Source organism: Cydia pomonella, chromosome 28 (assembly GCF_033807575.1).
Source record: "Cydia pomonella isolate Wapato2018A chromosome 28, ilCydPomo1, whole genome shotgun sequence".
NCBI classification, from domain to species: Eukaryota; Metazoa; Arthropoda; class Insecta; order Lepidoptera; family Tortricidae; genus Cydia; species Cydia pomonella.
The window spans coordinates 9,149,538-9,404,330 of NC_084730.1; the positions used below are offsets into that span (position 1 = coordinate 9,149,538).

General features: G+C 37.9%; 8 protein-coding genes across 15 annotated transcripts; 3 read left to right on the plus strand and 5 right to left on the minus strand.

The window, feature by feature from the left end:
* The first annotated feature begins 2,297 nt into the window (after nucleotides 1-2,297).
* On the plus strand, nucleotides 2,298-13,693 carry LOC133532981 (probable pseudouridine-5'-phosphatase). Its single transcript, XM_061871884.1, has 9 exons — nucleotides 2,298-2,447; nucleotides 4,662-4,810; nucleotides 5,146-5,228; nucleotides 5,694-5,829; nucleotides 6,371-6,501; nucleotides 7,656-7,754; nucleotides 8,153-8,212; nucleotides 10,256-10,320; nucleotides 11,879-13,693. Exons 2-9 carry the CDS (start codon nucleotides 4,723-4,725, stop codon nucleotides 12,138-12,140), a joined length of 924 nt encoding a protein of 307 aa, XP_061727868.1. The 5' UTR covers nucleotides 2,298-2,447; nucleotides 4,662-4,722; the 3' UTR covers nucleotides 12,141-13,693.
* A 935-nt stretch (nucleotides 13,694-14,628) lies between these two features.
* Nucleotides 14,629-66,957, minus strand: LOC133532969 (fatty acyl-CoA reductase wat-like). The gene is made up of 13 exons (XM_061871861.1): nucleotides 66,798-66,957; nucleotides 48,080-48,257; nucleotides 46,998-47,088; nucleotides 45,913-46,035; nucleotides 44,763-44,887; nucleotides 36,067-36,225; nucleotides 25,683-25,792; nucleotides 23,148-23,215; nucleotides 18,541-18,736; nucleotides 17,790-17,970; nucleotides 17,266-17,387; nucleotides 15,711-15,844; nucleotides 14,629-14,750 (listed from the first exon to the last, which is right to left on the minus strand). Coding segments are annotated over exons 1-13 (1,593 nt in total). The 5' UTR covers nucleotides 66,799-66,957; the 3' UTR covers nucleotides 14,629-14,645.
* Nucleotides 66,958-69,094: 2,137 nt separating this feature from the next.
* On the minus strand, nucleotides 69,095-82,676 carry LOC133532976 (DNA-binding protein Ets97D). 2 transcript variants are annotated; one of them, XM_061871877.1, is made up of 11 exons: nucleotides 82,363-82,676; nucleotides 80,794-80,892; nucleotides 79,699-79,820; nucleotides 78,638-78,785; nucleotides 77,821-77,968; nucleotides 76,996-77,121; nucleotides 75,483-75,556; nucleotides 74,691-74,770; nucleotides 71,268-71,406; nucleotides 70,467-70,620; nucleotides 69,095-69,923 (listed from the first exon to the last, which is right to left on the minus strand). In XM_061871877.1, the coding sequence occupies exons 1-11, from the start codon at nucleotides 82,508-82,510 to the stop codon at nucleotides 69,818-69,820; spliced, it is 1,344 nt and encodes a 447-aa protein (XP_061727861.1). In that variant the 5' UTR covers nucleotides 82,511-82,676; the 3' UTR covers nucleotides 69,095-69,817. The 2 variants fall into 2 exon arrangements, with proteins under 2 accessions (XP_061727861.1, XP_061727860.1); XM_061871876.1 differs by lacking the exon at nucleotides 71,268-71,406 and adding an exon at nucleotides 71,688-71,826.
* Nucleotides 82,677-83,808: 1,132 nt separating this feature from the next.
* On the minus strand, nucleotides 83,809-119,518 carry LOC133532964 (uncharacterized). Its single transcript, XM_061871850.1, has 3 exons — nucleotides 117,371-119,518; nucleotides 88,162-88,283; nucleotides 83,809-87,233 (listed from the first exon to the last, which is right to left on the minus strand). The coding sequence occupies exons 1-3, from the start codon at nucleotides 119,171-119,173 to the stop codon at nucleotides 86,693-86,695; spliced, it is 2,466 nt and encodes an 821-aa protein (XP_061727834.1). The 5' UTR covers nucleotides 119,174-119,518; the 3' UTR covers nucleotides 83,809-86,692.
* A 3,761-nt stretch (nucleotides 119,519-123,279) lies between these two features.
* On the minus strand, nucleotides 123,280-156,737 carry LOC133532965 (cullin-2). Of its 4 annotated transcripts, none has more exons than XM_061871854.1 (18): nucleotides 156,579-156,737; nucleotides 154,767-154,902; nucleotides 152,374-152,498; nucleotides 150,529-150,624; nucleotides 148,743-148,836; nucleotides 148,272-148,346; nucleotides 146,671-146,832; nucleotides 143,565-143,718; nucleotides 142,342-142,514; nucleotides 141,619-141,759; nucleotides 138,087-138,289; nucleotides 135,308-135,455; nucleotides 131,868-132,038; nucleotides 130,987-131,196; nucleotides 129,283-129,417; nucleotides 128,625-128,775; nucleotides 126,831-126,955; nucleotides 123,280-125,600 (listed from the first exon to the last, which is right to left on the minus strand). In XM_061871854.1, exons 2-18 carry the CDS (start codon nucleotides 154,827-154,829, stop codon nucleotides 125,439-125,441), a joined length of 2,388 nt encoding a protein of 795 aa, XP_061727838.1. In that variant the 5' UTR covers nucleotides 154,830-154,902; nucleotides 156,579-156,737; the 3' UTR covers nucleotides 123,280-125,438. The 4 variants fall into 4 exon arrangements, with proteins under 4 accessions (XP_061727838.1, XP_061727835.1, XP_061727837.1 ...); XM_061871851.1 differs by having other exon boundaries at nucleotides 126,831-126,958; XM_061871853.1 differs by lacking the exon at nucleotides 156,579-156,737 and adding an exon at nucleotides 156,234-156,509 and having other exon boundaries at nucleotides 126,831-126,958.
* Nucleotides 156,738-164,505: 7,768 nt separating this feature from the next.
* LOC133532947 (E3 ubiquitin-protein transferase MAEA-like) lies at nucleotides 164,506-166,832 on the plus strand. Of its 2 annotated transcripts, none has more exons than XM_061871826.1 (2): nucleotides 164,506-164,687; nucleotides 164,765-166,832. In XM_061871826.1, exon 2 carries the CDS (start codon nucleotides 164,840-164,842, stop codon nucleotides 166,022-166,024), a length of 1,185 nt encoding a protein of 394 aa, XP_061727810.1. In that variant the 5' UTR covers nucleotides 164,506-164,687; nucleotides 164,765-164,839; the 3' UTR covers nucleotides 166,025-166,832. The 2 variants fall into 2 exon arrangements, with proteins under 2 accessions (XP_061727810.1, XP_061727809.1); XM_061871825.1 differs by having other exon boundaries at nucleotides 164,507-164,687; nucleotides 164,762-166,832.
* A 4,633-nt stretch (nucleotides 166,833-171,465) lies between these two features.
* Nucleotides 171,466-205,410, plus strand: LOC133532974 (putative fatty acyl-CoA reductase CG5065). Of its 3 annotated transcripts, XM_061871874.1 has the most exons (13): nucleotides 171,552-171,608; nucleotides 179,938-180,008; nucleotides 191,232-191,438; nucleotides 192,048-192,205; nucleotides 193,756-193,846; nucleotides 194,506-194,651; nucleotides 195,639-195,748; nucleotides 197,283-197,475; nucleotides 197,925-198,001; nucleotides 200,441-200,603; nucleotides 201,994-202,144; nucleotides 203,312-203,418; nucleotides 204,264-205,410. In XM_061871874.1, the coding sequence occupies exons 3-13, from the start codon at nucleotides 191,241-191,243 to the stop codon at nucleotides 204,361-204,363; spliced, it is 1,494 nt and encodes a 497-aa protein (XP_061727858.1). In that variant the 5' UTR covers nucleotides 171,552-171,608; nucleotides 179,938-180,008; nucleotides 191,232-191,240; the 3' UTR covers nucleotides 204,364-205,410. The 3 variants fall into 3 exon arrangements, with proteins under 3 accessions (XP_061727857.1, XP_061727859.1, XP_061727858.1); XM_061871873.1 differs by lacking the exon at nucleotides 179,938-180,008 and having other exon boundaries at nucleotides 171,466-171,608; XM_061871875.1 differs by lacking the exons at nucleotides 179,938-180,008; nucleotides 204,264-205,410 and having other exon boundaries at nucleotides 171,466-171,608; nucleotides 203,312-203,422.
* Nucleotides 205,411-205,698: 288 nt separating this feature from the next.
* Nucleotides 205,699-241,418, minus strand: LOC133532973 (putative fatty acyl-CoA reductase CG5065). The gene is made up of 14 exons (XM_061871872.1): nucleotides 241,276-241,418; nucleotides 239,495-239,573; nucleotides 238,680-238,796; nucleotides 237,784-237,941; nucleotides 237,295-237,385; nucleotides 235,210-235,355; nucleotides 234,365-234,474; nucleotides 232,670-232,753; nucleotides 231,834-231,942; nucleotides 222,998-223,074; nucleotides 220,971-221,133; nucleotides 219,891-219,999; nucleotides 216,690-216,838; nucleotides 205,699-206,679 (listed from the first exon to the last, which is right to left on the minus strand). The coding sequence occupies exons 2-14, from the start codon at nucleotides 239,567-239,569 to the stop codon at nucleotides 206,544-206,546; spliced, it is 1,524 nt and encodes a 507-aa protein (XP_061727856.1). The 5' UTR covers nucleotides 239,570-239,573; nucleotides 241,276-241,418; the 3' UTR covers nucleotides 205,699-206,543.
* Between the last annotated feature and the right edge of the window lie 13,375 nt (nucleotides 241,419-254,793).

A 254,793-nucleotide genomic window follows, 5' to 3' on the forward strand; every position in this document is an offset into this window, starting at 1 on the left:
ATTCACAATGCCCATACCTCTCTTGTGGACGTAGTTTAAGGACATACCCGGGTCCAATAAGTGTTTGATATTTGAGTGAACGTAGTGTATACCTATATTTGTACACCTATATGGTAGATCACAGAGTACTATATCATTTCACTGTCATCTGTATTATAACCTGTGTTTCACAAATAAAATATTACTTACTTACTACTTACTTACTTACAGACATACCTATTTAAATAAATAATAATAATAATAAATATTATATACTACAAGTACTCACCTGCGCCAGTTCTCGAAAATAGTCGTGCCACGCTCTATTGGGATCGATCTATTATCACTGACAGGACTATTGTAGCCAATAAGCCTGACATCGTGATAATAGATCGATCGCAGCGCCGGGCCGTGCTCGTCGACATCACCATCCCCCATGATGAGAATCTCGTGAAAGCCGAGAAGGACAAGTCCAGTAAGTACCTAGACTTGGCTCACGAGATAACCGCCATGTGGGATGTTGATTCGACGATCATTGTCCCGATAGTCGTTTCAGCGAACGGTCTCATAGCGAAGAGTCTCGACCAACACCTTGAGAGACTCTCGCTAGGTGGTTGGATCAAGGGTCAGATGCAGAAGGCGGTGATCTTGGACACGGCAGGGATAGTCCGCCGGTTCCTCTCTCTGCGGCCCTGACCACCGGCAGCTTGGGCCCTGCCCCGCTGTTGGCGGCACCCTAGGTTAGGTTTTTTATAATGTGTTTATATGTATTTTGTATTATTTTTGTATGATTTGTTGTATTTTACTTTTATATTCATATTATAAAATGCCTAATCTAAGACACAAGATAAATAAAGAGTACATAATAAATATTATTATATAGCCCGCTCGCGCATGAGAGGAGGCCTGTGCCCAGCAGTGGGACGTATATAGGCTGAATTATTATTTATAAATATTATAGGACAAATTGACTAAGTCCCACAGTAAGCTTAATAAGGCTTCTGTTGTGGGTACTTAGACAACGATATACATACCATATAAATACTTAAATACGTAGAAAACACCCATGACTCAGAAACAAATATCTGTATTCTTCACACAAATAAATCCCCTTACCGGAATTCGAACCCAGGACCATCGGCTTCATAGGCAAAGTCACTTCCCACTAGGTCATTGGGCACTTCATTATGAATAAAAGACCTGCTTTACTTGATGAAATGTCCGCCCGAGGAAGGACATTGGATAGTTTTTACCATCATCATCATTTTGACGACCGGTCTGGCCTAATGGGTAGTGACCCTGCCTATGAAGCCGATGGTCCTGGGTTCAAATCCTGGTAAGGGCATTTATTCGTGTGATGAACACGGATATTTGTTCCTGAGTCATGGGTGTTTTCTGTGTATTTAAGTATTATATATTATTTATATATTACAGTGAAACCTGGATAACTGAGACTTCAAGGGACCTGCAAATTTGTCTCACTTAAAGAGGTATTCCACTTACCCAGGGTCTCAGTTAGCCAGATATAAATAATTTTCCATAGATAGATGTTATTTCAGTTATAGAGGTGGTTAGGAAGTTATTTTGTAAACATTATGTAGGTATGAGTAGTAATAAAAATAAGGTGAAATAATCCTTGTCTTCTCACTTATCCAGGTCCCACTTAACCAAGTTTCACTGTATATATATCGTTGTCTGAGTACCCATAACACAAGCCTTATTGAGCTTACTGTGAGACTTAGTCAATTTGTGTAATAATGTCCTATAACATTTATTTATTGATTTAGTATTTATTTATTTATTAAGGCATGGATTTCGTTGGCAAATCGCGCCTTCCATGAAACAGGGCCCCAGGGAAAATCGAAGTTCGTCAATAACGGACATTTTTCTCTCTCACTCTAATTACCTCTTAATAAGAGAAAGATCCCCGCAATTTGCGAATTTCGGTTTTCGCGGTAGGCCCCCAGACGCGATCTTTCATTGTTGAGGTTACTTACGGTATTAAACAACCGGTTAGGGTCGGCAACGCGCATGTAACACCTCTGGAGTTGCAGGCGTACACAGGCTACGGTGACTGCTTACCATCAGACGGGCCGTATGCTTGTTTGCCACCGACGTAGTATAAAAATAAATAGCTTGAACCCCAGCTCAACGATTAAAGATCGTAACCGTACGTATAATATACAAAAAATATACTAATGAATGTATGAAAAGAGAAATACATTAAGTATCTGAATCTGCTTTTTTTTTTCATACAAAAACAGGTGCACACACATTATCTAAATAGTATTATATTCCGTGACCATAGAGATTTAAGTGCTTCTTCTGATAACTTCATTGCGACATTGTCACAAATTAAAAAAAAATTAAAACGTCAAATCACTGAACATCAAAATTCAAAATTTAATAAACAGACCATTTTTGTTAAAAATCCAGTTTTCACACCATATCCTTTCTAAAAACAACAGGTTAGTTACTTATTTGTTTTGCAATTACATAGATCAATAAATAAAAAGTTTATCTAGACACAAAGTTTATAGGTATAACAGATTTATCGCATTCAGTACGGATCAAACGAAGGCACGTGGTAAAGGATCAGAGCTATAGATTTGACTGAACATTCATGTTCAGCAAAAATTAATGATTTGGAAAAAAACTTTAAATTTTGACTCCATCAAAACAATTATTCAGAGATCATCAAAACAAACTAATAATATATGACCGGACCCTTACTTTGTTATATTATGGCATGTTCAACTTACATTCATATTTCTATATAAATATAAGGTAAATGTGAAAATCGATATATTATTTTCTTTGTTTGGGAAGATCGTAAGAACCCCATACCGTCTTTTGAGCATCGGCGTCTAGTCAGCGCTATGGAAAATGGCGTCGCTGCGCAGTTGCGCCAACGTTGCGTCCAGCAGCAGCCATAGAGTTGACTACACGCCGACGCTCGGGTCTAGTGCTTGGTGGTTTTATAGACCGCGGGCCAGGAGCATCATCATTCATCAGCATCATCGTCATCGCCTCCCGGCTGATACTTAGTCAGAAGATAGTTTAGATGTTGTTTTAAATATAAATAAAATCGGCCAAGAGCATGTCGGGCCACGCTCAGTGTAGGGTTCCGTAGTTACTCTTCCGTCACAATAAGCTAAACTGGAGCTCAAAGTATAGTAAATTGTTAACCAAGGGATGAAACGGTACCTTTCACGCGAGTGAAACAAATAGGCAAATTTGCATAATCAGTACCTAATTAAAGTAAGTCTTTTTACTATGAAGGGGAAACTTTTTGCGATAACTCAAAAACTGTAAAACTGATCATATCCGCTATAGTTTTCATTTAATGTCTTTTTTAAGCTTTACTTCCACGATTTTTTTCATATTTTTTGGACCTATGGTTCAAAAGTTAGAGGGGGGGACCCCTATTAGTTTTGAAAGACCTTTCCAACGATATCCCACACTGTAGGGTTGAAGCAAAAAAAATATTTTTTTAGATTTTATTGTACGACTTTGTCGGCTTTATTGATTTATATATCCATGCCGAATTTCAGCTTTCTAGCACTAACGACCACGGAGCAAAGCCTCGGACAGACAGACAGACGGACATGGCGAAACTATAAGGGTTCCTAGTTGACTACGGAACCCTAAAAAACCGTCAACCGGTTGTAACGCGACGGAAAAACCACCCACCTCAGCTCAGTTTAGTTAGCTGTAAAATGAACATGTAAAAACTACGCGCCTTACCCCTTTATGTCTGCAAAGTATGCGTAATGTGTAAATTGATTAATCCATTTATTTGAAACGCCTAATGGAATGCTACATGCAAAGTTTCATGATTTTGTTATACTATAATAAAAAGGTAAAGTGCTTATTTTTAGGGTTCTGTAGTCAACTAGGACCCTTATACTTTCGCCATGTCCGTCTGTCTGTCTGTCTGTCTGTCTGTTTGTCCGAGGCTTTGCTCCGTGGTCGTTACCGCTCGAAAGCTGTAAATTGGCATGGATATATAAATCAATAAAGCCGACAAAGTCGTACAATAAAATCTAAAAATTTAATTTTTTTTAGGGGAGGTCCCTACACGTAAAGTGGGGGTGAATTTTTTTTTTCGCTTTAACCCTAGAGTATGGGGTATCGTTGGAAAGGTCTTTTAAAACTAATAGGGGGTTTCTAGAAACATTTTTTGATAAAGTCAATTTATTCGGAGATAATCGCTCCGAAAGAAAAAAATAATGTGTCCCCCCCTCTAACTTTTGAACCATAGGTCCAAAAAATATGAAAAAAATCGTGGAAGTAGAGCTTAAGAAATACATTCAATGAAAACTATAGCGAACATGATCAGTTTAGCTATTTTTGAGTTATCGCAAAAAGTTTTCCCTTCATAGTAAAAGACTTTAATTAGGTACTGATTATGCAAATTTGCCTATTTGCTTAACTTGGGTGAAAGGTACCGTTTCATCTCTTGGTTAACAATTTACTATACTTTAAGCTCCATTTTAGCTTGATGTGACGGAAGAGTAACTACGGAACCCTACACTGAGCGTGGCCCGACATGCTCTTGGCCAGCTGATGACGTTCTTACCACCATGATGCAACCGGCTGACGATTTTTTTAAATTAAGAATAGCATTCGAACTAAGTATCTATACTTTGTGCAATTATCACATCTGTAACTTTGCCCAGTTCCCCGGGCAAAGATGAACAATGTCCTGGCAAAATTTCGCTCGTCGGCCCCTCGCGTGCAATGATCCCCATCCCAGCGAAGTTCTACTGCACCAGGAAGTTTAAGAAAGTGACGCATTGCCTTTTCGACTTGGACGGGACCGTATTGGGTAATAATGTATTATTTTATTTGTTCTGTATTTGGGCCGATTTTTTTTGTCGTTTTCGCTTCGTCAGTTTTCGATAAATTTTATGAGTCCCCTCTTCTATACAATGTAAACGAAATTTCAACTGACCTAAAGAAAATCTAAATGTCAATTGGCGTTTTCTATTTACCATTGTCGTCTTGGCTAGGCCCCCTGTAGAGGAGAACAGCTAGATAGCCCGACATACGACTGATACGACAGTATTTTTGCCCAGGCTGAAACGGAGATTGGCTACCGCTCGGTCAATAAGTACTCGTAATTGTCAATGATTATTATTACGGACACATTTATTTCTACAGATTCCGAGATTGTTTATCAAAAAGCCATCAGGACGATCTGCGAAAGATATGGAAAAACATACACAAAGGATCTGGAAATTCAGGTAGGTAAATCGTTGAATTTTGACCTTCAAGACATAAAAGTCATAGGCTTATGCGTTTGGTAGTTTAAGTGCCGCAAAAGAACATACATTTAGACTCGGGTGTGTCCTTAAACTACGACCAAAAGAGAGGTATGGGCACTGTCAATGTCATCTCGCTTTGTGTGGTAGGGCACTGCACAGCGGGTGTTATTCCAGATCTAGAGCAGAGCTCAACTGGAGAAATACCTCCACCTTACAGAAACCCGCAGTCAAATAACACTAGACCCTACTTTTGTGTCCTTGATGTGAGTAAGGTAGCCAGAGCTCAACGAGGGTGCGGAGTGTTAGGGTCGGCAACGCGAATGTAACACCTCTGGAGTTGCTACGGAGACTGCTTACTATCAGGCGGGCCGTACGCTTATTTGCCACCGACATAGTATAAAAATACATCCTCATTATAATCATATATATTTATTCTTCCTGCAGTGCTACGGTGCCACGGACCGCGACCTGTCAGAGACCGTGGTGCAGCGGGTGCTGCTGCCGATTTCCGTGGACGATTTCGAGCACCAGCTCACAGACCTCGTCGGAAAGGCCGTCGCCAGTGCCCCCTTGCAACCTGGTAAGCCTGCCTCGTAGCCTATTGGCAACAAAACTACGGTACTGGATTACGGTATAGCGAGAACGATGGTAATGTCCTTCCTCAAGAGTGAGTGTTGATGATTTCCATGGACGATTTCAAGCACCACAGACCCCGTTGGGAAAGCCGTCGCCAGCGCACCCTTACAGCTTAGTCGCTTGAGAATGCTGCTCCCGAATCCCGTGGAAGAAGCGCGAGCGTTTGTTATTTGTGTTATTTTATTGATGTGTTGTCGGAATAAATGTTTTAACTCCGACGCAAAAACGGTGTTATTTGTTTGACGCCAAAGCCTGTCTGTAGCATCGTAACTCTCCAACGGATTTAGATGCCTTTTTTTTCGTGAAAGCGAGTTTCCTTGCGGGGTTCTTTGATAGAAATTGATCCAGCAGTTTGAAGAGTATCAGCTCCTTTCCAAAATTATGCAAGGCATTTTTGGTATACAATGGATTTTTTGTCATATAGCTTTATTTTTATTATAAGGTTTTCTTTGAATTTTATATTTAATATTTATATATTATTTCAGGCGCCGAGCGTCTTCTGACACACTTGTATGACTCCAAGGTGCCGATAGCGCTGGCCACGAACAGCACCGAGCGTGCCGTTAGGATCGCCGCACAAGCAAGACCTAAACTCTTCGCGCTTTTTAACCACAAGGTACACACATACTATTATCACACTTGTAGTTGTACTTCTAGTGCTTCTAACCGTAGTCGCCCAGCTCGTAGGTTGTCTATTCTCTAAACTCCTAAATGCTCGCGAAGTCACGAAAATCGCTTAATATCATAGGACCAACACTTTATTACTATAAAAAATAAAAAAGCCATTTATTCCTTAATATCGTTGCAATATAAAAATGTGAATGCATGCATTATGTATTTACATTATTAATTTTAATTCATAAATAATTTACTTATAAATGTATTCTAAAATTGTTTACATTGTGTCATTAATTTGTTACTTAATTTGATTAACTTAATAAAATTTAAGTGTCAAATAAATGTGTAACTTATGTCTCGGATATTAAGGACCTCTCTCGAGTATAGGCCTCCTCCAACTCCTTCCATTTATCTCTTATTTTGCCTTTTTCCATCCATTGTTGTCCTGCTATTTTAATAATTTCATCTGACCACCTTTCTAATGGTTTTCCTTGCCTGCGTTTTCCCGCTGAGCTGAAGCCGGCCATGTTGTCACTGTCTTTGTCCACTTGTTGTTATTCATTCTTGTTACATGACCAGCCCATCGCCATTTCAATTTTTTGCAATATGTCAGAGCGTCAATTACTTTTGTTTTTTGTCTTATTTCTATGTTTTTCTTCTTATCGATACGTGTTATATTTAGAATACTCCGCTCCATGCTTCTTTGGCACGTGTTAATTTTATTTTTGTGTACGATGTGAAAATTCACGTTTGACATCCATAAGAAAGGCATGGTAGTATGCAGGAATCCAGTATTTTCTTTTCTTTCAGTGGCAGGTTTGATTTTAAGTTCTTCGTAACTCTAGTACCTATTTGTTAAAATATCGTGGAACAAATACTGGAACTTACAAAGAACCTTATTACTAACACCGACTAACTACACCTACTTTAAAAACCAAATGATATGTAGTATTTATTTATTATATTTATATCTGTATATCATTGACCTTTACTCTCTGGAACCTTCCAAAAAGTTTACAGTAGAAAAACAAAATATTGTATTTTTTAAATAGAAACCATGGATATTTTCTGTTTTGTGAGCGATGTGGGTAAAGTTGGCGGTGAGCAGAGTTGTAACCGTTGGGCAAAGTTGTAATTTCCTTATTTCCTTAGGTGTGCGCTACGGACCCCGAAGTGGACCGGGGGAAACCCAACCCAGACATCTACCTCGTCGCTGCCAGCCGATTTCCGACCAAACCAAAACCTGCACAGGTAATTCATGTAGATGGTCCTTATCTTATATCGTTGTAATAAGGCTTTTATAGTTTGGTCCAGGACTGTCTCATTTCAAACATAGACAGAGAGAATCATACTGTCTTTATCTTACGCTAGTACTAGCACTAAAAAGAAAGGGATGAGTATAATTTTCCGGGTTCTTACGGTGTGCTTAACCCTAAGCATACCGTCACGTGGGGTAACTCCGGAAAAAGTAGGTAATTCAATATTATTTATTTTCACATTCAATACAATTTATGAACTTCGGAGTTCGAGATAGGCCTAGGCCCTCAGTCATCGGATCCCGATCGCAAGTGCCCGGTGACCGTGTGGATCTAGTAACTGTATAATTTGCAGCAAACACTTGTAAATTTGTAACATTTTATACTTAACAGTGTATCGTGTTCGAAGATTCTGAAATCGGAGTAAAAGCGGCAGTCGCAGCCGGCATGCAGGTTAGTACTAAATGCACATTATTATAAGTACCTATTTTATTTTAATTTTCCCGAAGGTCAATATGGCGAAGCCTGAGTTACTTATAACAGTATTTATTTATATACTAATAATAGTATGTTATACAATCGTGATATAATAGAGAGCTTTTCAGTCGAGTACCGTGTTTAGGCAACGATTGCTGAGTTGCCTAAGTAAGGTACGAGATTGAAAAGCTTAATTACATCACTATTGTATACAATACTTTTTCTACGAGTCATCTAAAATAATATTTTTTAACTATAAAACCTAAATAATTAATGATAATTGACGAAATACCGTGCAGACGATCTTTCCTTATAAACGGTATTTACCATATTGACCTTTTATTAATGTTTTGAGGCAAAACATTCATTTTCATAATCAAACTTATTTTACGGTTTAACTCACGTATTTTTATTCCCTTGCAAAATATTTAGTTTGGGTCAAATGTACAAGCTAAATTTAACCCACTTGACCCACTTCCCGTTATTCGATTGAGCTGAAACTTCACATACATATGTAAGTTGGGTGACAATGCACTATTATGTGATGATGTGTATGCATTTATATACTTTCTGTCCTAAATTTCGCAGTGCATTAGTATATACTGTAATGCTGTGTAATTTTGTTGTTAAAAAATAAAATAAAATAAAATAAAATAAAAATTATGGTACCATCGGGCTGATCTGATGATGGACACAGGAGGTGGCCATAGAAACTCTGTGATAAAACAACGCAGCCTAATTGTGTTTGGATTTATTAGTGCCTCGATGAGTATTAAGTAGTTGCCTGTTGAAAGAAAAGTTCAGTCATCGATAAAAGCTTGTACCAAAAATGAAATTATTTTCAAAAACTTTTAGGAGGGAAGAATAGCTTTTCGAATCTAACGAAATAACGGTAATTTTTCTATGAAATTCCTTTTCGGTAGAAAACGGTTTCCACTAACTAAATCTTAACAAATTTTGATGTCGATCACTTGAGCGTAATGTATTCTAGGTTTATAGGTTTCGCTTTTTGAAACAATTTTTTTTTGTTTTCAAATTTTGAAAAAAAAGATAAACATGTAAACCTAGTTTTTCATTGTGTTAATAACATACTAAATCACGGAGAATGGAAATGTTTACAAGTGAAAAAACGTTTTCTCTTTTTCTACTGACGATCACGTGATATATAAAATAAAAAATAAATAAATAAATATTATAGGACATTATTACACAAATTGACTAAGTCCCACAGTAAGCTCAATAAGGCTTGTGTTGAGGGTACTTAGACAACGATATATATAATATATAAATATTTATAAATACTTAAATACATAGAAAACACCCATGACTCAGGAACAAATATCCATGCTCATCACATGAATAAATGCCCTTACCAGGATTTTAACCTGGGACCATCGACTTCGTAGGCAGGGTCACTACCCACTAGGCCAAACTGGTCGTCCAAAATATATATTTCCCTCTAATTAATTAAATTAGGTATTTATTCCATCTCTACTAAACAAGGCTCGGAAACCGGTTAAATTTCCAAACCGTTATTATGTACTTGGCGCAAAACCTTTTAATTTCGGTTTCACTTGAAAAACCGTTATTTTTAAACCGGTTTTTATGAGAACAGTTCTTGTCAAATTAACCGGATTAGAGCAATAAAAACCGCTTAATTCCTATGTCGGTGTCTATGTTTACGTGGCACACCACCAGGCCGGCCGGCCGTTTCGTCGCTCATCGAATAAACCGGTTTTTTTAGGTTACAATAAAGTTCTTAAAACGTTCGGGTTCTTATAAAAGTTCGGAGGAAAACCGAAATAAACCGGTATTTACCGGTATTTTATAACCGGTTTTGCTACTAAATACGTCAATGTTAAGAGGAAATATAAAAAGACATTCTGATAAAGAATTAAAACTAGAAATAAGCCCTATGTCCCGTTCCGACTGTCACCTGATCCATCCAAACGTGCCATCTTAATATATTTTTCCATCAGGCTTCCCTGGAGAGATACAGCATTATTTCCTATTTCACAGGTAGTGATGATTCCAGACCGACGCTTAGATCGTCAAAAGACGCGCCAAGCAACAATAGTCCTAAGGTTAGGTCCTGGCTGCTTCAGTTGTGTATATCCGTGTTTAAAAAAATAGTCCGTTACTCCGAAGGGTATGGCTAAGTAGGTACAGTCAAAAGATTTAATGTGTGACCCATTTCGTACATTGTCACAGTGACAAACAACATGAAAGTCGCTAGTACGGAAGGTGGAGGTAAGGAAATAAATCTCCATGTACCAAAAAGTGTCATCAAAAAATCTTAAATAGGTGGCGCTACAATACCTAGAATACTTGAACAAAAAAATCAAATCATAGACAGCGCACTTCACTCCGTCAATAGCGCCTAGGTTCTTAGCTACTCTAGCGCTACTCTGGAGAGATTTGGAACTATTATTTATAGCTGACAGCTGGACACTTGCAACAGTTCTACCATAAGAGATGTCACTCCTCTTAATTCCACACTCCATAGTCGCTAGAGGCTTCATACTATTGTCATTGGGACAAAGGTACGAAATGGGTCACAAACAGTGGTACTGGTCACAAATGAAATCTTTTGACTGTACATTTAATTAAAAAAAAAAAACATAAAAAGTTATTTATTGCTGCATATAACGTTGCTGTAACACGCGTATATTTAACTCCACCAAAAAATTCAAAACTATGATATACCAATATCATTTCGAACATCGATCGTCCAAAATATTACTTGCGTTTATCCTCGTCCTGTCCAACATACTCAGTTTTAGCTATTGTTATTTGGAAAATAAGACTTAATTTTCCTCTGTTTCACGTTATAAGTAAAAAAAACCGGACAAGTGCGAGTCGGACTCGCGCACGAAGGGTTCCGTACCATAATTTATAAAAAACGGCAAAAAATATGTTTGTTGTATGGGAGCCCCCCTTAAATATTTATTTTGTTCTGTTTTTCGTATTTGTTGTTATAGCGGCAACAGAAATCCATCACATGTGAAAATTTCAACTGTCTAGCTATCACGGTTCATGAGATACAGCCTGGTGACAGACGGACGGATGGACGGACAACGAAGTCTCAGTAATAGGGTCCCGTTTGACCCTTTGGGTACGGAACCCTAAAAAAGAAGTTGTAGTGTAACCTCAAACTATCCAGGCTTTTCATTGATAACTTGCTAAAAATGGAATGTCCTTTATTTATCCCAAATGGGCAGGGGAGGAAGCGCTGGTGGCCTAGCGGTAAGAGCGTGCGACTTGCAATCCGGAGGTCGCGGGTTCAAACCCCGGCTCGTACCAATGAGTTTTTTGGAACTTATGTACGAAATATCATTTGATATTTACCAGTCGCTTTTCGGTGAAGGAAAACATCGTGAGGAAACCGGACTAATCCCAACAAGGCCTAGTTTACCCTCTGGGTTGGAAGGGCAGATGGCAGTCGCTTTCGTAAAAACTAGTGCCTACGCCAAATCTTGGGATTAGTTGTCAAGCGGACCCCAGGCTCCCATGAGCCGTGGCAAAATGCCGGGACAACGCGAGGAAGAAGAGGAGGGCAGGACGAGGATGAGTAATCAGGCCCTAACGCAAGTGTAGAAAGAATTGTACTTCTATTACTAAAGTAAAACTTCTATTCCACAGATCTCTACGAGAATTTAAACCGGAAGATTTTGGTCTCCCACCCTTCCCCGAAACACCAGCCAAAGGCAAACCCATTTCAGCTCGCGTCGAACAAGAATTTAAAGCAGAAAACACTGAAACTAAGAAGGATAAACCCATACAGCCGACTGCTTTGCTTGTTGAAAATATATCCAAGTCGTCGAGAATATCTAGAATAAGGGCACAAATGTCACTTTTGATGGACAAAAAACAGCTAGTTGGCAGTCCAGCAGCATCTAGATAAAATTAAAAGTTGTAAGGATTTTTGTAAAGCTCTTGATAAGGTTGAGCATGCTTCTACTGAAAAAAAAAAGGTTTTAAATGGAATATGTGGTAATCTCCTTCGCCAGATTAATTTTAAATTGACCACATAAACCTAATTTATTGTAGTTAGTACGCTTTAACCGATGAAAATTCAACCATACCTGGTGTATCTCTGGGTTCAATACTGGGACCACTATTGTAAAAAAATATCAATTATACCATGCCTTTCTACTATGTACCCTAAAATTGTAGGCTTTTGTGTTTGCTGATGACCTCAAGATTAACAAAATCCTTTTTAGTGATAAAGATAATCAACGAATAAATATCGAACAAGACCATAAAGAACAAAACATTGACTAAACCAAGATGGATGAGTCTATATAGCCAACTAAATTATGCTTATTGAAATAATGTTCATGTTATTAAGCACTTCAATACTTAATGAAGCCACAAATGTCAATTGATAGTTGGTTTTCTGGTCAGTATCTAGTTAAAATTAAAACCTGAGCTTAACTTTATGAAATCCATTATAGACTTTATTATATATGCTCATTAAAGGTTTACATAATACCGTTTTAAAATTTAAAGTCGTTTTCTTTTAAAAAACGAATCTTAATTTCAAATTACTTTTCGTACAATGCCTCTTTGAAATCTTCCTGTCTGCAAAAAGCCTATAAAATGAGAACTATGAACCTAATGAAATACATACAATTTTATTTGGAAAGCTAGTTCACTTATTTGAAAAATAATCTAAAACAAATGAACATACTCTGTTTTTTGCAAAATAAGGATTGTATAAAGAAATGATTAGTGGTTCTTTGAAAATGATATAATAATGGTGTAAGACAGGAAGTTTCGCGAATAGGGTATATGGTGTTTGCGTGGTGAACTATTGGACATTGTGATAAGGTTATTCAACCCTTTAACCTTTTGAACGCCAAGAACACCTAAAGGCGTCGTTACTAGTCGTGCCCACAGCGCCAAGGACAACTGTGACAGTGTCAAAAATTAAGAAAAAATGTAACCCTATCACTCTATGAAAGATGGTTCAAAATACTTGGTACTAATTAAAATACCTTGAGGCGTCCTAATTTTGATAAGTTAAATGTTATAGCAAGTACTTGCTCGCATCCATAATTGCCAAAAAATGATTGATGATTACCTAAAGTTAATGTATGCACCCGGATCGGTGGGCCAAATTGGCTACCGAATGGACACCGCAGATTAGCCGGGGCAGAGGCAGACCAAAAAAGAGATGGCGGGATGACCTCGACGCTTTTTGCAGAGACTGGCGGGAACATACTTCAAACCGTGATGAGTGGTGGAAAAAGGAGTCTTTGCCCAGCAGTGGGACACAAAATAGGCTATTAAAAAAAAAAAACAATTTAAACATAGTTTTTTTTATATATGACTTCGAATTTAAAAACAACCAATTTTGACAAGTACATTCGATCCGCATACATATCATATATTACGAGTATACACTTTTACTATTAGAAGTATTAGAACAAATGAAATTATTTTTAGAAAATATTTTAATTTGTTTTTATTTCAAGTAGAAACACTACTATATAAATTATAAACTGAAATAAATGTCATATACTAAGAAAAAGCACCATATCAGGCACCCGTCGCGATAGCAGAGGACGCTGGTTTGATTCCAGCCTGGGGCACTGGAAGCCTTGGTCACTTTTTCTTAGTATATGACATTTATTTCAGTTTATATACACTTTTGCTGAAAATAAATAAAGCAAGGACCTTTGAAATATACTGGATTTAATATATACACCGTGGGATGGAAGAACCCGACAGTTAACTACGCATTTCTGAGGTCATAAGGAGCAAAAAATTGTATATGAGTTTAGTTCAAATTTGCGTTTTTTTTGTGTTTTCTGCACACGATACTTTATTTCTTAAAACATTGCAACGAATAACTAAAGTTTATTTATTTATTTACAGATATATATTGCGAGTTTCCTTTAAAACTTCTATCTTATGTCAGTAGGTATGTCTAAACCAAGTCATCTCGTGGCAAAGTCGCAGCCAAAACGGCGTTTTTCACTAAACTATTACAGAAACAGAATTATCTCTAAAACACGACCGATTTCAGAAAACTCTGTATCACATTTTAGTCTCTAAATGCAGTCAAAAATACACTTTTAAAATCTGTCGAGTTTTACCAGCCCACGGTGTATGTATAATATAGGTATGTAACTATGTGTATATTTTTTCTTTAACCCTTTTCGAGGCCGCACCAATCTACAAGGTTTTCCCAAAAAACTCAAATATATTCCAATTATTCCAGCTTTGATGATTCATTTGAAGACAAGTAACATTTCCTGAAAGTGTAATCTAATTTGAACCTTCAATCGAAATGCTAAAGTTGAAATTCTAATGGCGCGTATGTGGTCGATAAATCGTACTACGCCTGGAAAAGGGTTAATATGTATTTAATTAAAAAACAAACAAAATAATAAAATATTTATTAAAAACTAGCTAAAACCCAGACAAACCAGCAAACGTAACTACATAATGTATAAATAGCGTACAGGTACAGCGCGCCAACCAGGTAGTTTAGCACCCTCAGGACCTGAAAATACATTTATTTTTTAATATTAAATAAATAAATTAATATTTGGGCCTACGTTTGTAAGGTCCTTCACTACTGTCTTATTGAATAAGAATGATTTCTTCATTCTTGAGCATTTACTGCAGAAAAGAACCATTTTAAGAAAGAAAACATAGTAGTAGTAAGATATAGGTCGCGGATAAAATGGGGCATTTATGGCCGAGTTATATATTCTACTTTTCACTTCGATTGTGAGTACAATATACAATTTACCGTTTTTATCCAAGACTGAAGAAAATCGTACTCGGGCTGGTCGGGGGTGCGCCAGCTGCAGCGAGTGCAGCGGCAGTTAGTATGTATGTATATACTTTATTGTATACAAATAAAAACACGAGAAACACAGTTACAGAGTAAATTAAATACAACAAAGGCGAACTTATACCTGTATGGGATCTCTTCCAGTTAACCTTTGAGGAAAGTATGAAAAATATGTAAGTGAAGTTTGAAGTAGTTTGAGGTTAGTATGGCAGATTGTAGACTTTATTGCAAAGTTAATAAGGGTTGTAGATGATTTTACTTTATGCTTTAGAGCATAATAAGCAACTTTATGCTGCTTACATGCGACTTAAATGACAATTTCACGAGCATAGAATTAAAAAATACATTGATTTAACACCACAATACAGTACAGTCGCCTTCAGATATATCCGAGCGGCTGAGGTGGCAAATATCTGAGCACGCACTAAACGTCTTGACATTAGAGGCGTGTTCAGATATTTGTGAGCACCCTGGCCGCTCCGATATTTCTGATGGCGACTGTACATAAAAAAGAACAAGAAGACATGCAGACATTAAAGAACATTTGGACGCTAAAATAGGATCCTCACTCAGCATAATGCCGCGGCAATCCGTGGCGCTGGTTTTCAGTGGGGACCTGATTTAAACTATGAGTTACGTACGCAAAAATTTTACGATAGGTACCTGTTGCTTCTTGACGGCATAGTTGGTGTCTCGAAGCCCATCCTTGATGATGTACTTCCTTAGACCGATGGCCCACGTGACCATCTGTTCGGTCCAGTTCATCTTCTCCACGTCGAAATTGTAGATATCTTTATCTATGCAAAAAAAAATGTTTTATAGACTCATTGCTGTATTTTTTAAAGAATAGTAAAATCATATAGGTATTATACCTAAAACCTAAAACATTTTCATGTAAAATGTTGACAAAACGAAACTATAAGGCTCGCACTGTCAAAAAGTTATCAGATCATGTAGAGCCAAGCTTCTAACTCTACAAGCCCTAACTTCAGAAACTCTAGATGTTAGTCAAAATATGTGGTATGGCCGTTTCCGGCCCTACATTACGTACATTTTTAGATCTCTAGCATCATAATTGGCTCATACAAAATTTCATCCCCTAGTTTAAGGGTTTGGGGGGGGGGGGGGGGTAAAAGTTCAAAGTTCTCGTTTTTTTTGTTTGTGTGCTAATGCTAGCTTACATACGAAATTTCAGCTCTCTAGGACTTCAGGAAGTGCCCTAAAAGTTTTGATCAGTGAGTGAGTGAGTCAGTGACGAAAACGAGGTGTTTTAGATATCTTAAGTGTAAGAGCTATGTACATAATTTAAACTTTCTCTTTAATAAGTCCACTTCTACATATTCTTACCCGAGACTTGTTTTTATATATATATATAAATATTATGGGACATTATTACACAAATTGACTAAGTCCCACAGTAAGCTCAATAAGGCTCGTGTTGAGGGTACATAGACAACGATATATATAATATATAAATATTTATAAATACTTAAATACATAGAAAACACCCATGACTCAGGAACAAATATCCATGCTCATCACACAAATAAATGCCCTTACCAGGATTTGAACTCGTGACCATCAGCTTCGTAGGCAGGGTCAAACCGGTCTAGCCACCCACTAGGTCAAACCGGTCGTCACTCGTTTATCTGGTATAATCCAAACTCAAGTTGAGGGTTCAAAACAACGACGAAGCGCTTCGAGAAAAGGTGGGTAGTGCCCTTGCGCTTCGCTTGGCCCGACTTGGTCACTACCGTGCCCCCAAATATCTATGTCTGGTATAGGTAAAAAACTTAAGTAAGTCACCTGTTGTATGTAGTTGTGACGTGTTCGAATATACATTTGTTTTGTTTGTGTGTGTCTTTTAATCATGTATTGTCTATTCGAACACGTCACAACTACATACAACAGGTGACTTACTTAAGTTTTTTACCTATACGAGTTTTTGTTGCTAGAAATTGTAAAAGTATAATGATACAATATGCAGTAACATGGTATATTGTGATTATAAACTAAATAATAACTAAAATAACACTAATAATATTTCTTTTTTTTTTAGTTTGAGCTAATGCAGGATGGTCTAATAATAATTCTAAAAATGACCCCTGTGGCATAGTACCGAAGACGCTGGCAGCATTTCCTCGCTGGATTGTTGGACGTTGAGCGAGGAAGCTGCCAGCTCTTCGGTCTCCTGTGACATAATCTACTATTTAGTCACCTGTTCTAGATAGGCTCTCTTGCAGCTGCACCAAGTTTTCATCTTTGAAGTGGAACTCGTGGCAGGTGAAGTAAGCCAGCACCGAGGATAGGTTGTAAGCCGTTCTGTAGATCTTCATCGCCCTAAAAACAACGAATAAACCATATAACAGCATGTTATTTCGATCTCCGTTAATTTCAAGATTAAATTAGGTTACTTTATTTTTATCAGATAAGGCTCGTAAGTTAAAAATGAAGCCTAAAATGGACACACCATTTTAGGCTTCATTTTAGACAACGAAGTAAGTGAGGTAGTATTTTCCTCGCGTTGGTGTGGTGAAAATTTTTGTTTCACTCTGAGGCAAAGCTTGTTTAACCCTCGTGCCTTGAAACCCTCGCAACCCTCAAGATTCCAGTTCTCGAATCACTCGCTACGCTCGTGGTTCAATTTTGGAAACTTTCGCTTGCTCGGGTATCAATATTAACACGAGCGGTTAAACAACAACTTTGCCCCCTTGTAAAACAAATAACTATTTTGTGACTTACTTTGGCTTCTTCCCCAGTAACATAAGAGCGCCATCAGCCAGGTATCCCGGTATATAATGTAACAGCCAGGTCAGCAGCACGAACACCCATCGGACCCTCGTGTGGATGTCGAAGTTGTACCAGATGGCCTTGGGAGTGCCGCAATACACCGCTTTGGAGTAGGATATCTCGAAGATGTCTCCTGAAACAGTAAATAAATAAGCTATTAAATATGTTTGTACCTACTCGTATATTCGGATATCGGGATAGTTATGATTTATAGAACGTATATCTTCTAAACTGTCTGGTAATTTTTCTGATTATTTTCGCCACGGGAATTAGATCAATGTTCCCACTGAGTTTCTATGCAGTTCTCTCAGCAGCTGTACATAAAACTTACTCTATTTGTAGAGTGTCTCAAGGTATATATTTTTGTATCCTTCTGTCCATTTCGGTGGCGAATTACCGCGGCCCAGGCGCTAGGCGGCCGCTATGGTGATGTTGTTGGGAATAATAAATATTTATAAAGACTTATGCCATTTCTTAGAATTCCTCGCCGGTGAAATGAGATATATTTCCCGTGGCGCATTTCCGTGGTCCAAGCGGACGCTATGGTGACGTTGTGGACGTAGTCCATGTAAATTAAACAGATTTTGCACAAAACTTACGCCATTTTGTAGGGTTCCTCACCGGTGACACGGTATATATCTTAATCACCTTCTGTCCATTTCCGTGGCTCTATATTCCACGAAAAAAATATAATGAAACTTACGCCATTTCTTAGGGTTCCTCGCCGGTGACACCGTATATATCTTGATATCCTTCTGTCCGTTTCGGTGGCGCGTTCCCGTGGCCCAGGCGGCCGCTATGGTTGCATTATTGACATAGTCCACGGGAATCAGGTCGATGTATGTGTCGTCGTTGGCCATTATTGTGTGGATGACGCCCAAACCGCAGCCGAGGAAAAGCTGGAATTAATGGTAAGAGGAAACATTAGTGGTCATATTTCCATACAAACGTGCTTGACATTTTCCTCTCTCGATTTCGGCTATCTAATATTGTTTTATATGAGTTCAATACCTGTGCCTGTATGTTTTGCTTTTTTAATATTCTTGTTTTTATAAGAAATTGGGTTCACTTCAAAAAGTGCTAAAATAGCCAAATAAATGCGCCGTAAACAGACGCCTAGCGTACAAAATGCGCAACCATAAACGCAAAAATCAACACGGTCAGGCACAGATAATTTCTTTCTCATTCCGTTCCCAAAAAATCGATACGATTGGTTAAGTTTTGGAGGAGGAAAATGTCGCGAATGAAACCTCGATTTCTGAGATTTTTACGCAGATGCAACCGTCCTTATCGCACTAATTTTAGGAGTCACCACCGACGGAGATATCAACCTAAAATTCTCAAATTTGAGAGGGGGCTCAGCTGGTATTTCCTCTTAAGTATTTAGTCCGTTTTCACGATTAACTTTTCAGCTTCGGAGGAAGAAATTTAAGTAACTAATGGACCCGGGTACGTCCTTAAACTACGTCCACAAGAGAGGTATGGGCATTGTGAATGTCATCTTGCTCTGTGTGGTAGGGCACAGCACAGCGGATGTCATTCCAGATCTAGAGCAGAGCCCAACTGGGGAAGTACCTCCACCTTACAGAAAACCGCAGCCAAATAACACTAGACCCTACTCATAGTGTTGTGTTCCTGCCGGTGAGTAAGGTTGCCAGAGCTCAACGAGGGTGCGGAGTGTTAGGGTCGGCAACGCGCATGTGACTCCTCTGGAGTTGCAGGCGTACATAGGCTACGGATACTGCTTACCATCAGGCGGGCCGTATGCTTGTTTGCCACCGATGTAGTATAAAAAAAAATACTAAGGGCCTGTTTCACAATGTCTAAGTAAAGTCCTGAATAAGCTACTTGCCACTTATCTGACGAATAAAGTCATCGTTGGCGTGTCACAATCTTCAAACAAGCTCAACAGGCCGCGTAGCCAACGTTACAATCGTTACCGCTCCGTAGCGTAGCGTAGTCATCTCTCTCTATTATGGAGTGTGGAATAGGGTTGTTTCCAATTTTTTGAAACGCTTGTATTACGTTCTATATTAACTAAAAGTTGCCCTAAAATTCAACTTTTATACTAAAAACGGCTTTAAATATGTTAAATTAACAAAATATATTTTGACAGATGCTTTCGCGCCCAAAACGCTCTTTGAAAATTGTGTGACGTCACAGTTTACGGTTTGACACATAACTACATACACACGTAGAAGATACGAACTGTCAACTGACATTTGTCATTTGTTGTTTATCGCCTAACTGTCAACAGTGTCAATCCGAGAGTTGTGACGTCATCAGAATCTTCAATGACGTTTCGAGTTTGGGCACGTGACGTGTGCCAAAAGATATTTTAAATTCAATATTTACAAAAATATGGTCATTACAGGTCCCCTAAAAGTAGTTTAACATGTTCTTATAATCCAAAAGAATTTATTGGGATACAATTCTGCCCTAAGATTTGTAGATGGAAACAACCCTATTAAGAGGAGTGCCGTCTCTTATGGTAGAACTGTTGCAAGTGTCCAGCTGTGAGCTATAAATAGTTCCAAATCTCGCCAGAGTAGCGCTAGAGTAACTAACTAAGAACCTATGCGTTATTGACGGAGTGAATTGCGCTGTCTATGATTTGATTTTTTGTTCAAGTACTCTAGGTATTGTAGCGCCACCTATTTAAAGTTTTTTGATGACACTTTTTGGTACACGGAGATTTCGTTCCTTATCTCCACCTTCCGTATCTCTTTATGACTCTTCCATATTAGTGCGACTGGGACAGTTGCGTTTCGTTCGCCACGGAGCGTGAACGATATGCATGTTGGCTACGCGGACTGGTAGATAAAGTGCTAAGTTCGCAGGAAGTTTGATCTGGTAGTTAATTTATGAATTAATTATCTATCCAATACTTTACTTGGACATTGTGAAACGGACCCTGAGGTCAATGTGGGGAAGACCGACATGTATTATTGAATGAAGAGCGCAGCGGTCGCCGCACGCAGGTAACCAGTAAGCGGTAGCGGGCGGAAGTTGGTTTTCACAGTTTTAATCAAAACAGTTACTCTTAAGGTGGCGACTGACTTGTAACATTTGCTTGTAATGTATCGTTCACGGCGATCGTTACAAGTCAGTCGCCACCTTTGTAACACTCAAAGGGATTCGCGTAAAAACCGACAGCCGAGTGGAGCACGCGGTGCTCGCGTCGAGCGGCTCAGCTCGCTGCACTGACTGTTGTAATGCTCGGGTTGTATCACGTTACATTACACCGAAATGTTACAAGTCAGTCGCCACCTTTAAATGTGTGCGATGCTATCTGTACAATAGAGAAACTACATGGTTAATATAAAAGTACCTGGGCGACCGAGCGTTGCTCGGTTATAACTATTTATTGTAATATGGTGGTGTCTATACATAATCTTAACTAATTTTTTTTACTAAATTAAACTTGTCTAAAACAATAAAAATTAAAAAAAATATATAAACTTGAACATATAAAAAAAAAAAACAAAAGTTAGTCACCGGGCGAGATTCGAACCCGTAACACTCGTTTCTAGCCGTCCGCGTCTTAACCCGCTAGACCAGAAGGACAGTGCCAGCAACACGAAATTAGCGACCATATTCTGCATCGAAAGAAAAACGCATGAAAACTCGTTAACACGCGTTTTCCCAAACATAAGACTAATCTAGATCGATTGTATACCCCCAAAAACCCCCATATACCAAATTTCAGCGAAATCGTTAGAGCCGTTTCCGAGATCACAGAAATATATATATATATATACAAGAATTGCTCGTTTAAAGGTATAAGATTATATCTGAAAAATGAAGTGACGAAATATAATAATATAAGAACCCTCGTATTTGTGTACGTAGGACGCTCAGACAGTCAGGAAGGAAGAGCTTCGCTCCTGCTCTACCGACGTCCAGTCAGCGGAGTATGTGTAATAAATAAATAATAAATAAATAAATACTATAGGGACATTCTTACACAATTGACTAACAAGGAAGGGTACCCAACTGTCCGACTCCGATTTGATTCATTTTGATATATGTTATAGAGTAGTCTAAAATAACGGACACGTATTTTTTTTTAGCTGCCCAAACTCAACCTGTTAGGAGAAAATGGCCTTCAAAGTACTAAAAAGTAACTAAATCTTCTAACTCCTATAGAAAGTGATGCTCAAGCAACTTGCTAGTTAATGGCTGGTTTGAGTATATGTTTGAAAGCAGCAAAAAATAATGAGCACGTGTTTTGTTATATCTGCTTAAACTCAAGTTTTCCTAAAAAAATACCTGTCTTTATGTGTAACTTTAGCGATAAGATATTATAAAACTTCGAATGTCGATTTTTTTGTCTTCGAATGTCTCCTAACAGGTTGAGTTTGGGCAGCTAAAAAAAAATACGTGTCCGGTATTTTAGACTACTCTATAACATATATCAAAATGAATCAAATCGGAGTCGGACAGTTGGGTACCCTTCCTTGTAAGTCCCACGGTAAGCCAAGGAGGCTTATGTTGAGGGTACTTAGTATAACGATATACAGTGTGTCCCTAGCCATTGGACAAAGCTGAAATGTACATATGCATTAGGGTATTTAGAACCAGTGTACAAAGTATCATAACAACCGGTGTAGCGGTTTCGAAGAAATTAACAAATTTTGTACTTTGGAGCAGCCTGTATGTGTTAGTTGCTCCTGAGGTAATATCCTCAAAGAATAGTATGGAACCTTCTTCGACCTTTTTAATTATCTTTTTTATTTATGACATTAATAAGATTCTGACTTTTGAAAAATGTCATCATTATCAAATATTTCGAACAAATTGTCAAAAACACTGCCAAAGATTAATATGGTGTGTTTCTTTTTGTTGACGATTATTGCAAATAACTTTTGTTCAAAATTTTATTTTTTATCTTTTGTTCTAATTAAAAAAATATTAACGTTAAAGCATTCCTGAGAAGTAACCCTACGTGAGATTTCAAGGTTTGTCCAATGGCTAAGGACACACTGTATATGTATAATATATAAATATTTATAAATACTTAAATACATAGAAATCAGGAACAAATATTCGTGCTCGTCACACAAATAAATGCCCTTACCAGGATTTGAACCCGGGACCATCGGCTTCATAGGCAGGGTACCACTAGGCCAGACAGGTCGTCAAACATACATACACAGATACGAGTAACATAACACAAGAACAAATAAATGCCCTTATTGAGATTCAAACCTGGGACCTTCCACTCGGGCTAGGCAGGGTCACCGGCCTAGACGGTATTATTAGGAGGCCGTTATTATTCTACGAGAATGTATAGATATTTATGCTTACCCCGCTCGGTCCGTAAACACTGCTCATGTCGACCCATCCAGGACTTGGTTCCAGGTTCGATGCTATGACTGAAACAAATATAATTATGTAGTTATCTCAACACTATAGGGACACTATAGGGAGGGGATTTTTTGTGTTTCAAAAAAAGGGGGAAGTAATATAGGGACATTTGCCAAGTCAGCTCATATTCAAGTGCGCGTGTACCGCGATATGAGCTGACTAGGCAAATGTCCCTATAACACTAATATATGTATCACTTCTCACTAAAAATTGCTGAATAAATGTTGGTCAGTTTGAGGTACCATAGATATAATATTCCTAAAGATGGAGTCTAAGCCAGCTGTCACCGTAGCCACACACACATACAGCCATGTTTTGTTTGTATGTACGATTAACAATGAGTAACCGAAAGTTGTAGCCATATCGATAAACTATCGGCATTTTTTTAAATTTTAATTTTACTACGTTATTATTAATCGTATGGCATGCACAGTTGAAGGACAATCAAAATATGGCTTTGAGGTTGTCAAGCCAGGTAATCGGGTCAGGAGTGACGGAGACCAAATCTTCAGCTGGTCCAGAATAAGAATGAAGGGGGCAGCGCCGGGTGATATGTTCAGTTGTCTGCTCTTCTTCACCGCACTCGCAGAGTGGAGAAACATTCCAGCCCCATTTGTAGGTAAGAGAGTTGCAACAGCCATGCCCAGTCCTCAATCTGTTCAGGCGACACCAACATTTGCGAGGGAGAACCCTTTTAATTTTTGTGTCGGGTCGGTTATAAGGGTGAATTTCCCGGCCGTGTCAGCAGACCACTCCACCTTCCACCTATCTGAGATGCTGAAATTCTTTAAGTTCTGGGCTGTAGCGCAGGGTGGATTCCGGGATTTTAGTCGCTGGGGGGGGTGGATGGCAAAACTCATTGTAAGCTGGCAGAGCAGGGTTCTTAGTTATTTTCTGGGTTTCCCTCCTCAGTGCCTGGAGCCGTCGAAGGTGAGGCGGGGCAATGTGGCATATTAACGGTAACCAGTGGACGGGTGTAGATCTGATGGTACCAGAGATGCAGCGCATAGTCTCGTTTAGTTTTATGACTACTTTGTGGGTATGTGCGCTTTCATTTTACTACATAAAACGAATAGACCATTATAACATAAGTTTATTATATTCTTATCAACCAGTATGATTTTGTGAGTTCGATATTACAATAATCAGCGGTGGAAATGCACGGGACACCGGCAAAAACCAACTAAAATATGTTTCCGCAATAATTAAGTTATTCTATTACTTACAGCATAAAGTATTCATTATACATTACCATTTCTATGATGTTAATTTTTAGTGAAGATAGCTTCAATTAATCGCTATTCTGTTCCGCTGAGTAGAGATTATCGATATCTAACATGATTAAAATCGACAAGTCCACATCTCTAAAACCCACTCATACATAACTTGCCCACCACCTAAATGGCTACGGCTTGAGTATAAAATTTTGTACTGAGAACAGATAACGGGGCGGGCCTTGTGGAATACAGCCTAGAGTTTAATTTATTGCTCTTGTTACCGATGATGTATGTTTGGATGTGTTGCCTGTTGAAGCTCAGTGGCGCCCTCAATAACCTTCTACTGTTTTATATACCTCCGATGGTCAGTTAACGGTGTTCATGTTACATATGTATGTCTGTCGGAATGAGTGTCTATCTGTTTGTATATCTATAGAATATAGTAGTCAAAATGCCTGTCTGTCTGTCTGCAGCTCATCTATGGCGGGTCTGGCGATGCAGATGGGCAGGTCCCCTGCCATGGTCCTCACAGCCTGCTCGGCCAGCGCCTTGGTGTAGGCGTAGGTGTCAGAACTCACCTATGGCAAGTCTGACGATGCAGATGGGCAGGTCCCCTGCCATGGTCCTAACAGCCTCCTCGGCCAGCGCCTTGGTGTAGGCGTAGGTGTCAGAACTCACCTATGGCGGGTCTGACGATGCAGATGGGCAGGGTGCCATGGTCCTCACAGCCTCCTCGGCCAACGCCTTGGTATAGGCGTGTCAGAACTCACCTATGGCGGGTCTGACGATGCAGATGGGCAGGTCCCCTGACATGGTCCTCACAGCCTCCTCGGCCAGCGCCTTGGTGTAGGCGTAGGTGTCAGAACTCACCTATGGCAGGTCTGACGATGCAGATGGGCAGGTCCCCTGACATGGTCCTCACAGCCTCCTCGGCCAGCGCCTTGGTGTCAGAACTCACCTATGGCGGGTCTGACGATGCAGATGGGCAGGTCCCCTGCCATGGTCCTCACAGCCTCCTCGGCCAGCGCCTTGGTGTAGGCGTAGGTGTCAGAACTCACCTATGGCGGGTCTGACGATGCAGATGGGCAGGTCCCCTGACATGGTCCTCACAGCCTCCTCGGCCAGCGCCTTGTTGTAGGCGTAGGTGTCAGAACTCACCTATGGCGGGTCTGACGATGCAGATGGGCAGGTCCCCTGATATCATCCTCACAGCCTCCTCGGCCAGCGCCTTGGTGTAGGCGTAGGTGTCAGAACTCACCTATGGCAGGTCTGACGATGCAGATGGGCAGGTCCCCTGACATGGTCCTCACAGCCTCCTCGGCCAGCGCTTTGGTGTAAGCGTAAGTGTTAGGCCAGTCCTCTATCAACCTGTAAAAAAACCATTACATCGTAAATAGGAATCGTGCACGTTGGAGCGCGTACGATAAAGTTCTCGGTCTGAGCGAGTACGTGCGAAATGCACACGCAACTGACATCATTTATGGCTCCTCTCTCTCATCATACTGGCCCACTAAGATGGGAAAGCGTGTAGAGAGGGTAGTGGGTCGTGGGTCGAATGGCTTATGGCGCGGTGGGATGGCGATGGGAGGTCCATGGTATCGGTTTTTTATATTTTTTATATTCTCAACCATCGCCGGGTCAACTCGCTTGTCCAGCTCTGAGCCATCGTGTAGAGGAGCCAATCAATATCATTTTGAATTTGAATTGGCCTCACGATCTGTTCGATATTAACTAGCCACTGGTTGTAAATTAATATGTTACGTATTTATGTATGTTAATAAATCACGTTCAGCGAGTAAACTGCATATCAAACAATAACCGACTATGTTAGTCGACTATTGATTAATATGCAATTTACTGTACTTTACACTGTACTTACAGTCATGTTATTATTCGATTGATTATTTTTCACCTCAGCAGCTCGAACAAGCCTACTTTCGTCACTCCGGGGAGTGACGAAAGTGCGACTTTCCTCACTCCAGGGAGTGAGACAAGCTTTCGTTATAATGATGATGCTTTTCATTTATGAATGTAAATAAATGTGGTTAACTTTAATTGATGTTTAATTATTTTAACTTTTAATATGTTCTCACTACTGAGGTTAAGTTGTATGTATCACACGAGAGCAAAGTTATTTTACATCTCGTGTTTTTGAGTCCCTCGCTACACTCAAGATTCTAACTTAAAATTTCGCTTACTCAGGGCTCAAAGTCAACACTCGTAAGAAAAACCAACTTGCCTCTCTTGTTGCACAAATAACTATTTCATTTCTTGATTTTTTTCGTTTGGCGTTTGTTATCTTGGCTGAGTGCTTAGCCAACGTGCCAATATTTAACGCTCCGTAGCGTAGCGTAGTTGAACAATTTTAGGCCACAAACTTGGTTTTCTGGCCATAACTTTTGTGTTAATTAGTATAGAATTAAAATATCTAACCAGTTTCTAGAGACGTCAAAAACGAACCCAAATCCTTCTCAGCAATCGAGTAACGAAAAAGCGTTTTTTTAGACATTGTTTAAAATCATAAAAAAATAAGTTTTCATTTCCAGCACCTTAAAACAAAGTACCTAGTGATATATTGCTTGCTGAATTATTTTATATGGAAAAAAAGTCATTTTTCTATAAAACCTATGAAAGTGTGTTCATTAAAGTCTAGACTAACTACCCTTTGGTTATTCGGTCGAGTCAAAAATACACGCTGTATTTACTAGCCCCCGGTTGTGAATTAATTTGTTATTTTATTTTATTTATTACGAGAACAAACAGAGTAAAATGTACATAAAGTTCTATTAAAACTTAAAACTAACTTACACATAAAACATGCATTTTCCTCCACGACCGTCCTCACCGAGATACACAGTCCAGTTCAGTTTACTTATTCTAATTATGATATGAATATCTATTTTATATTTATTTATTCATAAAGTAAGTGTTACATTCACATTTACCACTATCTGCCAAACTGTAAAACAGTTTTTCTATTGGCTATTGTTATGTATTCATGTATGTAAACTAGTCCATTACTCATGTCCTACGAGTAAACTATCATTTGATATTTACCAGTCGCTTTTCGGTGAAGGAAAACATCGTGAGGAAACCGGACTAATCCCAACAAGGTTTAGTTTTATCCTCTGGGTTGGAAGGCCAGATGACAGTCGCTTTCGTAAAAACTAGTGCCTACGCCAAATCTTGGGATTAGTTGTCAAAGCGAACCCCAGGCTCCCTTGAGCAGTGGCAACGCTAGGAAGAAAAAGCCCTGTGAGTAAACTGCATATTGATCAACAGCCAATATTACTCGGTTGATTATTAATTTATCCGTATAGGACTGAAATGCATTCCTACAATAAGGGCCTTTGTTTTTTTTTTATACTACGTCGGTGGCAAACAAGCACACGGCCTGCCTGATGGTAAGCAGTCTCCGTAGCCTATAGCTCCAGAGGAGTTACATGCGCGTTGCCGACCCTAACCCCACCCCCCTCGTTGAGCTCTGGCAACTTTACTCACTGGCAGGAACACAACACTATGAGTAGGGTCAAGTGTTATTTGGCTATGGTTTTCTGTAAGGTGGAGATACTTCCCCAGTTGGGCTCTACTCTAGATGTGGAATGACATCTGCTGTGCTGTGCCCTACCACACAAGGCGAGATGACATTCACATTGCCCATACCTCTCTTTTGGACGTAGTTTAAGGACATACCCGGGCCTGTTTCACAATGTCCAATTATCGGATAGATCACTAACAAATAAATTAACTGCCGGATAAAACTTCATGCATTAGTATCTTTTATGTAGTTTTATTTAATTTTTAAGTAGTTTTATTTTATAGCTATTTTAGTTTTAATTTTATACCTAGTTGGTTTTTGTAATGGACCTGTTTATATTTTATTTCTACATATAAAATAAAAATAAATATTATATTATTACACAAATTGACTAAGTCCCACAGTAAGCTCAATAAGGCTTGTGTTGAGGGTACTTAGACAACGATATATATAATATATAAATATTTATAAATACTTAAATACATAGAAAACACCCATGACTCAGGAAATATCCATGCTCATCACACGAATAAATGCCCTTACCAGGATTTGAGCCCGGGACCATCAGTTTCATAGGCAGGGTCACTATCACTACCCACTAGGCCAAACCGGTCGTCATACGAAACTATAGGTCTATTTTTAGGGTTCCGTAGCCAAATGGCAAAAAACGGAACCCTTATAGATTCGTCATGTCCGTCTGTCTGTCCGATTATGTCACAGCCACTTTTTTGTCCATAAGATTTACTAATGCTTCTTATTTTGTCCAAACAATAATATCTCGCCACTACATATTTTAACGAAATAAAAACGTCAGAGCGTATGTCACCATGTAAGCAAATTAATGTTTGCATAACGAATATGACGTCACATTGATATTGACACGACATGATGACTCGGCATACGCAAGTATAAGTATGTTTATAGTACATACTAACTATTGCCCGCGATTACGTGTATGTGGGATGACAATGGTGATGATAAATAAATAAATAAATAAATATTATAGGACATTATTACACAAATTGACTAAGTCCCACAGTAAGCTCAATAAGGCTTGTGTTGAGGGTACTTAGACAACGATATATATAATATATAAATATTTATAAATACTCAAATACATAGAAAACACCCATGACTCAGGAACAAATATCCATGCTCATCACACGAATAAATGCCCTTACCAGGATTGGAACCCGGGACCATCAGCTTCGTAGGCAGGGTCACTACCCACTAGGCCGGTTCGTCAACAAAAAATAAAAAATAAAATATAAATTGTTATTTGTTTTACAAGGGGAGAAAGTTGATGTTTAACCGCTCGGGCGAATATAGATACTTGAGCATGCGAGAGATTCCAAAATTGCACTACGAGCGTGGCGAGTGGTTCGAGAAGTGGAATCTTGAGCGTTGCGAGGATTTCAAGGCATGAGGGTTAAGCACAAAAATTTTCATCACACCAACGCAAGGAACTAAGTAACAAAAAATACCAACAAAAAAACTAAATGAAATCCAAATAAATGTATTAAAAAAATTAAAAGTCAATTCTACCAGCTAACATAAGGAAATAACTCAAAATTTGCATCTGATTACTTTGCCCCACATGTGGATAAAATGCAATTTTCTCATTCGTTTTTGAACACTCAAGAGGGCCTTTACCAGTTGGTGTGGTGAAAAAAATTTAAGACATTTTTACACAGATTGCAGTCCCACAGTAAGCTCAAGAAGGCTTGTGTTATGGGTACTCACATAACGATATATATAATATACAAATACTTAAATGCATAGAAAACACCCATGACTCAAGAACAAATATCTGTGTTCATCACACAAATTAATGCCCTTACCAGGATTTGAACCCAGGACCATCGGCTTCATAGGCAGGGTCACTACCCACTAGGCCAGACCGGTCGTCAAAATGATGATGATGGTAAAAACTATCCAATGTCCTTCCTCGGGCGGACATTTCATCAAGTAAAGCGGGTCTTTTATTCATAATCAAATACAAAGGCAATCCGCCACATGCTTCGTCAAAACACAAATGTAATCCGCACAGGCATCATCACAAACTTATTCTACATTAATACTAAAACTCATAAATTCCGCAATAAGATTCATCAAAAACATCTATATAAACTAATGACCATTCCCACCCTGCAACAAGTCCGACCCGAAAGTTTCCATTATGCCGGCAGAATCCCCCGCTGTATGGCGATGGAAAATTGTAGACCATCCAAGGCCCAGAGCGGGGATATTTCATCTAACAGACAGATCAAGGCTCTGAACTGGTTTATAAAATACTGGTAAATACCGGTTTATTTCGGTTTTCCTCCGAACTTTATTATAACCTAAAAAAACCGGTTTATTTGACGAGCGACGAAACGGCCGGCCGGCTTGGTGAACATAGACACCGACATAGGAAGAAACCGGTTTTGATTGCTCTAAACCGGTTAATTTGACAAGAACTGTTCTAATAAAAATCGGTTTAAAAATAACAGTTTTTCGAGCGAAACCAAAAAAAAAAAGATTTTGCGCCAAGTACATTATAACGGTTTGGAAATTTAACCGGTTTTCAACCCTTGAGACAGACAGACGGAGTTATTTTCGCATATATAATTGTAGGGATTAAGATCCAAGGTTTATCTCTTAGTTTATCATAGGCTCGGAAAAACGGCCGTGATATTTAAGACATAACCCTGTTCCGTACCAGAGACTTCCTTATACCAATATCAGCGATGAAATATGCCCCAATGACGTCCGTAGACTTCTAAATTATACTTAAATAAATAATAAAATTATACATATAAGTAAAGCTTTTCACTATGGCAACTAGGCGACGATATTCATACGTATACAGACAAATATATACTTATATAGATAGAAAACATTCATAACTCAGGAACAAAATGTCTGTGTTCATCACACAGATAAATGCCCTTTACCGGGATTGGAACCCGAGACCATAGACTGATTGGACCATTTGTTGTCTTGAATAGAATAATAATAAATAGATATGCAGTGTCCGCAAGTCTAAGAAATAAAAGCGGCCAAGTGCGAGTCGGACTCGCCCATGAAGGGTTCCGTACCATTTATGACGTATTAAAAAAACTACTTACTAGATCTGGTTCAAACCAATTTTCGTTGGAAGTTTGCATGGTAATGTATATCATATATTTTTTTTAGATTTTTCATTCCGTTATTTTAGAAGTTACAGGGGGGGGGGGGCACACTTTTTTTCACTTTGGAAGTGTCTCTCGCGCAAACTATTCAGTTTAGAAAAAAATGATATTAGAAACCTAAATATCATTTTTGAAGACCTATCCTTAGATGCCCCACACGTATGGGTTTGATGAAAAAAAAAATTTTTTTTAATTTTTATGACGTATTAAAAAAAACTACTTACTAGATCTCGTTCGAACCAATTTTCGGTGGAAGTTTGCATGGCAATGTATATCATATATTTTTTTTAGATTTTTCATTCTGTTATTTTAGAAGTTACGGGGGGGGGGGGGACACTTTTTACCACTTTGGAAGTGTCTCTCGCGCAAACTATTCAGTTTAGAAAAAAATGATATTAGAAACCTCAATATCATTTTTAAAGACCTATCCATAGATACCCCACACGTATGGGTTTGATGAAAAAAGATTTTTTGAGTTTCAGTTCTAAGTATGGGGAACCCCCAAAATTTATTGTTTTTTTTTCTATTTTTGTGTAAACATCATAATGCGGTTCATAGAATACATCTACTTACCAAGTTTGAACAGTACAGCTCTTATAGTTTCGGAAAAAAGTGGCTGTGACAGAATCGGACAGACAGACGGACATGACGAATCTATAAGGGTTCCGTTTTTTGCCATTTAGCTACGGAACCCTAAAAACGTGCTCCTTATTTTGACATCCAAAACAGATGGCACTGTACTGCGCCATATGTCACGCGGTCACTGAATTGTCAAACGTCAACATTTGACAATCCGAGTTACCGCAAAATTATGGAAGGTAGAGGCAAGGAACAAAATCTCCATATACCAAAAATTACCTGACAAAAAACCATAAATAGGTGGTGCTATAATACCTAGAATACTTGAGAAAATAATCTAATCATAGACAGCGCACTTCACTCCGTCAATAACGCCTAGGTTCTTAGCTACTCTAGCGCTACTCTGGAGAGATTTGGAACTATTATTTATAGCTGACAGCTGGACACTTTTGCAACAGTTCTGCCTAAGGAGGAGTTCCTTTAGGCGGGCCAGGGCAGATTCGTATTGAGACAGTTTCGTTTTTGGGCCCGAATCTGAGTAAGCCCGACTCTGTAGAGGCCAGATTCGCCATAGGTATCTTTCTGAACAAAACAATATCGACATACGACTTATGATATAGAAGTCACTTTCTTTTTAAAACAATTTCTGAGTAGGTCAGATTCGTATATGGTCCCGTGACATGACAGTAATACGTCTGATTGGTAATAAGTTGGGATCGGATTTATGCAGTTTCTTATCTCATCCGATTAGCAACGATTCGATTAAAATATTCCGTTAGGCGGGCCAGGGCAGATTCGTATTGAGACAGTTTCGCTTTTGGGCTCGAATCTGAGTAAGCCCGACTCTGTAGAGGCCAGATTCGCCATAGGTATCTTTCTGAACAAAACAATATCGACATACGACTTATGATATAGAAGTCACTTTCTTTTTAAAACAATTTCTGAGTAGGTCAGATTCGTATATGGTCCCGTGACATGACAGTAATACGTCTGATTGGTAATAAGTTGGGATCGGATTTATGCAGTTTCTTATCTCATCCGATTAGCAACGATTCGATTAAAATATTAAGCAGATTCTTTTAATGATGAATTCTGGAAATAACGCTTTCTTACTAGGACAGATTTTATGTATATTTAATTTCGAAAAGGCCAGGTACAATCAGCAGATATCTGAGATACTGGCCACTTTAAGATAAAGTAATTAATAGATAGTTCTTAATGACAATGTCACAATGGTTATGTGATTTTCTGACCTACTCAGAATCCGGCATTATGAGAATCTGAAGAGCTAGGAATTTGAGATCTTAATAACCTGACATCTTAGGAACTTGGATAACTAATAAAATGCTCTATACATTACTCAGAATCAGAATTAAATAGAAACTGGCAACATTAGAGTCATACTTACTCAGATTTTGGCCTAAAACTCAACTGGTTTAATACGAACCCTTGCCCCGCCTAAAGGTCAAATTCGAAGCACGCAGTTGTCTTAGAATTTACGCATCTTCAGAATAATTATTGAAGGTCATATCGATTCCGATAAATCTTGAGAAAACCAGAATAAGCGTAATAGTCAAGCCAATGACGTGTTTTCCCACAACCTTGTTATGATTGCCAGAGAATTATATATTGACGTTAAACACGTGTTGACCTCACGTCACGGAACTCTAGGGCCTCGTATCATTATTTTGTTAAGACAATTATTGGTTACTAGGTTTTGTCCGCGGCTTTGTCTGCGTCTGATCATGATGATAATTCAGAAATAATATCGTATTAGGTATTTTTTCCCGGATACAAACTATAGGGAGCGTGCATGAACTGTAGGAGGCAGCACAGGAGCCGTCAGATTTTTGGCGCGAGGCGTAAATATGATGTATTTTGTTCCGATGTAGCCCACAAGATGGCAGAACCTACTATGCACAAGAAAACACTTGACGTGTAAATGTGCCCGTTTATGGTTTCGATTCAGACCACAAGATGGCAGAACCTCCAACGCGCACGGTCCCTATGGTCATACCAAATTTCGGACCCGGGTACGTCCTTAAACTACGTCCAAAAGAGAGGTATGGGCATTGTGAATGTCATCTCGCGCGCTTTGTGTGGTAGGGCATAGTGCAGCGGATATCATTCCAGATCTAGAGCAGAGCCCAACTGGGGAAGTACCTCCACCTTACAGAAAACAGCAGCCAAATAACACTAGACCCTACTCATAGTGTTGTGTTCCTGCCGGTGAGTAAGGTTGCCAGAGCTCAATGAGGGGGGGCGGGTTTAGGGTCGGCAACGCGCATGTAACTCCTCTGGAGTTGCAGGCGTACATAGGCTACGGATACAAATAAAGCCTTTTATTACCCAACTATAAATGTTACAAATATAATAGAGAACACATTTTTTTTAAATTTAGAATACAATAAGAAGAAATTAAAACTAAGTTTCATTATTGTTTATATGTGGGTTTGTCAATTTTTGGACGTGGGCCTCCTCCATGTTACACCAAAGTTTTCGAATTTATTATATGTATATTTATATATATTGATACTAGGTATAATGTAAGTACAGGTAATTATGAGGAATAATAATTTAATCGCCATTTTACAACTGTCAAAGTAACCCCATAACTTTCTAAAGTCACCCCATTTTACGTAAAAAATCTTATAACATATCAATAGACATTTGCCATGAGCGATCAATTCCTAATTGCCTACCATTAGTATAACATCGATAAATTCATCGTTTGTAACTAAGTTATATGCTAATACTATGTTTAACATAACAGGTAGATACAGACTGTATGTGTCACACAGTCATCGTTGTAATCCGACATTGACTAGCTTGTTATAATAACTTATATCAAGGCGAAGGGTAGGGCAAGCTCTTTCCATACAAACTTTATGCGCGTTTTTCTTCCTTTGTGTTTGCGCTACAGTTATTTTTGGTAAATATGCTTATTTTTCTGTTTGCTAGGGCTTGATGTATTATTATTTTTAACTAACTGCTTTGGCTCAGCGATCCAAAAAGAATCTTGGCCTCCGAAACGAGAGAACGCCACCTGTCCCGATCCAGCGCGGTTTCCTGCCATGAATAATATTAATAATATTTTTTTTAATAAAGAATAATTTCTACATCAAGTTCTGCGTATATCCAATATATGCAAGCAAAAAATGAAATTAAATGCTATAGTGCCAAAACTAACGAATAAAACTTGCACAAGGTTTGTATGGAGAATGCCTTGCCCTACCCTGCGCCTCAAGTAAGATACAATAGGTTTAGAAACGGATTACTGCACCTTAACAGATCAAACGACAACCTAGTTGGTTATTTAGTTCTTCTACTGTAATAATCTTTACAGTACATATGGTGCTACTTTACCGCACTAGTGCGAAAATTTGCATATTACGTTATTGAGTCGAACATTTAAATGGCCATATGTACTGTAAAACGTTGTACGATACATGTGCGAATAGGTAATTCGCAACTCGTGTCGATTTAAAACACTCCCTTCGGTCGTGTTTTAATTTATCGCCACTCGTTTCGAACTTCCTATTTTTCGCACTTGTATCGTAATGTACTATTATCTACATGCAATACAAAGCCTGACAAGATATTAGTTGTCTCTGAGATAGAAAACTATCTCGATACCTAAAGCAGTAGGGAACAAATCGATTTATTTTATAAAATATTTTTTGATATGTGTTTTTTAAGAAGTTACACTACGTCTATAAATTATAAACTGAAATAGATATCATACACTAAAGTAAAAGTGACCAAGTCCACCGGTGGCCGCGTAAGCTGAAGACGCGGGTTAGATTCCCGCCTTCGGCTTCGCCTTGTAGCCTCGGTCCGCAAGATGAATTTGCCTATCGGGTAACCTTTAGGCAAATTCGGATGGTAAGGTTCAAGGGAGTAGTCAGCCAGTGAACTAGGGGGGGGAATATACTACCGGTGGCGGGGGGGGGGGGGGGGGGGCTCGCAGACGCCCCAGAAGGGCATACATTGTATGTAAAATATGAGCTCCAGGTGGGGGCAGCTATAGCCCCCCTCCCCACCCTACCTGTCTGCGCCCATAGTAAGGTTATGTATCCACATCAGAATCACCTGGCGGAAAAAAGCCCGGCAGGTTGAATATCGCTGCTGTATGGTACGTTAAATACTAATTAATCTTGCTAACTAATAGTGTTTAAATAAATGTCACGAAATAATTATAATTGATAGTACAAATGTGTTATTGACATGCCATTATTGCAAATGCATATACGGATGTCTAGAATATGAATTCAGGAAAAATCTTAACACCGCGATGTAGGATTTCGCCGCTCCGTTCCAGCGCCATCTGCCATGAAATTGGGTAAACTCACTTAGGTTTGATAGCGGCCAGCTTCTCCTCACTCAGCTGTTCGACCAGGTCCACCATGGTACGGGGATCCCCGGGGCTGTCGTAGAAGTCCTCCTTCACGGAGCCCCCGATGCGGCTGTGGGTGGCGTGCGCGTACGCCGTGGATACGTGCACGAACGATCTGGAATATGGTACTGGTTTTATTGGTTGTTTACTGGTCTATCGTTTGACCGCCGGTTGACAAGTTAACGCAAAAGTGTACATTTTATATCGTTTTTGCATGTTTTATCATCGTACATATTATAACTTACAATAAAACATTTTAAAAGGTAATAAATACAACAATTATGGAGTACCTAACATTGGCTACTTAGATTGCATCACAGTGAGATTACATAAACTTAGACTAAAACTAATCTTATACTTATCTAAAATTATACTAATTTAATTATAACTACAAAACTACAACACTTCACGAAATTTTTCATTTTCAGAACTATATCATTGTAGTATGTGTACTATGCCTCACCCCCACATGTAAGTAGCTATAATATATAATAGCATGTACGCGTTACTTGATCAGAATATATTCGTATTTAGACAGCAACCGTTGTATAATTGACGCCACACCTTACATGGCGGTCCTGCCTGTGCGGGCTTGCGCTGCACTGGCGCCAGCCAGAAGAGAATTCCAAGGTTATCATTTAGACTTTTTGTGTAAAATGACATTTAAATGCAGTAAAAATGAATAAATCGGCAGGACGATAACCAGTGATACTGATAATGCAAAAAACTTATTATGAAACTGCGAAACTTTGTTTTTAATCAATGTGTGCTGCGTCAAAACGTGCAAATGGAAACTACCAATAATAAATATAAGTACATCGAATAAAAAGTATGTTCTGACTCCAGGACACAGTGAATAAAATCATAAGTCATAAAAAACAATAGGGTTGTTTCCAATTTTTTGAAACACTTGTATTACGTTCTATATTAACTAAAAGTTGCCCCAAAATTCAACTTTTATACTAAAAACGGCTTTAAATATGTTAAATTAACAAAATATATTTTGACAGATACTTTCGCGCCCAAAACGCTCTTTGAAAATTGTGTGACGTCACAGTTTACGGTTTGACACATAAATACATACACACGTAGAAGATACGAACTGTCAACTGACATTTGTCATTTGTTGTTTATCGCCTAACTGTCAACAGTGTCAATCCGAGAGTTGTGACGTCATCAGAATCTTCAAAGACGTTTCGAGTTTGGTCACGTGACGTGTGCCAAAAGATATTTTAAATTCAATATTTACAAAAATATGGTCATTACAGGTCCCCTAAAAGTAGTTTAACATGTTCTTATAATCCAAAAGAATTTATTAGGATATTATTCTGCCCTAATATTTGTAGATGGAAACAACCCTATTGGTGAAAAATTCAAAGTGACATACAAAGGCAAACGTGGAGAAGTTTAACCGGTGTGCTATGCGACGACAGAATGCCCGTCCGCGTCAAGGGTAGAATTTATAAGACCGCTGTACGACCAGCAATGATTTATGGTGCCGAATGCTGGCCACTCAGAAAAGACCAGGCGCAACAACTACATGTAGCCGAAATGAGGATGCTACGCTGGTCAGCAGGTGTAAACCTCACGGATAAAGTGGCAAATAAGTATATACGTGGAAGCCTGAAAGTAACACCGATATCTGATAAGCTAGCCGAAACGAGACTACGCTGGTACGGACACGTTATGAGAAGGCCCGAAGACCATATGGCCCGTAAAGTGCTGGATATCGACACCGGTCCAAGAGGTTCCGGAAGGCCCCGTCTCACATGGTCGTCGGTAGTAAATAGTGACCTAGAAGCTCTAGAATTAGATCCAATGACGACCCAGAATAGAACAAGCGTGCGAAAAGCGATTAGGAGAGCCGACCCCAACTGAATATGGGATAAGGCCGGAGAAAGAAGAAAGAAGAAGAAGATACAACTTATTAAAAATTGACAATTTCAAATTAATAATATATCCATGCCATGATATTATGTGGTCTACGTGTGTTTGGTTCATAGGGATTCTACCCGGCAGTAAGGTGCAAGGACAACACTGCAGAACTGATAATTAGCTAATTGGCTAATAGTGCTTATTCATTAGTTCAGTGTTTTTTTCCTATGTTTAAAAATGTACTAGTATTTTTTTCTTTTCATAGTTTACGGTTTACGTATCTCGATTTTTTTTTAATTTGATTGTTTTTTTTTATATGCTATCGTATAATGTGTCGAAAATCAATGTGGGGAGTTATTTTTGTTATTGTTAATTTTAAGACTTAAAATGCTGCTTGATGACGAAACACGCATATGGTTAAAAGTAGGTACCGTTATTTATATAATTAAAAATATTAATTTCGAGGTTTTATTTTTTAGATTACAGACAGTTTTATTAGGGTTATTGAATTTTGTATTAGCATTTTGAATTGCATCGCATTTGTTTTATAATATACATTTGTGAGTTTATTTTTCTCTTTCACAATTGGATCCCTTCTAGCGCAACAGTACATGACATAATTACAACTCTAGATATTATAAATATGACACATGACGGCTTCGCGTGCATTCCATAAAGGGAATGGCATGCAATGCAATGTCTGTCATTACATCTTAAATTTCATAGTCTTCGTGCACTGTTTTGAATCAAATAAAATTATATATAATACTTAACACTTAGAACATTTATATTTTAAAATACGTCGCAATTTGTTTCCACTTTTAACCATACATATATTAATACCTACTAGATTAGATTAACATTGTATACAATTTAGAATTATTTTAGTTAAGTTTTAAGACATTTGTGAATAATAAGATGTATCTGATATGACATTTTAACTTTAACATGGATTTGACATTTTAATACAGAATTACGAAGTGAAGATAAGTAGTTAGTAAAATATATGAGAATGGTACTGCACAGAGATAAAATGGGAGTTTATGAAAAGTTATAGTTAAGTTGGTAAAGGTATATTTGTTTTGTTTCAATGATGGATTATATGGCAAGAAGTTTTGTTAAATATTTGTTCTTATATGTGTACTTAGAAAGGTATATCGTAGGGGTAAAATAAATATGTAAATTATTTGGTTTTGGAGATATTAATGGCAAGATGGAATTTGATTGATATTTGGATGCATTTAAGCAGTTGGGAAAACTGATATGTATAAGTTTTTCAAAGGACGATTATCCTGATCAACTAAGAGTTGTTGTAACTCTTATATATGTTTAAGTTTTCAGTGTTTGAGTTATTTGGTTACGATTATGAATGAATTTTGTTTTGTAAAAATGGGAATTTATGAACGTTAATAATTAAAAAATACCTATCGTCTCGTCGGTGGCCCGAGAGGCGGCCTTGAGCGATTAGATTAGCATGGGTACACCACGACACAAGACAGGTAGGGAATCCTTGGATGTCTGACCATGATTTGATCGAGCATCAATCGTGGGGACTCCTTGGACACATGGAAGGATATAATGTAAGGATGTGTTAAAGGAACTGCTTGAATGAATACAATATAAAGTATGTTTGCGCGCTTTAAAAAAAAACCTTAGGTCTTGAGCAAATAAATATAATTAACCGCGTTATTTTATTACAAGGTCGGCCGACCATGAAATATGCGTTGAATTGCGTTGTGTACCCGTGTCACAAGTAATGCACTATTGAAATGAGTAAATATGACAGTATGGAACATTTAAAGACATAGTATAATTATATGAATATACATGTATGCATACATGAAGTTAATAAAAAAATCTTTTATCACGGCTGAGACAGCATTAAATCATTTTGTTTATTGATTAGGGTTAACATATTTTTAGTTTTTCATTACATGTGCTTAATATAAAGTTTTTAAACATATTTTTATCTTGTTAATTATGTAAAATAAATAATATAAAATGTTTTGTTTCGTCATCAAAGTGTGCAAAGTTATAAGAATTTGACATAATTTTTTTTTTATTGTAACTAAACATTTAATTAGCACATTGGTGCTTCATCAAGAAAAGGTAGGTTAGTGGGGGCACGGTAGTGCCTCCAATGTATTTAAAAAAAAAAACATGACTAAGTATATACTGTTATAGTATTTCTTGAGGTTCCCTTTTAATTAACAATTTAGGTAAAATTTTCGTTATTTATGGAATGGGGTGTTAAATATCAGAATGGAAATTATATAATAAATCCATTTAAATTGTCAATCGTAGTCATAGTATTTTTTGCACTGGGTACATAAATTAATATATATATGTATGTATATTTAATTATAGGTTATATTATTATATTATATTATAAAAAGACATTCTGATAAAAAATTATAACTAGAAATAAGCCCTATGTCCCGTTCCGACTGTCACCTGATCCAATTCCAAATGTGCCAAAAATGCTAGCGGCATTGCCGCGTTGCACAGCTAGCGATATTTGCTGAACCAGGAAAGAGCCGGCACGGGGGTCGCTGCCCCTATCTCTCAAACGTCGCCCCAAAGTACTAATAAGTTTTTGGCCTCCACACACCAAGGCCCCGCAGTTTCTATTGCGACCGGAACAAAGTCGTACGCTGGTACCAAGTTTGCGTATTTATTATATTTTAATTTCGCAGCACTCTCGGCGGCCGCGCCTGCTAATTTGCTAGTATGGGTGATGTGGGAGGGGGCAAAGGTGCTAACGCAAGTGGCGTCCCAAATCAGGCTGCGGCCTTTTGCCCAAGGTACCAGCGTAAGGCCGTCCGGTCGCTTACCGTCTGTGCGGCTTAAGCCCTGCGGCTCCAGGATACATGGTATATTGGCCGAGACCATGGTACGACGGATCAGCTCGTTGATGGCGTTATGTCTTGGTATTCGCCCCGCACATCGCAAGCAGCTTAAGCCGTGGTGCCCATTAGCCTCGACCATCGTCCCGCAGATGCAGCGATGGGTTTCGCATACCTTGCATCCTAGTCTTAAGGCCACTCCGACTCTTAATGTGTCATCGTCTAAAAAGGTACCCAATTGCGGAGAAGGTAGTGCGTGCAGCCAGGCCCCGACTCGGGTTGCCTAACGGCTTTTAGTCTGGCCACATCTTCTACTTGTGGAGCGCTGTTCAATAGGCTGAAATAAGTGCGCTCACACAAGGTGTTAAATAATAATAAATAAAAATTAATTTAATTATAGTATAGTATAGTATATAGTAATTGGTTTAATTATAGTATATTTATGTAAGTTTATTACCGTTAGTATATATTATTTATCGCTATTTTTCTTGTTTTAAGTTACTTATTCTGTTTTTTTTTGTTTAATGCCTGCACGTACTATTGTTCCTGTTTAGCCTGATGGTTGACTGGTAGAGAATGCCTTTAGGCATTAAGTTCGCCATTTGTACTTTATTTGTTATATTGTGCAATAAAGTATAATAATAAAATCACCGGTCATCGCACAATTTTTTTATACCTACCTGGAAATAGTTTACGACTAAGTCATAGACCTACTTTGCATTCCATTTGCATAACTTAAAAAAACACGTGACACACCACAAGGTTAATGTTAATCGTTGGATCTGCTGGTTTTACAACATTTTTTAAATAATGTAAATTTTAAGGTCATTGATCACCGAACTGGGCATTTAAATAGGTCATACTTTGATTATATCAGGGGGCTGATTTTTAAATTTCGAGCGCTTGAATTCGTCACTCGAAAATCTGTGGAAACCGGCGAATTGATAATTTAGAAATACGAGCAATAGAAATTGGGAATCTAGTGATATTGACCACTCGTTTTCAATTATATTAGTATAATTTAAATGCCTAGTAGTGGAGATAACTTGAAGGGCACTCAAAATTCAAAAAATCGGCCCCCGGTATCGACCTAAGCTAGTTGAATAAAAGCTTTATTTACATAAAAGATTTATACAGAAGTAGTAACTAGCTTAAATCTAAAATAGGCCCTTGAGGCATTCTACGCAGGATGCTGCCGGCATTTCCTCGTTGTATCGCAATGCTGTGCGAGGAAGCCGCCAGCTCTTCGGTCACCAGTTACGTCAACTTAGACGCTTCACGATTTCTGCATTCTGCAACAAACTTGTGCGCGCTGGGACCCCATGGACCTAGAGTTTCAACGCCAAATGGTACTCTCTACCGAGCCTCTTATATTTATTACGTTTCAAAATGTCAACACTTTCATTTAGTCCGTTGAAGGTGGGACGGTGCCAGTGTGTTTACGCAGATAGCATCCCACACTAACATACGTCCCAAGCTCCTCTGAATTTTAAATTAATTATCTGCAATTAATAATGGTGCTAGTTCAGTGGTGTCACTCATGAATTCGAGCCAATCGTGCAGTCTAACGCAAATAGTTGCGACCATCGCGCGCGTGATACGAACTCACTCATCAACCAATCGCGTTATGGCGTTTAACTGCTTGAATTCGTGTTCGTGACACCGCTGTACTGGCCCCATTCTTATTACCCATAAGGCATGGACGGGCCATTATCTCCTAAAATAATATGTCAAATATTATCTCCTAAATAAATGAAAAATAAAGGTGCCATTCAGATGTCAACTCCAGCTGTATTACTGTTACGGCATTACTAGTGGGGTAGCGGGCGCTATGACTGTCAACGTCTTGAACGTTCTAATCGTGGCGGTAATGCGGCTGCGAATGTCACTCATTTTATTAAGGAAAGGGGTCCACTGATTACCAGTCCTCCTGCAGTCTCTGGCCTTATCCGTCAGCCGGCCGTCCGAGACCAATAATGTCCACACATATAAGCGATTATTGCCAGCTTGCAATGGCCTGCCGCCTCTGCGACTACAGCAATTGAGAGTCCTCAGTTTTCAGTCGCCGGCAACGGGCTGATATAAGTTTGACAGGGCCCTATAAATTGACAGTTCGCCGGACGATATCAACCTGTCAGTTAATCGGAACAGGCCACACATTAACAGTTCTATTTCAGACCACACCGGTCCGACTGTCCGGCCGATATCTGTTGGCGTTGGCGCTGACCGGAATCATCAAGCGGCCAGACACGATCGATTAATGTTAGCCGTCAGGCCAAAATCTGAACGAGAACTGTTAATGTGTGGCCTTTTGCGACTGACGGGCTGATATCGTCCGGTGGACTGGTAATCAGTGGACTCCTTGACAATAAAAGCGCCCGCTTTAAGGCAGTGTCTTACCTGAGCGAATAACTCGCGAACGCGAAGCGGCGCGGCGCGGGTGAATTCAATCCTTTGATACCTATGGAAGTGTCATTCGTGGGCGATCTCCGAATGCCGTTGGGCCGCGGCGCGGCGGCAAACCGCGGCGGTAAGACACTGCCTTAAAGCGGGCGCTTTTATTGTCAAGGAGTCCACTGATTACCAGAGTCATCGCCCACTAAGCCGCGCTGTAACTTAACTTAATTTAACTCCTACGAGTATTATTTAAATGAAGCGTACATAAATAAAAGAATGTACCCGGTCAATCCTCCGTCTTAATTGAGATGTTTGCAGTTTTTTCCTAACATTAGTGCTTAGTGCCTGCACGGTGATCTTACTTTGGTTCTTGTCGCTACTCAAAGACTCGTCGAAGGTCAGCTAGGTCAAGGTCACGGTCACCGCATCGTAATTTGACTGCTTTTTTTCTTTTTTTATGATCAAATGATTTATACTAGCCATAAAATAGGTAAAAACTGTAAAAACCGATACTATTTTAACATTACTAATCACACGTTGAGCTTACTACCTAGTTTTAATTCATAGTTTGGTAATTATTTTACAAAAAAAAAAAAAACTTATAAGTTCACGAAAACATTCCCGCACCAAAAACTCCGATGTATGTTTATGATACAGGAGTTAAACAAGCAGACGAATCGCCATATTGTAAGCGATTACCATCGCCCATACTGACAAAATTAATCCGAAAAATTCCTCGGCGCATTCCCCGTAATACATGAGATAGAAATTTCAGAGCGACGCTACATCTCTACGCAGCGACATGGAGATAAGCCGATCTGAAATACGCTGGCAGCCAACAAATCCGTTGGATGCGGTCTAGAGGGAGGAGCTGCTGGTACTGTAGTGCCCCTACCCACAGATGAGAGCAGTAGGTATATATGTAGGCGAACCTGCACCTTATAAAGCTGTAGTCGGTGGGCCGGCGTGAAAACTGTCTCGACCAACAGGTCGGGCTCAACGGAGCACACCGAGCTTTTTCGAGGCTAATTTAGCCTTACCCTCTTGACCGTGGAGCTGGAACTCAAACGAGATGTCGACGCCAAGGAAGGACGATACTAGCTGTGGTAGTTAGGGGAGTGCTATCAAAACAAGGTGACATTGATACAACGAACGCAAGCTTTTTTGCGGTAAATGCGCAAATCTGTTCTGTAGGGATGAAACGGACTATATTAATTCAACCCCATTCTGAGATTTATTTTAGGATAGTTCTGTTTGATGACTAACTTGATATGTTTGCTGTCAAAGGACTGGTCAAGGTTATTCTAAAGGTCACGATTACTGACAAAGGTCACTTATTTGTTTGACTCTTTGTTTGATGACTTACTTAATATGTTTACAGTCCTTTCCCAATAGCAACGCTTACATGGTCCCTCTAACGTTGGTTCTGATCATTACATGAAGTTGAAGAGGCTCGTCGAATATCAAGGTCAATTCTCAAGGTCACGGGGAGGTTATAAGGTCACATAGTTGGATTAGTTCTTTGATAACTTACTTGATATGTTTGCAGTCTTTTCCCAACAGTAACGCTTGCATGGTCCCTCTTACGTTAGTCCTTGTTGCTACACGAAGGGGCTCGTCGAAGGTCACAGTCGCTGCTACGTGAAAAATTATATTTACCTGACAAAAAATAAGATTATGAGTTTATTGTCCACTGCCGAAGGGACCGACTATTGAGGGGAACGGGGTACAAAAGGGCTTATTTATCTTGTTTACATGACAACTCTGCCTATCTGACAAAATCTTCGAGCAACACCGGCTTCCAACACGTCGAAAGGGAGGAGTCTAAGCGATATCTTACCGAACAAATCATTCTGCCAATTTTTGCGGGGGAAACGTGCACACAGTTGCACTTTTCACTCACTACATACAAAATCCAATCTGTAATGACCACACAAATGCATAGAAAATGACACACATCAAAGACAAATCTTGTACACTTCGATTTCTTTTTGTGTACGGACGAGTCACGACATGCACCACCATAGGTACAGTTGTACCAATGCTTCGGCAGAGGCCAAATAGTATGAATGCTGTCTCCCTTCCCGGTGTTGCTCGAAGGACAAAATACACGACCTCATACTATTAGTGATTCACAAATTCAAAATGCAAACAAATATTCTGTGAGTAGGTGACATGAAAATACATAGCAACATTTATAAATATAACAGCCAATACCTGGGTAAACATTACATTATAATGATCTTAAAGTAAATAAATACAACAATATAACAGAGATGTATATTCTCTAGGGTTAATAATACATTAAGAAATGTAAAAGGTCACCAATGTCAGAGAAAATATTGATGAGCTTTGGAGATCTAAAGACTCTCCAATCGTCAAAATAAGATTATAATATGAAATAAGTATTTCGCGTAATAACCACTCGGTCATCCTGACAATTGACTGACTACGTGTGAGGCCCTTATTTTAGTTACATATTTGTATGTAGACACCTAAGACACCTCCTCACCTCTTTGGCTAATGTATACCAGTCTTGATCACTAGTATGCATGCCTAATTGTGTGATCGCAACGAAATGTGTTATTTAACAGCTCGGCCTATCTGACAAAATGATCGACCTTACTCTGATAATAGTATGTCCTTGTTCCTTTTTTTGCTAGAGCATTTCTACATAGTCTTACCTCATTGGCTAATGTATACCAGTCTTGATCACTAATGCCCATGCGTAGCTGTGTGATGTCACCATTGACAGCTGTTACTCGCTCTACGAAGCCTGGTTTACGTTTGTGTAGTCCATCGTATACCTGTCAACGCCATATTTAATCCTAATTATAATAGTGAGCTGGAATAGTTGACATTCTTTAGTTAAGATTTAATTATAAATATAGAGATACAAATACATACTGATAAAAAATAAAAAAACCATATATTACGTGAACATACTCTATAAAATTAATTAAATGATGAACTTAATACGTATATTTTATTTGTTAAATTACATCCACATCTTCAATAACATTATATAACAGAGAATGAGTTTCCTTGGTTAATTTAATAAACCAAATTTGTTGTGGAGTGGTCTCCATATGGTTAGAGATATACTCGTACATTATACAAGATGTTTTTGTGACGTCTGACCATACTCTAAGGGGCCAATATGTAGGTTATACTGAGCAACGTTTACTATGGGGCCAAATCTCAACAAAAAAATTGCCATCTCATATATTTCGGCAAATCATATGTCAACGTTTTCTATAGACCAGCAGATTTTTTTCGCGATGTTGGGGTTGACCCTATAGTAAAATTGGTTCGGTATGACCTACATATTCACCACTCAGAAAATGGTCAGATATAACAAAAACACCTAGGTAAATAGTAATAATTGGATAATTAAATAATATGAAATGGTGTTAATTTTTACCAAGCAGTAACGTCTGCGAGCATTACTACAAATTTTAAAATGACAGGAAAAAAAATAAAAAATAATGAAATTAAATGGAAATGGAATGGAAAAATGGTCGGCCTCCGTGGCTCAGTTGGCAAAAGCAATTTGACCGTTATTCCGTTATTTTATTGTTGTTTTTTGTTATTTTGTCTATGGTAAAATTATATCGAAAAGTATTATTTATTTATTGATTTTAAACTTTGTTCTACAATAAAAATAAGTATAAATGGCTGACTTAATGCCTTAAGGCAATCTCTACCAGTCAACCAACCATAGGGCAAAACAGAAATTCTCGAATGTGTTGGTGTGTGAATATCTTACTGGATCTTGAAAGATTTTAGTGACACGCTCTTGCGAAGTCTGTCCTTTTTTCTCTCGAAGCAGAAGATACACTCGTTTGATGTCACACGACCTGACAGACAAACATACAATAATTAAATATTATTGATAAATTTTGTGACATACTTGTAGGTTTGGAAGCGCTGGTGGCCTAGCGGTAAGAGCGTGCGACTTGCAATCCGGAGGTCGCGGGTTCAAACCCGGCTCGTACCAATGAGTTTTCAGAACTTATGTACGAAATATCATTTGATATTACTAACACTATGGACATGGTCCGAAATAAAAATAAATTGAAAAATTGAAATTGATATTTACCACTCGCTTTTCGGTGAAGGAAAACATCGTGAGGAAACCGGACTAATCCTAACAAGGCCTAGTTTACCCTCTGGGTTGGAAGGTCAGATGGCAGTCGCTTTCGTAAAAACTAGTGCCTACGCCAAATCTTGGGATTAGTTGTCAAGCGGACCCCAGGCTCCCATGAGCCGTGGCAAAATGCCGGGACAACGCGAGGAAGAAGAAGAAGACTTGTAGGTTTGGACGATTTTATATCATATTTCGTAACATACTTGAACTTTGTGACAAACCTAAAAATGCTAAGGTCAGTTTTCTGACTTGTGACATACCAAGCCGCGTAGCCAACGTACATATCGTCCACGCTCCGTGGCGAACGATACGCAACTGTCACAGTCGCACTAATATGGAAGAGTGATAGAGAGAGATAGCTACGATACGCTACGGTGCGTGAACGATTGTAACGTTGGCTACGCGGCCTGAACATGATTCTCTACCAGATGTTTCCCGAGGAATCCAGACCCGCCTGTGACGAATATGACAGCATATTTATAAAACTCTTGTATGGTTGAGGCGCGCGCTATCGCCTCTTCTATCATAAGTAGCCAACCGGCCTGAGTGCTCAAAATTATCTACACATGCTTTGACTTTACTGATAATTTTATGACATACCTGAACTTTAGGTCGATCAGATTTGTGACATATTTAAAGTAGAGTTGGACGTGAACTTTGTAACAAACCTTGATGATGAAATGCTATGACTTGTGACATACCTGAACAGCTTCTCCACCAGATGTTTCCCCAGGAACCCGGACCCGCCCGTGATAAAGATGACAGCATCTTTATAAAATGCTTGTATGGCCGAGTCGCCGCGCGCGATAGCCTCGTCTATCGCGCGGTGCCGCGACATCGCTGCGACCTCTTGTGCTAGCGCCGGATCCATGGTGCCCACTGTAGACAAAATAGGTTTCTGCTAAATATGTTCATTTTCAATTCGTCGGCTCCGCGCACGCCTCCCAAAGGTCCTCCGTGATGGAAAATTTTGACGACCGGTCTGGCCTAGTGAGTAGTGACCCTGCCTATGAAGCCGATGGTCCCAGGTTCAAATCCTGGTAAGGGCATTTATTCGTATGATGAGCATGGATATTTGTTCTGAGTCATGGGTTTTTTCTATGTATTTAAGTATTTATAAATATTTATATATTATATATATCGTTGTCTAAGTACTCTCAACACAAGCCTTATTGAGCTTACTGTGGGGCTTTAGTCAATTTTTTTTTTAATTTCTGTAATAATGACCTATAATATTTATTTATTAAAAAAAATGGGAAACACAAATATCTACGTTATGAAGTATGGAAAAGTTATTTACAGATACTTCTTTATTGTTACCTAACTAATGAAATAATGCATCATTATCACCTACCATTCTATTGTATTATTTTATAACCACAAAATTAATAGGAATTACTGTCGTGATGTTAATGTTTTTAGGGTTCCGTACCAAAAAGGTATATATAAGTTCAGAATTGATGTTTAAAGTTACTTAGCGAAATACAGTATGTTAAAAAAAATATTCGCTTTTTAAGGGTTGTATTTAGGGTTCTGTAGCCAAATGACAAAAAACAGAACCCTTATAGATTCGTCATGTCCGTCTGTCTGTCCGATTATGTCACAGCCACTTTTTTCCGAAACTATAAGAGCTATACTGTTCAAACTTGGTAAGTAGATGTACTTATTCTATGAACCGCATTAAGATTTTTACACAAAAACGTGTGGGGGAATCTATGGATAGGTCTTTAAAAATGATATTGAGGTTTCTAATATCATTTTTTTCTATACTGAATAGTTTGCGCGAGAGACACTTCCAAAGTGGTAAAATGGGTTCCCCCCTCCGTAACTTCTAAAATAAAAGAATGAGAAATCTAAAAAAAATATATGATATACATTGCCATGCAAACTTCCACCAAAAATTGGTTTGAACGAGATCTAGTAGGTAAGTAGTTTTTTTTTAATACGTCATACCTAAATTAAAAAAAAAAATGTTTTTCTATCAAACCCATACGTGTGGGGTATCTATGGATAGTTCTTCAGAAATGATATTTAGGTTCCTAATATCATTTTTTTCTAAACTGAATAGTTTGCGCGAGAGACACTTCCAAAGTGAAAAAATGTGTGCCCCCCCCCCTGTAACTTCTAAAATAACAGAATGAAAAATCAAAAAAATATATGGTTTGAACGAGATCTAGTAAGTAGTTTTTTTAATCCGACTCGCACTTGGCCGTTTTTTTTATTATTAGTCTTTTTGCGTAGGCTCGTCTCGCTTTCAGGGAGGATTGAAAAGCGAGAGGGGAGGCCTTGTCTAGCAGTAGGACACACAAATAGACTAATAAAAAACTTATTAAGAACCATCGCAAAGAAGCTCGCTTTCATGTAAAAAACCGCATTGAAATCGGTCCATCCGTTTGAGAGCAATGCCACAGACAGACATTGTCGTCGAACTTATAACACCCCTATCTTTGCGTTTAATAAGGAACCCTTATGGTGCAACAGTCCATCCGTCTGTCTGTCACATCGCTAAATATCTCCAGAACTACTTATTTTATCGATTTGAAATTTGGAATAGTCTAACCCAGACACAATAAAAGTGTTTTTTATTTATTAATTAAGTATGGAAAATGCCCAAAATGACAGGGGACAAAATTTAACAGAATAAGGTGTATACTACTAGGTCTAGCGTGGGGACTATAGCCCGAGCCCTCTCGCGCATGAGAGGACGCCTGTGCCCAGCAGTGGGACGTATATAGGCTGAATTATTATTATTATTATAAGGTGTATACGAGTAATTCCAAAAGGAAAAACACTGAAAAACTGGTAAATAATTCCGAATATGGACTCTTATTACAATGGAATATGAATGATTCTAAAATGTTTTTCGGTTTACCCAATTTTCGAAATTAGCCGTAAGTATACACCTTACCTATTTTATATTTCAGAGTCTTCTTCCTCGCGTTGTCCCGGCATTTTGCCACGGCTCATGGGAGCCTGGGGTCCGCTTGACAACTAATCCCAAGATTTGGCGTAGGCACTAATTTTTACGAAAGCGACTGCCATCTGACCTTCCAACCCAGAGGGTAAACTAGGCCTTGTTAGGATTAGTCCGGTTTCCTCACGATGTTTTCCTTCACCGAAAAGCGACTGGTAAATATCAAATGATATTTCGTACTTAAGTTCCGAAAAACTCATTGGTACGGGCCGGGGTTTGAACCCGCGACCTCCGGATTGCAAGTCGCACGCTCTTACCGCTAGGCCACCAGCGCTTAATTATTATTTTATATTTCAGAGTAATTGGCCGTAACCGTAAAATCGCTCAGCATCGCTTAAATACCATACCAAAATCAAAAACTGCCTGCCGATAAGTTTTTTTTTCGTAAATTTTTTGTGGATATCATTTTCAAAGTTGGATTTTGACACAAAATAGTTATTTACGATACAAGTGCGAAAAACAGGAAATACGTAACGAGTGGCGATAAATTAAAACACGACCGAAGGGAGTGTTATAAATCGACACGAGTTGCGAATTACCTATTCGCACGTGTATCGTACAAAATTTTACAGTACATATGGCTCTTTAAAGTTTCGACATAGTTACATAATGTGCTAATTTACGCACTAGTGCGGAAAAGTAGCACCATATGTACTGTAAATATAGTATAACTATTCAAAACTAAGCTGTGACCTAATAAGCATAATATAATAATAAAAAACCTTCAACCAAGTTGAGAAACTTTTATATTTTAATCGATTATATAAATAGGATATAGAATATAAACCTCTAATGATGGAAAACCCCACTGTTAGTTCTGACGCAAATCTACACTGACACAGAATTCTAATTACCTACGATGACGTTTTGTTACACAAATAATAAAATAAAACTGGTCAAGTGCGAGTTGGACCTTTGCCCCGGCGGTTTTATATTATATAACTAGCTAACTGCTTTGGCTCAGCGATCCAAAAAGAATCTTGGCCTCCGAAACGAGAGAACGCCACCTATCCCGATCCAGCGCGGTTTCATTGGCATTCAGCCGACGCAGGTCGGCCTCCACGACATCACACCAGCGGTACCTGGGGCGCCCGATCGGTCGACGGCCGGTTGGTCGCCCCAAGTACGCTTCCTTGACTACGCGATCCTCCCCCATTCTGAGTAGGTGACCGAGCCAGCGAAGTCTGTGGGATTTAGTTACGCCGATGATATTGGGCTCGGCCACCAACTCTTCGATCTCGGCATTTTCATATTATATACAAATTTATAATATTATATTTGATTTTATGGTAACTGGTAGAGAGTACTTGGGGGCATTAAGTCCGCCTTTGGTTTTGTTATGAGCTATGCAGTCCAGTATGGATGATATGCGTACTTTTTTCCTTTTGAGGTACGGAACCCTAAAAAGCTTTGAAAAAGCGAGACGCACGGGTGACTGAGATCATTTAGCATATCTATCTAATTTGATATCACAATATAAGTATGGATAAGCCTCATAATTGTAGGTACATAGCCCGCGGACAGACAGACAGACAGTAGACGTTTAGTTACAGGAACCTTGTAATTTAGTTTGTCATAAGTAGGATGCGGAACCCTAAGAACGGCATAAACATGTTATTATATCGAAAAGCTACGCATTGCATTATTAATTATAACATTGCATAATCACCGAAAGTCATATTTTTTGCCATGGGCAAAAATTCCTTTAAGAGTGATTCTTAAAAAAAATGCCACTTTTACTTTATTTTATTTTTTTTGCCTATATCTATAGTCTTAATTTTAATTGTATATTTTATTTTATTGTATTGTTGCTTTATTGTAAATTAATGGGTTAATACCTGAATAAATAACATTTTTATTTATTTATTTATTTATTTTTATTTATTAAGTAATTTTGTTTTTTATTTTATATATTTTGTGTTTTTTCTACTCAGAATCACTAGCTCTTTCGGTCCTAATGGGAAAAAACTCAGAGTTTTTTCCTATTGTGTTACCGTTTCCTCATATACTTCGTATCGTTCACTCCGTTCCGTTCGCCGGTAACAGAATGGAAAGTTTAAAAATGTAAATTTTGGACACTTTTTAGGGTTCCGTAGCCAAATGGCAAAAAACGGAACCCTTATAGATTCGTCATGTCCGTCTGTCTGTCCGATTATGTCACAGCCACGTTTTTCCGAAACTATAAGAGCTATACTGTTCAAACTTGGTAAGTAGATGTATTCTATGAACCGCATTAAGATTTTTACACAAAAATAGGAAAAAAAAAAAACAATAAATTTTGGGGTTTCCCCATACTTAGAACTGAAACTCACAAAATCTTTTTTCATCAAACCCATACGTGTGGGCTATCTAGGGATAGGTCTTCAAAAATGATATTTAGGTTTCTAATATCATTTTTTTCTAAACTGAATAGTTTGCGCGAGAGACACGTCCAAAGTGGTAAAATGTGTGTCCAAAGTGGTAAAATGTTGAACAAGATCTAGTAAGTAGATTTTTTTTTAATACGTCATAAATGGTACGGAACCCTTCATGCGCGAGTCCGACTCGCACTTGGCCGCTTTTTTTGTAAATAATTTCAATCGATCTTGATTTTCCTGAGGATCAAATGTCTATACTTATAGGACTCATGGCGTTTACGCAACACGAAGGTCAGAAATGAGAGTTAAAGTCTGACGCTCGCACTCGACGATTGAAATTACAAGAATGCAAATCAATCACAAATATAATCATAATTTCTTTATTACATAATTTTATTAAGTACATATTTAAAAATAAAAACGTAAACTCTAGAATACAGTGTCATAAAATAAGAAAACAATCAATGGGTGTATCAAAGAAGATAGATATCGAACGTGTTGTGCATTTCGAGGTAGCTATCTGTTTATACAATGTTAAAAATATCTATAACGCTAAGGTAACCGATAATAGACATGTCAATATATATATATATATATATATATATATATATATATATATATATACATCTTTTTTTAATATTATAGGACATTATTACACAAATTGACTAAGTCCCACAGTAAGCTCAATAAGGCTTGTGTTGAGGGTACTTAGACAACGATATATATAATATATAAATATTTATAAATACTTAAATACATAGAAAGCACCCATCACACGAATAAATGCCCTGACTAGGATTTGAACCCGGGACCATCGGCTTCGTAGGCAGGGTCACTACCCACTAGGCCAAACTGGTCGTCGATATTTGATTATGTCAATCTCTTTATTTTGCCACAAAAACTTCTATGTCTGATTATAACATACATTTTTTTTAGAAATTCTTTGAATGCAGTATTACTCAGTTTAGAAAATAAAATAAAGTCTCCTTTTAGCAAAATCTTATATTTAAGGTACTTTCCCTTGATGTCCCATAGTCTTGGGACGCCCTGTATATTACATGTAGTTAATCGAATGTAAACTGTCGTGTCCTTTCGAGTTGCAGGCGTACATAGGCTACGGAGGCTGCTTGCCATCAGGCGGGCCGTATGCTTGTTTGCCACCGACGTAGTATAAAAAAAAAAAAAAACATGCATAACATAAACTAATTCTACGGATTCCACTCACGTGTTTTTAGTCACTCGCGCGACATGTTTCGCCGAAACACGGCCGTCGTGCACGCTGCTCGGACTATTAGTGCTTGAGAAAGAATAAGACCTATTGGGAGCGTGCACGACTGTCACGCAACCTAGTGTCCGCAAGTCTAGGGGAAAACGTCAATTCACTACATCTTATAAAACTACTCCAAAACTAAAAACTACTGAACGGATTTTCATACGACTTTCGTCTATCAATAGAGTGATTCTTGAGGAAGGCTTAAGTATATAACTTGTTAAGGTTTTGTGTAAATTGTTTGAAATATAACGATGTTGTCGGAAAAAAATCACGCTGGCTAGGAGCTTTAATCGAAAACGCTGCCTAATCCGTTTGAGCTATAACAACACAATGTATGGAGGGGTTGTTTCTCATTCATAGGTCTACAAAAAAGTCCGCGATGTTAAATGTCTATCTTTTAAGGATAACTTACTATATCCATTCTTAACTTCTAGAAAAAGATCACGCAATATGCGGCATTTGCAAAGCTATTTACATGGATACATTATTAACAATTATCAAAATAAATACGTTAGTTATATTAAGCATTTCATACAGATTACAATGGTCCCTTACACCATACAATTTAAATGAATATTTCAGGAGTAATCGTAAATCAATGTTTCATTTCGAGCCATATAATTGTACGAAATGTTAAAGACGCTATCCGCAGTTAGTTCAAATTTTTACCACCTTATGCGCTGGGATCGCTTTATTTACCCCCACCACGCACTTCGCACGGTCCCAATAGCCTCTCCGAAACATGTCGCGCGAGTGACTAAAAACACGTGAATTGAGCCGTGAAATTAGTTTAACATGTAGTTATACACCGTGTTTTTTTTTAATTCCGTTAACTCCGGGGTACGTTGAAGGAAACTAAATGGCATAATTAATTTGCAAAAAAAAATTATATTTTTTTCATATTTATAAAAAGTAATTAAACGTGCATATACGAGTAGAGTTGTATAACACGAGCATTACATTTAATTTAACCAAAAAATTGAAAACTGTGACATATGAATGTTATTTCGAACAGCAATCGTCGGAGATAGCAGTTTAGTAGCAAAGTAATAAACTCGTACTATAATCAATATGCATACAGGCCCTAAAGCAAGTGTACACGCTCGTGGGGGCCTTATAAGATAAAAACAAATTGTTGATTATCTCCGAAACGGATCAATTTTACATTTATGATTAAATTCGAGCGGTAGAAATAAAATAAAAAATACCTTAAAAGTGCATGCTAGCGTCGAAAATTGGCATTGTTGCGTCCGAATTTCCACTTGATCGTTCGAAATACGAAAATTGAATCAAGTGAGATCGGCGTACCAATTTCATTTTCGCGTCCGCACCACCTTATTTGATCTGGCCGCGTAGCCAAATCATTAACGCTCCATAGCGTATCATAGCCATCTATCTCTATCACTCTTCCACATTTGTATGACAACGATACAGAAAGATGGCTGCAATAGTTTTGCACGTTGGCTACGCGGCCAGGCAATCTAATCAAATTGGGCAAAAATTGTCCCCGTCTGGACTGGCCTAAACAAACATTCGTGAAAGTTAAACACACAAGTGCATTAGTAATGCTACTCGTATTATGACTACAAAGTGTTACAATTTAGTAGTTTTTATTTGTTACTCAACGAGGTTAACGACTTTGTTTACATAATTAATGATAATTGTAAATGTATGATAATTCTAATCGTAGATATAATGATATTTATCTCTTGCGCTAGCAAGAGCGGCATGCCTTTCAAAGCAGAAGGTCAATTCAAACCCCGGTTTGTACACACAGCCGCGAAATTGCATGGAGGAAGCACTTAAGAGGCTGTCAATCAATACCTAAAGCGCGCACACTGTCTATTTGTATCGGAGTAAATGAGATAGCACTTTCGCATGTTACTGGGCCTGGGCAAGGGAATAATAAGAAAAATATTTAAATAAAAAAAAGTGCGTTATTAGTGTAATATTTTACTCAACAGCGGTTTAGGTATAAATGTTTTGAAATTGTGATTTTAATTGCAGACCCATAAGTCAAAACAATAAAGACATAGAACCGTTTAATTGTGATTTTAAGACCAATCTTGGCAATTATTTTCTATCGAGCCGATTTCGTTCAATCATGTATCGAGTACAACCACGGTCTTTGAAATACAATTAATATGAACATATATTTTTCTTACTTGACTAAAACAAATAGTCTTTCTTAAAAAACTGTTTAAGTAACATCAATTTCAAGGACATTGGGTGTTGACAGCCTCTTAAGAGGAAGGGCGACGGCCGCTTGTCTATACATACGTAGTCCCCATTTTCCTCTTCGGATATTGGCATTATGGATAAAAAAAAAAACACAGTCTCTTGTATATCAACCAAAGCTATGCCCCTGCGTTTAACTGATTATTAAGAAAAGAGTTAGGAGCGAATACACTTGCAACCCCTCTGGTGTTGCAGGTGTCCATGGGCAGCGGTAATCGCTTACCATGAGGTGATCCGCCTGCTCGTTTGCCTCCTGTATCATAAAAAAAAGAAAAATATACAAATTTTTTAATGCTTTTATCTCTCGTAATAATATAGGGATTATTACTGCAATGTTCTGCCGCCAGAGTGCAGCACTAGCACCTTTCGTAAACCATAGAGTAACTTATACATACTGTGCCTTAAACTGTTTTTTGACAAATTTTCACAGATAATAAAATATGACATTGATTCATCCGGTGGTTTGTTTACAAAGGGCATACCGGGAAACGCGAAAATCGAAATCAAGTTATCTGCCTCTTTATCGCTCGAATATGCAAGAGTGATAGAGAGGTTAGATAACAAAATTTCGATTTTCTTGTTTCGCAGTTGACCCTATCCAACGATAACAGAAGGACAGACTGACAGTCAGACGAACATGGCGAAATTATAAGAGTATGAGACACTAGAATGGAATCAAAATGCGCAATATTTAAATATAATGCGGATCTTGACTTATATGTAAATGTCTTATGCATATGCACACTGCAAATTACATTGTGGCTTAATTATGCCACACGGAACCCTATTAAGAGGCCGTCAATACCTAAAGCGCGCACACTGTCTATTTGTATCGGAGTAAATGAGATAGCACTGTCGCATGTTACTGGGCCTGGGCAAGGGAATAATAAGAAAAATATTTAAATAAAACAATTAGTGTAATATTTTGCTCGTTAGCGGTTTAGATATAAATGTTTTGAAATTGTGATTTTAATTACAGACCCATAAGTCAAAACAATAAAGACAGAACCGTTTAATTGTGATTTTAAGACCAATCTTTGCAATTATTTTCTATCGAGCCGATTTCGTTCAATCATGTGTCGAGTACAACCACGGTCTTTGAAATATAATTAATATGAACATATTTTTTTCTTACTTGACTAAAACAAAGAGTCTTTCTTAAAAAACTGTTTAAGTAACATCAATTTCAAGGACATTGGGTGTTGACAGCCCCTTAATAAGGTCTCTGATGTATGTCTGTCAGCGGTTTGCAGTTCAAAAACCGTAATAAAATAAGTCAACAGTCAACAGTTGATATTGGCAGTGTGATATTTTTATTTACAATAACAATATACATAATGGATATACAAGGTGCCCGTGAGCATTGCGAGATATTTTAACTAAGCATTCCTGGTAATATTTAGAAACTAGAATGTCATATAAAATTTTCTGGATTAGGCCTAGTTTCAGAGATAATTAAATGTTTTTCGAAATCATTCTTTCGCCATAAGTCGGTACAAAACACATTTTTGACTGCGGTATTGCCACTTTGAGATCTAGTCTGGACATACCTATTGATTGACATCGAAAAATTAAAAAAATGTATTCGAGAGGCTACCCCCAAATGAAAAAAAAACTTTTTAGTTAATTTTAGGTTATGTATTTATCAATAAAAATTACGTTTTATATACAGGAGTGTTCAAAAAAAGGGAAAAAAAATGTTTTGTCGAATTTCACAAAAAGTCATATAACATTTTTTTTGCCATCAGGAATGCACCGTTAACATCTCTCGCAATACTCACGGGCACCTTGTATACAGATGATTACTATAACTAGCTTAAATCTGAAAATTTCGCAATGCTGATACGTTGTACGAGGAAGCCGCTAGTTCTTCGGTCACCAGTTACGTCAACCAAACGCTTCGCGATTTTTCCAAAAAACTTGTGCGCGCTGGGACCCCATGGACCTACCTAGAGTCTCAACGCCAAATGGTACAGGTACTCTCTCTCTACCGAGGCTCTTATATTTAATACCATTCAAAATTTCGGCGCTTTTGAATTAAATAAAATGGGTATAGTATAAATTTTCTCAATCGACGCTTGAATGTAAATGAAATTGTTTTACGAAATATAAGATTATTAAAAATAAGGTACCGCTGGTGTGATGTCGTGGAGGCGGACCTGCGTCGGCTGAATGCCAATTCATGGCAGGAAACCGCGCTGGATCGGGACAGGTGGCGTTCTCTCGTTTCGGAGGCCAAGATTCTTTTTGGATCGCTGAGCCAAAGCAGTTAGTTAAAAATAATAAAATTACGGAACCATTGGGGCGCAATCCAATTTTAAAAATGCAGATGTCATCTAGCAGATAATATAGGTATTCAACTCACGTATAAGTTATACCAACAAAACACCAAAACTAGGCCAATGTCTAACGAACACCGAATTCTTGTTAATAATGTAATGTAAACGTTTATTGCAGACACTGTCAATATGCATTTTTAGATACCTACTTATTTTCATTAGTGAGACATCTTATGCTGACAAATTAATTAGTGTTGGTGTAATACGACACGAATTTTTACGTAATGTTAAAAACAAAGTATGTAGGTTAGAAAAACCGACCAAGTGCGAGTCGGACCTGTAGGTATATTGGTATATATTATTATATGATGTAACTGAAATTTTACGGTTTCGCAAATTTTTCCTTTATCTGTGCTTTAAGACGTTGGTTCGTACCAAATTTCAAAATTCTGAGTTCACGGGAAGTATCCTGTAGGTTTTGATTCCCTTGCGAGTGTCGAAAATTTGCGCAAATTTGCGGCATAAACGGCTGTATCTTTTGATTGCGTTGGCTTAGAAGTTTGATTTTTTCACAGCTTCAAGGCACAGTAGATCTGAGTATTTGGTATAAATTCCAGCTTGATACCTCCACGTGTTCCTGAGAAAAAGGGTCTTGACAGACATACAGGCGGAAGGACGGACAACAAAGTGATCCTAATAAGGGTTCCGTTTTTTCCTTTCGAGGTACGGAACCCTAAAAATAGCAATCACAGTGAAATCTCGATAATCTGGAACTTCGACACTCCGGTACACCTATAATCCGGCACTAGAATAGGGGTGCAAGTGTCATTCTATGTCCAAAATTATTATGTGCGTTATATTATCACTCTTGAATCACTTTATAAATGCATAAAATCCAGATAAAAGTACAATTTTCTTTGTATTTTGTATATTAATATAGTATATTTTATTGTAGCGATAAGGACGCCTGTTGTTTACCTCTATCTTCTTGTATTATATGTGTTTCCATGTACCTACATTTATTCTGGGGTTGTGCAATAAAGAAGATTTGTATTGTATTGTATTGTATTGCTTCGACATACTAAAAAACACATCAAAATAATAAGCAGATTTGCGCTAACTTCGGGGATACCTAATTTTCCAGTAATCTGGATCTCTTGTGTTAGCATTAGTGCCGGATTAGTGAGGTTTTACTGTAGATATAACAAATGATCCGTCAGACCTATAAATGTGTATTTCATACAATCGTGATATAATAAAGAGCTTTTCAGTCGAGTACCGTGTTTAGGCAACGAGGCTTCCTGAGTTGCCTAAGTAAGGTACGAGATTGAAAAGCTTGATTATATCACTATAGTATACAATACTTATTCTACGAGTCATCTAAAATAATAAATAATCATTTTTTTTAACTATAAAACCTAAATAATTAATGAAAATTGGTATCTAAGTAGACAAAAGACATAAACACGTGAGCACGTGATTGGTCAATTTTTTTAATAGTTGACTACAGCGTATCGATAGATCGATATTTTATAATTGAGTTGGGGAGCCCATACATGAACAGTACGCAATTACAGTTTGGTATGCGAAATCTTAATTCAACCATTACCGCCGACGAGTACATAAACATGTTTCGTCAGATCTACAAAAAAATTGTGGTCAGATTTGTCTGACGGATAAGTATGTCAATCTATGGTGAAAGTTAAGACTCACACGGATCTGCCGGCGAAAACCGCTCTCATACAATCGAATCATTTTAAAAGAACATGCTTAAAATACAATAAAAGTAGACACGAATATTTACGTTACATAACAATTTGCAGTTATTATTTCAGAAATTAATTCTACGTTACTTACTTATTAGAAATTGATACCAAACATTAATTAATTTATTTATTTGTAGTTTTACATGTATGTAAAATGTATAATTGTTGGTGCAATAGAGAACATTTACTTACTTACTTACCTATTAGCTAAACGGGGACTGTTAAAAATGCTCTGAAAGTGGGTTGTTGTGGTTCTAAAAAGTGTGCAAAAAACGATGAGTTTGTGCTTTAGAGCACTGTAGTTGTACGATTTTTACTCATTTTTACGATAAAATTTTGGTTTTTAATAGATTTGTACAGTTTCAATTTTGATAATTAACTTTCCATTCCATAAATAATGATGTTATTACCTAAATTGTTAATTTAAAGTTTGAGGGTACTTTTAATTAACAATTTGTTGTATTTTTTCTTGTTTAATGTATGTTAATTATAAGATGTAATGTTTTGAAAATATGTGTCCCGCCGAGTTTCTTGCCGGTCCATATTGGGATACCCTCCTTTAATTGAGGGGGGATTTATATCTTCTCGGCTCAGAGGTGTAGGGTTAGAGCCAGTGTAGCTTTATTTGACGTTCATAAGCGCATTGTAATTTATTTATTTATTTAATCTTTATTGCACAATACATGAAAGTACAAATGGAGGACTTAATGCCTTAAGGGATTCTCTACCAGTCAACCAATGGGTTAAACCAGAAAGATTAAGTAGGTGCAGTGTCTTTGAAAGTAAATGAATTTGTAACCGAGACTATATATGAATACAAACTATATATTGATAAACTTACACATATACTTAATGCAAATAAACATACATATATTAATACATACATAATTATACCAAGTGTGAATCATTAAGTTGATGAAGAAGAAAATTTGTCAAGGAAATACTTGCGCAACATGCGCTTGAATGTGAATTTGGTCTGCGCTTGTCTGATAGAGAGTGGGAGAACGTTCCAAAGTCTGAATAATGCTGTAATATGCCTACTTGAATAATAAACTATCTTTATCTTTTATCTATACTTAGCCGTGTATTTTAAATGTACATGTATTTTACTTATCTCGTATTCGAAATGAAAAGTAGTGTTTAACTCGAGTGGGACACCATTCCAGTTTCGGACTATAAGCGCTCACTGCGTTCGAGCGCCTAGTAATTACCTTACGGTTCAAGTGGTATTTGAATGTATCTCTTTCTGTAATATTGTCGCAGAAATTATGTAACAATTATAGAGCATTTTTTTAAAGGATTTTTCAATAAAGACAAGTCAAGGTTGTGCAGTCTTTTCTAATGGTAGAAAAACATATAAAATAGGCGTGAGAAAGATTTTCCATTAAAAACAATTACTTTCCCCAAAAAATACTGAACCGGAACTATCGCTGCGATATAGCGTAATTAATTGGTTTCTTGAAAATTACTTTTACGATTAAGATGGCTGACCAAAGATTAATCGATTGTATAAGATGGGTAAATCAAATAAATAAATATTATAGGACATTTATGCACAAATGAAATGTATTAAATTAAATTAAATTGTTCATAAATTTTATATCAGTAATTGTATAAACTTCATATTTCTTAAATGTTATCATTAATTAAGTACTTAACTTATTTATAATCTTCATTTTAGCTTTTAATTGCCTTGTTAATTGTTTAATACGTGCATTTTGTTTTTCTCAGAGCAATAATTGTGTTACCTATAAGTGGAAACTGTTCTGGCTGTTGTATTAACTTAATTTGTTAAACTGTATGTGTAATGATATGCTGTTTGTTTCCCTTTGTAATAAAAAAAAAAAAAAAAAAAAAAAAAAATTGACTACGAGCGTTTACACATTGGCGTTTTTTCTGCGCGTGTATGGTCGTTTACACAGCGTTTTTTTCTGCGCGTGTATGGTCGTTTACACAGCGTTTTTTTCTGCGCGTGTATGGTCGTTTACACAGCGTTTTTTTTGCGCGTGTATGGTCGTTTCGGCGGTACGCTCTCACACGCACGCTATATTTCGCAGTTCGCTACATTTGGACTATACGCGCCTTCATGCGCTTCCAAAAACGAGCGTATAGGCGCGTATGAAACGCTAGTCTGAAACCGCCCTTAATTCCACAGTTAAGCTCAAAAAAGGCTTGTGTTGCGGGTACTTAGACAATGATATAATAGTACATTACGATACAAGTGCGAAAAGTAGGAAATTCTAAACGAGTGGCGATAAATTAAAACACGACCGAAGGGATTGTTTTAAATCGACACGAGTTGCGAATTACCTATTCGCACATGTATCGTACAACGTTTTACAGTACATATGGCCCTTTAAATGTTCGACACAGTAACGTAATATGCTGATTTTCGCAGTAGTGTTATAAAGTAGCACCATATGCACATACTGTAAAGTAATTTAAGTACGTAAGATTGTATCGGGCCACTTCGAATAATCCTTATAATATATCACAGCGATACGATACCTATCTATCAGTGTTAAAAGTGACATTTTTAGCTTATAATATAGAAATATTTATAAATACTTAAATACATACAAAACCCCCATGACTCACTTCATCATAATCACTCTTTATTGCAACCATGGTACAGTACAGATGTTATACAATATGATATACAATGTCTCACATGGACCCTGCAAGGGCACAGCATATAATATCTTATTATTCATAACTCATAACATATTATCAAAATTATCTACTTATTTAAGAAAGTCATGAAGCAATCTCAGCAACGAATATGCGTGCTCATCACACGAATAAATGCCCTTACGGGGATTTGAACCTGGGACCATGGGCTTCATAGGCAGGGTTATTAGTCACATGGTCAGACAGGTCGCCAAAACCTCTTAAAAATATTGTCCTATAATATTTATCTACTTTTCATCGTCTTCCTCGCGTCTCCCGGCATTTTGCCACGGCTCATGGGAGCCTGGGGTCCGCTTGGCAACTAAACCCCGAATTGGCGTAGGCACTAGTTTTTACGAAAGCGACTGCCATCTGACCTTCCAACCCAGAAGTAAACTAGCCCTTATTGGGATTAGTCCGGTTTCCTCGCGATGTTTTCCTTCACTGAAAAGCGACTGTTAAATATCAAATGATATTCGTACATACTCGTATTGCATAAGTTCTGAAAAACTCATTGGTACGAGCCGGGGTTTGAACCTGCGACCTCCGGATTGCAAGTTACCACTAGCCGACCATCGCAATATTTATTTATTTTTTAAATATAAATTATTTATTTCAGGCACAAGTCCCATATAGTGTAACAAAAATATCTACCTATTTTTCTTTCTTCCTAGCGTTGTCCCGGCATATTGCCACGGCTCAAGGGAGCCTGCGGTCCGCTTTGACAACTAATCCCAAGATTTGGCGTAGGCACTAGTTTTCAGGAAAGCGACTGCCATCTGACCTTCCAACCCAGGGGGTAAAACTAAGCCTTGTTGGGATTACTCCGGTTTCCTCACGATGTCTACCTATATCAATGTTAATGTACAATATGAAATGTCAATAAACAAAAAAAAAAAAACTAATTTAACATTATTCATTGCTAATTTTACATTTTTTATTAAATCATGATCGGCTTCCTAGTCAAGTGTAGACATTTGACAATTTTAACACAAAACGATATTTTTCAGCTGTCAAATCCATTAGCACGTTTCTTAGAATTTACACATCTTATACAATGAATCTATCTTTATTGACGGAAGCGTTAAATCTATTTGACTAGGTCGGTTTGTTCTGTGGTTTTTAACACTTTTAGGTGAATACCGTGGGGCCTGTAACAGGAGCAAATGGCTATACTCCTCAAACTGACTAACATTTGTTCAGCTACTTTTAAAAATAACTTGTGTTTTGTATTCTTCACTTTGAAGTTTAAGAGGAAACATTAGGGTAGTGATGCCGTGCCCTGTGCCGAGGATGCATGGAGACAGAAGAAACAGCCTCTCACGTGGTGCTGGAATGCAGCGGAGTGCTAAACAGGATCTCTGAGAGACCTCCCCGAGGTCCTACTCAACATTAAAGGTTTGATAGGATTCCTCGAGGAGCTGGGCTGGCAGGACTAGCCCACCCCCAACATATCACGCAAAATAGGCGCAAGTCGTCGAGTTGCGGAAAATCGCCCGTATACAATACAATACAATACAATAGGGTAGTGATCTTTTTTTGGACCCTAGATGAACTTTTTTTTTATTAGATGAATAGTATCAGACGTTACTTTGCGGAAATCCATATTAATTAAACCAAAAATATTACTTTGGTAATCTGCGAAAAGAAAACGTGCTAGTCAATCAGTGCCAACCCTACTTACTTGCGTATTTTTTCATGCAATGAATGTTTCCACCCTCCCACCGCAAAAATACGAGTAAATTCGCAAATAAATATAACAACCCACCACCGAAAAAACAAAATTCGACACAAGCAAGCAAGTAAGTATAACGGGTACGCACTGATTGATTAGAACGTTAACTTTTCGCGGATTAGCAAAGTAATATTTTTTGTTTTAATGTTTTATATGTGTTCAATATTAGCAGAAGGTTGTCTGTACGTTTTGCTTTATTGATATTTTTGTTATTATAAGAACTAGGTTACTTTAGAAAGCGCTAAACACAAACAGTAAACAGACGCCTAGCATATATAAACGGCAACAATAAACGCAAAAATAAAAACGGTCAGACACAAATAATTTTTTTCTCATTCCGTTCCAAACATTCGTTAGGATTGGTTATGTTTTGGAAGAGTAAAATAAATAAATATTATAGGACATTATTACACAAATTGACTAAGTCCCACAGTAAGCTCAATAAGGCTTGTGTTGAGGGCACTTAGACAATGATATATATAATGTATCGTACAACGTTTTACAGTACATATGTCCCTTTAAATGTTGGACATAGTAACGTAATATGCTGATTTTCGCACTAGTGCTATAAAGTAGCACCATATGTACATACTGTAAAGTAATTTAAATACGTAAGATTGTATCGGGCCACTTCGAATAATCCTTATAATATATCACAGCGATACGATACCTATCTATCAGTGTTAAAAGTGACATTTTTAGCTTATAATATAGAAATATTTAGAAATACTTAAATACATAGAAAACACCCATGACTCAGGAACAAATGTCCATGCTCATCACACAAATAAATGCCCTTACCAGGATTTGAACCCGGGACCATCGGCTTCATAGGCAGGGTCACTACCCACTACGCCAGACAGGTCGTCAGAAATGTCGAGAAACCTCGATTTCTGAGATTTTTACGCAGGATTATTCACTAAAACTGCAGTTGTCTATATCGCCGTCATCGGATGGATATTTACTTCTGGAATCTGAATCAATAACACGCAATGTATTGCGAATTTTTATTTAACCATAGAGACTATACTCGTACATCTCTATTGCACTGTAGTAATTATTTATTTTAAGATTATTATAATGTAATGTTTACCCAGGTATTGGCTGTTGTATTTATAAACGTTGTTATGTAATCTTCATGTCACTATATGATGTTACTGTAAATGTTGTACTGACTTGTAAAAGAGCCCTTGAGGCCTACTTGCAGAGTAAATTTTTGAATTTGTAATTTTTGTTATGTTTTAAAGCGTGACAAACAACGTCAATAACAATGATGATGGCATAAATTAAAGATAATATTTAATTTGTATGAAAAATAGCAAATCTAAAGACTTCATAATTTTTTAAAGTTATTGAACAAGTGTCATCCTTTGAGGAGTACAATTAAAGTACACACCCGGTATATTCACGGATTTTTATAAGGTTCATTATAACACCCTTAATGTATTACACAATGGCAATTTTTTTGGCTATTTCAAACTCCCCAATTTCTATACAAAAAGTTGTTAAAATTAAACAAAGAATTCTTTCTGCTTTGCTTTAAGGTTGCCTTTGAGAATGCCTTTTAGCATTAAGTCCACATTTTCTACGATAAGTTTTACTTTTATCCAATAAAGATTTAACATATAAATTAACAAATTAAGCAAAGAATGGATACACTTACACGTTGAAAAATCTAAACATTTATATTATACCTACGCGGTATTTTTTTTAAAGCCGGTTAATTTCCAGGATATTTTCTTGAGCTTAAATTAAGTAACTTTCTCAATTAAACCGATATACTAGTTAACTGCTTTTTGGAGATAATGGTTTAGTTTTATCTGATTAGGCCCCTACGAGCGTATACACTTGCCTTAGAGCCTGTTTACATATTGATTAGTATTTATTATGATAATATTTGCTGCAAGTACTGTCTGAGAGGATCGATATTCGAAATGTCATTGAACATGTTATCGTTTCTTTGGTGGATTACTAAATAAAATAACTATGCCATTCAGTTTTCTTAAATGTACTTAGCCATACCTCGAAGTTAACGGAATAAAAAAAAACATCGTGTATACTTAAGTTATAAAATAAATAAATTGTACCAAGCTCGCTCACAGAAAAAATCTATAAAATAAAACTTACTTTTAATACACTTTAATCCCGTTCTAATACCACAACTGACACTTTAAAGAACACTTTAAAAAAACACTGTTTTTTTATTATATTATTTTTTATTCCGTACCACGCGTCTATCTGGCGCGTTATTCAGTATACTTGTGTGCGAAAATCACGATCATAACTTGTATGCACGTTTAAAACGCTTAGCCACGGGTATTACTTGAGTCAAAGGTATTTGAACCTTCTTTGCAGTACTTAAAGTACATAATATTTAAATGCGCGAATATTTAGCTGTCTTGGCTGTTTAGGGTTCCGTAGTTTAAGGAACTTTTATATTTTCATCATGTACGGTCAGATTAAGAATTGCAGGAATTGACAAGAGTCGCTGGACAAAACGAGTCCTTGAATGGAGGCCCAGAGCGGATACCCGTAGGAGCGGTAGACCACCGCAGCGCTGGGTGGACAACATCCGACACGGAGGTCGGGACTGGATGAATCGGGCACAAGATCAAATATTCAACATTTATTCAGCAAATAAGGGCTTGTGCACAAGTCACGCGAGGTTTTTTCGGCTAGTTTTTGACCCCCCCTCCCCCTTGGTGATATTTGGTGAGGTTCTTGGCTTACCCCCCCTCCTTCACATAATGTCACATGTATTTTTATTTAATTTTTTCATTAATTAATTAAACTAATTAATTAACCAAATTTTAAGATAAATAGTATTGTATAGAGTAAATCTTGTTTAGACTTGCTATTTTGAAGTGCCAAGTGTAGATTTATGTTTAACGAAACCGAGCAAAAGTATGTGGTAGATATTTTTTCTTAGATTCGTTCACTATAGAAAAATACACGTGAGGTCTCCTTATATAAAATAATTTACAATAAAATAAAAAATAATTTCATAAGTCTACAAATTAAATTTCATACAAATTAAATATTATCTTCAATGTACGCTGCCATCACTGCGAGTAGGTATAATTGAGGTTCCTTGTCACGCTCTAAACCAATGCCGGATTTAGAGGTCTGGAGGCCTCGGGCAATAAAGGAGTTGAGGCCCTCTGGCCCCAATTTTTTTCCAAATAAAATGGTAAATTTACCGAATTCTCTATTGTGGGGGGCCCCTCTTTTGTGGAGGCCCGGGGCAGTAGCCCCGGTTGCCCTCCCCTAAATCCGGCCCTGCTCTAAACAACAAAATTCGCCATATATTGCGTCTTAGAATAAACTTTAAAGTGTGCTAAAAATAAAAACACAAGTTCTTTTTTAAAAGTACCGTAAAACCACCCAACTATAGTCCAATACTGCAACTATGGTCCACAAGTTCAAAAGGAAATTAAGTATCTATACCAATGTTCCTTGTGGTTTACTCTTAGTTTTGCCTTCCATTTATAAACATACTTTGCCTTAGAACTACAAAAATATAGTAAAATACACACCTGAACGAGAAAAATTGAGTTTATTTGTGGTCCATAGTTGGGAGCTTTGGACTATAGTTGGGTGGTTTTACGGTAGCTGAACTAATGTTACGAATTTAAAATTAACTTTTGTACAGTCGTCATCAGATATATCGGAGCGGCCGAGGTGTTCACAAATATTTGAACACGCACTCTAACGGCTTGACAATAGAGGCGTGTTGAGACATTTGTGAGTACTTTGGCCGCCCCGATATATCTGATGGCGACTGTACAAAAGTTAATTTTAAATTCGTAACATTAGTTCAGCTACTTTTATAAAACAACTTGTGTTTTTATTTTTAGCACAGTAGCAGTACTGAGAGTTCCGCTACTCGACGCTAGATGTAGACTACGAAAATAATAGTATTTTTGGTGACAAAACCGTTGTATGGAGTGAGCACTCTTGGTCTTCTTAATTCTCTTTGGTCTTTTCTATGGGAGCGCCGCGGCACGTGTTTGGTATTTTTTTTTTATAGTTGACTTATTTTTACGGTTCCGTAGTCAAATATGAACCCTTATAGTTTCGTTATGACCGTCTGTCTGTCTATCTGTTCGAGGCTTTGCTCCGTGATCGTTATTGCTAGAAAGCTGTTATTTGGCATGGATATATAAAATTATAAATCAATAAATCCGACAAAGTCGTACAATGAAATCTAATTTTTTAGGGTACCTTCCCTACACGTAAAGGGATGTGATTTTTTTTGCTTCAACCCTACAGTGTGGGGTCTCACTCTGTGGGGTAGCACTATATTACTTCTTATTTGTCTATGCCCAATGGGTAAAACGGGAAAATTTAAAGGGCCATAAATATGTACTTTGCTTTGCGTGCGGAACCCTAACAAGATGTAGTAACTCAAATAAAACAACATGTATAGGAAACAAGCATAAACTGTATTTGTACAAACATACCTTAAATACACTATTTACACACGCACATACGCAAACATACGTCGGTCAAGGAATATTTACTACTTATACATCAACAGACTTCGTATTAATGTCTATATTGACGTTTTAAATTTGAATTTTGGTGTAAATCCGCAAGAAGGATGGATGGATGCAGGTGTCATGTCATGGGGGTCATGACCCCCCCCCCCCCTCCCTGAGCCCTCATTACTCTGATGACCCCCCCCCCCCTGACTTATCCACAGCACACAAGCTTTGCTTAGTTTGACCTTATGTCGATCTTTGCAAGATTGTTCCCAAATATATATTTATTTATTTTATTTTTTGCGCCCAGAATGAGCTCTTCAGAGCATCTAAATTTTGTCCAATCCATCGGAAAAAAATCGCCCTATATACACACAAATTTACATCATACATAGGTAACAATGAAAGCTTTTAGGTCACTTAGAGATCATCTTATCATAAACAAAGGGGCATTTAATTAATAAAAATGTAATTCTTAATTTTAGAGGATTTTTTTTATCCCGCTGTCGAACACACGAAGACGAGTTTTTGAATGAGTGACCCATGTTGCTACACTAAGCAGCCACTGATGTGCTGTGATCACGTGAATCCGAGAATGTTCGCGTGACCAGCCCACGTGATCATCATTTTATGTGGGTGACCCGATTGGTGTTAGTGACCCGCCTACGCCTCGTGCCTGTCGTCGTGCACCTCCTGCACGAGCTGCGCGAGCTCGCCGGCGCCGTACCCGAGCAGCTGCTGAAGGTCGCATACGAACTTATACACGAATCTGTTGACGAATTATAAACACAGAATAATAAATATATTTTTGTCAAAATTCCATTTTTGATACAAGTTTTTATCGTTGACTGTACTTTTCTTTCGACAGGCAACTAATACTCATCGAGATAATTCTAACCCCAAACACAGTTGGGTTGCGTTATATTATTACATAGTTCCTATGGTCACCACCTGTGTCCATCATCAGATCAGCTCGATGGTACCATAATATTGCATTGTCACCGACCTAACATATGTATACATGAAGTTTTAGCTCAAAATCTAATGGGGTGTGAGTGACGGTAGTCATCGAATACGTAGCCTTGAGCGTGAGTGACCGAATGTCATGTGGTAGGTTCCGTTCTACCATTACCACCTGGATCATCATGTGAGTGACCGGCCGTGAGTGACTGTAGTCATAGTATAAGTTACCTTATTTGTGAGTGACCGAATGTGATGTCGTAGTTCCCGTGATTCGTGACCATATAGGCCAGTGTGTGAGTGACCGAATGTGACAACAATAATGTGCTGTGCGTTTTAAAACTTCATTCACCTTTTCCCCGCAACTTTCGCGATCATATCGCCATCGTAATAATATCGCAAAGCCCTGGACAGTTTCTCGTAGTTCATAGCGGGTTTGTGTTTACGCGCCCCCCACAGTCGAGCCACTCGCTCCGGCTCGAGGAGCTTAAACTCGCCCTCAGTGCCTGCGGGACAAAGAAAGGGAATTAATTATACCTCGGTATATCATAGAGAAGAATAAGTAAAGAAAGAGTGGTAACTCCATACATCTTTTTTCTTACCAAAACGCGAATTATTTCGTAGTCGACATCTAGCGTCAAGTAGCGGAATTTATCAGTACTGCTAGTTGACAATAGATGTCGCGACGAACGAAAACTAATGCTCAACAATTTTCAGCTAATATTATAACCGGATTAATTGAACAACTGCACTAAACTTGTCCGTTATTTCCATTCCGAGAGTGAGCGAACGTCGCCTTCTCTTCTTTGTATGTGTGGATCACTCGCTGATGGGACTTGAGTGCGTATGGCGGCTGGCGACTGGTGTGACCCGATGATGGCGCGCTAGTGATCCCGTGAGTGACCGAATGATTGATAGTAATGGCCATAGTTTGCGAGTGAGTGACCGAACCAGGGACTTTGTTAGTGACTAGCTGTGGCGTGAATGACCGCGTGAGGCCCAGTGAGTGAAAGAATGGTAGAGTGAGTGGCCGAGACAGGAACTGTGTTTGTGACCGCATGTGGTGTGAGTGACCGAGTGGCAGAGTGTATTACTCCGTGAGTGACCGCATAGCGTGTGCGTTGTTGTGTGAGTGACCGAGTGAGATAGTTACCGTGCCACCGTATCACGTCCAGATGTTCAGCACTCGTCAGTAGTTCCAGAAGAAATTGCCACAACTGCACTTGTCCATTGTTTCCATTCCGAGTGTGAGCGAACGTCGCCTCCTCATCTGTATATGAGTGGATCACTTGCTGATGGGACTGGAGTGCGTACGGCGGCTGGCGACTGTCGCGTCCTGATGATGGCGCGCTAGTAACCCCGTGAGTGACCGAATGATTAATAGTAATGGCCATAGTTTGCGAGTGAGTGCCCGAGCCAGGGACATCGATAGTGACTGGCTGTGACGTGAGTGAGGCCCAGTAAGTAACAGAATGATAGAGTGGCCGAGACAGGACCTGTGTTAGTGACCGAGAGTATTCCGTGAGTGACCGCATAAATGTATGTTGTGTGAGTGACCGAGTGAGATAGTTACCGTGCCACCGTATCACGTCCAGATGTTCCGCGCTCGTCAGTAGTTCCAGCAGAAATTGCCACAACTGCACTTGCCCGTTGTTTCCATTCCGAGTGTGAGCGAACGTCGCCTCCTCATCTGTATACGAGTGGATCACTTGCTGTAACGATTTAACAATAGCTTAATTTAAAATGGAATTCGAATTTGAAAACGACCGTTCTGGCCTAGTGGGTAAGTGACCCTGCCTATGAAGCCGATGGTCGCGGAATCTAATCCCGGTAAGGGCATTTATTTGTATGTATTTATGTAGTTTATAAGTATATTAGTTTGCTTTTCTTTTTAATTCATTGATTTTTTTTCTCTCTCTGTCCCAATTGTAACTATCTCTGTTTGGCCCTATAGTTGACTGGTAGAGAATGCCATTTGGCATTCAGTCCGCCATTTGTACATTGTTGTATATATTTTGTGCAATAAAGTTTAAATAAATAAATTTGTTCCTGAGTCATGGGTGTTTTCTATGTATTTAAGTATTTATAAATATTTATATATTATATATATCGTTGTCTAAGTACCCTCAACACAAGCCTTAGGGCCGATTTTTCAATTCCCAGATAAATCGCCGAATAGTTATCCCACCGATAAAAATAACTGACTGTTTATTTGTTGGTTAAAGAATTTCAATTTTTCATTCCTTTTTTATCCAGAGAATAGTTATCTGTGGTTTTAACCAGCTAACTTCGTTTTAAACAAGTGTGAGCAGGATGCAAAGATACAGAATTCAACATGTTAGAGTGAAACAGAAACACAACGCTTAGTTGACATTTGATGTTTGTTGCCAAACAAAACATAACCTATTACATTACATTACTATTATTACCCGCGTAATATACGTACAACAGTATCGTGTTATTTAATCTTATACCTTTAAACGAGCAATTCTTGTATATATATATATATATATATATTTCCGTGATCTCGGAAACGGCTCTAACGATTTCGCTGAAATTTGGTATATGGGGGTTTTTGGGGGTATACAATCGATCTAGATTAGTCTTATGTTTGGGAAAACGCGTGTTTTCGAGTTTTCATGCGTTTTTCTTTCGACGCAGAATATGGTCGCTAATTTCGAGATGCCAGCCACTGTCCGTCTGGTCCACTTTTGTTTTTTTTTATATGTTCAAAAATGTAAAAAAAAATATTTTTTATTGTTTTAGACAAGTTTAATTTAGTAAAAAAATGTAGTTAAGATTATCACCTATACACCACCATATTACAATAAATAGTTATAACCGAGCAAAGCTCGGTCGCTCAGGTACTTATTATTTAAATCCGAGTTGTTTTGTGATCATTTCATTGAAAAATGAGAGATATGAAAAAACGTGAACTTTGAGAAATCGGAAGTGCATTTATTTACCGAATTTTTAATAATAAATAAATAGATATATATATATTAAATATTTTTTTATATATTTTATGCTACATATATTAATAAAAGCAGATCAAGAATATAGTTTTCTTTAGATATTTACTTTTTAACACATTAGTACTATTATTGTTGTTAATATTTTTCTATTAACATTCTAAATTTTATTCTAGTAGCCAGTTCAAAGTTGTAACATAACCTAAAAACGTCCAACTTAACAGAGCGATAGGTATAGGTACTAACTGGCTCTTGAACGGACAGATAACTTTATTCCTCCGTTAACGGATTTATTCCTCAGTTAACTGCTATCTGACTGTTGAAAAACTGAACTTGCCGCTATCTATAGAATAAAACCTATCAGACTGTTTAACTGGGGATTGAAAAATCGGCCCTTATTGAGCTTACTGTGGGACTTAGTCAATTTGTGTAAGTAATATAAAAAGTAACCTATAATATTAAAATTTTTTTTTTTTTTTAAATTATATTATTATTTTTTAAATATTAAAAACAAATTTTTTTTTTATATTATATGAGTTTTAAATGATGCACGGTTAGTTACACTAGACTTACATCGAACCACGGTTCATATCCCGGTAGATTTAAGTCTATTTTTTATTCTTCCATTTAGGCATATTAAAATGTAGTTGTTGTGTGTTGTGTGTTGGAAGCGCTGGTGGCCTAGCGGTAAGAGCGTGCGACTTGCAATCCGGAGGTCGCGGGTTCGAACCCCGGCTCGTACCAATGAGTTTTTCGGAACTAATGTACGAAATATCAGCTGATATTTACTAGTCGCTTTTCGGTGAAGGAAAACATCGTGAGGAAACCGGACTAATCCCAACAAGGTCTAGTTTACCCTCTGGGTTGGAAGGTCAGATGGCAGTCGCTTTCGTAAAAACTAGTACCTACGCCAAACCTTGGGATTAGTTGTCAAGCGGACCCCAGGCTCCCATGAGCCGTGGCAAAATGCCGGGACAACGCGAGGAAGAAGAAGAAAATGTAGTTATGAATGAACCAAAACAACTGCCAAATCGGCCAAACCCTTTTTGAGACGAACGGGAACAAAATAACACCATATTGGTTCCGTCGAGCGTGAAAAGTTAAATAGCAAGTACCTGGGCGACCGAGCATTGCTCGGTTATAACTATTTATTGTAATATGGTGGTCTATAGGTGATAATCTTATCTACATTTTTTTACTAAATTAAACTTGTCTAAAACAAAAATTAAAAAATTATATATAAACTTGAACATATAAAAAAAAAAGTTAGTCATCGGGCGAGATTCGAACCCATAACACTCGTTTAGCAGTCCGCGTCTTAACCCGCTGGACCAGACGGACAGTGGCCGGCAACACGAAATTAGCGACCATATTCTGCGTCGAAAGAAAAACGCATGAAAACTCGAAAACACGCGTTTCCCCAAACATAAGACTAATCTAGATCGATTGTATACCCCCAAAAACCCCCATATACCAAATTTCAGCAAAATCTTTAGAGCCGTTTATATATACATATATATAAACCGGAAATATATATACATATATATATACAAGAATTGCTCGTTTAAAGGTATAAGATAAACGAAAAAGCGAGGCGAACTGACCATTTTGGGTCGTTTCTTGATGGCCGACTGTGGCGTTTCCAGCGGATCAGGTTTGGTCTGGTCTTGGTTCTGAACCACTGCTGCAACAATACAGACATACAAATTATTAGTGTATGAAAGCAATAGTTATTTACAGTATATATGGTGCTATTTTACCGCACTAGTGCGAAAATTAGCATATTACGTTACTATGTCGAGCATTTAAAGGGCCATATGTACTGTAAAACCGTTGTACGATACATGTGCGAATAGGTGATTCGCAACTCGTGTCGATTTAAAAAACTCCCTTCGGTCGGTTTTAATTCATCGCCACTCGTTTCGAATTTCCTATTTTTCGCACTTGTATCGTAATGTACTATTACGATACAAGTGCGAAAAATAGGAAATTCGTAACGAGTTGCGAATTACCTATTCGCACAAGTATTGTACACCGTTTTACAGTACATATGACCCTTTAAATTTTCGACATAGTTACATAATGTGCTAATTTACGTACTAGTGCGGAAAAGTAGCATGTAAAGTTATGACAAAAAAACCGGACAAGTGCGAGTCGGACTCGCCCACCGAGGATTCTGTACTTTTTAGTATTTGTTGTTATAGCGGCATCAGAAATACATCATCTGTGGAAATTTCAACTGTCTAGCTATCACGGTTCATGAGATACAGCCTGGTGACAGACGGACGGACAGCGGAGTCTTAGTAATAGGGTCCCGTTTTACACTTTGGGTACGGAACCCTAAAAAGGAGCAGAAGTGGGTTTTAAAGTTGCAATGGTCAAAAACGAAAACTCACCGATAAATTTGCATTTCCTCAAAAGTTCAAAGTGGGTCCAAAACAAGTCGCCCGGGTCCGATGGTACTTTTTCTCTAAAAACAACAAAAATGGAATAAATTTAAGTTCTATAGTCGTGATATGCAATAAACATTTTGAATTTTGGATTTTTTTAATTAAGTGGAAAAATTACTGCCTTGGGTGGGACTTGAACTCACAGCCTCTGGATCGTGAGTTCAAGTCTCACCCAAGGCAGTAATTTCCCCACTTAAATTTATTCTAAGCTTAATAGCATCGCTCGCAGACGTTTCTGCAGACGGGGGCGGAATTTTTAAACATTCATTTAAAAATTCCGCCCCCGTCAGTGCGACGAAGATATTTACCTAAAATTTTCAAATTTGAGAACCTCTTAAATTGTTTTTTACAAGCTTTTATTTAACTAGCCCTGTTAGTATGTATGGGACAAATCTTGCAAGTTAAATTTGACCCACTTCCCGGTTTCCGATGAAGCTGAAAATTGCACACATATGTAAGTCGGGTGACAATGCAATATTATGGTACCATCGAGCTGATCTGATGATGGAGACAGGAGGTGGACATAGGAACTCTGTGATAAAACAACGCAACCTTTAGCCCTTCGAGCAGGCCGTCGACTCCCGACCGATTACGTCATTTAAAATTCAAAGATTAATTGAAATAAAATCAAAATTCCAAACTCAAAAACGACATATGCCACTTGAAGAGCTAATTGTGTTTGGGGTTTTTAGAATAGGGTTGTTTCCATCTACAAATCTTAGGGCCCTCCCATCTTGTATCCCAATAAATTCTTTTGGATTATAAGAACATGTTAAACTACTTTTAGGGGACCTGTAATGACCATATTTTTGTAAATATTGAATTTAAAATATCTTTTGGCACACGTCACGTGACCAAACTCGAAACGTCTTTGAAGATTCTGATGACGTCACAAGTGTCACAACTCTCGGATTGACACTGTTGACAGTTAGGCGATAAACAACAAATGACAAATGTCAGTTGACAGCTCATATCTTCTACGTGTGTATGTAGTTATGTGTCAAACCGTAAACTGTGACGTCACACAATTTTCAAAGAGCGTTTTGGGCGCGAAAGCATCTGTCAAAATATATTTTGTTGATTTAACACATTTAAAGCCGTTTTTAGTATAAAAGTCCAATTTTAGGGCAACTTTTAGTTAATATAGAACGTAATACAAGCGTTTCAAAAAATTGGAAGCAACCCTATTGTCTCGATGAGTATTAGTTGCCTGTGGAAAGAAAAGTACAGTCAGCTATAAAATCTTGTACCAAAAATGAAATTGTTGTCTAAAAGTTTTTAACGCATTCACTGCCATCGTTTTCGTAGCGCTACACGCGTAGCTGATTCTAGCGTTTTCCCGCTTTGTAGAGGAAAGCGACTACGAATAGAGCGCCCGCCGAGCGGGTTCCCGGCATTCAATGTGTAAATTAACCCCAACCGAAACAAATTTGAAGCATGTCGTATTAGGGTCACTCACTTGAAGTCTAGATTAGTTAGCGCACACAACGTCCACCCACTGATGTGCCAGTCTGACAGCTTGACACCTGTCAGATTGAACTGTCGCACCGCCCACTGTATCCACAGTTTGACGTGTTGTACGGACCTGTCAAGGTTTACATCAGTTGAAATGATGGCTGGAAAAGGACCAAAGCATATTATAGTTGTCTAAATAGTTGCATAATGAACATTTCACTCCATTATGTCTTGCCTATATGTTGTTTTCGCAGTACGTAATTTTGACAATATGACATTCAATATTTTACGAATATAGCATTAGTTATTTTTTTTAGTATCGTTATTTTGAATGAAATTGTATAATTCTTCCCTCCCCTTTCCGGCTCTATTTAATATTATAATAGTCTAAACCATTGTACAATGGTTATAACAGTTCACTAAAACGTTATATAATGGTTATAACAGTTCACTAAAGCGTTGTATAATGGTCATAACAGTTCAGATATATATAAAATACCAATCGGCAGGGTCGTCGGGTATGCTGCCTCGACTTTGGTGCTGCCTGAAGTTAGCGTCCACCACCCACTTAACGGCATATTATAGTTGTTTAAGCCGTTGTATAATGGTTATAACAGTTCAATTATCGATTGCATAATGGTCATAACAGTACAGATATAACATACCACTCAACAGAGTCATCGGGTATGACCGCGCGACTGTGGTGTTGTTTGAAGTTACCGTCCACCACCTACTTGACGGCACATTATAGTTGTCTGAACCGTTGTATAATGGTTGTAACAGTTCACTAAACCGTTGTATAATGGTCATAACAATTCATATAACATACCAATCAGCAGGGTCGTCGGGTATGCTGGCTCGACTGTGGTGCTGCTTGAAGTTAGCGTCCACCACCCACTTGACGGCGGCTGCGTGTGGCGCGTCCGGCTCTGGCTCTATTATTTCCGTTTCCTCTATCGTCTCTTCTAGTTCTGGGGCTGAAAAAAAAAAATAGAGACAATAGAATAGAAATCGTTTACAGCAAGGCTGGGAACCGGTTTTTTAAATACCGGTAAATACCGGTTTATTTAAAAATAAATAAAAAGTCATTTATCGTCCCAAAAAAAATAACACATACAGCAACGGATAAGCAAACAAAAACGACACATAAGTACAATAGGGACAATAGGGTGTCGTCCAATAGGGTCGTTGACGTATATATTACATAGTACAAAAATTATTGATAAAAAAAGGATGAACCTATTTCGGTTTCCCTCAGAATTTTTATAAGAACGCGAACATTTAAAGAACTTTATTGTAACCTAAAAAACGGTTTATTTGACGAGTGACGCAACGGCTAGTCGGCCTGGTGGTGTGCCACGTAAATATAGACACCGAAGTATGGAGAAACCGGTTTTACATGTTCTAAACCGGTTAATTTTACAAGTACATAAAAACCGGTTTAATAACGGTTTTTCGAGTGAAACGGAAATTAAGAGGTTTTGCGCCAAGTACATGATTTTTTTTATATACACAATTGATATGTAATATTATTGATATTATAAATAAAATTAATATGAATATGATAACAGTTTGGAAATTTAACCGCTTTCCGAGCCTTGATTTACAGACATTTCTGTTTTTTTATATCAGTAATTTTAACATACCCGGCGTAGGTAATGCTACCAGTTCTTCATCCGGTTTCAAAACGTCGAGTATGTTGATCTTCCTCTCCGCCGCTCGCACTTGTATATTGACCTGAACAACGCCTTCGCCCCTGATGCATTGCTCTACTAGGGTCTTGTGGTTTTCCAGCTGAAAAAATGGTATTATGTCAAGAATTTAAGAACTAGGGAACAAATCAAATAACTTAGGTCCTAGAACTTATGGTACCCCAACTACCTGCACTACCTGCCTGTGTCCCTGGGCCCATTTCTCGAAAGATATTAGTCTAATATTATTAGTGTTGCCATGGTAACCCATACGACTTGACAGTTTTTTTTTATTATAATTATTATTCAGAACACATAGTCATACATGAGAAGATAGATGCTTACAAAAATAAATCGGCCAAGTGCGAGTCGGACTTGCACAGGAAGGGTTCCGTACCATTATCTATAAAAACGGTCACCCATCCAAGTACTGACCCCCCCGACGTTTGACGTCTTCGGTGATTGGATGAGAACCTCGATATTGGAAAGAAATATTTATTTTATTCTGTTTTTAGTATTTGTTGCTATAGCGGCAACAGAAATATAAAATCTATAGAAATTTCAACTGGCTAACTATCACGGTTCATGAGATGCAGCCTGGTGAGGGTGACAGACAGACGGACAGCGGAGTCTCAGTAATAGGGTCCCGTTTGACCTTTTGGGTACGGACCCTAAAAATAAAAGAGCGTTTTAGCGAAAAGGAAAATAAGTTAAATATAAGGTATTATTCATTATATCAACAACAGGCGCTCTGTTCTCGAACGATATTAGACTAATATTATTAGTCCACGAACTATAAATCGTATGTTACCATGGGAACACACTAATAATATTAGACTAATACCGTTCGAGAAATAGACCCAAGGTTCGAGAAAGGGGCCCAAGGTTCGAGAAATGGGCCTCCGTTCGAGAAATGGGCCCCCTTCGAGAAATGGGCACAGGTACAGGCAGATGGTACAGGTAGGTGGAGTACCATTAGTATATGATCAAAAACACTTAGAATGAATTTTACTGACCATTTTAGCATCTTGCAGCCAAAACGTGTAATCTGACAGATCGACACCCAGTCTTCGTTCCAACATACTTCTTAGTTTGGACAGGCGGGTCCGGATGTCCATTAACTGTACTATTACCTCCTCTGTAAGAAACAGAATTCATTTAAATTTTTATACCTTTGGGAGGCGGACCCGGGTATGTCCTTAAACTGCGTCCAAAAGAGAGGGGTATGGGCACTGTGAAGTCTGTGAATGCCATTTCGCTTAGTAGGGCACAGCACAGCGGATGTCATTCCAGATCTAGAGCAGAGCCCAACTGGGGAAGTACCTCCACCTTACAGAAAACCGCAGCCAAATAACACTAGACCCTACTCATAGTGTTGTTCCTTCCGGTGAGTAAGGTTGCCAGAGCTCAACGAGGGTGTGTAGTGTTAGGGTCGGCAACGCGCATGTAACTCCTCTGGAGTTGCAGGCGTACATAGGCTACAGAGACTTACCATCAGGCGGGCCGTATGCGTGTTTGCCACCGAAGTAGTATAAAAAAAAAAATTCATGCTTTATGACTGTAGTGAAAATGTGTAATTTCGGTTAACTTTATATTCAATTATAAGTTTCCAACACTAATGAATAGGTTGTCTGGAAGAGATCGCTTTTTAGCGATAAGACCGCCTGTTGTTTACCTCTTCTTTATGTGTTGTAATATTTGTACTGTTTCTGTATTGAGGTGTGCAATAAAGTATATTTGTATTGTATTGTATTGTATGATACTGTGTTAATAGTACATTACGATACAAGTGCGAAAAATAGGAAATTCGAAACGAGTGGCGATAAATTAAAACACGACCGAAGGGAGTGTTTTAAATCGACACGAGTTGCGAATTACCTATTCGCACATGTATCGTACAACGTTTTACAGTACATATGGCCCTTTAAATGTTCGACACAGTAACGTAATATGCTACTTCTCGCACTAGTGCTATAAAGTAGCCCCATATGTACTGTAATATATTTTATTACGCATTACACAGATGGATATGGCCGATATATTAATGGTTGATGACCATAGATCCCGGAAAAGCCATATTTCAAATACTATTGTAAGTAACCAGCATATACCACTAGAGTCAGTGCTCAGCATGGTGTCCTCATCCTCTGGAGCATCCTCGAACACGGCCAGCGGAGCCTGCAGGATCTCCACTCCTGTCGGCATCAAACCTGAAAGTGTTCGGACATAACTATAGTATGGATTTACTATTTAATTTGCATATTTCTTGTACTATTAGTACTATTACTCATCTATAAATTATAGCACTAAACTATAATTTAAAAAATATATATATATATATATATATATTTATAATAATAAAATAAATAATCTGTTCAATTAAATTAAATTATATTTTGTAGCTTTTTATAAAATTTAATAACAAAAATTCCGTGTAGTTTTGTAGTTATAATTAAATTAGTATACTTTTAGATTAGTTTATGATTAGTTTTAGGCTATGTTTAGGTAATCTCACTGTGATGCAATACTTATAAGTAGTCAATGTTAGGTACTCCATAAATTGTTATATATATTAGTATTTATTACCTTTTAAAATGATTTAGTGTAAGTTATAAATGTTATAATATGTATGATGTGGATGTACTTAAAAAAAAAAAAAATTTTATATCTATGCTATGTTATGTTATAATGTATAAATATTTAAAAACATCGTTTTTGCTGATTTTATTTACTTTTCAGTTACATACAGCATTTAGGTATTAACATAATATTTGCATGAGCATGGATATTTGTTCGTGAGTCATGGTTCAGTTTCATTGGTCATGACTCGGTCAATGTAAAGCGTGCGGGGACTCCCTGCAGGCGGTATAACGACTAGTGAAACTCATAAGTCGATAGTTCGGTCGATATACAGCATGCGGGTGACTCCTCGCAGGCGGTAAGGTGGCATAACAACTAGTGAAACCAATAATGGCTTGCGTTTTGGAAATCTCCTGCACCCCGCATGCGGACCCTATCAATCAATGAAACTGAGCCATTATGGGTGTTTTCTATGTATTTAAGCCGGTTGTCTAAGTACCCACAATACAAGCTTAATCTTTTTTATGATATATACTATTGATTTATTGCATACAATTAGTTTTGCGATACAGCGAGGAAATGCTGCTAGCATCTACTAGTTTTTAAGACTAGTATTATTTATTTTAAGATCTAGGTTTTATGTTTTGAAGTTTTGTTAATTATATTTTATTTCATCATTGAATATGTATTATTATAGTAATAATTTATACTTCTTAATTTTATAAATTTATTTATTGATATTCAGGAAACCAATCCTGTAGTATTAAGGCAAGTGTGTAAAAATAAATATTCCTTGATTGTTGTATTGGTTATTTATTTTATACATTAACATTGGAATAATCTTTATAGGTACTATGAAGTACACTCACAAATTCAACATGTAACATGGTTAAAGCGATTTTAGCTCTTATAGCAATAATACCAAATGATTAAGAGGGAAATACCAATGATTTTATACCTATAATAACAACAACAGTATACCTACCTACTTGCGCAAAAAATAAACAAGATAAAAAGCGATGTAGGTAAATATTTGACCTTCAAGTAAAGATATACCTTCTGTAGAATTGAAAATGCACTTATAATAAACTGTTTCTTACCTAAATCAGATTCCGTAACATATTGAGGTATCACAGAAAGAGGATCTGAAGTATCTACACTGCCCGAAGCTTCATCAAATGCATTTTCAACACTTTCCATTTTAATTGTGCGTACATTTAAAAGATCGTTTAAATCTGTCACCTCCATGAGTCTATTACTCACACGATCACAGCAATGATCAATCTAATCTACCAAACTTTGGTAAAGTTGTAATATATTTTAAGATTTCAAAATTTTACGAATAGGAAAAGGAAATTGCTCGAATTGTTCACTTCCGCCTATGATCCGCGTGCACCAAAACATGAAACCATTGACAAGTGTCATTATGACGGTACAATAAATACCTATTAGCTCTATAGTGTCTATGGATGAATATTTTTGTTAGGTTGGCCTACCTGCTTATGCCTATACACATTCACAGATACTGACTTAGTATCTGTGAATGTGTTTATAACATAGATAAGACAACATTTTTGCTTCAGTTCAGCCATCTATTGAGCAATAGCTCTGTTTGTTCTACTCGACAGTAGATGGCGCTAATCTAACAACGTAAAACAAACTTATACCAAAGAGAATTTCTTTTATCTTATACAAAATGGATATTGCTTACTCAAATTAATTAGTAAAGATTAATAGTTTAAAAAACACTAGATAAACACGCTTGTGATACGATATTCCATCATGAAATGCCTATCTTCCGGCTTCATCATCAGACCTTGAAACCTAATCGTGGTCAAAGTTCATTACAAGAATTTTCTAACAAATCCAAACACAGCTATGATACGATGTTCCATCATGAAGTTCCAGTTCATATCTTCCGGCTCCATCATCAGATCAGTTCGGCAGTACCATATTATTGTATTGTCATCAGAACTACATACAGCTGCCAATTTTCATGACGCTACGATCCTTGGAAGATGGTTAAATTAGTTACCTTAGATTCCATTACATAGTTACATACAGGTCGACCTAATAAAAGCGTGTTAAAGAGCGAAGTCTCCTTAAGGCTTATATTCCAAAATTGTTATTTGCCCGAAGGCTTATATTCCAAAATTGTTATTTCAATATTTCTCATGAGAACGTGTACTTTGGATGCCATTGTGTTGCAGATAGGCATAATTGCTGAACAGTAGGCCTAAGATGGTCGGCTCTTTATCATTTGTCACCATGCCTGTCACGTTCTAACATGTATGTATGCGCGAAAGTGACGGGCATAGCGACAAGTGATAAAAATGGAACCATGATGCCACCGCAGCAGGGCTAAGATGGTCGGCTGTCTATCATTTGTCACCCTACCTGTCACGCTCTAACAAATACGTAAGTGCGAACGTGACGCATGATATGACAAGTGACAAAAACACGACCATGATACCGCTGCAGATATAGTTATATGGATAAAATTTAGCAAAGTCGAGGGCTAAATTAGATAAAAATAAAACAAGGTGTTTGCTTTTATTACAGTGTATTTAAAAACCGAACCTTTACCTTACATTAATTAATGCCAAACATAATGTATTCACATATTTCACCAAAATCTGCGCTAATCAAAGTTTTAGGGCCGCCATAGAGGCATGTGAATTCTTATTTCAAATCTGCTTGTGGTCACAGAAATCTGCCTAATAGAATAATTGGATTTATAAAACTGACATTTCCATCTGACCCGAGGACCTACCGCAAAACACGAAAATCGAAATTTCATTGTATCTCTATCGCTCGAATATGCAAGAGTAATAAAGAAGGCATTGGTATGAGGAAATTTCGATTTTAGTGTTTCGCGGTATGCCCTCCGATTTCCGACACTAAAGTTATGAACCATAGACATTAAGCCTCCTAAGTCCCGGAGTCATTTTTGCAGTTTTGAATTTGGAACCATCTTTTATTCCATTATAGTTCAAAATTCGATTTGATTTTGACTAAAGCGGTTGGATGAATGGTAGCCCTTGAACATTTTACAAACTTAAAACAAAAGTGTACTACATATTTGTGAATTTCTGACATTTTAACGTGATGATACCAACCTTACAAACAACAAATAATAGTACTTATTATATAAGTACTATTATTTGGCTGTATTTTATATTATGGAATATTTTCGAAAAACTCAAGCAAATTTTGTCACAAATGCACTGTTCTAAATCTAAATAATATTTAATAAACCATAGATAACAAAATATAATTCCATTATAACTAACTTTTATACACTTTAGGATAAAATGTGTTTGTCTGTTTGCTTTAAAATTTCAACATTTTACCCTAAATTTGATGATTAACAAAATATGTTTACAGAAAATCACAATTTTACAATGTTTACAACACTTATATAACAAATAATATCAAAAGAAAACTTACATAAAATTTACAGAGTTATGGTAACATATCAAACATTGTATGAAAAAAAAATCGATACTGTAAAATTATTCTAGACCCGAAGAGATCCCTTAAAGGGATAAGTCCGCATTTGAACATTATTTTTTTGTTTAAAATATACCATACCATACAAGCTTGCTATAAATACCAAAATAAAATAAAACATTTTTAGCAAAGAATCTGAACATACAATATTTGTATGAAGTTTTTTATTTCATAGCGTAAGGCAAGTTTTGTTTACATACAATTTATATACACTAAAGGAATATACATATATTTATTTTATATACATCTTTATATCTATGCTACAGCTTTTATGTTTTTAAAGTTTATATATTTTACAAATACGGTGATTATTTAAGACTTATAATTTAAAGTTTCAATCACATGTTTCGGCCTTTTATTCATTCCATTGTTTTTAAAAGTGATGTTTTTTTTTAAATAAAATACCTATATATTTCTAGGCACGCTTAGCATCCTCTTATAGAGAGAAATAAGTCTCATATTTTATATTTTTAAAATATAACACCGTAGTGTCATCTACAAGAAACAAATACAAATTTGATAAGTGAAAAAAAAAAGTGATGGGCGTTTTCAGAAAATTAAAAAAAGAACCAATTATTCTTTCTTATTTGTTGAATTTGTGATTTTACTATAAATTTACTCCGTTTCCGAAATAGAATTTTTTACCATTTCCAATATGAAGATTTCCTTCATTTCCTGTGAAAGTTTCCTGAAATTTCCGAGAAACTTTTCGACGTTTTGGAAACTTTCGGAAGAACCAAAACTTTCAGCGCAAAGAGCGCAACGTTGCTAGATGCGATCTAAACACTAAAAACTTTGATAGAAAATGACTATTAATTTCTTTTTAAATTCAATTAACAATATAAATAATGTACAGAGCTAATAAGGACGCTAAGTACGAATAAGTTCGTACATTGACCCGCCTGTTCCCATCTCTATCGCACGCGCATAGTTCTATTGCTGTCCCGCTCGCACAGTGCCATTGACCGCCGGCATCGTGAGCGGGACAACAATATAACAATGGCGGGTCAATATACGGAATTCTTCGTGATAACGTCCTTACTTTTTGTGGTATTCGTAAACTTGGGATTTTAGAGAAACCAAAGTAACTCAAATATTATAAACAAACGTACAGTAATTTTGGAATTTTTAGTCAGATCAAGCTATCTCTGCACAGACTTTCTCAGTGACAGAGTCTAAAGGTGGCACCATAAAAGTTATATATTTTTTTATATTAGCACTTTCATACTTTGTCCCAGCAAAGTCTATGAAGTCTTAGCTTAGACGGGCAGTCGCCATCAGATATATCGGAGCGGCCGAGGTACTCAAACATAACTGAACACGCACTCTAACGCTTTGATACTAGAGGTATGTTCAGATATTTGTGAGCACCTTGGCCTCACCGATATATCTGATGGCATTCGGTAAAGTGAAATTGCTGATAAGGACCATAAAACGGCATTTCCTTTTGGATATTTTTCTTTTTTGATAAGTACTTTATTCTCTTAATATTTTCGAATACTGTACATTATTTTTCATAATTATTTGCCACAAAATTGGCTTATAAATAAACGATTTTTTATGTTTAGATAGCATTCCTAAAAAAACAGTCAAGTATATGTTAGAATGTGTTTTCGTAACTAAAAGAATTTTGTTTTATAGGTAACTGCATAAACGCGCGTGGAACAAATTTAAATGTTTGAATAATATAAACGGCTTTTGTTAGCGTGCGTGATTCTTTTCGACCATGCTGCTGAATAGTCTAAATTTGTATCAGTGCTTCTTCTTTAGACAATATAATATCTTCATATGATCTCCTCATAGTTTAATTTTACGCCCTGATCTATCAATATACAGTTCTTCAATTCATCAACCTTCAATATTTTTGTAATTTTTTTTAAAATGGATTTGATAGTTACATAACAAAATGACAGAATGTCATGTGGCTACTTTGGACGCTAAAATGGAATTCGCCTTACTTGACTCAGATTTGTCATAAAAATCGCACTTCGCCAACGTCTTCGCTATTTTATCTACATTTAAATCATTTACATTTCCATTATGTATTTTTAAATCTAAATTAGATTTACCATCTTTGTCATCAACTGTTTCATTTACGAAACCATTTTCATTAACTCCATTAACTTTATTTAAATCTTTATCAACTCCATCTTTTACTTCAACACTATTTCCATTCTCTGCACTTTCTGTATTTACTTCATTTACTACACTAACATCTTCCTTAACTTCATCATTCTCAGATTTTAACCTTTCTTCTTCTATCCTCGCTTCTTCCAGTCTCTTTTCATCTTCTATTCTCTTCTCTTCTGCTATCCTATCTTCTTCTTGCTTCCGCTTCCTCTCTTCTATCTCCAGGCGTCTCTGCTTGTTCCACCAGGGCATGAAACGTTGGAACATGATTCGGCGTCGATGTTGGGGCTTCAAGACCCATGATACTGCCATGTCTACGTCTGCAATCCTGGAAAAAAGGATAATGATGTTATTGAGAAAGTTTTTACCAGACAACCCATCATGGGACATTCCACGGGCTGCCCCCGTACGGATGCATTTTATTTCCCGTGTTGAGATTTTTTTTTCGGCGTTTAAAGCAGGCCATTATTTTTCTGTTCATATTTCTGACGAATAGTCACAGAAAAGGAAACTCTTGTACCTGCAAATTTTCGGAAAATTCGCGTTTTTACGGGACCACTGTAGACTATTTCATGGAATGCTCCATATGTTGCTTTCTATCATAGAAGAGTCCTTATGCTTCACGTGATTAAGGATCCGGTCCATTAGAGAAGGATCCTTATGCTTCACATTCCTTGGAACGTTTTCATCAGAGTAAGGTCCTTATCCACATGGCGCATGGATTATTCAATAAGGTGTCATGATCATGAAAGAGACGCAATTTGAGTGTACCTATGTAATTGTATTTCTTCAGGACTTTCAAGTGATTGGTCCTGAAACATGATAATCCAAGAGGCTTTTTCAAACTCCGTCTCTGTCACGGCACATCTCCAAACATCAAACTTTTACATGTAAATTTTTTACAAGCAATAATAATAACCAAAAAATACAATTACAAATATTGTATCAATGAAATATTACGATTAGATACTGTATTAGAGAAGAGATGAATATACAATCTCTAAATGTCGAATGACACAAAAAAAACTATGATATAAAAATACAAACCACATATACTAAAATTATTTACAGATGAATTCAATGAACGAAGAATTCAAGTCTTGGAGACCCTTTACACCTCTAAGGATAATTTAATGATCTTTTTTTTTATATTTTATCTGTGACGTTAAACAGATAAAATATGATAAAAAAAAACGATCATTAAATTATCCTTAGAGATGTAAAGGGTCTCCAAGACTTGAATTCTTCGTACTCACTTCCGCTTGAATCTGTCACGGTCCATGGCATCCTGCTCCCAGTTCCCGCGGCGCGCCTGCCGCGCAGCGAAGGACCATACTCGCATAACGTGCACTTTCGGAGGCTTGTCGGAGAAGGACACCTGAAAAGAAAGAAATCATGTCATGAAAACCTTGTTACGAGCTTTTATTTAACTTCTAGGTAGTGTTAGGTTTTTGGACAAAACTTGTTGTGGATTTTATGTTGTACCTACATTTATTTGACAACCGGTTTGGCCTAGTGGGTAGAGACCCTGCCTACGAAGCCGATGGTTCCGGGTTCAAATCCTGGTAAGGGCATTTATTCGTGTGATGAGCATGGATATTTGTTCCTGAGTCATGGGTGTTTTCTATGTATTTAAGTATTTATAAATATTTATATATTAAATATATCGTTGTGTAAGTACCCTCAACACAAGCCTTATTGAGCTTACTGTGGGACTTAGTCAATTTGTGTAATAATGTCCTATAATATTTATTTATTTATTTATTTATTGCGAGTTATCACTTATGTAGATTGGACGAAGTTTGTTGCGGATTCTGTTTAGTGCCTATGCTTTTGACGAAGCCTGCGCTGTGTATGTAGATGATGGTTGTGGTATCAATTTAGTTTTATTTAATAAAGGGTTATTTTTTTACCAAAAAACTTCTATGTATGTTCGGGTCAAATCTTGCAAGCTGAATTAGACCCACTTCCTATTATTTGATTGAACTGAAATTTCACATACATGTAAGTTGGGTGACAATGTAATATTATAGTACCATCGAGATGATCTGATGATGAAAACAGGACGTGGCCATAGGAATTCTGTGATACAATGAAACACCCAATTTTTTTTCGCTATTCCGGGGTTGGTCCCATAGTAAAAGTTGCTCCGTATGACCTATATATTCACTCCGTAAATTATTGCAGGGTACTAAATAAACACCCTTTATCACTAAATTCATCTTGTGCGCTAAAACAAAGGGGCATTGTTTTGATAGCCGTCCATTGTATGACTGTCTATTGTATATATATATCTCATTAAAGACACAAATAGTCACGTAAGAATTTTTAATCAACTTTTTTTCGAAGGAGGTTCTCGATACGTCGAGGTTTTGGTTTTTATGCAAGGACGTTTCTCGAGGTATTCCTAGTTGTTACGAGCAGCTGGGTAACATCTGGAATCCTGAATTATCGCGGACACTTAGACCGACTACAGATTATGCTTTCTTTTGTTTGAGAGACTAGATAGTTGGCCGCATTGTGTATACAATTATTATTATTGGGGTTCTGTAGGCCTTTGAGTTCCATCAGTTACCCATTTCGGGTATGCAATACTTAACCCTTTAAGTATCAGGCTGACAGTTCAAAAATGAAAATCGAATATCAGTCTTATAATCATAATAATAATTCAGCCTATATACGTCCCACTGCTGGGCACAGGCCTCCTCTCATGCGCGAGAGGACTCGGGCTATAGTCCCCACGCTAGCCCAATGCGGATTGGGGACTTGACATACACCTTTGAATTTCTTCGCAGATGTATGCAGGTTTCCTCACGATGTTTTCCTTCACCGAAAAGCTAGTGGTAAATATCAAAATGATATTTCGTACATAAGTTCCGAAAAACTCATTGGTACGAGCCAGGATTTGAACCCACGACCTCCGGATTGAAAGTCGGACGTCATATCCACTCGGCCACCACCGCTTCTTCTTCTTTATGAGCTAAACTTAAATAGTATGCAAAGATAATCAATGACATACCAATTAATGTTCAAAATATTCTTTTAGACTATAAAATGACTTATCAAGTAACCAGTTTTTCAATTTTACTCGGAATCGGTTACCTTCGAGTGCCTTTATATCAGCTGGAAGGTGATTAAATAATTGAATAGCTGTTTCAAAAGTGCTCTTTTTGAATATGGATGTGTTTATTTTTGGTAGCATAATATTATATCTATATTGCGTCCTAGCGTTACATTTAGTTGAAGATAGCTGTAAAATAATTAGGCTGTTTTTTTTAATAAATAAACTTACTTCTAGAACATAGATTCCGGTCAGTGTAAGGAAGCGTTTCTCTCGGAAAATGGATATTGTGAAAGCCCTTTAAAGTTCATTACTAATGCCCGTTGAATCCAGGAAATTCCTGACTATTTGGGCCGTAATGTTCTGTACCTCATAGGGTTGCAATACATGCCGCCCTTAGTGGGTACTTCTTTTTAACATTAGTGGTCCACAGGAACAGAGAAGGTGCATTGCAGCCTCCTCGGACTTCTGGCAGAACCTGCATGTCGCATCTTTTTTCTATCAAATTTGAAACATGTGTTTGTTCAACTTATAGTGTCCAGTCAATATTCTGGTCACCCGCGCAGGTTTTGTGTCTTATGGGCCCTAGAAGCTTCTGATATCAGTTTTTAGTAAACAATACAATATAAATATTCGTTATCAGCAATATGAAAAAGAACATACAATTTAAGCACATATGGTAGACAACAGGCGGTCGCTATAGAGCTTCCAGACAACCAAATTTAAAATTCATTTTTGATTCTCACTGCCGATATCGCGTCCATATAATATATAACTGGCCAGATAGAATACTCTTTATTGGCACACCTCAGTAAAGAATACAGCTTAAAGAATTTTTGGACCCGGGTACGTCCTTAAACTACGTCCAAAAGAGAGGTATGGGTATTGTGAATTTCATCTCGCTTTGTGTGGGAGGGCACAGCCAGTGGATGTCATTCCAGATCTAGAGCAAAGCCCAACTGGGGAAATACCTCCACCTTACAGAAAACCGCAGCCAAATAACACTAGACCCTACTCATAGTGTCGTGTTCTTGCCGGTGAGTAAGGTTGCCAGAACTCGACGACGGGGGGTTTAGGGTCGGCAACGCGCATGTAACTCCTCTGGAGTTGCAGGCGTACATAGGCTACGGAGACTGCTTACCATCAGGCGTGCCGTATGCTTGTTTGCCACCGACGTAGTATTAAAAAAAAAACAATTGATTGATGATAGGGCCATACAACAGGCGGGACTACCCTTGGGTAAGGTTTGGGACAAAGATATTGGAGCATATTGTTTCTTAATGTAAAAACTTATGTTACGGTAAATTTGGCCACGTTGGCTATCACAATTTGATGCTAATTGTAAAGTGTCTTATAAGGACTCAACGCATTTTGTTTACACTCATCCAATTTCCAGCCGGTGACGTAACGAGCAAGATTAAAGTCTACGTCATCACGCCATCAATGAGTGTACACACCCGAGTGAGTCACGCGTGACGTCACGAGATAATTCCACTACGAATGCGTACTGGGTCAATGACAGGGCGATACAGTTAATATAGGTACGACGAGATGCTTCTAAAGCTTCTAAACTTCTAGAGATACTGCGCACGCAAATTTACTGCCATTTTTCGACACATAATTAAAACTTTTAGAACGCCGTTTAACTTTGATCCTTATTTTTTACTGATATGAGTTGAATTTGTTAAATATCAAAAAGTGGCGTTTAGCTTTAGGCCGGTTGTAGATGTCCGGTGTTTTCGCCGGACAATTGTCCGGGTTAGGCGACGATGTCTGGTTTTCTTGGGTGTAGCTGTCGGTACGGTAGTCATGTACAAAACCGGACGTAGTCGCGTAACACGGTCCGGTTTCCGGCGAAAACACCGGACATCTACAACCGGCCTTAGTTGTATAATTTGTAAAGGTTTTGTGTAAGCTGTGCGAAGCCGGGGCTAGCCTCTAGTCTTAAACTTACTGCTAGCCTTTCTCCGCAAATGTTTTGCTAGTTGCCCTTGATGTAGCACTCTCCTATTGCTCCAAGCGTCTCTGTCCAGAACCTGTCTTCTCCATAAGGCTTCAGTTACCTGCCTGAACACGATTTCCCATCTTATTTTTTGCCCACCATCATTCCGTCTCCCATCCATTGGGTACCATATTGTGATGTCTTTTGATCTCTTTTCTCTTTGGTCTCGGAGGCATATGGCCGGTCCACTCCCACTTTTCGTGGTTTAAATCGATTATTTTTGTTTTTTTTCTTATGTCCTACAGTTTAAATCTATCTCTAAGTTTTACATTCAACATGCTTCTTTCCATACTATTTTGACAAACTTGGAGAGCTTTCCATTTTTAACCGACTTCAAGATTTCAAAAGGAGGAGGTTATCAATTCGGTGTGTGTTTTTTTTAATGTTTGTTACTTCATAACTCCGTCATTTCTGAACCGATTTTGAAATTTTTTTTTTTGTTTGAAACTATATATATTCTGATTGGTCCCGTTTTTGTCAGACTTCAGTTCTGATGATGGGATCCATGAGGAATCGAGGGAACTCTTTAAATGTGAAGAGCATTCATATAGTTATTTTTGCATTTTCATCAACAAATCAAGCATTTACATTTAAAAAGTGACATTCGATGAAGTGGAACTGCTGATGATGATCAGAATGGAACTCTTCAACGACGCATAGTTCACGTTTGGCGATTTATCCTCTTGGCTGTGCTTGTGAAGCAAATAAGATTTTTAAGACATATTTTTGTCAAGTTTGAGTTCTGACGATGGGGTCCATGAGGCATCGAGGGAACTCCTCGAATGTTAAAGGCATATATTTAGTGATCTTAGTATTTTCATCATCAAATCAAGCATTTACATTTGTAGAAGTGACATATGATGAAGCGGAACTGCTGAATGAATGAATGAACAGAATGGAACTCTTCAACGCCGTATGATTCACGTTTGGCAATTTGTTCTCTTCGCATGTTTGTGAAGCAGTTTGAGTTTTGATGATGGATTCCATGAGGAATTGAGGGTACTTCTCAACTCTTTTAATATTATTTCATGCATGGTGTGAAATAATTTATTTTAAATATAGTCGAATACCCTATTGCGGACCAGTCTTTTTAATTTCATTGCATGAAATCCAAAATCATCAAAATCTTTCTTTCACCGGTCTCCCTCATTGAAGTCGTTTTTTTTTTCTTAAAAATTATACATGTAACAAATGTCCCTGACTATATCCGCCACGTCTACATTACTTTCAAACAACGTACCCTCAGAAACCAAGTACAACCAGTAGCATGATGAAACAACTCGTTCGTATTGCGATAAGGTTATCTGTATGCAGCTAGTTTTACTTTATTCATATAACAACTTGATTATAATTAGCTCCAGTATAAGTTGAGTTGCTAACTCCCAAGAGTCAAATTAATAGTTTAATGAATTATAGATTAATAGTTTTGAATTATTCTCGTTTATAGTCTGTATCTTTAGGTATTTAAAAAAAGGTAAACAAACAATTTGTACATTTTCGGGTAGTTTTAATATTTATTGGTTAACCAACCGAATACAAAACCGCCTGGATCTGTCACTGAACGACCTGACTTTAAACCTACATTATTTGATCATATTACATGATCATGATTTTCATCTATCCTCAGCTGCCTTAAGGAGCCATTTGAGGGTAGATTTTGTTTACCTTTTTTTAAATACCTAAAGATACAGACTATAGGATGCATGTAACTGCGTCGAAATATCGGGAGCTCAAAAACAATACAAAAGGTAATCACGGTTCATATCCCGGTGGCTTCGAGCAACACCGGCTTCCGACACGTCGGACGGGAGGAGCCTAAGCGATATCTTACCGAACAAATAAACACTAAAATTTAAACTAAAAAAACTATGGCTCTCAAATGAAGAACCTACTGACAGGTAGGAAGATGTGTGCGGTCATAACATATATTTATTCATATATGTATACACCGTGTTTTTTTTTATTTGCGTTAATTTCGAGGGTGCATTCCTGAGCTTAAATTAAGTAACTTTCTCAAAGATACCGATATTCTAACTAACTCCATTTCGGAGATAATCAATCATATTTTTTTATATTATAAGGCCCTTACGAGCGTGTACACTTGCCTTAGGGCCTGTTTACTTATTGATTAGTGTTTAGTGCGAGTTCATACATTTGCTACTAAACGTACGTACTATCTCGGACGATCGATGTTAGAAATGACATTGATTTATCACAGTTTTCAATTGTTTGGTTGAGTTAAATGTAATGCCCGTATTACAACAACGCTATATGCAACATTTAGTTACTTTTTATAAAAACAAAAATAGTAAAAAAAAAACATTTTTTTTTTAAATTAAATATGCCATTTAGTTTCCTTAAACGTACTTACCGAAACCCCGGAGTTAACGCAATTCAATAAAAACACGGTGTATAAAGATATTTATTTATATATAGTATGTAACAATATATATTTACTTTAGATATAGTTTTTCATTACTCTTTTAGGTATGGGTTTACTGGAAGAGATCCCTCTTAGGGATAAGTTCGCCTTTGTACTACCCAATTATTTTCCATCTGATGTAATATTTATTTTTCTCGTACAATAAAGTGTTTACTTACTTACTTACAGATCATTCTGCCATTTTTTGCGGGGGAAACGTGCACACAGTCGCACTTCTCACTCACTACATACAAAATCCAATCTGTAATGACGACACAAATACATAGAAAATGACAAACATCATAGACAAATCTTCCACACCTCGATCTCTTTTTGTGTACGGACGAATCACAACAAGCACCGCCATAGGTACAGTTGTACCTATGCTTTGGCAGAGGGGAAATAGTATGAATGCCGTCTCCCTACCCGGTGTTGCTCGAAGCCCGGTCGATTTAAGTCTAGTGAAACCAAAGATTACTTAGCAGCGATTTTGACAGCCCAGACAGTGCGTGTTATTTTAATCGTCAAACTTCTATGAAATTATGACGTTTACTTAAGAGTTTACACCCAATGTCCTTGAAATTGATGTTACTTAAACAGTTTTTTAAGAAAGACTATTTGTTTTAGTCAAGTAAGAAAAATATATGTTCATATTAATTATATTTCAAAGACCGTGGTTGTACTCGATAATGATTGAACGAAATCGGCTCGATAGAAAATAATTGCAAAGATTGGTCTTAAAATCACAATTAAACGGTTCTATGTCTTTATTGTTTTGACTTACGGGTCTGCAATTAAAATTACAATTTCAAAACATTTATATCTAAACCGCTGTTGAGTAAAATATTACACTAATAATTAAATTTTTTTTATTTAAATATTTTTCTTATTATTCCCTTGCCCAGGCCCAGTAACATGCGACAGTGCTATCTCATTTACTCCGATACAAATAGACAGTGTGCGCGCTTTAGGTATTGACAGCCTCTTAACACTTGCACAGACTGGGCTATCAAAGACACTGCCTATTATTTTGACTTAAGATTATTATTTTGTACAACTTTTTCATCACACTTGCTCGTAAAAGATGTCTGTTAATCCTTATTTTCTACCTAGGGCTGTAAATTACCTACGGACGACATCAGAAATTTTATTTATTTCCCTATTAAGTGTGATGAAAAACATTATGTCGCCACGGTCGGTACAGGAATTACGAACTCGTGTTAATAAAGCCCTCGCATTCTTGTTTACCGCCCTTAATACACAATTAGGGAATGCAAACCGGTTTTAACCGAAACCGAAAAAACCGGTTAAAACCGGTTTTTTGACGGAAACCCAAAACCGGGTTTTTAGAATTTGAAAAAACCGGTTTCGGTTTTATTCGGTTTTTTTTATTTACCTAAGTTGCATGTTTTATTCATTATAAGGGTATAAATCGGTCCTAAACCGGTTGAATCGACATCAAATCAAATAATGTGGTGTTGTGTTAGTTTGATCATTTGTAACGCTAAATGAATTTTTACGGTACAAAATACACAAATACGAAAGATTTAAATAATATAAAGTACTGGCAGTGGCAGGACATCCGTGCTGGTGTACGAATTGTATAGTAGTACTTTTTAATAAAAATGGGTATAAAAGGTCTTACTTATAATTTATAATTTTATTATGCGATGCACTGTAGAAAAATTCCACGTAATCAATTATATCAATGGCAGCTTTAAAGTCTTTTGTTGGTTCGGTGATAACGACTTACCGAGAACCTTTTTTTGAGATTAATAGTACAAATACTAATTAAAGTTGATTATGGAGTAAAAACAAAGCTTGTTGCATTTATTTCCTACTTTACAAATCCATAATAACTTAGCAAATATTTTATAAAGGAAGGTAGTAACAGTAAACGAATTAACTACTTGAATATATACTAGAAGACAGCGAAAAATTTAGAGCAAGATTTCGGATTGGGCCATTTGATTTAAGACAAATAACATTAAATTATAAATTGATATAGATTTAGATTTAGATTTATTTATTTCACAACATATGATTACAGTACAAATTACATCAATGTCAATTTATAAGAATCTATATTGTGATCGTCAGAAATAAACTTAAATAATAACAAGATAATCCAAATAAATTAATTTCAATAATAATATATATATATATATATATGAAAATTTTCACCTGAAAAGGATCGTCAAATAATATCAAGAATAAGCAAACACAATGTCAAATCATTATTCAATTATAAATTATACAGTTATGTCAAAAAATTCACTTATTGAATATAATGGGTTGTCCAGTAAAAAGTTTCTCAATAGACGCTTGAATGTTGTATCGGATGTGTCCGTCCTTATTTCTGCAGGTAATCGCTCATAATAAGTCGGACCGATGACACGCGGGTTCTTAGCTGCAAGTGCCATGCGACGTGGAACTGTTCGTAATCGACCTGTAGTTCTATTGTTTATACCAGCTACCTCAACGCGTTTAAACAAAGATAGGTTATTTCTAACATACATAAGGATTTCGAACAAATATAACGAGTAGTGCGTCATTATTTTGTGCGTTACAAAAAGGCCCCTGCATGAATGTCTAGGCTTCGCACCTGCTAGTGTTCTTATTGCCTGTTTTTGCATGATAAACACTCGGTTAGCATGCGTAGAGTTTCCCCAAATGAGTACACCATACGTCATTAGTGAGTGGAAGTGAGCGTAGTAAATCGATTTTAATGTAACATACGAAACAAGGGGTTTCAACTTCCGTAACGCAAAGACTGCACTACTCAATCTATTGCATAGCTGGTCAACATGGCACTTCCAGTTCAGATTCGAATCCAACATAAAGCCAAGGAACTTCGTTTCACTGCACATTGGCATAGGGCAGTCCACTACACATGGGGGCGCAGTAGTCGTCCGTCCTGAGAATAACATGACGTTAGACTTGCTGACGTTAAGAAGTAACCCATTTGCAGTAAACCACCGTTTTAACTGCCTACATGCCTCATTGATATTCTCGCCAAGCTGTTTGTATGTTTGCGCGCTGATTATGACCGTAGTGTCATCTGCAAATAGTACTGACAGCCCGGTTGTGATGGCAGATGGGAGATCATTGACGTAGGCTAGAAACAGAGTGTTTCCAAGGGCTGATCCTTGGGGAATGCCTAACTTGATATGGCCAATGTCAGACTGGAATCGTTTGCCATTTAAGAATAAGAATAAGAATAAGAATAAGAAATATTTATTAGCACAAAAGTTACAAAATTTAGATTAATATTTAATTATACTCACAGAAAATTGCGCTAAAAGGTCTTCACTCAGCTTGATGTCCCGAAGTTAGTCTTACGACACACTACGGGACGCTGGTTTTCAGTGAAGCCTGGTAAAACTAAAACTAATTATAAGACTAGAACTAAACCTAGAACTAGAACTAAAAAAAAAAAAAACTAGATGCTACCAATATCCAAAAAAATATACTTAACACAATAAATATACACAGCATTTGTAACAAAAACATAGAATTCGAATACTTACTAATCTTTTAATGAACATAAAGAACAAACACAAGAAATAAATAAAAATAAAAAATCAGAAGATAATTCTTAAATTAAGGTTCTTTGAGGACAGTTTAACCTGTTGTCTTCGGCCCGGCAAAAATGAAGCAATTAAGCGATGCGCCTCACCCGTTACGCCATAACATTTTAACTTATCCAGGAGCATTGTGTGACTTATTACGTCAAATGCTTTAGATAAGTTATTGTCATATATTAAAGAAAAAATGACCTATCCCATCGGTGTCTAACCAACAAACCAAAAAAATAATTAAATTAAATTGGTGTGTTCCTACTCCTAGTTACAAATAACATTAAGTCATTTGACAATTCCCATACAATACAATAAAATAGTCAGATATTCTGTCTTTAATTTCGTGATAAAATCGTGTATATACTATACTTGCATTCGTTTTTACACGTGAAGCAATCTTTTCTTTATTCCATGGCGATGAATTTAAGAATTATTGGTCCTTCGAACCGAAACCGGTTTTAACCGGTTTCGGTTTTTTTTGTTGGTAAAACCGAAGAAAAAACCAGTTTTGAAAAACCTCCGGTTTTTGCATTCCCTATACACAATGTACTATTGTTTTCTTACGATGGTGCACTTAACGATGATAATTATGAATATTATGATGCCAAGGATATATGATCCGTATAAGATGACCGGAAAGGACGTATATACCCTACGTGATTGGGGCTCAAATTATATCAGATTTATCGGCAATTTTTGCAATTAAAAGCTAATTAATACGTAGTGTGTATAATTGTTGTATTAATATTCAAAATGATCATAATATAAGTGCACGCACTTAAATTGCACTGAAGTAGATAATGCGATTAATGATTTTCACGGCAACGCGGCACAACACAATACACGTGGGTGACGTGGGGACATTTTTGAGCTCTAATACTCAGACTTCAATAATTATTATTCTAGAATTCTAGATCGTTGATCTAGGATATAAAACCAGAAATATTAGACAATTAAAACAATTTCAAAACAATGGCCTTCGTTTCTGTCAAGGTTTGTTTAAGAACATATCGTAATCTATGACGACATAAGTGTGTGAATGTGTACGCATGTCAGATAGCACGTATGCCGCGTTACGTAATTTTTCGTTTTAATACGTAACGTAATAGTACATTTCGATGCTAGTGCGGAAAGTATATCATTACGAGTGAAGAATGACATTTCCGCACATGTATCGAACGACGTTTTTTAATACAGTTGCGAAAAAATAAGAAAAACAAGTACTTTTTTATGCATGTTCTAAACAATTAGAAAGAAACAATGTAAATATAAAATATTATACTATTATTGCCTAAGTATCGTTATTAACGATTATTTGTGAGTCGTATATTTAAATTTTATGAAAACAATATCCAATGTTGCATTTGGAAACTTAAATTCTTGCGGCAGCTATATTCCGTTCCATTCAGACAACTTATTAAGAACGGTTTTTCAATATTCAATATAAAAAAATAAACGTGTTATAATGATGAAGAGGTAAGTAATAAAATATGAAATATGCTTATATTTATTATTTTTACATTAACAGTAGGTTTTTATGTTGATTACGACTTTTAAAGGAAACTAATATTAACACTCATCGATAAGTATTCATGAATTGGAACAAGTGGAAAAGTAAAAAGCTAGTTCGCGAAATCCAACTTTCCGCACGCTAAACAGCTACGTAAAGTAGCACTTTTTGAGCAACTGTATTAAAAAGCTCTTTCCTATGATAGCGGTGCCGTCATATAGCGGCCGTAATATTACGGACGCCAAAAGAATGTTCCTTCAATCCCTCTAGGAAACTGTACAAAACGATAACGCCCCTATGGTCTACTTAGCCTGATTCTGATTTTGATTGATTTTTCTTAGATTGATTCTGATTAATGGCTACGGTCTAAAGATCTCATCGATCTAGGTTCATAGACCTTCCAGACAATGCATCGATCGGGGTTGATTGACCTTCCAGACAATGCTACTCTCCACTAACATTCAGGTCTTGATGTTATCGGTCAATTTAGGTCACGCGGTCAGCAGCGAAAAACAAGGCGCGTTTGACCGTTCATGATTAATATTTAAGAAGGAAGAATAGTTTTGTAATTCTAACGAAATACGAGTAACGGTACTTTTTCTATGTAATTAAATTTCGGGAGACAACGGCTTTCACTATAGTTGGTTTTTAAAAAACCGGCCAAGTGCGAGTCGGACTCGCGCACGAAGGGTTCCGTACCATCTATAAAACCGGGCAAGTGCGAGTCGGACTCGACGAAGGGTTCCGTACCATCTATAAAACCGGGCAAGTGCGAGTCGGACTCGCGCACGAAGGGTTCCGTACCATTATTTATAAAAATGGCAAAAAAAAATGTTTGTTGTATGGGCGCCCCACTTAAATATTTATTTTATTCGTTTTTAGTATTTGTTGTTATAGCGGCAACAGAAATACATCATCTGTGAAAATTTCAACTGTCTAGCTGTCACGGTTCATGAGTACAGCCTGGTGACAGACGGACGGACAGACAGCGAAGTCTCAGTAATAGGGTCCCGTTTGACCCTTTGGGTACGGAACCCTAAAAACGCTTTTTAAAAATCAGTAAGTATTGCTTACGAAAGCTTAATAATGTAAAATATCGTGTATGATTTTTTAATTGGTAAATATTTGTAGTGACTTATTTTTCTAGCTTACCTTCTTTCTAATACAAAAAAAACGGAATATAACTAAATTTTGAAAGATTTTGATGTCGATCGCTTCAGCATAATATATTCTAGGTTTATAGGTTTCGCTTTAAAAAAAAATAGTATTGCAAATTTTGAAATAAAGAAAAACCTATAACCTAGTTTTGCATTGTCTCAATAGCATACTAAAAAACCAGCCAAATGAGAGTTCGTTTTACTCGCGCACCGAGGGTTCCGTACAAACTTTTTTTTTTATACTACGTGCCTGCCTGATGGTAAGCAGTATCCGTAGCCTATGTACGCCTGCAACTCCAGAGGAGTTACATGCGCGTTGCCGACCCTAACCCCCTCCCACCCTCGTTGAGCTCTGGCAACCTTACTCACCGGCAGGAACACAACACTATGAGTAGGGTCTAGTGTTATTTGGCTGCGATTTTCTGTAAGGTGGAGGTACTTCCCCAGTTGGGCTCTGCTCTAGATCTGGAATGACATCCGCTGTGCTGTGCCCTACCACACAGAGCGAGATGACATTCACAATGCCTATACCTCTCTTGTGGACGTAGTTTAAGGACATACCCGGGTCCAAATTATCTCATGTCACTATAAAGGCGAAAGATTTGATCAGAAGTACCTATGATAAGTATAAACAAGTACAGCGCCATCTATCGGCAAATTGTCTAAATAATAGTAGAGTAGCCAAGAACCTCACCAAATATCACCAAGTCAAAAAGTAGCCGAAAAGACCTCGCGTGATTTGTGCACAAGTTCTATCTGGTGGTATTGACTTTTAAATTATGATTTTGAATGATACATTTTTTATTACGTTCATTTGGATGTTTTATTGGTATTACATAGTTAGTATTTTCCTCGCGATGATGTGGTGAAAATTTTTGTGTTTCACTCGGAGGCAAAGTCAATATTAGCACGAGCGATTAAACAATAACTTTGCCCCCTTGAAAAACAAATAACTATTGTTACTAATAAAGTCAGTGACCTCTACAATTCACCTAATTGATTCATCCCTTGCACAACAAAACTCTGTTTTACACTTAAAGAATGACGTGGCACGAAGCTATCTCTTTCCCGCTACAATATGATTAAGATATTGCCGACTCTTTCCCACTATGACGGTTATGTGTCATATATTGCGTAGTGAACTGGTGAAATAGACTTTGTTACAATGATCCATCTATAATTCTATATACAGTCGCCATCAGATATATCGGAGCCCCCGAGGTCCTCACAAATATCTGAACACGCCTCTATTGTCAAACCGTTAGAGTGCGTGTTCAGATATTTTTGACCACCTCCGCCGCTCCGATATATCTGATGGAGACTGTACCTGCGAATGTTTGACATAATTATAAACAATGAATTGCAGTCCTGACCGGGTAGCGTGACTTGAAGTCGCGCTAGACGTATAGTATGGAGCCACGCGCGAGAACGCAAGTCATGCTAGCCGGTCTGATTATTATTATTATTATTATTTGTCTGTCTTACCATATCTCGGGACCATGGGGTCCCGGACCTTTGGGAGGCATGCGTGGGGCCGAAGCCAACAGCGCAGAGGCCCTTTAAGACAAATTAATCTAAAAGCAAGGGATACACGTGGCGGATACCATCCCCGAGCGCACAACATGATACATCCGGAGATGGTCCCCGCCAGGTGCAAAGACTATTGCAGTGCAGCACTTTATTTTTATTATTATTATTATTGTCTGTCTTTTACAAATTCTCGGGACCATGGGATCCCGGACATTTGAAAGGCGTGCGTGGGGCCGAAGCCAACACGTAGAGGCCCCTTGTAATAAGACAATTTACTCTAAATGTAACGTGACACCAACCGACGATTATCCCCGTTCACACTATAGCAGTGCACCCAAGGTCAAGCCCCGGTTAGTGTAGGACTATTGTAAAAAAAAAGGGTACCAAAATAAACCGGGCTATTGGGTTGAGTTGCAAGTGGACTGGTAACCGAGACTATGGAGAATACTATGGCACCTGCCCTGATCATATGTTTTTAAAAACACGACAAAATGAGCAGGTGGTGACTTGCCAACTCACAATATGGGTCCCCGAAAACGGCCGCTCGCACGGAGCGACAAGGGGACAACATTGGGTGAGCGGCTCAGGGTGTGGAGAGGTGTACGCCGCTTTCTACCCAGTGGCTGTCAGCAGCCACTGTGCCAACTCGCGTCTTATGCAAATTTCACTTCGACCCTGCGAGCTTATAGCTCTGACACCCCACTCTGGACGGCCGGTAAAGGCAAGCCAGAGGTGAGAGTCCTGTGGCCCCTGCTCAGTGTTCACTCCAGCCGGCCAATCAAGGCAAGCCGGAGAGGGACCTGGCCGACTCTCGGGGGTATGGGACCCAAGGGACGTCACTTCCCATTCAGCTCGCCACAAGCTGCCCTGGGGGCTTATTATTATTATTATTATTATTTATTATTATTATTATTATTGGGGTTTCGGGCCTTTGAGTGCCACGTCGACCAGGTAGTGATCGATTGTGACAGCCCTTTAAAGTTCATTACTGATGCCCGTTGAATCCAGGAAATTCCAGATTCTTTGGGCCGTAATGTTCTGTACCTCATAGGGTTGCAATACGTGCCGCCCTAAGTGGGTACTTCTTTTTGACATTAGTGGTCCACAGGAGCAGAGAATGTGCATTGCAGTCTCCTCTGACTCATGGCAGAACCTGCCGGTCTGATACTATCAGTAAGTAGTAGTGTATAATTTATTAATTATCAACTTTAATAATTAATTCTGCAGCCCAATCGCTTATATTGATTCTAAAGCTTGACGAGCTGTTAGAATCGTTTGGCATGTGGGAATGACATAGATCAGGGGGCCTAGCCAAGATGCGAATCGTTTGGGACGTAGCGAACAAAACAGTATTTCGGTGTAAACACCGTGTAAACTATTCACAGTGTTTTTTTAACTCCGTAACCATGGTATGGGTATGGCTAAGCACATTTTAGAAAACGGAATGACATTTTTTTTTTCTTAAAAATAACTAATTAGTATGTAATTAGTTGTAACACGGACATTATATTTAAATCCACCAAACAATCGTAAACTATGACATACTCGTATCAATGACATTTCGAATATGATATCCATCGTCCGAGATAATACCTACTTGCGTTTAGGGGCCTTATCAGATAAAAATAAACTATTGATTATCTCCGAAATGGAGTTACTAAAATAAGAATACCGGTGTCTTTGAGAAAATAACTTAATTTAAGCTTATGGTGCCAATCGTTAACGCTCCGTAGCGAACGAATCGCAACTGTCACTGTCGCACTAATATAGAAAAGTGATAGAGATGACGCTACAGAGTGTTAACGATTGGCACGTTGGCTAAGCACCCAGGAATGCACCCTTGAAATTAACGGATATAAAAAAAAACACGGTATATAACATTTTGCGCTATTATCTAGAGCTGAGCATAGAGGATATTTGTAAACAGCCGCATCCATATTTAATAATAAATATTATAGGACATTATTACACAAATTAACTAAGTCCCACAGTAAGCTCAATAAGGCTTGTGTTGAGGGTACTTAGAGAACGATATATATAATACGTGTATATAAATATTTATAAATACTTAAATACATAGAAAACACCCATGACTCAGGAACAAATATCCATGCTCATCACACGAATATATGCCCTTACCAGGATTTGAACCCGGGACCATCAGCTTCGTAGGCAGGGTCACTACCCACTAGGCCAAACCGGTCGTCAAATATCCTGACAGTTTCACACAAAACTATACAATGAATGTGTTCAAAAATAAACTAACTCGTTTTAGCTATGATATAAACTTCTAACAGGCGTATTCTAATTATAACAACAGTTCTTGAATCCGGATTAGTAATGGATCGGATCTCAAAAGTGACATTACTTCGACCAAAAACATCACTTTTGACACTGACGGATCAGATCCATAACTAAACCAGGTCTAATTCATGACCTGTTATTAAAATCAGAATTCGTCTGTAATTTATAATTCAATTACGCAGTGACTTCATTTTTAAACTCAAACAAAATACACTACCATTGAATTGTGATGTCCCAATCAAAAATGAACTTTATTCACTTGTTATAAAGTTAAATTTCGAAGTTCACGACAAGAGTAATAAAGTTTATTTTGGAATGGATCTCGGCTGACAGATGGAAACATTTGGCCAAGGTTAGTTTGGGACGCGAATAAAATACGCAGAGGACGACATAACATCAAAAATCATAACAAACGAAGAATGCAGTAAAACTCGCTTAATAAGACCACGTCTAATGGCTCCTCTGACCTCTACATGATGGCCCATCATACTGGCCCCAAAGATGGGCCAGCGTGTAGAGAGGGTAGTGGTGTCTAATGGCTTATGGCGCGGCGGGATGGCGATGGGATGGCCACGGTGTCAGTTTTTCGTCCGCGCATCAAAGGTAGTGGGCCAGAGATGGTGCGTACGCATCTACACGTGCACGTGGCCCATTCCATAGTGCGTGCTCTCAGCCATCGCATGGCCATCTCGTTGGTCCAGCGCTGGGCCATCGTGTAGAGGAGCCATTATACGAATTCCCATGTAATACGCCATTTTACAATGATCCCTGCAACTTGTTTCCATAAAATTTTCAGTTAGGTATATAGGTAAGGTGTAAATTTAGTCACCTGCAATAATTGTCTTTGTGTCTGTAATTGTGTGAATATATAGGTCATCTGAGCAACTTTTATTATGTGACGAAATTGCGAAAATAATGGACTCTCTCATAGAAAATGTTAACGTCCAACCAAAACGTATGAAACAGTCAATTTTTTTTCATGATTTCGAGGTTGGTCCCATAGTAAAAGTTGCTCAGTATGACCTATATGAGAAATGTACACCCTGTATACGCTTTCCTGCTTAAGGCGTACGTGTTTTGGACATCAGAATCTTTTTAAGCGAGTTTCACTGTGTTGAAAATATTAAAACGACTTCAGTGTTCCTTAATGTTAATTGTAACAATTTTAATGTAGAACTTGTAGATTCAACCACGTTTCTTGGTATTACTCTAGATGAACATTTAAATTGGAGAGCACACGTTGAAAATGTATGTTCCAGATTGGATAGATTTGTTTTTGCCTTGCGACGGCTTAGATCTATAGCATCAAGAGAAGCTGCAATGTCAGCCTATCATGGTTATGTCGCCTCAATTTTGCGTTACGGACTTATCATTTGGGGTAATAGTACTGATATCCAAAGAGCATTTGTGACCCAAAAAGCTTGTATCAGGGCGGTAAACGGAAGTGAATATCTCGCCCACTGTAAACCAATATTTCAAGAACTCAAAATTTTACCATTGCCTTGTCAATACATTTTAGAAATCACCAAATTTGTTAAAAAACACCCTCAGCTTTTCCCACTTCATGATGAAGTTATAAATAAGCAAACGCCCAGCAGGAAGCCACTTCAGCTTTATCAACCTGCGCAAAAGCTAAAAGTCTCCAAGTCAAATGCTTGCAATATGGCTGTTAAAATATTTAATAGAGTCCCAGATGACCTCAAAACTCTACCGGTATGTCAATTTGAAAAAAAATGTTTCAGTGGTTGCTTGGTAAATGTTATTACTCTGTTGATGAATTTTTAAATTGATATTTATAATGAATTGTTAATTAATTTTGCTAATCTTATACTGACTTTGAATTTTAATGTTTAATTTAACTCCTCATGTTAATATTTCTACGCCGATGCATGCCGGCAGAATATGCTGATCTAATACATTCTACTAACCAACAGTGTATGTACCATATTCTTGGAAATAAAGTATTGAATTGAATTGAATTGAATTGAAAAAATACCCCTACCCCTATTGCCCAGTTTCCCTCCCCCTTAACATGACGACCGGTCTGGCCTAGTGGGTAGTGACCCTGCCTAGGAAGCCGATGGTCCTGGGTTCGAATCCCGGTAAGGGCATGTTGTTTGATGACCACAGGTATTTGTTCCTGAGTCATGGATGTTTTCTATGTATTTAAGTATTTGTATATTATATATATCGTTGTCTGAGTACGCACAACACCTTCACCGACAGCCTTCTTGAGAATCTTGAGCTTACCGTGGGACTTAGTCAAATTGTGTAAGAATGTCCTTTGATAATTATATTTTATATTTTTTGGTGATATTTTTTTTATGCGACGAATATTCAATTGTAAATTAATTGCTTGTAAATCAACTTGGCGTGTAAAATGCCTTTGTGGCCTGTTTGCTAAATAAATGTTTGAGTTTTTGAGTTAAACATTACAAGCATATTGTACGATTGAAACGTTTTTCTTATCAAAAACTAATTAAATTGAAACATGTTCGTGACACAACACATTTGTACAAATAGCGACGGCAGGTGTGAATTTATCGAACTGATAAAAACGGTCACGCCTGCTGCCCGCGTCACTACACAATACACATTGGAAATACCATACATTCCTCTCAAAAGTCTACACTAAAATGTTGTTATGCATGACAAAATCACCCTGTATTGTATAAATAACAAAGTGATTTTTGTATAATACAGTGGGTGATTTTTGTATAATTCAGAGGGTGATTTTTGTATAATACAGAGAGTGATTTTTGTATAATTCAGAGGGTGATTTTTCTATAATATAGAGGCTGATTTTTAACCCTTCGGTATATTCTGCGAGGTGATAGTGTAGGTGATACTGAACAACTTTTACCATATGAGATATGTATGACCAACAGCGAAATCGCAGAAAAAAAATTGTCTATTCCATAAAAACCATCGATTCTTGAAACCGACTTTCAAGATTTCGAAGTTACAGACTGAGTTATTTTCGCCACAGAATAAATAATAGTACTACCGTACAGAAATGACACTTCCTACAAAACCGAAGTTTGACAGCGACTCAGGGACGAATCATGCCGTTCCTTTTTAATGTATGACACTATCCCTTTCGGCTATTTAGGGTTGTCAAATTCAAGTTATTATCTTATCTGCACGCCGCAAGTTGTGCCAACCATAATAATTGCTCGTAGCAATGCTGAGCCGAAGGGAGCCTAGAATGCTCGAAAGTAGTTATGGAAGGTAGAGGCAAGGAATATCTCCATATACCAAAAAGTGTCCGACAAAAAACCATAAATAGGTGGCGCTACAATACCTAGAATACTTGAGAAAAAAAATCTAATCATAGACAGCGCACTTCACTCCGTCAATACCGCTCAGGTTCTTAGCTACTCTAGCGCTACTCTGGAGAGATTTGGAACTATTATTTATAGCTGACAGCTGGACACTTGCAACAATTCTGCCTTAGGAGTTTCTGTTCCTTGCCTCTACTTTCCATACCCGACAGGATCAGTGACGCATTGATAATATTATTAGGAATCACTCGGTAGACAAGACAGACGGAAATTCCAGCATGACGTCATTCAAGGTCATATTTCGCGTACAACACGAGACGAGATGACGAGACATCCCTCCATGTTCACCTGTGTGTGTACCATTCATTCATTAGTCGTTACGTTCCTTCTCTAAACTGCCAAAGCGATAAAATCTCACATGATCTATTCTGGATAGTAACGTCACAATACATTAGAGTACACATTCTTGTGAACGAATAACCATGCGTCTACATGGGTAGCGTCGCCAAACGTCAGGGTTCCTGGATATTTGGTCCTTTTTCAGGATTGTCAGACGAGTGTCAGAGTTTTTAAGGAAATTCAGCTAACCTGGAGCTGATTAGAGTAGAGGGAAGGTTATGTTGTAGCTACGGCATATGGTGACGAGTTCAGGCGCAAGTCGCCCACGACATTTTGGAATAAGGATTCAATATTTTTTAGTTTGTTTTACAATTAGCACTAACAGTTCAGCCTTATGTGCTAATTAGTGTTGTGTTACGTGTTACTTATGTCTAACTTAATACACGTTAACGTCCATAATGCCTGAAATTCGCCTCTTTAACCAATGTGTCCTGCCCACCATGGCCTACGGTGTTGAGACATGGGCGCTTACTAAGGAGACTGTGCATAAAACTCGAGTGGCACAGAGAGCCATGGAGCGCGTCATGCTCGGCATCAGACTTGAAGGTCGAGTGAGGAATGTCGAGATCCGACGTCGCACCAAGGTGCAAGACGTCGGACACGTCATTACCAAAAAAATTGAGCTGGGCGGGACATGTTGCCAGGCAGAGTGATGGCAGGTGGGCCGAAATGTTAACGGAATGGTGGCCGCTTTCAGACGAAAGGAGTGCCTGGCGTCCGTTGGCTCGTTGGGTGGACGACATCCGGAAGATTGCGGGTCACGACCGGGATAAGTGGCGTACTGGGAGATATGCTCAGCAGTGGGCGATAAAAGGCTGATATGATGATGATGATGATGATGAACGATACATGAACGCTTCGACTCACTGAGGTCCCAGACCGAAACATTAAAAATAGTGTTCGGCGTCGTTTTTGAAAAAAAAAAACATATTTTCCTATTTTTTTTTTACCGTTAATACGCATTTTTTGAAAAATTGCAAAGAGTATTTATTGTTTTAAATCAAATCCCCTATCAAATACGTATTTTTTGTAGCGAAATAAGCAATGTCCATTTTTTTATGGTACAGGAGGCAAACGAGCAGGCGGATCACCTGATGGTAAGCGATTACCGCCGCCCATGGACACCTGCAACACCAGAGGGGTTGTAAGTGCGTTGCCGGCCTTTAAGATGGGAGTACGCTCTTTTCTTGAAGTTTTGACATTTCTCGATTTGGGACCACAGTACGACTGAGAGTTGATTTCCAATTATTTTATCCTGCTTTTTAGGGTTCCGTAGCCAAATGGCAAAAAACGGAACCCTTATAGATTCGTCATGTCCGTCTGTCTGTCCGATTATGTCACAGCCACTTTTTGTGTATCTAGATCTATATATCATGAATCTTTGTCTTATCTTATTTATAGTGGCCACCGCGAAAACTCATCACGCCAGCCGTTGGAACATAATTCCAATGTCGAATCGCGTGCCAAAATATTCCACGGACGCCGTGATGAATCGACGGACGCCATAGGCTTATTTGACGGACGGACGCCAAAAAGGTAATAAATCTACATTTGTAGTTGGCATTTGTCATTTACGTTAGCGACTGCGTCTGCGACGTCTGAAAACTTCGACACGATTGAAGTGCCAAAAATATGTATACCCGACTTTATGGCCCATATATTAGGGTAGTGTATACATATTTTTGGCACTTTATCCGTATCGATATTTTCAGACGTGACCGTCATCAATTCGCTGCCCACTGTACGGGTGTTCTCCTAGACTCCTACACAGGTCCCATTTCTCAACTCTGATGAAATTTCGTGAGCAAAGGGGATCAACGATTTTCGGCCCACTGCGCCCACTGGCTGGATAGCGAGCCGGTCCCGGTTAAGATACATTTTCGTACAGAAACAGCAACAAAAGCGTTGCCGTTGTCAACGTCTTTATAGCATCTAAGTTGCCATAAGGACGCCATGACAGGTCATTCGTGTAAAGATACAAATCTCGTCCTTACGGCAAGTGATATAAAGTGGGACGATTTGCCGGCCCGGCCGCAGTCACATATTTGATAAAATAGAACACATAACATTTTACACGATAACCTTAAAACAACCATGTCTTGTCAAACGACAACAAACTACTTGTAATAGTTTATCATTAAATGTAATTATAATATATTATGTAATTATGTATTAAGTCCAGTTTAAATAAAAACAAGATCATTAAGAACTGCATTCATTTAAGCTGTTTATATCCTGACTGACAGCAATGTAATTAAGCGCGTGCGAGAGAGGTTGGAACAGGGAGTCCATGTACGAAGTTCTTCGTGCTTCGCGTCCTTAACACATTGAGTGCCGGGAACCCGCTTGGCGGGCGTTCTGTTCGTAGTAGTTTTCCTCGACAAAGCGGAAAAACGCTACAATCTACGCGTGTAGCGCTACGAGAACGTTGGTAGTGAATGCGTTAATTTAGGGCGTTTATTCTTTTAATTTGACTTTAAGGGTGGGGACCCTAAATTTTGAAAAAAAGAAAAACTTATAAACAATTTTAATGAACAAGTGTTATGGGAACAAACAATACACTTTTCTTCATGCCTAAGTATCCTACGAGTATAACCTATAAACATCCTAAAAAATCTTTTATTTTTAACACATTCACTGCCAGACAAAAAACGGCGCACTACCCCAGAAACCGGTGGTCTATAGCTGCGTACAAAACAACCCGCCCAGCGGGTTGTCCGGCATCTGAACAAAGTTCACGAGCGCCCACCAGGTGGGTTCCCGGCAGTGAATGTGTTAACGAGCCTATAAAGTGTCCCACTGCTGGGCAAACGCCTCCCCCCTAGACTTCCAATCTTCCCGATGAACTGCAGCATCCGTCCAGTTGGTGAGAAATGCGTCCAGGTCGTCCCGTCATCTCCTCTTAGGCCGACCATGCCGGCGTTTACGTTGTGGCACCCACTCCGTGGCTGGCTAGTTTAGCCCACCTCTGTGGGTGCATACGTCGTACATGGCCTGCCCAGTCCTACTTCAGCCTGGCGGCCTTGATCCCAACGTCGACGATGCCTATTTTGGTGCGCAACGTAGTGTTTCGGATCCGGTCAATCCTTTTCACCCCTCTTCTCTTCTTCCTCGCGTTGTCCCGGCATTATGCCACGGCTCATAGGAGCCTGGGGTCCGCACTTGGCAACTAATCCCGAGAATTGACGTAGGCGCTAGTTTTTACCAAAGCGACTGCCATCTGACCTTCCAACCCAGAGGGTAAACCTTATTGGGATTAGTCCGGTTTCCTCACGATGTTTTCCTTCCCCGAAAAGCGACTGGTAAATATCAAATGATATTTCGTACATAAGTTCCGAAAACTCACTGGTACGAGCCGGGGTTTGAACCCGCGACCTCCGGTTTGCAAGTCGCACGCTCTTACCGCTAGACCAGCGCTGTCGGTCAATCCTTTTCACCCCAAGCATGGAAATTTAGAAGTGGAAAAACATTTTAGTCTTTATTTAAAGACGATCACGTGGTATATTTCCCTCTTTAAAATGTTGAAACACATACACACACACACGTTTCCGTGTTGTGTTGTGATCTCACAATGTAATCTATCGTCTATCGACCCCAGATTTATGCCCGTTGTCGTGCCAACTGAACATGAATAAAAAAACGGAATAAATACGCTCCGATTGTATACGACGTAATACTTTTGGCACACATTTGTGCACGCGTGGTGCCAAAATGTTTAAACGGATCAAATGTAGCTAAAAAGTTGCGTTTAATTGAATTGTTTTGCTGTGATATAAAACAAAGAAGATTCAAGGACTGCAGTTTCTAGTGTAAACACTAAACACACATTGCAAACACAGGTAAACCTAGACGAAGTTTTACGAAGAGCTTTAAAGAGTCTTTTTTAGTTTTATTAGACTTGGCTTTTAATTTTAAAGAAGAATAAGAATCTTCATTTGCTGTAAACATTACCAGGTACATAGGTGTATCGTTAGGTTGTATGTTTAACTAGAAATCGTATGCAAAATATGTACAAAACTTATAAGCTATCATGCAAAACGTATATAATTCTATCTCTATTTATAATAGCAATATATTAATGTTATAAAAGTCAAGTCTAATCAATTAAATTTCATATCCAAGAATTCATTAACGAATAAGATTAAAGTTAAGGCTTTATACAAAAGATTTTGTGAATCTAAAACTACTAGTGGCTTTATGGCTGTAGGATTTTAAGTCATTTATGCCAAATTCCGTATTTTGAAAATTTCCAAAAACAGACAAAAAAATCTATTTAATCATAGAATCGAGCTCTCTGGTCACCGGTAGAATCTATGAGCCTTTTTAGGGTTCCGTAGCCAAATGGCAAAAAACGGAACCCTAATAGATTCGTCATGTCCGTCTGTCTGTTCGATTCTGTCACAGCCACTTTTTTCCGAAACTATAAAAGCTATACTGTTCAAACTTGGTAAGTAGATGTATCCTATGAACCGCATTATGATGTTTACACAAAAATAGAAAAAAAACAATAAATTTTGGGGGTTCCCCATACTTAGAACTGAAACTCAAAAAATCTTTTTTCATCAAACCCATACGTGTGGGGTATCAATGGATAGGTCTTTAAAAATGATATTGAGGTTTCTAATATAATTTTTTTCTAAACTGAATAGTTTGCGCGAGAGACACTTCCAAAGTGGTAAAAAGTGTGTCCCCCCCCCCCCCCCCCCCCGTAACTTCTAAAATAACAGAATGAAAAATCTAAAAAAAATATATGATATTCATTGCCATGCAAACTTCCACCGAAAATTGGTTCGAACGAGATCTAGTAAGTAGTTTTTTTAATAAGTCATAAAATAAAATAAAAATTTTTTTCATCAAACCCATACGTGTGGGGTATCTACGGATAGGTCTTCAAAAATGATATTGAGGTTTCTAATATCATTTTTTTCTAAACTGAATAGTTTGCGCAAGAGACACTTCCAAAGTGGTAAAATGTGTGTCCTAAGTGGTAAAATGTTGAACGAGATCTAGTAAGTAGATTTTTTTTAATACGTCATAAATGGTACGGAACCCTTCATGCGCGAGTCCGACTCGCACTTGGCCGCTTTTTTACATTCAGTTAAGTTTTATAATAAGTAAGAAGTAATAGGTTTACTTTAATGATATGTTAGGGAGTTCAGTTATTGGCTATACTTACAAGTACTCATGTTTTGTGTCTCAATAAATAAATAACTGTCATCTACCTATAGGTACCATTTTCAATCAGTTAAAACAGTACTGAAATTTGGTATAATCGAGAGTCGGTTAAGAATTTTGATCTGCACAGAATAACGTCCGGACATAGGAAAGCAAAATGCCCGAGTTAAAGCGGAGACCTTCACTAACGCTACGGTCAATAAATTGTATGCATAGGCGTCTAAAGAAAGTCAACAAAAGGTCTTCGATTTTACTTCATACTGGACTAAAGTCGCCATCAATATCGGAGCGGCCAAGGCGCTCACAAATATCTGAACACGCCTCTATTGTCAAGGCGTTAGGGCGCGTGTTGAGATATTAATGAGCACCTCGGCCGCTCCGATATATCTGATGGAGGCTGTACCACACGTAGGCACGTTATTATTTCGCGGATTAGCAAAGTAATTTGTTTTGTGTAGTTTTTTAACGGGAAATCTCTTTCCATACATTTTTATTGTTTAATTGTACACATTTTTTTTATCTTTATCGCCAAGATCACGCAATGGTTGCATGCAGGAAGTATTAAAAGGCGCAATGACGTAACATAATGCTATCTCTGTCATGCAATAAGTATGTAAGGAAATATTCTTTATTTTTCCAATAACAATCTGGGGGCACGGCAGTGCCCCCGCCCAGTGGAGCAAAGAAGCGGTACGTTTTTTTCTTGAAGGTCGTATCGGTCCGGACTCCGGAAATACCGCGGACGACAGTTCATTCCAGTTTAGCTGTGTGTGTTTACTTTATTTTTTAAAATATATGGTTAAGACACAACATACATAAAAGATTAAGATTTAGAATCAATTTTCTTTAATATGTATTTTAATATATTTTTTTTTTTCAAAATATTCATTTTTGGTGCAAACTTATCGCTGACTGTACTGTTCTTTCCACAGGCAACTAATACTCAACGAAAACAATTCGTAAAGGAAAAACCTATCTTTATACCGTTGTTTTATCACAAAGTTCCTATGGCCACCTCCAGTGTCCATCATCAGATCAGCTAGATGGTATAGTCACGTCTGAAAATATCAATACGGAAAAAGTGCCAAAAATATGTATACACGACCTTATTGCCCATATATTAAGGTAGTATATACATATTTTTGGCACTTTGTCCGTAACGATATTTTCAGACGTGACCGTACCATAATTGCATTGTCAGAATGTCTCCCGACTTACACATGTACGCAAATTTTCAGGTTCATCGGAAACCGGGAAGTGGGTCAAACTTAACTTGCAAGAATTGATTACAGACGGACAGACAGACTGACAACAAAACTAAATAAAAGTTTGAAAATATTTTTTTTCTGCAGTTGCACAAGTAAACAAATTGATAAACTACATTATTAATAATCTTGGTTTCTGACCCACAATGGAAACTGCCATTTGGACGTATTGATAACTTGGTACCTAACATTGGGCAGAATCCACTGAATTCTCTTGGACCTTATATGAACGAGATAAGGTCTGTTTTTAAACAATTAAATGTTACTGTTAAATGAATCATTTTAACAATAAACATATTCCTAGTATTTTTGTCCACTTTTCCTCCAGGAATTAATTTTGAACTTGACTATCTATCTGAGGATTCTGAGGTAGAGTCATGTCAAATGTCTGTCAAACCCCATCATTTTTTTCACTTCCAAATCGGTCCAAAGTAGAGTTAGACGGTTTTTAGGTATTAATGTGGTTTAGGCGGTAACCTTTCCGTAGACCACACACATACCATCGCCCACACTGTTAACTGTCCATCAGTGGACCTTATTACAAAAGGCATAAGGTCCACTGATGGACATTGCACATGTTAAAGGTATGCCCTTTGCCCATTAGGGATTTGGTCTGACCAAACTCCGCTTTTTATAACTTGCCTGGTTTGAAAAATCAATGATTGTAATAGCCAGCCAGCCAGACCATATCATCAGGTAACACCCAACACTCACTAATTGCAATAAATAATTAATTAAAAATTAACCTTATTTTGGTACAGTCACGTATGAAAATATCGATACGGACACAGTGCCAAAATTATGTATACACCACCTTATTGCCCATATATTAAGGTAGTGTATACATATTTTTGGCACTTTGTCCATATCCATATTTTCAGACGTGACTGCACTAGCACGGTTCACAAACCAAATGTATGAACAGCCTTGATTTGAGGTTCGCCGTGCCGTGCAGTCTGTGTGAGTTTTGGTTGTCACCCGACGATATGTGACCACCTGTATACTGACCGGACAAAGTCGCGGGAACAGTTAGTTATTATTATTATTATTATCTAATAAGCAGGCAGGCAGTTTGACAACTGATATGACCTGTATCCAATATTCATAAAGATAGTTATCATGAACGAGTAGTAGATATAATGTGCTTGTCTTATTTATTTTTAAACTGGTTCACATTTGGTGCTGAAACCACATCTTCTGGGAGTCTGTTCCAAGCCCTCACCACTCGATTGCTGAAAAAGTGTTTGTATGGGTTACTGTGAGCCCTATGCCTTTCCAGCTTTAAATGATGACCTCTTAGTTATTCTATAAACCAGGGAATCCCAAAACTGGGTGCCCTGGGATGGCTGGGATGCCTTCAGTAAAGAGGGGCGCCATGAGGCAATCCTCCTCACGATGTTACCTATCTACTTCAAATATCCTAGCTATACTCTGTATCTTTAGGTATTTAAATAAAAGTAAACAAAATCTACCCTCAAATGTTTCCTTAAGCCAGTTGAGGGTAGATGAAAACATTACATGATCAAATAATGTAGGTTAAAGTCAAGTCGTTCAATGACAGATCCAGACGGTTTTGTAGGTATTTGGTTGGTTAACCAATAAATGTTACACGAAAATGTACAAATTGTTTGTTTACTTAGGGCGCCGCCATTATTTTTTTCTGAAAACGATTGCTAACCCCCGCCGTGAACTAAAGGTCAGAGGGCCTACCGCGAACCACGTTCGACGTGTTACCTCCCTATTACGCTTACGTACGAATTTACAAGTGCGACAGAGAGGCAACACGTCGAACGTGGTTCGCGGTAGGCCTCCAGTCGTGTTTATACTTTTCAAGGTCAAACGACAGGTTGAGGAAAACTTAATGCTAATTAATTCTTATCCTTTATGTGTAATAAACACGTTCTTGTGTGTATTGTGTGATTCATTCGTTGATATAGGTATGTGACTATCCAAATCAAAAGGGACCTTATGGCGGTCGGCGCTTACGACATTATTAGCGGCGCGGCAATAATGCGGTACTACACGACATAAGCGCCGACCGCCATACATGGATTGTCACACATATTTTTAAACGTGTTCAAAAGAGACGGGCGATTTTTGGTATGTGGCTTTCCATTACAGAAGGTTCTTTATGCTTAAGTGCTATAAGGTCCTTTCCATCTGAAATTCCACCAGATATTCTGATAAAAACCTATTGCACGTGAAGCAAGGACCCTTCTGTGATGGAAAGCCACATATTTGTTTGTAGCATACATGCAATATATTCTTCTCATATAGGCAGGTATATTTTGTATCACGCATATGTACATATGAACGAACGCTTAGTACGAGGAATTTCGTACATTGACCCAACTATTCCTTTTATCGCACGCGCGTAATTATATTATTGTCCTGCTCGTCTGTCACCAACACAACGGCCGGCGTCATGGCAGAGACAGCATTATAATTGCCTGTGTGCGACAGAGATAGGAACAGTCAGGTCATTATACAAAATTCTTCGTGCATTTTAGAGTTTACACCTCTTTTTCTATTGATAAGTCTGATTCTTATACATACCTATTTACTTATTTATGTAGCCCTTTATTTTCCATCACATATTTTATTTACTACACTGTTGATTTGTTTAATCATTGTTTTCTTGGATACGCTCCTATCCTTTGACATACCTACCAAAAATATCTTTGCGTCTAGTTCGATTTTGGTTTGTATAACTGATAATTGCAAAACTGGAAATTATAATAAAACAATGTCGAAACCAAGTAAAAAAACACTCACCTTTTTAGGTGGCTCCTGTTTCCTCAATAGTTTCTTAGCCTCATTCAGAAGCAATCCTGTGTTCACCTCCTCAGCCAAATCCGGCAACTCCTCACATACTGTCACACTGTCCACTTCATCCCCACTCTCCTCACGCATTGTATCATCAAACAAACTATCATCGGTCAGGTCCCCAACGGTCCGAGTCAATGAGTGTGATAATTTACATGACACACCGCAACCAGAGTCACTAACGTCCGAATCCAAGTCACTGTCGGCTGTGGAGTCACCAAAGACATCATGAGATGTGTAGCAGCTGTCTGGTGAGTCCTCGAAGACGATGAAGGAGTCTTCAGACTCACAGTCGGATAATGTGCGGTGTCTTGCTGCTTTCGGGCTGTCGGTGAAAACTATTTGGAATGAGTCTTCACTATCTGTTGATGTAGAACGGAAGCGACCATGGACTTCATCGAAGTATTCAGGTTCCGGTTCAGGTATTAACTTTGGGTGCAAGTTAATCATATCACAAAGCTTAGTTGGTGGTATTATTGGAGAATTATCAGGACTTGAGACATCTTCAGTGTCTAATGAGTTACCGAAACACATATCTTCTTGAATGTTCTTAATTAATTGCGATTGCTTTCTCTTATCCGTTGTCCTTGCCGGGTTTTTAAAGTGCTTATCCTGTACTTTCTTGTTTTTTGTGTCTGTCACGGGTTCCAAGACAGAATCCGATTCAGTTTTTGTTAATCTAGACTTAGGTTTTCGGCATTGTAGTAAAGCTTTTAGTCTGTTTACTTTGTCTTCACATGCTGCGATAACTTCTTGTTTTTCTCTTAGTTCTTCTACAGGTACATATGGTAAATCTGGTTTAACTTCAATTTTAGCTTCTATGTGGTCAGTTGCTTTTGATTCAGTTTTTTGATTGTGTTTTACATGTGCTTGTGATTCTACTTGAGTATTAGCTTTAGCATCCTTTGTTTCTATATTGTGTTTAATTTTCTCTACAGGAACAATTTCAGCTTCCGGCAACGTCTGGATGATATCCATAACTTCCTTCACCTCCGTCTTGACTTTCAGAGCTGCAGCTTCTATCACCTCTTCCTTATGATGGTTAAGCGGGCTGATGCACTCAATATCATTGCTGTTAGAGAGCCGGACAAAGTCTTCTGGTGAGAATGCATCTTCAAAGGATTCCTCGACTGAACCGGGCTCGACAAAGACTCTCTTAGGCTTTCTTCTGTATTTTGGGGTGGTGGGAACAGGTTTGCTGCTGAGTAAGTGTCTTACTCGGTTGAGTTTGTCCTCGCAATGCGCCGCGGCGCTCCGACAGTCCGCACTCATGGCGTCTTCCTTGAGCGACTGCGAGCGTGTAGACTTATTTAAATCCGCTTCACTGGCCGTCTGCCAGCTCGGCTCGGGATCAAAACAATCGTAGTATTGCTGCGCTGGCCCGCGACGCCTAAAAACGCCGCTTGATATTGCACTAATAACCCCTGAGAAAAAACTACCAAAACTAAAAGAATACTCAGTTCTAGTTTGATCTTTTTCCATTTTAGGCTCGGGAAATGCTTTACGTTCCAATTTAGGCTCTGTAAATCGTGGTTTTGCGTTCTCTGCTGTGGGTATGGTGTCCGCTAAGTTCTTTTGAAGCGGATTTGGCATCATATGCAAGTTGTGTATCAACATTTCTTCGGCGAAAGACTTTGACAAGTCTGTCTTTGATGTATCGGTACTATAGTTTGCTATTGAGTACATGTTAAACGCTGGAATAGGGCTCAAATTGAGCTGATTGCGCCTATTGCGCCACTGATTAGTATGCATTATGGCTTATTTTACTAAGACACTACGTAAAGTCTGTGAGGATGCTAGGCCATTTTAGCACTCAAGCTACCATAGGGTCCAAAAATCGTGCTGTACAAGGATCTAGGAACGGCTTATGAGTAACTCTACACCACTTTCTAGAGCACTTCAAGGATGGATACACTGAAATCGAGTCAATAGAGTTCAAGGGAATCACTTTTTCGCGACCAAACACTGTATCTCCTCGTGAAACGATGTTCGCTCCGACTGTAGAACTTGTAGATTTGCTTTCTTCGTAGTAACTAACGTTGTTGGGCTCCATTATTGCAAAATTGCGAAAACACATTAAACACACATCTTTACACTTCGGCCATTTTGAGAATAATAAAGGACAAAGATAAGGAAATAGTATTTATAAAAATCTGTAGTCTATGGTCAGAATGGCTGATGTAACAATAGTGAAACGATATAGGTTTCAAATAAAAACACATATTGAACCTCTGTAACCAACCCAACAAAACAAATAATTAATACAATCGTTCGTGAGTCACAACACGAGTGTTTATGGTCAACAAGGCCGAGGACTTTTGGGTGCCATCTCTATCACTCTTTAGAATTATATCGTTAGATAGAATGAGATAGGCTGCGGACGAACGTATCGTGCTACCACAGAAAGCAATACATCGTACTAATAAACGTTGCTTAGGTAGTTCTGCTATCCGACACAAGATGACGCTGAATGCAACCCATGAATAAATTTTTTTTTTTTTTTTTTTTTTTTTATTATTAACATAAAATCATACATCTCAAACAGGTACGGAGTCCCACAAAACAGTTTACACGGTTTGACTGTGGGATCGTGCAGTCTCTACTCTCTTATATTTATATTTATATTACAATGAGATTCGTTTCTATATGCTCAATAATTATTTTATGCAGTTTACAAGGTAAGTACGCAGCTTTTTACCAAACTTAACTTTATTGGCTTCCTGTCTGATGTCTGAGGGCAGGCTGTTAAATATATAGGGTAGGCGTTTATGGAGGCACCTATCGCCGTAATAATTGCAGTATAATTAAAACGTGAGTAGAAACTTTATTTGTTTTACAGCATTTTTTATCCTAGTATGCATCTATAATACACAATTTACCAGTATACATAATGGTACCAGTATACCAGTATACACAGTGGTGTTTAACCAGCTTAAATCTAAAACAGGCCATTGAGGCATTGTACCAAGGATGCTGGCGACATTTCCAGACCATAAATTAAATCGTATTTAAACATCTAGTAACAATTACGGGACCCAATTTAAGCGGAGACCTAGGCATATGGTTGCTTCGATTACTATTTATATGAATACAAGGATTCCCTGATTTAGTTTAGCAAGAAACGTATAGGACAACCCGTCAAGAAAAGTGCGTGCTCCTATCTTTAACCCGGCAACACACTTGCAATCCCTCTGGTGTTGCGAAGTGTCCATGGGCGACAGTAATCGCTTACCATCAGGCTATTCGTCTGCTTATTTGCCTTGCCTTGATAATTAAAAAAGGGGTGAAATAAATGTGAAATAAGCTCCCTCGTAATCAACAGAGGATCTTATATCCTAGCATCTCTAGATACTTCAATTAAAGTTCGTTTGCTGTAATTAATCCGTCCCATCGACATATATATATTTTTTTTTAGGGTTCCGTACCCAAAGGGTCAAACGGGACCCTATTACTGAGACTCCGCTGTCCGTCCGTCTGTCACCAGGCTGTATCTCATGCATGAACCGTGATAGTTAGCCAGTTGAAATTTCTACAGATACAGATGTATTTCTGTTGCCGCTATAACAACAAATACTAAAAACAGAATAAAATAAATATTTTCTTTCCAATCTCGAGGTTCTCATCCAATCACCGAAGTTAAGCAACGTCGGGCGGGGTCAGTACTTGGATGGGTGACCGTTTTTATAGATAATGGTACGGAACCCTTCCTTTGCAAGTTCGACTCGCACTTGGCCGATTTTTTTATTTTTCATTTTTCATTTCATTTGGGCATACGGCCCGCCTGATGGTAAGCAGTCACCGCAGCCTATACTCCAGAGGTGTTACATGCGCGTTCCCTACCCTTTAAAAACCTGTACACTCCTTTTTTGAAGAACCCCATACTGTAGACCCTCGGGAAAACCTCGGAAGGGAGCTCATTCCACAGCCGGAGCGTCCGCGGGAGTAAATTCCTCTTGAATCGCACAGTACGCGACCATTTAGGATCTAAGGTGTGAGGATGAACACCCTGCCGACGGCGAGCGGTGCGGTGATAGAAAGCGGCCGTTGGCATCATGTCAAACAATTCCTCAGAGCACAGTCCATTGTACAAGCGGTAGAACACACACAAGGAGGCAAAGTCTCTCCTTAGACTTAAAGGTTCAATACATATATCTAAGGACGGGCCTTACGGGCAATAAGAATGGGGCCAGTCCAGCGGTGTCACACACACGAATTGAGATAATCGTTCAGTCTAACGCCGCAACGCGATTGGTTGATGAGTTCGCGTCACGCGCGCGATTGGTCGCAACTAGTTGCGTTAGACTGCACGATTGGCTCGGATTCGTGATTGACACCAGTGAACTAGCACCATTCTAAGTAGATATATTTCAATTATTTATAATTACAAGCTTTTATTTAAGTTGCCGTTAGTATGTATTGGACAAATCTTGCAAGTTAAATTTGACCCACTTCCCAGTTTCCGATGAAGCTGAAAATTTGCATACATATGTAAGTCGGGTGACAATGCAATATTATGGTACCGTCGTGCTGATCTGATGATGGAGACAGGAGGTAGCCATAGGAACTCAGTGATAAAAGAACGCAACCTAATTGTGTTTGCGGTTTTTAGAATTGTCTCGATGAGTATTAGTTGCCTGTGGAAAAAAAGTACAGTCAGCGATAAAAGCTTCAAAAAAATGAAATTTTTGCCAAAAAAACGGTTGTCTGTAAAGTCGGTTTACTGACGATAGTTGAACGTGACAACGTCATAAGAAAATACTGACGGATTGGTTTCATTTTTCAAAAGAAAATTTTAATTTTATTTGTTTGATAGATATTTTGTATGGATATAGAGAAGGAGGTAAATGGAAATTACAATTGAATTAATCAAGTTACATTTATTTGTACGCATAAATACAATTGCTGCCGAATGCGGAGGCCGATTGTGCCTCTTTGTCGCTCGTTGCGCGCTCTCGCTTGCACTTCAAGCCTTAAATGGAACGCCTCAGAGCGAGGTAACGCCGCATGAGTCATGTTTTTTCGTGCGTGCAGTCGGCTCCATCGAATTGTAAGACGTTGTCACGTCAAAACTTATTTTCTTCTAAATTTTCAGTGTAATTTTACTAATTTTACAGATAGCAGGCGGGTCAATGTACGAAATTCTTTGCGTGCTTAGCGTCCTTACTTTACACTGATTTGTGTTTATTTAGTCACCTGCAATAATTTACGGGCTGAATATACATACATACATATAGGTCATACTGAGCAACTTTTACTATGGGACCTATCCCGAAATCCAGAAAATTTTTTTACTCTCCCATATAAGATGTCAACGTTAGACAGTCAAATTGTATAAAACAGCCAAAAACTGTCTATTCCATAAAAACCATCGATTTCCGAAAATACTGAGCAACTTTGAAATCGCGAAAATAAAATTGGTTGTTTCATACATCTTGGCTGTCTGACCTTGACACTTTCTATTGCACAGTAATTTTTTTAAATATGTAAATTCTTCTTCTTTGTCCAGCCCATTTCCCAGTTCAGCTGGGGTCGGGCCTCCTCGTACGTCGGCGCCAGGACAGTCTATCCTGGGTCCGCGTGGTCAAGTTTTGTGTCCTCATCTCTATTTCGACATAGGACCACCAGGTTGCTGGTCTTCTGCCTCTTCCTTTGGTGTTGCTTGGGATGTTCATAGCCTTCCTCACTGTGTAGTTTTCGTCCCTTCGCAAAACGTGACCATACCACCTCATTCTACTCTCTTTGAGTTTTACGGTAATAGGCGCTACCTTGAACGAGCCGCGTACATATTCATTGCGAACCTTATCGAGTCGCGTGACACCGACGCAGTGAAATATGTAAATTCATAATAAAACAATATATTATATTTTGTAATATATTTATTGGCCCATAACATAATCAACTTTACACAGTACAATCCATCCACAATACTCTAATATATTATGAAACTTTTTTTATTATATTTAAAGTAATATTTAAAAATAACATGTCTCGCGCGTCAAACAAAATCATTCACCTAATTGGTTTTTATTTTATTTCTACACCGTGTTTTTTTGATTTTGGTTTATTTCAAGGGTGCATTCCTGAGCTTAAATTAAGTAACTTTCTCAAATATTCTAATTAACTCCATTTCGGAGATAATCAACTATTTATTATTATCTTATAAGGCCCTTACGAGCGTGTCTATTACAATTTGATTAGTGTATAGTACGAGTGTATACATTTGCTACTAAACGTACGTACTATCTCGGACGATCAATGTTCGAAATGACATTGATATGTCACAGTTTTCAATTGTTTGTTTGAGTTAAATGTAATGCCCGTGTTACAACAACGCTATATGCAACATTAAGATACTTTTACCAAAAAAAAATTGAAATTAAATTATAGGGAGCGTGCATGAACTATAGATGGCAGCACTGGAGCCGTCAGATTTTTGGCGCGAGGCGTAAATGTGATGTTTATTGTTCCGATGTAGCCCACAAGATGGCAGAACCTACTATGCACAAGAAAACACTTGACGTGTAAATGTACATGTTTATGCCTTTAACAAAACTTATCAAGCGGACGTAAAAAGAGTGCTTATAGCCTTAAAAATATTCGAATATCTATGAATGTAAATATTTTTATGGCTGTAAGTACTATACTATTCCTATCCCTATGGTCATGAATATTTTTAGGGCTGTGTGCACTATTTTATGTCCGCTTAACAAGTTTTGTTCAAGTTTTACTCCCATAGTTCCGATCACTGGTTCCGATTCAGGACACAAGATGGCAGACTCTCCAACGCGCACGGTTCCTATTTAGTTTCCTTTAACGTACTTATCCATACCCTGAAGTTAACGGAATTAAATAAAACACGGTGTATATTATTACATTTCATAATTGTGTAAATGGTTACCTTCACCGATCTGCCTACCGGCACAGAATAAGCAATACTACTACCGAACAGAAAATAAACTTCCTACATAACCGAAGTTTAACAGCGATTCAGGGACAAATCGTGCTGTCCCTTTCTAATGTATGGCATCCCTATCGGCTATTTAGGGTTGTCAAATTTCAAGCCATTATCTTATCTGTGGTCGTGCACGCAAAGGGACGCCAAGTTGTGGACGTCATATTTTCATAGGAATTTCGTGGTTACTGAATGGAAATCGAGTTAACAGACGTCTCGTCTTTGCTGTACGAAACCGTGTACTTAGTGGAAATCAATAAGATACACAGTAAGATAATTTCGTACTTCGAATTTGACAGGTAAACGAGACGCTGTACAACTCCATACATTTTACGGTAACTCTGTCAAAAGTTGACGTTTGACAATTCAGTGAACGCGTGACATGTGGCAGTACAGCGCCATCTGTTTAGGATGTCAAACTAAGCAGCACTTTTTTTTCTTATGGCGTTATTCATAAACGCCCACTAAATTTAACAAGCCGATGATAATCGTTTGTCTCTTTCTGTCATATCAATAAGTCGGAAAGGGACAAATGATTATTAGCAGCTCGTTAACTTTTTTAGATGTTTATGAATAAGGGGGTTAAACTTTACCTCTCTATTACAATTAATTCTCTTTGATATCACATTTCTAAAAAGAAACCATTTTTACTGACAAGAGCATGTCCACTAGAGTGGATTATTTTTACTTTTTTTAAAATTTTATTAGTGATTTTTAGCTTTAATTTTACTGCCTCGGGATTTAAGTTGTAATTTTCATACAATGTATGGACATCTTGAAAAAAAAAGTTTTTATAATCTTATTTTTTTCAATTTTTTGGCTCTGAAACTTTACCATGATATTTCGAGCCAACATTGGTACATATTTTCAGCTTAAGTTTGAATAAAGAGAGAATTGCAGGGGGGGTCATATATCTCTGCAGCTGTAACATAAAGACAAATTAATGGGAATTACGTTAGCTTACAAAGCCAAAGTCAATTTGTCATTCCCCCGAAATTAATACGTATTTTCGTAGATTAGTACGAACGAGACACGATCTAGGTATTCTAAAGACCTGGGTTAGGTCTAAGCTAGATAACTGTAAGTATCAAGACGGCCCGGCGCGCGCTCTAAGTACTGCTTATCTATGAGGGCCTCGATACACTTCTTGATCATTGCGACGGACGGCGCGAAGGAGCCACGCGCCTGTGACACGACTTCTTGGATGAGCTCGTTGTGGCGGAGTACCTGGAATGTGGGCTTTATTATGAAGGCTGTAGGGATTATTTTGACGACCGGTTTGGCCTAGTGGGTAGCCTGCCTACGAAGCTGATGGTCCCGGGTTCAAATCCGGGTAGTAAGATGATAATGTACGAACCACAATTTTTGTTAATAAAGCTTTTGTTTTTGAAAAAATCGATGTGCAATTCATGAAGGTTATTTTTCAAATTTGCCAAAATGCGTCAGATACTTTGGGGTAATTGCGTCTGTGTATCGCATTTGCCCGAATGTCAGGTGTCTACAACCTTTTTTTTTTTTTTTCGACCTTTTTTTTCTCAGAACGACTGCTATTTATGTAGTTTTAGTGTAAAATTTAATTGTTTGTTGTTTCGTATATGGATATCTTATCCGAAATAAATGCTTTTTTTTATACTCATTATTCTCCTAAATTTCAACTCTGTTGGTTTTTAGTGTTCCGTACCTAAAGGCTAAAACGGGATCCTACTACTAAGACTCCGCTGTCCGTCCGTCCGTCCGTCTGTCACCAGGCTGTATCTCATGAACCGTGATAGCTAGACAGTTGAAATTTTCACAGATGATGTATTTCTGTTGCCGCTATAACAACAAATACTAAAAAGTACGGAACCATCGGCGGGCGAGTCCGACTCGCACTTGTCCGGTTTTTGGAACATTTTGATTAATTGTATTAATCTGAAATATGAAATAGTTAAAGCGCTGGTGGCCTAGCGGTAAGAGCGTGCGACTTGCAATCCGGAGGTCGCGGGTTCAAACCCCGGCTCGTACCAATGAGTTTTTCGGAACTTATGTACGAAATATCATTTTATATTTACCAGTCACTTTTCGGTGAAGGAAAACATCGTGAGGAAACCGGACTGATCCCAACAAAGCCTAGTTTTTCTGGGTTGGAAGGTCAGACGGCAGTCGCTTTCATAAAAAACCGGACAAGTGCGAGTCGGACTCGCCCACCGAGGGTTCCGTACTTTTTAGTATTTGTTGTTATAGCGGCAACAGAAATACATCATCTGTGAAAATTTCAACTGTCTAGCTATCACGGTTCATGAGTACAGCCTGGTGACAGATACGGACGGACGGACGGCGGAGTCTTAGTAATAGGGTCCCGTTTTGGTACGGAACCCTAAAAACTAGTGCCTACGCCAAATCTTGGGATTAGTCGTCAAGCGGACCCCAGGCTCCCATGAGCCGTGGCAAAATGCCGGGACAGAATGGAATAGTCACCTTTCTCTGCTTCATGACCCGCACGAGGGCGGCCTGCAGGTACATCTTGCGGTCGTCGTCGCAGTGCGTCGCCTCCGCCGAGTCCGGGTTGCTCGTGGCGCTGCTCCCCGCGGCGCTCGTGCCTGCTGCTAAACAGATTTTAATTTAATTTAATTTAATTTATTTATTTAAGAAACAAACAGTCTTTTATAGTTCCTATAATATTTTCCTCATAATTGCACAACTAGAAATTAGGTTTGATAATATAAATAAAATAATAAATAAATATTATAGGACATTATTACACAAATTGACTAAGTCCCACAGTAAGCTCAATAAGGCTTGTGTTGAGGGTACTTAGACAACGATATATATAATATATAAATATTTATAAATACTTAAATACATAGAAAACACCCATGACTCAGGAACAAATATCCATGCTCATCACACGAATAAATGCCCTTACCAGGATTTGAACCCGGGACCATCAGCTTCGTAGGGTCACTACCGACTAGGCCAAACCGGTCGTCAAAACTGATAATTCTCAACTTTCCAACGTCACCCTGTATATTCCCACGGCACCCTGTATTTTCTCACGTCACCCTGTATAGATACGTATCTACAATAAACTACCCGACAACATTAAAAATATTGATAATGATCAGAAGTCCTTTGCGAAGGTAAAAAAATGGCTGACCACAAATGCATTTTACGATATGTCGGAATATTATAGTAAATCAAATGTAGATTGTATTGATTATTTATTACGTGTTATTTATTGTTTTTATTTTACTCTTTTTTATGATAATTATTTTAATAAATTGTGATTTAACTGACATACTTATTAATATTACACCAATGACATGTAAAATTTTAATTTTATGAATAAATGAATATGGAATATAAGCTATATACCCTGATAGCGGAGGTTGAGGTTGAGCCACATACCTTGGTGCGTGGCGGCGGTGGTGAGCCGTATCTTGGTCCGCTTGGAGCGGAGGTTGAGGTTGAGCCACATACCTTGGTGCGTGGCGGCGGTGGTGAGCCGTATCTTGGTCCGCTTGGAGCTGAGGTTGAGGTTGAGCCACATACCTTGGTGCGTGGCGGCGGTGGCGAGCCGTATCTTGGTCCGCTTGGAGCGGAGGTTGAGGTTGAGCCACATACCTTGGTGCGTGGCGGCGGTGGCGAGCCGTATCTTGGTCCGCTTGGAGCGGAGGTTGAGGTTGAGCCACATACCTTGGTGCGTGGCGGCGGTGGCGAGCCGTATCTTGGTCCGCTTGGAGCGGAGGTTGAGGTTGAGCCACATACCTTGGTGCGTGGCGGCGGTGGCGAGCCGTATCTTGGTCCGCTTGGAGCGGAGGTTGAGGTTGAGCCACATACCTTGGTGCGTGGCGGCGGTGGCGAGCCGTATCTTGGTCCGCTTGGAGCGGAGGTTGAGGTTGAGCCACATACCTTGGTGCGTGGCGGCGGTGGCGAGCCGTATCTTGGTCCGCTTGGAGCGGAGGTTGAGGTTGAGCCACATACCTTGGTGCGTGGCGGCGGTGGCGAGCCGTATCTTGGTCCGCTTGGAGCGGAGGTTGAGGTTGAGCCACATACCTTGGTGCGTGGCGGCGGTGGTGAGCCGTATCTTGGTCCGCTTGGAGCGGAGGTTGAGGTTGAGCCACATACCTTGGTGCGTGGCGGCGGTGGCGAGCCGTATCTTGGTCCGCTTGGAGCGGAGGTTGAGGTTGAGCCACATACCTTGGTGCGTGGCGGCGGTGGTGAGCCGTATCTTGGTCCGCTTGGAGCGGAGGTTGAGGTTGAGCCACATACCTTGGTGCGTGGCGGCGGTGGTGAGCCGTATCTTGGTCCGCTTGGAGCTGAGGTTGAGGTTGAGTGTGAGCACGCCCTCCCCGCGCCCCTCCCCGCCCTCCTCCGCGGCCGATGACTCCGACTCGCCCTCCGCCTCGTTTTCCACATCACCCTGTATATGTTTATGATTTGATTAAAAAAAGTGGTAATAACTCCCCGGAAAACTTGAAATCGACTACCATGTAGACTTTGAAAGTCTTACGTACTTTTTCGCCGTATTGGCCAAAACCTAGAAAACGACATCCACGAGGACTTTTCTGAAGAGGGTATCTACAGTAAGCGCAGAAAAAAGGTAACCCCCTGCATAGAAATTTGTATTCAAAGGTGCTAAGCGAATAGTATTGCTGACTGTACCTATGCTAGAAGTGAACCGGCATCTAGTAGCGTTTTCAGTTGACTGGCCCACGTGTCTGTCAGTTGGAAACTGGCTCTCAACTATCTAATTTGTACACTGACCTACCTCAAATGAGGTGGGGTACTTGCATCAATCTAACACCCCGGAAACCTTGAAATCGAATACCATGTCGAGCAATTGGTCATGGTCATAATTTTCAAAATTTGCACCCCATAAACCTCGAAACCGACATCCATGAGGACTTTTATGAAGAAGTGTATGTACCTGTGCTAGAAGCAAGCCGGCATCTAGAAGCGGTCTCAGCTGTCTGGTCCAAGCGTCTCCTGTCAGCTGGAGTCTGGCTCTAAGTTCCTTGGCAGCCAGAGAATCCACCGTCTCGAAACATAGTAAGAGAGCGCACTGAAACAAATATTCTGAGTTAGAACAACAACAATTCATTGAACTTTTTTAAGGGCAAAACTTGCACATGTAAAATATAATTCTGGGTGCAATGATACAAGATTTTTTTTGAATAGTCAACGTTTAACAAGTCAGTAAATTTTAGGTATATATTCAAATAATACTACAGGTACAGCATTTCTGGATTTTTGTCACTTATTATTAAATAAATCAGTAGTCAATAGGGTCGGATACAGCTTTCAAGTCATCATTTTATTAAAAGGTATAAATTTGTTTTATATATTATAAAATAGATAAATTACTTTAAGTTAGTGCACGATTCAATAAATTCGTAGACACTGTAGCATGCTAAGTTAACATTGTTTACGGTCAATTTTTTATCAGTTTTTGCTGGTTTTATTTCCTCAGGTAGCAAGTAATACAATTTCACGCCTAAGATTCCAAGTGACTTTCGACAATAAATAATATTTACTTACATACTTGAATCATTCAAATTCCTAATATTTAATGGAGACGCCACTGAACGAAATTAGGCAATATTATTTCATATTGTCGCATATATTCGAATTATTCTTGTACGTTGGCAGTTTGTCACACAAATTTGTTTGCTTACTGTGAAATAATAGTGTCTCCCCGCGAGGTCACTCGAGTATAATTAGTATTTTCATAGTAAATTTCACTCCCCTTTTCATCCTTTGAGGGATGACTTTTTGGACAAAACTATCAAACTAAAACATTTATTTAGTATTCAGGTCACAAGGAGAAGTTGAGTTTTACATATGTATAGCTTATGTCCTTCTTCAGGAATTAAACTATCTCCATGCCAAATTTCATCTAAGTCGACTCAGCGGTTTAAACGTGACGAGGTAACAGACAGATAATGTTACTTTTGCATTTATTATACTACTAGTATGGATACGCGGTCGCTCATACAGGGCCTCGCGAGTATCCCGTATGAGGTCGTACTGGCGAGAAGTATATCTGGTCCTTAGCTTTCCGGTACACAGATGGTGGAGTCAGGCGACTCTCCGTCCGTTAAAGGAGGCGCGTAAAGCCTCGAATTACCTCACGAGGCACCACAGACTTGGGTTGCCTGAAGACTCTAAATTAACTACTACACACTATCTAACGGTGACAAACTGAAACTCCAATGTACTAGCACACACTACTTAACGGCGACAAACTGAACTAGCACACACTACTGAACGGTGACAAAGTGAAACACGAATTTCTTGACGCACACTACTTAACGGTGACAAACTGAACTAGCACACACTACTGAACGGTGACAAAGTGAAACACGAATTTCTTGACGCACACTACTTAACGGTGACAAAGTGAAACACGAATTTACTGACACACACTACTTAACGGTGACAAACTAAACTCGAATTTACTAACTCATAATACTAGTCACCTACTTTTAACGGTGACAAAGTGAAAAATTTTGTCGTCTACTTAAAGGAATTACCTTCGAGGCGGCTCGTTGTATCCCATATTTTTTTCAGATTGTTGACATATGTTGGATGGAATACGATTCTAATCGCTGTTAAGACATATCTTAGATACCTGCGGAGTACTGGCGCTGAGATGGTAGGGGCGAGGAGTGTATCTGGTCCTGAGCTCGCCGGTGCACAGGTGGTGCAGCCAGGCGAGGCGGCGGCCGCTGAAGGAGGCGCGGTAGAAGGCCTCGAACTGGCGCGCGGGCCGCTCCAGCGCGGCCGGCGGCGCCAGCGGCGCCATGGCCCCGCCCAGGGGCCACGCCCCGGCTTGCAGCACCTGCGGAAGATCATTAAGCTAATGTCGTTTAAATCCTTATTTTGGGATCAGATCAGCAACGTAACTGTCAAGTAGACACAAATATAAATCAGCAACAGGCTTCATCACGGACCAGCAAATCCTCAACAGTCTTAATAATATTAAAATTAAATTGATAAAAAGTTTTTTCTTGAAAGTGAGGATACACAATAGAAATAAAGAGTAATAGTTAAATGTATTTACATTCATTATTGTAACAAAACGGTGACCAACAGGAAGATTTTACAGCCTAACGTCCTTATTCACAAAACTTAGCAACCTCTTAATAACCTCTGTTAAATTTTATCTCTTTCGTCGTCAAAATGACCTAGAATATTGAATAACACTTATCCTCGCTTCCACCCTTGTCAAAGATTGTCCTAACATACTATCTATCACTCCTCGCTTCGCTCGGGTCGTACCTGCACACTGAACCCTGGCATCCCTGCCTAGGGTTGTTCCTCCTGTATCAGATGTTACCTTGTTGTTGCGATGAGCTAAGACATTCACACTCCTCGCTTCACTCGGGTCGTACCTGCACACTGAACCCTGGCATCCCTGCCTCGGGTTGTTCCTGCTCTCTCAGATGTTGTTGGAACTTGTTGTTGAGGTCAGCTGAGACATTCACACTCTTCGCTTCGCTCGGGTCGTACCTGCACACTGAACCCTGGCATCCCTGCCTGGGGTTGTTCTTGCTCTCTCAGATGTTGCTGGAACTTGTTGTTCAGGTCGGCTGAGACGGCAACATCGGTGAACATGCGATGCAATTTGTTGGTGAATTCGTAACCACATGCGGCTTTAAGGCGGTTGATCATTGCTTCTTCCTAAAAAAACATAATTTTATTAATTACTTTAAAAAGAAAACACTCACGTGATTAGTGATGGGTAGGACATCAATTTAAAATGAGTTTGTATGAGTACCTCATTCTCTAAAATGAGGTGTTACAATGTCTTACTTCAAATGAGGAGAGGTACTAGCACTTTAGCAGCATCGACTATTCCATCAACTCCAACGGTAGCAAACCATATTTAATGTAAATACATATTTAGGCATTGCTAAACTTCCTTTTAAATATTTACTTGGAGTGCAATTCTGGAGGTTTAAAACAGAACTTTAACAACAGAAGACATACATTTAAGAATCAAACTAAGGAGTTAAAGTACATACATCCTATTGCAACTTAATTTGATGCTTTTATGCAACTTGTTCTAATTTAGCAGTTTATTATTTTTATTGTTAGATTGTTCAGTATCAATCCTTGCTACTTGATATCATTTTAAGTTTAACATTCATATATTGAAATAAATACTAACCATAAACTACCAAACAAACAATTAACAAACTAAGGAGAACAAATCCAACATTTTTTGTACCATTATTATATAGAAATTACTAACTTACCACCTCATAATTTATCAGTAATAATAGCATTGTAATATGATAACAAACGAAAGCCTCAATAACGTTCGCGCGGTAATGCCACCGGCGTGTAATATACACTTGATTTTTGTATGCAAAAGACACAAAGAAAGACCCACAGGAATATTTTATCGCGAAAACAATGTTAATATATTGTTATTTTGGTATAATTATAAGAATGGTCACTGATCACTATTTATAAAACACAACTAAAGATTACGAACAACTTTTTCGAGTTTCTCGTACTATAAATATGTCAAAATCATAAATGATCGAAATACTATACGAAGCACGTTAACAAAAAGTATTACAAATTCAAATCGTTAAAATGTACATGTTTATTTCACCTATACAAATTATATTTACTTTTTTATTAATAAACTAATGTAAAATATCATATTTTGTGTACGCCACTATATTATATTTCAATAATTTAAATAATATTTTGGTCTCTTAAACGATAATTGTTTCTAAACTAGCTTCGTAAATGCCCAGTGAGACTTGGTAGGCATTTCAATCGCTTATCAAGTAACCATTTCACTGTCCAGTCTAATTGATTCAGATTATACATGACACCAGCAATATGAGTCTTGAGGTCAGGTTATACTGGTATGCGCGTTAGTACAATAATAGCTAACAAATATGGAGGCCTACCGCGAACCACGAAGTTTTGCGTTGCGGTCGCACTTACGTATGAAATTACAAGTGCGACAGAGAGAAAAAACTTTCTTCGGTTGGTTTTTGATGACTTAGATTTTTCGCTTTTGACAAGTAACTTAGCAATGCTAGGATCAAAATGGCGTAATATGTATGTAAGCTTGCGGACGCTTACGCTTGTTTTCTTTCGTGTTTCATTTTTAACGTATTTTCGATGAGGTGTTATTGAAGCACGGCGCGTGTCTGTCTCACTCCCTCTTTCGGTAAATCTAATTCATTGTTTCATTTTGAAAGGATTTTTGAGGGGATGTCACAGTGAGGCGAGTGAATGGTACAAACACAACGCATTTCTCGGTGGACCTTTTGTCCTTGCAATAAGGTTTGTAATTGGGCAGTTGATAGTGTGAGCGATGAATGCGATGACGTCAATGACTCATTTCTTCATTTGAATGTCGGCGAGCACCGAGCGCCTCGCGACTCTCTTGCGAGTTGTGAGGAACCCGAGTGAGTTTGAAAGGCTGAGAGTTTTTTTTTAAATTTGAAGTGTTTGAATGGTTTGAGCGGTAAGAGCTGTGTGTGATGCGCGCGAGTAAATGAGTAAAATTAATTGAGGAGTGATGTATGACATTTATGCGGTGTGAAGTTCTGCGACAATTTAACTAAATGAGTGGTACAAATGAGGTGCCTCACGAGTGAGCAACTCAACACTACACGTGATACTCGACCATAATAAAATTATTTTAAAGGTTTTTTACGTCTTTTATATCTCTTGCGTCGAACGATGGTTCCTATGAGTTTATTTTTATATGGAGTAACCGTCACCTAAAATTTTGTAGACATATTTTGTAAGTATAGCACCTTAAATTATTTAGAAATGTAACAATTAAGTAATAAAAATACAGTAAAAATATATATATTTTTTAATAAAAGAGACTTGAAGGAACTGTCATCATCATTCGACGCCACAGGTATAAAGATAGTTTCTTTCCAAGTAGGCATATTACAATGCGCTTATGAACGCCAAATTAAGCTACGCCGGCTCTAACCCTACACCTCTGATCCGAGAAGATTTAAATCACCCCTCAATTCTAGGAGGGTATTCCAATATGGGACCTGCAATAAACTCTATACGTAGTAAAAAGTCTATGTAGATTTAGATTTATTTATTTCATAATATAGAATAAAGAAATGAAAATGAAAATTATTTATTTACGACGACCAGTTTGGCCTAGTGGGTAGTGACCTTGCCTACGAAGCCGATGGTCCCGGGTTCAAATCCTGGTAAGGGCATTTATTCGTGTGATGAGCATCGATATTTGTTCCTGAGTCATGGGTGTTTTCTATGTATTTAAGTATTTATAAATATTTATATATTATATATATATCGTTGTCTAAGTACCCTCAACACAAGCCTTATTGAGCTTACTGTGGGACTTAGTCAATTTGTGTAATAATGTCCTATAATATTTATTATTTTATTATTTATTATTATTATTATTTATTTGAAACAACATACAACAATCTAAAAATTAAAATTTGACAGTTGTAATTTGCTGTCCCAAAGAGGATACCACTCAGCACGTGTCGGAGCACATAGTGCAACGACGCTGATTTTCAGTGGACCCATAAACTTAGAACCCTAATCTTAAAATATAAATAAAATAAGTTACAACGTAAGAATAGTAAAATGCGGAACAGGTAGCAGCAAAGACAGAATAATCATTATTCAAAAACAGATAGGATGTGAACAAGAGATTACAAGAGAGAATGGGGACTTTAATTATGCTATATAAACTTTAAACCGTAATAGACACAGGCAACTAGGAGTGAGAAGTTTGATGTGTGAGAAGATGTAGTTTTAATTTATTTTGAATGAAACAAGTTGAAGCAACGTTTCTTATTGGCGGGGGAATATTATTCCAGCATCGCGTGGCAGCATTATAAATTGCAGGCATGTCAATCTACAAGAAATCATATTAGTAATGTGTATATTGTATAGTAATGTAAACGATTAACCTGTTCCATACTAGCAGACAGCTGATGTATGAGCCGCCTGGCCAACGCCCTGGCGTAGTACTTCTGGAAGACATCCTTGTCATCGATGTACTTGAAAACCAAGATGGCGGCGGCAAGGCGGGCTTCCGGTTCCGCTTCGCTTCCGCGTCTAAAAATAAAAAGCTGTTTTAAATACAACTTACACTGTGTTAATATGATATAATTATGTATTAACCTCAGTATTATAAGTTAATCATATAATTTAGATTAAGGTACTAACATTGAAAATGAGTGCCTCAATTTGCCGTTGAACGTAAGTTTGGCGAACCTAAGTTAAAAATGTACTATACTATTTTGAAAATAAATTTAAAAAATAATGCAGTATTAATACTAGTCAACTTACTTTAGAGATAAGATCGTTTATTGGCAACGGTAATCGCTTCAGGCAGGTCGCTTGTTTGTCACCAACGTTGTACAAAAAACTAACTTACTTTCGGCACCCCACTGCGCAAACAGTAGTCATGTAAAAGGACTCGAACTACATTACTTTAAATTTAAATTAATGAAAGAATTAAGGCCGTTCCCTATCTGAATGACCCATCTGAATTCAACTCCCTCGGCCCTCCCTTCCTCGTTCTTGAATTTGCACAAGCAATCAGTCCGTTTGCTCACTTAAAATTCATTCACTCACTTTAAACTTAAATAAACAGTACCTATTATATCATTCAAAACTCTCAAAAGTCCAAATTGGACGATGAATTCACAGAGAATAACTGCGAGCTTGTCTCGTTGAGTTCGGGGTATCGGTAAGTACGTTTAAGGAAACTAAATGGCATAGTTAATTTGCATAGTTTTTTTGTTATTTTTTATATTATTTTTTATAAAAAGTAATTAAATGTTGCATATAGCGTTATATAGCGTTACAAACACGGGCATTACATTTAACTCAACCAAACAACTAAAAACAAATCAATGTCGAAAATCAATAAAAAAAATAAAACAATAGAACTTTACGTTTAGGAGAAATGTATGAACTCGTACTGAACACTAATCAAAATGTAAACAGGCCCTAAGGCAAGTGTACACGCTCGTAAGGGCCTTGTAAGATAAAAAATAATTATTGATTATCTCCGAAATGGAGTTCATTAGAATACCGGTGTCTTTGAGAAAGTTACTTAATTTAAGCTCAAGGATGCACCCTTGAAATTAACGGAAAAAAACACGGTGTATAATTGAAAAATCGGTAGATGTAAATGAAGCGTACATCATTATTCACTGCTAGTTAAAGTTTCATGTCTAAGCGTTGCATAATAAGGGAGTTTATACGGATTTTAACTCGAGGAAAGGGTTCACGGAAAAAATATTTACTTGTGATATACGGTATGTATTTTGAAATATCAGTAGACATAATTAAAGAACACTTATCAACGTATAATATTGTGTAAAGAACTTATTTGTTTAAGCTATAGCATGCTATAGCGACGGAACAGCGATTTGGCCTGGTAGCCCCTTAAGAAAAGTCTATTCCCAACCAGAATCTTTTAAAGGTTCATACTAACCTATTCAATATTTACAATGTAAACGAATCCACCCTGTATATACAGATATACAGGGTAATCAGTAAATGAGTAATTAAAAGTACCTTCTAATCAGGGCGTCGCAGTATCTCTAGTTGACGCTGGAGCACTATCTAGAGCTCCCATGAACACCTGGTTGTGGTTTCTTTCTAAGTAGTCACAGCATCGGGACTAATTAGTTAAGAAAACACTTTTTTGTCATTAAATATATGAAAAATCTCTGATCTATCTTTTCTAGCAGCCTTACCTTTTTTATGGATTTCAGCACCTCTAGATTAAATATAGCGATTAGATATGATTCTATGTAAGTCAGTTTTTCCTTTCTAACTACACGCGCGTAGCGATTATAGCGTGATTTAAATGAATCTAACTAAAGAGTCTCACCTCCTCAGAAAAGTCCACCCTGTATATACAGGGTAGGTAAGTAGGTAAACACTTTATTGTACGAGAAAAATAAATATTACATCAGATGGAAAATAATTGGGTAGTACAAACGCGAACTTATCCCTAAAAGGGGTCTCTTCCAGTTAACCCATACCTAAAAGAGTAATGAAAAACTATATCTAAAGTAAATATATATTATTACATACTATATATAAATAAATATCTTTATATACATATATGAATAAATATATGTTATGACTGCACACATCTTCCTACCTGTCAGTAGGTTCTTCATTTGAGAGCCATAGTTTTTTTAGTTTATACACCGTGTTTTTTTTTTATTTGCGTTAATTTCAAGGGTGCATTCCTGAGCTTAAATTAAGTAACTTTCTCAAAGACACCGGTATTCTAATTAACTCCATTTCGGAGATAATCAATATTTTATTTTTATCTTATAAAGCCCGTATGAGTGTGTACACTTACCTTAGGGCCCGTTCACATATTGATTAGTGCTTAGTACTGGTTAATACATTTGCTACTAAACGTAAGTACTATCTCGGACGATCGATGTTCGAAATGACATTGACATGTCACAGTTTTCAATTGTTTGAATGAGATAAATGTACTGCCCGTGCAACAACAACGCTATATGCAACATTTAAAACTTTTTATAACAAAAAAATGAAAAAAAAATATTAAAAATTTTTTTTTTGGAAAATGAACTATGTCATGTAGTTTCCTTAACCGTACTTACCAATACCCCGAAGTTAACGGAATTCAATAAAAACACGGTGTATTTATAATTTCAGGGTGATGAGTACATGAGTAAATAAAGCTACCTTCTAAGCAGGGCGTCGCAGTATCTGGCCAGCAGCTCGGGCGCGCGCGGCGGGCTGTGGTCGTCGGGCCGCGAGTTCACGACGCCGGAGCAGGCGCGGTCCAGCGCGCCCAGGAACGCCTGGTTGTTGTCGAACACCTCGGCGAACAGCGCCGAGTACTTGGTGTGGAGGGACACCATGGACGATACGAAGTGGGTGTGTGCCTGAAATAAAAACGGAATTATAGGGAGCGTGCATGAACTGTAGGAGGCAGCACAGGAGCCGTCAGATTTTTGGCGCGAGGCGTAAATGTGATGTTTATTGTTCCGATGTAGCCCACAAGATGGCAGAACCTATTATGTACGAATAAACAAGTGACGTGTAAATGTACATGTTTATGGTTCCAATTCAGGCCACAAGATGGCAGACCCTCCAACGCGCACGGTCCCTACGCGCACGGTCCCTATACATGTTTATGCGCCCTAAGTCAAACAGATATTTGTCAAATATCAAACATTTATTCAGCAAATAGGCCACGTGTAATTTTTAGGGTTCCGTAGCCAAATGGCAAAAAACGGAACCCTTATAGATTTGTCATGTCCGTCTGTCTGTCCGATTCTGTCACAGCCACTTTTTTTACAAACAATAGATATAACAAAATACAATTACAAATTTGGAATCCATGAAATAATATATACTTTATTATATATGTATACAGTCTCTAAATGTCGAGTTACACAAAAAAAAAAACTATGATAAAAAAACACAACCAAAAAATACTAAAATTCTTCAGAGATGTATAAGTGTCTAACTGTCAGAGGTAAAGTATAATAAAACAAAAATGATCATTAAAGTATAATAAAACAAAAATGATCATTAAATTATCAGTACCTGGGCGACCGAGCTTTGCTCGGTTATAACTATTTATTGTAATATGGTGGTCTATAGGTGATAATCTTAACTACATTTTTTACTAAATTAAACTTGTCTAAAACAATAAAAATTATATATAAACTTGAAAATAAAAAAAAAACCAAAAGTTGGTCACCGGGCGAGATTCGAACCCGTAATACTCGTTTAGCAGTCCGCGTTTTAACCTGCTGGGCCAGACGGACAGTGGCCAGCAACACGAAATTAGCGACCATATTCTGCGTCGAAAGAAAAACGCATGAAAACTCGAAAACACGCGTTTTCTCAAACATAAGACTAATCTAGATCGATTGTATACCCCCAAAAAACCCCCATATACCTAATTTCAGCGAAATCGTTAGAGCCGTTTCCGAGATCACAGAAATATATACATATATATATACAAGCACGTTTAAAGGTATAAGATTAGAGATGTGACAGGTTTCCAACACTTGAATTCTTATATAAATAATTAAAACACAAGAAATTAAATCAGATAAACAGACAAAAACCGAATGAAGTGTATGGCATTAAAACCACACAAAATTAAAATTAAATACATATAACATAATATGTAGCCCGTGTAAGCTTAAACAGACCGTTACCGTTGAAACCACGTTGACTTGAAAAGTGGTTAACCCTTTGATCGCCAAAGTAGTCAACTGACGCGTCTACAGCCCAATATCAACCTTCGTGCATTCCGAGCGCAAGGTTCACAATGACGCGTCGCACACGATAGGCGTAACGTTCTAAGTACGGAAGGTGGAGGTAAGGAAATAAATCTCCATGTACCAAAAAGTGTCATCAAAAAACCTTAAATAGGTGGCGCTACAATACCTAGAATACTTGAACAAAAAAATCAAATCATAGACAGCACACTTCACTCCGTCAATAGCGCCTAGGTTCTTAGCTACTCTAGCGCTACTCTGGAGAGATTTGGAACTATTATTTATAGCTGACAGCTGGACACTTTTGCAACAGTTCTACCATAAGAGATATCACTCCTCTTAATTTCACACTCCATAGTTCTAAGGGTTAATGGAGATGTATAAAACTAAATGAGCTTCGTTACCCTCCAAATATACATTTTACAGGGAGTAATACTCGACTGAGTATTGAGCATTCAACGGTGATAACAACATTTAATGAAGATCCGACTGAATACACAAATAAAACTTAACGGTGACAAACGAGAATTTTACTATGTACTATCTCAAAATAAACTATTTACGAAGTCATCGTAGAAGACGATTACAAATTTTACATTTTCATTTTTTACATGAACTTTCGCCCGAGATATTTCCGGACCGATACGGCCTTCAAACCTTCAAAAAAAAAAAAAGAGCGTACTCCCATTTTAAATGCCGGCAACGCATTGTTGCGGGTGCCCATGGGCGACGGTAACCGCTTATCATCAGGTGATCCGTCTGCTCGTTTGCCTCCTATATTATAAAAAAAAAGTAAAAGTAACCTCGTCTTTAGTATGCTTATGTCGCAGTACAATTCAGTCCCATCTTTGGCACACTGGAGAGGGTTAAGATGCTAGACAGAGATAGATTTATAACTAATCTAGTCTTTAGTATGCTTATCTTGCAAAAGTTCTGTGACATCTTTGGCCAATTGGTCGTGGGCCGTGTTCAACAATATTTTTTTTATTGATAATTTTTTTGGACATGACATTACAGTTGAACCAATGCGTCACGAAACTTAGACTAACAGCAATAATAATTATAGGCATTTACAATTATAAAACAATAATGGCACATTGACAAATTAAATTGGAACAGTTGAATTATGTTGAAGATCGCGAATATAATAAAATCCAGAAAATTCTCGTTTGTCACCGTTAGACGCTCAATACTCAGTACTCTTGGACTCCTGTAAAAAGGTATAATTTGAGCGACGCGAATCTTTCTTATTTTTACTCAAATACAGTCACATGTTGCATGTTGATACATTTCATGTTAATAAATAAATTTCATTTCATTTCATTTATTCATTGTGAAGTCATGTACATTTCAATTAAGATGTTGTATATATGAACAAGTAATAAACAAATAATAAATAAATAAATATTATAGGACATGAATTACACAAATTGACTAAGTCCCACAGTAAGCTCAATAAGGCTTGTGTTGAGGCTACTTAGACAACGATATATATAACATATAAATATTTATAAATACTTAAATACATAGAAAACACCCATGACTCAGGAACAAATATCCAAGCTCATCACACGAATAAATGCCCTTACCAGGATTTGAACCCGGGACCATCGGCTTCATAGGCAGGGTCACTACCCACGAGGCCAGACCGGTCGTCGATGTTATTGTTGAAAGTAATTTCCTATTATTTTTTTTTAATTTATTTTTTTAATTAAGAAACAAACAATTTTACAAGAATATTTCTTAAATTAAGACCTGGAGTTTCCTTATTGTATATAAATTGCAGTCTATAAAACAACAAACAAAAATAGGTACTAGGTAGTTAAGTTTGAAGGTATAGGTAGATAGGTATTATTACATTATATATCCTTTATTGTCCCGCGTGTTATTATTATTCGCATAAATAGTGGTTTAAAGGCACTACCATCCTTAGTTAGCTAGGGGAACTTTTTTTAAAAATGGGGGTAAACACTGACCTCATCTTTAGTATGCTTATGTTGGAGTAATTCCGTCCCATCTTTGGCACACTGGGCGTGGGCCGCGTCGACCAATGGGCGCAGTGCGTTCGCTCCGAGTGGACGGAGGAGTGTGTACATACGACGCAGGTCTGTGCGGTGCTGGAAAGACAATTGTATGTTGGAATTTTGTCGTCATAAACATCGGCGCGGCGTGCAGTAGTACGCGACGCGCGGCCTTTGTGAACGCTACTCATGCACTGTTATTGCTTGAAAGGAGACCTAGGCTCTCCGGAACATGTCGCGCGAGTGAGTTAAACCGTTTTATTAGCTTTAGTTAGTATGCTAACGGCAATTTAAATTAGATTTCTAAGCACGTTTGGAGCTGACCATCTACTTTTAATCCAGAGTTTGGTAGAGTCTGACCAAGATAAGTTGCCAGCGATTTTGATAGCCCAGACGGTTCAAATGTTATTTTTAACGTCATAGCTGATATGGCCGATGACCAAGCTTACATTTAGTTACAATTTTTATGCTATGGGGGGGGGGGGGTCATCTTTTCATCTTTTGCAAATAACTGACAGGCCGATATCGTCCGGCGAACTGGTAATCAGTGGGCTCCTTTAAAGTTGGTTTAGTCAACTTTTAGCGGAGATATGAAAAAATAATTATCTGTCCTGTCCAAGGAACGCGAATTTTTCAAAAAAGTCCGTGATAGTCGAGTCGTGTGTGTGCAGTTGTCACCTGAGCGTTGTCGGGCCTGGTGTCGTCCGTGGCGTGTTTGAGGAGGGTGGCGCACTCGGCGTGCAGGGCGGGGAGGTGCGCGGCCACGGCGGCGCGCTCGTAGCATCCCCTCACTGCTTCAGTAGAGGATGAGTGGAGAAAACGGGCCCCTAGGGCTACTTCACGTTGGAGACCTGAGAAGATCATTTATTCAAGGTTTTTTTAGCATTTTTGGTTTTGACGACCGGTCTGGCCTAGTGGGTAGTGACCCTGCCTACGAAGCTGATGGTCCCAGGTTCAAATCCTGGTAAGGGCATTTATTCGTGTGATGAGCATGGATATTTGTTCCAGAGTCATGGGTGTTTTCTATGTATTTAAGTATTTATAAATAATTATATTATATATATATCGTTGTCTAAGTACCCTCAACACAAGCCTTATTGAGCTTACTGTGGGACTTAGTCGATTTGTGTAAGAATGTCCTATAATATTTATTTATTAAAAAAAAAATGTTCCGAAAAAGTCATTGGCAGGTAAGTCAAGTCACGGCAAATATATGTAAGGATTATAAAACATATACGATCATTTACATTCTTTTGCGTTCAAGTGACAGTTACTGGTTTTTAAAATTCAATAAACAGATGGTTTACCTTTTTTTTCTAATGCTAAAAAAAAAACTTATTGCAGAAATTAAGGACCGCATGAAATGTGAGTAATAGATGCATTAAAATAAATTAATAGTTTTAAAAACACTAGAAAAACACGCTTTTATAAATACACGTAAAAACTACCTTTCTCACAATGCAAACACGACTATGATACGATATTCCATCATGGAATGCCAGTGCCTATCTTCCGGCTTCATCACCAGACCTTGAAACCTAATCGTGGTCAAAGTTCATTACAAGACTTCTAACAAATCCAAACACAGCTATGATAGGATGTTCCATCATGAAGTTCCAGTTCATATCTTCCGGCTCCATCATCAGATCAGTTCGGCAGTACCATATTATTGTATTGTCATCAGAACTACATACAGCTGCCAATTTTCATGACGCTACGATCCTTGGAAGATGGTTAAATTAGTTACCTTAGATTCCATTACATAGTTACATTAGTTACATACAGGTCGACCTAATAAAAGCGTGTTAATAACATACTGCAGTCATGAGAAAAGCTATGCCGACCGATATTTACCGCCATTTTTAAAATCGGTTCCGAGTATTGAAGCCGACTGTACCCACCTTGCAACACGTCGCGCATGTAGTGCGAGATATCGCCCGCGCGCAACAAGTCCGCCGCGAGGCGCGCGTGCGCCGCCTGGGCTTGGGTCAGGTACGGCTCTAGGACCAGTTGTTGGTATAGGGCGAGGGGAGCTCGTACTCTGAAGGATTGTACCTGTGAGACAAGCATATATATAGAAATCAAAGATATATTGATTGAGTAAGATGCGTAAAATCTAAGACAATTTCGTGCTTCGAATTTGACAGGTAAACGAGATGGCGCTGAACAGCTCCATACATCTTGCGTATGAAGGGTGGAGGTAAAGAATTGAATCTCCATGTACCAAAAATTGTCATCAAAAAACCTTAAATAGGTGGCGCTACAATACCTAATTCCTTGAATAAAAAAAAAACTAATTACAGCGCACTTTACTCCGTCAATAACGCCTAGGTTCTTAACTACCCTAGCGCTACTCTGGACAGATTTGGAACTATTATTTATAGCTGACAGCTGAACACTTTTGCAACAGTTCTACAATAAGAGATTTCACTTTTAATTCCACACTCCATAATCTTGCGGTAACTCTGACTGTCAAAAGTTGACGTTTGACAATTCAGTGGCCGCAAAACATGAGGCGCAGTACAGCGCCATCTGTTTTGGATGTCAAACTAAGGGGCACGTTTTATTCTTAGACTTTAACTCTCTGTTACAATCAATTATCTCTGTAGCGATAAGGCCGCCTGTTGTTCACCTCTATCTCCATGTATTATATGTGTTTCCATGTACATTTAATCTGAGGTTGTGCAATAAAGAGGATTTGTATTTATCTTTGATAAAAATAATTATAATTATAACTTGAATAAACGACGACTTGAATTTTGACGACCGGTCTGGCCTAGTGGGTAGTGACCCGGCCTATGAAGCCGATAGTCCCGGGTTCAAATCCTGGTAAGGGCATTTATTCGTGTGATGAGTACGGATATTTGTTCCTGAGTCATGGGTGTTTTATGTATTTATAAATATTTATATATTATATATATCGTTGTCTAAGTACCCTCAACACAAGCCTTATTGAGCTTACTGTGGGACTTAGTCAATTTGTGTAATAATGTCCTATAATATTTATTTATTTAATATTTATAGTTTCATCACCTTGAGGGAAGATTTCTGTGATAAAAAACTATCCTATATCCTTTCCTTGCTTCCAAATTTTCAAACAAAATTTCTGAAAAATTGGCAGAGTTTGTTGTTAAGGAACTTTTAATTCGTCTGCTAAAGAGGATGCACTGTTAATTTGATTTATCAGATGGTCGTCGCCTTCGTAAAAATTGTTTGTACTCATTCTTGGAATTAAATTGCCAAAGTAGACCTCAGGGCTCTCTTAGCATACACATACAACCAAGATGTATTCATACAATCTAGGAATACAATACAATACTCTTTATTGCACACCTCATAGTTTATAATAAATAATAATATAATTGTATAGTATTTTATACAATCGTAATAGTTTTTCAGTCGAATACCGTGTTTAGGCAACGAGGCTTGCTGAGTTGCCTAAGTAAGGTACGAGATTGAAAAGCATGATTATATTACTATTGTATACAATAGTTTTTCTACGAAACATCGAAAATAATACTTTTTTACTATAAAACCTAAATAATAACCTATATAAAATTTTAATTTTAATTTAAATGAGCACCTACTTTAATGTGAACGCAGGCTATGAAGGCATGTATTCTCCCTATAGCTAGCAAGTAATTTTAGTTTTTATATAAGCAAAGAGATAGGTACGGGCTGAAAAACAGCGCTGTGCAGTCACCAGACTCGCGGCAAAAGCTGAGTCCCGAGCCCATTGTCGCACTTAAGAGTTTGAATGTAAACAATAGTTCTATATGGTATATTATCATAGTTCTCAAAAGCTGTATACTTATTGCTACTGTGCTGTAATGAAAGCTTATAGAGTGGTTGACTGTTTAGTCGAATCAAGTTGCTCAGTCAAAACGATTAGTCAATCATGTTTGCTGCTGCTTGCTGTATGTACTATTTATTTATTTTTTGCGACAATAAATGAAATGTCTCTTTTTTTTATAATTAATGAAAATTGGTAAGTATCTCAACAGAAATGTAGACATTTACGCGCGACTCCCGCCCCGCGCCCGTTTAGTCTTTTCTATGGGAGTGCGGCGGCACGTGATTGGTCAATTTTTTTACAGTTAGTCAAGTACAGCGTATCAAAATGACTCTTATAGTTGAGTGGGCGTCCATACATGAAAAGTACGCAATCATAATTTGGTATCTTAATTCAACCATTACAGTCGACGTCGTCGACGAGTAGAAAAAGAAGATTATAGGATAAAAATCCGTTGATGATAGAAAATAATGTATCTTTAAATCAAGTATCTTTTAGGCAAAAATTTCATTTTTGTTACAAGCTTTTATCGCTGACTGTACCTTTCTTTCCACATGCAACTAATACTTATCGAGACAATCCTAAAAACCCCATACACAATAAGGTTACGTTGTTTTATCACAGAGTTCCTGTGGCTACCTCCTGTCTCCATCATTAGATCAGCTCGATGGTACCATAATATTGCATTATCCGACTTACATATGTATGCAAATTTTCAGCTTAATCGGAAACCGGGAAGTGGATCAAATTTAACTCGCAAGATTTGACTACAGCCCGACAGACAACGGAAAAGGTGAAACTAAATAAAAGCTCTCCGAGCGCTTACTGCTCCTAGACTAGCTACTTTAGATTAAAACATATTATTATTAACAGTGATCGGAACTATGGGAGTAAAAAAACTTGTTAACCGGACATAAAATAGTGCATACAGCCCTAAAAATATTCATGTCCATAGGGATAGGAATAGTATAGTACTTACAGCCATAAAAATATTTTTACATTCATAGATATTCGAATATTTTTAAGGCTATAAGCACTCTTTTTACGTCCGCTTGATAAGTTTAAAGTTTTACTCCCATAGTTCCGATCACTGATTATTAAGGTAGGGCACTCAAGGTCTATTAACACATTGCTTATTATTACATAATTTTTTTGTATAAGACTGTTTGTTGCCTAAATAAATTAAAGAAAAAAAAGCTAGTAAAAGCACTTACATCGACAGCACTATGGATGGCGCGGCGGAGCACATCGGCATGTTTCGGGTCAGGTGCGGAGCCGCGCGCCGCGCTCAGCGCCGCCACGATCCGAGAAGACAGCGCGGAGGACAGCGGCCGGACCAGCACCCGCTCCCAGATCACGAGGCCCAGCTCGCCGACCTGCTCATTGATTACATTTTTTTTTATACCACGACGGTGGCAAGCATGCATACGGTCCGCCTGATGGTAAGCAGTCACCGTAGCCTATGGACGCCTGCAACTCCAGAGGTGTCACATGCGCGTTGCCGACCCTTTAAAAATCTGTCTTTTGAAGAACCTCATACTGTAGGCCCTCGGGAAAACCTCGGCAGGTAGCTCATTCCACAACCGGAGCGTGCGCGGGAGGAAGTTCCTCTTAAACCGCACAGTGCGTGACCATTTAGGTTCTAGGGTGTGAGGATGAACACCCTGCCGACGGCGAGCGGTGCGGTGATAGAGAGTAGCCGTTGGCATCATGTCAAACAATTCTTCAGAGCACAGCTCATTGTACAAGCGGTAGAACACACACAAGGAGGCAAAGTCTCTCCTTAGACTTAAAGGACATTATAAGCCTATACGGTGTCCCACTGCTGGGCAAAGGAAAAAGAAAAAAAAAACAACGAGTTGCACTCCGGGAGTGCCGGCAGAAGTGAAAACTTGAATATTAACATTGTGCATTTCTGATATTTTGGAATGGTTAGGAAATAATTTTGCACGAATTGCTTTAATTATCAGTATAAAAGTACTATCATTTATGTGGCAAAATACAATATTCATTTATTTCGCCATAGTACACAAACATAACAATTTATATTACACTAAAAATTTAACTACTGGCTTCAATGACATTGTAACAGTTTCTCGATCAGGTCACGTGTGTGTCTTACGAAATTTCAATCTGACGAATCTGTCGGTCGCCCACCGAGGGTTCCGTACTTTTAAGTATTTGTTGTTATAGCGGCAACAGAAATACATCATCTGTGAAAATTTTAACTGTCTAGCTATCAAGGTTCATGGGATACAGCCTGGTGACAGACGGATGGAGCCGAGACGGGCTTAGAGAGAGAGAGAGAGAGAGAGAGAGAGAGAGAGAGAGAGAGAGAGAGAGAGAGAGCGTTTATTCGTGGCAAAATAATAAAAAAAAGTAATAGGGTCCCGTTTTACCCTTTGGGTACAGAACCCTAAAAACGATAAAAAAAAAGTACGGTAACGTACCTAGTATCAGAGCAACCTTTTGGTATGGCGCCACTTTTTGATATTTACAAATTTAACACATATCAGTGAAAGAATAAGGATCAAAGTCAAATGACGTTCTAAGTTTTAATTATGTGTCGAAAGATGGCAGTAAATTTACGTGGCTACGAAGTTTTCTTTGGCAATACACATCTATTTAAATTCTCTTAGACAGGACAGACCACTATCCCTTTTGGCTATTTAGGATTGACAAAATTCAAGTGACTATTTTATCTGCGGTTGTGCACGCAAAGGAACGTCAAGTTTAGCCAACCGTATAATAATTGCTCGGAGCAATGCTGAACCGAGAGCGCCCGAAAGGTCCAGTGTCACCTCGCTGAACTCACCTCTAATTGACGCGAGTCACTGTCAGGACAGCTGACAGTTGCGGCTGATCCGTAGATTATCTCAGCATCTGACACCTGACAAAAGTGTTTCATCATCATTATTCAAATATAATAAATAATTTGTCTTCGTGCGTTCTCGTTACTCATATAGCATTATTTTATGGGGAAAATTTCTTTGTAGATTTTTCTTTATTTATTTTGAACTTTATTAAACATGAAAAAGTATAAAAGGCGGACTTAATGCCTTAAGGCATTCTCTACCAGTCAACCATAGGTCGAAACAGAAATACGTCAAGGTGGACGCAGTGAGAACAAACAATAAAAACTAGATTAAGAGCGAAACATAATTCCTACATAAATGCTTACTAAATAGAATAAGTTATACTTTATAACTATTATTTTCTTACTTATCTAGTTAGTTCTTGACTAAAGGCTATTTAAGTGATAACAGACATACGTCCAAACACATACCTTCTGCCTCCTGACGTGTTGTAAGTTCAGGTAAGAGTAGAGGCTGTTCAAGTAAGCCACGCCTTCAGAATATTCGCGCCACGCGTCCACGTAACTGACAACAGATATACAAGTATGTAGTAGGGCGGTTAACCCTAAGGCATAAGGGTGTCAGACATTATGCAAAATTTAACCCTATCACTTTGAAATAAAGTTCAAAATCAGGTGGGAATAAATATTCTGTCTGCCTATTTCTTGTTATTACTCTATCCCGTCCGCCAGAAGTTCAGTTTTTTAGACGTTTCTTATCGAATTTACACGAGTCCCTAATTCTTGTTCCGCCCGCGGCACACACACAATTTTTTTCATCACACTTGTGTGGAAAAAACTTAATTTTAAAGCGAAATAATTTTTAAATACGGTGTCATTTCAAACATTCGTCCGCTATATTGTCATTCTTTAACAGGTTAGGCATCGAAGGCACAGACCTATCCGGCATTCAGCCACAATTGAAAATTGTGTAATAGTACATTACGATACAAGTGCGAAAAATAGGAAATTCGAAACGAGTGGCGATCAATTAAAACACGACCGAAGGGAGTGTTTTAAATCGGCACGAGTTGCGAATTACCTATTCGCACATGTATCGTACAACGTTTTACAGTACATATGCCCTTTAAATGTTCGACACAGTAACATAATATGCTAATTTTCGCACTAGTGCGGTAAAGTAGCACCATATGTACTGTAAATATATTTTACAGTACATATGGGGCTACTTTATAGCGAATAGGTAATTCGCAACTCGTGTCGATTTAAAACACTCCCTTCGGTCGTGTTTTAATTTATCGCCACTCGTTTGAATTTCCTATTTTTCGCACTTGTATCGTAATGTACTATTAAACTGCATTTAAATTAATTAAATTAAATATTTAAAAAAATTAAAAGATATATTTTAAAAGTAACAAGAGCCAATATGCCCATGAGCATAATGACATTAGAAAAAAATTACGCCCGTGGGCATAATATAGCTCATTCCATCTCAGTATGCATACAATAACACCGTGTACGAGCAAGTATGATGAAAAAATATTATTATAAACCAGTTTCATCCAAAAGTTCAGCTTAGGTATCTTTTACTAGAAAAACATCGCAAAACTTATTTGCAATATTATCAATAACCTGAGATCCAGATACGCGCTAGCGTGTCCAGCCAAGTTCAAGGAAAAAGGAACTGGCGACGCAACCGTGTGTAATATTACACGAACCATTTCGAGCTATTTTTTACCACAAATCGTTTTGACGTTTCACAAAGAGTAAAGTCAATGCGGTCAAATCTGTCTGCAGTAAAATTCCGTACACGAGCTCGTTTTTAGGGTTCCGTACCCAAAGGGTGAAACGGGACCCTATTACTGAGACTTCGCTGTCCGTCCGTCTGTCACCAGACTGTATCTCATGAACCGTAGTTAGCCAGTTGAAATTTCTACAGATTATGTAGGTATTTCTGTTGCCGCTATAACAACAAATACTAAAATCAAAATAAATATTTAAGGGGGGCTCCCATACAACATAATTTTTTTGCCGTTTTTATAAATAATGGTACGGAACCCTTCGTGCGCGAGTCTGACTCGCACTTGCCCGGTTTTTTCAGTCAATTTCGTTCATTGATAAGTAGCGATTGGTTTGAAAAATTACAAAGATTACGCTCGTATACGGAACTTCCCACTGACGGATTTGTCTGCATTGACCTTAGCTGTTTGACCGGTTTAGTATTCTACTCTGTATTTATTTATATTAAGATAATTACCGGTCCAGCAGCCCGTCGTAGGGATCGTTGTTCTCGAGGGGAGAGGTGCCGCGGACCCTTTCCAGCAGGCCCTCCACATGCTCTTCTAGAAATCGTCTGCAAAAACAAGAAATTGTATAAATATAACATCAATTTCTCAAAATTCTATTAGCAATAAGTTTTTGGCAAAAATTTCATTTTTGGTACAAGCTTTTATCGCTGACTGTACTTTTTTTTCCACAGGCAACTAATACACATCGAGCAAATTCTAAAAACCCCAAACACAATTAGGTTGCGTTGTTTTATCACATAGTTCCTATCTCCAACTCTTGTCTCCATCATCAGATCAGCTCGATGGTACCATAATATTGCATTGTCACCCGACTTACATATGTATGCAAATTTTCAGCTCAATCGGAAACCGGGAAGTGGATCAAATTTAACTTGCAAGATTTGATTACAAACAGACAACGGTCAGGTGAAAGTAAATAAAAGCTTGTAACAATGACAAGTGCTTACCTGCTCCGGCTCGAAGCGTTCTGCTTACGCAACGCAACTGTCACTGTCTTACTAATATGTAAGAGTGATAGAGAGAGACGACTACGCTACGGACCGTTAACGATTAGCATGTTGGCTATGCGGGGTTTTAACTTATTAGGCATCATTTTATGGGGCAATGATATAGATAGGTTATACTCACACAAAATAATCACAAAAAATACTTCCATGTTTATTTCATTACCTACGAATGAATCTTTGTTGATTAATTTTCGCAATTTGTTCATCTTTGTTACACTTACTTAACACATTCACTGCCAGACAAAAAACGGCGCACTACCCCAGAAACCGGTGGTCTATAGCTGCGTACAAAACAACCCGCCCAGCGGTTTGTCCGGCATCTGAACAAAGTTCACGAGCGCCCACCAGGTGGGTTCCCGGCAGTGAATGTGTTAACGAGCCTATAAAATGTCCCACTGCTGGGCAAAGGCCTCCTAGACTTCCAATCTTCCCGATGAACTGCAGCATCCGTCCAGTTGCTGAGAAATACGTCCAGGTCGTCCCGCCATCTCCTCTTAGGCCGACCATGCCGGCGTTTACGTTGTGGCACCCACTCCGTGGCTAGTTTAGGCCACCTCTGTGGGTAGGTTGGTGGTGGTAGTGGGCTAGGCGCGACTAAAGAGCAATTCATATGTGGTCTTCACTAACATACAAAAGGGTTACGTGTGTCGATTTATTTTATTTATTTGGCTCACACATCAAGTTATAGACAATAGCGGAAATTACAATATTAACATACAGTTCAGATCTAGTCTATAACTCTAAACAGGTGTGCACAGAAGGATAAGGACATATATAATTACAATTTATCGCTAGAGAGGTGAGATGTCATTTCTACGCTAAATAATAGACAAAAAGGTAAAATAAACATTAGCAAGATTTAGCATTTATAGAGTTGCGTACGCTAGTAATTAAACTAAGTTTAAAACTAGAACTAAATTACACTAAATATTTTAATTTGATTAAACAATAAGATTTTACTTATATGGCACTATTTTATGGGTTAGTATCTATTTCTTTTTACATACCTAGCTTCGTCATGCAGTTGATCCGCTAGAGGCTTGAGGTGAGCCACACAAAACGCGTAAACTGCACCGGCGTGCAAGGGTTACGTGTGTCGATTTTATTCATATGGCGCTATTTTATGGGGTAATTTCCTTAGTAGCTATTTCTTTTTACATACCTAGCTTCGTCATGCAGTTGATCCCTTAGAGCACTTCACTGGAATACTGGTTATGTGCGTCGATTTTACTTATATGGCACTATTTTATGGGGTAATTTCTTTAGTATCTATTTCTTATTACATACCTAGTTTCGTCATAAAGCCGATCGGCTAGAGGCTCAGGGTGGGCCACGCAGAGCGCGTAAACGTCGCTGAAGCGGAGGTTCCACACGCCGCGCTCCACCGCGCGGAGACCCACCACTCCGGCCACCTGCAGAGAAATAGTTTTGATAGATATATGAAAAATGAAAACAAGTATAAGTAAATATTAATCACGCAAAATACATATTTTTTTTACTGACAAAGTTTATTCTCCTGGTGTAAACGCGTAGTCTTACCTTAATTATATATATTAATTAATGAGCTTATATTAATGATATATATTATAATATTTTTATTTCTGTATTGTATGTTTTTCAGTTGTTTGCAATAGTTCCTAATTAAATTTCCTTACTTTTCTTCTTGTACCATTTTTATTACTTCTCTTTTTAGCCCTATGGATGACTGGTAGAGAATGCCTTTAGGCATTAAGTCCTCCATTCGTTTTTTTTTTGTTGTTGTTTGAATAAATAAATAAGGTAGGTAGGCGCAGTTGCCATGACAACTGCATAAGGCACCTTTTGACATGGAAAGCAACAAATAGTCTGCATGCATATTTTCACATCACACTCAGAGGCGGCGTTAGACGTGGGCGACGTGGGCCTCCGCCTACGGCCTCGCGGTCCGAGGGGCGTCGCACCTCAATAAGTATAATATCTCGTATACAACGTAAAAATGTTCGTTATTTCTTGCGCCACCAGAGGGCCTCGCTAAATGTACCTTGCCCACATAAAATTTTGGTCTTGCCCCGCCACTGATCACACTATTTCTTGAGTTTCGAAAGTGTTTTAGGTCACTGTTTTAAAACAATACAAATAGGTGAATCATTGCAACAACAGAATTAAATTATCATATAATTTGTATAAAGAAAGCAAAGAAAATCAAATTCCCTAGTTGAACCACCCTGTATTGTACATGAGAGATTTTTGCACGGGCTCGGAACCAGTCTTAAAATTAATTTTATTACGAGCCCATTGTGTCCCACTGCTGGGCAAAGGCCTCCCCCCTCTTCTTCCACTCGTCCCGGTTTTGAGCAACGACTAGCCAGTCTCTCAATAAGGATTCTAAGTTGTCCTGCCATCGCCGCAAGGTCTGCCGGATCCCCGGTTTGACTCGTGGGGCAACCACTCCGTGGTTATCTTGGCCCACAAGTCCTTCGGCATGCGGACATGCCAGCCCAGTCCCACTTTAACTTGGCCGCTTTTCGAGCTACATCTATAATCTAAGTTTTAGAGCGCAGCGTAGTGTTCCACATGTGATCCCTTAGTTTAACACCTAATATGCTGCGCTTCATAGCTCTCTGGCAAACCCCGAGTTTGGACTTCTGAACGTCTGTCAAAGACCAAGTCTGAGCACCGTAACTGAGGACTGGAAGTATCCACATGTCCATAAGCCTACGTTTGAGTGACAGAGGTAGGTCTCCCTTCATGAGGTGTTTCATGGACCAATACCTCTTCCATGCGTTCTCAGTCCGTCTGTCGACCTTGTTTTCTTGTCGCGCCTGCAAAAAGACTATTTGGCCCAAATTTACCTGTTTACCTCAATCTTACGTTTTGTGGCGTAAGACATGACTTTGGTCTTTGACATATTCGTCTTCAGTCCGACCTCGAGGCTTGCGTTGCGAAGGTCTTCTAGCATATGATGTAGCTCGGATGCCGTTACGGAAAATAGGACTATATCATCGGCGAAGCGAAGGTTGGTTAACCTTTTCTTGCCGACAACCAGCCCCTTGTCTTCGCAGCGCGGCGCAAGCTTCCGGAAGACATGTTCCAAGGTGCTAACACTGATATGTGTTAAATTTGTTAAATATCAAAAAGTGGCGCCATCTCATAGATCAAAGGCAAAAGGTATGGCTGCATCGTTCAGTTCATATCAGTGAAAGAATAAGAATCAAAGTCAAATGGCGTTCTAAAAGTTATAATCATGTGTCGAAAGATGGCAGTAAATTTACTGTGGCTACAAAATTTTCTTTGACAATCCACCTCTATTTCAAATTCTCTTTGCAAGGACTAATGTAAAATGAAGTATTTCGCGGGAAATCATATTAAACAAGTTATACTGTGATTGTGAATACATAAGTAATGTTTATTAGAAGAATAATGTAATAATGTTCCTGACGGTGAGTAATGTTGCCAGAGCTCAACGAGGGGGGGGGATGCTAGGGTCGGCAACGCGCATGTGACTCCTTTGGAGTTGCAGGCGTACATAGGCTACGGAGACGGCTTACTATCAGGCGTGCCGTATGCTTGTTTGCCACCGACGTAGTATAAAAAAAAAAATGTGTAATCCCATTAGCTGTAAAGTGTTGACATGTAAAATACCTATATTTTATCAATAAATATTTGATTGATTGATTGATTGATTGATTGTGTGTTTTTACCGTTTCCCGCAGGTTGGCCCACGTCTCCTGGAAGTCAATGTTCCGCGGCTTCAGAGACATCATCGGAATTGATGCTTCTCTAGCCTGCCACTCCTTCTCTTACGAACTCGGGCTGCTACGGGAGGTTTGACTGTATCTGAAAAGAGGATGAAAACAGTGAACAGAGAAACACACTTGACAAACATTTAAAATTATCAAAATGAATATTAATCCTATGAAAAACAAGTGCAGTGATATACACGCATCAGCTTTCAGCTGCTAATGTATTAAATAATATAATACAGAGTTATTTTTTAGCAGTTAGCCATACGGTAATATTATATGCGAAAAGTCCCCAATAAAATCTCAGTGATATAAAAATATATACGTTTTTAATATTTAATAAATTTAACACATATCAGTGAAAGAATGAGGATCAAAGTCAAATGGCGTTCTAAAAGTTTTAATCATGTGTCGAAATATGGCAGTAATTTTACTAGTTTTTTTTTTACAATCCACCTCTATTTCAAATTCTCTTTGGTAATAATTAAGTAAGTAAATACCACATCCTTCCACAAGTTTTAAATATTATATCGAACATTCTCCTCACGTTTGAAAGTCAACACCCACATTGGCAAATTCACTCTGTGCAAATTAGCATGGAGTAAAAGCCAGAAGGTAAAAAAAACGTAATAAATATAAAATATATTTTGCTTCTTTTCTTGTAATAATTATATTACTATTTATGTATTATTTACTTAATTATTATTTTCAATTATTTTATTTCATTTACAAAAGTCACTCCCACAGGCCCTGGCAGAATATAGATCGTGTCGTTTACGAAGACGCGAGCCTTGACTCGTAATGTCATGTTATTAAAGGGTAGATTTGACAAATCTGCATGTTATTGTCGATGACACGAACTATAACAGTGCAACACTGCCTTGCCTCGATTAGGATTTGCAACAAAAATGCTGATTCAAAGCCTTTTTTCTAATGCACACATTGCTGGACGCAAGTGTAATTTTACTACGATACACTGCCTTAAAGTATAGGCAATAAGGTCGTGTATACATATTTTCGGCACTTTGGCAGTGTCAATATTTAATACCTTGACTGCACATATACAAACGCGAGAGTTAAAAGCAATGTAACCAACTGGACTGTGGACCAGTTTGTTTGCTTGGTTTGGCAATCGGTCTGGCCTAGGTAGTGACCCTGCCTATGGAGCTGATGGTCCCGGGTTTCCGTTAGTGGCATTTATTTGTGTGATTCCCTTATAAACAGTCTTAATTAATTAATTAATGTGTCTACTATTATAAAACAAAGTATTTTTTTTGAAGTATTAAATATTTGAACTGTTTCATAGTTTCAACACATGCCATTAGTACACACCAAACTTTGCAAGTATATAAATAAAACATAAGAAAAGGTCATAATACGCTCTATGACTTACTTTATATTTTTATAAAAACTAAACATGCCTACCAATAAAATACCTAAGATACACTATAACACGACTGTTTATCTAATGTCTTTAGCCTTATCTGTTCAACTATTTAAAAAAAAAAACAGAATTTCAGAATCCACTAGTATTTTATCCACTACAGCTGGGCGCTCCATAACAATAAAAACACGCAGTTTTCGTATAGCCGGGAATCACGGGAGCTCTGAACCTACGTTTGTAATAAATAAACCGAACAAAGACCCGACTTGGCACTGTGTCAAGCTAGCGACCTTAAAATTACTCAGCAAAATTGGCAAAAATACTAACAAACCTGCATAACCAACAAAATACACTCTTTTAAGGCATTAAAATATCACCGAACATACCTGTTATGTCCTATTCGGATAGTTTAATACGCCGAAAAGCGGAAGTTACGTGAATATCAGCGGTTCCTGTTTATTTTAGGTCGAAATAAACACAATTTCATCGCACGAGATAGATTCGGAATCTGCCAATGATAAGTTTGACATTTGGAAGGTGTCATGGCGTTGTTGACAGCGGATAAGTTGCGTTTTGGTTTTGCACTGTTGTATTCGTAAATAGAATAAAAACACTATTATCTTTTAGTTTAGTTTTAATGTCTAGTTTTCCATTTGGTTTAAGTTATACTTTAAAATAGGGAACATATTTTGAAATCAAACATTAATTACAATAAGGCACCTGTCGTAAAACTTGTTTTGATCTTAATAGATGGCGTTAATTATATGAAGTATTATTTAGTTCTTCTACTCGCCGACAGATGACGCTGACGAGTACGTAAATAAATGACTGTAATTAAATTATCTCGGGAAACCCAGATTGAGTAATTGTGTCTTCTACGTATGTTAGAGATCCACTAATTACCCTGCAATTGGTTAATTACAAGGTTTATTAGCAATAACTCGAGATTAAGAGATATATGGAATTTTTCCTAATCTCTTTTCAATATTATACTGTTGGATTATTTTACTTTTTTTAACCTAGTTGTGGGCGACGCACCTTTTTAGAAGATGTTTACTTTTTATACTTTTTTATATTTTTGAATTCTATTGTTTTATTGTTAGTTTATGTTCTTTTTTACATTCTGTTTGTGCATTCTTCTTCTTGTGTTCAATGAATAAACTAACAATAAAACAATAGAATTCAAAAATATAAAAAAGTATAAAAAGTAAACATCTTCTAAAAAGGTGCGTCGCCCACATTTCCCCCCTTTTTTATTAAAGGGGCAGCTTCACCAGCTTCCGCAGGGGCCGCCGCAAAATGCCTCCCAGGGTGTGCACGTCCGCAACTCGTGTGATACCATCAGGGCCAGGGAAAACAGCTGTGATGCGTCCACGGGGCCAGGAACCTCTAGGAGTATTGCCGTCCGCAATGAGCACCAAGTCACCGACTGCAATCTGGGGAACCACACGGTTACAGCTACGATCTTCAATAATGGGCGAGCAGGCAACGTCTGAGCTGAAGATCCCGCAGCAACCGATGTCGATGTATGGGTCAGGATCTCCTTTGAATCGACATCGTACAAAGCAGAGTCGCTCGTGACAGTAGGTGCTGCGGCATGGGCGGCCAGGGCTCGCGGTGCAGTGCCAGAAGTTCCCGCTACCGGCTCATCGTCATCTACTTCAACGTGCGCGGCTGCTGATCGCTCGTAATTCGGGTTGTGCAATAACGCGTGGTGACGGAACGTACATCCGTCAACGTCACAAACTTTTTTCGCCTTACAGAAATTAAACCTATGCCAACCTACTTTAAGGCATCGGTGACAGACTCTTTTCTTTTTAATTAAATTCCATCTGTCATCGATTGACATTGACGCAAATTTGTCACATTTAATTAAATCATGCGGTTGTAGACATACGACGCATGATTTAATTTTAGGTGCAGTCGCCGATGAATTCAATTTCGCGCTATTTCGCGATGTTGAATTTGAATTTACAGATTGATTTTCAGCTGCGACATGCACATTATCCCTGGCCCGCCTACTATCTACCACTTGTGACGCAGTAGTCGGCTCAGGGATTACGCCAAAGCGAGACTGCAGGTCGACTTCGTTAGCGAGAAAATCTGCTAGATTTTCTAGCTTTGACAGACTGGCAGCCTCATAACGAACGGCGTAGTCTAGCCATTTAGCTCGCAACAGTGGAGATATTTTAGTAATTAAAGCCTGAAACAGTTCAGGCGAGGCCAGATATTCCGTATGACCCAATAAACGTATTATTTCGACACAGTTGCGAACTCGACTGGCAAACACTGCTAAATCCTTACCTTCAGCGCTCACGCGCGGCAATGCGCGCACCGCAGCTACTTCGTGCGCCACCACGATCTCGGGGCGACCAAAGCGCGCGTCAAGCGCACGCAGCACGACGCCGGGGTCGCGCGCAGACACCAGCAGCGCGGCGACTGCCTCGCGCGCCGCACCCGTCAGCGCCGTATTTAATCTTGATAGATTATTCGCAGCTGTGTAGGAACCTTGTGTGTTTTCAAAGGTTTTTTTCAAACTGAGCCAATCTAAATACGATTTGCCATCGAAACGGGGTAAAGGAACACGATTTATTGCGTGGCCAATGCCTTTATTAACACTTTCAACTAAAACACCCAGACTTTTAACCAACTGTGGAACTTGTCCGCTCTCGTGGCGCTCGAAAGGGACCGCTGTCATTGCGGCACCATATTCAGGACGCCCGAGAGGGGCCGCTGTCATCGCGGCACCATATTCAGGACGCCCGGGAGGGGCCGCTGTCATCGCGGCACCATATTCGGGGCGCTCGGGAGGGGCCGCTGACAATGCGACACCACAGTCGCGGCGTACAGTCGCTGTCCGTGCAGGGGATGAGACATGCGCGCGAGGGGCTTTAGCTTCTATATTCCTGAAAAAATCATCATTAATTAATGTTTTTTCGTGATGAAAGGCAGCTTCTGACTTACGGAACCATTGGTCGATGTTTTGGCTGCTCCTAGAGCTATGACGACTCGCGTCTGCCTCGATGGCGGCGATTTCCGCTTTTAGCTCTAGGTCGGCGGTCACCCGTTCTAGATCGGCCAGACGGCGTGCGTCCAGCTCGGCAGCTTGACGAGCTTCACGTTCGGCGGCCTCACGCTCACGGCGGTGGCGTATTTGTTGCGCCTCTAGCTCGGCGAGGCGACGCGCGTGCTGCGCCTCAGCCGCTAACCTTTTGGCCACCACCGTGGAGGAAGAACGTGACGATGTACTTACAGGGCGGGATTGTGAAGGCGCCAGTGGTGCGGTTGTCGAGTCGACAAGAGGGATTGAGGGCACGGTCGACGGCCCAGCCTCACTCTCCGCAATGGTCTTACCTTCGTTACCATTCTCCTTACCCATAGCTTTCACTGACCGTGTAACCACCATCATGTGTTTCACTAAGTATACTATCACTATTAAATCCTAGATGGACCACAATATTAATGGTAAAATGCGCTGGTTCATTGATAGTAGTTTATTCATTGAACACAAGAAGAAGAATGCACAAACAGAATGTAAAAAAGAACATAAACTAACAATAAAACAATAGAATTCAAAAATATAAAAAAGTATAAAAAGTAAACATCTTCTAAAAAGGTGCGTCGCCCACAGCGTGGTTGGATGTCAAACAATCCCTCTGCGCTGCGTCTGCTGCCAAAAGAGAGCTTGGCTGAAGTCCCTGTAGTTAGCAATGAAGTAGATGTTGATCTTGGTAGACTCACTGCGCCTGTCCGAACACTCGGACTTATTTGGCAACCCGTTTCCGATACGATTGGTTTTAATATTGGAATAAAGGGAGAACATTCGTTGCCAAATAAACTCACTAAGCGTGAAGTTTTGGCTCATGTGATGCGGGTTTTCGTCCCAATCGATACCCTTACGCCACGCATTTTGAAACATGATGCGACCCGTAATTACTACTGGCGCCAGGATACCGAGTGGGTCGAAAACCCGCATCACATGAGCCAAAACTTCACGCTTAGTGAGTTTATTTGGCAACGAATGTTCTCCCTTTATTCCAATATTAAAACCAATCGTATCGGAAACGGGTTGCCAAATAAGTCCGAGTGTTCGGACAGGCGCAGTGAGTCTACCAAGATCAACATCTACTTCATTGCTAACTACAGGGACTTCAGCCAAGCTCTCTTTTGGCAGCAGACGCAGCGCAGAGGGATTGTTTGACATCCAACCACGCATTTCGAAGCCAGCATGTTTATGGATGTTGGTGATCTCAGCAGCTAGTTTTGCGGCCTCATCAACAGAATTTAAGCTCACTATACAGTCATCCATATAATGATCAACAATGATGGCTCGAGCCGCGTCTGGAAAGCGCTCCTGCCATTCCACTGCGTTTTTGTTCTTTATATATATGGCAGTGAAAGGGCTGGAAGCGGCACCGAAAATCATAGAAGACATACGGTATGTCATGATAAGGTCTTTGGGCGAGTCGCGCCACAAAAACCTCTGAGCGTCGCGATCCTCTGCTCGGATCTTCACTTGAGGAAACATCTCGCGAATATCACCGGTCAGGGCAATTTTTTCCCTCCCTAAACCGAAATAAGATTCCGAGCAGGGGCTGCAACAAATCTGGACCGGTTAACAAAAATGAATTTAGAGAAACACCGTGACTTTTAGCAGCAGCATCGTGTACAACTCTTAATTTATTCGGTTTGTTTGGATTGGTTACGCCGAAATGTGGTAAGACCCAAACTGGCGAATTGGCGCTAGGCTCTTCCGTGCACAATTCAGCATAACCTTTCCGAAACATGTCATGTATGTTTTCACGGTAACGCTCTGCATACTGAAAATCACGGGCCATCTTTTTCTCAAGGCTAAAAAACCTAGATAAGGCAAGCTTGCGACTATCGGGCACTGTTAAATTGTCCGACTTCCAAAGTAAACCGACCTCAAAATGTCCGTTAGGCAGGCGACGCGCAGTACGGTCAAGAATTTTGATAGCGCGATCATCATCAGCGCTGCGCGCTTCGCGTTTTGAAATGCCGATTGAGTCTAAACTATATTGCTCGCGAATTAACTGCTCTAAAACTGCACGATCACTGATATCCGCGACCGCGGGCTCGCTAACTACTGCGTGGTTGACAGTTTCGGAGGGAGCGGTTTTACTGCAACCAAAAGCGAATAGAACCCAACCTAACGCGGTATTAATCGCGACCGGTTCTGCCCTAGTACCCTCGCGTACAGCCCTAGGAATAGTGAGGTGCCAATTGTCGAGACCGATTATAATCGTCGGCTGTACGTCGCCGTAACAAAACTCGTCCGCGATATCTGAAAGGTGAGAAAATTTAAGTACGCTCGACCTATCGGGAGTTTGAGTAACGAGACCTAAACCCTTCATCGCCCGCGCTTTGCTAATCACGTGCGTATCTTTACCACGACGGCCTTTAATTTGGAAATCGACATACTGCACAGTCGTATCTTTTCCTAACCCGCCGACACAGTCTAGCCTCATGCGCCTCTGGGGTCCACAGGCACCTATTTGAATTTATATTTATTTATATTTATTTATATAATTTATATTCCACTCGGTATCCTGGCGCCAGTAGTAATTACGGGTCGCATCATGTTTCAAAATGCGTGGCGTAAGGGTATCGATTGGGACGAGGAGTTGTCGCAAAGTGACAGTGCGGCATGGAGACTCTGGTTTGAGGATTTATTTGCAATTTCAGGTTTACAGATCCCACGCTGCTACTGCCTTAGCGAATTACAGATTGATAAGTGCGAGCTTCATTTGTTTTGTGACGCAAGTGAGTCAGCTTTCGCTGCGGTTGCATATTGGCGGTTCGTTTTAGAAAATGGTGATGTGAAGCTGGCACTTATATGTAGCAAAGTTCGAGTAGCTCCTTTGAAACAAATTTCCATAAATCGCTTAGAGCTCCAAGGAGCGTTGATCGCAGCCCGTCTCGCTTCTACGATTTGCGAAGCACACCGATTGAAGCCAGTAAATCGCGTATTCTGGTGTGATTCCATGACTGTTTTGGGTTGGCTTCGAAGCGAGGCGCGCTTGTTTAAGCCATTTGTTTCACACAGAGTAGCCGAGATTATGGAGATAACTGAAGTAAAAGAATGGCGATGGGTGCCAAGTCAACTGAATGTTGCGGATGATGCTACCCGCATCAAGCGAGTGACGTTATCCCCAGAATCACGTTGGATATCGGGTCCTGAATTTTTGCTGTCTTCAAAGTGGCCCAGTGAGCCTAGTTCACCTGAATATCCAGGAATGGAAGAAGAGAGCAAACAGGCAGCGCGTCCCGATTTAGTTCATCTCATTAGTGACGCTAAAAGGCACGAGCCAATCTCATCCGATCCTAAGCGGTTTAGTTCTTGGGTGAGGCTGGTACGCGCAACAGCCATAGCTCATAAGTATTTGACATTACTTAGAATTTATTGCCTAACTAGAAGGGGTCTATGTGTAGACAATTTAGTCCGCTTGGAGGGGGGCTTGTGTAGTTTTGTGTTTCAGCCGTTCAACCAGTGGCAACAGTTCACCGCCCCGCGCTCTATGCGCGACTCTGCCGCGGGCCTGTCCGCCACAGATCTGCATCTAGCCGAGCTCCACATTCTACGCCAGTCCCAGCTAACCACATTTCCTGACGAGATGGCCAGTCTAGATAGCCATCCAGCCCAGCTTCTGCCACGTACCAGCCGCTTATCAAAGCTATCGGTGACAATAGGAGACGACGGACTTATGCGTTTGTTTGGCCGTATAGGGGCTGCGTCGCATGTTCGGGACGAAATGAAAAACCCCATTGTGCTTGATGGGAAAGATCCAGCTGTGCGCCTGCTTGTCGAGCACTACCATCGCAAGGCTGCCCACGGCAACACAGAGACTGTTGTGAATGAACTGCGACAACATTACCACCTTTTGTCACTAAGAAGTACCGTCCGCAACATTACCTACAACTGCTTATTTTGCCGAATACGTCGGGCCAAACAGTTTCAACCCGTGACGGGAGACTTACCAGAAGCTCGCCTTGGACACCACAAACGGCCGTTTACATTCACAGGGCTAGATTACTTCGGTCCAGTACAAGTTTCCGTTGGCCGAAGACGCGAAATCGACATACTGCACAGTCGTATCTTTTCCTAACCCGCCGACACAGTCTAGCCTCATGCGCCTCTGGGGTCCACAGGCACCTATTTGCGCGGCGATATCTTGCTCAATAAACGAACCTGTGGCCCCATCGTCTAACATGGCGTACGTATTCACGGAACCTAACGGGCCGGACACGGTTACAGCTACGATCTTCAATAATGGGCGAGCAGGCAACGTCTGAGCTGAAGATCCCGCAGCAACCGATGTCGATGTATGGGTCAGGATCTCCTTTGAATCGACATCGTACAAAGCAGAGTCGCTCGTGACAGTAGGTGCTGCGGCATGGGCGGCCAGGGCTCGCGGTGCAGTGCCAGAAGTTCCCGCTACCGGCTCATCGTCATCTACTTCAACGTGCGCGGCTGCTGATCGCTCGTAATTCGGGTTGTGCAATAACGCGTGGTGACGGAACGTACATCCGTCAACGTCACAAACTTTTTTCGCCTTACAGAAATTAAACCTATGCCAACCTACTTTAAGGCATCGGTGACAGACTCTTTTCTTTTTAATTAAATTCCATCTGTCATCGATTGACATTGACGCAAATTTGTCACATTTAATTAAATCATGCGGTTGTAGACATACGACGCATGATTTAATTTTAGGTGCAGTCGCCGATGAATTCAATTTCGCGCTATTTCGCGATGTTGAATTTGAATTTACAGATTGATTTTCAGCTGCGACATGCACATTATCCCTGGCCCGCCTACTATCTACCACTTGTGACGCAGTAGTCGGCTCAGGGATTACGCCAAAGCGAGACTGCAGGTCGACTTCGTTAGCGAGAAAATCTGCTAGATTTTCTAGCTTTGACAGACTGGCAGCCTCATAACGAACGGCGTAGTCTAGCCATTTAGCTCGCAACAGTGGAGATATTTTAGTAATTAAAGCCTGAAACAGTTCAGGCGAGGCCAGATATTCCGTATGACCCAATAAACGTATTATTTCGACACAGTTGCGAACTCGACTGGCAAACACTGCTAAATCCTTACCTTCAGCGCTCACGCGCGGCAATGCGCGCACCGCAGCTACTTCGTGCGCCACCACGATCTCGGGGCGACCAAAGCGCGCGTCAAGCGCACGCAGCACGACGCCGGGGTCGCGCGCAGACACCAGCAGCGCGGCGACTGCCTCGCGCGCCGCACCCGTCAGCGCCGTATTTAATCTTGATAGATTTAATCTACAGCTTGTAGGTCAATCAAATTAAAAAAAAGAAACCCATAGAATAAAGCTTTTCATTTGCATAAAATTCACTTTTTGCCCTAATTACGGCGCAGATTCGAAGAATATAATAATTTTGCGTATTAACATTAACATTATACTATTTTCCGTAGCTTATATATCTACCAAGCTTTTCCGTAAGCTGTAAGTGAGTTGCCATATTTACTGGGCTGGTAATAAGCATCTTCCAATCAGCTGAGTTTTGTTTTCCTCTACAGCAGTTTCGAAAAGGAAGCCCTGAAAAGCCTCAGCAGACGCCTTTTTTATTGACAGAGTTTTAAAACTAAAGTTACAACATGATGAACGAATTAAGATCTTTGGAGCATGCTACGTTAAAGGTGCCATATGAAGTGTTCAACAAACGCTACCGCAATGCCCAGCGGGTGCTGGATGTTGAAGCGAGACAGGTTGGTGCTGCTGCTGGGGAGTTGGAGACTGCCGCCAAAGCTCCGAGCACCGCTGGAGAGATCGATGTGCTTCTAGGAGGCATGGTGGAGAAACTCACAGCAATGAAGCGTAAGGCATCTGAAGCCATCAGCGAGGAGTTGCAGGTGGCACTAGTGTGCAAGAAGAGGCTGGAGCATATCAAGGAGCAGGCTGTCTCGCTCAACGAGCCGAGCACGCCGCAAGTGCGAACGACAGTGAACCAATGGCGCCGCACCCGCTTGGAGCGCATGCTGGTGGACTACTGCCTCCGCAGCGGCTACTACGACGCCGCGGCCAAGCTGGCCGACGCGCGCGACCTGCGCGACCTTACCAACGTCGATATCTACTGCGCCGCGGCTGAAGTGGAGGCCGAGCTAAGGAATCGTCGTACCGCACGAGTTCTGCAATGGTGCGCCGACAATAAGTCTAAACTGCGTAAACTCGGCTCCACCATCGAGTTCAAGATACGGCTGCAGGAGTTCATAGAGCTCGTACGCGCCGACCGGCGCTTGGAAGCCGTGAAATACGCTAAGAAGCACCTCTCCCAGTACGAAGAAGAGCAACTCCAGGACATACAACATTGTATGGGCATGCTGGCGTTCCCCAAGGATACAGAGGTGGAGCCGTACCGCTCGCTGCTGTGCCCCGGGCGCTGGGCGGCGCTGGAGCGGCAGTTCCGCGGCGAGCACGCGCGCCTGCTGCACCCCGCGCGCCTGCCCGCGCTGCCCGTGGCGCTGCAGCTCGGCCTGCACGCGCTCAACACGCCTCAGTGCTACAACGAGGCCACGAAGGTGGCGGCGTGCCCCGCGTGCGCGCCGCCGCTGAACGCGCTGGCGCGGCAGCTGCCGCACGCGCACGTGTCGCACTCGCGCCTCGTGTGCCGCCTCAGCCGCCAGCCGCTCAACGAGCACAACCAGCCCATGGCGCTGCCCAACGGACAGGTCTACGGCGAGAGGGCTCTCCGCGAGATGATGGACGAGCACGGCACCATCGTGTGCCCGAAGACCAACGAGGTGTTCTGCATGAAGCGCGTCGAGAAAGTCTACGTCATGTGAATACTCCTTACTTACATAGCGCTAAGGCTACTTGAAGGTTGCGCTCGCAAGCCTATTGAAAATAACAGCAAAATGTATTTTTAATATTCACTTACATGATCAGTTTAAATCTGAGAGTAGATAAAATAAAACGATTAAAGTCACAAATAGAGCGACCCGTTTAAAAAAACAAAAGTTTTTCAATACAGTTGAGTTGAATCCTACTTTTGAGTTAATAACTTGTATTAGGAGGAATTCGCTCTTTTATAGGTTCCGGATTCCGTTTGAGTTGACCGAAGTTAGTGTGTGATACCTAAAATTATTATGTAATTTCCTTCTATTTATGATTGAACTAATTTTAAATAAGGGGTAAATTCAGTTCCTAATTGTATGTACGATCAGATTTGGACTGTCTGGAGTAGATTTTATAAGGGTGACCACACACACATTAAACAGTTTTTTATTTATTTAACGACTATCAATTAAAATAAATCTTTGCTGCTTGCGCAAAAAGTTCAATTTGATTTAGGAAACAGCTTGCGGGTGCCATATCTTATTGTATAAACTTTTATTTAAGACGTCAGTCCGAATCTCTTGGATTTGCCATAACGACGGACGTTTTTTTAAATATTTTATTACTTATATTATAATTGGGAAAGTTGTAAAAATAAGGAATCGAAAAGCAATATACAAATCGCGATCACAATATCTAAATATGATATTTTATTTACAACATGTTTCCAGCATACATTTATATGGCCGATTGTAAATGTGGAGTTTATTTACTGGTATTGTAGCCAAAATGTATATTTTTTTAAAGTTTAAGGTGTATAGTCAGTTTTGAGTTATGGTCTCATTGTATGAACTTGTCTTAAAAAAGAACATAAACTAACAATAAAACAATAGAATTCAAAAATATAAAAAAGTATAAAAAGTAAACATCTTCTAAAAAGGTGCGTCGCCCACACTAGTAGTAAAATGAGCAGTGATTCAGTGAATGACGGAATGTCAAATAAACTTGTCTATATGGAAGGTGGAGGTAAGGAACAGAATCTCCATAGGCAGAACTGTTGCAAAAGTGTCCAGCTGTCAGCTACCTATAAATAATAATTCCAAATCTCGCCAGAGTAGCGCTAGACTAGCTAAGAACCAAGGCGTTATTGACAGAGAGAAGTGCGCTGTCTATGATTCGATTTTTTTTAAATATTGTAGGTATTGTAGGGCCACCTATTTAAGGTTTTTTGACGGCCACTTTTTGGTACATGGAGATTATATATTCCTTACCTCTACCTTCTATACTTGTCTGGAAAAGAAACTTGTCAAATAAAGATCTTTCGAAATCCATTTTCCAACATTTCAAAGGTAGGTATTATTAGGTACAGCCAAGGTATTAAATGTTGACACGGACGAAGTGCCAAAAATATGTGCAAACTACCTTAATACCTAGGCAAGAAGGTCATGTATACATATTTTTTTCACTTTGTCTGTCTCGATATTTAATACCTTGACTTTACCTACTGTAACTTCGTTTTTTTAGGGTTCAGTAGTCAACTAGGAACCCTTATAGTTTCACCATGTCCGTCTGTCTGTCTGTCCGAGGCTTTGCTCCGTGGTCGTTAGTGCTAGAAAGCTGCAATTTGGCGTGGAGATATAAATCAATAATGCCGACAAAGTCGTACAATAAAATCTAATTTTTTTTTAGGATACCTCCCTCGACTACACGTTATGTGGGGTCGAAATGTTTTTTTTTGCTTCAACCCTACAGCGTGAGGTATGGTTGGAAAGGTCTTTCAAAACTAAAAGGGGTTTCAACAATTTTTTTTGATAAAGTGAAGATATTCGCTTCGAAAAAAAAAATTGTGTGTAATGCCGCTGACTATTGGCAGTTTCAGAACAAAAGACGAAAGAGTAAAAAATTAATAAAAAGTAAGAGGCAATTCCGCTAATTTTATATTCATATTCGTTTATTGCACTCATGTACTATTGCACTCCCAATTTGTGCCGCTGTGGCTTTAGCTGTTAAGGTGCAATTGTAAACTGATTAAATAAATAAACAAATAAACAAATGTACATTGCATTATGTCTAGCACTTATTGCTAAACTTTACTTTTTCATGCTTCAATGAAAAAAAAAAACATTACTACACACAAATTACTGCAGATTGCTAAAATATGTGTTTTTTCATCTATATAGCAATCTAAATGTTTTTCGCTATGGGATATTTATCTTTAAATGCATGCAAAGTCTCCGATATTATATTATTTTATGGTTTTTATGAAATTCTTGCATGTTAGTTTCTAGTTTTTGACGATCGTGATGTGAATTCTTATAATTTTGGCTTATGCAAATTTTTCATTACAAATATATCATAAAATAAATAATACTAATCTTATCTAATTATCACTTTTAAAATGTTCATCATATTTAGCATTATATTACCACTTCACTCACAGTCACGACGTGATCTGGGTTTTAGGGGAAGCTGTACGAGCCCAATTTCAAAGAAAAACCGCAAATCGGTGTACAGTTTAGCCATTTGGTACACGCATACTAGAGGTCAAAACTAAGTTTTTGACCCGCAATTCCTAATAAAAATTCCCTTAGGAGGGGAGTGCCGAGTCAATTATATTTTTGTATGAAAAAAACAATTTTTTTTAGAAACCTATCGTGTATGGTATCATATGAAAGGGCTTTCTGTGGAGATTCTATAAATATACTACATTATTACATTTCAGTATTTTTTTTAAATTAAAACAAAAATAATTTTCAAAACATACCGAGTTTTGGCTGATTGTTTTTTGTATAATATACCACAAACTATACGGCATATCCTCATATCTAACCCGAAGAAATCAATTTTGAATATAATAAGATCTAGTATTTATTTTTTTCATTTTTCATTATTACGAAGTGACACAGTTCTACTTACCTATATCCTATAGAGGTTAGGTTTGTTTTATGGCAATCCTGAAAAGTTACGCGTTTCTGAGTAAAACCAAATTATGACTAACGAAAATGCGAACAATCAATACATTATGACTTAAAACTTTATGGGAAACAATAGAGACCCATATTAACAGTCCAGACGCGGTTTATTTATTTAGTATAAATTTTATTTTGACACTTGGAGAGACTTTACACCTCCAAATTTTATTAGTATTAGTACTCTGACATTGGGGACCTTTTACATCTCCAGATTTAATGTGTTTTTAACCATAGAGACTATACATCTCTATTGTGTTGTATTAATTATTTATTTTAAGATTATTATAATGTAATGTTTACCCAGGTATTGGCTGTTGTATTTATAAATGTTGTTATGTATTTTTCATGTCACTATATGATGTTACTATAAATGTTGTATTGACTTGTAAAAAGCCCTTAAGGCCTACTTGCAGAATAAATTTTTGAATTTTGAATTTTGAATTAACCATAGCTATGCCCCTGCGTTTAACTTTTTAGATTTTTCGATTATCGTAGAACCGATAACATACAATTTTTTAAATGTTCCTAACCCTTATGATAATTGAAAAATCGAAAAAATCAAACGCTATGCTAAATAGCTCCCACCCTACCTCCTCCACCACCCTACCCTAGAACCTAAATGGTCACGCACTGTGCGGTTTAAGAGGAACTTCCTCCCGCGCACGCTCCGGTTGTGGAATGAGCTACCTGCCGAGGTTTTCCTGAGGGTCTACAGTATGAGGTTCTTCAATAAAGGAGTGTACAGATTTTTAAAGGGTCGGCAACGCGCATGTAACACCTCTGGAGTTGCAGGCGTCCATAGGCTACGGTGACTGCTTACCATCAGGCGGGCCGTATGCTTGCTTGCCACCGTCGTGGTATAAAAAAAAATAGTTATGGTTGATAAAAAAAAAACAACGGGTTGCACTCCGGGAGTGCCGGCAGAAGTGAAAACTATATACTAAAATACGGAATATTAACGTTGTGCATTTTTGATATTTTGGAAAAATTGAGTAGCAGTTTTATAAAAAAAGATAATTTTCTATTATACCTACGTAGATAAATTTGAGTGTGGAAGATATTTTGAAATGCGAATTTTATTGTTAATATACAACATATACAGAGTAATTCATGAGACGTGAGCAGGACTACAGCCTACACAATCAGTAAATGTTAATGAATCGTTCACCATCATATTAAGTAAAGCAATCACGCTTCTTTTCTGTTATTTACCTTTTTGGTAAGGAAAAATTTGAGTATCTACAATCATGGACACCCAACAACACAAAGATACAATACAACACAATTAACAAAGATTAAACCTCTTTAACCGTTATGACAGCACTTTGATTATGAAGAAAATCTGAAGGAAAGCTGGGCATCCTCAACAAGGTGAGGCAGTATTTTACACCTAGGCAACTGCTCGACCTTTACCTAGCACAAGTGCGATCGTGTGTGGAATACTGTTCGGATCTGTGGGATGGTTCAGCAAAATAACAGCTTGAGGCGCTCGAGTCAGTTGAGAGGAGAGCCAAGAGAATCATTAATGATGACGATCTGACGAATGCTCGACTCCAAAGTCTGGAGCATCGTCGCAAGGTTGCCAGCCTAACGATCTTTTACAGGATACATTTCGGAGAGTGTGCCGAGGAACTGCACAACCTTATTCCTCCGTCCCCATTTCACCATAGGACTACCAGACAATCGGCACTCCGGCATCGCTTCATGGTAGGTATTCCACAAATACGCACGAAGCGTTTTGCTTCAACATTTCTTGTGCGAACTGCCAAGGAGTGGAATGCCCTGCCCGAGTCTGTTTCCGCATGAGTACAATCTGGGTCTCTTCAAGGCTAGGGTAAATAGGTATCTCATAGGTAAGCGTGCTCCACCGTAGACCGCATCATCACTTACCATCAGGTGAGATCGTGGTCAAACGCTTGCTTAACGTTACTAAAAAAAAACACTTGAATGAGATACGATTTTTCAAAAGTACCCAGGTTCGATGACATTCAATTTGCACGTCACCATGATGTCACGTGTCCGTCTTACGAATTATCAGTCTGACGGTCACGTGACACAGGACGCGAGTTTAACAATTTTTCCCCATCACAAAAAGTGCACAGCGCCGCTAAAGAAGTTTTCACTTCAAAAACAAATTGTTTCGAAATATATTCAATAATATTAATATCCAGAGGAAAACGAGACGAGAATGTTTTGGATTACCGGGAAACCAGAAAAAATCCCAGTTATCGAAAAAGTTGGAGAACTCAAAAACTCTACCCATTACCATCCTGTACCTATTTAGAGCTAGTAAAATGAAACCCATAAGCCCATGACTAACACTCATTAGCTAAAGCACCATACTCACGGCATACGCAGTGTTATTATTATACAAACTTAACAATACTAACGGTGAAACAGCAAACTAGTCTTGTCCCTTACTAATTTTGCACATTTCTTAGACAGTAGCGCCACACTCGACAGCAAATGTAAGTTGGTTTAGCAATAGCGCTCATTGCATACAAGATACCTTATTTATATCGCTCGCTATGAGATTACCATCATTTTGATATAGGACCTCGTGCTGTTGTGACCTATTTTTTTTTATTGTGAGTGCGTTTCGTTCGTGTGTGACTGGCAGGTTAGTGTTTTGGATTATTTTCTTTTCTAAGTTGGCTATCGTGTGTTTTTGTTTTAATTTGTTTGTGGCTGGCAGGTTTGTTTTCAATTATTTCTTTTTAATTTACACAGTGAAAAAAGAGAAAACAACTATTCATTTTTAATTTAAGTGTCTGTGAAAAACAGGTTCGTTTTGATAATTAACTTTTAATATTCAAAAGATTTTTGAAGTTTATATTTTCGTTTACTTTTAAAAGTGTATTTATAGATTGTGTTGTGTTTCCCCGGTTTGCTGATTTTACGTGATTACAATCATTCACTTAATATACTAAATATGTTGTTTATTATGATGTTCGCGCTAGCAAACAAATTAGTTTAATAAATACAACTTGTATATGTTACCATTGAGGTGTAAAATAGCTTGCGATGTTTGACAATTAAATAGTTAGATGTGTTTATATATAACTATAATAATATAAAAAACGCAGCGGATTATTAAAGGTAATTAATATTCTAAGTGCTTTTAACTACCTACCCTCAAACACAGACTCTTTCATATTGTTTTATTTATTCATTTCTTATTTGAGTGAGTGAGTAAGCCATAGGAATCTTGAGGTAGGCTATAAAAAGTTAGTCCATATCTACCTTTTCTTTTTAATGTTACGTTTTCGATTTTTAGAATTGAATTGATTTTTTTTTAGTAATAAATGAATTTTAAATATAGGGACCTCTTTTGGGGGCTAAATAACAACATAAAATAAAGTTTTGCAAACTATACCTTAATGAAAGGGTTTTGAGAATTATTAGATAATTCATTTATAAGTTATTTTAATCAATAGGTAAAAAGTGAACATTATTCCTATTTCTCCGAAACTACCGGGCCTATAGGTAATTTTGAAAAAAAAAAACATAGTAAATAGTAATATTGTTAAAAAAGTGTGAAAAGTAACCCTTGGGGCGCAAGTCCAACTTGCACTCGTTTTATCAATTATACTCGTACTATATAAAACATCCGTAACTCAGAAACAAATATTTGCGATGAACATAAATAAATGCCCTTACCAGGACTTGAACCCGGGACGTGGGCTAACCGCGAAAATCGAATTTCGTCAATTGCGGGCATTTTTCTCTGTCACTCTAATTACGTCTTAGTGAGAGTAAAAGAGAAAGATCCCCACAATTTTCGAGTTTCGGTTTTACGGTAGGCCCCCAGTTTCGTAAGGACGGTCACTGCCGAGTACCAACTAGGCTAGGTCGTTATATGTGTGAATGACTTAAAATTTTGTGTTAATGTTTGCTATTTCTATACCTCTTCATACTATCAGAAACAAAATTTTTTTTTTTTTTTGCAAACAGTATTTTTTGGTACAAGCTTTTATCGCTGACTGTACGTTTCTTCCACAGGCAAGTAATACTCATCGAGACAATTCTAACAACAATACAATGCAAATTCATTGCTCACCAATATAAAAAAAAAAACATTTTTTTTTATTTGTGTCTGAGCTAGGGAGATCCATATAGTGTTAGTTAGTACAGTACAATGAAATCTTAAAATTAATTGGGGTTAGTGACATAGAATTTACAAATAACTTACACACACACACACACACACACACACACACACACACACACACACACACGCACACACACACATGACACATTAAGACAATACAAAAAGTAGTATAATAAATAATAAAATAAATAAATTCATAAATAATAAAATAAATAATGACCAGGGCCCGTACATTTCATGCCGGTGACGGAAAAATGACGTCACGGTACATAGACTATGATTCCAATTAGTCTTTTCGCAATAATAAATCATTTGTCAACCTCTTTAGTTAACTGATATAGATACATGACAATCAGTACGGAAACGTCTAAAGCCTGGCCAGTAATATATGATCACGCGCCATATTGCGGAATTTCATTGGAACTAAAAATTTCATACTAAGCTAAACTGTCACACTATGCATGAAAATAACAGCGCCCTCTTGACAATGATCATATATTTCTGGTCGGGCTTTAACTAACTTTCATCTTACTGTTAGACTGTCACGCAACAAAATAATAGATTGATAGTTTATTAAATTAAATATATTTTCGATTTCTACAGTGTAATTTATACGCGTAAATATGTTAGCTATCAAAATTTGTAGTGTTATAAAAAAACTGCCTGTTTTTTGTGAAAATTACGTCATTTTTACGCGGCGTGAAATGTACGGGCCCTGATAGTGACATACAAATTTGACATAAACATTGAAAGTAATGATTGTCAGATTATCATTTTGTCATAATTCTGAAACCGTTAACTATTCAGAATTTTCGTAAGGTTATCCTATAGATAGGTTAGGTTACGTTTGTTTTATGGCAATTCTGTACCCCTAGTGTAAATATTTTCGACAGCGAAACGTGACGTACGCGTTTGCGTTAAGTGTCATTTTGTATGAGATTTTTGACTTTCCAAAACGTCCCGCTTGGCGCGCTGTTCAAAAACTCATACAAAATGAGACTTAACGCAAACGCGTACGTCACGTTTCGCTATCGACTAAATTTACACTAGGGGTACTGAACTGTTACGCGTTTCTGAGAAAAACCAAATTATGACTAACGAAAATGAGGATAAATACATTATGACTTAAAACTTTATGGAAACAATAGGGACCCCATAAAATAGCACTTTTTTAATAACTATACAAGATACAAGCGTTACAGAGGGGTCAGAAACAAGACCACGAAAATAATTTTGACCCAGATATTTCACAAACATTTATATGTATGTATGTATTATGTATGTATGGTATGTTATTGTATATTTGGTTGTTGTTGTTAAAGTAGCACCGCCCACAATCTCTCTGCTTTACCTAAAGGTTGACTGGTAGAGATGAGGCATCATGGCATTAAGTCTGCCTTTTGTACTATAAGGTTTTCTTTTGTGCAATAAAGATTAAATAAATACATACATACATTTAGACTGATATAATCATAAGTGCTATAATGCCAAGGTCATTTCATAAGTACTTTTATATATCCGTTTAAATATTCCGTGAAGGAAAATTTCTTGAGTCATCCATCTCATTACGATATCGAAGGAATTCGAGAGAAACGATATCCAGTTAATAAATTTGTTGTAATGTACAATAAGTAATCGTACTTAACTGTCATTAATAAATTAGTTCATTACTTGACGATGGAATTAAGTTTTTAGTGAAATAGGTTAATTATGAAATTAATAAATATATTCGTTTTTTCTGTGTCGTGGGCTTGTATGCCGCTACTATCATACGTAAGTCAGGTCCCTACTGGAAACCAGCGCCACGCATTGCCGCGGGGATCTTATTTTAGCTTTTTTTTTATACTACGTCGGTGGGAAACAAGCATACGGCCTGCCTGATGGTAAGCAGTGACCGTAGCCTATGTACGCCTACAGCTCCAGAGGAGTTACATGCGCGTTGCCGACCCTAACCCCGCCCCCCTCGTTGAGCTCTGGCAACCTTACTCACCGGCAGGAACACAACACTATGAGTAGGGTCTAGCTAGTGTTATTTGGCTGCGGTTTTCTGTAAGGTGGAGGTACTTCCCCAGTTGGGCTCTGCTCTAGATTTGGAATGACTTCCGCTGTGCTGGGCTCCGAGATGACATTCACAATGCCCATACCTCTCTTTTGGACGTAGTTTAAGGACGTACCCGGGTCCGTAGCTTTCAACGTTTTTATCTCTTTATGTCTTCTTATCCCAAATGTAATGTGTTGTGGGTTGTGGCGTTAAATAAATGTATTATCTTTCTTTCTTCTTTCAAAATAAAAGCAAAGTATTATGAGTTAAATAGTATCAATATGTAGTAATTTTAAAATTTGTGATGCAGGAAAATAATACTATTCGGAGGGAAATATTGCCAACAATCAATGTTGTCGAGAATATTGCCAAAAATATCATATTAAAATTGTAAAATAAAGATATGGCCAATGGCCATGGCGTGGTTTTTTACTTTTTATCTCGATTATTCTAAAAATATAATTCTCTTTAAAAAAAACCCATTTTTTATATTAAAATTACACTGCTATGGTATACAGGGTAACGTTATACAATAGGAAATAAATGAAAAAATAGACAAGTTTTCGAGATTTTTCTTACTAAGCCAGCTTTAATATTTTAATATACTAGAATTTTTTTTTACTATTTGTATCATAAACACCATTTCTATTACTAACTTTCTAACAGTAAATTATTTGATTTGTAAGGTTTTTGTTACAGTCTGCCCTTGTAAATATATTCTAGTTTCCGTACGAATTTTTTCATTGTAATACATATTTGCTCTTGATTGAAATATGTAAAAATTCGTCAGCCGCCTCTTAAGTTTTTGACATTATAGGTGACAGGTGGTGTCATCTACTGGGCTTTAGCACGTGTGGCATTAGGATGTTTATTATCGATGTTAGTTTTAAGTATTTTTGTATTTGTTAAGTACTTTATTTCACGTTTACCTTATTAAGTCAATAATTAGCGATATCCATATAGCATGTGTATGTAGTATACCGTAGTGCAGACATGAGTTTCTAAATAAAAAAAATTTAGACGCCATTGTGTGGTTTATTCTCACAGTCTGTGGGAATTGTTTAGCATTCCTAAATAAGTAATCTAGTTAAGTATTAAACTTGGCTCTGTGATAGATGTGGGAGTTTTCAGTAAAATTTAAAAATGTGTAACTTTTCGTGTCGAGTTTTGAGATAAAAAAATCTTCCATTTAGAGATTTCTCCACACCTAGAAAAGCTAAAACGATGTATTTCGCTACTAAATCGAGAAGTAAATTATTTTGGACGTCGAATGTAAACTTGTTAGGTTTATTTATTTATTTAAACTTTATTGCACAAAAGAAAAATCTAACTCCTTATAGAGCACAATTAGATATTCATTTTTCTTATTTTGTTTTTTTTTTTTTCTAATACAGAATTTCTAGGACATTAAGGAGGTGAAGCTTAAATCGTGTCTAGGTTTTTTTTTAATATTGACCGGTTAATAATTAATGTACTAAAGGTGAAATTAATCCCAATAGGCATTCACTACCAATTAACCTTAGTGTAAAGATGAAAAGACAATAATAATACATATGACTGTTGCATAGGTTTATGAACACCCAAGCGAATGGCCTTGAAAAGGTCATTGCATCAACGAGCCAGCTTCACTAAAAATAGACCACGGATGCTTGTTCCGACCGCAACAAATAGAAAAGTTAGCTAAAGCCTTAGAGCGCTTTCACATTATCCCATCCGATATCGGATAGATAGAAGTAAAATGTATAACATATATATGTTTACTATAGCAAATAAAATGTTATCGCAAAAAAGCGGAGTTCCTGTTCCACGTTCCACGTTCGACGGGTTGCCTCCCTATCACACTTACGTACGAATTTACAAGTGCGACAGAGAGGCAACACGTTGAACTTGGTTCGCGGTAGGCCCTCAGGGCTATCATTAACAGTTATATATACTTTCTCATAGAGGCTACCCGACATCCGATATCGGATTTTCACTTCCAATAATTTCAGACATGTCGGACTTTTATTTGTTTTTGTGCATGGGCGCCGCCAGGATTACTTTCAGGGAGGTGCATAATAAATGTAATAGAGGAATCGATGCAGTCATTTTTTCTTGTGTTATATAGTCCCGAGTTATGCTATCTAAATCGTTGCAGACTTATATTGGTCCAACTCTAATGCTGGTGCAGACGTGTAAAAAACATGTAATTATTTTACTTATTTTCTTTCCTGCCAGGGAGGTGCAAGTGCACCCCCTTGCACCCTGCTGCCGGCGCACATATAGGCAATTGTTTACTGTAGCGTGAGTGACCGCTGCACGCTGCAGCAGGCCGCCGTTGCAAGTCCACCACACAGCCTGACATTGTGGATGTAGTGTTCTTCTCGTACATCCGATATCGGATATGATAATGTGAAAACGCTTTTAGAGGATTCATAGACTAAAACCGCCGTATGTTGCAGTGTAATTTGCCCCGTGTGTATATTATTAACAAACTGATATAGGCATCTTGTTCAAGTTATAACGACGCTTGCGACAGATTTCAATGTATAATTTGCCTTAGCGATTATTTTTCGTCTCACTAGCTTTTATTATCTTGTAATGTTTGCATGTATGTATGTCTGTTCGGGGTTGCGGTCAAAACTTGCAAGCTAATTCAAATCTAATTCCCATTATTCGAATGAGCTGAAACTGTAAGTTGGGTGACAATGCAATATTATAGTACCAACTAGCTGATCTGATGATGGAGGCAGGAGGTGGCCTTATGAATGTGTGTAAGTATACTAAGTACTTATGCATATAAAAAGTGTGGGTTGGTTTTTTGAAATAAATAAATAAATAATAATGGTGATACGTACTTGTCCTATTCCGCAGTCTACCATATTTATGGTGTTAATATTTAATACCATGCACAACATGCTATGGTTTTATTTACAATATTTACATATAACACAGTATTTTATATGATAAAGCCTGGGACCTTTTTGTGTCATTACCTACAGTGTCCTCCCCCTGGCCTAGGCCATTTGGACTCTATTATTTTTTATTTTGTTGCAATAAAGTTTAAATAAAATAAAATAAAAAAAATAAAAAATAAGTGTTCTAACTGGCCTTAATTTTTCGAGAGCAATAAATTTCATACGTTTAATGTGTTGTGTCACGATATAGTGTTTTGGTATGTCCTATGATTATCGCATATGTGCTGTGGTTTTAAAGCAAGCAATACAAATAAAATAAATGGCGGAGTAGGCCAAAGACACGTTTGCAAAATAAATAAAACAAAGATCAACTGGAATGTTCTGTCTTAACATTGTTTAATTATATATTTTAACTACGTTGGAATAAGGTCTTTATTACGAAGTAACTAAAAAAAGGTTGCTATTATTGATTTGAGCTGGTTTTCTAGCTGTTGCGGGATAAAACGGGTACATTTATAATTTCGATATTGAACCCATATGCTAGAATTAAGAGTGTAAATTGTTTACTCTGGTTTTGGTCAGTCAGACCGCAATGGGCTTGGTACCTGTCAAAGGTTTGCATAGATGGCTCTATTATAGCTTTCTCCTGTGGCTGGCATCCAGGCCTTAATTTAAATTAAATAAAAAAACAAGAATTTGACACAACTCTAGAGATTGACAGACCACCCATTACCACCCCATTAGTATAATATCCATTTATATGATAGTATATTTACGGCCTAACTTTTCGGTCACATCTGCAATCTAAATATTCCCAACCACCTGATACATTTAAGATTTGCACAACAATATTTGACATATATCTATACACAGGATGTTTATTTAGCCGTCCACAATAAATTACGGAGTAAATATATAGGTCATACTGAGCATCTTTTACTATGGAACCGAATCCGAATTTCGCGATTTCGTGGTTGGTCCCATAGTAAAATTTGCTCAGTATGACCAATATATTCACCCCGTAAATTATTACAGGTGACTAATTAAACACCATGCGATTGCACTAAATATATATTTCGGGTGCAATGGGTCTATCCTTGGATAACAATCTACTATCATCTGACTGCACTGTTTTCTGAGTCACAGAACAAAACGAGAAGTTTGTTGACCTACAAATACGTCAATGGAGACACAAGCCGTCCTCCGACTTCCTTACTATTATACTTATACATTTCACGTTTTGAAAGGTGAACAGTAAAATCGTCCACGATGTTAAAAATTATATAAATAAACACAAATGCGAGGAGGTGGGTGCAATGGAGGGAGATAAAAATTATCTAAATGTACCCGCATATATCCTTCAGACAATCTACGATCTTTTATATATATCCTTCAGACAATCTACGAATTTTTGCTATTTAAATAACATTTATATTGCCATGTTTTGTATATTTTAATTTTACTATTTAAATAATACATTATTGCCAAGTTTTGTAAATTTATTTATATTTATTATATCAGTGGTGGGCAAAGTTTTTTTATGGGGGCCCAGAAAGTTTAAGAAATTTAAGAGGAGGGCCAGAATTGCATCAAAACTGTATCTTGATTTGCGATTATCTTGGGCCAATGCCATCTACTAATATTTCATAGGACCGTCGGCGGGCCGGATAAAAGCCTTTCACGGGCCGGAGCTGGCCCGCGGGCCGTACTTTGCCCACCACTGTATTATATGATATTATTACACAAATTGACTAAAGCCCCACAGTAAGCTTAATAAGGCTTGTATTGTGCGTACTTAGACAACGATATTTATAATATATAAATACTTAAATACATAGAAAACACACATGACTCTGGAACCAATATCCGTGCTCATCACAGGATTAACTGCTCTTACCAGGATTTTAACCCGAGACCATCGGCTTCGTAGGCAGGGTCACTATCCACTAGGCCAGACCGGTCGTCAAATTAGTAAGTATATTTAAATGTTACTATTTAAATAAAACATATATTATTGCCAACTATGGTACATTTTAATTTTAATATTTAAATAATACATTATTGGCAACTTTTGTATATCTTTTCTCCTTTTATGTCTCGCTTTTAATATTTTATGCCTGTAAAAGAATTCGGGAATATTGCCGAATAATAATGCAAATTATAGGACCTTCTTACACAACTACTTAAGTCCCACCGTAAGCTCAAAAAGGCTTATGTTGCGGATGCATAACGATATATGTAATATACAAATACTTAAATATAAAAAATATAAGTGATCATCACACAAATACATGCCCTTACCTGGATTCGATCCCAAGAACATCGGCTTCATAGGCAGGGTCACACCCACTAAGCCAGACCGGTCGTCAAATAATATGAAAATTACCAGCTATTTTTCCCAGGTGATAGTAAGATCATTAAAAACATGCGACATGCAGATATATTAAGGGCAAATCTAGAAATTAATCGTAGATTGTTAAGGGATGAAAGGCACTCATTCCTGCCGAAGCAGTTTGGCGTCCGAATGTGGCGCTCAAATGATGCTTTTCACCTGAGTCAAACACTCTACTTTTCATTTCAAATCCGAGGAAAGTAAAAAGCATGTTGAGGTGTGTGTAGTAGTGTAAGATATAGATATACATAAGTTGACAATGTACGTTGAGTTAGTTACAATACAGACGCTCGCGAGTAAGCACTTGTGTTTGATTTCACCTCTCAGTCCCATACATGCCACATGGCACAACATGCATGTTGGCATGTTTTACAATTGATTATTTATTGATTTATTTTTGGAATGGGAGTTAGCTTCCAGAATGGAAATTGTACAACAAATTAATTTAGGAGCAAATCTTAATTGCTTATCATTATTTAAAAAAAAACGAACTTGCAATGGAGACTAAAATGCTCTAGACCAGAAACGTATAATTTTATGCACACTTCATAAAACAACAATGATCCGCTTTCATAGCACGAGAAATGAAAATTAAATTAAAAGTAAACACACTAAATGAATATGCCTAACTGATACCAAAGTTGCTATGAACTAATAAGTTTTTGTAAATGTAATTTTAATCTACTACCCATAATTAATCACTAATATTTCTCTAGTTAGGTAATGTATAATTATTTGCATGTATTCATTTATATTATAAAATACCATATCTCCGTTTTGCCATAGTGAATGTACTGTACTCAAGATCAAGACCAATCTTTGTTTGTTTTTTATAAAGCCTTTAACGGCCCGATTCTAACTTTACGACACGTCAATAGATCTAGATACGATATAGATCGAATGAAATGTCACTGACAAAAGTGACCTATTTGTTTGAAGAAAAGTCACTTTTTACACCTGTGTACACATCATGTCTGTAGACACATCCGATTCATATCGTGTCTAGACCTAATTTTTGACGTATCTTATAATTCGAATCGCACCGATAAAGAAGTTTGGAATAACTCCTGTATTACTAATAAAAATCCGAAAAGGAGCCGTCTCCTCCCACTTTTTCAAAAATGCATCTACGTAATTAGTTCGGAACGCACTCAAACATGGCTGTGTTAAAATAATTTACACACAGTAATAATTTGCAGATGCGATGCATGTGTAACTAATAACTATATATAGCACGCGGAAATAGCGTATTATTACCAAATTTAATTAAATATTTGCATTTTACTTTTACTCTGAATCATCCGACCTTGAACCAACAAACTTAAAAATGCAGTCGGTGAAATCACAAAACAATAAATGTTTGATGATATAAAAGCGTATTTTGAATGCAGCTCTGTTGGAAAACGGCAAAGTCAAATTTGTATTGAGATGTTTTAAAAAAATGCGTTTGATGTGTGAGGCAATTAGGAAGTAAAATACAAATACAGGATTTTTTTTGAAGTGATTGGAAGAAATTAAAATGAGAGCGTAATTTTTATTGCATGGCGGCGAATAGGTTCGTGTGAGTGTTTCGTTTGCTTCTACGAAAACGACTTGGCCTTTCATTTATTAGAAAAATAAATAATTACACAACACGCGATGGAGGTATAAAATATTGGAATTTCAGCTTTGACTGCTGACGTCGACTGCGCTGTACGGTATTATATCGTCAGGTGACAAGCAAAACTCACTAATTACTAAAAAATTATTAAACAAATATCAACCTTATTTCGGTAGTAATATAATTCATTCTGGCTATGAACTTATGAGTTTTGCTTGTCACCTGACGATATGTTTTTTGGTCGTCAGCACTTGATAACTAATAATTGTTATCAACTATTTACCATCATCCTAGTTGTACGAATAGCATTAGTTAATGTAATGTACTGGTACTAATTAATTTAACCGTAAGATTACTGCATGTTCACTGGTAGAAGACACTTATATAAGATGTGGTTACCTATAATTAGATAAGCATCAGTCCTGATTGTCATATAGATTTAAGAGCATGTAAGATGTATTATCTGTTGGTAATCCTAAATAAATAAATAAAAAAATAAAAAAAAGTGACGTCATATATAATGTAGGTCTACGCTATTCGTTTCGAAGTAAAGTCCACAGAGGCACATATTAATTAAATATTTGTAGTATTGAGATTTTTTTTATACTACGCCGGTGGCAAACAGTATACGTATACAACATACGGCCTGCCTGGTGGTAAGCAGTCTCCGTAGCCTATGTACGCCTGCAATTCCAGAGGATTGGGTTTAGAGAGCGGAGATTTTAAAAACTCGCAGGGCTTTTTTTTATTACAATATGGTTAAAAAAAAAACAAAACTCGAGACCTTTCTCTAACTTTATCTTTTTTTTTACTTTATCGATTCGAATGCTAATTTCTTGGCTTTCGACCGATAGAAAAAACTAAAACGCACCCTAAAAATTTGTAACAAATTTTACACAATAACTAAATATATGAAAATTACTTTTATCGAACTCATCGATTAGGTATTTTATAATTAAAATGGGCCTTAAATTAGCATCTTTGACTAAGGGCCACTTGCACCAATCCTGGGTTAGCCAGAACTGGCAGTTAACCCTTAACCCAGGGTTAAATTGTACTGGTAACTCCGGGGGTTAAATTGTACTGGTAACTAATCTTGAATAATCTTGGGGGCAAGTGGCCCTAAGGCTCGTAAGTGAATATATTTAGACTAACTCCTTATAAATTTAACCCGTCAACCTGTGGCTCCAAAAATTAAGATATTCTTTAATAAAAATAACCGCTGTCTCGTCTCCTAGTCGTCTCCGTGTCGTATCCGTCACGTATAAATTCTCACTAATTGTGCTCGTAAGAGTAACATTGCAAAGTTGCGTATGCAAGGCCGTTGCACTCACCAAACCGTTATATTGCCTATCTAAATCAAACAAGGCAATAATTACATCGATATCCGAAATATAACCGGACATTGTACTAAATATAAAAAGTAGAAAAATATTTTCGTTAATATTGTCAACAAATTTTTTGGCAATATTTTCAATTAACTTTTATAAGCATATTATTTTACCCTCCTTTTCAGCATTATTGTCAAACGATGACACACAACCCACAACGTCATTTTGTCAAATCATGGGTTGAACAGAACCACTACTTTATTCGCTAAGCTAAAGGTTCGTCCACACTGACCACCGACGTAAATATATAGAGCAATCTTCGACTTGAAATAATTACGGTTTCAACTGTTGTTACTCTGAGTGTACGTCTGAACGTCTTTCAAGTTAAACTTTGAAAGCACTGAGTTCTGGCAAGTGAGTGACCCGTTTTAATTTATTTAATATTACGGGTTACTCACCATATTTAAATAAATAAATATATTTGTTTGTATATTTCTAATCACTTAACTCCTAAAGTTATTGAAGTAATAAAATCCTTATAACAAATTGCTTTGATTACAAAATGATGCATACACATGATTCATTGATGGCACATCATTTAATGAAAGTTCATTGTATAGCATTAAATTTAACACGCCTTTCGCAAATGAAAACGAGGTCAGACTTATCTGGTCGAACTAGCTAATCAAAAATATGTAAACTCTAAATGTAATTTCAAAAGGGTGATCATAAAATAGAGAAATAACTTATCATTGATAGTTTACAATAAATGGACGAAAATTATATCGAAACTGCTCATCAATTTTCACGAAAATCGGTTGAGAAATGCGATTTTGCGGGAAGAAGACGCATTTTTACCCAAGTTGAAACGAAGACCTTCGTCAACGCTCTGTCAAATTGTGGGTATTTCTAAAAAAAACGTGTATAATAAGTGTTGTTATGAAAGATTCAAAGTTGAGTTTTTTAACTTTTTATTGAGTGCCAGTGCCTATTTTTTTTTATAGAAATTTATGTAAATTTACCTAAATCCAACATATAATTGTGTGAGCTTTTGTAGATATGCTGTAATAGACAAACTCATAATATTTCTCATAGGATATTTCTATAAAAAAAACACGTGTCATTTTTTTAATACTACGTCGGTGGCAAACAAGCATACGGCCCGCCTGATGGTAAGCAGTCTCCGTAGCCTATGTACGCCTGCAACTCCAGTGGAGTTACATGCGCGTTGCCGACCCTAAACCCGCCCCCCTCGTTGAGCTCTGGCAACCTTACTCACCGGCAGGAACACAACATAGGAGGATAAATAAAAGAAACCTTATGTAATAACTTGTAAGTTAAGTTGATTAAAACTTAGCATGACATCAACGATAATTACGTTCACGCCACGTTAAATAGCATATTTACATTGTACATACAAACATACATAACTATACTCTGTATACTTACATCCGTATGAGATCGTTGTCTTCGGTAGGCCAGCCTATTCAGTTCAATATTAAACGGTCGATTATTGATACAGAAGTAGCTAACATGGACGGGTTATTGGCATCATTATGCACTAAAATTTAAAAAAGGGGAAACCGGCGACTATAATATATAAATAAATATTATGGGCTTTTTCACTTAATATTTTTTTATTAAAAAAGTTTAAGTATTTAAAAATTATTCGAACTTCTAAATGTTAAATTACTAAGCGCCCATAATACAAGTTTTAGTGAAATTATGTTTTAAAGCTAGTTTAAGACGAAGTTATGTAAAATTAAGAAAGGTTTATTTATTTATTTATTTAATCTTTATTGCACATAAGAACACACACTGTACAATAAGCGAACTTAATGCCGTAAGGTTTTATTTGACTAATTGAATTTCGATCGCTCTATGTCGTGTTTTTCCTTTTAATACTATCTCCACTAGGTACTAGGCATTTAAATTATGCTAATAGAATTGAAAATATAAAGTAATATTTATTTATTTACTTACTGAGCAGGCTCATCATCTCTGTTTATGGTTACTTAGTTTACGTGTGAATGATGCGATGACACGAATCTTAGAAACCATTTCAAACTTACATTGTGATATCTAAATGATGACAGTCGCACGTGCATTTCGCTTGCGCTTATCTGTTCATGTATTGGAGAGAACGAGACGCACGGGCGTCGTTTTTTATATAGTTTAGACTTTTATTTTTAGGTATGACAATTAGAGACTTTTACATTTCTTTTGTCTTTGTCTATAATAATAATAAAATACTTTATTGTGCACTACAATGAAGTGCGTGCGTGCGTCCGTGCGTGTGTGTGTGTGTGTGTGTGTGTGTGTGTGTGTGTGTGTGTGTGTGTGTGTGTGCGCGCGCGGGCGCGCGTGCGTGTGTGTGTGTGTGTTGCGTGTGTGTCTATTGTTGTTATTTTATTGTAATTCAACATTCAGAGACTGTAAACATCTCTAATGAATTATGTAATATTTAATTGAATTAACATTTCTGTTAATATTAAAAAAAAAATAGTTTATTTCAGTTTATTAATCAAAAATTTATTTACAATAACAGTATTCAATCGATACCTAGTGGTGTTATTATGACTAGCTTAAATCTAAAATAGGCCCTTGAGGCATTGTACCAAAGGATGCTGGCGACATTTAAAAATGCCCTTGTGGCATATTTGCTGAATGAATGTTTAAGTTTGAGTCACAAACTCATTCAATTTATATTAAATATCATTTTGATGTCACAATGCAAGTTTGAACTGGCTTCTTACAAACAGGACTCGCGATCATCATTGTTCACGCTATTTGACAATACACGAGCTAATAGCATTCTATCTCATTTTTTCACATGATTCCTTCTCTTTTTACCGGGTTTGTTGACAGATAAGACCGGGCTATGTTTTAACGCATATGTACCTATTAATCTTTTTATGAAATATTCTATATTCCATTGATTTTCTGCAGTTACATTATGAGATGTGGTATCTTTTGCAATAGTTTCAAGGCACGAGGATTAAACAAACCTTTCCTCCGAGTGAAACATTTTTTTTCACCGCACCAACGCGAGGAAACTATACCTTCTAACTATGAAATACCAAAGAAATGAAATTAAATCAAATCCAAATGAACGTAATAAAAAAATTACCCATCATTCTAAATCATAATCTGAAAGTCAATTCTACTAGCTAATAAGGATAGGTACAACTCAAAATCTGCATCTGATTACTTTGCCCCACATGTGGATAAAATGCAACTTTCTCATTAGTTTTTGAACAATCAAGAGGGCCTTTACTAGTTGGTGTGGTGAAAAATAACTACTAAACCCTTTCGATTACATAGATACATTTTACTTTCGACTAATTGTATTTTTGCGTACCTATGTAAATAGATCCAAGCCATTTAAGTTTTAAATAGGGGAAAATAACAAACAACACCGATACATGCATTACCCATTATTGCTCTTCATAGGCCAATCAAATTAGATTGTTTCGCAGAATTAATTCCCAGCAAGCTGGAATTTTAATACTTTCATTTGGTCCTAAATACGTGTAATAAGAGTTTACTCAATTCCAAGTGTGCATAATTTTTTACTCTTTTTAAGTTTTTTGCTTGTAAATCGAAAACCGTACACCTGACGGAAAATTGATATCTGATGATCCGAAAGGAACATACCTTAATATAAATTCGTAGTCAAACTTTTTTTAAATGGCCTCCTTTTTGAATTTCTTTTTTTTAGGTATACTTAATCAATCATGTTAAAAATCCTAAATTGCCTTTATACCAGTATCTGATCCACCAAACCTTGCTAGTGCCATTGCAATTGATGGTGGGTTCCTTCTACAATGAGTGGTTTGGCAATCCAAGGAAAAAATGATCTCCTACTAATCCTCCCAAAATGCACACCCCTTGGGATGGAGCAAACTCCGATTTACACGCATTTAGGACCAAATGAAAGTTTTAAAACGATTTCTAGCTTGCTGGGAATTAATCGCTCAAAACACTATTTTTGGATCTAATTGGATCAGCGTATGTTGTATAAAAAACATATCTACTTAGTTCTTATTTTCTGTAACAACCACTATTGGTACGACTAAAAATGAACAACCACTCGAACAATGAAATAGTAACCTTGTTAATAAAAAAATAAAACTAACATTACGACAAGCATGACATTACAACCAAGCATTGCAATCTGTACCTTTTACCAAAAACTTAAAGTCCAAATTTCTATTGCTAATATTTAAAAAGTATATATCAACATGAGCTGTAGCAAGTGTTTTTGTGCACTCATCATTGCAACATTCCCGCGCGAATAAGTTGTAATGTAATCATTATGGCATTTACTGGTACATGCATTTGAAGGTCTATTGGTAAGGTACTTGCTTACGAGTGCCCTGGACAGTATTGTTAAAAACTGTGACCTTCATATCGAATAACAAGTAACGTTAATTGGAAACTGAAGGGTCTGTTTCACAATGTCCAAGTAAACGTAAAGCTACTTGCGATTTATCTCACTAATAAAGTCATCGTTGGTGTTTCACAATCTTCAGATAAGCTAAAATGATAGATAAAGTGCTGTTTTGTAGGAAGGTAATTAATTTGTTAATTAGCTATTCAATATTTTACTTAAACATTGTGAAACAGGCCTAAAGAGTCAATAAAATACAATCAAAGTCATTTATTTATTTATTTAATCTTTATTGCACAAAAGAAAACCTTATAGTACAAAAGGCGGACTTAATGCCATGAGGCATTCTCAACCAGTAAACCTTTAGGCAAAGCAGAGAAATTGTGGGCGGTACTACTTTAACAACAACAACCAAATATAATCATCATATTAAATTCAAATTAAAATTACATAATGAAAGAACACGAAATTTTTATGTCTAATGCCAAGTTTCACGTAAAATCATCATTTCTTTTTAAAATGAGAGCATAATTTCCATCGTATGTCTTTAGCAAAAATGTGTAGCTGTGACAAAATACGTCAAACTAAAACGTACATTATAGGGGCAATATTCCCCGGGTAGGGAAATATTGCCAAACTACTTTAACGTGGTCTTGAACACATATATTAGGTGAAATATCAAAAATCAAGGTATAAATAAATACATATTATAAGAAATTGTAACTCTAATTTTACATATTGTCAACTAGCAGTACTGATAAATTCCGCTACTTGACGCTAGATGTCGACTAAGAAATAACTCGCCTAAAGGGCCTACCGCGAACCACGTGCTTGGTGCTACCGCCAACCAAGGCCTAAGCCCCGGGCCACGACATCGCGCGGTTGCGGCAACGGCGAGCGGCGAGCATAGGTTGGAGCGAGACACAGCGATCCGACCTTTCGTTCCCACTTATGGCCGCCGCTCGCCGCTGCCGCGCGAAGTCGTTGCCGGGCCGTAAGTGTCAGAGTGACACATGAGATAGACGATAAAATTACAACCATCAATCTGTACAGTTATTACTAAACGATACTCTAGTCTTAGCCTTGCAACATTACACTAGGTCATACACTCTTTCACAACCTAGACTAGACATTCATAGCCTAGACATTCAAATAATACCTATTGTAAATGGGAAAGTTTCATGTTTAGGTATTTTGTGGATGTTTATTTCTACGGACGGATAGCGATAAAATTTGAAATAGTTAAAAAAGAAATCATTTATTTATAGCAAAACGTTGTAGATATAAGAAGTAAATAAAGAAACTGATAAAAAGTATCAAAACATATTATAAGCCATGAAACGGTCCCGTAACAGCTGTAAGTTGGCGCATTTATATTAAGTTATTTATACAGTTTTTTTTTAATGTAACCATAGAGAAATAAGAAGTAAACATCAGTTTTGGTACCAACCAGCTCTGGCAACCTTACTCACCGGCAGGAACACAACATGATGACAACATGAACTATGAGTAGGGTCTAGTGTTATTTGGCTGCGGTTTTCTGTAAGGTGGAGGTACTTCCCCAGTTGGGCTCTGCTCTAGATCTGGAATGACATCCGCTGTGCTGTGCCCTACCACACAAAGCGAGATGACATTCACAATGCCCATATACCTCTCTTGTGGACGTAGTTTAAGGACGTACCCGGGTCCAGAGGACGTACCCGGGTCCACACGAGGTACCCGGGTACGTCAGCACACGAGAGTACATGAACACCAATTATTATAGGACATTATTACACAAATTGACTAAGTCCCACAGTAAGCTCAATAAGGCTTGTGTTGAGGGTAAGTACTTAGACAACGATACATATAATATATAAATATTTATAAATACTTAAATACATAGAAAACACCCATGACTCAAGAACAAATATCCATGCTCATCACACAAATAAATGCCCTTAACAGGATTTGAACCCGGGACCATCAGCTTCGTAGGCAGGGTCACTAGCCACTAGGCCAAACCGGTCGTCGTCGGTAGTTGAAGCAGTAGCCGTAGCCGAAAACGGTCAGGAGCATATATATACAATATGGGGCAAAGTCCAAAATATCCGGCATACTAGAGCTAAAATTATATTGACATTGTTAAGTAATAAAAAAGTGTGTAATAATTAAATGGGATCTGCATCGGAAAATTGTCGATTCGCAACAAAAACGATAGATTGTTTGCATCCGTTTGCACGTAAAAACTTACATAAAAAGGCATCATAGACGTCATCATCTATGATACTAACTAAGCACAAAAAATTCACAATACTTCGTTAATCAGCGTTATTAGATTTCTGTTATTAATAAGTAGAAAAACTACTGATTATATTAAGTCTAGCCATTTCTGTCAGTAGAAAAAAGCGGCAAATTTAAAAAATGTAGGCGCGGTTATCGTTCCATAAAAAATTTGAATTTCGCGCCTTCTCTACTGACATTTTTTTTTAATACAACGTCGGTGGCAAACAAGCATACGGCCCGCCTGATGGTAAGCAGTCTCCGTAGCCTATGTACGCCTGGAAATCCAGAGGAGTTACATGCGCGTTGCTGACCCTAAAAAGCAAGTCGGGTGCCAATGCAATATTATGGTACCATCGAGCCTGATCTGATGTTGGACACAGGATGTGGTGAAACAACGCAAGCAAATTGTGCTGGGTTTGTTTGACTTTCAGTGTCAATAATTGGGTAGTCTAATTTGTCTAACGTCAGTTTTTATGACGAGTCGACCTTGCCTCGCATAATGAGCTCATTTATATGCAGTTAATATGAAAACAATTAAACGCATTCGTTCATGTTAACTAATCGACATTGTGACGAAATTGGAAACGACATCAGAGAAAGTTGTCATGTTTGCTATTAGGAAAGAGTTTAATGATTTTTTTAGTGTTTTTTAGTGTTTGGTACTTCAAAAGAAACAAACGGAACCCCTATTTAGGTTTATAGAACTTTATTTTCTCTAAGAAATTATACATTTCACTTCAGAGAAATTTAGCTAATACATAAATAAATTATAAGTAAGTATAGCGAGTGTGTACTCACTTACAAAGCACTTAACTAAAACTTAAATCTAAATAAAAACTACAAAGTATGTTTGGTTGTTAAACAAAACAAAGTTTATTACGCGCACAACGCGTAAGAAACCCCTTTAGTATAATACTTGCACATTGTTTAGTTACCTATTTCACATCCCTTCAGGCGTATTATAGATCGCTATATCCACGTGATAAAATAATCGCGGGATTTTAAATGACGAACACCGTTTTATCACGCTGACACGTAGAGAAGAACGCCTATCATTTCTGAAGGAGCTGCAGGCGTCCAATAGGATACGGTAATCGTTTACTATTAGGCGGGGGATATTTCCGTTTGCCACTGACGTGGTACATAAAAAAATAGTGTTAAATTGTAATTAAGTACTGAAAATATTCAATTCAAAATCCCATTTCTTTTACAGAATTCCATCATGGCGCCATCTATGAGCGTAGCGGAGTACTACGCAAACAAGACCATCTTCATCACCGGAGCCACAGGCTTCATGGGCAAAGTGCTCGTGGAAAAGCTGCTTAGGGCCTGTCCTGATCTGAAGAGGATTTACATGCTGATGAGAGCGAAAAAGGGGCAGAGCAGTAGCGAGAGACTTGAGGGGTTTTTGAAGTGCCGGGTAAGTTGATTTTAACGCCATCTAACGGCGAGTAGCAGTATTTCTAGTGTTTTATAAAATCGTGTTATATTTTGTATAGAATACTTGAATAGTGTCAATAATGAGATTATTGAATTGCCTTATTTTGTCGTTTATGTGCTTAAATCTAATAGTAAAATATAACTATATAATAGTAAAATATAACTGTGAAACTAATTTATTATAGACACAGCCCAGGGAAGGGTCCATGTCTTATGAAAATAAATAATACTGGCAAGGGCAAGCTTAAAGTTTACATATAATGTATGCCTCCGTGATGTCAACTTGTCCCCCCCCCCCCTAGTTCACTGGCTGGCTAAGCCCTTGCCCTATACAGGATGTTTTTGTTATGTGTACCTTACCTATACTCTAGAGGGGTGATTACGTAAGGTAAGGTCATAATAAACAACTTATCATATTCCACTGTTTTTTATGGAACGAAAAGCGGCTTTTTTTTCACGATTACGGGGCTGGCCACAGAGTAAAGTTTTTCATCGTTTACTTCAACTCTCCAGCCGACACCTATACGCCTGTTTATCATTATTAACTTTAAAAAACTTACCTACGAATGCTCAATCCCCTTGTGTTTAGATATTCGACCGTCTTCATGAAATCAACCCCAAATGCTTCGAGAAACTTCGCCTCATACCAGGAGACATCCTGGCTGCGGGCATGGGCATCTCAGAGGAACACCGCGAGGAACTGAGGAAGGAGACTCAGATCATTTTCCACTGCGCCGCTTGTGTCAGGTAATTATACTGGACAGAGCCATCTAGAGTCAGACCAAGCTAAGTTGGCAGCGACTTTGATAGCCTGTGCAAGTGTTAAGTAAACGTCATAATTCTATAGATGTTTGATGTTTAAAATAACACTTGCGCTGTCTTGGCTGTAAAAATCGCTGCCAACTAACTTGGTCTGAGTCTAGTGACTAGGGGATTGTCGGTCTAGTAGGTATTATTAGTATATGCCGTCAGGAGCCGATTTCTCGAACGGAATTAGACTAATATTAATAGTCCACAAAATGTAAAGTCAATGCCGATTTAGAGGTCTGGAGGCCTCGGGCAATAAAGGTGTGGAGGCCCCCTGGCATCAAATTATTTTCCAAATAAAATGGTAAATTTTCCGATGTCTCTATTGTGGGGGCCCCTCTCTTGTGGAGGCCCCGGGCTGTAGCCCCAACACTAATAATATTAGACTAATACCGTTCGAGAACTGGGCCCCAGAGGTGATTCATCTGCTTTTTTGCCTCCTATATCTTTAAAAAATGTGTTTATTCATATAAGTTTAAAGCCTGTGGGCGAAGTAGGACACAGTCTAGGCAAGATCCTTTCGAACACACTGTTTCTCCCTTACACATTACAGGATAGAGAAATATAAGTAAAGGTAGAAGGGTAACTCCATACATCAGAGGGCCTACCGCGAACCACGTTCGACGTGTTGCCTCCCTGTCACGCTTACGTACGAATTTACAAGTGTGACAGAGAGGCAACACGTCGAACGTGGTTCGCGGTATGCCCTCTGTTTCCTTACCAAAACGCGAGTTATTTTGTAGTCGACATCTAGCGTCGACGAACGAAAACTTTAATGCTCAACAATTTTCAGCTAATATTGTAACTTAATACCTTTCTTTATTTATGAAGCTGATGGTCCCGGGTTCAAATCCTGGTAAGAGCATATTTGTGTGATGAATACGCATATTTGTTTCTGAGTCATGGGAGTTTTCTATGTATTTAAGTATTAATAATTATTGCGCTTACTGTGGGACTTAGTCAATTTGTGTAATTATGTCCTATAATATAACTTATTTATTGTCCTATAATATAACTTATGAAGCGCTGGTGGCCTAGCGGTAAGAGCGTGCGACTTGCAATCCGGAGGTCGCGGGTTCAAACCCGGCTCGTACCAATGAGTTTTTCGGAACTTATGTACGAAATATTATTTGATATTTACCAGTCGCTTTTCGGTGAAGGAAAACATCGTGAGGAAACCGGACTAATCCCAACAAGGCCTAGTTTACCCTCTGGGTTGGGAGGTCAGATGGCAGTCGCTTTCGTAAAAACTAGTGCCTACGCCAAATCTTGGGATTAGTTGTCAAGCGGACCCCAGGCTCCCTTGAGCCGTGGCAAAATGCCGGGACAACGCGAGGAAGAAGAAGAAGAAGAATATAACTTATTTATTTATTTATATTTCTCTATAGGTACACTATAGGGATGTTACTTTTGAAGTCCCTATCTGAGGTCATAAACTTTCGGCTGGTGGTTGTTTATTTTGCTAATTTATCTTACATTTCGTATTCCAGGTTCGACATGCCGCTAAAGGACGCTACTGCTCTCAACACAGGCGGGACCCAGCGCGTTCTGGATCTCACTGACGGCATGTCACAGCTCGAGGTGGGTACCACGCCTTTATTCAAATCTGAAGGGGGTAGCATATAAGTACTAGGTGTCAATGTCAAGTTATTAATTTCGATTTAGGCTACACGGTAGCAGATCCGACAATGCGCATGGTGAGTATTGTTTTTTCCTATGCATGGTCGCCCAGAAACCTATAAATAATAGAATAAAACGAAAAGGTCTCCAATTCCATTCTATTTTCAATCTTTACTCGTATTATGCTTGCCCGCACATTTGCAAGGTGTAATGAACAAGTCAGATTGACGCTCTTCAAAGCTATCAGACGTTCTACACTTGCAGCATGTCATCATCATCATATCATCATATCAGCCTTTTATCACCCACTGCTGAGCATAGGCCTCTCTTCCAGTACGCCACTTGTCCCGATCCTGAGCTAAACGCATCCAGAAGTGACCCGCAATCTTGCGAATGTCGTCCACCCAACGAGCCAACGGACGCAAGGGGCTTCTTTCATCCGAAAGCGGCCACCATTCCGTTAACACTTTAGTCCACCTGCCATCACTCTGCCTAGCAACATGTCCCGCCCAACTCCATTTTAGGTTGGTAATGACGCAACCCACGTGACGTGACGTGGGTTGCAGCCTGTAAGTCAATAAACCACAGACAGCCCCTAATTATTGTACCCTCGTCGACAGGTATTCGTCCACGTGTCCACAGCGTACTGCCGCTGCGAGCTGCCCGTGCTGGAGGAGCGGGTGTACGAGACCAAACACAAGCCGCAAGAGGTCATGCAGTGCCTGGAATGGATGGATGATGAGCTGATCTCACATTTACAACCCAAGTAAGAACAACATATGACTTTCTTGGGCGTCTCCAGCTGATGGGTTGGAATAGTGGGGAGGTAGGGCTCAATTGATACGGCAGAAGACCAAGGGGAGGGGGAGGGCCATGCATTTAGTTACAAATTAACGTCTTTCTTCTAAGGGAAAAATCTAGTCTGTCAAGAGCCTTTTGCTCGGGAACGACTTTTTTTATACTACGACGGTGGCAAACATGAATACGACCCGCCTGATGGTAAGCAGTCTCCGTAGCCAACTCCAATGTTACATGCGCGTTGCCAACTCTAACATTCCGCAGCCTCGTTGAGCTCTGGCAACCTTACTCACCGACAGGAACACAACACTATGAGTAGGGTCTAGTGTTATTTGGCTGCGGTTTTCTGTAAGGTGGAGGTACTTCCCCAGTTGGGCTCTGCTCTAGATCTGTAATTACATCCACAGTGCTGTGATTATTAAGTTTGACATTACCAGTGGTGTAATGTTCGATAAAAATGTATTGGCGTGCATTGTATAATGTTTTTATCTGCATATAAATATTGATTGATTATGCCCGACCACACAAAGAGAGATTACATTCACAGTGCCCATACACAGTGCTTGTCTATTTGTCGAGAACCTTTTCAGGAACGCGTCGAATTCCTTCTTTCTTGCTATATGTTAAAGTAAAATACATACAAAAATAAACAACATAAAGAAGATCTCTTGGTCCGTTTACTTATCCCAAAAATAGGAGTACACGCTATTTTTACGAATGTCACCGCCAACTAATCTTCTAACCCAGAGAGGAAACAATAAAATCTCAAGTACCTGTCCCATCCCAAAAGGAAGGAGTTCCGGTTTTGACAACCCAATCACTATTTTTTATTGATCCAACGCAGAGGGAGAGGTAGAGTCCGGTTTCTCCTCCCAGTAAATGTAAGTTTCTAAACGAATTACCATAGTACTTAATAAACTCTGAATTAAATCTACCCTTACTCTATTTTGTCTAGACTGATCGACCCCCAACCAAATACCTACGCGTACACAAAATCGCTGTCGGAATCACTAGTAGCGCAGTACGAAGGAAAGTTCCCTATCGCCATCGCGAGGCCCTCTATTGGTGAGTAGCTGAAACTTTTTATAACAAATCGGCCCTCAGCCGAACAACTTTGTACATCATAGAGTAAGGAAAAAGTGGTAACTCCATACATCAATTTTCTTACCAAGTTTCTTACCGAGTTATTTCGTAGTCGACATCTAACGTCAAGTAGAGTAATTTACCAGTTCTGCTAGTTGACAATAGATGTCGCGACGAACGTAAACTCTAATGCTCAACAATTTTCAGCTAATATTATAGGGAGCGTGCATGAACTGTAGGAGGCAGCACAGGAGACGTCAGATTTTTGGCGCGAGGCGTAAATGTGATGTTTTTTGGTCCGATGTAGCCCACAAGATGGCAGAACCTACTATGCACAAGAAAACACGTGACGTGTACATGTGCATGTTTATGGTTCCGATTCAGGCCACAAGATGGCAGACCCTCCAACGCGCACGGTCCCTACGGATTAACGAAACTCCTACTGCTTGTAATATTGTCGTCGAGACACTTGTGACATCTGGTGTCAAGTAGTGGTACTGATAAATACACTTCTTGACGATAGATGTCGACTACGAAATATCTTTATCTTTATTGCTTACTTTTACATAGGAACATAGCTTAGGTACATAAATTGCTATACATATGGATCTATATATTTATACTTATATGGATTTGCAAGGTATAGCGAATGCAAGCTACCTTCCGTACTAGTTTATACTGTATTACGGCAAGGTATCCTCTTCACCTTCAGCCCGCAGTCCCCGCGTGTTGGTAAAAAAACTGAAGGATTTCTTCATAAATGTTTAGGTCTTTCAAGAAGAAAATGGATATTATTTCGAGTCGGTACGAAAACTTACAAGTAGTACTTAAATCGTGAGAGTCAGAATGGCGGGTGTACCTAAATAAAAATAAATAAAAAGCATACCATATTTTTGTACCTAATTTGTACTATTTAGTACCTCCGTTAAAAAAAATGTACCTCACGGTACATACAGTTATCATCAAGTTATCTTTCATGACATTTTCTGAGTTATTTGAACTTAACAGATTAAACATTAAAGGTACTAATTCCTGACGTAACAAAAATAATTGTACCTTAGCGAAAAATTATAACGCCTGCTAAAGTGTAATAGCAAGCAAAATATAAATGAATAAAACTTGGAAACCACAAATAAAATGGCTCATATTATAATTGAATATGAAGGTACAAAAAAGGTACAAAAATTTGGCTTTTATAGAATGTATCAATAACCACGGGAACATAGCGTAATAAAGTACACCCGCCATTCTGACTGTCAGGATGGCGGGTGTACTGTTCTTTGGTGATAACTTTGTGTACCGTGAGGTACAATTTTTTTTAAAGGAGGTACTAAATAGTACAAATTAGGTACAAAAATATCGCATGGTTTTCATTTAATTTTATTTAGGTACACCCGCCATTCTGACTCTCACCTTAAATCTATCCTATATTCCAACACGCGCAGGAGTGCCGAAGTGCGACGTTTAAAACAGTTCAGGGCGAACTACTAATTTATCAATTTGTATATATTTCCAGTGACAGCAGCCCACAAGGAACCCATGCCAGGCTGGGTGGACAACCTGAACGGGCCCACCGGCCTTTTAGTTGGCGCGGGGAAGGGAGTCATCAGAACCATGCACTGTAAAGACACACTGAAGGCTGATGTTATCCCGGTGGATTTTGTCGTCAATGGGTGTATATTGGTGGCTTACAATACCGGCGTTCATAAGTAAGTTATATATGTCATTATAGTATGAGACAGATAATTATAGTACAGTCAGCATCAAAAGTAGCGGATCAAATACCGTTTCATAAGTAACTACCATTCTGTAACAGCTTAACAAAAAGTGATGTCTTTAATATAGTACAACTAAGACTGTAAAAGATGTACTTTTGAACGCGAATTTTAGAAATTAATCTATATTTGGAGATGTTTTCCAGAATATCAGATACTTTTGGCGCGTTGTTTCATCCGCTACTTTTGATGCTGACTGTACTCCTAACAGTGCTATAATGGCACAATTTACAACGGTGGCAAACCAATTCATCAGTAGAAAAACAGCACGAAATTCAATCTTTAGTTTTGCGCTATCTTTTTCCTTCCCACCTTATTCCATTGACAAAATAGGTTTGAAAAATACTCGTATGAGCTTTTTTTAAACTGATTTACTTTTACAGACCAAAAGAAGTACAAGTGGTGAATGTTACTGAATCAGGAAGGAATCCCCTCACGTGGGGTGCGGCGCTCGACATGGGTAAGATGGTTTAAAAATTCCAGATCTAGAGCAGAGCCCAACTGGGGAAGTACCTCCACCTTACAGAAAAACGCAGCCAAAAAAACGATAAAGAAATAAGAAGTAATAGAGTGCTCCTTACATCAGTTTTGGTACCTAAATGCTTATTATTTTCGCAATCGACATCTAGCATCGAGTAGCGGAACTCTCAGTCCTGCTACTCGACAATAGATGTCGCGGCAAACAAAAAGTCTAATGCGCAACGATTTTCAGCTAATATTATAACCAGAGTAAGCGTAGGAGTTGAAAATAGAGTTCCGGTTACTGTGGTTATAATAAATATAAGCGGTAGTGGCGGTATGGTACCAAAACTGATGTATGGCACTCTATTACTTCTTATTTCTTTATGACCCTACTCATATAGTCTACTTAACAAACTAAAAACGTTGAAAAATAGAGATACTCCTAAAAATACGTGTGATACCTCATTAGATTCGTAATTATATCTAGAAAAATGTATTTGAAGCGTTTTTAGCACACAAAAAATATGTATGTATGTATGTATATACTTTATTGTACATAGAAATAAAAACACGAAAAACACAGTTACAGAGTAAATTAAATACAACAAAGGCGAACTTATCCCTGTATGGGATCTCTTCCAGTCAACCTTTGAGGAAATGAGTCAAACAGAAATAACGGTGAATGAATGACAAACGCAAACAAAAGTGTACAATCACTGAAATTAATGAAATGCACGTTTTGAATACACATTGATACAAATATACATAGATAGAAAAATAACCATTAAATAATGCATACATATATATATATATATATATAAATAAAAATAAATAAATATTCAATATATAATATACCTAAATAGATATGAATTCGAACCAGAAAAGTAAAGGAAATTAAAAAAGTAGAAAAGTAGTAGAATATTAAAAGTTATTAACAAAAAAAGGGGGGAAAATGTAGATATTTCTTATTTCTCAAAAAGCATTAATATTTAAGAAACCAAAATTAAGATTATAAAAGAAGAGAATATTTCTAATAGAAAAGTCCTTGCAAAACTATATCTCTATTATTTGTACTTTTTAATTCAACGCTGAAAATAGGTAGGTATCCGCGAGTGATTTTGTTTCTGGGCGCACGGTTTCAAAGGCAAGTACTCCACATTGAATATTTTTTAAAGGTATTAATTGTCTATGTAAAAAACTGAATTAATTATGGCGTATTATGAAAACTTTAGAGAATCTATTACCGTTAGAAAAAATACTTAAAGATTCTTTTTCAATTAATTAGGAAATTGTTTATTAAGAAAATTTTCACGAAATTCCTTTTTCATTATAACAAAAAAAATGTAAAAATAATTGCCCTTCTTATAAACACTAGCGGCCCACCTTAAAGAGCGCTCCTATAAATACGAGTAATCATAATGAAATTATAGCACCTAATTAATACTATATAATACTACTTATTCAAAATTAATGTATCTATCGCATACAAATCAATAATAGTTAAATAGGTAATTATTATATTATAAGTTTATAGACAGCCTATGACTACTCGCCTACTGCTATATCTCATACCTAACGCGCGAAGCGGAGCGCTTTGGATTGCTCTCCTATGAAAAGAAATTTAGTACATTGAATTAATAGGAAATTCCATAAGAGCGAAAGAGAAGTTTAGCCACAGTTCCGTACGTGAAACAGAAGATGTTCTATGAAGAAAGACGTAAAATTGGAGCGGCGCTGTTAGTCCGTTTGACCTTGTGCCTTCTCGACGAATGCGCGCGCACTCCGCGCGCCATGTTGCAAACATACCTTTTACCTTAGTATTTTTTAAAGTATTTTTGGTATTTACTACATATATACGTATGTCAGTACGTCGCCTAGTACCCATAGTACAAGCTTTGCTTAGTTTAGGGCAAAGAGAATTTGAAATAGAGGGAGATTGTCAAAGAAAACTTTATAGCCACAGTAAATGTACTGCCATTTTTCGACACATGATTAAAATTTTAGAACGCCATTTGACTTTGATCCTTATTATTGCACTGATATGTGCTAAATTTGTTAAATATCAAAAAGTGGCGCCATCTTATAGATCAAAGACCAAAGGTATGGCGGCATCATTACGAGCGATTGCGCCACAACCTTTTAGCCGATACCAGGTAAGATGGCGCCACTTTATGATATTTAACAATTTTAGCACATATCAGTGAAAGAATAAGGATCAAAGTCAAATGGCGTTCTAAAATTTATAATCATGTGTCGAAAGACGGCAGTAAATTTCCTATGGCTACAAAACTTTCTTCGACAATCCATCTCTATTTTAAATTTTCTTTGGCTTGGGACTAGATCGATCTGTGTAAAATTGTCTCCAAATATTTAATTATTTTATTTTAAATATGTAATTTCGTTTCTTTGTAACACAATCTACTTATTCCTTCCCCAGGTCGTATCCACGTGCAGGAGTTCCCGTTCTCCGTGTGCCTGTGGTACCCGGGCGGCTCGCCGAAGTCCTCGCGAGTGCTGCACCAGATCGCGTTACTCTTCACACACATCATACCTGCTTACCTCGTCGACTTGTTACTCATGATGCTGGGAAAGAAGACTTTGTGAGTATCCATTGTTCCTAGTTTTAACTGTATGTTTGTGGAGGCACAAATTGATAGCTTAGCGATGATAATGTGTGTAAAAGGTGCACCTCACTGATGCGTCGCCTGCGCGGCAGAGCCAACAGCATTCATTTACACATATTTAATACTTATGGCGCTATCTTTCGTTCTTTCGTTCTTTTTATCTTATCTTAAAATTATGTTAACGGCACCAATCATGGGACATTTAAGAGAAAAATTTGAGAATTTTTGATTTTATCCGACATCTGTAAAATTTCTACCGCTTTATGCTTTAAAAGTTGAATGTCCAATTCGTCCTCTATGTTTTATATGTATTTAATGAAAGCTACTGCAATTGGTTTCAATATTATTAACCAATTAAAACTATGTTTGTTTGCTCCAGTCATGGGATGTATGGTGTTATTAATTTTCAAACTAACAAATATCAATGAAAAATTAAAATTAAGCAGCTCTTTGGCTCTTGTTTATGGTAAAATGTTGTCAGCATTTAAAAACTTATGATAAATACTTGTGTTACAGGATTTGATATATATATAGATAGGGGTGTTTACTATATGTGTCTATTGTGTACTGTTGTTATAATTTTTGTCAGTTATATTATTTTTAACAATGGGGTTGGCAACTGTCAAAGGTTTGCATAGATGGCGCCATCATAGCTTGCCCCTGTCTCTAGTTTTGTTCTATGAGATTTGGCTTAAAGTACTGGAATCCAGGTCACAAAATTCAAAAAAAAAACAAGAATTTGACACAATTCTAGGGATTGACAGGGCAAGCTATGATGGCGCCATCTGTTTAATACTTCGACCGGCCAACCCCGTGCATGACGTTCTTGAGCCATACAGAAATAAGAAATAAGCATACATCAGTTTTGGTATCAAACGCTTAATTTTTTCGTAGTCAACATCTAGCATCGAGTAGCATAATAATCAGTACCGCTACTTGAACCTAGATTTCATATTTCATTTATTCGTTGCAACCATGGTATTACAAGATGTTCTTATAATTAAGTAGTCAGTACAAACATGGACCCTACTAGGGCGTAGCAACATTTTTAAAACTATGTACAGTATAAACTTATTTTCTAGGTAGATGTCTCGCGACTGACGAAAGTTGTATTTGTTAACAATTTACAACTAATATTACAAGCAGAAGGAGTTGAAAATAGAGTTCCGGTTAATCCGGTTATAATATTAGCTGAAAATTGTTGAGCATTAGACTTTTCGTTCGTCGCGACATCTATTATCAAGTACCAGTACTGATAATTCCGCTACTTGACGCTAGATGTCGACTACGACATTATGTAAGGCAGATGGCGTCAAAAAAAATGTCGTCAAGGATTTTATAATTTATAATTTAATTGTTTTTCCAGCATGGTCCAAATTCAGAAGCGTATCAGCTATGGTTTGGAGGTGTTACAGTACTACACAACGAAGGAATGGCATTTTAAAAACGATAACTTTGTGGCTCTTCGGAGAGTTATATCCAAGGAGGATGATGAGACGTTCTACACAGACATTAAGGTTAGTTTTATTTCGTTTGACTGAACCACTTTATTTATTTTTGTCCAAAATAAAAGATTTTAGTACATCGGCCATACACATTGTTTAGCAAATTCGTCCGCGTCTTTCCTGTAGACATCGTAAAGTTAAGAGAACCTGAAGCTAATTTTTACGCGGCACCTTTACAGGCGGGATACATTTTTTTAGTATTTAAAACTCAAATAAGAAAAACGGAATATGTATTGTACCAGAGTCGTTAACTTTTATTGTATTGTCCACAGAAGTGACCTTTTTCTACAATGTCCCATTAACATTTTTTTATTCGACATTGCTTGGTTTTTGTCGGCAGTTTTTTATATAATGTAAAAAGTAGTAGTAGTAGTCTAGTAATAGTAATACTGTACAAACAATTAGGAAAAGCTAAGTACAAAGGCGAACTTATCCCTTTAAATAAGTATTCCCTTCTAACAGCAATATCATTACCCCAGTAACACATCCATATCTGTTTACAAATAGGGACCGTGCGTGTTGGAGGGTCTGCTATCTTGTGGCCCGAATCAGAAACATAAACATGTACATTGACATTTCATGCCAAAGCAAATGCTGCCATCTACCGTTCTCGTACGTTTTCTTGTGCATAGTAGGTTCTGCCATCTTGTGGGCTACATTAGAAGCATTTACGGCTCGCGCCAAAAATATGACGTCTCCTGTGCTGCCTCCTACAGTTCATGCACGCTCCCTATAGAAAATATTAATTTTACATAGGTGTGCTTATGTTAAAGTTGATTCAACCTCTGTTAACATTTAGTAACGCCATCTGTCATACCGCTACCGCAGCCGCTGAAGGAACATCATATTTCTATAGCAAATATTCGAGATGTTAAGCGAGACATGTCAGCATTTGAAATCGACCACCATGCCTGGGAAACCTTAGCTGAAGACTGTCATGAATAGTGCAAGCGTATTGTGTGCTATGCGACCAAGCCTGGTTTAATTCGTTAGATAGCAGGTGTCGCAGAAAGCAACCCGAGTCTGGAACAGGTGGCATGAGCTTTCTCTATCAAAAATGTGGAAAGTCGTGCTCACGCATCGGCCTCCACAGTCACCAAACCCGTTGTCTAAGCAACAATCGTCTGCAATAGACTCAAAGGCCTGTGATGATGCATTAATAGTACTTCCTACTTTTAGATGATAAACTGGAGCTCGTACATTCGAGACTACATCTATGGCGCGCGCCAATACTGCTGTAAGGAGGACCCATCCAGTCTGCCGCGGGCCAGGAAGCTGCAGAAACAGTAAGTAAAACCATAGAGAAATCAGTAACATAGAGTTCTCACTCCATACATCAGTTCTGGTACCAAAACGCTTATTATTTTCCTATTCGACCGAGTAGCGGATACCGCATCGAGTAGCGGAATTATCAGCACCGCTATTTGACACTAGATGTCTCGGGTGGCGCGACTGACGAAAATTGTATTTTTCCACAATTTACAATGAATCCTTCACCGAAAAGCTAGTGGTAAATATCAAATGATATTTCGTACATAAGTTCCGAAAAACTCATTGGTACGAGCCAGGATTTGAACCCGCGACCTCCGGATTGAACGTCGAACGTCATATCCACTCGGCCACCACCGCTTAGCTTTTCGGTGAAGGAAAACATCGTGAGGAAACCTGCATGCATCTGCGAAGAAATTCAAAGGTGTATGTGAAGTCCCCAATCCGCACTCTCTCCGCAATCTCGCACAGGAGGCCTGTGCCCAACAGTGGGACGTATATAGGCTAAATTATTATTTTTATTATATTACAAGCAGGAGTTTAAAAAAAAATCCGGTTAATCCGGTTGTAATATTAGCTGAAAATTGTTGAGCATTAGACTTTTTGTTTGCCGCGACATCTATTGTTAAGTAGCAGTACCTACTAATAATACCATTACTCGATGCTAGATGTCGACTACGAAAATAATATACGTTTTGGTACCGAAACTGATGTATGGAGTGAGCACTCTATGCTTACTTCTCTGTCTTCGGGTAAGTCTCGGTAGCTCAGTGTTTCCACTATTCCTTTAATTCGAAGTATTGTAGTATCGTTTGCAGACGTTTAACTACAAAATGAATTTTATATTTTTCCTCTCTTTCAGATTGTACTACCTCGACAGAGTCACCACTATCATCATATACTCGCTCTGCGCGTACTTCTTGTATTATTATATTAAAATGTTTGTGTCCGTGTTGTTTTAAAACGCTATTTATTTAATTTTACTCATGTATGAAATAAGTTGTAATGTATGTAATAAATTTATACATAATTTGTATAATCCGTCCAATGAAAATCTCATTTTTTAAACGTGTTTTTAAACTGTAATAACAGTTAAAGTAACAAAATCAATAGAAAAATACGCTTTTTTTTACTGTTGCAAATTGTTGGCTATTTTCTGAAAAACTGGTATGCTAGACTACATGTGTAAACGAAAGAATATTAAATAGAAATTTCATCTGATGATGCTATCATTTTAATTTAACTTAATTTAAACATGTGTATTGCAAGTTTTTTATTATATAATATAAACCTTGTTGTTTAATTATATTTAAAAAGTGCGCCTACTTTGATAACTAGGAAAATATTTATTAAATATTAGTTTGACAAAATATTGATAGGCTTATGGAATTTACTGTTCAAAAGAATCTATGTTTATAACTATTTTCGAAAAAATAATATGATCTATTATTAAAATTTAATCTTTTTTTATTGAAACATTATTTACATTAAATAATGGCGCGGTATATTTTTAGGCTGATTTTCCTTCAGCTATTATTGTGTTCAGATATTTGAATTATTTTAATTATTAATTGTTAGTTAAAATCATCGCTGTAAATAAAATAATAATAAATTCACAAATCTGGTTTCTATTTAAATTCATTTTGCTGATTTAGAGTATGTTAGCGTCACTAATCATGGGACATTTAAGAGAAAATTAATTGGAGTATTTTCGATATTTCACCGACATATGTATAATTTCTACCGCATTATGCTTTAAAAGTTGAATGTCCGATTCGTCCTTTATGTTTTCTATGTATTTAATGAAAGCTACTGCAATTGGTTTCAACATTATTAACCAATTAAAATCATGGTTTTTTGCTCCAGTCATGGGATGCATGGCGTCATTAATTTTCAAAGTAACAAATATCAATGAAAAATTCAATTTAAACAACTCTTTGGCTCTTGTTTATGGTAAAACTATCCAGCGATTAAAGATTGATGGTAAAAACTTGTTTTACAGGATTTATCCATACCATCCCATTACCTACTGGGGCCTGTTCTATTATAGGGGTGTTTACTATATTGTCATATATGTCTTATTCGTGCAGAGGGGGGAACATGATTATAATATTAATTAATTACCAAAAACGAAATTATCCATTAAAACATTTATTTACATCACAAAACAACCATATACAAGTACAAAAGTCATGGAGTCAGACCAAGCTAAGTTGGCAGCGATTTGGATAGCCGTCATAATTTTATAAAAGTGTGTCATTTAAAATAACACTAGCACTGTCTGGGCTGTCAAAATCGCTGCAAACTTATCTTGGTCTGACTCTACGTAATTTATAAGAATGTGAATGTGCTAATTTATGAGTATATTGAAAATACGCATACGTATACCAGATAAGTTTATTATTACAAGTAAATAATAAAGAGTTCGTGCCTACAAAATACGCGCGTAGAATCATTTATAATAACTACTGCAGAATTATGTGTAGAAATGATAGGTCTCTAACAATAGGGTTGTTTCCAATTTTTTGAAACGCTTGTATTACGTTCTATATTAACTAAAAGTTGCCCTAAAATTTAACTTTTATACTAAAAACGGCTTTAAATATGTTAAATTAACAAAATATATATTGACAGATGCTTTCGCGCCCAAAACGCTCTTTGGAAATTGTGTGACGTCACAGTTTACGGTTTGACACATAACTACATACACACGTAGAAGATACGAACTCTCAACTGACATTTGTCATTTGTTGTTTATCGCATAACTGTCAACAGTGTCAATCCGAGAGTTGTGACGTCATCAGAATCTTCAATGACGTTTCGAGTTTGGTCACGTGAGGTGTGCCAAAAGATATTTTAAATTCAATATTTACAAAAATATGGTCATTTCAAAGTCCCCTAAAAGTAGTTTAACATGTTCTTATAATCCAAAAGAATTTATTGGGATACAATTCTGCCCTAAGATTTGTAGATGGAAACAACCCTATTACCTACCTATCTGTCACTGTAATTACATTTCTCAAGCCAAGCCCCATTCACACGAAACAATCAAATTTAGTAAAATATTTTTCATAATAATTAAATATACAGAGAGGAAAATGGGGACCACGCTTGTTTGGAGAACCGGTCGTCCCCTTTCCTTTTAATACGGAGATATATTCTTCAATGAAACGTCGAGGTATTCGATGGCCGCGGTGAACACATGCACATAGCTGTAGAGGAACCAGCAGAGCAGGAAGATCAGTATGCAGCGAGTCACGCGGTCTACGTAGTATCGTCTGGAAACAAACAAAACAGTAAATAATAAGCTTAGAATAAAAGAGGCTGTCAACACCCAATGTCCTTGAAATTGATGTTACTTAAACAGTTTTTTAAGAAAGACTATTTGTTTTAGTCAAGTAAGAAAAATATATGTTCATATTAATTATATTTCAAAGACCGTGGTTGTACTCGATACATGATTGAACGAAATCGGATCGATAGAAAATAATTGCAAAGATTGGTCTTAAAATCACAATTAAACGGTTCTATGTCTTTATTGTTTTGACTTATGGGTCTGCAATTAAAATCACATTTTCAAAACATTTATATCTAAACCGCTGTTGAGTAAAATATTACACTAATAATCCACTTTTTTTTATTTAAATATTTTTCTTATTATTCCCTTGCCCAGGCCCAGTAACATGCGACAGTGCTATCTCATTTACTCCGATACAAATAGACAGTGTGCGCGTTTTAGGTATTGACAGCCTCTTATAGGTAGACCGTTTAAATGAGTCTTCGCCCGCGCGGTACAGAGGCGCGGGGGTAAGGCGACAAAGGGGATCGAGAGAGGAGCGGGCGGCAGGCGCGCCTAGTGTGATACACAAGAGGTGAAATGCGCACTGGACAGGTTTTGAGATATGTGACGTTATAGCGGTTAATAGTTGGTGTTTTTTTAATGGGAAAGAATATGACGTTAATTTTATTGAAAGTTTATAAAACAACAAACTTAATTAACTTTTGTACTTTTATTCAATGCAAATTATGAATATAATAATTTATAATAATATGTAAGTACGATACCACAGTAGTCCATTGAATGAGTCCTTCCAAGGGGGGTCTAGAGTGCGTGAGTTAGTAACGTAAGATGTTTCTTCGGAAACATGTCAAGAGTCCCTAGGTAATAAACATACTAAAACCCCGGGACACTAGGAGGAGCCCCGGAGTGGGGGGAGGGGGGGAAAGGGTCCATTTTTTCATTTTTCGCTTAAATCTCAAAAACGGTACATGTTAGAGAAAAACTTTCAAGGAAAAGTTGAAAGGCCATAAAATTTTCTACAAGTTGTACCTAAATAATTTTTTTCTATTCCCAGCCGTTTTCGAGCTACATCCCATGAAAGGTGAAAAATTCCTCGCCCCCGTTTCTCTAGTTCACACGGATGAGCATGGGGTTTTAGCATAAGCTTAACGAGGGCGGACCCCTTCCCATGCTACGTGTGAACCTTCATCGAAAAAATCCGAACAACGGATAATGTTGGGACATTGATGTCATATGAGAGGCACTAGAAGAAAAAAAAAAAAAGTTCAAGTATCGTAACTACCCTAATAAAATTCAATTCCTCCTAAACGCTTCCATGGTGGAATCTGGTTTTTTTATCAATGATAGACCTAATTATGAGCAATCTATCGGTACCGGTCACAAGTTGCACTTTTGAGCTTTTTGGAAGAAAAAAAATAAAAAGGTCAAGTTGCGTAACTACCCTAATATAATATTTTGACAATCGATTCCTCCTAAAGGCTTCCATGGAGGAATGTGTTTTTTTTACCAATGATAGACCTAATTAAGAGCAATCTATCAGTACCGGTCACAAGTTGCACTTTTGAGCTTTTTGGAAGAAAAAAAATAAAAAGTTCAAGTATCGTAACTACCCTAATAAAATTCAATTCCCCGTAAACGCCTCCGTGGTGGAATCTGGTATTTTTATCAATGATAGATCTAATTATGAGCAATCTATCTGTACCGGTCACAAGTTGCACTTTTGAGTTTTTTGGAAGAAAAAAATAAAAAGATCAAGATCAGTAACTCAAACTACCCTAATATAATATTTTGACAATCGATTCCTCCTAAAGGCTTCCATGGAGGAATGTGTTTATTTTACCAATTATAGACCTAATTAAGAGCAATCTATCAGTACCGGTCACAAGTTGCACATTTGAGTTTTTTGGAAGAAAGTAATATTTTTTGATCGATTGATGTGATAAACATGGGTATGTAGTATGGGGAAATTGTTTGAGCCAAAATCATTTTTTACTGCGTGTAACTCAGAAACGGCTGGGAATAGAAAAAAATGATTTAGGTACAACTTGTAGATAATTTTATGGCCTTTCAACTTTTCCTTGAAAGTTTTTCTCTAACATGTACCGTTTTTGAGATTTAAGCGAAAAATGAAAAAATGGACCCTTTCCCCCCCTCCCCCCACTCTGGGGCTCCTCCTAGTGTCCCGGGGTTTTAGTATGTTTATTACCTAGGGACTCTTGACATGTTTCCGAAGAAACATCTTACGTTACTAACTCACGCACTCTAGAACTTTTTATTCAATGGACTACAGATCATATAACGACACTGATGATGACGACTCGAAAGTGATTTATAAATTATAAATCAATCACTTATGTCCATATCAATATCACTTGAACTTGATTCTTCACTTTCGGAGTTATCGTCTTCATCAGAATCGTCCTGCAGAATTCGGGTCCAATTTCTTCTTTCTAAAATATGTGTACACATTAAAAGCCATTTGCTTGGTTTGACTATTAAGTTTCTGTCCAAAGATAAGTCGAGGCATCTTGAGAATGTAATCTCATGTGTATATTCGAGTGACTGCTAACCGCGTGGCTAGCAAACTGAGCTACGGTAAAAATGCGCCTGCCGCCCGCATTTCTCTCGATCCCCTTTGTCGTCTTACCCCCGCGCCCCTGTACCGCGCGGGCGAAGACTCATTTAAGCGGTCTACCTATAATAGCATCGTTCGCAGACGTGTCTGCTTGTTAACAATCAATTTAGTGTGGGTAGCACATCGTTACTGGTGAATTTCCAATATGACTTGGAACTCCGGTAGCCGTCTAAGAAGTGTAACGTTCTTACGGTAGATGTCGCTAGGGTCCCCTAGACCCATATGGTGGAAAATTTGCTGCCTATGGATGAGGTCTTGGTTGTTTAGATGGCAGAGCGCTGGAGTATCGATCCATCCATCCATCCATTTTCATTTTCATTCATTCATTTTCATTCATTTTCATTTTCATTTTCATTCATTCATTCATTTTCATTTTCATTTTCATTTTCATTTTCATTTTCATTTTCATTTTCATTTTCATTTTCATTTTCATTTTCATTTTCATTTTCATTTTCATTTTCATTTTCATTTTCATTTTCATTTTCATTTTCATTAGTCCAAGTCTCACCCAAGACAGTAATTTTTCCACTTTTAAATTTATTCTAAGCTTAATAACATCGTCCGCAGACGTTTCTGCTTGTTAAAAATTAATTCAGTAAATAACATGTTTCTGAGATGACTTATTTTTTAGTATTCAGTATTCAGTATTTATTTCTTGCAAACCATGGTACATATTTAGTTCTTATACATATCATATGGTATCACATGGGACCCTGAATAGGGTATAGCAAATATCAGATATTCTAACTCTCTTAAATATCTGAAGATACTTAATATTATTATTAAATAGTACAATCTTTAAACAGCTTAAACTAATAACATTAGATTATACTTAACGAGATAGTAGGTATGAGTATTATATATGTATGTGCATTACGTGACAGTGTGCCATATGGGTCTGAAAGTTACGATTTTTTCTCTTCTATGAATTCTGCTATTGAATAGTATGCTTTTTTTATTAAATGATGCTTCAACTTTGTTTCAAATAAATGGTAATTTTCCTCTAATTTAATTAAACTAGGGATATTGTTGTAAATTTGTATGGATGTGTAGTATGGGCCTTTTTTGAAAATATCAACTTTTGGTTCCGGTAGAATTAAATCAAGTTTACGGCGGGGGTTTTTATTGAATTTGAACAAGTCGATATTTTTACGAACAAAAGTAGCGGATTCTAAAATGCAAATTGACGGAAAAGTTAAAACTCCTAATCTAATAAAATGTGGTTTGCAGCTACATGTCTGTTTAATATTGACTATTATTCGGATGCACTTTTTCTGCATGACAAAGGCATCATGTGCATCAGTACTATGTCCCCACAATAAAACACCATAGCGTAATAATGAATGCGCATAACCGTAGTACGCTGTAAGCGCACATGTTTCGTTTGTGTTAGATTTCAGTACGCTTAAGGCAAAAACAAATGATGAAAGTTTGTTTTTGAGTACTGCTACGTGCCTTTTCCAATCTAGGTGAGTGTCAATGGTGATGCCTAAAAGCGAGAAATTCGATACTTCTTCAATATTTAATTGTTTTGCTATATTACTTATGTCTATTGCGCGTTTTTGGTGCGGTCTGAACTGCATAATTTTAGTTTTTTTGCTATTAATTTCAAGGTTGTGATCTTTTAACCAGCTGACCATTTTGATGTATGTTTCTGTTATATTTTTGTAGGCGTCGTTACTCGTGGGGCTTTTGAAAAGGAGTGAAACATCATCGGCAAACATTATACATTTGTGCTCTGTAATTCGTGGTAGATCGTTGATGTATATTACGAAAAGAACACAACCGAGCACGCTGCCCTGAGGAATTGAATTGTTAATAGATATGACATTCGATTTGTATGTTTGTAACTGACGCATTTCATCTCTGTAATATTCTATTTGGACATACTGTTTTCTGTTATTTAAATATGATTTTAACCAATTAAGGGCCGGACCGCGAATACCAATGTTGTTGAGTTTTTGAAGTAAGATGGGATGTGATACCCTATCATATGCCTTAGACATATCTAGTAATAATCCAACCCCATAGGTTTTATCTCGTAAATGCTCCAATACTGTTTGAATGTAGTTATAAACTGCAAGTGTGGTTGAACTGTGTTTTCGAAAGCCAAACTGGTTTTTATGTATGAGTTGAAATTTTTCTATGTAGTTATATATACGGTTTGCAACACATTTTTCAAATATTTTTGATACAGTGGGAAGTACTGCGATGGGTCGGTATTGACTGGTATTGTTTTTTTCTCCCGTTTTTTTATATATAGGTCTTATTTTAGCGATTTTAAGTCTTTCCGGAAAGCAGCTTTCATCCAGCGATTGGTTAATTAGCCTAGTTAGGGGTATGGTAAGTTCGTTCACACATGCTTTAATTAAAACGGCAGGTATTTCATCATGTCCACAGCTGAATTTATTTGGCAGGTTAAGTATAATATTTCGGACTTCTTCCTCTGTAGCAGGATATATGTATATCGAGTTAACTGCAAAGTTTGTACTTGCAACGTTAGTGGTTTGGCGTTGTTCGCTTATTGACGCAAAATATTCGTTAAAATGATTAGCTACTTGTTGAGGGCAATTTATATCAGTATTGGAAACTCTTAATTTAATATTATTCGGCTGTTTTTTTGCGGCATGTTTCCCTGTTATTTCTTTTATAAAATTCCACATAGTTTTGGTCTTGTTTTTAGATTTGTCTATGGCTTTTATGTATCTCATTCTTTTGGCTTGTTTTACACAGTTTTTAAGGGTTTTTGTTATTATTTTGTAATGTTTTGTTAAAATGGAATTGTTTGATTGATTTACTAATATTTTGAATAACCTTTTGTTCTTACATGACTTTTTTATTCCAGTTGTCAGCCAGCTGTTGTTTTTTAGTTTTTGTTTGATACGTTTATAAGGTATATGCGTGTTTAACAGTAGTTGTAATAATTTTTCAAACTCATTGTAGTTTTCATTTATATTTTGACAATTATTTATTTGTTTATTCCAATCAACCTGATTAAGCGCGCATTTAAATGATGTTATATTCACAGCAGAAAAGTTCCGTTTTAGAATATATTTGTTAGAGTGATTGTTGTCAAGATATGTAATTTCTTCGAATTCATATTGCAAGCATTTGTGGTCTGATATGCCTTTATCCTCAACTGTTAGTTTGTAATTTTTACTATTTGTAAATAGAAAATCTATGCAAGTCGAACTGGTAGTAGTCTCTCGAGTTGGCTCATTTACAATTTGACGGAGGTTACATTCAAGCATCATGTTTACTAGCCTATGATAATGATTTGAGTTATTAAATTTATTTATGTTAAAATCTCCTGTAATAACAATGTTTTTATGACGTTTCGATTTTAGCTTAGATAATAACCGATTTAATACATCAAAGAAGGTCTCAATGTCACGGTCTGCTCTATAAATAGTTATTATAATGAGATCAGATTTCAACTCTATTGCACAACATTCAATTACTAATTCTATTGACAAGTTTGCATAGTCGGGTCGCTCCTTGTATGGGATATCTTGTCGTAATAATATTAGTACTCCTCCACCTTTGTGATTAGGACGATTGTAACTTGCTGCAGCCACATATCCCTCTACTTGCACTGCATCTTTCTGTTCTTCTGAAATCCAAGTTTCTGTGAGGCACAATATTTGATATGGGTGGTCCTGAAGGAGAGTTTCTATTACATGGATATTATTTTTAATGCTTTGGACATTCTGTACGAATAACTGCAAATTAGTTTCGAAAGGAGTGGTGCCCTGTAGCACTTTCTACAAGGGTCGTATTTTCAAAAGCGGAAATGTTTTCTTCACCAGTTTTTTGTTGCGTGCATTTTTGTTCAGTTTCAGGTTCAACAACTTTACCATTGATTACTAGCTTATTGTCTATTATAACTGCATGTTTTCCAGATTTTCTAGCTTCTCTCAGAGCTTCGATTAGTTTTCGTCTCATTTTAAGGGATGCGTCATCTAAGTATTCAGTTACTGTTAGTCCAGAATACCTAAAATAGTTCCTATGTTGTAGTATATACCTAGTCATTTTTTTGCTCAAAAACTCTATTACCAGTGGTCGTCGGTTACCTCTCTTACCCAGACGGCATAAATCCTCGATGTGTCCAACAATATCGATATTCATAATCTTGCTAAATATGTTTCTTAACCGTTCTTCCATTTGCTCCCCGGTTTCGCCCCATTGTTCTTCGAGTCCGTGGATAACTATTTTCTTGCAAGCGTAATGGTCGGTTTCGTTAGAATGTTTATCAATTTCAATAGATTTTTCTATATTTTTTATTTCATCGTGTAATTTTTTATTCTCTGCTTCTAATAATTTAATTTTCTGTGTAATCAAATTTATGTCTTTTTTTAATATTGTTTGTTCTTGGTCTAAAACATCTGTACGCTGAACCATTTCTTTTTTCAATTTCTCTATTGCTGTACTAATTTCACTTTGGATAGTTGTCTTTATTTGTGATATTATTGAGATTCTGTGATTGTTCAGTCGTTCGTCTAGTATTTTTGTAAAATCATCCACTGTTAATTGGCATGTCGGACTGTTCTGTGGGAAAGTCGGGTTAGCTTGTGGCATTATATCATCTTTATTACGAGAAATAGTAGTACTAGCTGGTGTAGTTAGTTTTGGCCTATTAGGTGTAATCGTTACGTCCGGTGATGTTAGCGTATCTCCTTGCTCATTGAGTATTGTACTATTTGCTGTTGAATCAAATAGCATGGAGTTTCCACGAGGGTTTTCGGTGATGTATGAGTTTTCTTTTAGGGTCTCATTTGCTGTAGACGTGCTTGGTTTTGATAAAGGAGTGCTAGTTTTCTTTGCTTTTTTGTTAGATGCAGACTTTTGGCAGCATTCACGGCACTTCCAGCTTGTTTTATTGTTAATAGTCATTAGTGTGTACCGTTTATATGATACTCCGATGACTTCTAGGCAGTCCACACAATATCGAACATGACATGAAGAACAGTCCAATGACTTCCTGCTGGAAATTCTTTCTTCACATTTACCGCACTTTGCAGGTGGACTCATTTTGCAATTTTAATTTGAGAAAACTTAGCAGAATATAATAGTTTAAGCAATTATGCTAAGTTTTAAAACTTAATTTACCAAAAGAAGCAAAGGTCACTGGAGTTCACGTTTCGGGCTACGGCGATTCCCGGAAATCGTTCACAGTTTTAGCAGGGAATGTTCGCGCGTCTCCGCGACCAGAAGAGCCTAAGTTCGGCTATTTTTGAAGCCGCTTACACGTTTTCTTGAGATAGGCAGACTAATTTGTGTTCTGTTCGAATCCATTGTTTTTTTTTTGTGATTTATAGTTTATAAGCACTTTTTAACAAATTCACTTATAGTAAAGCGTAATCACTGTTTTATTGGGAACATTTGAGTATAACTTTCAACTCGGAAAACACACTTTTAACTGTTAGAATTAATAATTAAGCCGGAACGTTTTAAAAATGCTGTTAACGCGCGAAAGGTCGCGCTATACTTTATCTTATGTTATAAGTACATAATTAAATATGCCATCAAAAATATAATTTGTAAAAAAAACAAGTCTCGCAACTAAGTTCTTCTACCGTACGGACTGAATAAATTAACCGACTTAATATTATATGGATCTCACAACTTTTTACGGTAGAACGAGACTTGGTTTTTTTTACAAGTTATGTTTTTGATGGCATCTCATTTCTTTTTGTAGATAGTCCTACTTCTTTTTTCCTTTTTTTTTCCTTCTTTTTTGGAAGGTACCGGACCTTCTAATTCTTTAATTCCATTATATACACCAAACACTAATTGTATTCCAAATTTGAAGCTTCTATGTCTGCTAGAAGGGCCTTAGAGTTTTGATGATCGGTCAGTCAGTGAGTGACAGAATTAAGAAACTTTGACTAGTTATAATTCTTTAACAACTGGTTCAAATTGAATGAAATTTGAAATATACTGTTTTTATACAATGCATGCTTGGTTACTGAAAATTCAGGCTTCTAGTTTTATCCACAACGAAGTTATATGGAGGTCGTAAATGGCCCGAATTGCTTCGAGAAAAGGATGGTACACGGCCGTGCCGCTTTTTTGCTCGACTTGGCGGGGGGACGGTCGTGCCCCCCGATATATAAAAAAAATATATCATAGACTAGTGCTCCAGAGTCGCGAGTTTGAGCTTAGCTCAAGACAGTGAAATGGTGCTGGTTCAGTGGTGTCACTCACGAATTCGAGCCAATCCTGCAGTCTGGATGGGTCAGTGTGGATTGTCAAAGAAAACTTTGTTGGCAGAAAGGTTATGGCGCCATCGCTCGAAACGATGCCATCATACCTTTGGTCTATGCTCTATTAGATGGCGCCACTTTTTGATATTAAACACATATCAGTAAAAGAATATGGATCAAAGTCAAACGGCGTTCTAAAAGTTTTAATTATGTGTCGAAAGATGGCAATAAATTTATTGCGGCTACAAAGTTTACTTTGACAATCCACCTCTATTCCAATTTCTCTTTGATTTTATTATGGTTTATGGTGGGCAACAAATAACCCGACAAAATTACGTAGGTTGTTTTTGGTATGTTGTGAGGAATGTTAAAAGGTGTTTTTAATTTTGTCGCATTGTGTATGTTCTGTCCCGGGCGCACGTGTATATCTATAGGATCCTACCATCTATAGAGCTGGGTGATAACCAGAGATCGGACAAATTTGCGTCATTGCTCGCAATAATGTGGACATGACTCCAAAATTAATCAAATATGTAATCATTTAATTAATTTCTTACTTGACTTAAATTTTAATTCCTAGTCAATAAATACAAAAGTTTGTTAAAGTATAGATTTATTAAGAAAATTATCAGTATTTTTTCAAAATTTTCTGCAGTCAGTCTACTTCAAAAATATACTTAAGTGCTGAAAAACTCCGCTCGCACTCCACTGATGTTAATGGGGCAAACTTAAGTAGTTTTATAGGAATATTATTATTCCAGTATAATTCAGAGTTTATTTTCTGTTCTAAGTTGTGGGCGATAACCTCAAAATCGGGATAAACTAAACAAAGAACAGAAAATATATATAAAACTACTTAAGTTTGCCCCATTAACATCAGTGGAGTGCGAGCGAAGTTTTTCAGCACTTAAGTATATTTTTGATGTAAAAAGAAATAGACTGACTGCAGAAATTTTGGAAAAAATACTGATTATTTTCGTTAATAAATCTATACTTTAACAAACTTTTGTATTTATTGACTAGGAATTAAATTTTAAGTCAAGTAAGAAATTAATTAAATGATTACATATTTGATTAATTTTAGAGTCATGTCCACATTATTGCGAGCAATGACGCAAATTTGTCCGATCTCTGGTGATAACTTACATGTTATGTAGCTTCCTGGCTCGCTCCAGATTGCTCGGGTCCTCCTTACAGCAGTACTCCCGGGCTCCGATCATATAGTTCTTCAGGAAGTCGTTCACGTCCACCTTGCTCACGTCGGTGAAGAACGTTTCGTTATCGGCCTCTGACACCTGTACAATTTCATAAATAACTAAATTAAGATGATAGTGAACGTTCGCTTATTCATGCAAAAGTAGTACCCATTTTCTTTCCTGGTTATTGACATTATAGAAAAAAAAATCTGCCCTCCGAGCGGAAAGCGTCAACTTTGCTCCCGCTGCGCTAAACGAAGTTGCCGCTTTCCGCCTCCGTCGAGCAGAAAAATTGTATGCGCACCACGGGAGAAAACGTAGGACATTCCATCCTGCGTGTTTGCCACCCTCGCCTGCTCGGGTAACAATTTTACACACGGCACGCATTTTCCTACTTTTCCTCCCTTGGGACACAAATAACTATGACACAATTTAATGTATATTCACCATAGCTATGCCCCTTCTTTTGTTTTTTATTCCAATTTTTAATAATTATAACACTTGGGAGTTTTCTAAATTTTGTATGGAATTTGTTATTCGCTCGTAACTCACGTAATAATGCAAAAAATGAAAAAATAAAACAAAGGCAAGAATACAATTTAATAAACGTCTAATTATATAAAAATATTTTCCATTAAGTCAAGCTAACCTTTAACTAGACGATCACAAGGCCAAATTATTGTTGGGGATAAATTATTGGGGTAGAATTTAAGGGGCGGGCATAAGTTTAGGTTGGGTAGGATGGGTTTTTAGTTAGGTTAAGTTATAAGGAGAACATCCTTTTATTATTATTAAAAAAAAATGTTATTTTGAGGTTGTGCAATAAAGAGGATTTGTATTGTATTGTATTGTATTGTATCCGGACATACGAAAGCAGATTGCCTCAAAAGGGGCTTTGGTCAAGAAAATCCCTACGAATTGAGAATCTTTCATTAATGTTTCTAATGTATGATAGAATACCTATCAGCATTTAAGAATACTTACACAAAATTCTCTCGCCTAATGTTACCATCACATGGATGGATTGACCGATTTAGTTGCGGTTTTATTTTAATGACTTATGATTGTTTCTAGATTAGTTTTATATCAGGAAGACGCTGCTATATTATTGTCGGTGATATTAATTTAAATGCTATCATGAATAGAACTAGGAAATGTAATTTTGATATGATACATACCATCTAACCACAGAAAAGATAATTTCACCACACCAACGCGAGGAAAATACTAACTTGGTATGAAATACTAACTACTAATGAATGTAATAAAAAATGTATCATTTAAAAGCCAATTTCACCAGGTAAGTAAGTAAGTAAATATTCTTTATTGCACCAACAATTATACATTTTACATACATGTAAAACTACAAATGAATTTTAAAGGAAAATAGAACAACAGGCGGTCTTATCGCTAAAAAGCGATCTCTTCCAGACAACCTTTAGGTAGCAGGAAATTTTGAACTCATACAAAGTCAACAGGTAGTGCATAAGTAAATTACTCAAAATTTGCATCAGATTAGGTACTTTGCCCCACATATAAACGAAGCATGTAAACGAAGTACCAAATTTAACGATAAGTATGTTATATTACATTATACTTTAGGTCTTAATTGATTGATTAGTATTAACGCATGTTGTGTTTACCTATTATTGGAAAGACACTTACTCATGTATTTTTGGGTTTTTATCTGTATTTTTTGTAGTGTTGTATCTGTTGGTAAACCTTAAATAAATAAAATAAAATAAATATGGATTAAATGCAACTTTCTCATTAGTATTTGAAGTATTTGAACAATCGAGAGGGCCTCTACCAGTTGGTGTGGTGAAAAGATAATAGTACTAAAGGTACCGGCATCAGGGTTGAGGTCACATACTAAGAGCCCTTTTACTTGCAGAATAAATTTTTGTTTTTTTTTAATAGGCCTCGGACTGCGCTCCGGTTGTGTGGTTGTCCGTGGTCTTATATACCCCATTTCATTTGCGATAGCGGGATTCCACTTTAGACGGTCATTAGGCGTAAACAATACAAGCAGTGACGACAAAAGATACCCGACAAAATTTTGCGACGTCTTGTCTTACATGTAACTGTCCATTGATCCTTTTGTGTTATTTGACCACAAGCTGTCTTTGAAGAGCAGAGCTCGTAAAGCAATTGTTAAACAATAGATCAACATTATGATTCTCTTTGTGCAGTTAGAATTACCCGTTTCTACTCCCGTTTTTAAACTACTTCTGCTTACTCGATAATTAATTTGTTACTGTATCTATAAACCTGTGTTGTGCCGTAGCCGTAGCTTTTAATTTTATATCCTTTATATTGTTACCTAGCGCTATGCATTGTAGATTTATCAGTAGGTAATCTAGTAATCTGTGGACGATGTTGTCGGTCTCACACTTCATTATTCTTTGTATTTTATTTTTGTGTCTAAACCTGTGTGTTACTGTTTTTTGTCCCGAATAAAAAGAAAAAAAAAAGTATCCCGCCATCGCAAATGAAATTGGGTATACACAACAACTAGTCATGATCTAGTTTGTCGGATCGTGACCACTTGGTTTTGCAGTTCCTGTGATTTGTTTCCATCGGTCTCGATCTCCCGTAGCCCTCTGAGAGAGTAGAGTTTGCCTGAGGTGGCCTAGTCATGCAATGACAGCGTAATATTGAAATATTGTATTTTATTTTACCAACAAACAACACATGAATTAATACATATAACATTACATACACAAAAATCACTATGTCTAAACTTAAAATCTAAAAACCAAACGCATGCACATAAAAGACAAAAAAAAAGCAAACAAAAACACTAAAACTAAAAAAAAAAAACAATTAATTAATATACTGTCCTACTTAAAATATCCACCCCATTCCGACTCCCCAGACCAAAAGTACCAAAAATACTTGCGGATATTGCGGAGAAAGTTAAAATAACTCTTTCATCATTCTCCATACTATCAACACCCACTTTTCTACATTGAACCGTTTTGACAAGAACCCTTGTACACCAGTACCCTTTGGAAGATTATACTTCGCTTCATTATAAATCGAAGTTTTATTTAAGTCGTCGAGATCCTGACCTGCACGGCGGCTACATATGGTTATTCCTGAGTTATTTTAACTTTCTCTTGTCTCATACTTTCTTTTACCATCTTACCTTAGAACGAAGAGCAATGAAGTTAGTGTTCTTGAAATGCCATTCCTTGGTGGTGTAGTATTGAAGCACGTCCAGTCCGTGGCTGATCCTCTCCTGGACTTTCACCATACTGCGGAAATAAAAGTAGGTACCTAATTACCTATTAGTGTTTCGTTTTTATTTTTGTCCCATCGACTTATAATAACTTATTTTTACAGCGTACTTAATAAAAAAAAGCAATTGTTAGGTTGACCGCAAAACACGGTTGTAAAAAGTCGTTACACTGAAAAAAATAGATAGCCGAACTGGTTTTGTAACTTTATTAAATAACTAAACTACGGTTATAAGAAAATAAACTTTGCATAAATTTACAAACTTATTTTGTAGTGTATACCCAGTACCTGAACACTGATAGCCAAACACGGTTTTGTAACATATAACACATAGTTCGCAAGTCCCAATTTTTGTGTAAACAGTAACCAAAATTTTGTTACAGTTATGCAAACCATTTCTTTCAGTGTAGAACTATCTTGAAGGTCCAATCTTGAGTCTGTTCGGGAAGAGAAGAGTCGTGGAATGTACTGCGCCGCATACCTTCCACGACTCTTCTGTTTCCGCACAGAACTAGGTGAGTAGTTGAGTATAATGATGAAACAAGTTAATAACCGATTATGATCTTGCTAACGTATGGAATTTATTAATTAAGTGGCCATGCACTTTTGCACCTACAAACAGTTAACTTATTAAGTAAATACTTACAAAGTCTTCTTCCCGAGCAGAAACAACAGCATATCGATGAGATAAGCTGGGATCAGCTGTGTTGTGACCAGACAGAACTGGTGCCAGAGCCAGTAGGACTTGATGGAGCCGCCTGGGTACCAGAGCGCCATGGTTGGGACATCACCAATACTCCCGAAATACTTATCACAAAGTCTTCTTCCCCAGTAGAAACAGCAGCATATCGATGAGATAAGCCAGGCGAGGATCAGTTGCGTGGTGACCAAACATACTGGTGCCACAGCCAGCAGGACTTGATGGAGCCCCCGGGTACCAGAGCGCCATGGTTGGGGGGAACATGACCAATACCCCTGAAATACTTACAAAGTCTTCTTCCCGAGCAGAAACAACAGCATATCGATGAGATAAGCTGGGATCAGCTGTGTGGTGACCAGACAGAACTGGTGCCAGAGCCAGTAGGACTTGATGGAGCCGCCTGGGTACCAGAGCGCCATGGTCGGTGGGTACATGTTCACCCAATACTCTCCTGAAATAAGATGAGCCCAGTTGTAAAATTCGCCAGAACATTGTTTAATAAATTAACCCTTTCGGTTTGATTGGTTCTCAATTTTTTTTTTTTTTTCGCAATCCTCCTCCAACATGATTGGAGCCTATTTTTACGGGACCACTCTTTCATACCATTTCTCGCATTTATGCCTCTCGTACTTTTATCCTTCATAGGTACAATGTCTTTCTCTCATCCTTCATATCTTTTGTTTCTTGATTTGGGTGGGATGCCCAACTACTGTGTCCTACTCTTTTCGTATTTTTGTGTTCTGTATTTAAGTTGTAACACGGGTAAATAAAGGGGATTACACATTTCTTTTATTGTTTAAAGTTGACATTCACATTTTACAGTATTTTTATATACTTACATATTTTACAATTACAATGTTTGTATATGCTAACTTATAATATAGGTATGCAAATATTACGATAACATATTTTACTATCTAATTTTATTATTTTCTACTACACGTTTTGCTATACATTTGCAGTACTGTAAGAACTTATCTCTATTTCTGCCCTCCATTATTTTACTTATATTTTCCATTGAGATTTCCATACTCAATTCATATTCTAAATTTAATCTTTCGAGGCCATATACAGGATAGTTCTCCATTTGCCGAGTTCTTCTTGAGCCAGATTCTTGTTTCATCGGATTCTTGTTTCGCCGAATTTTTAAATCTCTACGAGAGATAAGCGGGAGAAGAAGGAGAGAATAGGACGTTAAAGAGAAATAAAAGCGGCCAAGTGCGAGTCGGACTCGCCCATGAAGGGTTCCGTACCATTAATGACGTATTAAAAAAAAACTACTTGATCTCGTTCAAACCAATTTTCGGTGGAAGTTAGCATGGTAATGTATATAAATATTTGTAGTTAAATAAATAATAATAATAGTAATAATGTCGTAGGTAATAATCAACTTGTTAATTGAATTTATTTCTGAAATTTATGAATGTTGTATAATTATCTACCTGTAATTTATACTAGTCATGTAAGCCTGACCTGTAATTTACATTATCAATAAACTATGAGTATCATATATTTTTTTTAGTTTTATCATTCTGTGATTTTAGAAGTTACAGGGGGGGACACATTTTACCACTTTGGAAGTGTCTCTCGCGCAAACTATTCAGTTTAGAAAAAAATGATATTAGAAACCTCAATATCATTTTTGAAGACCCATCCATAGATATCCCACACGTATGGGTTTGATGAAACCAATTTTATTTTTATTTTATCACGTATAAAAAAAAACTACTTACTAGAACTCGTTGCATGGTAATGTACATCCTATATTTTTTTAGGTTTATCATTCTCTTATTTTCGAAGTTACCCCCCCCCCCCCCCCCCCTGTAACTTCGAAACGACGACGACGACGACACACATATTTTACCACTTTGGAAGTGTCTCTCGTGCAAACTATTCACTTTAGAAAAAAATGATATTAAAAATCTCAATATCATTTATGAAGACCTATCCATAGATACCCCACACGTATGAGTTTGATGAAAAATTTTTTTTTGAGTTTCAGTTCTAAGTATGGGGAACCCCCAAAATGTATTGTTCTTTTTTCTATTTTTGTGTGAATATCTTAATGCGGTTCATAGAATACATCTACTTACCAAGTTTAAACAGTATAGTTTTTATAGTTTCGGAAAAAAGTGGCTGTGACATAAACGGACAGACAGACGGACATGACGAATATATAAGGGTTCCGTTTTTTGCCATTTGGCTAACCCTAAAAATAGTAGAGAAGAGAGAAAGGATTTGTAATGATTAATAGTCAATTGCATTAACGTTTCGGCGAACACTGTTGAATAGTATCTTTACGTGTAAGTACTTACCCAGTCTTATCATCTCCCCCCACGTACAGCGCAGCGCACCGGACATCGTGACGTTGAAAAACTTGGCCTCTTGGGGTCTGTTGACCAAATCTATTGTTAATTAACTAAAAAGTTCCTGCCGGTGAGTAAGATTGCCAGAGCTCAACGAAGGGGGGAAGCGGGTTTAGGGTCGGCAACGCGCATATAACTCATCTGGAGTTGCAGGCGTACATAGGCTACGGAGACTGCTTACCATCAGGCGGACTATATGCTTGTTTGCCACCGACGTAGTATTAAAAAAAACTAACGAAAGCCGTTGGTATGCCACAAATCAAATTATTATTATTATATTTGCCTTTTCATCTTTCTCTTGTTGTAAATTTTAACCAAACAGCTACTTATACATAGGTGTCGCTTTTAATTATATATTTAAACGAAATTATTTCGTGACCCTGAATACCAGGTTACGAATAAAAATGATTCTTTTAACTTTTTGAAACATTTTCCGGTGCTCAATAGCGCACATACTTCAGTTTGTCCGATAACAATGCAATAATATAAAAGGAGGAAGGATTACGAAGGTGGCCAAAGGAACTCTTCTTGGTAAAACTCAAAGTAGGCATACAAATACAATTCAATTCAATTTCAATTTATTTATTTAAATAGACAACAATAGTCCATATTGGTTAGTAACATTTAAGATTTAAAAGTGTTAGTAGAACAAATACAAAAAGCGAAAAGAACAGCAACAAAAAAAAAACATCTGTACCCCTAGTGTAAATAAATTCGATTTCGAAACGTGACGTACGCGTTTGCGTTTAGTCTCATTTTGTATGTGATTTAGAAAGAGCGCGCCAAGCGGGACGTTTTGGAAACTCAAAATCCTATACAAAATCAGACTTAACGCAAACGCGTTCGACACGTTTCGAAATCAAATTTATTTACACTAGGGGTACTGGGGCCTTATTCGAGATGCACAACTGTCAAATTTCGCGTCCACATCAAATCAACACTTGATTCTATCGCATGTTGATTGTATCAAGTGTTGATTCTATCAACTGTGGATATTATCATTTGGAACAATCAAAACTCATTCATAGAAAAAATAATCAAACAAAAATCAACTTTGTTTATTACTACTATATAGTTTGAAATGGCTCTGAACTCGAAGTGGTTCGGTTTGATTTGATTGTCACCTGACTGTGGATTGCTAATGTCAAATTTTGACAAGTGTTGATTTTATTGCTAGACTTTTTTGTCCATGGGCTTGGGCACCATCTTGGATTTTTTGACGTACGACAGGGAATACCCTTCCTTTCCTACAATATATGGCATAGAGTAAAGCGTCTTTTTTTTTAAACATAAGTTTACAGGAATCAGCGACATCTTGTATTCGATAGGATAAGTAATGCGCTATGAACAATGCGGCGGCGAGTAGTGAAACTATACCTGACAACGTCAATCAATTAAAAAGTGACCACACAGTTGATGGTCGATAAAGGCGATTATTAATTGAATTTTAACGACAATAAAGAACTATTGACATGCGATCTTTTTGTTGAACCCACACCTACACGTCGAATAATGCTCGCTCCACATATTCTCCTATAAACGCTCAAAATTGTAAAAAAAATTGATGCAATTTACTCCGCACCCAGTCTCAAGTTGCTTCTAAACCACGTTCACGAACCAAGTTGTAACCTAACACATCTGTAAATATAAGGCATATGATTTAGAGATAAAGTCCGTTTTTTTTTAAATTACGAGATGGATCATGAATAACCTTTATTACTATAAAAATAATACATTTGTCAAAATTTTTTTCTGTATTGCGCTATTACATAATGCATAAAATTGATATAAAGATAGGTACCATAGTAGCTCGCTCACTTAGTCTATCAACAACTATTTTAATGTTCTTTGTACTCGTATACGCGACCCCATTGTATGTACAGTCGCCATCAGATATATCGGAACGCATGTATGAGATCTCAAATTATTAAGATAAGACCTACTGTACTGTCTATATTACTTACCAAGACCTAAGTACCTATTATTTATATGTACCTACACAAAGAGAATTCCTATGTTAAAAGGAGATTAAATACATATTTTGTTATTCAACTACAAATAAAATAAAATTTATCTTTTTCAGTTAACACATTTTTTACCGATTTCTTTAATAAACTAAAACATTAAAGTATTATGTGACTATATTTAATTGTCTTCGGTGTAGATTATTTACTGATGTTCCAATTTCCTGTATCAGTTTGGTACCAGGAAATATAAAAACTACACCTCTTCAAAAACTTTTCTGGTAGTTCGACATCTGTAAGTTTAAATATAAAACATGATAAAAACACTTAAGTCAAAAACGTATACATAAAATATTTGCCCTATATTCTGGTCGCTCGGTAGGGTGCTCAGAAGGCTGGGTGCATTTCCGCGCTGGTTAACAATGCTGATCCTCTGGTCACCAGAAGCCTATATAAGGCGCTCTCATAGAGCCACGCTAGTGCCCTAGAGTTTCAAATTCAACCCCAAGTGCCACAAATATGTAGTTAAGGGTTTAAATTCTGGATCAAGAACATGGAATACTGTTCGCTAGTAAGGCCATAGGTATTAGAAAAAAATAATAGCAGGAGACGGCCGTGTTCATGGTAGGTGGTACAGGTGGGCCAGACAAGCTCTGAAATTATGCACCTATTTACTATAACTTTGTTCACCTGTGTATATTTACTGTTTCCATGATAATCATTTTTAATATGTAGCCCGTGTAATCGGGCTGTATCATTGGTCTCATATTTTTTAACACAAAATCATAATTTTAATTCAATAATTAATGGTGTTTTACATATTAATCATTAATGTACCTATTTTGCAAAATTTTCTTGCATATAATAATATTGTTTACTTCAATTGACGTGTTTATTATTTTCGTTACTATGTCAACGTTAATACTTAAAAAATTATAACGTGAAGGTTGAGTCCGCAGTACAGTTACAGTTTACGTACATAGTGGCATTAGCACAGTCGGATTAGGACCAAACTCGAAATGTCTGAACAGTCATGAAATTTGGTATGTATATACGTTAAAGGCCCCTTTTTCATGCCCACACCATTTGACATTTGGGGACCTCGAGGAACCGCAGCCATCTTGGAAAATGTGGACCATCCAGGAGAAATTCGCGTTTTACTCTAAATCTACGTTCTTTATTCAATGATCGTGTAAGGCAACATTCAAGCTTATAAAATTCTACATAAAATAGTTTTAGACATCTTTGCGAAAAAAAACGATCTTGCTTTAAAAAATACTTGCTAAACCCAGATTTAGCCCTTATACCGTTTCATAGGATATTCTCTTAATAGGAAACTTGGAAGAATAAAAATTCCACTTTTAACTATACATTTGTACATAATCTACCCCAATATCAATATTTTACTTGACTGCAACTTAACCAGAAAGTAGGGTTATGGGTATAAGTACTAAGGATTCAGGACAGCCTGTAGCTTAGGATACTGGACGGATTTTTTAAATGACGTATTATTTAGCCCTAAACTTTTTTCTTCCGTTAATTTTAGTAACTTTGTATTGCATAGCACTTGTATACTAACTGTCGATCTACTGATGTCTGTTTTACTGTACTCCGCTCAATAGTTTAGGCGCTCGAAGAAAAAATATGATTTAATATTCGGAGTCCTCTCAAGGCGGCTGTATTGATTTTTCTTTAATAGAACAAGTAAAAGTAGGTTGTGAATGGCAAGAGGAATCTAACGATATGTCATTTAAAAAAATCCGTCCAGTATCCTAATACCTAGCTACTGGGTGTACTGAAACATCAGTACTTACACCCATAACCCTTCTTTCTGGTTTAGTCGCAGTAGAGTAAAATGTTAATATTGGGGTAGACCACGTACAAATGTATAGTTAAAAATAGAATTCATATTCCTCCGAGTTTCCTTTTAAGAGAATGTCCCCTGGAAGTGTATAAGCGTTAAACTTAGATTCAGCAAGTATTCTCTATAACAAGATGTATTGTCCGCAAAGATATCGAGGACTTTTTTGTGTAGAATTTAATAAGTTTTAATGTTGACTGTTGTGTTGATGGTACACATTTTCCAAGATGGCTCGGATTCCTCGAGGTCCCCAAATGTGAAATGGTTTGGGCATGAAAAAGGGGCCTTTAATTTATATACATAATAAATTTCATGACTGTTACAGAGATTTCGAGGTTGGTCCTAATCCGATTATGCTACATTGTGCGTCCGCAGCAAATACGGTTCTCCATACAAATGTAGTTTCGCTCTCATTTTAAATCGGCTAGCTAGATTGCTCTGAAACTTTGTACTTACAATAGGTTATAGGCATAATAAGAGCCAATTAAGTTCAATATTAAGAATATGTGTCGTTGTTGACTCGCCGACAACGGAATTGAGATCTATATGGGTGCCATGTTCTGTGCTGTGTAGAAAATCCTGAAATTATAAAGGATTTGTCTTGGCTAGTTTTTACGTATAGCGTAGCCTATTACCGAAACGTCACAAACACCACGAAGGTTCGGCTTGTACGGGCCCTCGTTTTTCCTATATTCTTATACGCTGCGGAGACCTGGACTATCCGAAAGACAGAGGAGAAGACGATAGACGCCCTAGAAAGAGAAAAATGCTGGGGATATCCTGGACCGAGTTTCGGACTAATGTCTCCATCCTTAAAGAACTCCGTATCAAGCAGCGCCTTCCGACTCTCGTAAAGACCCGCATACTCAGTTTTTTCGGTCACGTCTCGAGGAGGAACAACGACTCCATAGAACGTCTAGTGGTGCAGGGTAGAGCAAACGGAAAAAGACCGCGCAAAAGGCCACCTATGCGATGGACTGACCAAATCAAATCTGCCATGAAGGGTCCCCTGAACGCATTTGCCAGAATGGCCCCCAACCGCGAAAAATGGCGAGAAATCGTACGGCAAGCAACATCTGCGCCTGATATCAGCAGTTGACCACGACGCTCTGCAGAGTACAACGACAAAGAAGAAGAAGACGTATCATATTTGTCTAAAATTTGGTTTGTTGGTACACACACAAGGGATAGTCTCTAGCTAGGTACGGGGTGCCACACTCGTCAGCGCGACGGCGATATTTTTTACCTTTTACCTAAAAATCTCAAATTTGTGTACGGGCTCAGCTCCTGTTTCGTATTAAGCCTAAATTTAACAGATTCTGACTCACAAGGGGCTTTGAGCATGCTGTTGCGTTCGTTTTCAAATTTTGAAAAAAAAAAAAACTAGCCTAACAACACAATAAATGCTTGTTTTTCCGCATTCTTCACTATATCTCCCTGTCTCACTACTATCTGACCTTCTAACCCAGAGGGGAAAATATACCTTATTGGGGATACTCCATCTTCCTCATGATAATATATTTTACTTTACTGAAAAGCAATCGGTACATGTTACAAGATGCACATTGTTAAGAGCCGGGGTTAGAACCCACGACCATTGGTTTTAAAATGAAGCTTTGTATATAATTTGTATTTTTATAATAAATCTGTTTTCTTGTTGACATTTTGTGGTATTGTCATGGTATTGTATTGCTTTATGTTAATTGTCAAGATATTTTTTTAATCCTGGACAATTGTCACATGCGTCACATGTACGTTTTTATGATAGATCTACATCGACGCAACTGCATGTCATTGTCAAAGAGCATATAATCACTACGTTTTAAGAGACGGGATTTCCATACTAGCGAGTGGAATCAGTTTGTTTCGCAAATCATTACCAAAATGTACGACAAAGAACTGTCAAAGAACCATAGTATCAACATAAGCGATTTAAATAGTGTAGTACGCTACACGCTTACGATTCTTATCGATATCGATAAAATGGGGAGGGTTGAAACATAGGCTCCTGTCTACAAATTTTGTACTCGAAATCAGGTTAGCATCGAGTCCACATTTAAGTTGTATGTTATATAGTGGATAGTTCTTAATTGGACTACTATCTGGTCGGGCTTAATGTGGACCCGAATTATTTTAATACAGTTTTTAAGTCGTGTTTTTTTATTTTATTAAATGCTTGATTTTCATAATGATGTGCACATACATGTTTGAATAAATGTAACTTTTCTATGGAAAGATGTATCAGGTCTTCGTTCCCAACAAATTTGGCCCACTGCCTGCATCTGAAAACATACAGCCTTGGAAAAACATGACTTTATCTACAGTTTATATTCCATGTGTTTGCTAATGAGATGATCACCTGATTATTTCGCGCTAGTATGCATCTATAAATCATGTTTTTCGGCATCCAGTTATCAACAACCCTTTATCAATGCTTTAACTTTTTATGTATTTATATGTCTGTTAATCATGAGAACGGGTCTGGCCTTGTTGGCAGCGACCCTGCCTATGAAGCCGATGGTCCCAGGTTCAAATCCTGGAACGGGCATTTATTAGTGTGATGAGCATGAATATTTGTTCCTGAGACATGGGTATTTTCTATGTATTTATAAATACTTATAAATTAGGTCTATGTACATATATATATACATTATTACACAAACTGACTTACTACTAAAGTATGAATGGCATGTGTTGTGGGTATATATATATATATATATTGTTGTCTAAGTACCCACAACACATGCCATTCATACTTTAGTACTAAGTCAGTTTGTGTAATAATGTCCTATAATATTTCTTAATTTATCATAAAAACAGAGATTTATTTTCTTACATTTTAGGTTAATATATTAAATAATCACTAAATAAAAAAAATATGTTAACTAATGACCATTAATGCATAAGTAATAGATAATTTATGCATTATTAATCTTCGACGAATTAATTACGGTCATATTGCATGCTAGTTCTAAGGAAATTTCACATATTTAATTTAATTATTTACACTGATATACAAATAAAACTACAGTTATCGATAGTTATAGTACATCCCTAGTTCACAACGAAAAATAATGTAAAATATCTAATTTTCGATGTGTTTATAGCCTGTTGACCCAAAATAAGGTCAAAAGTATCTAAAGCAATACTTACCAGTCTTCATCCAAGGGAAATTTCGCCATAAAATCCCTTTTTTCGTGATTTTCTCGAGTGGCTCGCTTGCCACATATTTCACACTTAGTAAACCGTTTTCTCGCTGGCATTGTCACAAACTCGCTCTTTACTCTGATCACGGTTGACTATTTTCGATCTTTTCACTAAATAATAAAAAAATTACACGAAATACCCGAACAAAACATTGAAGCCTTCAAAACAAACAAAGCAATTAGGCTGACAGTAGACTTGATGTAAACTTGACAGAATAAATAATAGCACTGACGTTTTCTTTTTCTTCGTTGGCAATGATTTGCGAAACAAATTCCATACAAAACTTTTTTCTTCCGAGTTGCGTCAGCCTGATCGGAATTTGGCAGCTAACTCCATCTTGCGTCCAGTAGAAGAATCAAAATCGTACAGAAAAAACTGCTCTCTGCCTAAGGATCCCCTTTTAAATGTCATAAATCCAAACATGGCAGCCATACCCATCGACAAAAAAGTCTACCGTTGATCTAATTTCATTTGACAGTTAACTAATACGTATTCGACACGCTTATATTTGACAACTAGAATCCTGACTAGAGCTGGGACTGCGTACCAAAAGTACGTCTCTGTTACTCGTACCAAAAGTACGTCTAAAATACCAGTTTTACGAGTATGACCCCCAATAGGCAGTTTACGTATTTGCCGCGCTTAGGCGTCTTACAAATAAGGATTATTTATACAAATATCGACTTATTATTTCGGTAAGGGTCGGAAATATGGTGACGTTTTGAGTGAAGGCTATGAATCTATTGTCATATTTTTGTTATATATTATTACATTATTTTTAGATACAACAGACACCCAGACGACCATCTGTTAACAAAATTTTATTTTACCTAAAGTAACGGTAAGAATGGAGGTACGAGGTGATAAAAGTTTCATATTTGTTTTATTTCAGAAATCAAAGTCCGTACTTTTAAATACTCTACAAGCTAAAAGTAGTCTATTACAAATAACCTGTTCCAAAAACTATTCCGGTACAACGCCCCGCCTCTAGTGTGGATATTGTTCACTGACAGGTGGTGATAATAGCAATTCGACAAGTCACAATATTTCTCACATCAAATGGAAATCAACACGAAACGTCACTTTTAGCATGTCGAATAAGGGCCCTGTAGCGGTCATGATACATTCAAAATGTCAACAACAATGCTTGTTAGAAAAATCTTCATCCTTTACGAGTAGGCATAGTACGATTTATATTCCGATTTAAGGTTCAATTAAATTGCACTCTCGGAAAACGTGACTTGTCTTCAACTGAATCATCAATGCTGGATTAATTGGAATATATTTGGATTTTTTAGGAAAGGCAAAATTCAAAATTCAAAAATTTATTCTACAAGTAGGCCTCAAGGGCTCTTTTACAAGTCAATACAACATTTATAGTAACAGCATATAGTGACATGAAAAATACATAACAACATTTATAAATACAACAGCCAATACCTGGGTAAATATTACATTATAATAATCTTAAAATAAATAATTACTGCAATACAATAGAGATGTATAGTCTCTATGGTTAAAAACACATTAAATCTGGAGATGTAAAAGGTCCCCAATGTCAGAGTACTAATACTAATAAAATTTGGAGGTGTAAAGTCTCTCCAAGTGTCAAAATAAAATGTATACTAAATAAATAAACCGCGTCTGGACTGTTAAACTAGCAGTCTTATAAACTAGGCAAAACCTTGTAGATTGGTGCCAAAAGGGTTAAGGGATGGATGGGGCCCTTATATTATACTACAATCTTACCTACCTTTCAATGGCAGTAGCAAAAGCTAGAAGGATGCAAGCGTTCACGACCACATCTACCGGCATGGCGTCAGCTAGGTACGAGGGCTCGCAGTGCATGGTGCGGATAACACCTGGATAGACAGAAAATAATACTGAATTTAGTTCTACATTCAGAGTATTATTATAAGTAGGCCGCAAGGGCTCTTTCATAAATACAACATTTACAGTGGCATTACAGTTGCCCACAGCCTAAGCTTTGGCATTGTTGGTAAATAGATGGGCCGGTTTCAGAGAGTAGTATCTCATCCAGAGCATTTTTTTCTTTTTTTTTCTTTTCTGAAATAGAAACAGGCCGTGAACTGGACGCACGTGACGAGCGGTAAATCAAGGTCATTAATACATTGCTTTCGACCAAAATTATGAACGATCTTGATTTGCCGAGCGCCGCGCTCGTCCAGTCCGCAGAATTACAAAAAAAAAAAAAAACTAAATTATTTACCAACTAAATTAAGTTCACATTATTTACCAGGGGCCCCCGCACTAGGTGAGACCTGTATCGCGGGGAACCAGTTAGATTTGTACAATATCTGAATGTAGTTACTTAAGTGTAGCTTGCAAGTGCTAAAAATTATACTTAAATCTTTGCGTACATTATAAAATATTACTTAGTATAGCTTCTGTCTCCACGTAGTTAAGTGATTGAAAAAAGGTGTAGGTAAGCTTTTTGGCCTCAATAGCTGATCTGCATTTGAGATGACAATGCTTTAGCGTGGCATTGTAGGAAATGGAATTTGATATTCCACGAAGATCCTAAGTAAAGTATATAAAGACTGATGTAGAGATGTAAGTTGTAGACACCTTTTCCACTGCCAATGATCAAGCCCGTGGGTCCATTCAAGTTGTCCACCCAGCCGGGGATCGGCTCCTTCAGGGATGCCACCACTGAAATGATCAACACAGTCAATTCTTTAGAAGACACTGGTTGGATCCCAGCAGTGGGGACATTGGTCAATTTCCTTTCGTAGAGAAAAGATAGGTTAATCAACAGCCATCGCGATTAGTTCCCGATTCGTCAGATTCTTGTTTAGTCGGATTCTTCTTTCGTCGGAAATACTCATATGCAATTAAATCAGTTAGATAAATAAAGCGTTCTGCTATATTTTATTATTGTGTGCCATATTATTGTTTCATAATAAGAAATTTTCTGTAACTGAAAAATTCTGACGATACAAAAATCCGGCGAAACAAGAATCAGGCGAAACAGGAATCTAGCGAATTGGGAACTAATCGCCATTGAATGGCGACGTGGAACTATAGCGTAAGCGTAAGCAGACGAAACAACGTTAGGGTTGGTTACACTTGGAAATGATTGAACAAAGAGACCAAATAAAATGCTGGGATTTATTAACAAAAATCCGGCGAAATAAGAATCAGGCGAAACAGGAATCTAGCGAATTGGGAAGTAATCGCCATTGAATGGCGACGTGGAACTATAGCGTAAGCGTAAGCAGACGAAACAACGTTATGGCTCCTCTATATGATGGCCCAGCGTAGGCCAGTCCTAGGGACGCATTTATGCGTTAGAGGGAGCAAGTGATATTGCTATCTCATTTCACCGCATAGCTGCGTCCCTTGGACTGGCCTACGCTGGGCCATCGTGTAGAGGAGCCCTTAGGGTTGGTTACACTTGGAAATGATTGAACAAAGAGACCAAATAAAATGCTGGGATTTATTCGCCCCAGGTGTTTAAAACAGAGGCAATCAGCCAGCAAAAAAGATGGCGCTGTTATCTAAGTAATCTTGCTTGCGCTGTTATAACAAAGCAAATCATAAAAATGTAATGTATTGAAAAGATGTGTCCCGCCGAGCTTCTTACCGGTCCGGCGTTCCCATATTAATTCAAATTCCTTTTAGTTAACTTTCTTCTTGTTTATACGAATTTGATGTTTTTGTTATTTCAATAACCTCACTAATGTAATTCTAATACATTGCAAATTATTTCTTAAGAGTAAATCTTACTCCTAGTTTCCGGGGTGAGGGCCTGGAGATCAGTACCCCTAGTGTAACTTTGATCGACATCATAACGTGACGAACGCGTTTGAGTTAAGTCTCATCTTGTATAGGATTTTGAGTTTCCAAAACGTCCCGCTTGGCGCGCTCTTTCGAAATCCAATACAAAATGAGACTAAACGCAAACGCGTACGTCACGTTTGGAAATCGAATTTATTTACACTAGGGGTACTGTATTACAGGTTTACGCCTAGTTCAGACTCCAGTCTCTCACAAAGGGTATAAATCGAATTTTCCTTTGCTCTATATAATAGTAATTGTTAAATGTATCCTTTGTGAGGTGAAAAATAAATATATATATATAAATAATTATATAAATATGTGGATACCCTCCTACAATTTAGGAGGGATTTAATAATCTTCTCGGGTCAAAGGTATAAGGTTAGAGCCGGCGTAGCTTTATTTGATGTTCGTAAGCGCATTGTAATATCTAATATGCCTTTATTTAACCAGTTTCTGTAACTAAATAACAGATGACGTTACCAATAGAAGGCCTCGCGATGGCAACGGGGAACTTCTTGCCATATTCTGCGACCATGTCTTCAGTTATGGCTTTGGTGTATGCGTAAGTGTTAGGCTCGGGAGCGATCAGTCTGTGGGACGAAATAAAGGTTTTGTACTAAAATAATGGCAAACGTTTTAGAGTGATTACTTTCCACTTGCCTGGTTGTTACACTTGTTACATGAAGAAATGGAATATCCTGTCAAAACGACGACGCTCCAAAATCTTGACTAGCACTATGTGAAAGAGATTTTCAAAAATTGCAAAGTTCCCATCAAATGTTCTCGATATTTTATTCTGCACGTTTATTGCCAAACCTTACAGTTATGTAGTTTCGAATTCTATGAAACTTGAAATAGAGTTAGACCAAGATAAGTTGGCAGCGATTTGGATAACCCAGACAGTGCAAGTGTTATTTTAAACGGCAAACTTCTATGAAGTTATGACGTTTTCTTGACACTTGCACAGGCTGGGCTATCAAAATCGCTGCTAACTTAGCTTGGACTGACTCTATAGACGCCAATGAGTAACGTAGATAAATTATATTAAATGAAACAGTCGTTAACAAGTAAGAACATTAAGTTTAAAATCATCCCTAATCTCAACGGGAATTGTCCAAGTAGAGAATTTTCTCATGAAAGTTTCCAGAAATTTTGAGTTGTTCTACAACTTCTTGGATATCCATTACTTCGAACGATGTTATTCACGTTTTGGCGTTTCCATTCATGATTCTAAGTATGTATATAATCTGTGTTTTAAAGGGCAGGTCAAGTAGCCTATTATGCTCATTTCACAACAGATGGCTCTGGAAGTAAATATGAGGTACTTGGGTTCCAAATAGTCCAGCATGCTGTCATCCATCCAGTCCACTATGTCCATGATCCAGGCGGGCTTATGGACGGCGGGATAGAGTTTTTCTTCCAGTACGTCCAGCTCGCAACGGCAGTAGGCAGTCGAGATGTGGACTAACACCTTAAATTAAAAAAAAATCTAAATATAAAAGATGAATTGGAATTTCGAATTAGAACCAGATAATTTTGAATAGCGCATTGTGTTTAGCATGGTGGATGAAGGACGGTGTAGTGGACATCCAACGACCTGCTGGGTGGACATTGTAAAGAAAACCTGCCAGGGATCTATACAGGTACCTATTAGGAAGGCGGAAATACGTGCAGAATGGAGAGCTTAGGTGCACAAAAACGACCGCATGTGGTCGCGACCCTAAGTCATGAGGAAACAAGGAAGAAGGAGAAAAAATTAAATAGACTGAAAGCTGTTTAAGAAACGCCATTTAGGCATTATTTGCATAAAGATATCAAAATCATTAATCTTTATTTGTCAGAGTACAGTAGGTAACATAAGGTCTTAGATTTTAATAAACAATCCTTGTATTCAGTAGGCAAGCAAATGTACAAATGTTTAATAAATACATATAACCTAAAATAATAATAGGAATAAATAACCTAATTACTTTGTACAGATATACACACATGTCAAAATAAGCGTCATAATCGTTATTAAATCACTATGTCATCAGTACCCCTAGTGTAAATTTAATCGACATCATAACGTGACGAACGCGTTTGCGACTTTGCGTTAAGTCTCATTTTGTATAGGATTTTGAGTTTCCAAAACGTCCCGCTTGGCGCGCTCTTTCTAAATCACATACAAAATGAGACTAAACGCAAACGCGTACGTCACGTTTCGAAATCGAATTTATTTACACTAGGGGTACAGATCCCTTAAATTTAAAACGCTTTAAGAACATTATTTTAGTACCTAACCATTTCATTAGATTTCGTTTGAATGTTTCCCCCGTGTTTTCGTAATTCATTCATTTTTACAATATGAATGAAAATTACTTAGTATTAGATTCATTAAAATACTATATAGAGAACCATAATTAGGTATAAGTAAAAAAAAAGTAATAGTGGCACTCCGGGAGTGCCGGCAGAAGTGAAAACTTGAACAATTACGTGTGTATTTTTTGAATCGCTAGGAAATATGCCAACATGCATGTGTATCAATGTACGTACTGTTAGAAATATAAGATAATTCATATCATTACATTATTATTGGCAAAACACCTTTTGCTATCAAACTATTTCTATTTTGATACTAGTTGTTAAAACTTGCATATGGTGTTTGTGGACCTCGAAAAGGCATACGATCGAGTACCCCGAGAGGTTTTGTGGTGGGCTCTGAAAGAGAAATGCGTACCTGGGAAGTATGTGGAGCTAATTCGGTCAATGTACAACCGTTGTTGTACACGCGTCCGGTCAACTGCCGGCACCGCACCACCGACAGATTCAGTGTCACAGTAGGCTTGCACCAGGGATCGGCTCTGAGTCCCTACCTCTTTCTACTTATTATGGACGCTCTGTCGTCGGATATACAGGAGGAGGCACCCTGGTGTATGCTTTTCGCTGATGATATTGTGTTAGTGGGTGAAGACGGACTCGAGGTACAGAGCAGACTTGAGGAATGGCGTCGGAAACTGGAGAATGTTGGCCTGAAGATCAGCAGATCTAAAACTGAACACATGTTCTGCGATTTCGGCGGTCTCTCTGGTTTCGCTGCCATAGACCTCGATGGCGTTACATTGCCGGTCTGCTCAGACTTCAAGTACCTCAGTTCGCTCGTGCAGTGCGATGGCGATATTGACCGTGACGTGAAAAACCGGATTCGCACAGGATGCATGAAATGGCGACAGGTCACGGGAACAATTTGTGACGTCCGGATGTGTTTTAAGGACTATATAGCTTTAAGAATTATTTTTAAGAATATACTTGCTATACCCTGTCAGGATCCATGTGATACTTTAATCTTTTGTAATATGTACCATGGTTTGTGATAAAGGAAATAAGAAATAAAGAAGTTTTGACTACAACTACATAATTAAAAAATTTACCTCTAAATTTTCCATTTTTTCGGCAAGTTTCATGACTCGTAAAGTCCCGGTTGTGTTCAAGTTTACAGCATCTTTGAGTTTCTGGTCAAAACTGAAACAATATGTTACTTATAAGGTAAATTTCTTTATTTCTGTTGGTCATTTCATTACTTTGTTAGCTACTAATAAGTATAGTCTTGTAGACAAAAATATGGGTACGTGGTGTCTGAAATAAATATTGTAACAAAACCGTTGTATGGAGTGAGCACTCTTGGTCTTCTTAATTCTCTTCGCTTGAGATTAGCTTAAGCTTAGTCACAAAGTCCCCCTCGAGTTGTCCTCGGCGCAAAGGTACCCATCACAATAGCCGCGTTAACACGTTGAATGGCGATGGACAACCTTTGCACCAGGTACTTGTATACTCGTATTTGTCATAAACGAAAATGAAAAATGAAAATATTTATTTCAGACACCACGTAATCATGTAGCCATAATCATGTCATATCCTACCGCACACAAGCAGCACTGTGGAACACCACATGACAGCGTCTTTGCAGCTCCTGTCTATCATCATTACTGAGTCCCAACTCGTCTTCCAGGATATCTCCGGCTACAAGACGTAGTTTGTTGAAGATATCCGGTTGCTTGGCTCGCAGGGGATTGAAAAGCTGAAGACAAAAAAAATATATATATATATATATATATAATTGGACATTCTTACACAAATTGACTAAGTCCCACAGTAAGCACAATAAGGCTTGTGCTGAGGGTACTTAGACAACGAAATATTTATAAATACTTAAATACCTAGTAAACACCCATGACTCAGGAACAAATATCCGTGCTCATCACACAAATAAATGCCCGGGACCCGATGGATTGAACCCGGGACCATCGGCTTCATAGGCAGGGTCACTACCGACTAGGCCAAACCGGTCGTCAAACAAACAAATATATACAAATACCGTATCATAAGTCGATCCTTTCTCGTTTGGGTTAAATAAACATAGTTAAAAATCTATAAGCTAATTGCTAGGTCCAATAAAAAAAGGCTTGAACTCACTCATCAGTTTACTCATCAGTCAAATCAAATACTCTTTAATTAATGGAATCAGGCATTACTTTGCGGAAATCCATGCTAATTAAAACAAGAAATATTACTTTGCTAATCCGCGAGAAATCTAGCGGATTAGCAAAGTAATATTTCTTGTTTTAATCAGATACTCTTTATCATTTTTTTTTTCGTCAGTACTTCTTTACTAGTGTGACTATGAAATTCCCACTGACATTGCCTAAACATACTCCGGCCTCAACTCTTTGTTGCTGAGTGGACTTAGGCCTCACGTTATCACTGCCGATCGGACTTAGGCCTCACCTTATTCTTAATAAGGGGATTCAGGCCTCACCTTATTGCTGATAAGCTCCCGCAGCCGTTCTTCGCTGGACACTCCCTTCTTCTGGCGTAGCAGAAGGTAGATGGTATTCAGCTCGGGGCAGGAGCGCAGTAGCTTTTCCACCAGGATCTGAAAAAATTGCTGTCATCAGTACCCATGTATATAGTTGCGTTGCAATCTATTTTTCAAAATATAGGGATTTGAATAGTTCAATTTACTTTTTCATCGGAAGTTAAAAAAGACTGAAGTCTTGTTAGTGTTCCGTATATTTTTTTTTTATTTTCATATAGGTATTTAAACTGTGAAATTTTCCACTCAAAATCAAGAGTTCTTTCGACCCTAATATGATAAATGTCCCCAAAAATGTAATACATTTGTTGTCTGTTGTTATTTCCGAACGGAAAATGCGGATAAATATAAAAATATATAAAACACGTATTAAATCGATCGGGGAAACAAGTTTTTACGACCATTAGGGCTTCCGCTAGCTGGCGCGGGTGCACGGAGCGGATGAGCGGGTTAACGAAAAATAGTATGAGCAACGCTAACTGAAGCGGACGCGTGCGGCGGATTTCACCTACAAATAGCACCCGCGTGCGCGCACGCGGCGGGCGTCAGCTAGCGGAGGCCCTTACTTTTATATCAAGCAGCGTTTATGAATGGTCTTTCGAACTTGTCGTTGTCTCAACGAAAGACTACCTTTATTTACATTGTGAATATGTTTTTCATTTGTGGTGCAATAGAGTATATTTATTTAAGCACTTAGTTTTCTTAATTGTACTTTTAAATCATTTTGATTTTTATCCTATACCCTGAATAGTACTGACCTTTCCAACGAACCCTGTAGCCCCCGTGATGAGCACATTCTTGCCTGCGTAGTACTCGCCTACTGAAGGGGCCATTGCCCTGTAACAATGAATTATGCAATTAAGCATTTTTTTTTATACAACGTCGGTGGCAAACAAGCATACGGCCCGCCTGATGGTAAGCAGTCTCCGTAGCCTATGTACGCCTGCAACTCTAAAGCAATTACATGCGCGTTGCCGACCCTAACACTCCACACCCTCGTTGAGCTCTGGCAACCTTACTCACCGGCAGGAACACAACACTATGAGTAGGGTCTAGTGCATAATTATAGCCGTTTTGGTAAGAAAACTGATGGGGTAAACCGTCTATTACTGGCCACCCTCCAATTACTGGACACCTTATACTAAAATGGCTGAAATAAGAATTCTATTTATTTATTTATTTACACAATTCAAGTAAACTAAATAACTATCGTTCTGATGATTAACTTAGATTGTATGATTATTAAACAGAATCCCTTTTAGTATAAGGTGGCCAGTAATAAACGGTTTACCCTGTATGGGTTACCATTCTTTATTTATTTACATATATTTATCTATGATTGATAATATATTATATAGGTCAAACTAAGAAACTTTCACCATTAGACCAACCCCGAAATAACGAAAGAAATTGGCTGATCAGATGTTTTGTTTTTCTATGAGGGTGGCAAATTTCTTTCGCTATTTCGGGCGGACAATAAATAATATTTTAAACTTACTCGATGCACAAAATGCAAGCCCGATGCACTCTAATCAACACAACGAACTATGGAACCGGCATCATGAATTTTCATGAGAGAAAATCAAAATAACTTGTGTATAAAGCCGCGAGTCAGGTTAAACACGCTGCGTTTTTTGCGATTTTACGTGTCCAGTTCAATCAAATTATTGTTCCGTAACCTTTACTAATTGACCGAAGCGTTAGCAAAGGTCTTCATTTTGACTGGGACAATCTGCTTCAATTTGTCCGGATGTTCTCCTCTAATTCTCAACCGATTCTCGTGAAATTTTGTAAGCAGATTCAGTATTTACATAGAATTTTTGTCGTTTCGGTTTTTGGAAAATGTTCAAAATGGTGGAATTTGGCATAAAGGACTTAAGTGCCATTATGGTCTATGGCACATAAGTCTATTTTGAGTACGCTGTGATAATGACTCAACGGATCAAGTATTTTTTGTTTAATCAATCTTATCGCGAGGTCTACAGCTAACAGAGCTACTAAACACACTTAGTTAAACGTGTAGTTAAGTATATATTTTGTAAAAAAAACTAAAATAAGAGATATGGGCATTGTGAATGTCATCTCGCTTTGACAAAGCACCGCGGATTCATTCCAGATCTAGAGCAGAGCCCATCTGGGGAAGTTACTTACAGAAAACCGCAGTCAAATAACCATAGACCCTAATCATAGTGTTGTGTTCCTGCCAGTGAGTAAGGTTGCCAGAGCTCAACGAGGGTGCCGAGTGTTAATCTTTGCTTTTGTTGAAATTGATACTAAACTTGCCTTAGTACGTAAGCTGGCAGCTTCCTCGCTCAAAGAATTAGTCTTGCAATACAGCGAGGAAATGCTGCCAGTATCTACGGCACCATGCCGCAGGGGGATATTTTTTAGTATTTTATTTTAAGTTTAGTATTATTTATTTTTAGATTTAGGTTTTAAGTTTTACAGTTTAATTATGTTTTATTTTCAGCAGTTATTAACCTCGGACGTCGACAAAACTAAAAAATCCTCCCGATTAAGCTAAAATAAAATTACTTACTTTCAAAAAATTATCCTTTATGTAAAACAAACTTTCAATAATGCTCTTCCGGGTCACAAAACACCTTACTGTCACTATTCGATTGTCCGTCTGTCTGCCTGTCAGCAAAACTGCTGCGTTAGTGGCCAAACTAATGATGGGTCATATAATCAGTGTTATTGTTCATTGACTTATTACGTGTTATAGCAATTGAGTGGAATCGCTTTTAAAAGTTAATTGACTTATAGCTCCTATACTAATACCAAAGAGAATTAAGAAGACCAAGAGTCTCACTCCATACAACGGTTTTGTTACTCAAAATACTATTATTTTCGTACTCTACATCTAGCGTCAAGAAAATAGAGTTCCGGTTACTCTGGTTATTATATTAACGGCAAATCGTTGAGTAGACTTTTTGTTTGCCGCGATATCTATTGTCGAGTAGCAGTACTGAGAGTTCCGCTACTCGATGCTAGATGTCGACTACGAAAATAATAAGCGTTTTGGTACCAAAACTGATGTATGGAGTGAGCACTCTATGTAGGTACTTCTTATTTCTCTATAATACGTGTGACTGCGGGATTGGTGTGGCTGGCCTTCACAGGATATATAAATATTTATTGAGGCATAAATATTGTAACATTACAGCATACACCAAAACGTTAAAATGATTCCTTACTTTCTACTTAGGTATACTACTTACGGATTAATTAAAACTAACTTATACCAACTGATATTTAAGGATTTAATTCTACAATGTCTTGCTGCTTTTCAAGTACTCTTTTCCACTCAGTCAACAACCTCGCTATAGCTGTCCCAAACATATCAGGCTACATACATTCACATAATATACATAGGGAGGGCATAAACTGTAGGGGGCAGCACAGGAACCGTCAGATTTTAAGAAATTTGAAGTTTATGCTTCCGATGTAGCGCACAAGATGGCAGAACCTACTATGCATAACAAACCTACGAGAACGGTAGAGGGCAGCACTTGCTTTGGCGTGAAGTGTACAGTTTATGTTTCCGATTCCGGTCACAAGATGGCAGATCCTCCAACGCGCACGGTCTCTATAGGTATGTTCTTCTTCTTAATAAAAAATACTTCCATCATACTACCACAAAATGTCAAAAGTGTGCTCGTAGAGCATAACGTTGTTCGGTAGTTGCCAAAGAGAATTAAGAAGACCAAGAGTGCTCACTCCATACAACGGTTTTGTAATGCTATGACGCTAGATGTAGACTACGAAAATAATAGTATTTTTGGTAACAAAACCATTGTATGGAGTGAGCAATCTTGGTCTTCTTAATACCCTTTGGTAGTTGCTTAAACTAAAATGATATTCAGCTCGATTTTACAAATATTACAAGAGAGGTATGGGCACTGTGTATGTCTCGCTTTGTGTGGTCTGGTAGGGCACAACCCAGCGGATGTCATTCCAGATCTAGAGCAGAGCTCATCTGGGGAAGTACCTCCATCTTACAGAAAACCGCAGCCAAATAACGCTAGACCCTACTCATAGTGTTGTGTTCCTGCGGCATAGTGTTGCTGCTGCATAGTGTTGCTTTAAGGCGGCGTAAAACAGTTTTACTAAAACTCATGGTAAAGTTACAGACGTTGAAAGTACTAGAATGGACTCGAAACTAAAATATACCTTATATTATCTTCTGAAACCGAACCTTCTGTCGGACACATTAGTATAATCGAAGATACATAGATTAAGATATGTGAACATCTCTTATGGATGTCTAACTAAGGGGTAAGTTTTTTTAGACTTTACCTCTATTACCATCAATTCTCTATGGTATAAAGGCAGTTTGAAAGCAATAGCGACACGTAATACCGGCCAGTCGTCACGGCGTCTAGGCGTTACCGCGATCGTAACGCAACTAAACGTATTATGATAGGCACTAATTGTAACTAACCACCGGTTGCCCACTGTTGGGAGTGCTGAGCAAATTGAGCAAATAGCAAAAACTAGGGATATACAGAGCAATATGGGGATGTATGGCGGAGTTTAAGAGGAAAGATTCAGATTCAGATCAGATCATTTATTGGTAAAAAAAAAATACAATGTTTTTACACGTCATACAATTAGGCAGGTACGGTCGCGGAAATTGATTCTTTAGCAACTTGCGGTTCATGTAAATTTGGCTGTACATACTTATGGTAAGAGCTGTCCATTGTAACGTGACACGTTAACTGCTAAAGAATCAATTTCCTCGACTGTACATAGCAGATTACATGATTAATAATGGTGATTATTTATATGAAATAATTCTACAGTAGGTATATAAAATAATTCTTTTAATTTTAATAATTTAATATACGTATTAATTTTTTACAAGCTTTTATTTACTTTCACCTGACCGTTGTCTGTTTGTAATCAAATCTTGCAAGTTAAATTTGATCCACTTCCCGGTTTCCGATGAAGCTGAAAATTTGCATGCATATGTAAGTCGGCTGACAATGCAATATTATGGGGGTGATTGCTTCTCCATACAAACGTAGTCCCCCTTTTCCTCTTTGGATAGTGACATTATGGAAAACATTTTTATGTATTACCACCAATTCTTGGATTCGCTTAAAATAGCTAGTTTAATAAACAAATTTGATATCTTGGACTTTTGGACCCGGGTACGTCCTTAAACTACGTCCAAAAGAGAGGTATGGGCATTGTGAATGTCATTCCAGATCTAGAGCAGAGCCCAACTGGGGAAGTACCTCCACCTTACAGAAAACAGCAGCCAAATAACACTAGACCCTACTCATAGTGTTGTGTTCCTGCCGGTGAGTAAGGTTGCCAGAGCTCAACGAGGGGGGGTCGGGTTTAGGGTCGGCAACGCGCATGTAACTCCTCTGGAGTTGCAGGCGTACATTGGCTACGGAGACTGCTTACCATCAGGCGGGCCGTATGCTTGTTTGCCACCGACGTAGTATAAAAAAAAAACTACTTTCGACATTTTATTTTACCATTTCACGTAATCTAGTCAGAGATTTGATCAAATTGCTTAACTGTAGAGTGAAATGTTGTATTCAGAACCCCTAAGTGTAAATTTATTCGATAGCGTGACGTGACGTACGCGTTTGCGTTAAGTCTCATTTTGTATGGTAAGTATTTAGAAACAGCGCGCCAAGCGGGACTTTTTGGAAACTCAAAATCCCATACAAAATGACAACGCAAACGCGTACGTCACGTCTCGCTTTCGAATAAATTTACACTAGGTGTACAGTACTTGCTTTCGTCATTTGATTAAACCAGTTCAAATATTTAATCAAATCACTATATACATACCATCTTCCAGTTGAGACCTTATCATTTCACTAAACTTAATTGTTTAGCGAAATGATAAAACTAGTTGACTTTTTGAGTTTGTAGTAGTAGTAGTAAACTCTTTATTGTACAAAAACACATAATAAAAGGAACTTACAATTAGGAAAAGCTAAGTACAAAGGCGAACTTATCCCTTCAATGGATCTCTTCCAGTTAACCTTTGAGTAGATGAGAGGAGAGAGTGAGAAGAGGGTGACAAATGCAGCAACATGTACAACAAGGTACCAGAAAGTAGAGGATACAAATACATACAAAATGTATAGGTTAAACATACATTATATAACACAAAAAAGTAATAGAAAAATTAAACTAAAAAAAAAGAATGAAAAAAGTGGAAAATAATTAGTAATTATACACTAGGAAATGAAAATTATTTAGCAGTCAGATAACCACAGGTTATTCAACCTACTTAACCTTTGTTTTGTTTGTTTTGTCAACTTACTGTCGTGGTTAAGGATTTTGTGAAATCCCTAAACAAATCTAGTGAAATGATAAAAAACCGTGTCGCGTTTATTGGCCGATTTTGTCTTTTCACTAAACAAAGTCAGGTTTGGTCAAATGACTGAAATTTTCTAGGGAAATGATATGGATTCACCATTTTAATATCCTACGTGATTTGTTCAAATCTCTGTTTTCACCATTTCCCTGCGACATATTATACATATCGGGTGTGGCCTGTAACACGAGCAAATAGTTAAAACATACATTGTATTCCGCAAACGATAAAACTATTTTTCAACAACTTTAATAAATTATGAATCCTTAAGACTTTTTTTTTTTTAATACATACATAGGCTACGAAAACTACTTACCATCAGGCGGGCCGTGTGCTTGTTTGCCGCCGACGTGGTATAAAAAAAATAATGTATAAAAATTACTGCCTTTTGTGGGACTTGAACTCACGGCCTCTGGATCAAGTCTCCCCTAGGCAGTAGTTTTTCCAGTTTTAAAGTTATTCTAAGCCATAGAGAAATAAGAAGTAATAGAGTGCTCACTCCATACATCAGGTTGTGTACCAAAATGCGTATTAATTTTTGCAGTCGACATCTTTTTTTTTTTTTTTGTTTTTTTTTTTTTTAAATACTACGACGGTGGCAAACAAGCATACGGCCCGCCTGATGGTAAGCAGTCTCCGTAGCCTATGTACGCCTGCAACTCCAGAGGAGTTACATGCGCGTTGCCGACCCTAAACCCGCCCCCCCTCGTTGAGCTATCTAGCATCGAGTAGCGGAACTCAGTACTGCTACTCGACAATATCGACAATAGTAAGCGTAGGAGTTGAAAATAGAGCTCCGGTTACTCTGGTTATAAATATTAGCGGAAAATCGTTGAGCATTAGACTGTTTGTTTGCCGCGATTTCTATTGTCGCGTAGCAGTACTGAGAGTTCCGCTACTCGATGCTAGATGTCGACTGCGAAAATAATAAGCATTTTGGTACCAAAACTGATGTGTGGAGTGAGCACTCTATTACTTCTTATTTCTCTATGACAAAAGTTATTTTCAAAACTTGCTGAACAAATGTTGGTGAGTGTGAGGAGTACAGCCTACAGTTTAATTTGTTGCTCCTGTTGCAGGCCACCACTGACCTATATATTCACGCCGTAAATTATTGCAGGTGACTAAATAAACACCCTGTAAGTAAAGTAAGTAAGTAAATATTCTTTACAGTACATATGGTGCTACTTTACCGCACTAGTGCGAAAATTAGCATATTACGGTACTGTGTCGAACATTTAAAGGGCCATATGTACTGTAAAACGTTGTACGATACATGTGCGAATAGGTAATTCGCAACTCGTGTCAATTTAAAACACTCCCTTCGGTCGTGTTTTAATTTATCGCCACTCGTTTAGAATTTCCTATTTTTCGCACTTGTTTCGTAATGTACTATTATTGCACCAACAATACATTATACATACATCATTCATGTAAAACTACAAATAAATTTTAAAGGAAAATAGAACCAGGTAACAACAGGCGGTCTTATCGCTAAAAAGCGATCTCTTCCAGACAACCTTAACCTGTATGTACGTACACACAGCATACAACAGGAAAACCTACATTTTGCTATTGATCTAATTTTGTTATAACTCACCCGAGCGTCTTGCGTGAATGATAACTAAATGAAAATGATATCATTTAGACAACATTTAAAGTCTAAGTGTATATTCAAATTGGCCTCTGTATACCAGGGATCGGAAACCGGTATTTTTTGTATGGGAACGAAAACGGTATTTTTTCGTTCTTTGTTAATTATTTCCTTTCTAATTGGGCAATCTAATAATACGAAGTCGTTATCTAAAAACACAACCGAGTTCTATATTTAGAGTATAAAATAAACCGAAATAAGTATACGTTTATTTCAAAGTTTTTCCAAAAAACCGGTTCCGATCCCTGCTGTATACTCTATACTGTATACTCTGTGACAAATGTTGATTCGTCTAGAATTGTCGAAAAGTATTTATTTATTATACTAATCATGTCAAAAGGATGCAAGCATCGCTGACTTTAATCTTGACCCAATTCCCTGTTAATAACATATTAATGACATATCTAATAAACCGTTGATATATACGTTTGTCCGTATGTATTCAGAGGCAAAATTTAACACAGAATTGTAAAGTGTTTTACACTTTTTACAGTAGGTATAACATATGGTGCTACTTTACCGCACTATGTTACAGGACTCACCCGGTATTGGGCAATTTTTATTTTTATGGCAAACAAGCATACGGCCCGCCTGATGGTACGCAGCCACGGCAGCCTATGGACGCCTGCAACTCCAGAGGTGTTACATACGCGTTGCCGACCCTTTAAAAACCTGTAAACTCCTTTTTTGAAGCACCCATACTGTAGACCCTCGGGAAAACCTTGGAAGGGAGCTCATTTCACAGCCGGAGCGTCCGCGGGTGGAAATTCCTCTTAAAGTTCGCTTACAGGCGAATCAAAAACGACCGGTTTGGCCTAGTGGGTAGTGACCCTGCCTACGAAGCTGATGGTCCCGGGTTCAAATCCTGGTAAGGGCATTTATTCGTGTGATGAGCATGGATATTTGTTCCTGAGTCATGGGTGTTTTCTATGTATTTAAGTATTTATAAATATTTATATATTATATAATATATATCGTTGTCTAAGTACCCTCAATACAAGCCTTATTGAGCTTACTGTGGGACTTAGTCAATTTGTGTAATAATGTCCTATGAAAAAAAAAAAAAAAAAAAAAAAAAAAACGTTGCGTTTTCTTCCTTCATATTACAACGCCTTGTATTATTTATAAAGTGAAATTTATTCTAAATATTGATGACTAGGTATTTGCATTTATTCACACAGTAAATGCACTTCGGACGGCGAAAGACTTAGTAGGTAAATACTTTGGTACGTATATGTATACTCCATACGTTATGAAATAATTGTTTTGACAATATTAAGCATCTTCAAAAAACATAAAATCTGTGCAACAGTAATAAATGTGATCAAAAATGTATGCAACTAGCATTTATGCTACATAAAATTTTCAGAGCCCCTAGTGTAAATTTATTCGGTATGGTATCGTGACGTTCGCGTTTGCGTTAAGTTTCATTTTGTATGGGATTTAGCAACAGCGCGCCAAGCGGGACGTTTTGGAAACTCAAAATGCCATACAAAATGAGACTTAACGCAAATGCGTACGTCACGTTACGCCATCGAATAAATGTACACTAGGGGCACAGCACTTGATCTAGGTATTTTTTTACACGTTTATTGAGAAACCTTCTTACTGTTAGTTTCAATTTCTATGACATGAAATAGACGCCAATAAGTGACGTAAATGTCAAATGAAACAGTCGTCAAATTATGGAAGGTAAAGGCAAGGAACAAAATCTCCATATACCCAAAAATAGTCCGAAAAAACCATAAATAGGTGGCGCTACAATACCTAGAATACTTGAAAAAAAAATCTAATCATAGACAGCGCACTTCACTCCGTCAATAGCGCCTAGGTTCTTAGCTACTCTGGAGAGATTTGAAACTATTATTTATAGCTGACAGCTGGATACTTTTGCAACAATTCTGCCTAAGGAGTTTCTGTTCCTTGCCTATACCTTCCATACGTCAAATGTTAAGAATATTGAGTAATACCGAATCCCAAATCTAGAGGAGTGACTCTCTTATGGTAGAACTGTTGCAAAAGTGTCCAGCTGTCAGTTATAAATAATAGTTCCAAATCTCTCCAGAGTAGCGCTAGAGTAGCTAAGAACCTAGGCGCTATTGACGGAGTATTGTAGCGCCACCTATTTAAGGTTTTTTGATGACACTTTTTGGTACATGGAGATTTCCTTTGGTCCGTTTTCATAACTATGGTTTTCGTAACTGGCTGCCAAAGAATATTAATTTTTCCTATTTCATAATTAATTATCAAACAAGAATTTACTTTCTGGTTTCGTAATCGAGTTTCGTAACTGGTTATTATTTCCCGTATTTATTTCCTTACCTCCACCTTCCGTACCAAATCTGAATGGAAACCATAGAGAAATAAGTAAGCATATAGAGTGCTCACATAAGTACATCACTTTTCTTACCAAAACGCTTATTAATTATTTTCGTAGTCGACACCTAGCGTAAAGTAGCAGATTTATCAGTACCGCTACTTGACACTAGATGTCACGGGTGTCGCAACTGACTAAAAGTGTATTGCTCAACAATTTACAACTAATATTACAAGCAGAAGGAGTTGAAAATAGAGTTCCGGTTAATCCGGTTATAATATTAGCTCAAAATTGTTGAGCATTAGACTTTTCGTTCGTCGCGACATCTATTGTCAAGTAGCAGTACTGATAAATCCGCTAGTTGACGCTAGATGTCGACTACGAAAATAATAAGCGTTTTGGTAAGAAAAGTGATGTATAGAGTGAGCACTCTATGCTTATTTATTTCTCTATGGTTATATCGACTACGAAAATAATAAACGTTTTGGTAAGATAATTTATATATGGAGTGGGCACAATTGATGTGTGGAATGCTATCTGGGATAAAAAAAAAACAAGATTTTTAGGTAGGTAGGTACTATCAGGTGTTCCAGAAAGTATAAGCACGTGTTTGGAGTGCTCCCATGTCTTTACTAATAAATTAATAATGATATGAAAAAAGTTTGAATATAGATTTTCTGATTCTGATTCTACGGTTACCTACAAATACAGTTATTATATGAAGAGCATTTCTGTAAAATACCCAAAATGCGAGGCATTTCTCCCAAAAAGCGTAAAATAATCGTGCACAAATGGTGTACAATCCCTAACATAACATTAAAAGAGTTGGCAAAAACGGTGAAGTCAGCATCGGAGCCGTAAGTAACAGCAATACGAAAGTACGGCGAAGAATACTCCTTTTGCGATGCACCGAAAAGCGGCCGAAAACCGGGAGCTGCAGACCGAAATCTGGATCGGAAAATCGCTCAAGCGTTCAGTAGAAAACCCGATCTATCTGTTAGAGATAGCCAAAAAACTACGAACATCGGCAAGCAACGTACATCGAGTCAAAGCAAGGATTGGTCTTTAAACATACATATAAAAACACAAAAAATTAAAACGAAGTGACAAGCAGACCGCAAGTGTGAAGCCAAGAGCTCGCAAGTTTTATGATACTCTCTTGTGCTGAAATTAGCATGCATTATTATGGACGACGAGACGTACATAAAATTTGATTATAAAATGACCAATTTTATACCGTACGCGAGGGCCAAGATCTCAGAAATGCCAACAAATCCATCATTACTGAAAAATTCAGTAAAAAAGCAATGGTTTGGCAAGCTATTTGTGAGTGCGGAAAATTATCCAAGCCATTTGTCACTACGCAGACGATGAAGTCCGATACGTACATCACCGAGTGCTTAAATCGTCGTCTACTGCCTATGATCCGCAAGCATGATGGACCTGTTCTATAATAGAACAGGTCCATCATGCTCGCGGACTGAACTCCTATTTTGGCCGGATTTGGCTTCCGTACACTACTCCAATACGTGCACACATGCATGCATGCTTAGTGCTGCACATGAATCCTCCAAACTGCCCGGAAGCCAGGCCTATTGAGACTTTTTGGGCACTAACCAAGGCATATCTTCGGGAAAACACTAAGGCCGCGGATTCCATTGAGGCTTTTAAAAGAAACTGGTTGAAAGCCTCCAAAATCGTCGGGAACAAGTCTGTGCTGAAGCTGATGTCTATGTCAGGTCCAAGGTCCGGTCATTGGCTTACAATTAATGACGTTGGAAGAAGTTGTGCAGTAATTGATAATATAATAAGTTAAATGTATAATTCATTATAAAAAATAGACATAACGAATATTATTACTTTGTGAAATTTTATATAGAACTCGTGCTTATACTTTCTGGAACACCCGATAAATTGTTGATGCCTTGTAATATAAGCATATTATAGTAATCAATATACATTCTAGTGAAGGAATTTAGAATACCTACTTTAAACAAGTAAATATGCTGTTCATTGACATTCGTGCAAATACCGCATCTGTAGGTTAACATTCGCGAAGTTATGCGAGGGCCGATTTTATTCCGTTGTCAAATGTTTTTTTCGTCAGCTTTCGTTAACATTTGTTGGATAAGCTGGCATCCAGGTGCTCCTGCCCAAAGACGACCAGTTTGGCCTAGTGGGTAGTGACCCTGCCTACGAAGCCGATGGTCCCGGGTTCAAATCCTGGTAAGGGCATTTATTCGTGTGATGAGCATGGATATTTTTTCCTGAGTCATGGGTGTTTTCTATGTATTTAAGTATTTATAAATATTTATATATTATATATATCGTTGTCTAAGTACCCTCAACACAAGCCTTATTGCGCTTACTGTGGGACTTAGTCAATTTGTGTAATAATGTCCTATAATATTTAAATTAAAAAAAAAGGTGACAGCAGTGGTCCACATGGAGTCTGATTTGCGATTTATATAGCAGCAGTCTTGGCCCTGGAGTAAAGTATCGCCTCGCTTTATTGAGCACACCGAGTTTTTTGGATGCCAGCGCAGCCTTCCCTTCCAGGTGACTACGGAATTGGACGTCACTGAATATTTCGACAGCGAGGATCCCAATACTCCACGACATGGTAAGGGCTGTGCCTTGGAACTGCGGGGCCACAGTAAATTGGGTTTTCTTAGCGGTAAACGCGCAAACTTGTGTCTTGGTGGGGTTGAATCGGACTAAGTTGTCCCCCGACCCCACACCGAAACCCTGGATAGTGCTCTCAATATCCGACACAAACTTAAGGGCCATGGGGGTCCCATCGCGCACAAGTTTTTTGCAGAAAGAAGCGTCTGGTTGACGTAACTGGTGACCGAAGAGCTGGCGGTTTCCTCGAACAACGTATCAGTATTGCGATACAACGAGGAAATGCAGCCAGCATCCTCGGTACAATGCCTCAAGGGCCTATTTTAGATTTAAGCTAATTATTAATTTAGTTTAGTATTTGTATATTTCCTCTTAAATTACGTAGGTACCTCTGGACTGGACCATAATTGTAGTATTTTTTTTATTTTATTGATTAGGGAAACAAACAGCACAATATAATTCTTACAGCCTAAGAAAGCTACTTTAACACATTAGCCAAAACAGTTTCCACTGGAAGTTAATACATACAATTTTGCTCTGAGAATACAACATGCGATTAGACATGAAATATAAAGTATACATAGGTGTAACACAATTAAGAGAAAATAATAGAGAAGAAATAGAAATTGAGAAGAAAGAGAAGTATTGGACTATAGGTAGTTGGGTGGTTTTACAAGCTTTTATTTTTCGGGTCAAATCTGGCAAGCTAAATGAGACCAACTTCCTTAGACCAGCCAAATAAGTTGGGTGACAATACAATATTTATTGTAAATAGAAATTATTTATTGTCAACCCCACAGGTAAAAAAAAAGATAAGTGAGAGTTGGGTGACAATGCAATATTAGGACACAGGACGTGACCATAGGATCTCTGTGATAAACAACGCAATACAATTGTGTCTCGGATTGTACAATTGTCTCGATGAGTATGATGTCTGTTGAAAGAAAAGTACAATCAGCGAAAATGCAAAAGATTCAATCAATGTTTAAGAAATGAAATGTTTGACAAAATATTTATTCCGGACAAGCTTACAAGACCTAAAGACCTACATACCTAGATAGCCCTGACCTAGTCGGCGCCCATGCGTCTGCACAGGTATCAATACGAGTACGATACCGACGCAGGTCAGGTGTGCGTTTTAGGCACGTGCGAGTTGCAACATTTTGCTCGAGATAGCGATAGATTTTTATAGCACGTCTGTGGAAAACAAGCGGAAATCATAGCCTATGGACGCTTGTAACTGCGTTACGAGTTTTTTTTATAAGTATATATTTTGTTTGATTGCCCATTTGGTACCTACTACTTATCATTACTTACTTCTGTACAAATTTTCAAATTATATTTTTTAAGAAAAAAAACCGACTTCAATGATGACCGGTGAAAGAAAGATTATTATATTATATTAAAAAAATTTATCGAAAATCGAATTTCCTTAACAAACACAGCGAAGAGGAGCAATCGCCAATCGTGAACTATGCATCGTTGAAGAGTTCCATTCTGATCAGCATCAGCAGTTCCACTTTATCAAATGTCACTTTTTTAAATGGAAATGTTTGATTTGTTGATGAAAATACAAAAAAACACTATATGTATGCCTTTCACATTTGAAGAGTTCCCTCGATTTCTCATAGATTCCACCATCAGATCTCGCGCTTGACAAAAATTTGTCTCGAAGACCTAAATTTGCCTGACAAACATAAAGAACACGACAAATCGCCAAGCGGGAACTGTGCGTCGTTGAAGAGTTCCATTCTGATGAGCATCAGCAGTTCGACTTCATCAAATGTCACTTTTTAAATGTAAATGCTTGATTTGGTGATGAAAATATAAAAATCACTATGCCTATGTATGCCTTTCACATTTGATGAATTCCCTCGATTCCTCATGGATCCCATCATCAGAACTGAGTTTTGACAAAAACGGGACCAATCTGTATATATATAAATTCAAACAAAAAAATAATTTTCATAATCGGTTCAGAAATGACGGAGTTATGAAGTAACAAACATTAAAAAAAAACCGAATTGATTAACCTCCTCCTTTTGAAATCTTGAAGTAGGTTAAAAATGACAGATCAGTTGAACAAATTGGAGACACAATCTATTCTGATATTTCCTAGACAGGGGAGAGTGGGGGAATTGGGAAACCTTAACTTCAAACGCTGTAAAATTACATAAAAATGTCTTTTTTTTTCAATCATTTTTATGTTAACCGTATTAGTTTGGTTATCTATCTATCTAATTTTAACAAAATAATAATTTTAAGTTAATGTTATCCTACTAAATTATGACGAAAACAAAAGCCTTGCCGTTCCTTTTTACCCGAAACCGTATGGGGTAATGAAACAGTCCGCGGGATGGAAACACTGAAGATTTTCAATTTTAGTATTACTGTTTAACCTTTTTCCAGGCCGCACCAATCTACAAGGATTTCCCAATAAAAACAAATATATTCCAATTAATCCAGCTTTGATGATTCATTTGAAGGCAAGTCTCATTTTCCAAAAGTGCAATCTAATTTGAACCTTAATTCAGAATACTAAAGTTGAAATTCTATTGGCGCGTATGTGGTCGATAAATCGTACTATGCCTGGAAAAGGGTTAAGGATCTTTATTTACCTCACGGAATACATAATAATTTACAAAGTGAAAAAGTATTAGATTTTCAATCAGTATGTATATGTAGCAAGAATGCAAGAAGTAATTGGGAACGTTCTCGTTTCGTTAGTTCCTAATTACTCCAATTGAAGATCAATCAAAATGAGCATCCCTCGTGATTGTAATTTTGGTGAACTTGAAACACCTGGGGTTAGGAAGGGCTTGTGCACAAATCACGCGAGGTTTTTTGGCTAATTTTTGACTCCCCCCTACCTCTTGGTGATATTTGGTGAGGTTCTTAGCTACCCCCGTCTCCCTACATTACCTCACGTGTATTTTTTTTATTGGACCAAATTTTGAGATAAACAGTATTGTATAACAGTATTGTAGATATCGCTGGGGCGATGCTGTTGAAGCGGACTTGCGCGATCTCCAGGCCGATAACTGGCGGGAGATGGCGCAGGATCGAAACAACTGGCGAGTACTCGTGTCGGAGGCCAAGACTCATTTTGGGT

Bases quoted from the DNA above. Each gene is read 5' to 3' on its own strand.
- LOC133532974 (XM_061871873.1), top strand. From the start codon at position 191,241: ATGGCGCCATCTATGAGCGTAGCGGAGTACTACGCAAACAAGACCATC. The intron at 200,604-201,993 runs GTGAGTATCCAT...TTGTTTTTCCAG, and splicing joins ATGCTGGGAAAGAAGACTTT to CATGGTCCAAATTCAGAAGC. The intron at 203,419-204,263 runs GTAAGTAAAACC...CCTCTCTTTCAG, and splicing joins GCCAGGAAGCTGCAGAAACA to ATTGTACTACCTCGACAGAG.
- LOC133532976 (XM_061871877.1), bottom strand. From the start codon at position 82,510: ATGGAGGTGACAGATTTAAACGATCTTTTAAATGTACGCACAATTAAA. The intron at 77,969-78,637 runs GTATGTTAAAAT...TTTTTTTTTCAG, and splicing joins GGTAGCATTACCTACGCCGG to CCCCAGAACTAGAAGAGACG. The intron at 75,557-76,995 runs GTGAGTGACCCT...TGTTGTTTTTAG, and splicing joins CTAACTAATCTAGACTTCAA to AGAAAAAGTACCATCGGACC.
- LOC133532964 (XM_061871850.1), bottom strand. From the start codon at position 119,173: ATGCATACTAATCAGTGGCGCAATAGGCGCAATCAGCTCAATTTGAGC. The intron at 88,284-117,370 runs GTGAGTGTTTTT...CTTTCTTTTCAG, and splicing joins AACAGGAGCCACCTAAAAAG to GTGTCCTTCTCCGACAAGCC. The intron at 87,234-88,161 runs GTGAGTACGAAG...CCTTTTTTCCAG, and splicing joins CGTGACAGATTCAAGCGGAA to GATTGCAGACGTAGACATGG.
- LOC133532947 (XM_061871826.1), top strand. From the start codon at position 164,840: ATGATGAACGAATTAAGATCTTTGGAGCATGCTACGTTAAAGGTGCCA.
- LOC133532973 (XM_061871872.1), bottom strand. From the start codon at position 239,569: ATGGCCCCTTCAGTAGGCGAGTACTACGCAGGCAAGAATGTGCTCATC. The intron at 238,797-239,494 runs GTCAGTACTATT...CAATTTTTTCAG, and splicing joins CTACAGGGTTCGTTGGAAAG to ATCCTGGTGGAAAAGCTACT. The intron at 237,942-238,679 runs GTGAGGCCTGAA...TTTTGTCTTCAG, and splicing joins GGGAGCTTATCAGCAATAAG to CTTTTCAATCCCCTGCGAGC.
- LOC133532981 (XM_061871884.1), top strand. From the start codon at position 4,723: ATGATCCCCATCCCAGCGAAGTTCTACTGCACCAGGAAGTTTAAGAAA. The intron at 6,502-7,655 runs GTACACACATAC...TTATTTCCTTAG, and splicing joins TCGCGCTTTTTAACCACAAG to GTGTGCGCTACGGACCCCGA. The intron at 8,213-10,255 runs GTTAGTACTAAA...CCTATTTCACAG, and splicing joins CAGTCGCAGCCGGCATGCAG to GTAGTGATGATTCCAGACCG.
- LOC133532969 (XM_061871861.1), bottom strand. The intron at 46,036-46,997 runs GTAAGATATTCA...TGGCGTTGACAG, and splicing joins CTAAAATCTTTCAAGATCCA to GTATACGATGGACTACACAA. The intron at 14,751-15,710 runs GTACCTATCGTA...ATGTATTTTCAG, and splicing joins ATGCCGTCAAGAAGCAACAG to GTCCTGAGGGTGCTAAACTA.
- LOC133532965 (XM_061871851.1), bottom strand. From the start codon at position 154,829: ATGATGTCTCTGAAGCCGCGGAACATTGACTTCCAGGAGACGTGGGCC. The intron at 143,719-146,670 runs GTAAGTGCTTTT...CTTGTCTCACAG, and splicing joins CCATCCATAGTGCTGTCGAT to GTACAATCCTTCAGAGTACG. The intron at 126,959-128,624 runs GTATGTGGCTCA...AAATCTGTTTAG, and splicing joins CACCGCCGCCACGCACCAAG to CAGCAGGCACGAGCGCCGCG.